At 43.0% G+C, this 257,995-nt stretch overlaps 1 protein-coding gene and 1 pseudogene across 5 annotated transcripts; one reads left to right on the top strand and one right to left on the bottom strand.

Moving 5' to 3' along the window:
* The first annotated feature begins 17,485 nt into the window (after positions 1-17,485).
* Positions 17,486-253,540, top strand: ST3GAL3 (ST3 beta-galactoside alpha-2,3-sialyltransferase 3). Of its 5 annotated transcripts, none has more exons than XM_066623641.1 (13): positions 17,486-17,573; positions 39,479-39,623; positions 83,772-83,819; positions 85,724-85,849; positions 100,722-100,764; positions 121,354-121,446; positions 178,204-178,298; positions 189,551-189,614; positions 193,342-193,437; positions 197,350-197,536; positions 211,773-211,919; positions 230,180-230,326; positions 247,753-253,540. In XM_066623641.1, the coding sequence occupies exons 2-13, from the start codon at positions 39,503-39,505 to the stop codon at positions 247,840-247,842; spliced, it is 1,257 nt and encodes a 418-aa protein (XP_066479738.1). In that variant the 5' UTR covers positions 17,486-17,573; positions 39,479-39,502; the 3' UTR covers positions 247,843-253,540. The 5 variants fall into 5 exon arrangements, with proteins under 5 accessions (XP_066479738.1, XP_066479740.1, XP_066479741.1 ...); XM_066623642.1 differs by lacking the exon at positions 17,486-17,573 and adding an exon at positions 29,860-29,959; XM_066623643.1 differs by lacking the exon at positions 85,724-85,849.
* Positions 84,533-84,652, bottom strand: LOC136650342 (5S ribosomal RNA; annotated as a pseudogene).
* Positions 253,541-257,995: the final 4,455 nt, after the last annotated feature.

Raw genomic sequence — 257,995 nt, 5'->3', positions numbered from 1 at the left:
AGGAAGAGCCAATAAGCCCTGGATACAAGCTCTGTGACTCAAATTCTATTGTTTTAAGTGTGGATTTGCTGTGCAGCAAAATTGGAGGCACACAAGGTCAAAGTAAAGTTTCTTTTGGGGGGGGGGAATCTGCTGCTCCCTTAAGCCAAGACGTTAGGGCAATGCATACATGGTTGTCACAGAACATTGGTAGCAGAAAACATAATGCATGTGTAAGCCTCATCTGCCAGATATAGGAGTTTGATTGAAAGTAAGCAAAGTGCTGAGTCCCTTGTTTCCATTCAACCTATGGTGCAAAGGAGGAGGAACATTTACTTGGAGAATATATGCCCACATGGAGAATATGAACCTTTGCTCAAGGGTCCTTTATACAGCAAGGGCAATTGCTTCGCAGTCTAAAGGACTTCAGTAACCTGAATACATGCCTTAAATGAACTTCCTAGCTACATTAGGGTGTACTTTCCAGTGAAAACAGTGCGTGTTGGATATACAGTTCTACATTTGCATTCAAATGGGTATTTGGATGCTCATATGAATTAGTCCCATATCTTCTGATCCAGAAAGTGTTAAGTAGATAGAAGGCTGTTCTTGACAGAGCTCAGTGAAGAGGGGAGAGTAGAAACCCTGAAATTGTTCTACTCTCTCTACCCTTATCTGGTAATAGAAAATAATGCAAACAAATAAAAAAAAACACTCTTCCCCTCCCCATCTACAGTAGGTTATTAGTGCTGATTTCCTAGCCTGAAATAATTTGTGAAAGGCTGGTTTTTATGACTAGGGTACAAGATGCTCAGACTTCCTTAGTACTGTATTTGCTAAATCAGTCAGTTTGTGGCCTTGGTTAAGAGACTTCCAATTTGAATTTCCTGTTCTTTGTTTCAGTATAATACACAGATGTGTTCTGACTTTGTTTTAGTGATCTATAGAAGCCTGACCCTTTTCTAATAACATGTTTATTACCTCACTTGCATCTCAATCCAGAACATAAAAGTGGTATATAGCTGCTTTTAATTGTGTGTGTGTATTGTGATGGACAGACTTCTGCTAATGTCTCATTTCCTGACTTCTAAAGGGTGCTGGTCTTGTGGAGTTTGAGAGTAGATACTGACTGTGAAGGCACTTTTTCATAATGTTTTCAGTTTAAGCAGCATTGATTAAGCTAATAGTGTTGTGGGTCAAGTAAACATTGATTGGCAAACTGACCTTGATTTCTGTGTGTGTGCACACTCCACTTTGTATCACTAGCTCAGTGGTTAGGCATGTACTTTTCTGCATGCAAAAGGTCCTGGGTCCAATATTTGGGCACCTTCAGAAGTGGTTGGGACAAGCCCAATTCTGAATTACTACTGCCTGTCAGTATAAGCAATATTCAGCTAGATGGACCAATGGTCTGGCAATTCATATAGCACTGTATTAAGCAACTGGGTCTCTTGACCCAGTAGAAGACAGTTACTCAGCAACCTTTCTGAGTGCTTGCTGCTGTCTTCTTTAGTGAAAGTGCCCATGAACTAACTGCATGCAACCTACCTTCATTTTTGCATGCATGGGTTTAGCAGTTGATATATTAAAACATGGTAATAAGAGCAGTCTCAGTGCCAGGTTCCAGTGGGCTCATACTGGGCTCCTGATCCCTGCTTGAGAGTTGCTGACTGTCTGAGAAAGGTAAAAGGGGAGCAAATTGATTACACCTTCTTTGGTGTTACTGGTGCCACTGAAATAGGAGTATACTGCTGCCACTGCCTCCCACTAAACCTTCCCATTGGGCCCTGGCTTTCCAGATGATAGTGAGCAGCAACACTGAACGCTCCTCTCGGTGGCTGTGCCACCTTAAATTGTCCATGTTTTTACCCTCCGGGAAAGCCAGGCAATGGATATTTCTGGGGCTGGATGGGATTGGAAGTGGGGAGAGAAACCTTCAGTGGGTCTTCAGGCCCATGATCCATCTGGCCCAACACTATTGCCACCAAGAAGAAGAAAGGTGAGTAGGAAGTGAAAGAGAAGCGCATGTGGAGGGTACACTGGCTATACAGGTATGACCTAATTATCCACAGATTTTTTTTTCACCCATGATTTTATCTCAATGGGGTTGAGAAGGGCCCTTTAAAGGAAAAAATGGTTTAACAATAGTGCAAGAGAGGGCAGCTGACAGACAATCCAACAATCATTGTCTCTCCAGGTGCTTAGACCAGCTTCACTCTGAGGCAAGGGACCCCACTCTTCCCCCCTGAGCACATGAAAGAATGCAAGTGATTATCACCTTTCTTTGCATTCTTTCCCTGGTGAAGGGTGGGGTTGCTGCCTTAGAGTGAAGCTTTTCTAAGTGTCTGGAAAGAGAATGATTGGCTGCCTGATGCCTCTGTCATGCATTACAAAGGTAGAAAGGATGTTCTTAAATTGCTGAGCAAAGGGACATTGTTTTTTAAATGGATTTCCTTTAAAGCTATTTTGGGTATCCACATGGATGCTGGGAACTGAACCCTAGATACTGAGACTCAACCTGTATCTTTTCTTGCTCCATCCACATTCATGTGAAGACAACAGAAGAGCCTCTCACTGGTTTTGATCAGCTATTGCACCACCAGCTATGTCAGTGTTCAGATGCTGCTCCACTAAAATTAGATTCCTTTGTGTCTGAGACTATTAATGGACCAAGATCTTGCTGCGTCTGTATACTGTTGCAGTATGCTTTCCCTTCAGAGCAAACTTCCTTTTCACACAAGTCATAGCAGAAAATAATATCCCCTTGGGTTTTCTCTCACCTCCCACAAGTTGTAACAGGCAGTCATTCTACACCAGGGGTCTCCAAACTTTTCGACTGAAGGGGCGCATCAGATATCTGGCACGGTATCAAGGGCTGGAAAAAAAAATTTAAATTAATACATTAGAGATGAAACTTAGATGAATGACTGGAATGAATGAATAAATGGGCTCAAATGTCCAGGATTTCTCCAAGCACCAACACAGCCCAAGAAATAAAGCACACTTAAATGGACCCCCATTCCCCCACCCCACAAGTGCAACTCTGGTTGTGTTTGGTCAACTGGGCCAGAGGCTCTCGGGATCAGAGACTGGCCGCGGGCCGGATAGAGGCTCTCCGCGGGCCACATTTGGCCCCCATGCTGGGGTTTACGGAACCCTGTTCAAGACCAAGAAGGATTGATGCTGGCTGACGTGCTGATTGCTCCTGCAGCTTCCGCTCAGTCAACCTGCAACATTTGAGGAATGTGTTTTTCCATCCTCCCCCTATGCACACAGTTGTGAAATGCAGACCTTCTGCATTAAATGTTTTTTAAAACACATGGTGATTATGGGAAGTGTTTAGGGGAAAAGGCAGAAATGGCCTTGCCTTTTGGCACCTCTGGTTCTGCTATAGCAGTTCCCCCTATTGATGCATGTTCCCATGTAAGATACATTTTCAGAATCAGCAGGAGGTAGCCATGTCAAGAAGTCACATATAGTGTTTTTTGTCTCTGTATGTTGACTTAAAACATAGGCAAATGAGATATTTTTAATTGCTTTGAGATTCAAGTCAGGTCTCCTGCGCTTCTTAAACTTGCCAAGCTTGCGATGCCCAGGGAACCTGGAAGAAAGTAGTAATGGTGTGAAAGGCAACATGCAGTGACATCCCCACCACCTGTTTCCAGGTTTGGAGGGCATAATAAGCCACAACATGGCAGTAAAAATTATAAGGGCAGGTGGGAGTGCTATTCCCAGTACATGGTTTTCATGCGCTGCAGCTCTGCCCACCACAATGAGCCTTCTGCTGTTTGGAGGCTCACACTTCAGTCTCCCTGCCAGGGAGCAGGCAGCCTACAATGCAAGTGCTTCATGACTCCCCAGGGCATCACAATGCATACTTTGGGGGAATCACTGCAGGTCTCCATAAAGAGTCCCTGTGGCTGTGGGTAGGCAATACTGTAGAAACTATGGCTGCAAGAATGAAGGTTTTGCCTAAGTCTCTACTAGTTCTGGGACAGCTTGTACAATGCAGGGGAAACTGGCAGGAGGCCTAGGAGCTGTTTCTATATAAAGAGAGCATCTGCCTGCCACTTGCCCAGGGTACAAACATAAGGTCATGCTTGTCCTCTCAGCTTGTGTGAGAGGCCCAGGCAGGGCTGGATGGGACTGGCACAGTAGTTCTCTGTGCTTGTACCAGGAAAGTGGGAAGAGAGCGAACAAGAGCTGCTACAGCAGTGCAAGGAGAGCTCAGGGTTGGAAAAGAGAGGACTGTGTTCATTGCAGCTGAACCAAGAGTGTGTTGAACCTCCACAGATGTCATCTGAGTGTGTGTTTTGTTTGTGGGCACCGAGGCAGAGCAGGATGCAGGGAGCTGCTTGGAGCCAGTCCATATTTTGGGAAGCCCTATCTCCTTTGTGCCCATCCTTTGAAAATGCTCTCCTTTAACCCACTGTCATTCACAATAAGATGGAAGATAAATCTGTCTAAGCAAATGAAGAATGAGCAAGTGATGCCCACCTTGGTGGGTGAAGACAATTTTGGGCCATTTGGCTTGCCAACAGCCAACTGATTGCTTAGCATGCAGCACGTGGAGCAAAAGGGCAAGATGGGGAGCAAGAGTAATGCTTCCATTAAGCCATTTCCGCCCAACATTGTACAGTATTTACACAACAGGGACCAAATGGGTACACCTGTGGGGAGGGCAAATGATGCAAGCTCTTCCTGAGATGGAAGGAGTGTTCCTAAGGGTTCTTGTGTGCATGGAAGGGGGCCCCTTGCAGGCAGAGAATGCTCCTTCCATTCTTGGAGAGAGCTCACATTCATGGCGTGTATCTCTACTCACATAAGATTTACTTTGGTTGCTCTTCAACACTGGGATCTAATAGGTAAACCTCCAAGACTGCATTTTGTAAGAGAACTAAGGATCCTGCTTCCCCAGCCCTTCTCTCAAGTCTGAGAGGGCTGCTTGCAAACTACTGTGTCTTGCCTGCTTGTTTACCAAATCCTTCTGGTCCATTAATGCTTTTTAAACTTGAAGAGCAAGAGTGCCTTCTCAATGGAGTTCCTGTTAAGGCATTGCTGCCCTGGGGACTTATAGTATAAATACATCTGCCTTAAGTGACCCTTGTGTACTCTTGCTTAAAAATATGTAGGATCAGACAAGGGCCATCTAGTTTAGTAGTCTTTGCAAGAATCCCAGTTCCTATCAGATTCCATATGTTCTCTCCAAATTAGGTGGTTGACTCGAGTCTACTTTCAGGGCACCTTCTTAACTTTTGTGACTTTACATACTAGGGGAGAAAATTTGTACATTACCTCCATATGTTGCAGGAGTTTGGTGCTAGACCTTCTGTTGGTTTGTTTCATGACTAAGCAATGGTTTGAAACTTGGTCTTCCAACAGCCCTGGGGCCAGGTGACAAGGTTCAGCCTTCCTTACAACTGCTAGCAGCACTGATATTTATGGCTGACACAAGAATTCTCTCCAGCTTCTTAGTAGCACAGTCAGAGATGACCAGAATTTTGCCTTCATATGGTCCTTGCATGGTTTGTAATGCAGTCTTCATCCTCCCTCCATACACATGGTTACTTGGAATGCCAATCCAGACCCAGTGCAACCAGGAAAGAAATTGGACTATGCCGCCCTAGGTTTCTCTACATGTGGTAGGAGACAAACTCTGCATAGAGGCTGCTAGGCACCTCATTCTTTCTTCTCCAAGAGTTGGAGCACTTTAAGGCTGGTAAGAAAGGGGGAGCCCCAAAGCAAGGAGTGCAGCTCATGCAAATCTTCCCCAACTCCCTTGAAGCAGATGCAATGAATTTTTCCTAAAGCATCTCTGAAAGCTGCTGAGAGGTTGAATGCTTCTTACATGGCCCACAAAAGTCAGGGCTGATTCTGTGGGCACATACTGCTGCATTATCTTCCTTAATGGTTCTCTTACTGCTTTCTAGCCTGACTGAACTTCATATCAAGAAAAAGGAATGGGGGTGGGGAATGCAGCTCATTGCAGAGTTAGAGTCTCATCATCCCTTCCTCAGTTGTTCATGTGGTGCTCCAACATTTCTATCATGCAGACAGCAAACCAACTATGTGTAAATGCTATGCAATCTTGGGAGACTATGTCCTGAAAGGTGGGAAATGAATGAATAAATAATGCCCAGTTTGTTTTTATTTTAAGTTTAAGTCAATTTTCAAAACAGTTTTAATTGAAACCATCACTCCCAGCCTGCCTCCTTATTCCCATCTCTCCCTGCACTTATAAAGTAATGGGTATATTTAAAAAACCTTATCAACAGAACTCTTACAATACCTAACATTCTGTTTTCTTTTCCATTAAGATTACTTTCCTGTCTTTAGTTTATTTAAGACCACTGGCCTGCCAGTGAGCTTCTGCACAGCCTTACTGCAATGCTATGTGGATATACTTTTTACAAGAGGAGATTGCTGAGGTTGGCAAAACCACATTAGGCTCTTGACACTTGTCAGCTGGGCTGGTGGTGGTTTCTTGTGACAGAAGCTGGGAATTTGACAGTCATTAGGATTTTGAATCATTAGGAACTAACTCACAGTCTCTTCCTCTCTGGATTCATGCAACCCTGCCCTGCTTCCGGAGCACCTTGAAGATTAGATGCCAAGTTTCTTACTGTCAACTAGAACTGTATCTGGGATAGATGTATTTTATGTAGCAACACTCAGCCTGTGTAATGGGAGGTTGACTTCCTAGGCAGTATTCCATCCTCTTCTGAAAATGTGCTTATTCCAGCAAACTTTTATAGGCTCTGTGGCTGTTGTTGTGGCTTAAAAGCTGCCTGTGTCTCTTGATTACTGAGTCAACAGGTGGTGGACTAATCTTTTTTTTTTTTAAAGACTCTTGCCTTTAGCACTTTAAAAAAAAATTGGCAATATTTTTTTCTTGTGATTTGTATCACACTTATAGCCACCTCGAATACTTCCAGATTGGAGGGCAAAGGTGAAACAAACATTTTTAAAAAAACACCCATGCAGCACTGCTTGTTTGCTGTGCCAGCCTGGATAGTAAGGGAAGAGACTGTGATTTATGGACAGTCATTCTCCAGTCTCTTAAGTGCACACTGTATCTGGCATGGATGGCAAGAAATTTGGGAGTTGTGACTTGTCAGAAGTCTTCTCATGGGTGTCTGCTTGAGCTGTGCACTGCGCCGCCAAGTGTTCTTGAAAGCCTCCTGGAACCCAAGGGGCTCTCAACGCAACAGGCAGTTTAAAAATGTGATTAGCTTTAATTTGCTTCCTAGTCTCTGCTATGAATGCTCTGCTGCTCAGCAACACTCTTGGATTACCTGCCTTGCTTCACCCCGGGGAGCCAGAAGGTAACCAGAACCCCCAGCTTCCTTGCAAGCTGCTCCCAATGGATTGTGAGGATCATAATTCCAACCTCGAAGAAGGTGGCATGCTGGCAATTAGTACTACAAGGATGCAAATAGTATTGTCCCTTAGTGACATTGCCCTGCCAGAGCTCTTGCACAAGGAGGGGAGGGATGGTGGAGCAAACGTAGGCAGATGGGAGTACAAATCAATTTAATTAGCAAGAGCCCTGCTTGGCTGTCTCTTGGGGAAGGAGTGCTTATGCTGAATGCTCATTCCTGCCAGCCTATTATGAGCCTTTCATCTGCGATAATTCTCAGGAGCTCGATGGATGGAATCCCTGCTCAGCAGAGCAAGAAGGAAGGATGCAGACCTTCTAGCAGTGAGGCAGGATTTGTAATCCCGCAAATATCCTTATTAATATTCTCCATAATATTAATTATGCTTAATAGTAAGCTGCAGAGTAAAAAAAAACTCTGATAAAGCTGTGTCAAGAAATTCTGCCTCACTGCAGCTGGAAGGCTGAATAAGTCAAGAGGTAATTCTGTACCTGGAAGTATGGCCAACTTCTCCAGCCTGAAGAGGCAAGACCCTTTCCAGCCTGGCTGCTTGGGGCCTGAATCCTCCCCCTAGCCAGGTTACCTGTTGTCTTCACAATTTGTGCCTCATTTGGGCATCCTGTTACTTTTCACAAACTGGTTGCTGAATCAGAAGTAGTGCATTGTGTACCACTAAGCATCTCGTATTGCCACTTCCAATGCAGCAGGCACCCTGTGTGAAATGATGACTCAGCATCCCAGATGGATCTGTGAACATGCAGAGGTCCCTAGGGCACCCACTCATTTTTGCTCTGGAGGGAGTGCTGGTCAGTCAGGGGAGATGCCTGTACTTTGCAGACACAGTGTTAACCAGGTCAAAGGCAGTACAGACATCTCTCAAAGCTGGTTAAAGGACAGGATGGTCCTACAGGACTGCATTATCACAAATGTATTTGGGCTTTCCTGTCACTTTTGCATGGGGTGCCTGGTGGATCAGAAGCTGTTCCTTGAAAGCTCTTCGGACTGGAACTGTGCAAAATTAGATGTTTTGGTTACTAACAGCTTAGTTCTTTCTTCCTTTTTTTTGCTCCCATCCCCCAAATACTCCAGCAGGGAGGACTGTAATGTAATGTTGAAAAAGTTAGACATCAAGTTTTAGCCCTTATTCCTTAACTGTGTGGAGTCTGAGGATTTTGCCCAGGGAGCATGGTGTTTGATGAGGGGTAGGGGTGGAAGTACTTCAGTGTTCATAAGGCATGACCTACATGGCAAGCAACAGTTTACCTTGAACTGGCAGTCCCTGCATGTTTTCCATGCGAATATTTCATGATTAGAAAATACCTGCCTGGGTCAATAATACAAAACCACCTTGCACTCTTCAGATGAACACATGGAAGGTCCTGGTGTTATGGGAAAAACCCCTTTTTGTCTTTTAGCTTCAGTTTTCTCTTTCTATACCTGGTTATGCTCTATTATGAACTCTAATATCATGCAAGCTAAACTGTTCTCCCAGCATAAAGGCCACATTTCCAGGACTCTGGTCAAGCAACAAGTCCATTGTTCATTTACACAACCCCCCCCCCCCCTCAAACATTCTGGGAGGAATTCTTGTATCTTAAATTGCCATTTAAGCATCTCCTACAATACTGTATGCAAACTTGAACTGCCTTCCATGAACTCCCTGTATTTTGGTGTTGAAACCTGTATTTCTGATTCATTGTATTATTGTACCTACTTCCTGTAATTTGTTAAGTTCCCCTTTCTAGGAATCCAGTCATTGACCCCCTGATTGACTTTTGCTGATAACGGATACCTACATCCAAATCCCCATTCAGACTTCAGAGATATTTGTACATATGAAAGCAGTACTCCAAGCACGCAGCATTTGGTTAAGCAACCAGCAATCAAGTTACCTTCCAGTTCAACACATAGGCACTATCTCCCAGCCCTTTTAAGAGAGGTCTTCCTCTCTCTCTCCCCCTACAGGACAGGTAACTACCTTGCACCTTGAACTCTTTCACTTCTCTCCCCCCCTTCTCTCCCCAAAGCCCAACACATGTGTGGTGTGTCAGAGTGTACTCCCCATAGGACTCTCTCTCTCTCTCCCTCCAACACAACATGCTTGTGTCCTCTACCCACAAGATCTTCTGGACAGGTAGTTATTCTGTGCTGGAAACCCTTTTCTATTTCCCTCTCCCCCCCCAACACCTTCCCATTCTTTTTGTCTTTAGTGGCTAGCAGCTGGGGTAGAAGTACAGGGACCCCTAATATCCTTCCCTACAACCCCCTTCCTTTTTCTGATTTCTTCAGATGCACCAAATACACTTCACATGCAACCACCGTAAAAGCTAGGTACACTGTAGTCAATTATTAAGACTAAGAAACATATCCCTTTTATTTCTCCATGTGTATTATTTTTACCTTTGTTCTTTTGTAACAAAACCATAATCTTTTATTGGAAGTTATATTTCTCTCAGCCTCTTTAAGCAAAAGGGAATTTCTCTGCATTACACTGTCTTGTTATCCAGCCTAAGGTCCTGGTGTTCCAGTAAGGGCAGTGTAATAATTACTCTAAACAAAAACAGCCCTTTTTGGTAACACTGGAGGGTCAAACCTAAAAGGTGTTGTTGACTGGGTGACTTGTACTCTCCCCATAAGGCTCCAGAGGGTTGTATACTGTCCCCCATTTTTTTCAGTATCTACATGAAACCACAGAGTTAAGTCATAAGAACATAACAAGAGTCCTGCTGGATCAGGCCAAAGGTCCATCTAGTCCAACTTCCTGTATCTCACAGTGGCTCACCAGATGCCTCAGAGCACATATGACAACAAAATACCTGCATTCAGGTGTTTGGGCTATAGTGTCACCAGTATATGGATGATATCCAGCTCTACCTCTCATTTCCATCAACTGGCCACAGAGAGGCAGTTCTGGTTTGGAGGAGGCCAAACGAGCTAATCCAGAAAAGATGTATTATTGGTTGAAAATTCTGCCAGTCTGGGTGGAGATATGCAGCCCATCTTTGACAGGGTTGCGCGCGCGCGCTCTCTCTCTCTCTCTCTCTCTCTCTCTCTCTGGATACCCAGATGATGTCAATTGCCTGGAATGCCTTTGATAAGGTTTGGCTGATATGCCTGCTGTGGCTCTGCCTAAAGAAGGCAGAGCTGGGTTTGGTCATTCATGCACTGTCTACATTCAGATTAGACTACTATAATGTTCTTTCCATGGGGCAGCCCTTGAAGGTTATTCAGAAAGTTCAGTTAATGTGGCAACCAGACTGTTATTGGGAGCTAGGTGATCTGTGCATATATTACCTATTTTTTACATCAGCTGAATTGGTTGCCAGTTTCCTTCTGGAATCAGTTCAAAGTGCTGGTTGCTTGTTATTGTTGTTTTTATAGTACTTTTCAACAGAGTAGTTCACAAAGTGGTTTACATAGAAATAAATCAATAAATGGTTCCCTGCCCCAAAGGGTTCACACTCTTTAAAAAATACAGAAGAGACACTAGCAGTAGCAGTAGCAGTAGGAAAAGAGGACATGCTGGGGTGAAGAGTGACAATTGCTCTCCTCCTGCTAAATATAAGAGGTCGCCACTTTGAAAGGTGCCTCCAGTTTTTTTAAAGTCTCTCTGGCCTAGGAACAAGTGACCTAAAGGACTGCCTGCACCATTATGAACCTACTTGGACTTTAAGATCTGCAGCTCAGGCCTTGCTCTCTAGCCTGCCTATTCCATGAATTTAGTTTCAGGGACAGGACCTTCTTGACGGTGGTGCTGCAGTTGTGGAATTCCCTTTCCAGGGACATACATCAGCCTGCACACTAGCTACTTTTAAACAAGCTGTAAAGCTAATTTTAATTCTGCCTTGCTTTTAACTGACTTTTACCTAACTGATCAGTAGATTTAACCATACTGTTCAAATGCTTTGTTGTGTGATGTTAAAAACCTCCCCTTTTTCTCAACATGTGTCAGGTCTAACCTGATTCCATTTTGGTTATTGGTTGGCATTTCTAGGACCTAGGCAGGACTTGTAATACTGAACTCTTAGGAAAGGTTATGCTAATCAACGTTCATTAAGGGAAAGTACAGCTGTAGCACTGGGGAATTTGTGTGTCTTCTCTAAGGTCTTGCAAATTTGGGTGCCCCATCCTGATATAACTTTGCTGCAAAAACAAGTCCTGTTGCATACTAAATTAATTTCAAGTTGCCCAGTGGCCAGGACACCTGGATAGCCTTTTCAGATTCCTATGGCAAGCCTCTCCAAGGACCTTAGCCAGGATGCAACACACATACCCTGCATTGTCCTTTGTCTCTCAGGAACATTTCTGATTGGGGTGCAATCAAGCCTTTTGTGTGCTCCTGAAAGGACACACTTTAACTCCATTAAGTCCAGGAAACCCCAGCTGCATACCCAAAGATATGTCCCAGATACTATTGCTACCCAGAAATGCTTTTGTTTCCTTTGTGCAGAGCCCTATAACTGCCCCTGCTCTGAAAGCAGAATTTTTGTCCCCCTTAATTCCTTGGAGGTGTCCACACTGAGCTTTTTTGCCACTTTTCTTGGTGGAGTGTCTGTGCTGCATGTTTTGAGGCTTCTTTCCCTGTAGAAGCCTCCTCCATCTTAGCTCACCAGCCCCTCAAACAAAGAGATCATGCTGCTATGCATTGTGAAGGTCTCTTTCTGTAGAGACTCCCTTAATTTTGGTGGCGCTTTCTTCTCTGCTGTAAAAGCCTCCACATTTTCTGCTTGGTAATGCTGTCCTACAACCAGGAAGCCTCTTGCTTGAGCCCCTTTGCCTTGGTAGCCACCCTCATCCTCAGAGGTACTACCTTCCTGACTCAAAGGAATCAAGCAACCCAGCCCTTGCAGTTTAGATGGACTTTTGTACTCAAAATCTGCCTAGTAGAATAGTACTAGTAATCCATTTTGGGATTAACAGTAGCCTAATTTTGAGGCACTTTAAGGTTGTCTGCCTCAAAGGCAAGGGCTAGACACTGCTAAATTTGACCTCTAGGTATACAAGTATTGCTAATTCCCCCAATTTTGGTTCAGTCTGCATTACTGTGTTTATGCATGATACCTGTAGGACACATTTACATGTGGACATGTAAATTTACATGTAGGACACATTTACATGTAAATGAGTAGCATTGGCAACAGTACTTTGCCTTTCTTTTTTTTTTCTGTAGTTTTTGTTTGTAGTTTTATTTTGACATTTCAGCTGGTAAGGTCCACTTTATTTGTTTTTAGACTTGTAAAGCCAGGTGGGTCCTGACAGTGCTATGCCTGAAATATAAGAATTATACTGAACTGGGCACTGGGGAGGGCCGAAAATGTCACTAATTTGTGTGTGTGTGTGTGGGGGGGGGTGTTCTTGCAGGCAGGTTACAGAGAAAATTCACTTGGTGGAACAGGGCTGGCTTCCCCTTATTTAATTAGTTGTTTTTCTTTAATTTAATTATTTATATTTATTTTATTGTGCTTGATGATGTCACTTCCAGCCATGACATCACTTCCAGTGGGTCCCGGACAGATTGTCATTCTAAAAAGTGGGTCCCAGTGTTAAAAGTTTGAGAACCACTGTCTTAACTCAAAACAGGTCAATTAGATATTCTTGGGGGGGGGGTGACACCCTAGTGACCAAAATACTAGAAATCATTGCTTTTAGGAATAATATCATCCTGTTATATACCATTTGATGAAGAATTTCATACATTGCTTGTGGGGAAATATTCACTGCATTTATTTTCTGGCCATTATTATTATTCATTTCAAATCCTGAGCTGCTTAAAGGAAGGGTGGTATAAAAATGTGAATTAATTAATTAATTATGTCATATGGGGTGACAAAAATTCATTGTCAAATGACCTAGCTACGCCACTGCATCACACCTTTTGTATGTAAACAGCTGAGGCAAAAACCTGCCTTTCCAATTTACTGTGACTCTTAGTCCATGTTACCCTGGGGGCTGGGGGCTAAGAATAGGCCCTCAGTTTGGCTGTACTTGTCGTAAGAGGCGACTAAACAGCCACCGGGTAGATGGGACTCGTCAGCCTAGGAAGGCAGCTCATCTAAGAGAAGGAAACTCTGACCTCAAACCTCCACTGCCTTGTGGCTACATCCAGTTCTGGAAAAGGCTTCAGGAGTCAACCTCGAGGCAAAATCAGGAGCCGGAGTCCCTTAGACAGTTCATGGCTGAACACAGTCACGTTCTGGCAACTCCTGCGACGCCGCTGGAACCAACCGTATTGGCTTCTGCCTTTCCATTGGACCATTCCAGCGACGTGGAGAGGGGGGATTTGCTGCATGGGTAACAGCCTATCCTCCATACCTTCTTTACCCAGGCTTCGCGCACTGGAGAGGACACTCCAACTTCGCCATACGGCGTCGGCACAACACGGGAAGCAGCAGTTTACCGGTTATAAGTCTTTGCTCGATTGGCGTAGAGCATGACGCCAGGGGCTGCTTCCGACGGTGGGAGAGATCATTGCATCTCATTGGGCAGCTACCGCCCGCCTTAAGCTGGGCAGTCCCCAGCCAGTAAGGTGTTGCCTCGCCACGGTCCGTTAACCTCATGGGGTGCGTGGGGTTTAGGGTGAAAACCGACAAGCGGATCGACAACTCTGCACCATGCAACAGAAAACAGAAAACTACTGCCCTAAAGCTGGGCACCTGGAACGTTAGGACAATGACACCTGGCTTCTCTGATGACCTGCAAGAAATAGACGACGCACGCAAAACAGCTGTCATCGACATGGAGCTGAGCAGACTGCAGATGGACATCGTCGCCCTTCAGGAGACTAGGCTGCCAGATTCCGGATCTGTCAAGGAGAGAAATTTCTCATTTTTCTGGCAGGGAAAACCACCAAACGAAACCAGGGAACATGGCGTTGGCTTTGCGGTCAGAAATATCCTGCTGAAATCCATCATCCCACCTACTGTGGGAAGTGAAAGAATTTTGTCCCTGCAGCTCCAGTCATCAGCAGGACCTATCACTCTCATCAGTGCTTATGCACCGACTCTGTCGTCTCCAGCAGAAGCCAAAGACAAATTCTATGATGACCTGGCCACCACTGTCAAGAAAATCCCTGTAAAAGAGCCATTGTTCATCCTCGGCGATTTCAATGCTAGAGTTGGTGCTGATAACAGTTCATGGCCCACTTGCTTAGGTCAGTTTGGCACTGGGAGGATGAACGAAAATGGCCAACGCCTGCTAGAGTTTTGCTGTCATCACGGTCTCTGTGTCAGCAACACATTCTTCAACACAAAGCCCCAACATAGAGTCTCTTGGAGACATCCAAGATCAAAGCACTGGCACCAGCTCGACCTGATCCTCACCAGACGCTCCAGCCTTCCCAGCATCAAGATCACACGCAGTTATCATGGTGCTGCCTGCGACACTGACCACTCCCTGGTGTGCAGCAGAGTGAAACTGCAAACAAAGCGGCTGTATCACACGAAAAAGGAAGGAAGACCTCGCATTGATACCAGCAAGACCCGGGATCAGAGAAAAGTGGAGGAATTTGCACAAGCGCTTGAGGAATCTCTTCCAGGCCCGGCCGACGCAAACGCATCCAACAGATGGGAACATTTCAAGAATACCGTTTACAACACCGCCTTGTCCATATTCGGCAAGAAGACCAACAAGGCGGCAGACTGGTTTGAAGCCCACTCTGAGGAGTTGACACCAGTCATTGAGGAAAAGAGGAGAGCTCAAGCAGCATACAAGGCCTGTCCCAGTGAGCGCAACCTGCAGGTCCTCCGAACTGCTCGCAGCAAAGTCCAACAGACTGCCAGGAGATGTGCTAACGACTACTGGCTCCAGCTCTGTTCCGAGATACAGATAGCAGCTGACACGGGCAACATCAAGGGGATGTATGATGGTATCAAGCAGGCCCTAGGTCCAACACAGAGGAAAATTGCCCCTCTGAAGTCTGCCACAGGCGAGGTCATCCAGGATCGGGCGCAGCAGATGGAACGCTGGGTGCAGCACTACTCTGAGCTATATTCCAGAGAAAATGTAGTCACCGAAGAAGCACTGAACAACATTGAGTGCCTGCCTGTGCTGGAAGAGCTTGACAGTGAATCAACCCTAGAAGAACTTCACGTGGCCCTGGACTCCCTTGCCTTTGGCAAGGCACCTGGAAAAGACAGCATCCCTGCTGAAGTCCTAAAATGCTGCAAAGAGATCATCGTCACTGAGCTGCATGAAATCCTTTGTCTCTGCTGGAGAGAAGGTGGAGTACCTCAAGACATGAGGGATGCAAACATCATCACGCTGTACAAGAACAAAGGTGACAGGGGTGACTGCAACAACTACCGCGGCATCTCTCTCCTTAGCGTTGTAGGAAAGCTGTTTGCCCGAGTTGTACTAAAGAGGCTCCAGGTACTTGCAGAGAGCGTCTATCCAGAATCGCAGTGTGGATTCCGAGCCAACAGGTCCACCACTGATATGGTATTCTCCCTTAGACAACTGCAGGAGAAATGCAGGGAACAACGACAGCCACTCTTTATAGCCTTCATAGATCTCACAAAGGCTTTCGACCTGGTCAGCAGAGACGGCCTCTTCAAGATTCTCCCCAAGATTGGATGTCCACCCAGGCTCCTCAGCATCATCAGATCTTTCCACAAGGACATGAAAGGCACTGTTGTCTTCGATGGCTCCACATCAGACCCTTTTGACATCCGAAGCGGAGTGAAGCAGGGCTGTGTTCTTGCACCAACCTTGTTTGGGATTTTCTTCGCTGTCCTGCTGAAGCAGGCCTTTGGAACTGCAACAGAAGGCATCTATCTCCGGACCAGATCAGACGGAAAGCTCTTCAACCTCTCCAGACTGAGAGCAAAATCCAAAGTCCAGCTGAAATGTCTGCGTGACTTCCTCTTTGCCGACGATGCAGCTGTCACTACCCACTCTGCCAAAGATCTCCAGCAGCTCATGGATCGTTTTAGCAAGCCCTGCCAAGATTTTGGACTGACAATCAGCCTGAAGAAAACACAGGTCATGGTTCAGGATGTGGACTCACCTTCCTGCATTACAATCTCTGAGCATGAACTGGAGGTTGTCCATGGCTTTGTGTACCTTGGCTCAACGATCTCCGACACTCATTCTCTCGATACCGAGCTAAACAAGCGCATCGGTAAAGCAGCTACCACGTTTTCCAGACTCACAAAGAGAGTCTGGGCCAACAAGAAGCTGACGGAACATACCAAGATCCAGGTCTACAGAGCTTGCGTCCTGAGTACACTTCTGTACTGCAGCGAGTCATGGACTCTTCGCTCACAACAGGAGAGGAAACTGAGCGCTTTCCACATGCGCTGCCTCCGACGCATCCTCGGCATCACCTGGCAGGACAAAGTTCCAAACAACACAGTCCTGGAACGTGCTGGAATCCCTAGCATGTATTCACTGCTGAAACAGAGACGCCTGCGTTGGCTCGGTCATGTTGTGAGAATGGATGATGGCCGGATCCCAAAGGATCTCCTCTATGGAGAACTCGTGCAAGGAAAGCGCCCTACAGGTAGACCACAGCTGCGATACAAGGACATCTGCAAGAGGGATCTGAAGGCCTTAGGGATGGACCTCAACAAGTGGGAAACCCTGGCCTCTGAGCGGCCCGCTTGGAGGCAGGCTGTGCAGCATGGCCTTTCCCAGTTTGAAGAGACACTTTGCCAACAGTCTGAGGCTAAGAGGCAAAGAAGGAAGGCCCATAGCCAGGGAGACAGACCAGGGACAGACTGCACTTGCTCCCGGTGTGGAAGGGATTGTCACTCCCGGATTGGCCTTTTCAGCCACACTAGACGCTGTGCCAGAACCACCTTTCAGAGCGCGATACCATAGTCTTTCGAGACTGAAGGTTGCCAATACAATACAGTAGTCCATGTTAACGGGGACAGAATCTCTCCCTACATGGCACCTGCCGGAGGAGAGAAGAAAATGTGGGTGTTAGAATATTATGCTAGAATATTTTTGAATTTTCTTCTTCTTCTTTTTTTTTTTTTGTGAGGGCCAGTTGCTGTTGATTAGCAGTGCAGCTCTCAGTCCTGTCATGAATTGAGTCATCTTGCTCCTGGGGATATTTTTAGGTCAGACTGTGATAACAAACAAGCATTAAAAGGAGAACCTGAGCCATCAGATGCCTTTCCTAGTCAGCAATTCAGGAAGGAAAAGGTTTGGTGATCTGTTGCTAAGAAAATACTTTGGAAACCCAGATGAGATTGCACAAGAAAAACTAAGGTAGATTTATGCTGGGGGGCAGTTGGGAGGGGTCAGACTGATAAAAGGAGCATTAAATGGTCTGCAGAAATAGTAACACCATCCATGTCTGTATTGCATGTGGGGTTGGGGAAGTGTGAACCAGCTATTGTTCTGAGCCTCTTATGTGTTTATAGTATTCAGAGGTGGAAAATTGCACTATGGTATGGGTGAATTGCAAGGCTGAGCAGCAACTGGAAAACAAAATGATGATCAGATTGTGTCAAAAGAGAATTGTGGTTATTTATGTGAATGAATAAGAAAAGATTGCTGCCATTGTTCACGGTGGGTAGGCATGTGGTTATTGGGCTCTGGTACTGGTTGGCTCTTCTGTGAACATGTTTTAAAATCCTGAAAATTTAACAGATGCTATCATCAACAATGTGTGTAATAGTCTGTCCTAGAAAGCACTGACACATCTCTGAAAGGTGTGCATGCTTTTGAAAAATAAGTACTATAGTGAGAGAGCAGAAGCAATAGCATGACTTTGTGTAGGCAACTGAACACTGGAATACCCAATCACAGAGACAAAAGAGTTCTAATGTGCTCCATTTAGACTCTTCTCTCAACCCTCACCATTCTGGTCTCCAATCATCTTTTAAAAAAAAGCAAAAACTGGGTCATTTTCAAAACGGAATATTATTTAGTTCCAGAATGATCAATGATATACACTGAAATAGAGGTGTTTAATTTTCCATGATTGTGCCTTGTGTAAATAAGGAGCAAGCTAGACAAAATGCTGGGAAATCTGAAATGCAGGTGATATTTGTTCAACAGAGGCAATATTATACAAATATACAAAATGAAGTGTAGTTACAGACCTGGTCCCTATGCCATTTTGTTCTTGCATTCATGCAGATGGCTACAACTTCAAAGATAGCCACATGGCTCTGTTAGTCACAGGAAGGGAGTTTCAGCTGCCCAAATCACTTGAAAAATCATGTCAAGTGATTTGGGGCACTGGGGCAAAGCCCTGCACTGGGTCTCCCATGGCATTCCTGCCTGTTCCATGCAGAAACTTCACTTGGGTTTACATCACCCAGTGTGAGAGCTCATTGCAGCACCCCCTTAATGGATCTTCTCTCATACGAGACCATACAGAATAAACAAGATCACATGCACAACGTAAATGCAGCAGTGTCACTAGCTTTGGTTAACCCCCATTAACTTTATTTATTTTAATATATAACAGTATAGGTCACCCAACAAATCACTAACCAACAAAAAACTAGTGGCCAGCCTGATGGCACTCACATAACTGAATAAGAATTCTAGTGTTAGCTCTCATGGAAATGAGAGCTGACATACTAACACCTCATTGGTTGCCTGCTGTTTCATCAGAACACCTCTTTGGCTCTTGGAACTATCAGCTTCACTGGTCAATTCCGAGTTTGAAAAATCCACTTTTTGTTACATAAGGCAGTTGTGTTTTCCTTTTTGGTTATTTATCCATAACATTTTATAGAATAGAGATATTTAAACATGTTTTATTTTGTTGCATTCTGCATGCAGTTATGCATCAAATGATGCATACAACGATGCATACATGATGGTATTATTCAGAAACACCAAGATTTCAAAATTTTGGCTAGCAGTGATGTCACCCACCCTGAGTGCATCACTTGATCCAGCCTGTACCGCCCAAGTGAAGCCACTGCTTCCGTGATTGTGCATTAGGTGCTACTGTTCCTACCAGTATTGAAGGTTCAGGAGTGAGCCTGCAGGTGGATGTGGGTGCTTGGCCAGTGTCCAACCTGGTCAACCCCGGCATCACCCCTGAAGCTGCCTGAATGAAAGATATGAGCAGAGTGAAGCAACCGTAATTCACAGCATGATGTGCTATTGCAGGAAGGTGTTGGCTCAGTTCTTTAGAAACTGTTACTACTTCATCTATCTCAATGCATTTGCAGTTGAGAATTCATAAAATATTGCATTGGTTGTAATGGGTTAGGATGTACCTGCCTGGTAGATGGGAGCTTCTCTAAATCAAAGTGACTATTGACAGAGAAAGGAGTGTCACATGCTTAAGTCCTATTTCTACTTGTTGTTCCAGTGACAGTATGTTCTCCAAATAATCAGATGATTAGTTTTTCCCCTTGTAATTGTAATCTCCTACATACCATCTAAAGAGGTTTGTTCCTGCTGGACCTGGTTTGTGCAAACTGCACCGTTTTTCTACTGTTTTGTCCAGCCCCTCAATAAGTATTCTCCTCCTTGTTCTTTATGAACCTGCTATGTTAAGAGTTTTGGAGGTGGACAGGCTAGCACATCACTAGGTGAGGGGGACAGGTTTTGGCAAGCTAACTCAGAAACCAGGAAGTCTTTGGCTGGCCCTGGCATTAACTGTCCCAGTTTACCGGGAGCAATTCTTGTTTTCTGTCCCAGGTTCCTGGGAAATCCCCCCCCCCCAATTGCTTTTTTAAAGATGTCTTGTTAACATTTTTAGGGAGAGGTATTTTTCTTCAGAGGTCAGCTAAGAACATAAGAAGAGTCAAGGGCCCATCTAGTTCAGCTTCCTGTATTTCACAGTGGCCCACCAAATGCTTCAAGACACCACTGGCCTCCCTTGCACCTGGCAATCTGAGGTAGCCTACCTCTATAACCAGGAGTTTGCACATACATACCATGCCTTGTAAGAGCTGTCTCACAAGGGTCTCTAAGTGGAGTGTGATTGCATCTTGTCTCTTAAGTCAATACAAGCAAATGAACATTTAAGGGCCCGTACAATGTTCTGTGGTCCAGTTCACACCCTGCAGCTACTCAAGGCTGTTGATGGTCAGGCAGTTAGTTTTCTAGTCTAACCAAGTTTTCCAACAAAATGAGCAACCCTGTCTAAAGCATTTAAATGGGTGGAAGACAAGTAACTGTAGAGGAAATGATTACAGCATACAGAAGAAAGAACAGGGCTTTCAATGCATAATACAGAAGATGGGGTGGCTCAGATAGTGATCCTTAGCATAAGAATAGAGGTAGTACAAGCATGTCCCTATTTTCATTAGTGAAACGTGGCAGTGTATGTTGTAGAGCTGTACCAGTCAATAATACTACTAGTAAAAGGAGGAAGAGGATTTCCTGGCAGAAATGGAAGAGTTTAGGGACAGGGCTATGCTCTTTCCATTTGCCACTTTGCCATGCCAGAAGTTCAGAGCGCGATACCATAGTCTTTCGAGACTGAAGGTTGCCAATAAAATGCCAGAAGTTTAAGCTGGTTCCTAAACCGAGTTGCCTGTGTATATTTGTATTTTCCATTGGTGCCACATCATCACAGCAGACCTTTGAAAGGGTTGGGAATGTTTCATTTTTTTTTGTTTAAAGGGAACTGAATGGAGCTGCAGAACCCAAGTTTGTACTTATATGGGCAAGTCAAATTTAAAAATGCAGCCGAACACTCAAGAAGCAGAAACAACTTAGATTGTCAAATTTGGATCTGAATTACTGATAGACTAATTGGAGGTTACTATTATTAATTTAGCACAATACACCACTGAGGATAGTGGCTGATGACTCATCAACTGAAAAAAGGAAGCCTGTAGTGAGTGCTTCGTGTCTGTCTTTGTTCATCTTATCTGTGCCTGTCTGTACAGGGTCTGACTGTGCCAGACAGAAATAACTACTAGCCCTTCCTCTCTTCTTCCTTCTAGTCACTGCAGACTTTGCTGAACTTGGTTAGAAAAGATAGCTTCTCCCTTGGGCTCAATCTGACCTCTTCAAACATTTTGCTAGAACTTCTAGTGCTATACTCAGCTTATCACCTGCAGAGCAGCCTCTACATACTTCCCTGAAGGTAAAAGCTCAGCCCCCTGCTGGAATGCTGTTATATAGTGGGTCCATGTGAATAAAGGAAGGCATAGAGATAACAGCTCAATATGTTTATTCCATCTTCAGAACAGAACCTGGCAATTAAACACAAGGCAAACGCCCCTGGCTTTTATAGCCTTTAGCTATACTCCCAGACTCCCCATGATTGGTGCAGTTGAAACCTTAACTAGAAGGTCAATCGGATGGTAGGATTTCGATCCATTACCCGATTGGCCAGCCATAAGTCTGGGCCAATCAGTTATGCAGGATTGAAATCCTACATAACTTAAATACATAACAAATGCCATAACTTTTTTTTAGAGAAATGCAGCTGGAATAGATGAAGCTAGCTGCAAGGTATGGTGAACAAATGGATGTGACCCCCCTGAAGTGCAATAGATGGGTTAAGTGCAATAGATGCATAATTGTACTTCACTTATAGCCCCCTCTGCTGCTGGCATAGCTAGCATTGTGCTGGCAGAGGCTGCTCTGCAGCTGTTGCAAAGCTGCCTGCGCTGATGCTCACTGCAGGACTGTTGGTGGGGAGGCCAGTGCAGTCTCCCATAGGCTGGTGGGCCCACAGACACTCACCAGAGCAGGTAAGCCTGTGCAGGGGATTGGAAGGAGGTTTGGGGGGGGAAGGGTGAAAAGGGGGAGGGGGTGCGTGGAACAGAGCAGTGACAGGAAGGATCAGGCCTGGGAAGGGGTAGGATCAGCAGAGGCAGTGCACTTGAAACCCCAAGCCCCTTCCCAGGCCTGATCCTCCTGCATGGAACAAAGCAGACTTACTCCAGTGATTGAGCTGGCACAGGTCCAAATTGCCCCATAGTGGCTTCTGGGGCTTACCCTGTGGCAAGGGGACACATGTCCCCTTACCCAGAGGAGAACTCCAGCAACTGAAAATCCCTTGCTAGATACAGCAGAAGCCGCACCAGTGCTGCTGCATCATCATGTGGGGATTTAGGTAGGATTGGGCTGGTAATCATGCTTCACCAGTTTGTCGAGCCACTCATAACCCTTAGGTTGATAGATGTATCTTCTACAGGTTTGCAGTTTGTATGCTAAGGGCGCAATCCTAAAGTGACCTTGGGCTGGTGCAAGTCCCTTGTGCCAGCCCAGGAGGGTCACAAATGTGCCATAAAGCACATTTGTACCTCCTCAGGAGAAAACTGCAACAGTGCATGGAGGTATGCTGGAGCACGGACGCTGTATCCAGCCTCTGTGACGGCTTGCCCCAGGTAGGTTGCGTCGGCTGAGCTCGGCATTCTGGAGTGGGGTGGTGGTGGTGGAGGACAGTCCTGGGGGCAGGCAGGCGGGGAGTGGAAGGCAGGGCTCGGACCCAGCTGTTATGCCAGATCCCAACCCCATTCCCAGAGCAGTGTGGAGTCGCTGCAAGCCGCTCATCTCTCCTCGAACTTAGAGCCACCTCTGGAGGTGGCACATGTCTGAGGAGACCCATTGGGACTGCAGTGGCTTACTTGGAGGCAAGGGGAAGAGTTTCCCCTTGCTTCCAGCTGAGCCACTTCGGGGACCTATCTTGCGCTGGATACAGTGCAGGCCTCCTGGCCTTCCGGTTCCAGCACAGGATAGGATTGCGCTGCATGTAGCTTAAAATGTAATGTAAAGCTTATGCCCAGTTCAACATGTAAATGTACATATGGTGATGTGCAATAAAGCAATGTAAAGAAGAAGATAATTGAACCAAATACTATGTCCCCAAGACTAACTGGGTTGTGTAGGAGAAACTGAATAAAAAATAGTGCAAAAACTGTACACATTTGAACAATTATAATACATAATTTGCTTGAATACTTTTTGGACTAAAGTGTGTTTAGAATTGCAGCTTTAGCATTACAAAAGGGATGGAGCAGATACAGGTGAGGCCCCCAGTTAACCCAATTCAATCATTTATTTTCTTGTCTTAATTATAAAACAGGAATGAATATAATACATTTAAATATTTATTTGAAAATTAATAAAGTTTTAATTCTTGTCTTATCAAAAAATTTGCAATGTCACTTGATTCCTGTATCTGTGTGCAATTACAGCTTCTTTTGTCTATCCTGTACCATCAGTTTCAGGATCCTGCCCATCAGTTTCATTGGGTGACCTCTAACTTCTTAAAAGACTAGGATACAAATATTGTATAATAAATAAATAGCAGGCCATAGCCTCCTATTTCTCTTCTTCTATCCTAGTTCCATCTTTCCTAGCATCTTCCTGAGGGCTCTGATTCCTACCCTTCCACTCTTTATCACAGAAGATGTGTGGGATTGTTGCTTTTTTCTTCCTGGCCCTGAACATCTCTGCAAGGGAGAGGGGTGAAGTGGGTTGTCGAATCTTTCCAGTAAGCTTTTGGTTCTGTTTTTGCCCTCTTATTCAATCAATGGCTACAAGCACGAGCAAATCCCAAAGAAGTGTAAGACAATGCTTCTTATTTGATTTGATGAATGGGGTTTAATCAAACTTAATTACTCCCCAGCTGTTATGCTCCCTTAGCACAACTAGCCTGACATCTGTTTGAAAATACAACTGAATGTGCAACAGGAACATGTTAAAACACTCTCCAGTAATCATGCCTGTAATCTTCTTTATGGCACTGAAATGGCTGCCTGCATAGGCTGCTCCTGGGTGCACAGAGATTCACATCTCATCATTCACTATGGCAGGAAATCTGATGTTGTGGAGCTGACAGCATGTGGACACCTGAGAGTACGGAATAGTGTTTCCAGAGGCACAAAACACCAGCTGATTAACAAATAAGAACCTTGTTGTTGTCTGTCTTAACTACCAGGATAATTGTTTCTCTCACCCTTTGTCAAAAAGCAGGTCATCACACCTATAGCAGAAGCCTTATTGCTTCTAAGTCTTATTGTTTATTGCTCTTAGGTTTCATACAGCGCAATCCTATCTTGTGCTGGAAAAGGCAGGCCAGGAGGTCTGTGCTATATTCAGGGCAAGACTGGGGCCAGAAGTGGCTCAGCCAGAGGCAAGGGGAAACTCTTTCCCTTACCCCCAGGTAAGCCACCACAGCCCCAATGGGTCTCCTCGGACCTGCGCCACCTCAGGAGATGGCACAAGACCAAGGAGAACAGAGTGACTTGGAGCTGCTCCGTGTGCTCAGGGAATGGGGTTGGGATCCGGCATAATTGCTAGGTCCTAGCCCCACCTCCTGTTCCCTGCCTGCCTGCCCCCCTGGAATACCCTCTGCCCTCCCCCCACTCCAGAACACCTCCTTCCCACCTTCCCCAGACCCCTGTGTTGGCCAAGCTTGGCTGACACAACCTTCCCTCCCCAGGTTGGCATGGAGGCTGGATGCAGCCTCTAAGGGCCCAGCGCACATCTCTGTGCTGACCTAACTGACAGTTGAGGAAGCGCAAATGTGCTTTACAGCATGTTTGCAACCTTCCTAACCCAAGATTTGGATTGCGCCCTCAGAGACCTAAGAGCTAATGCAGCTGGCTGAAGCAGACATGAGGACTCATACAGCATCCAAGCATTCTTTTTGAGGAGTAGGTAAGCTAGAAAAGTTAATCTATGCAGTTCTAATTGCTTCTGTGATTTTTAAAAAAATTTCCTTTATTAATGATTAAAATACAGTAATAAAACCATATAATGTGATATTAAATGTGAGAAAAAGTATCCTCCTGTGATGACATGTACCTTGTCTGCAATAGTGACTTTTCCCATCAGCTTAAAATGTTTTCAGAGTAGAAGCACCTGTGATACTAATTCATTTCATATGATCTTTTCATAGTTCTGAAACTGACCTAAAGGAAACTGTTTCCTGAAGCATTTTGACAAAGTTCTGCTAAGCGACCTAGAAGTTGTTCAGATTTTCTTCTTTCATTAGTTCAACAGAATCCTTTAGGGTTTAAATCTACTGTTTCTCTATACTTTCAGCTTCTCATTCCTATTCCTGACTTCACTACACCAATCCAGAGATGATGGAGGGGTTCCCTTGCACTTTGGGACTAGCTGTTCTTAGTATGATCTAATTGGTCTAATCTCCACCTGCTCCATAGCATAATTTCTGCAGTGGTGCCAGCAATAAGGTTCTTTATCTCAATAAAAGTGTCAATAGTTTTCAGTTAAAAACATTCTGTGCATACTTGTGACTCTAAAATTCTATATTATGGAGATGCAGAGTGGGCAGCTGATCATTAAAGGCAGAGGAGGATGGATTTAATAGGTATAATGTTGAAAAAGAAATGCACAAGGCTAATGATGCCACAGAATGAATAATGGGCAGCTCCAGAAACACAGGAAAAATTGGAGTGTTTCATTTGTTCCAAGCAGAGCTTAGCAGATTGGGGTTGCAATCCTGTGCACACTTACCTGAGATTGGTTGCTATTGAACACAATGAGATTTACATCTGAGTAGATGTGCATAGGATTGGGTGGTAGGTCTCTTTTATATGTTCTCTCAGGCAGCTTTCAGGTCTATTGTAATTTCTAGAACCAATTTCTTAGTTGGTTCTGTCAGCTTTGGGAGCTGTCCTGAATGTTGTTCATATCATCCCGTCTAAGTTTGCCTGATTCTTTTATTTCTAAAAGAGTGGAATGTGGGATGGTAGAGGTGTCAAAGGTGAGGGGAAACCCTTTCCCCAAATTCCCTCATGCTCACCAGTTTTCATTTTTGGGAATGCTTCACATCATAGCTCTGGAGATTAATAAATAATGCCCCTACCCTAAGTACTACAAAACAGATATGGCATCTCCCAATGTCTTCCGTATTTCTGAGTCTTCGGGATGATAAAATCACATATAACACTGGATAATCTATAGGGAGAAGGCTTATTCTGTAAGTCAGAGGTAAGAACAATGTTGGGCATGTATCAGGAATAAAATCTAGTATTTGTAGGGAATATTTAATTACCAAATAAACCTTGGGTCTTTTTGCATAGTGAAAATTCATATACTAGATTTTGCCCTACTTATTAGTCTATAAATGTCTTAAGTACTTTTTCTAGCCATATGGAGCTCAAATTGATAATCCTTTTTTAAAATAATCAAACAATTATAAAATAGCAAAGCAAAAATATAGTAGGAAACAAACTAGCATAATTCAGGAGATCCTAGCAAAAACCTTTACAAATGAAAATACTGTTAATGTGCTCATGGCCCACTTCTCTGAATGGTGAGAAGCTCTAGGAGCTGCAGCACAACCTGGTTTGGGCTTTCTTTGGAAGAGAGAATATAGGAAGCTTATGTTGTCTTTGTAGTAATTGCTTTATTGACAAATATACAAGTTTGAGCATTGGATGAAGTTAGGTAGTACACATACTTTCAAGCAATAAAGCTACTGTACCTGTGAGTTCTAAGCTTGGCTGTGGCTACTAGCTGCCAACCTTTCCTCTTGTCTTCCATTACAATCTTTCTCAGATCAAATTCCATCTCTTCCATTCCATTCTGTCTCTTTCAGAAACACCAGTTCATGCTGCCCTTTGTCTTGCTATAAGAGAGGGAGGAATAACTTTATGCCTCCCTCTCTCCTCTTAGGAAATATTATTGAGTGTTGTCACAGTCCCAAAGGAGGCCCTTTTAAGAGATAATATTGAGTGTTGTCAGGGTCCCAATGGAGGCCCTCTTAGGAGATATTATTGAGTGTTGTTAGGGTCCCAGTGGAGGCCTCCATTCAGAACCATGTGAATTTAAGAACAGTTAGCTAGTCTTCTGACTTAACAAATGCACTGACATGCCAGCGTTCCTGACTGCTAGCCTGTTACTTTTCCTTAGGAGTGGCCCAAAATTTTCTGGTGCCTGAGGTGGCATCCTGGATGCTTCCTTTTCTCTTACCTTGCAATGTGCCACCCTCTGCTCCTTCCACTCCCTGAATTGGAAGAGAGCGAATGGTGCAGAAAAGGGAGGAGAATGTTCTAGCCCACCACTTCCTCATTTTCTCCACACTTCCTCATTTGCTCCATTCTCAAATGTCTTAATTCTCTTGGTCCCACTCCTTTATCTACTCTCCTTTCTAGCCCCTTTCTTGCTCTGCTACCCATATCCTCCATAATCCCCAAATTAAATCCTCCATTTTCTCACCATTCTGTCTCCCTTGTTACTCTCCATCACTGGATTACTGTAACTCCCGGCATCCATATGACTTCTTCTGTGATATATTCAAATGCTTTATACAAAGTTGCCTCTTCACTGCTTTTCTCCAGCTGAGCCTCCAGTAGGAGTTTACAGTCTTAGGTAAGATGCTAGAGAAGAAGGGAATGATGGGAAATGATTAAGGTGTGGAATCAGCTGCAGAAAAACAGTGAAGGGGCAGGGAATTGTACCTTTTATTTTGCTTTATGTACAACACATAGTTTATATGGTGCTTGAGGAACTAGAATAGCAGAACTGGGCTTTACAGTAAAAGGCATTTGCCAGGTGCCGTGGACATGATGCAAAACAGAGTTCTTTTGCTGCTGCCGCTGCCTGATGCTGTCAGCCAGAAAAGTAAAAGAGTAAATAGGAATAAAGCAAGCAGCTGGGAAATGGCAAGTTCTGCATGGAAATAAACCTGGATTGTGACTTAGTGAGCCCTCTTGAACATCTAAAAGTGGAGAGAGTTGAGCAAAATTTGCCATGGTAGAAAATTGCAACAGTAGGTCAGATATTCTTTCACTGAGCTATGACTCCTTAACTGATGGCAGTTCTGATGCAAATTTCTCTATAGAAGGCCTACCCCCATGATATGTGAATTATCTAAGAATTATTTGGATCTTATTTGCTTTTTATCCTGTTTAGATCTTTATTTCTTTGGAAATTTGGAAATGCCTTTGCTCTTCCATTGGTTTTCTCATTTTTATTTCTAGTTTTCTCTGGAGATTCTATCGCATCTCTTTAGACTCTCTTTCTTGTAAGCTCTGCAGTCTCTCTCCCCCCCCCCCCACAAAGCAATACTTTCATTAAGATTACAGGACACCCTTTTGTGCTCTTCTTTATTGTATCCTTGGTGGCTATCCTACTTTTTCCAGGTTCCTTCTGGGTGCTGCTTTAGTTAAATGTACTCTACATTTAATGGATTCATTTAATGGACACATCTCTGCTTGCCCTCAATATTCCTTTTTTTTGGGGGGGGGGGAGGAAGAGTGGGGTAGAAACTGACTAAATCAGTGCTTCCTAAACTGTGCGTTGGGACCCACTGGTGGGTTGTGATCTGATTTTTGGTGAGTCACCAAAGGGTGATCAGATATCTGCCTCAAGCTGGGATGCTACTGAAAAAATCAGATACTGTAGTTGCTAATCAACCTGCAAAGAGATCAGCTCCTGCAGGGTGCAAGATAGCTGCTAACTGCCCTGCAAGGAGCTGAACTCCTGCAGTTTGCAAGCATGTGTAAATATAGGGAGATAAATGTTTGAGGGTCTTTTTCTGGTTATTAATATATTTCTAGTTCTCCCTTTTTAAAGTCTGGTAAACCTAGGTGGGTCCTGCTAGAGTACCAATTTTATAAAGTGGGTCCTCATGGTAGAAAGTTTGGGAACTGCTGGATTAAAGGAATAAAATAAATGCCTGCAGCTGGTATACTTTTAACATCTTTCTTTTGAGGCCACCTACCTGGAGGAGATGCCTTGGGACAGGCTACCCCTTCCCCTTTTGCAAGCCCACTTTGCACTCAGAATCCCTCCCGCAAAGGTGCAGCTCATCACATGAAACTCGCACCTCCTGCTCACACCCCGAGCCCTTTCTGTCCCCTGAGAGGACTCAGACGAGCACCTTGCTGGCCCCTTGGACGGCAGTGCCGCTGCAGCTTTGGCTGCCGCCCTTGGCTTGCCACCCCGGACCAGGTAAAACGAAGCCTTGCTCCGGCACGCGTGGCGTGAAGGGGGGAGAGGCGCCAGGAGCGCATCAGATGGGCAGGAAAGGCGCTGCCCACCCTGCCGCGCTTCCGTTACCGCCTGCTCGGGGAGGCTGGCTGCAGCCCTGCCGCGTTCTGCGGGCGGCGAGCCCGGCTGGCACTGGCGCGCTGGGCACAGCTCAAGGGGGCCCTGCGCCCTGGTCGTTGGCCCTCCCCTGCATGCCAACGAGCCTCTCCCTGGCTGATGGAGCGCGGCAGCGGCGCCCTCCCCTGCTGCCCAGCGTCCGAGCCTTCCCTGCGCCCCCTGACCCTGCCTAATCTCGGCAGCGGTCCTCCTCCCACGCCATCTCCCCATTGGCTGCGGAGGATGCTTCAAGCTCCGCCTGGGATCGAAGGGGGCGGTGGAAGGAAGGCTCGCAAGGAGATGCGCCCCCACTGATTGGAGGCTCTGCCGGCCCCCCCACTCCGCGCCTGGGTTGATTGGACAGCCTCGCGCTCTGGGGGCGCTGGAGAGGCTCGGAGAGCTCCTCGCCCTGATTGGTCTGCTGGAAGCCCCCCGCAGCCTCCCTGGGCGCAGCGCGGAGGATGCCCCTCTCCGGCCTCCATTGGCCACCCAGAGGACCTCCCTGCCGCGTGATTGGCGAGCGACCCCTGCCTCTCAGGCCGGCTGCCTCGCTCGCTTGTGCAGCCGCCGCTGCCCGGCCCGGCATGGCGGGTGGCGGGGCAGCAGGAACCCCAGGCAGGAGGAAGGGTGGCCGGGATCCCCCTGCTGCTCGGGTGAGGAGGAGGGAGAGGGAGCAGTGGCGGGGCGGGGGGGCCGGCTGGCCGGCCGGCCGGCCGGGGTGTTGCACAGCACCAGGCTCTCATTTTCCGTGCTTCCCCTGGCCCGGGTCAGCGTCCTGCTCTGCGCTGGTCCTCCGCTTGCGCGCCTGCCGGCCTGCGGTCTTCTCCTGCCCAGAGCCTTTCCTGGAGCCCTCAGTTTTATGCCTGGCCTTTTCCTCCAAGCCTGTCACTCCCCACCCTTCATATGGTGCTGCCGTCCTGCCCCTACCGGCCCTTTACGCGTGGTTGTTCCCCCTCTTGCCTTCACCCTTCCACCAAGTACGTGCGGTGGGTGGGGAGGCAGGTGAGGCAGAGCCTCCCCACTGGAGTCCTTTGAAAAGCGCCGCCGCTGTGTGAGGCACCCATGCTTTTCACTCAGGCTGTGTGAGGCACCCATCACCCATGCAGCGATGCTTTTCGAAGGACTCCTCTGGGAAGGCAAGAGGGGGAACAACCTCTGCGTGGGTTGTGGGTCCTTGGGTGCCTCACACTGCAGTGGTGCTTTTCAGTGAACTCCAGTGGGGAGGCTCTGCCTCACCTGTCTCCATGTGGGTTGTGGGTGCTTGGGTGCCTCACATGGCAGCGGCGCTTATCAGGGAGGCTCTGCCTCACTTGCTTCCCCACCCACCACACATCCCTGCTTTGCATGTGTGATGGACCAGAACCTTAATTCATCGCAGCCTCGCTTCATAATCCCCTCCTTACCTTCTTCTCCCAGCAAGGATTTCCCAAGCACAGTTTCTTAAGGAAAAGTCTATCACAGGTTACAAGCTGTGATGGGTATGTGCAGCCTCCTGGTTTTAGAGGTAGGCTACCTCAGAATGCCAGATGCAAGGGAGGGCACCCGGATTGTGTGCTCCCTGTTGTCTTGTGTGTTTTCATGAAGCATCTGGCTGGCCATTGTGAGATATTGGAGGCTGGACTTGATGGGCCTTTGGCCTGATCCAGCAGGCTGTTCTTATGTTCTGTGTTTTTAAGGATCTGGTCCCAATCCCACTATCTACACATCATCCTCTTGGTGACAGATGACACTGATGTGACATTCTGAGAATCCATAATGCAGATGCTTCTTTCTTGTCTTGGTTTCACTTCTGGGTGTGCTTTGATGCAACTGAGTCTTGAGAGGAAGGGCAGAAGCAATGAAAATGGGACTGGTGGGCAGGGCAGGTGGGCATGCCCCCTACATACATACTTCATGTTCAGATGTTGTATCTGTCGACATCCTTGCTGCTATTTCTCTGAATTATGGTTGCTTCTCTTGGATTGGTAAACTGGTGTGTGCTCCTCTGTGCCAACATTCTGCTATGTAGAGATGAAGGGGCAGCATATGGGAGGAAGAGTGTGAAGGAATGTTGATTAAATCTGGGGGAGTTATCAGGTGTCCCTGGGTTCCTTTTGACCCTAGCTCTCTTCCACATGCGGTTGCATCATCTAGATTAACTGTTCTGTGAGGTGTCTACATACTAGTTGCCTTCCAAGTACGTCCTCCAATTGCATTATTGTTGACTGGCCTAAAGGTGACGGTCAGCACAATGCTCTTTGAAACTGTAACTTGAAACTTCTTGTGTAGAATGCAGATTAAACCTGAAGGGCTCTGCAAGGAAATACATCTGCATTTGCCAAAAAAAACCCACCCTCTCTTGGGAGACTGGGGGCAGAGAGCTGTTGAAAAACAATATTTTCTGCTCTCCATCAGGTTTTGTAGAAGTGTCAGCTGCATCTTTGTGGAAAATAGTCTGGACATTAGCTGATAGAGATGATTAAGGAATTGATAGTATCCGTCTTGAGTGCCAAGTGACTGAAGGTAACTGGAAGACCTGTTTCCTTACTAACAGGAAAGGTTTAGTTGTAGTTTTAGTTGTTTCATCCCCTTCTGTTTCAGAAAACTGTGCCAAGGGGTAATTTTTAAATACGAGTGCATATTTAAAACACTCTACTATTCATTGCGCAGTATGCTACAAAAGAGAAACCCTCCTGGATCAGATCAAAAATCAGTGTTCTGTTTCTCACAGTAGCCATCATGACTATAGACAAGGGGAAGGTTGTGGCCTACTATTCTCCCTGATAGATTAGTTATGAATGTACATGAAACTGTACCATTTTTCCTTTATTTCTTAAATATGAAAGACCATTCAAATAACCATCTCTTACCTCCAATCTGAAGTGTCCCAGTCCAGCAACAGATATTTAAGATCTGATATATAATTGCTTGACAACCTCTTTTACATATGGGATACATAGTATTATACATATGTTTGATACAGAGTTTACCAGGGAGGGCACAAATAATGTTAGGGGAACTCCCTGAGACTACAGAAGGTTAGTGGAGTTTTTTGGTCCCATTGTACACAAATGTACAATTATTAGTTGCATCTCATCCACTGTTGTACTGTCTTATTCAGTTACCCAGTTAAGAGAGATCTACTTGCAGTGCTTCACAGTTTCCTTTGCCTTTTATCATATGCTAAATAATTGGGTTACTTCTGTGCCTCTGCTTACCTCACTGTTAGAGACTTCAAACCATTTATGAGCAATTTAAATAGTATTGATTTTTATGTTAGCTGACATAGGTGTTGTGCCAGACACCAGTCAGGAAAGAAGGAAGGAATGACCTTGAATGGAGCCAAGAGGGCTGCATTATAGCTAGCCAGAGCAACATATATTAAAATACTTTTGTACAAGCCTGCTATTGGTATACCTTTGTGCTTTCACATGGAAGGGCAAATAAGTATCAATGTGAAGATATTTCTGCCCTTAGAAGTGGGAATTTGTTTTTTATATAAATCATTACACCAAAATATCATTCTAATTTTTTAGTTCATAGGAGCATATTTTCTAGTTCATAGGGTGTTTATCTGAAGCTCATGTTCACCAGTGAATAGGAACCTCTGCATTCAGTTATGATGCATTCAATTTACGATGGTGAGATAAGGGCCACTATTACAGACCAGTCTTGGGTGCCCTTCAGAGAGAGAGACTGAATATAAATCTAATAAATAAATAATAATCTTACTATGCATGTGTACTTGGATATGTCCTATAATGCTCAAGGTGGTTTTTCTCCCCCCTCACCTATGCTTGCATAGGATTGCAGTCTTAAATTACATAGTAATCTTTCTCAGTTCAAACTCAGTAGTTATGCAAGGTTATGGTCTAGCCAGCCTAAATTGCTATTCCTAAGGCAAGTCTTGCTTTCTCTGGTAAGATGGTAAGACTTGATTATCACTGCTCTTAAAGCTGTGAAGAAGCTTCTGCCTCCATTCTGGTATATATGAACCTGCCTGTTTTTCATATCTCACCTGTCTTGCTTATTACTAAGGCTGCAATCCTATACGCATTTACATGGGAGTAAGTCCCATTGAACTCATTGAGACTTACTTCTGAGTAGATGTGCCTTGGATCACATTTTTAGTCTCCGTATGAAGATGGTCTGGTTCCCTCCCCTTTCATATGTATTGGCACTTTCTCTGACAGCTAAGGGTCAAGGAAGCAGTGAAAATAATTTTTCAAGGTTATGTAAAATTTTGGTTAATGTTGTTTAATAATGTGAATAACATTGAAATTGTATTTGTTTTGGGATGGTTATTTATTTATTTTTGCTTGATCTACCACAATGTGATGGAGAGCAGGTAGCTTACATTAGTCATTATATTAATGTAGAAGACTAATGAGAGCAGTGTAGAATGCATTGGTTAATCCTCTTGGGAAATGCGTAAAATGAAGCCCTGGTGTTCAGAATTGGGTGTTCTTGCCTTAAGCAGCTCTGTCCCTTGTTACTGAATGCTACATTGACTTAATTAGATGGGAAAAAACCCTTTGAGCAATGACAGCTGTTAAGGTTAATAGCAATAAAGTGTAAGCTGTACTCTTCCTCCTGAATGCTATAGTTATGCAGGAGACAGATTTCTTCCCAGCATGTCCAATTGTGACTCTAGGGCTCCAGCTGGTTGTCATATGGGATTTCTGCAATCTTTTTTTTCTCCCTACAGCAGACTGGTGGGAAGGAAGTGAACAAGCAGGGCAGCAGCAGGATACTTACAGGTGATGGAGGCTTTCAAGGTTTCCTGCTCAATTATTCAAATAGGATATTAGAGCACAGGTGAGCTGCTTTAGCACAAGCTGGAGTGAGGGGTAGGAATTGCAGTTCTGTATCAAATCTTGAATTGCATCAAGTCTTTGGAGCTAGTAGAGCAGGGATGTCAAACATAAGGCCTGTGAACTTCATATGACCCATAGAAGCTGTTTATCTGGCTCATGTGATGACTGAGCTCTCCCTACACTGCCCTTTCAGCAGCACCACTTCTGATGAGGCTTTGGGCGGGAGATATGGAAGGAGGCTTCAGAAGGCAAGGAACACTACGGGGAAACAAAGATGAACAAGAGTGGGAGACACTGCAGTGGCACTGGGAGAGCCCAATTATTGCATGGGCCAATGTTTCAGCAGTGCTGCTTCTGCAGAGGTGTCATTTTGCAGAGCATCTCTCAGCTGCTGAGCTGCCAAGTGATGCCTTGGTAGAAGTGGCACTGCTGAAAAGGCCTTTGGCACCCCAGGCCCTGAATTGTTGTAAGCTAGGATGTGGTAGGAGGGGCCTTGATGTCCAAGCCCGGTGTGAAATGCAGCAAAGGAACAGCTGCACTGTATATGTATGCTGATGCAATCGGCTGCACCTGTTATAGGTGGGAGTCACGTGACTTGGGGAGAGATATGTGCAGAGTCACGTAGGCTATGGTGGAGTGGTGCAATGCACCACTGAACAGCCAATCAGAAAGGGTCACAAAACAGTCTTGTGACTATGAGGTTGCCCTATTTTGATTGGCTGGCCCCGGTGTATATGGGGGCAAGAGCTGACACTAAATGTAGGTTGGTGTGGTGGAGTTTCTTCGTGTTGTGCTGCTTGTTTATTCTGTGACTTGGACTGCGTATCGTGACTGTGCCTCTCTGTATCCCTGACTTCTGGACCGTTTGACTGACTACTCTTCTGCCTGCTCCTTTACCAATACATGCTTCTGCAACAAACAAGCCTGTGTCTGCTTCTTTGGCTCTGTTTGGGATCGCCTGCTTCTTGTGCTGTCTCCCTACGCTCCCGTGCCACTCTGCTATCCGGAAAGCAAGAGCTATCCTTCCCTGCTGCCCTAACAGTTGGCCTCAGCGGCGGACCTCCCCAGAACCTGCGCCTGGGGCAAAGGTCTGTAATGATGACCCCCCCTAGGCAATCACCGCTCCCCATGCAGAAATCCACTCTCCCTACTCACCTGAGGCTCCTGCAACCTAGGAATGCATCAGGAATGCATCTGTGAGGTTCCCTGAGTCTATAAACTGTGCTTCTGGGGAAACCAGAAGCACAGTTTCTGCCCCCGTCGGGAGCCTCAGAGAGGCTTCTGCAGGGTCCTAGTGCCTTGTGCTTGGTGCTTTTGCCCCATTGGACCTTATGGTAGGTCTGCAACTGGTTGGTCTGCATGTGATAATTGGACTCTCCCATAAGTTGAAAATATGATCACGATTTGCGTATTTTCTCTTCTGTCATTTGCATTTAATGAGTTCCTAAGTGAGAACAAAGTGCTTATTTCTGGTCATAATTTGCTTAATGATATCACTTCCTGCTTAATGATGTCATTTCCAGCCCCCAGAAGGTGCCACAAATGTTATTTGGCCCACTGTATGAAACAAGTTTGACACCCCTGTACTAGAGTAATTCTTCAGTGTTCATCAGTTGTGTCTCTTACACCTTGATCTTATACATATCTACTCAGAAGTAAGTCCTATTGAATTCAGTGGGACTCACTTCCAGGTAAGTGAGTATAGGATTGTGACCTTAATGGTATATTTGAGAAGTGTGGGTTTTTGGTATTCTCTTCCAACATGTTCAAAGCATGTGTGCTCCTCAAATAAAATTTGGAAAATGTTTAAGATGCCAGGGAAGTGGTTCCCAAACTTTTTAGCACTGGGACTCACTTTTTAAAATGACACTCTATCAGGATCAACCTAGGTTTATGAAACTTAAAAAAAAAAAACATTTAGAAATAAATTATTTATTTACAAATAATAATAATGCCAAGAAAGAAGCTCAAACATTTATTTCCCTATATGTACACATGTTTGCAAACTGCAGAAACTGAGCTCTTTGCAGGGCAATTAGCTATATGATTTTTGAATAGCTTCAGGCAAGTAGTTATCTGATCTTTCCATCACCATTTTCATAGGAGTCTCTCCTCAATTGCTATGGGACCCGCCAAAAATCAGGTCATGACCCACCAGTGGGTCCCAACCCACAGTATGGTAACCACTGCTCTAAGGAATTAGAAACAGTAGCCGGACTGAGAGATCCTGAACTCTCTGCTACTGCAGCTGCTGGTCAGCCTGCTGGAAAGGTGTAATCCATCTTGGCTTTTTTTTTTTTTTTAGTTCCTGTATGTGACTTGTACTCAGTCTGTTAGTGCTCCTTTTCTTCAGTAAAAGACAAGAGGGACTCTTGTGCTTGCTTGCTCACTCTTGCTTCCTTGTGCGTCAAGTGGTCTGCAAATATGTACGTCAAGTGAGCCTGCCACTGGGAACTAAGCAAATCTTTGTACATGCTTGTTATACTTCAGTCAGTCAGGCTCCTTTCCCAGGAGCCTCAACACCTCTTTTATATCCTGCTATGCCACTTGTTTTTTGTTTCGCAACCTTCCTTTAGTTTAGAGGCAGTCTCAGGTGGGAGAACAGAATGTCCCATTCCTCCTATCTTCTCAGTTATGTAAAGGTGTCCTCCAGGATTTAACTGGAAGTTTCATGTTGTGAGACTGTGGGCCCAGTCCAACTTTCCAGCTCTGGTGCAGCCGCAATACAGTCCTGAGGTAAGGGAACAAATGTTGTCATACCTTGAGGAGGCCTCTGAGACTGCCTGCCCAACATAGGATGCAGTGCATAACCCATTGGCACAGCAGCACCGGCACTGGAAAATAGGGTAGGATTGGGCCCTGTGTGTCATGACTACTCAGAGAACTAGAGGACCAAATTTCTAGTGTTCAGGGTGTGGGGCCTTTTATGCCTGCATAACTCTCCCCTTCTGTCCCTGCCTTGTTCATCACTAGTAATAATACTTTTGTAAAATGCTTTCTGCGTGTGCAAAGTGTTTCATATGTATTATCTACCCGTTTTAAGAGAGGTATGTGTTTGCGTATTTATTTAAAATGTTTATATCGCATATTTCCATCCCTGAAAGAACTATCAAGGTAGCTTACAATTCTAATTAAAATGAGCATGAAGCATTACCTAAAATGTAATAACATAACAAAAACAAGTGTTGGAGAATCAAATTAAAACATTGAAGTGGTCAACAAAACTCCATTCTATATCCCCATATTGCAGCTGGAAACTGTGACTGAGAAGCTTGCCAAGGGTCACTGAGCAAGTTTATTGTAGAAGGTGAAATTCAACCTGGGAAAGTCCTGAGTCACTGCTCAGTTGCTTACACCAGAATACAAGTAGGATAGCAGATGACAGGTGTGTGTGGAAATTGGGAACCTTTTTGAGAGAGCAGCACAAATCTGATTATAGTCTATTGGGTAATAGATGTGCAGGGTGGCCCTCTGCATTGTTTTGTATTTATCAGCCTATTTTTTATATTTACTTAAATTAAGAAAATTTGCAGTTTGGCATAATTTTCTTAATGTATTTTATTTGGATGCCATTTTTAAGGTTTTCGTGCTATTTCTGAATATATTAGTAACAACGTCTTTTAAATTTTATTTAACATAATATAGAAACAAAATGCTTCATATTTAAAAATAAACCATATACTGTAATTATAACATGAAATCATAATTGCATAATCGTAGTACTTTTGTAACTAAAACTACAGTTTTGAATGGTTTAAAAACCATTTCCTTTTCCAATCCAGGGAGAGGAGATTGCTACCTGAAGTTGCAATCTCAGTTAGCCTCATGGATGAGCCAGAGCTGCTTGCTCTTGCTGCTATTAAGAGATGAACTTTTATGCCAATAAAGGTCTTACTGAACTGAACTGAGATGAACAATTGTTTCCAGATCTTTTGGCTCCAGAACAAAGTGGTTCTAATGGAATTGTACGAGTATGTCTAGTTACTTCTTCAGTGGTCTAATGTTAGTTTCCTGTACTGTATGATTTTTAGACAACTCTGGAAATATGGATTAGATTAGCACAATGCCAACAGTTGTTTAATTTCAAAATACTGGCTATGTTATAGGAATGTTCTGATGTAAATATGAAGCAATTTTGGGGAAATACGGCCATGCCCATGCCATATACAGAAGTTGGTATTGTTAGAAAGATTGACAGAAGAAGTTTGAGACTGAGCCAAACTATTTATGATGATAAAAGTGAAATAGGATAGTATTACTGAGGGCAAGTGGCTACTAGTAAAGTTCAAGTGATTCTTTTTACGGTAACTCTAGTTTACGTAAGACTTGTGTAAATTGATGCAGCCAAGATTAGAGTCTAAGATTACTTCAAGTGTTCTAGCACTCTTAGCATTCTAGTACTCTTTATCCAGTATTGTGAACTGTTTCCTAAAATAACTACCCAATCTTATGGGCCACTTAAGGTGGCTGAGCTCCTGGTCTGCTGCCATAAGTGTCACTGTGGCATTGTAAAAGCTGTGCCACTGCTGTGCACTTTGGGGCAACCAGTGCAAATGGCTGGTGGCCCCGTGCATGTGCCATGGGTTGCTGGATGCTAGGAGGGTGCAGGTAAGGTTGTGGTGGAGTGATTCAAAGGTTGAAGAGGGAGGCCCGGTGTGGGGATTGTGGGCATGCTGAGGGTGGGCCATGGGTGGATCTTGGCAGCACTGAGATGCTTTGTCTCGGCCTGATGTGCCTCCTTAGACCTAATTGGATTTATACCAACAAAAGAGCTGGCGTAGATCTGAGTAGGCCCACTGGGGACCAGGAAGTGATGGAGTAAGTAAGTATGAGATTTCTTTACTTGGCTCTCTACCACTGCCTCATCTCTGACCAGCCCGTAGCATGCAGTGGAGGCTGTGTCACTGTCACTGCATGCTCTGGTCCAGGCCAGGATAGGATTGGGCCATAAAAGTGATTTTGTTTGAAACACCCATTATTGTTCTAATCTGAACCAAGGGCTGGTTCTGTAGGAGTGAACTCTCTAAACACAGTAACCCAGTAATAAGTTGTATTCTTATGATTTCACAGAGCATACAGTGGCACCCAGGATACTTACTTTTATAGATAAAGGCTAAGAGGTGCAGTATCTTGATTTTACCTACAGTTAGTAAGAAGTATGCCTTGTTCATTTTAGTGAAATTTATTTCTGTGGAAGAAGTATAGAATTACTAATAGGAGTGCATGGATAATATGCCTGTTAGGAAGATATGTATGTTCAATACTGCTTAATATTTTATGTATGTGTAGTATATTAGTATATATATATGTATATATTACAGTGAATGAGGTCAGTAACTAGAAAATGCAAGGCTCAAATTGGTTTTTCTCCCTCAGGTGTTGTAGAAGAGCCAATCCCATATGAAGATGGGACTTCTGGTGTTCATGCGTAACCTGCTACTAGCCCTGTGTCTTTTTCTGGTGTTGGGATTTCTCTATTACTCAGCTTGGAAACTGCATCTTCTCCGATGGGAAGATTCAAGTAAGTATACCTTCTGTGCAGGCCATCTGAGAGTCTTAGTTGTCATGTGGCTGAGCGGATTTCAGGTCTGCCCGCAATGCAACAAACCCAAGCAATTATTGGATCCTCTTACCTGTGCTGCGGGGATCAAATTTGCCTTCCTCTTAATAGTCTTGGTCTCTCGATGGATTAATTTGGACACAACGGCAACATTCATATATTTTGGTACTGTAAATGAAATAGTATATTTCCTGCCCTTGTTTGTGTGGGCACATTACCGTAATTTGTGCTGCCTCTGTTGAGTGAGCCTCTGAGAATTGTGTGTTTCTTTATTTGCTAATTTTCTTTAGTGTTGTTGCTGTGTTCTTCTCTTTCTGTTTTGCAAGTGAAGGGGTGTCTTCATTTTTTCTTCTTCCATGAGATTAAACTTATATTGCATGCATCAACAGTTTTGCAACTGTAGGTTGCACAGTTGACTTCTGATATTCACTGTGTACTCTTTGTAGTAATGAATAACTGTGGTGTGGTAATCCAGTGCATTAACATATGCGGTATGTTTGCATGGTTAGGGGCAGCTCCAGTGCCAAGGCAGCAGGAAGCACTAGATGAGTATTAGAGTGTTGGTTATGGAAGGACTGATACAAACTTGAGTCCAATATCTGGTCTCAGCTTAAATGGAGGGAGACATTTAACTTCTCTAGGACTTTTCTTCAATGGAACAAATCAATCAGGAGAGATATGCTGATGCTTGTATTACTAGATTAAATTCAGGATGTAGTTGGCTATGATCTGCATTTTGTGCAGAATAATCTGAGGTTTTCCCTTACGCATTAGCCCAGGTACTCAAACTTTTCCAACCAGTGGCTCCCTTGACCCCTGTGGCTGTTGGCCATGACTCCCCATCATGTTCCTGAGGGCTGGAAGTGACATCATTAAACAGGAAGTGGCCAGAAATATTAACTATATTAAATATAATATTAAAATATTATATTTATTATGATATAACATTAAATATATATTAACCATATTAATATTATATTAATCATATCATTAATTAAATGCAGATCTTAAAAATATATTATTAATACACAGCAATATACATGCTTTATAAATGATCAGCTGCTGATCACTGTTGGAGACAGGATGCTGGAGTAGGTAGATTTTATCTGGTCCAGGAGGACTCATTTTTTAAAACTCTGTAAGCATACCAATAGAATTGTTTTATCAAATGAATTTTGTGAACAACCAGTCCGGTCAACATTACACACACACACACACACACACACACACACACACACACACACACACACACACACACACTGTGGACCCCAATCCAACTAGTCATTTCTCCCATTTTCCTTGGATAGGACTGAACCCTTTATTAATTTAATGAAATCAAATTTTTCCAGCAGCTGGTGGGGAAAACAAAAATAGACCATGAAAATATATTAGAGCTGATAAAGGTTTGGTTAGGAAGCTGATTTGTCTCCTATACTAGGAGATGCACAGCTCAAGCCTGTGCATGTCTACTCAGAAGTAAGTCCCATCAGAGTCAATGGGGCTTACTCCCAGGAAAGTGTGGATAGGATTGGGCTGGCAATCACTTCATCAATGGCTGATAAGTATTTCCTTCAAATAGCAAGATTCATCACTTTAAAAATACAGCCTTTCTCTTCAGTCAACTACAAGATTAATAAATCACTTTAAAAAGAGTACCCTTTTTCTGCTCCTGGCCAAGTAAGGTGTGTGCTTGTCTCTCCCCTCCCCCTTTGCCAACTGCATGGAAGCACCTTTAAGGAGAGGGGGAGGAAAGTGGGAAGGTTTGGAGATTGAAAGGGAGGAGTGGAAGAGGGAGGGGTTGAAAAGAGAGATTTCACTTTGATAAGAAGCGATCCCAGGCTGGGAACTAGGAACCAACCAGACAAGGATCAGCAAGGGTTAAGGACTGCAAGCTGAGCTTGCTTGGTACTTGCCAGATGGGGGTTGGAGCTGAAGAGCTTTGGAAACAACATGCAGTGAACGCAGAAGGACATGCAGCCTCGGAGTGGAGGGAGAAGAGGGCAGGGCGGCAGCAGCCACTCTCGCAGTCATTCTCGGAGCAACTCCTGTTTCTTCTGCTTTAAAAAAAGCGCAGACGATGGTATTCTGCCCAGGGGTGTAACATTGCAAGAGGACATCCCTAAAGTTCCCTAAAGAGCCTCACAGTTTGAATAACACTGCATTAGCCTTATCACTTTACAGCTGACTACACTTACCTCTTTTCATCTTTTCAAATCTTTCTTGTCAGCATTAGGATCTTGTTAATATTTTCTTATGGTGAGTTAGTATGTCCTATTTTTCATAAATATTTCTGCTTTATGAATACTGTTGGAATTTTAAAAATGTTTACTGTTTGAGCAAGTATATACTTTAGTTTTATTCTCTGAAAATACGTAGCGAAAATAGTCGTTTAACTGGAAGGTGGAAGGGAGGGAAGGATGGTTTTAAAATAAACATGAGGGCTCTGTACATCCTACTCTACATGTGTGTATTCTCAGTTTTCCTGGTATTGCCAAAACTTGAATACAGGGTGATCAGGACTTGCTGGTTCTTGAGGCGGTGTGCAAATGCTGCCCCTCCATCCTTGATGATCTGCTAAGTTCTATTCCTCCTACTTTATGATTTTGAAAGGAGTGGTGGGCTAAAGTGTTTGTGGCGTGCTTATTAGGTGTTTCAGATTCCAGTATAGTATCTTTTGTAATGGCTGGTAATATTGAAATTTTGTGAAATAACTATCCACTAACTATATTGAATATTAGACACTAATATAGTTATTCCTATATGTTTTTAGGCAGCAACCTGCATAACTGGATATTTTGGGAAATTAAAGTGATATGTGTGTGAATATAAAAAATAGGAATTTGAGTACTCTGAAGAATAGCATACATTTGAAGTTCCAAGGGATCTCATGGCTACAGGCTGGTGCATGTTGACTTGGAAATAAGCACAAGTGATACCTGCATCAATGGCAGGTCCAGATGCCTAATGCAATTCATTTCACTGGCTTAGGAGCAGGAAGAGGGAATGAGGCAAGCCTGCATCCTTCAGCTTGGCCTCAGAATGTCAACTCATTTCAGGGAGAGTGTTCAGACTCCAGACTCCTTCTCCTTGTCCCCCCCCCCAGCACATGGTTTCCCTGGGCTATCCAGGGTCTGTTTACTCCATGGGTTTCTCTTGGAGCTTTCTGCCTGCTTTCTTATTGCCAGCCTCTGAAATGGGCTTTTAAAGTCAAAAATAGTCCTTGCAAGTACCAACCCCTCTTCTTCTTGAGCGACATCCTTGATCAGACTTTTCAATTACTGGGATGATAGAAGGGGCTCTGTCACTACTTGCCTACAGTGGGATAATTCTGCCACAACTCTTAGCTGCCATCATTCTGGGAATGGCCTCTCTTGCCCCCGGATGTTCCTTCAGGTCATTCCAGGCTGGGTTGCTTAGACACCTGAAGCAGACCAGAACAGTTCCTCTGAGTTCAGTTGGTGTGGTGTGTCAAAACAGCATAATTTTGTCACTTCTTAAGTGTCGAACCTGAAATGGTAGGCCAGTGTTACTCAAACTGGTGGGTTGTGGCCTGAAGACTTTTTTATTTCAGAAAGCTTTTGATGCCTGATAGAAGGCATGATGACTGCTTTTTAACAATTGTTGCTGATGGTCTTATGATTTTATGATCTATTTTATTGTTTTATTGTATTTTTATAGTTTTATGTATTTGTATGTATTTTGTTGTTAGCAGCCTTGGGTGCCCTTTGGGGACAAAGGCAGATTACAAATCTAATAAATAGCCCATAAAGGTGAAATGAAATGAAATAATAAATAACACTGTCCCTTTCCCTTTAAGGGGCAGGGGGAAAGCAGCGATTTGATCCTCAGGATTCCACTGTGGGGGAAGGGGTGCTCTTTTTAGACTTAACTTATATGCTGCATAAGTCTGGGGGAGTGTGGGAAGCCCCGTGGATTGCTCTGCAGGGCTCCCTGTAAAAAGTGAACGTTGCAATCATGATGAAACCGGAAGTGGGTTGTGATCACAACTTCCAATTTTTACAAGCTATGGGGAGCCCTGCAGAGTGTTCCACAGGGCTCCCCCCCCCACACACCCCAAATCCTGGCAGCACATAAGTTAAGTCTAAAAATAGCCCCCCTTGCACTGGCATGATCCTGGGCATTGCATCACTACTTCCCCCCTGCCCTGTCCCTTAAAGGGAAAGGGGCAGTGTTACACAGGCTGGTGGGTTGCAACCCACCAGTTTGAGTACCAGTGCATTAAATCATTTGTTTAAATCCCCTTCATTTCTGCTGTCTGCATTTCCACCATCTCTTCAGAGGACATGATTCTAGTTGCTGTTTTATGTTTGAGCTGCATCTTTTAAAAAGTCATAGAAATGCACAGTTGCCTGGTAACTGAATGATGAGGCAAATGGAGTGCAGGGGATCTCAGCCTTCAAGTTCTTAAAAAAAGAAAGAAAGAAAAATAAACAGAATAAAAGCAAATACAGCACATGGCAAATACCGTGCTTGTGGAGTTGCTACTGTCAAAATGCCTTTAACCTTCATTTACAAAATGAGAGAAGAGTTTGCTTCTAGATGGAAATTTCTGAAAAGACAAGAAGAAATCTTTATCATATGTGGTGGACTTGTTCCAAAGTGAAAAAATATTGGACCTTGATAACACCAGCAAATGCAATTGATACTTAAGGTAAACTTACAAATGAAACCAGAAGCTTTTTTGTAGGGAATATTGGATGATTCAATTCAAAAAGACTGTGAAATTATTATTTTTATATATGACAACTGCTGCAAGAATATTGTATGCTCAGTACTAGAAAGTTCCAGAGATACCTTCAGTGGACGAATGGTAGTTAAAGACACTGGACCTTGTAGAAATTGACAAACTTACAATTCTTAAAGATAAGTCAGTACAAACCTTTGTGGACAATTGGAAACCATTCATGGACCCTGTATGCAAAGGGGAAAATGGGTCAAACGAACTATGGATTCGATGAATAGACAACAGATATATAATTTTTTTTTCTTTTTTTGCTGTTGAAAATGCACTTTAGAATCATTATTTTAAGATTTGATAATGTTTAAGATGTGTTTAAGATGTTTAAGATGTGTTTAAGATGTGATAACCAATATATGATGTGATTTTGTAGAACAAAGCAACATAGATTGAGAACTCTGCACTTGCCACACAACTTTTAATATCTGTTTTTTCTTTTTTTTTCTTTTTTTTCATCTGTTTCTAATTGGTATTTCTAATTGAGCTTGTATGTTTTAATCTTTGATCTTTTAAACTAAAACTATAATTAAAAAAATAGCTGGAAGCTTCTGTATCACATCAGAAGAAGTAAAGCAGGCAGTGTGAGAACATTGTTATACACACACACACACACACACACACCCCGCCTGTCTTAACTAACCTGCCACTTTTGCATCATTCAGGGCTGCTTTCCCTTTTTCTGAAGTTAATAAGTGTTAAAAAGTTTTTTGTTGCTCTCTTCTCTCCTATTCCAAAACAATGATTGCTTGACATTGCACAATATACTAATGTCATATTTACCCCTGCTAACTGGGTAAGAGGCACTTTTCAAGTGGGTGCTCCTTTTTTTAGCTGGGGGAGAGTAATTGGCCCACCTCACCCCAGCACTGTCTGTTCTAGTGGCTGTCTGCTGGTATTCATTTGCATCTTTTTAGATTGTGAGCCCTTTTGGGACAGGAAGCCATTTAGTTATTTGATTTTTCTCTGTAAACCACTTTGTGAACTTCTAGTTGAAAAGTGGTATATAAATACTGTTAATAATAATAATAATAATAATAATAATATGGAGTGCTACTTATCTTTCTAATCAAGATTGACTAGCTAGGAGAAATCCTTGATTAAACATTAGTTTGGTGTTGCAGAATTTCCAGATAGGAACTTTCAGGCGAATCCTTAACAGAAAACTTGGTGCCTATCGATTTATTTACTCTTTAAAATATTTGTATCTTGCCCTTCCATCCCCAAAGGAAACCATCTAGGTGGCATTAGAAGAGACCAGTGATCTTCAACCAAACAGGCATACATTTAGCATCTCAAAGTTCACCCACTAATGGACAATTGTTAATACTAAGAATATTTATGTGCCACTTTTCAACAAAAAATAGTTCAAAAAGCAGTTTACATAGCAAAATAAATCAATAAATGGTTCTGTATCCCCAAAGGGCTCACAATTTTAAAAAGATGCAAAAGAGAAACCCATAGCCACTGGAAGGATGCCATGCTGGGGTGAAGAGGGACAGTTGCTGTCCCCATTCTAAATGTAAGATGACACCACTTTTTAACATGTATTGAGTTGTAGTTTTATCACAGAGGCCAAAGGTAAATGTTATGAAGTAGTTTACAAGTTGAAGGCAATATGACATATAATAAAGCTACTTCCTTGGCTTGTCATTCTATTAAGGAGCTTCTGGTGTGCAAAACCCTCATTTCTTTAGATCAGGCAGGTGTGACCTAGGGAAGGGGGAAGTAATGCATCGTTGGCTGTAAGGTGCACATAAATATGTCCCTTCCAGAGTCATCCATGTTTGTAATCTGCATGTTGCTGTTGTCAAGAATCAGGCCAAGCTGTTGAGAAAGAGATCTTGTGGTCCTGTCCAGGTGCAGGCTGGTTTCCTTCATGTAACCTTTTAAATAGACAAGCACTTGACTTGTTGTTCAGTTGTTAAGTCGTGTCCGACTCTTCATGACCCCATATACCACAGCACGCCAGGCCCCCCTGTCTACCACTAACTTCCAGAGTGTGTTCAAATTCATGTTTGTTGTCTCTGTGATACTGTTTAACCATCTCATCCTCTGCTGTCTCCTTCTCCTTTTGCCTTAAGTTTTTCCAGTATCAGGGTCTTTTTTAAAGAGTCCTCCCTTCTCATGAGATGACCAAAGTATTTAAGCTTCAGCTTCAATATCTGTCCTTTCAGTGAACAGTCAGGGTTGATTTCCTGTAGGATTGTCTGATTTGATCTCCTTGCAGTCCAGGGGGCTCTCAAAAGTATAACAGAGAACAAATAATAGTAATAGCAGCCATCCACTTGTGTCAATGGAAGTGAGTTAAATGGCTGCTCTGAAAGTCTAACACTGCATTGAACACTGTTTTGGGATGTCTTGAACCTCAGCAAGTTTCTTCACAATTGTTGCATATGCCAGGAACAGAATTTGGAACTTCCTGTGTGCAATCTTCCAATGGGTTGTGGCTCTGGAGTAAATGAGCTATAGCACTAGTGCTGTGGCTTATGTGACACTTGTTTCTCAAGGGAGGAAGTTGGAGAGTGTAGATCACTGGTTCCCAACTTGTGGTCCAGGGACCACAGGTGGTCCGGAAGACTCTGAGAAGAGGTCTCAGGAAAAAATTCACCTTTCCTTGCACAGCAAGATACTGGAAGTGATCAGTCTCCTGTGCACCACCAAAGAGGGCAGAGAATGAACTACCCACAGCCACAACCATTGAAGTGTTAGCTATGACTGTAGGCAGGCCATTCTCTGTTCTCTCCGATAATCCATGGGGGAGTGCTTGGGAGACAGACCACCAGAGAGGGCGGAGACCAGACTCTTCACAGCCACAAGTAGTCCATGACAATTCCAGTTTTTGCATCAGTGATCCACAGGCTTCTAAAGGTTGGGAACCACTAGTCTAGATAGACCAAAATATAAAATGCTGCCCCTACTTTGAATTGACATCTGCAAGAAAGTATCCGTTCCCTCTCTCAGCATTTCAAGCACAGAATAATCTCAGGGAACTTTGAACGTCTTCTGTTCGCCTGATAAACACAGATCAGTCTCTCTTGAAGCTCTGCAGCCATGGGACCATGAACACCTGTAAGTGACTGCTGAAGTCATTCAGTAATTTAATTTCAGCTTGTGCCAGCTCTGTGCTGAAACATGCAGTTATGTCCTTCCTCACTGCTCCAGTGAGGTTTTCTGCAATGGTTGTTCTGAAAAAATAGGCAGGGCAGGCAAGTATAGAATGCAGTTATTACCTCTTTCCAGTCTGATGTCTGTTTCCATGGAAATAGAAATTAGATGCATGAGCAAATTGTTTGGCTTGCTCAGCTGCTGGTGGTAGCTTCTGGTTTTGCTTCTGTTTCTGTGATAGCAAATCTTGCTTTTTTTAAACTGAGGTTTTCAGGTTTTATCTTCAAGTTCCTAGAATCCTTGTTGCGAAAACATGGCACATTAAACACTTTTCATGCTCGTTATTTGTTTGGCACTGACTATTGTCTCTCCTCTTTCAGTTCCTTATCATATTTGATCCCACCAAAAGTCCTGTGGCCCACTAATGCATTTGGAGATACAGTTTTCTTTAATTTTTGTTAAAAACCATAATAAAAACATTTTATGAAATAAATCTTTCCAAAATGTATGCTATGTATTTTGTACTTCTGAAACCACCAAAATGTTCAGTTGTCTGTGTGCATGTGTGTTTTGCTAATGTCCTTGATGTGGCCTTCTGCACAGTTGCAGGTGAGCAGTGACTGAAGAAGAAAAGGGTCGTGGTAGATATAATAAATAATAATAATAATAATATCTGCCCATAAGACCTGCTTATGGGCAAGGCAGGGTCAGGAGTAGTAAAAGAGCAGCAGATGAAGGCAGGATAAGCTGTAAGGAGCAGAAAAGTGTGAAGTAACTGCATTGTTTATTTTAATCTTGTGACCCAGTGAAGAGCATATCCTGAACTACCCTTTGGAGCACACTGTTCTACTCCATCCCTCTTTGACTACAAATGTTGACAAATTGCAAATTTAATCTCTCCACATTCTTTGACACCTGCAATGTAGTTTAAATGGAATGAGTGGAGGCTGATTCTATGGCAGAGCAGTAGTCAGCCACTTGTAGTCAGCCACTTTGCCCCTCCAAGGGCATTGTGTCCCAGCTCTGAAGACAAATTCATGTAGATCAGTGGCTAACTGACATCTCTATGTTTAAAGACTTCATATCACCAAGTACCAGATTCTATGATCAAATAACAGAGATAGGTGCCTTCCTTTATGATATTCTTGTAGGCTTTCCACGACATCTGACTGACCAGTATTGGAAACTGATTGTTGGACCAGATGGTCCCTTGACCCAATCAAACAGAGCTGTTTTTGTGTTATGATGGTTCAGAAGGACTTACGTAAGCTTCAACGTAACAGAATTTTGACTTTAACAATGTATTCTGTATCGGACACACATGGTTTATATGTGTTGCATGTCCATAAATGTAGGGTTATCATTCAGTGTGCATGACCAAGTGGGAGCATAATCATGCAGCCAGTGAGTTCAGTGTGCAAGGAAGAAGATGAATGGGTGGGAGCATTCTCATGCAGCCAAACCGTTCAGTGATGTTTGAAGAAAATGACTGGGCACGGGAGATATGCAGCCATATGCTATCTGTTGCATGCTCTCATTGCTTAATCACTTTCTTTCTTAATTACCTCATAATTTAAAATGACATTTTAAAAAAACTGCAATTGTGAGTGGAAAGCAACCAAGTGAAAGCAAGAGTACAGGAGTATCTCATAAGTGTAAAGTAATTGATTTAAAAATGAAAACGACAAAGTCATATGAAGGACAAAGTATTTCTTCCATAGAATGTGAACTAGATTGTGCTGCTTTGACAGTGAAACTGATATTGAAGGACAGTGCAGATATTAAAGAGCATGTGAATGGTTTGTCACTTCTAAAATCAACTCTCTTAACAAAGAAAGAAGTGTTCTGGTGCTACCCCTGAGATGGAAAAGCTATGAACAATGTAAATGGATCAGACTCAAAAATATGAGCTTCTTTCTCTATATGTGATTCAAGGAAAGGCTCAGTGCCTTTTCAAAGACATAAAAGGGAGGTTTGACAATCCTGATGCAAAATTTTGTGGCTAATAATCAATAGATATAAGATGTGTTTTAATTTTCCTAATATGAAAATGAGCAGTGAGGCTGTTGGCCCTGATCGTAAAGCAGTAGAAATGTATGAAAGAATTGTGATAAAAGAAATTTTTTAAGGAGATGGTTATGTGACCCAGCAAATCTTTAATGTCAATGAAACCGATCTGTTCTGGAAGAAAATGCCAAAATGTACTTACATTTCAAAAGAGGAAAAAGTATTGTCAGGTTTCAGACTGCAAAAGATAGGCTTATGCTTTTGTTTAGGAGTAATGCAGCTGGAGATTACAGACTGAACTCCTGCTTGTTTATCATTCTGAAAATCGCCATGCTTTGAGGTTCATCAGTAAGGCTACCTTTTCTGTCTGTTGCACGCAAACCGTAAAACTTGGATCACAATTGCAGTCTGTGAAGTCTGGTTGTCAATTGTTTTATTCCCAAGGTGGAAAAATTCTGTAGCAAGGACATCCCATTTCAGATTTTGCTCACTTTAGATATTGCTGCTCACTATCTCTCACACATTATTATCCTAATGTGAAAGTCTCATATCTGTTGCCAAACATGACTTCACTCATCCAACCCATGGATCAGGGATACTTGCCAACTTCAAAGCTTATTATTTACATATGACATTTGCTAAGGTCTTAGCTGCAATAGCCAATGAAAACATCACCTAATGTGATTTTTAAAAAAAATCATATAGTACATAACAAGCCATTCTGAACAGCTCCAAGGCATGAGAAGAAGTTACCCAAAAGTGTTTGAACAGGGTTCAACAGTTTGGAAGAAACTGTCCCTGTTCCTGTCAACTTCAAAGGGCTTGAGAAAGATGAGTCATACAAAGAGGTGACTGATAGAATTGTTAGGTTCAGAGAGCAGCTGCACCTATGATTTACTAGTGATGTGGAGGATCTCTTACAGTCATACAGTACAGAGGAAGAGTTATCAGATGAAGAGTTGATGGTTAGAGGCAGCCAAGGCAGCATACAGTTAAGGCTGACAAAACCCCACAGCACAGGAACAGCCACAGCACAGGAACATCCACAGCACTTCATGATGGGGGGAAATAGTACTTGCATCCAGGGAGACTGCAGTGAGAATGGTGTGGTTTGACAAGATAGACCCTAGTGTAATGAGATCCTTAAGCATCAGCAGAGGGATTTACAGTATACTGGCCCAGTGGTTCCCAAACAGTTTGGAGGCCCTAAGCAGTGATTTTCAACCAGTGTGCTGTAGCACATTGGTGTGCCACAGGTGTGCCATAGGAGTTTGGGGGAAGGTCATGTATTAATAGGGCCATTGGGGATGTAAGCCCCCTGCCAGCAGCATGCTGTGCCTTGTGAATTGTAAAAAGACTTATAGTGTGCTTTGACAATTTTAGCACTTTGTCATGTGTCATGAGATGAAAAAGGTTGAAAATCGCTGCCCTAGGGGCTGCTGACTGATTTATAAATGCCAAGGCATATGGCTGTAATGGTGATTGGGTAGGACGCTCGCCCCAAGTAGCAGTTGTTCAACCCTTGATGCACATAACCTAATCTGCCCTGTCAGTTTTGTGAACCACCAAAAATTGGGTTACGTCCCACTGGTGACTCCTGGACCCATAGTTTGAAAACTGCTGTTCTGGCCCATTATGAAGAGAATAAAAAGCCACTAACCAGTCATAACTCAACATGTTTGCAAGGAAGATTGAATGACTTGCACCTCCCACATCACCACAACCTTTCATTTCCTCAGCTCTTACTGTGCAAATCCCAAATTCTGATGACTCTAATAATGTTCTGCCTATCTCCTAGCCTTCTGAAAGTTTGTGTATATAAAATGTTTATATAAAGTAAGGACTTACTTAATGAAAAACCGTGCATTACTGCATAGTATTAAGAATACTTTATACAGTATTATATTCTGTGTAAATATATACAGAATGTATATTCTTTATATTCTTAATATATATAAGAGGCAAGTTGTGGTCAGCAGGTGTGGTCTGGTGGTTGAGCCGAAGACTGCCTGAAGAATGCTAAGCAGGTGCACTGTTGGTTGAATTTTGGATGTGAGATTGAAACTGATAAAGCTGTTGTGAGACAACAGAGCCAAGAGGAGTTACTGTTCATAGCTTGGCTGATCTGGAACTGCAACTGCTGGAAGCTGGGCAGGCGTATCCAGATGCCATGACCATGCCATGAAGGATTCCGTCTGGAAGAGAAGGGTTGTGCAAGCTGCCCAAAGAACAATTATTGTAAAAACTTATTTGTATACTTTCAAGCTTTGTAAGCCTCTTTGGGCATTTGCTTTGGCATGGGAAAGACGGGCTATAAATTTCTCAAATACCAAAGACACCCGCCTATAAGTCAATCTCACAGATAAGTCGAGGGCAGGCTTTGAACAAAAAATCATGGAATTTTCTATGATTGCCCCCTCTGGTAAGTTGGGGGTTAAACTTAGGAGGGTGTCTGACTATAGTTTTGTCTGGTTTTACCTGAGGCCAGATCCTGAAAAATAACTTACCACTAATTGTTTAAGTTCATAAGATACATTTTTATTCTTTTTAAATTCTCGTCTTCACCCCTTTTTTCATAAACATTATCTGTGCACTGTAAACAACATACCAGTAGAACAGTGGTTCCCAGCCTGGGATTTGTGTACTCCCAGGGGTACTCACTCAACAGGACCTTTAGGGGTACTTGAAAAAGAATAGCATAATGGCAGAAAAAGGCAGGTCATGCTCCAGAATGCTTTGCAGGGCCAGCAAGGCACCAATAGCTAGTTTTGGGTCATCAATTCATCTATGAACCAGTGATTGAAAACCAGCACAGTAAAAAAGCTGAAACATAATATGGAAAGTGATCAATCACTAAGAATTTCTCAGCACACTTCTGGTGCAAAACAGTGCCAAGGCAGAGTCTTCTGTTCTTCAAACAGATAAAAAGAGAAAGCACTGTGATAAATACATAATGTCTGGACTTTTATAGAGAACATAACATAAGAACAGCCCCACTGGATCAGGCCATAGGCCCATCTAGTCCAGCTTCCTGTATCTCACAGCGGCCCACCAAATGCCCCAGGGAGCACACCAGATAACAAGAGACCTCATCCTGGTGCCCTCCCTTGCATCTGGCATTCTGACATAACCCATTTCTAAAATCAGGAGGTTGCGCATACACATCATGGCTTGTACCCCGTAATGGATTTTTCCTCCAGAAACTTGTCCAATCCCCTTTTAAAGGCGTCTAGGCTAGACGCCAGCACCACATCCTGTGGCAAGGAGTTCCACAGACCGACCACACGCTGAGTAAAGAAATATTTTCTTTTGTCTGTCCTAACCCGCCCAACACTCAATTTTAGTGGATGTCCCCTGGTTCTGGTATTATGTGAGAGTGTAAAGAGCATCTCCCTATCCACTCTGTCCATCCCCTGCATAATTTTGTATGTCAATCATGTCCCCCCTCAGGCGTCTCTTTTCTAGGTTGAAGAGTCCCAAACGCCGTAGCCTTTCCTCATAAGGAAGGTGCCCCAGCCCCGTAATCATCTTAGTCACTCTCTTTTGCACCTTTTCCATTTCCACTATGTCTTTTTTGAGATGCGGCAACCAGAACTGGACACAATACTCCAGGTGTGGCCTTACCATCGATTTGTTCAACGGCATTATAATACTAGCCGTTTTGTTCTCAATACCCTTCCTAATGATCCCAAGCATAGAATTGGCCTTCTTCACTGCCGCCGCACATTGGGTCGACACTTTCATCGACCTGTCCACCACCACCCCAAGATCTCTCTCCTGATCTGTGTAGTTCCACATGGCTGGCTAAGCCTTTCTTCTGCTGTAATCTAATTTGTACTCCTGCTGTGAGGAACACTATAAAAGTTGGAGGTATGTGCAGTCTCGTCAGAAGGATCTCTGTTTTGATTTCCTGTAGATGTAAATGATGATTAAAAACTCAACCATGGCTTTCATTCGCTGTAAGATTTAAGGCTGAGAAGTGGTGCAAGGCAGTCACTTCCGGGTTCTTCCTGGAGGAGGAGGCGCTTGCTGCAGTGACTTTGTGCCCCCATTCCTCCTCCTGTGGGGGCTCCCTTTTGAAAGAGAACAGGGGGGCCCCAAAACCGCCAGCACCTCCTCCGTAACTAGGGCAGAACCTGAAGGACAGCTGTTCACCCCCCTTGGCGTAATGCCTGTGGCAACTGCCCTTCAGGCTCCATTCTAGTTATGCCTCTGTGTGTGGTTAAATGTCAGCTTTACAGCCCAGTCCTACTGGGCTCTAACAGTGGCGGAATGAGTGTTCCCCCATTGTTAATGGCCTTACAGCAGTTGTAAAACTCATTCAGACAGCACACTGTGGTGTGTGCTGGCAGATCACCAGAAGGAAGGCTGCAGCTCCATCAGGACTGCAGCTCTTACCAGTGAAGGTAAGTCAGGAGGGGAAGTTGAATGTAGTGGGGAGGGGGGAGGAGGTGGCGGGAAGGGTGGATCTGGTAGCAGTGGTGCTTGCCTGATTCTATTCCCTCTTTTTCAAACCTCCATGATCCTTTCCTCTCCTTGGATGTGCTGGTGCAGGTCAGAGGAGACCTATTGCAGAGCAGGAGGCTTATGGAAGGGTAAGGGGAAATTCCCCTTTCCCCTCTGAAGCCTTCTGATCCACCCTCCCCACTGAATACAGTGCATGCCTTTTTGGCACAGCTTCACTGGCAGAGGGGGAAGGATAGGATTGGACCCCTAGTTCATGTGCTGTGGAACTGTGCTGTAAGACTGTGTAGAATCCTTGTGGGGTAAGAGTGAGAAAGCAACTTTGGTATGTTGATTGAAAATATTCATCATAGCCAGGTATTCAGGAAACTGACTTCTTGACTGCCTTGTTTCTTCAGATTCTTTCCAACCAGTGCTGTTTATGACTAGGGCTCTGTGTACTGTGTATTAAAACATTGAAATTATGCCCAAGAAAAATCCTGTGATTTATATACCTGATTATGATTGAGTAAATGTGCAGTTTACCTTACTTTGCATAACCTGCATCATCTTGGATTTGCTGGGCAAGGGACAAGTAGGAGCCCTGCTAGAAATTTTATTTGTCCACATCTCTTGACTTCAGAGATTTCAGAAAGTATTGCCTGTGCACTTTCAGGCATTTCTTCTTAGCTATAAGGCTAGAAACTTAATTTTTAAAGGAGAGGCTGCAGAAGTTGGTTCTGTGCCAAATAGCCCATTCTGCACCCTAGGATAGCAAGTAGCTTAATGCAAGTACCTTGATAGCTTTTAAAGTCTGTGGTATAATGAACAAAGCCCAACTTCCTCAAGTAGATGATATTTCTTAGCCACTTGAGGGCAGCAGATTTCTTTTACTTGCGTGTTCTAGGAATTCTATTCTGTGTCAGTGAAACATAAGCTGTTACACACCTTAAAAATCATGGCTTAATCATGTATTTGTTTGCTTTTTTTATGCAGTATTGCAATTGTTTTCTTGCTGACCTGCCTTGGGCACAAAAATTTATCATGCTTTTCTTTAATCTGCCACCAATTTCTAAAGAATACTTACAAACATTCCAAAGTAAAAGTTAAATTGGAGGGGAAATAAGTTCCTAGTTCAGTGGTAGAGCATGTGCTTGTATGCAGGAGGTCCTATGTTCACTCACTGGGATCTTAATCCCAGTAGGACTGGGAAAGGCTCCTCTCTCTCATCTGAAAATCCTGGAGAACCACTGCCAGTCAATCTAGACAAGTCTAGAGCTAGATGGATAATTGGTTTGATTCCATATAAAGCAGCTTCCTATGTTTATGAGTGAGGCTTTGCTAGTGTAGTATATGTAACACTTTGGAATTGGAAGAGTGAAAAGCAATTTATTAAAACTATTTATATACTGCTTTTCAACAAAGAGTTTACAAAGTGGTTTACATAGCAAAATAATTGGGGAGATGGTATCCTATCCCAGCGGGATTATGATCTATTCTAAAACAAACTAGCAATCTGCTGCTTGAAAAGATGCTGCAGTGCCATGAATAGGGACCAATAATTAGGATATCAGTGGACTGACATCTACCAGCACTTGGGGGTTTATTTGTATTCCCCAGCCACTTTCAAAAGTGGTGTTTTGAAAGGTGGACCAATATCTGGCTAAAATGGCAATCAATAGTAAATCACAAATTTGTCCCATCTGTATGTTGGTAATTTGTGACAGTGTTCTAGAATCTGTTTGGAGCATACATATATCTAGATGATGATGATGATTAACAGTATTTATATACTGCTTTCAATGAAAAGTTCACAAAGCAGTTTACAGAGAAAAATCAAATAACTAATGGCTCCCTGTCCCAAAAGGGTTCACAAAAGATGCAGAAGTGCGCCAGCAGACAGTCACTAGAAGAGACACTGCTGGGGTGAGGAGGGCAAGTTACTCTCCCTCTGCTAAATAAAAGAGGAGCACCCACTTGAAAAAGTGCTTCTTACCCAGTTAGCAGATGTATGGATATTTTCTCCCTTCCTGTAAGAAACAACTTTTTCTTACTTATTTGTCTCAGGATTCTGTCCCCCCCCCCCCGCAACTCTGCCATGTCTGTGACTATGGCTTGAATAGCAGCTATTTTTCTATGTGATGTATAGTCCTAAGATATTTTTATAGAAATTTAATTTGGTTTTTGCTTAATGTGGAATCCTATACATCAATTATCCTTCAAGATATTTTGTGCTCCTTTGAGATTTCAAGTGGATGCAGGTGGCCTTTGTCTGTTATTTGAATTAAGTGTAGAACTCAAGCAAATTACATTGATCAAAGCCGTTTTTTAAACACATTAAAAAAACTTGTCAAACTCTTTTCGTATAGTGAACCAAATAGCATTTGTTGCACCTGCTGAGGGTCGGAAGCGACATCATTAATCAGGAAGTGATGTTATTAAGCAGATGATGGCCAGAAATAAGCACTTGTTCTCACATAGAAACTCATTAGCTGCAGATGACAGAAGGAAAAATGTGCAAATCTTGATCATATTTTTAAGAAATGAGAGAGCCCAGTTATCATGCAGGCCACCCCTTTAGCAGCACCGCTTCTGCCACAGCTTCACTTCACAGCTGTATCACTGCAGTATCTTGGCTGCATCTGAGGATCACATTCCCAATCCTGTTTTTGGGAATCCATAGCTTTGAGAAACATTAATGTGCTTACATGCTCCCTCCTCCCCCTCTACTCGTATACGCAGCTTAATAAATGATGTACTAGTTTAATCAAACCATAGTTTTCTGGTTCAGATGTCATGACTAGCTATGGTTTGATTAAACTGACAGATAATTTATTAATCTTTACACACAGACAGCATGTGAGCACAAGGCTCGTTCCTGGATTTTGATGGATTGGCAACATGATGTTTGAATGTAGTCACTGCCTTTCTCGCAGTACGATTGTTGAATATGATGATCCTACATCAGCATTCAGCAATGCTGGGCGTCAAGATCTGGCAAGAGTTGATCCAAAATCACTTTAAAATTTTGCAGAAAAAAGCACACCTTAAGGAAGAAGAATTAAAAATGGCTTTTCGAATTTAGAATAATTCTAGTCTGATTTCTAGCCAGAAGCTGGTTTGAATCTTTCCTGATCGGGCCTTGCTTGCTTAGTCAACTTCTGCATGCTCCAGCAGCATGTTCATTGCATGCTTTTTCTGAATTCATTAACAGTATGATACTTTTTCCTATGTGGACAGGATTTATTCTAAGGGCACAGTCTATTGTGGTCGTATACAATATGCTTCCTGAGAACTACAATTGTGCTGCCCCGCCCCTGTAAATAATAGAACTATGCAGACTATCTACGTTCTCCACCCTGGAACTATATCTTGTAGGAGTCTTCATCAAACAAGAATTAAATTACAATAACAAAGACAAACAGTACCTTTTAAAAAAAAGTCTGTGTTTTGTTCTGTGCATCTCTGTTCTTTTCAGTCAATGGTATTAGTACTTTACAAATCAAGCATTTGGTTCCACTTTTCTTCTCCTGAGTCATCCTGAAATGCAGTAAAGATTTTGTTCCTACAGATTTAACTAAACAAATAATTATGTTGTCACTTGGACTCTTTCAATATTAAACAATTATTGGCAAGATTCTGAAATGCTCTCCCACGTGAATAACTTCAGTTCCCATATTCAATAGAGAGTTTATTTACTCTTCCTCAGGCATAAATGCCCGATTAGTAATGAAAGCTAAGAGGAAAAGCCTTGGCAACTAATGATAGAAAAAACTTGCTTTAAATCTGAACACCAGTTTCTGAGTGCCTGTAGAATAATGCCTTCATCCTGGGTGTTCTAATGTTCTGTATAATTTTTAACAAATCATTCAGTTGTCTCTCATACAGTCAGTGATGCCAAGTAAAAATGAGACATTAAAAAGGGTAATTATGGAAGGACTTTATCACTTCATAACCATAGCTATATTTCTTTACTTTTGTTAGCATGTGGGATGCCAATGATCACATGACCATTGTTCTTTGTTGCAGAAATAGGTTACATTGGTGTTGAGTCTGACTTTGAGAGATGCTGCTAATACTTTTCTTTATACATGACTTTTGAGACAGGCTGGGATCCAAAGAAGCCTTGAATGACCTTGATGATATTGCCTTTTGGTGGCAGCTCCTTGTGATGTCCTGTGGCCAACTCCAGAGGATTTCTTGACCTTAGATAGCGGAAGTGGCTGCTGAAGGAAGGAGGGATTGCATCTGAAATGGTCAAGCGCATACTGTGTCCTACATAGGATGTTTTGAATCCCAGCCCTAGGGTCCACATGGAGCAGATATAATTTAACAGGGCTTGTGGACAATCTTGCATCTTTTTTTAACTCAACTCCTTTTAGAGGTTCAGCTGACATATATGAACCTACAAGTATGGCACACAACTAGTCAGGCAATCTCAGATTGAGAAGTCATAGCTGAATAACCCCGAGAATTATTGATTTTAACTTGTAATATAGCAGTGGCGTTTAAAAACTGGGAGGTTCCAAGTCAAGTCTTGTTTGTTTCAGTTTGTTTGTTTGTATTGATTGAATGTTGGTCCTGCCTTTTCCCAATAGGTACACCAAGGTGGCCAAGGTATCTAATCATAATAAATCCACAATACAAAATAGGTCAATAACTGCAATTTAAAAGTTCTGAACTACAAATTACATTCAATAAAATTCATTCAAAAACTGGCGCACAGCCTCATAAGAACTCCCAATACATATAAATCCATAAGAACAACAGCAGCATAGAGACATCAAAACAGCAGCAGCAAAAAAAATTAAAAACAGAATCATCATGGTTAAACTGCTGATAGACATCCATAATAGCAGCAGTAAAACCAGTTGTTAAAGAGCAATCTATTAAAAGCAGCTCACCCAACCCATTCTAATTACCCTTAAAAACCCTTTTATATAAGAAAATATTCAGCCCCTGGGGAAACAATCTGAGGAGGCAGTTCTTATATCACAGGGGAGGGAGTTCCACAATCATGATGCCACTACATAGAAGGTCCTACCTCTTGCCCCCTCACTTATGTTAAGGATTGCACTGGCTGGAAGTTATCCAGGTGGTGGGATTAAGGGAAGGTTTTTTCAGGATGGGGCAAAACACCACCACCTTTAATGGTACCGGCAATACCCCCATCAAAGTTAGCAACCCTTCCCACCCACTCAGCCAGTACTGCTTCAGCTGCTTTTATAAGTCATGCTGGGCAAGGATGGATTAGGTAAGCAGACACCCTCACATTTTGACAGAGAATACTGGCCCCATCCTAAGATGTTTAGAGGCAATGCTAAAAGAAGACTTTAAGAACAGAGATCAGTGGTGGTTTTTGGATCAGTCTTTTTCTATATCTTATAAAGGCAAACTATTTGGCATCTTGCTTGCTTGTGTTTGTATGTATGATCAATCCGCTAAGAAATAATGCTTTGAGAACCAAGTGATGACAATTTTCCCCCCATTGAACTATGGTCCAATGACAGTAAGTGCCTCTTCCTGTGAATAAAAAGGGAATGAGCATATTTCAGTTGTAACTAGACTTGGTTTGGGGTGTGCGTTCATGTGCGTGTATAACATTTCCATTCAGCCTGTGAGGAGTCATTGTGAAAATATTTTAATTAAAATACCAAATCAGTATACCTGCCTGAGATATCCTTTTTTGGTCTCTAGTGGGAACCACTGCAAACAAGTATTTCCTTTAGGCTTCCTCTTGCTTTCTGTGCCAGTTGTTGGGCAGACCATTTCTTGAATCTTGCAATAGGAAGCTGTATTCTGTATCCAAGACCTTCAGAATAGTGTGAGAGGGTTGTATGCATGATGCTGGGGGGGGGGGTAATTTGGAGTATCTTCATGCTAATCCTTAATTCTTTCATGCTAATTCTTAACTCTTTAATGAGCCACACTTTATATTGGGGTACATGGGTAATAGACAGATTAATTGAAAAATAGGACTAGCCGTGACCAGGAATTAACCTCATTGGCAGCAGCAGACCTAACGCTGGGCAAAAAGGGCAAATGCTCAGGACACTGAGTCTGTGCAAGTCTAGGGCCACATGGGAAAACCTCACTGAGGCTCCCGATGTGGTCAGAAACTGCACTTCTAGTTTTCCAGAAGTACAGTTTAAGACCATGAGGAAGCCTCAGATGGCTTCCCCAGTTGGTCTTATGGTCGTGAGAGGCTCCATCATGCTTCAAAGGTAGGGGCAGTGGCAACTCACGGGGGGTTGCTTTTCAGGCTTTTTTCCCAGAAGTGGAGAGGGGTAAATCCGCCACTGTTCATTGGCTTCTTTTCTTACAAGAAAACTCAGGCCAGTTCAGGCTCAATTTTTGTCTTCTTCATGTATTGGGCAGCCCAATCTTAACTAACTTCCGTGCAGTATTGCAGCAGCACCACTGTGGCTTCTACTGTATTCCAGGGGAGAGTTTTGGCATCCTGAGGCCTCCTTGGGGTAAGGGAACATTTTCCCCTTACAGCAGCCACCATAGGTCAATTCAGATCTGCGCCAGCTCTGTAGCTGGTGCAATTTCATGTTGACCCATGAAAGTGGATCATACCTAGGAAGGAGGTTAGAATTTGGCACACACTGCTGCTACCAAACCTGCCCCCTTCCTGAACTCAGTCCACACTTGGGATGCTGAAGATTTTGCCTTTGTTAAATTCTACACCTTTTGGTAGAAACAAATGTTTTGAGCACTTAGGACCAAATCCTATCCAGTTTTCCAGTGCTGGTGCAGCTGTGCCAATGGGGTGTTTGCTCTATCCTGCAGTGGGGAGGCAGTCACAGAGGCATCCTCAAGGTATGGGAACATTTGTTCCCTTATATCGGGGTTGCATTGTGGCTACACCAGTGCTGGAAAGTTGGATGGGATTGGGCCCTCAGTTGCCAATACTGGCAGTTAAAAGGATTAGATGGCAAATGTCAGGAAAAACCACAGTTTGAAACCATGAAGAGCTACTTCCAGTCAGAATAGACAATACTGTACAGGCGTGCCCCCTTACCCAAAGAGGTTCCATTCTGTGATGCCCCCATGGATAGCTGAAACTGTGGATACAGGAGAGCACCAGTCCCCATGGTCCCAGTGAGCCGCCTTGTGGAGTTGAGGGGACCTTTGTAACCCTCACTTCCAGAGGGGCCTCTGAGTTAGCAGAGGCCAAGGATGTCGGCCCCTGACCTCTGCCGAGCTCAGACTGAGCTCTATAGGTAAAAAAAAAAGTTACTTCCAGTTTTATAAAGAAACCGGAAGTGTTTTTAATACCGATTAGGAGGCTCAGGGAAGCCTTCCAAGGCTAATATCACTTCCAATTTCTCTGTGAAACCAGAAGTAGCATTTTTTAACCTACAGAGCTCAGTCTGAGCTTGGCAGAGTCTGGGGATGGATGTCCTCAGCCTCTGCTGAACTCGAGGCTGTGTGCACGGGGTGAGCATGGGGATGTGCACGCTGGGGGGGGGCTGGACCTGATCCATACATAAGTGAATTTGCAGATACGGGATCCATGGATATGGCCCTCCCATACTGGCTAAATGGTCTAGAGCAGGGGTGTCCAAACTTTTTGGGAATAGGGCTACATCATCTCTCTGAGACTGTGTTGGGGGCCATGGAAAAAAAGAATTCATTTATATTTCAAATTTGAATAAATTTTCATAAATGATATATTAGCGATAGAACTTATATGAATGAATGAAGGTCTTGCAATAGCTCAAGGCCTATAAAAGGCCTTGCACAAGCAAGACCAGCCTTTCCTTTGCTGCCGCTGCTGCATCACAGACGTGAAACAGCAAGCAATGGAGGGAGCCCTCACCCCACAGCTCACGCGAGAGGTCAAACAGTTGGCCGTTATGCTGAGAGCAGTTGCGTCAGGCCATCACGGGCTCCAGCTAGTCTCTGGAGGGCCAGAGGCTCATTGGAGTCTGGGAGCTCCCTGCGGACCGAATTGGGAGTCCTCAAGGGCCAGAAGTGGCCACAGGGCTGGAGTTTGGGCACCCCTGGTCTAGAGCAACTTCCTGAATTTGGACCTAGCTTTCAGTGCATGAAGGATGGTGTTGCCTTGTGCAGCACCCTCACATTGCTGCAGTTTCTTATCTGAAAGACAGACCTGTGCCTCCTTTCCTTCCTTGCTTAATGTATTCTGCAAAATTGAACATTTCATTCAAAATGAATTGTTTATTGCTGTGGTTCTCAAATTGGTGGTTCACGACCCACCAAGAGAACTGAATCATAGAGTTGGAAGGTCATCTAGTCCAACCACCTGCCTGTAGCAGGAAAACCTCCTAGAGCATCTCCAGCAGGTGCTTGTTGAACCTGTGCTTGAAGATCTCCAGAGAGGAAGAATCTATCACCTCCCTTGGCAATCTGTTCCACTGCCGAACCGCCCTAACTGTCAGGAATTTTTCCTGATGTCCAATCAGAATCTCTTCTCTTGCTGCTTGTGCCCATTGGATCGAGTTCTACTCTCAGAGACAGGTGCGAACAAGTTTGTCTTTCTTCCATACAACAGCCTTCGGAAGAAGGCCAATCTCCCTTAAGGGAACTGGCCCAGAAATGGCTGCAGCAGTGGCGCCACAGTGATCGTGTCCCCATGGCGATTATTGGGCTTGCAAACATACCTGGGGCTAGCACTGGCCATCTGAAGGGTGCTGGGGGCTCTCAGCCCCCTCTGTGGGCCTCCAGCTGCTCCAAACAGCTCTCTTCAGTGATTGTGAACCACTTCTGGTTTCATGATCACAACCTGGAAGTGGTCGTGATCGCCAAAGAGAGCAGTTTGGAGCAGCGGGGAGATCCGCAAAGGGGACTGTGAGCCCCCCACACTCTCAAGATGGCTGGTGCATCCCCCAGGTATGTTTACAAGCCCCTTGATCATGGTGGTGCTATGACCACCCCCCCTGCAAATACAGCAGCCTCAATGTCCAACTAGGGCTTTGAGAATTGCTGGTTTATTGAATACATTTATCAGAGACTTCCCTTCATGTCAGTGTAAGAGAATATTATTGAGTGTTGCTGTGAGGGTTAGTCAGAAGGTCTTGCCAATTTCTTCTGTTTGTATAAATCTATTATGGGTTACATAATGCAGCCCCTTCCCATTACCTGGAGATAATTTTTGGAAAAGTTGTGGGGATATTTAAGTTTTCTGCTTCTAGTAGCAAAGCTCTCTTTGGGTGACAAATGTTTCCTGGCAAGGGAAAGGACAGACCTATTTTATAAAGGTGCTCACAGAATCTAGCAGTTCAGAAAAAGAGGCCCTTTTAGTTAGGAATCTGTACTCATTCCTTTGATTTCACTCAACTATGTGCATGAACAGTACATGAATTATGAAGGACTGTGGACTTGATAATTTAACAAATGCACTTCAGTGTGTAGGATCTAAAACTACCTCTTGATAATTGGTGCAGATCTCAGATTTCTTAGGAATTGAGATGTTCTGGATAATCTGATTAGTGGAAAATGGTCCCTTTTAATAAAAAGCACAATTTTCTTTTTGGGGGAAATGAGATTGGAAGTACTAGAACTAAATTTGGAAATAGTCTCAAGACCCTTTAGTGGTGCTGAACTTTGTGCACTGTGGCTTCAGGGCCGCTTTGAACATTACGTTTTTAATATGTCCACTAGATGTTTTGTTGTATGTACATAAAAAAATGTGGTGTGGTTGGAGTAAATGTATGTTTTTACTACATCATACTGATGTTGGAGTTAGACACAGCTCCTTTCCAGACACACATATGATGGCGGGTGTGTTTGCTACTATGTAATGTGTGACATAGTCCTGAAATTTCAACTTCATAGAGAAGTTGAAGAAGTTATTTTGGGGGAGAAGAATAAGCAACTTGGTATGTAAAAAATGAAGGGATTTAAAAAAATCCACCTTAATAAGTTAAAGATGTTCAAGAGACTGTTTAAAACAATTTATTTTCACAGTTCCTTTTTTGTTTTGCCCCTTGTTCCCTATGATGATGGTTCATTGGTGGGGGAATGTCATTCATTGTTTCTAAAGTTGATTTTGTTAGTTCTGGCAAAAGCAAATAACTTCACAGCCTAGTTGTAGGATTGGATCCAAAGTTTTAACAAATGACACGTAAAACCAACTTGACAGGCACTTTAGATTCTTTAGCAACTCTTGCATACTTTAAAGTTTTGTGTTTACTTTTAAGCCCTTCCCTGCAATCTGTCTTGCATATTGCCCAAAAGGACTTATGTCAGTTCAGCATTGATTATTGTAGCTTGGATGCATAGGGCCCAGTCCTAACTATGCACTATGCAGATGGAAAGCCTGTGGGCTTTCCAGCTGTCACAAATGTGACCCTGCCGGAGAGTGTGGCCCAGCTGCCACAAGAAGTAGCAAGTGGCCAAGTCCGCTCAGCAACAGACACTGGATACTTGCCACCTTAGGTAAGTCTGTGCAGGGGTTGGGAGGGAGGAGAGGAGGGGGATGAATGGGGCAAATGATGGGTGGAATGGGGTGGCAATGGAGTGGAAAGGAGGGTGGTTTGGGCCCAGGAAGGGGATGGGTTTGGTGGCAGAGGCACCTGTCAAATTCTGACTCTCCTTCCCAGGCCTGATCTGCCTCCATTGGACAACATGGACTTGCACCAGTGATATTGCAGGCACTGGTCTGAGTTGACTCACCAAGCCCACAGGGGCTTACTGGGGTACAAATGTTCCCTTAGCCCAGTCTTATTCAAACTGTGAGGCGCGGCTCTTTGGGGCGGCACCAGGAACTCAAGGGGGAGGCTTGGGATGTCCTCTCGCAGTCACATACAGTCACACCCCTCTGTGCTTTTTTCAAAGATGTCTGTGCTTTATTTTCAAAGCAGAAGAAACAGGAGTTGCTCAGCTGTGAGAGTAGCTGCCGCCGCCCTGCCCTCTTCTCCCTCCACTCCGAGGCTGCCACCTTCTGTGTTCGCTGCATGTTGTTTCCAAAGCTCTTCAACTCCAACCCCCATCTGGCAAGTACCGAACATGCTCAGCTTGCAGTCCTTAACCCTCGCTTATCCTTGTCTGGTTGGTTCCTAGATCCCAGTGTGGGATCAACAAAGCTTCTCATCAAAGTAAAATCTCTCTTTTCAACCCCTCCCTCTTCCACTCCTCCCTTTCGATCTCCAAACCTTTCCTCTCCCTACCCTTAAAGTTTTCCATGCAGTTGGCAAAGGGGGAGGGGAGAGACAAGCACACACTTCACTTGGCCAGGAGCAGAAAAAGGGTACTCTTTTTAAAGTGATTTATTAATCTTGTTGTTTGACTGAAGAGGAAAGGCTGTATTCTTAAAGTGATGAACCTTGCTATTTGAAGGGACTACTTATCAGCCATTGATGAAGTGATTGCCAGCCCAATCCTACCCACACTTTCCTGGGAGTAAGCCCCATTGACTCTAATGGGATTTACTTCTGAGTAGACATGCATAGGCTTGAGCTGTGCATCACCTAGTATAGGAGACAAATCAGCTTCCTAAACAAACCCTTATCAGCTCTGATATATTTTCATGGTCTATTTTTGTTTTCCCCACCAGCTGCTGGAAAAATTTAATTTCATTAAATTAATAAAGGATTCAGTCCTACCCAAGGAGAATGGGAGAAATGACTAGTTGGATTGGGGTCCACAGGGGTGTGTGTGTGTGTTTAATGTTGACTGGACTGGTTATTCACAAAGTTCATTTGATAAAACAATTCTATTGGTATGCTTACAAAGTTTAAAAAAATGAGTCCTCCTGGACCAGACAAAATCAACCTACTCCAGCTTCCTGTCTCCAGCAGTGATCAGCAGCTGATCATTTATAAAGCATGTATATTGCTGTGTATTAATAATATATTTTTAAGATCTGCATTTAATTAATGATATGATTAATATAATTAATATTAATATAGTTAATATACATTTAATATTATATTATAATATTATATTTAATATAGTTAATATTTCTGACCACTTCCTGTTTAATGATGTCACTTCCAGCCCTCAGGAACTTGATGGAGAGTCATGGCCAACAGCCATGGGGGTCAAGGGAGCCTCTGGCCGGAAAAGTTTGAGTACCACTGCCTTAGCCCAAGGAGGCCACTGGGGGCTGGAACTCCCCCGCGGGATTCAGTGGATGCCATGTTAGTGCTGCTGCATCACCGTGTGGGAATTTTTGGTGGATTGGGATGCCTGACTGCATGTGTGCACTGCCTTGAGAGTAAGGACTATTAAAGCAAATTGAATTTATTTCTGAGTAAATGTGCATAGGATTAGGTGTTAGATGAAAGCAGAAGGGGGGAGTTCAGAATCTGAAAGAACAGCTTGTGAAAGAAATCCTTGGGGCTGGCTATACTTCATACCACACATTTGATTTTGAGTGCCTTTTGCACAAATGCACCGGACATATTTACATAGCTATCTTATAACTGATGTTCATCTGTGATAATGTCAGCTTGGTTCCAAGAGATTATAGCCTGCTGATGTTATCCTCAAGGTATCCTCAAGGATACCCCTGGGGGCTGGGGACAAGAATAGGCCTTCAGTTTGGCTGTACTTGTTGTAAGAGGCGACTTAACAGATGAGGCCTGGGAAGGCAGCTCATCTGAGAGAAGGAAAACTCTGATCCCAAACCTCCACTGCCTTGTGGCTACATCCAGTTATGGAAGAGGCTTCAGGAGACAACCTCAAGGCTAAATCCAGAGCCGGAGTCCCTGAGGCTGTTCGCGGCTGTATACAGTCACGCACTGGCAACTCCTGCGATGCCGCCGGAACCAACCGTATTGGCTTCTGCCTTTCCATTGGACCATTTCAGCGACGTGGAGAGGGAGGATTTGCTGCATGGGTAACAGTCTGTCTTCTATATCTACATTACCCAGGCTTCGCGCACTGGAGAGGACACTCTGTTCCAGAACCACCATTGAGAGTGCGATACCATAGTCTTCCGAGACTGAAGGACGCCAACAGATCTATATGGGAGGATGTGATGTTCAATAACTTTAGAAAGAAGCAAGCAAGCAAGCAAGCAAACACCTAGCTGTCTGTTCCTTAAATCAGCAGAGGGCACTGTTGCTATAGACTATTATCATACACTCACAATCAACTGTGACAAATTGAATTCTGTGAAAAATTGTGTAGAGCAGTGTTTCTCAAGGTTTGTCCTCCACCATACCCCTTCATATGGTCCACCTATTCAGAGTACCACTGGAAGTAACTGGCGATAACATCATTGCCAGTTACTTCTGGGTTGGGAGGCCAGATGCGATCCAAGAAACACCAGTAAGAGGCTCAGGGTGGAATTGAGGGTTTTTTTAAGTAAGGAAAAGCATGCTTTGGAGCTCTGCCTACTGAGCCGAGCCTCCTACCATTGTTTGTTGTGTCACATTTCTGGTCTTGCTGCTGGGTGGAAAGGGTTCTGCAAGTACCACCAGACATCACTTCAGGTACTACTGGTGGTACTGGTACCACTGGTTGAGAAATACTGGTATAGAGTGTTTTTGGGAGTAAGGCTTAGAGGACTCTAATCAGTGACCTGCTGCAGCCCCTGCTAAAATTGCCAGAGTCAACCCGTTCCCTTCTGAATGGGAGGTGGGTTTCTATACGGTTTCGTAAAGCTGCTTCTTTATGGAACCAGCTTTCTCATTTCCTAAGCTTCCTTTTTGAAGAAGCACAATGACCTCTCAGGAAGATGGGCACACTACTGGTAATTTAAAGGGTGACCTAGTCTGTGGGAGTGTTTGGTCCTTTCTTCTCATGCCTCTGTGTTTACTCCAACTAAGCTGGCATTGTTTGCGGCTATTGTCCCAATTCCAGATGGCAAGCAGAAACTCATCACATACCAACTTCATACTCCTATTTATCTTTATTGTGGGACTAGGTGGCTCATATGTGATTACTTTTTCCCCCTAGTGGTTGCTTTGAAGTCCACCACTTTTTAGCTACCTTCTAGTTTTCTTGTCATTGGATCTAGATGGGTAGCCAGTTACCATCTTCTCTATTTTCTTCTATTCTAACTTCTGTTGTCAACATTTTATCTTCCCTTTTTCTTTGAAATGCTCAGAGTTTGCTTCAAGTGTGTGTGAGGCATCATAGATGATAATTTCAGTTCAGTGAAAGTGTGAACTATAGTTCTTTGCCATATTGTGGAACTTTTTTTGCCTTCTGTCATGTGGTGCAATGGCTCTAATTTTTCTGCATTTTCATTTAATCACCTCTGTACGTACACCCACCAGTAAGTATGTTGTCATTGTAGCTATACAGAATAAATCTAACAATGTTGTAGGTAGCTGATGTGTATTGGCAAAAAATCAGCACCAATTTGTTTTACTTTCTATTTTGTCAAGTACTGTCTTATTTTATTCTGCTCTGTGCATTAACATTGAGATTACGGTCATCTCTGTCTACTGATAAGTTGTCACTGCCACGAACATCAGAGTTGATGCTTCTGTTTTGGTTCCAATAATTGAGAGACGCAGCGGTGAATGCAAGTATTTGGGCTTTCAGATTCACGGTATTATCTTTTTGGCAGTTGGATTAAGGTTAGAGCAGTCTGTTTTGCTTGGGTTTGTGATATTACCTCTGATATTTGGTGTTAAGTTTTACTGTTCCATGACTTAGTAAAGTATTTCACTGTGTTTAGATTTCTGGATGCCAAAGATTTTATTCTTCTCACTTGATCATGTCTTTTCCAATTGTTAGTTTGAACAATTTTACTGTGGTTTGGTTTTATCTTTTTATACTCTGTGTGGTGTGACGAATGCATTTCTTTTTTGAAAACATTCCAGGTCTATTTGTCTAGGGATGGAGTTGTCTGTTTCCTTGTCTTTCGCTCTGGTTTTCAAGGCCTTAACAACATTCTCCGAGTAGACCTGACTGTTAACTCACAGTGCCTGGTCTCTGGCTTATTTAAAATATCCTAATTTTTCCCATGAAGCAGATCCTTTTTTGCTCTGAGATCATGTTCCCATTTGTGGGAATTTTCTTTCATTAGAGATTCTTGGCCCCTTGTCAGAACTGCTGTGAACTTTTTCAATTTTTCAGTTTGATGGCTTTCAACCTCAGCTTCTCTGTCAGATGACCCCTGAGAAGAGGAAGGCAGCTTTTAGTCAATTGACCATGAGCTTTTCTTATTTTATTTCTAAATTGCAAGTGTCTTGATCTGTGGGACAGTTTTGCTTTGGTATGTCTGAGTCACCAAGTTTATGGAAGCACAAGCTTAATGTGCCTGGTGTTTTTTAGATTAGAAATAAAATAAGTTGGTGCTTATGATCTGGATATTGTATGTATTGTTTCTTCGCAGAGCATGTTTGCTCCCAGCTCATGTCAGTAATCTTGTAAGGCAGCAGAGGGCTAGAACCAACTTTGTTTTTGGAGTCACTGCATTGTGAATTGCCAGCCAAGGCCTGCAGCTGTGAAGGCAGTAGTGGAAAACCGGAGGCATTGGCTGTGTCTGTTCAGTGTCAGCTTTCATTGAATAAATGTCTTGTTCAAGCCCTTGTAATGAAGAGGGAAGCGGGGCAATGCCACTTAGTACAGAGGGTGTCTGGAAGAGCTCTTCGGCCTAAGATAGTTTAGTTTATCATTCTGTTGTTTCTTTCTTGTTCTTCAGCCCTGCCTGCCTGCTGCTTGTTCACTTTGTCAGAAGAATCTGCACAGACTCCGTGAAGTCTTTAGCTGTATGAAGCTGGCACTTGGTGGTTTAATTGCAGTTTACAAACTTCAGTATGAAACCAGGTTCTAATCTGATCTGAAATCAAAGGTTTGTAAATGGCAGTTAAGCCACAGTTTCTGGATTTGGATGACAATGGAACAATGGTTTAGCAAGTCAGAATTCCTCTCTTCTAACCAGATGTCCAAAGGGAGTACAAAAGAGGCAGCAAGAAGTGTGTGAGCTCAGCTCTTGTTCTGGTTGTGTCCCTTATCCAAAAAACCACGTTGTTTGGATTCTGTGAATCAGCTCAATATAAAACTGATGACCTCTCTAAACAGCCTTTTACCCTTGTTTTGGGACATTTTTGACTACTTCGGCTTTTCTGGAATAGTACATTATTTTTTAGAAGAAATGTAAGAATATTACGTTCTCATAAAATACTGCCTTATGATACTAGACAGTTAAAATTGGACTTGATATCACTAGTTTTAAGAAGAGTTTGTTTGGTCTTCAGCTTCTTACTTGACGGGAGCTAATTATTTCATACCCTCCCTTTGGTCGTTTGTGTAACATATTGTATTATAGATCTGCAGCATGCAGATTGGTAGTTAATTTGATTTGCTTTAATGCCTTGGGCTTCACTCACTTAAAATGTAATTGTTTAGTTATCTTCAGATTTTATAACTAGGTAATAACTAGGTATTTATATACTGCCTTTCTGGTCATTGGATTAATCCTCTGACTTTATTCAAGGCGGTTTACATAGGCAGGTGTTTCTAAATCCCTCAAGGGGGATTTTTACATCATAGACGGTTCTCTCTTTCAAGAACCACACAACATTTCAGATGGATCTTCCTGGTCTGATCTCACTTCAGGCCTCCAGTGCCTCCCACACAGGCTGACAAGCAGCTCCTTCATCTCTCACATGGAGGGCAGCCAAGACGCTTCTTCGCTCAGAGCAGATGGAATAACTCGGCTCAGCTTGTCAGCTGCTTCAAGGTCTCGCCGTTCAGGGAGCTGCCGGTAGTCTCGAACTGGCGACCTTCTGATGTTCTCTTCGGGCTAATAGAGCTAACGGGCTTGGGCTAACGGAGGCTCTAGACCAGACCTCCTGCCCATCTAGACCAGACCTCCGGCCATCTAGACCAGACCTCCTGCCCTGTGTAAATTGTGATTACTGCTAACCTTTGAACTAGCTAACAAATCAAATGTACTTTTTGAAAGTGGCATTGTACAAATATCTCTTGGAATCATCTTGATGGTATCATGGGTAACCAAGGAATGAAAAAATCTAGTCTAGTATTATAAAATAACATTGTACTTCAACTCTGCATTTTTCAGAAGAGTCTTGGGGTGTTTCACATTTTGAGTCTTGGGATGAAACACATTTCAGGTGTTTGCAGATACAGGAGTAGCCTCTGCATTTCAGTACATCAGTACGTTGACTTTCGTCCACTTGACTTTCATCTCTGGGATCTTTCAGCTGTTTTCAGTTATAACCACATTTCAGATTTTCTCCATGTGCTTTCCTCTTTCTTCTGATTTCATCCAACCTTCCTTGAAGTTCATCAACATTCTTATGTTTATTTTTCTTTTATTTCTGTTTATTTCTTATTCATTCACATGTGTTACGTGGTTAGTTATTTATGGGTTTTGCAAACCAAAATAAATTTACAGGCTAAATAAGGCTATGCTTTGACATTCATCCATTTTTTACTTTCATCAATGCTCTGCTCACTAATGAGATGAAAGTGCAAGGTACTACTGTACGTGGGAAGAGTAAGAGATACATATTACCTTCTGACAGAGCTAGGATTAGGAGAAATCAATTTTTGGAATGATACATTTTGAGGTTCAAAAACTGAAAAAATACAATGTGAATTCAATTTCTACTTGTCTAGTAATGTTTAGGGCCCTCCGGGTCAACTTGGATTCTCCATCTTTTGTTGGTGAAGCAGTTTATCTGAAATTTTCATAACTTGGTCCTTTCACTCTTCAAAGAAGGCTTTCTACTCCCAGCAATAGGGAGGGGTCATAGCAGCATGGCTTTCAGTGTTCAAATGGTTTGTGTAGTAAAATTAGTTTGGAATTGGAGGAGACTACACTTGTTCTGGACCACTTCAGGTCTGTACTTCCTTTCATTTTTTTTTTCTAGCGAAGTTATAAAATTTGGGGACATAACCTATGATTTATTGATTTAATTAGACAGGACTTGTCATTCGCTGGACTTGAATATCTGCATCATTATATGCTTTCTGCTATGATCTCTTCCTCTATCTTAAAAATGAAAGAATTGCTTTGGGGATGTATGAGGTCCATATGTTTCTTTCAATTGGGCCTCACAGGCGCACCTCCAACTCTTGTGGTCCATAAGGGTAATGTTCTAATTTAGTGAAACACATACAGAGTAAGGCTGTGTAAAGCAATCTCATTTTAAGGAGGTAGTTTATTAAAGTAGAAAATCCAGAATTTATGGGAAATGGTTTTTACAATCAGATGTTTCCTGCTGCTGGATCCTGTTGCTGCATTTCTCCTATAAAGGGAATAAAAATGAGCCATGGGCCCCTTTTCTCTATCAATTGAGTATGGAACTAGGCTGCGTCTCCATTCATATGTTCACTTCTCAGCAACTTGAGTTCCCTGTTTTCCATTCTTTCGCTGGTTGTTTTCAGACAACATAACTGGGTATACTGAACACTAGTGGGAGAAGGGACTTGTATCGGCCCAAGGGCACCTTTGGATTGTGCCCTAAGTCAAGGAACAACTCCTCTTATTGTCATAAGTAATTGTATAGTGTGTACTGTATTTCAGTGCACTTGTCAGTGTTCAACTCTCTAAAGCATTTTGAATGCAGGCTTGGTAATATGTTAATAGCTCTGGAAGGTATCTGTGTTCTGTGTGTATGTATGAGACTGCAAGAAGCCTGAGTGCTTCTTGGAAGGAACTAAATGAGAGGGATGGGTAGCTGTTCTTGAAGCTGAATAAGAGTTTCTGTGATCAACACATTTGTACAAATAAGACAACTTTCTAGAATAGTCAACTAGTGGGATTCTTCCTAATCACATGTGTGAATGTAAAGCCTTTCTTTGTACATCTGCTAATGATAGTTTGGTATAGTACAGTTCTGAGTGCATATGTTTTCTGTATATATATCAATCATATTATTTCTGTGAACGGAATCCAACTTGGAGTGGCGAATAGGATCTGGCAATAAGCTGAACATTGACTGCATGAAATAGCAGGGAACTGGTCCAGGATGTACCACAGCATGTGTTAACCATGTCTTTTAAGAATGTATTCAGAGATAATGGCAGGTGTGATGGCTTTTAGAAACAGCCACAATCTAATTGCGTCAAGTGGCCTCTGTCTAGGCTAAATATTCATTATAAATGTTGACCCTGCACGAAGTCTTCATTTATTGGGTTTGTTTATGTCTTGTCAGAAGCTTGTGAATTATATGTCAGGTTGGTGGAGCTGCTTTCTTTCTGAAGATTAGTAGTTGGCATTGTGTCCTCTGAGCCTGATTTTTGCTGTAAATTAATCACTTGTTCTTGTGTTAGGATCAAGAGATGACAAACAATTTGTATGTGACACTGTTGCACACCTTTCTTACATATTTAAGAAAGATGTTAACATTTCAATGGAGTTTCCAAATATTTTAATTTCTACAATTCTTCACGTTAGGATATTGCTTCATCTGAGCCTTGGGGCATTTTTGCACAGGTGCTTCCTGTGCACCAGTTTAGATTTCAGCTCTAAATCATATATGTGAAAAGTCCTTGGGGAAGCAAAGGTACACAGTGCTAAGGAGGTTTAGCATTCTGGCAATGCCTTTCCCCTTGTATACACTGAACAGTCTGTGCACAGCCTCTTTTTCCTGCAGTATTCTAAAGGACCTCATCCAGCACCTAATGGGCATGTCACTGAGGACTCTTGACAGTAACAGTTTCTGTCCCTTACCCATATACTCAAACTATTCCTTTAAAAATGGGAAAATGACAAGTTATATTTTACTTTTCATGTGTACTAGGTATTGATCTGTTTTTATTTTCCTTCTTATTTGTGTAAGCTGGTGATGGGAGAACTTGGTATACTTGTTTTCTCATTGGGACTTCAGACATCTGCAGAGATGGAATGTTTATTAAAATGGTCCACTGCAACATTGATGAAGCCAAATGGGTTCTTGACAGCCCTAGGGAAGTTTCCTGTCCCTGTGTGTGGCAGCAGTCTTGATGAAGCCCTTGTCAGCCTCCAGTGAAGGTTGTCCAATGAAATGGACAAATGACCCAGGCAGCTGACATGATCGTTCCTAAATACCCTTTCCTGTTTGCAAGAACCCATTTGGTTCCTTGACTTTCTGATGAACTACACTAGAGCAATAAAACAGTATCAATAGAGAAGAGACTCATGACAAAGCTGATCAAACAAAGATTAGAGGCCATTTGGAGCACACTTAGTGGTGGCAAAGAGATCTTACTCTTTCACCACCACGACATCTGTGTGGTGCTTGCTGGTAGACCTGTTCTGTGTGGTGATGAGCCTTGTACGTTCTGGTCCTCTGTGGTCCACTCTGACTGGTTTGCAAAGCACTTTGCGGATAAAGCCCCATAATTCCAAGTAGGGTTGTACACTAGCCTGGAATGTACCTGTGGAATCTGCTTGAGGGGATTGGCCAGATAGATGAAAAAGATAATCTCAGAGGGTGGTTGTTGTCCTATCAGTTTCAAATGGTTGGATCTCTATAAAAAGCCCATGTTGAACTCTTAATAATGATTATTTAGACTTCTGGAAGCAAGATACTTGAGTCTGGGGTGGTGAAGCATCGCTAAATATTTTTAGGTCATACTGTGTTATCTGGATCTGGTTCAATTTGGTTTTAGGTCCAGTTTTGGATTTGAAATGTCTTTTGTTGCCCTACCTTTGCTATAAACAGGAATAAATCCCTGTTGACTTTACTGTGCCTCAGGCAGCCCAATTCTAACATGCCCTGGAGCAGGCAGGCAGGCTGACCTGTGCTGCATCCAGAGCAGGACAGGACTGGGTTGCAGCACAACTCAGAGTAAGAGGAGTTCATTTTTCATACCCCATGTCACAGGGCAGTTGCCCCATGAGACTACTCGGATCTACGCCACCTAAAGAGGTGGCGCTGATCTGAGCAGCCTGGTGTAAGGCTGGGCCACTTGGGAAGGGGGTTAGGATTCGGCCTAAGTGCCAGATCCTAGCACCACCCCCTCCCAGTCCTGATTCTCCCATCGGCCAACCAGCTGCCCACCCTTCCTCATCCCAGAGCATCCCCAATACACCTTACCCCACCCCTTCAAGCTCCTGTACCAGCCTTCCCAGGCTGGCGCTTACTTACCAGGTCTGGGAGTGGATCCCTCCACCGGTGCTGCCTGCTATGAGTCATTGCAGAAGTGCCTTACAGCACTTTAGCGACACCCACAGGCCAGTACAAGAAATGCAGTTTGGATTGTGCCCTCAGTGACTTTTCATGTCATTATCACATTCTTCTAGCTGACTTGGGGCTTGTCTTACAGTGGTTTTTGGTGGCAGACAGATCCATAAGGTGAATGTGGGGGACCACCGCTTGAGCCTTTTGACTTAATGTACTTCCCCCCCTTTTTTCCCCTTTTGTCCTCTTTGCTTTTTAAATACTGTATGTTTTACCTGTGCTATGTGAAAAGGATGGGGAAAGTTGAGTGGAGATTTGGAGTCTGATAGTACAGATGTGCCAATGACATTTCGTCTATCTTGTCTTTTCATTGTATCTCTGAGAGATCGTGGAGAGAATGAAATATTACCGTGGACCAGTGAAGGATAAGATAGAGGCCATTAAGTAAAACTTTATCCAGACAAGGCAGAGGCAGTGGATAAGTCAGGGTTTGATGTACAGGCTGTTTTGGGTGGAGTTGCCTTTCTCTCTAAGAATTGAATTCTCAGTTTGGGAATGCTCTTGCTTTTGGGTGCTAAGGTGGCAACTGTGGCTGGAACTGCTTTTCCCCCATTTCAGCTTGTATTCCAAGCTCTGGGAAAAGGTGGATTTAGCTGCTGGTACACATGCCCTGGTCACAACCAGATTAGATTGCTGCAATGTACTCTCTACATGTGGTTGTGTTTTGAAGAGTGGAAATTTGAGTTGGGCATCACAAGGCAGTGATGGGGATAGGAAGGAGCGCAGAACAGGCCCAGGAGGGGGGTGGGATCAGTGGCAGTACAGGCTAAATCCCAACCCCCTTCCCAGTCCTGATCCCCTTCCTTGGTCAATAGATTTGTGCCAGCAATATTGCAATATTGCTGGCACAAATTCAAATTTGGCACAGGTTCAAATTGATCCATAGTGGCTACTGGGACTTACCTGGGGCAAGGAGACAAATGAACCTTTACCTTGAGGAGAATTTCAGCAGCCAAAAATCCCTTGTGGGATACAGTGGTAGCCGCATTGGCACCATTGCATAGCCAGGCAGGGATTTAGGTAGGATTGGGTTATAACTTTAATTAAAAGGTTATAATTTTATTTCTTCCCTTAACTGTTATAAGCAGTAACCTTTCAGAAAAGTGCCCTTTCAGAAAATTCCATTCTTGCCTTTTCCATAAGTCAATACTAATAGTTTACACAATCCATTGTCATTTCATGAGCAAGACTTGTGCAGCTGTCAACATAAAGAAAACCATGAAATTATGCTTCCTCCTCATATAATCTTGGATACATTCCAGTAACAAATGTATCCAGTTCTAAAGGAATTTCATATACTATTAGTCACTGCATAACATTTCCCCAATACATCTTCACCAATTGACTCTCCCTCTATACATGTGGAAAAGTTCCTTTTGCCTCTTTGCTTTTCCAGTACAACTCACAGATATATTCCCTATAGACTGGGAAAAATATAATGCCATCTAGATTACAGTGTATAAACATGTGATTAGATGGAACACCACATAGAGTTCTAACTGATTTATGACACACATTTTTCCATACTTTCTTTTGTATAGTAATATTGAATTTTTTCCTAGTTCTTTTTATAAATCTGCCCTGATTAATGGTTTGCAAAATCATTGAGTATACCTTTTGTAAGCAAACCCTTGTGTTTTATTAGTCACAATTAAGTTTTCAAAAGCTGTCTTGAGTCTATTGACATTGCCTCCCTGGGATATATTTTGTATTCACTGCTGAAAATGTTGGAGTAGAGAGAAAAGAAAACAAGCCCCTGGAAGCTTTTGACAGACTTTTGCATATTTCATTATAGGATCTTCTTGAAAAAAAAATTCTGAGACCTGAAAAAATGTTTTCTGATCAGTATAATAGATTCCAACTTTGAATGCCATTTTTATACCTCATGACAAGAATATTAAATAATGTTCTTGGTTATGTTGTCCCATCATTTTTAGATTAAAGAAGTCTTTGCATATCTGTTGTGTTCTCCTTAGTGTTGAGAAGCAAATGTGAAGTTAAAGAGAACCTTCTGAGATGTTTGGTTTCTTTCTTGATATTGTAATGGACTCCTTTGTGCAGGCTTCATGAAATTGCAGACACTTAGATTCATAATCTAGAATAATCATAATCCTTTGGTTGAAGAGATCAAATTCACTCCTGCACCAAAAATTGTTGAAATTATAAGGTGCCCATCTTAATTTCTGTTCTATATAAGCAGTAAATACATTTTAGTCTCTGATACTGTACTTGTTAACAGCTTACAGTCCAATCCTATCCCACCCCCCACTGTGCAGGTGCACAGTCAGAGCGGTGTTTATGATTCCCAGAAGGCGGTTAACACTGGCAGAATGCTTGTGAATTGGGCTGCCCACCTCTATGCACCCACGGATTCCCTTATGCAACAGTCCTGTACATACTTACCTGGGAGCACGTCACATTGAATTCAATGGGTCTAACTTCTGAGTGGACATGTATAGGTTTGCATTACTCTTTAACTGCAAGCCTCTTCCTCTACAGCACTGGTTCCCAACCTGTGGTCTGTGAACCCACAGATGATCCGCAGGACCCTGAGAAGTGGTCCGTGAGGTCTCAGGAAAAAACTCTCTCTGGTCGTCCATGGGGGAATGCTCACTTGGGAGATGCTTCCCCATGGACCACCAGAGAGGGCGCAGAACAGACTGCCCGCAGCTGGCACTGCATGTGGTCCACAATGATTCCAGTTTTTGCCTCAGTGGTCTGCAGGCTCCTAAAGGTTGGGAACCACTGCTCTACAGGTTGGAGGTAGCAATGAAGCTGGAGTTGTGCCACTGTGAATGTTTAGTAAGATACTTGCTTTAAAATTCTAAATTCTTAATTCTGAAAGCAATCTCCTGCGTAAGCATAGCTTAAACAAGCACAGTATGTAAGCCTGTAGAATGCATTTACGGCTTACACGGTGAGGAATTTAAGGGCCCAATCCTATCCAATTTTCCAGTGCTGGTGCTGCTGTGTCGGTGGGGTATGCACTGCTTCCTGTGTTGGAGAGGCAGTCTTGGAGGCCTCCTCAAGGTATGGGAACATTGGTTCCCTTACCTCGAGACTGCATTGTGGCTGCCCTGGTGCTGGAAAGTTGGATAGGATTGGGTCCTAAGGTGGCTACCTTAACTTCAAATTTCCATGCTTTTTGGTATATGAGTAAATTTGTAAGCTCCTTAACTCCCTTTCTTAGACTGAAAGTTTTTGGAAAAGGAAATATAATGAATGGGGGTGGTGTGAACTTCACTTTGGCTCAATAATAATTAGCACCTGTGCTTCAGGATATTGAAAACAGTCCACATATGTTATTTCAATAATTTTACAGTGTCTATAATATATACCATTTTAATTATCATTTTCATAGTATTCCTGTTACATCATAATTTCTTTGGTAGTTCAAAAAACCTGTACTAGTCAAACAGTGCTGTTTGTTCTGTTTAGATCTGGGGTAAGGAATTGACCCAGCATAGATTATGACTTAGGACATGCAAACACATGTGGCACACACTAATGTATGTCGTAACAAATGTGTGCTGCAAAATCCCGCAACACTTCACAGTCAGACTGCACCACAGCTGACAAACAGGAGCTGCATATATGTTACTGCATGCAGTGATGCAGCATGCAAATAGGCATTGAAACACACCACACACATGCCACATTATTTCACATGATGCTGCATGCCGGTGGGCACTGCATGGATGCCTGCTGCAGCATACCTTATGATACTGTACACCAGCCATTTTCAAACACTGTGCCATGGCACACTGGTGTGCCGCGAATGGTCCCCAGGTGTGCTTTGGGAGTTTGGTGGAGGGTCATTTATTAATAGGACCATTGGGGTTATGAGCCCCCCACCAACAGCAAGGTGTGCCTTGTCAATTGTCCAAAAACTGATGGTGTGCCTTGACAATTTTAGTACCTTGTCAGTGTGCCATGAGATGAAAAAGGCTGAAAATCACTGCTGTACACAAATGAGCATCACAACATACTGCAGCGTGAGGCACACAAGTGAGTGCTACAGCACACCGCAGAAACTGGTGCCACAACACAGCATATGCAAACAATGCAACAGCTCATTTGTGAGCTGCTGCATATTGGGCTCATGCACTGCACACAAACACACACTATATTTGTGCACAAAGTAGAGATGTGAAGACCCTGAAAAAAACCAGAAAAATTCAGAAAAAAATCCATTTTTTTAAACATGATGAATAAAATATTTTAAGACAAGCTGTTCAAATATTTTCCAAATCATTTCTAAAAAATATGTCTGGTATCAGATTATTCTAATTTCTGTGCACGAAGGACAAGCAAATCCTAGGTTACAAACTGAACTCTCCAATGCAAGAACAAGATGCATTTCTTCCTTTAGAAGGTGCTGCTATTGTCACAAGAAAAGAAAAAGGTTTCAGCTTTGTTTTTGCATGTGGGTGGGTATGTTTGGTTCTGCTCTGTCCTCTTCACAAGACCTCAAAGCATTGGAAGAAAATACAGAGCAACAAAAAGGACCTGAAAGTATATACTTAATTTAAAAAGGTAAGAGTTTACATTTATCTGAATCCAGAAAACTGAGAGCCCAATCCTGTGGTCGGCGGCACGGAGCTGTGCCGCCGACCACAGTCACAAATGTGCCATAAGGCATGTTTGCAGGGCTCACTGCCAGGCTCCCGCTGGTACTAGCCCAGTGCTGGGCTAGCGCGAGGCTGTTGCCCAGCTCCCGCGGCTCAGCGGTCTCCTGGACTACAAAGTAGTGGAACGGGAGGCAGGGGTGCGGACGGGGGCGTGGAGGAGGCGTTCCAGAGAGAGGGGGAGGCCGGCGGGGGTGGAGAGAAGACGGAGGGAGGCGTGCAGGGGGTGGGTGGGAGGCATGTTGGGGGGGAGGGAGGAGGATTCGCGGAGCTCTGCTCTGCAGGATCCAAGGCACTTGTGCAGGGCTGCACGCCCTACACAAGCACCTTTACCTTACTGCCAACCTTTTGGACGGCGGTAAAGTGAGTAGCCCCATTGCGGGGCTGCTTACCTTGCTCAGGGGAAGGTGCAGGATTCAGCGGCAGCCCTTCTCGTTGCCACTGAGCCTGGGCACTCTGGGCAGCCCAGGATTGGGCTGCCCATCATTTAGCTACATTAGTTTATCTTTATAATCTTTGTGTAAATAATGATTTAATTACTACTAATCTGGTTCTTTATTTCCCCCACCCACAACCATAGATTAGTGTCATCTTGCAAACTAGCCATTATGGTGAGGCCAACATCTAGCACAGTGATTTTCAACCTTTTCCATCTCATGGCACACTGACAAGGCATTAAAATGGTCAAGGCACACCACCAGGTTTTTGACAATTGACAAGGCACACTATGCTGCCGGTGGGGACTCACATCTCCCATTGGCCCTATTAATAAATGACCTTTCCCCAAATTCCTGTGGCACACCTGTGGACCACTCGCGGCACACCAGTGTGCCATGGCATAGTGGTTGAAAATGGCTGATCTAGCATATGGAGGCATTTTCACATTACAAGTTCTTCTGAGAAGAAAAATGTGATTTGCAAATATTGTCAGATGAAATATGCATTTCCAAATGCTACCAGGATAACAAAACACATTCTTGTATGTAACAAGTGTCCTGTAGATATTAAAAAATCCTTCATGGATCTAGGTGAAGAGGACCACAATGATGGAAATGCACATAGTTTTTCTCAGTGTTCTTGTTCAAGAAGTCTTCTTTCTACTCCATCTGTAACATCAGCAGTTACACCAAGTGTTGTCCCATCAGCAGCATCTTCAAGTAAACAGATACTGAAGACAGCTGCATCCAAATATTATTCAATAACTTCATTTGTAGGCAAGATGACACCTGAAGATCAGGAAAAAAATGAACAAGCTCTTGTAAGAGCAGTATATTCTTCTGGAACACCATTTTCAATAACTGAAAATGCATACTGGCAGGAAGCTTTGGATTTTCTAAGACCATCATACCATTTGCCCAGCAGACATTCTTTGAGCAAGTCTCTTTTGGAGTCAGAATATGAACGTGTAATGGAATCTGTGCAAGGAAAAATTAATGAAGCACTGTGTCTTGCACTACTTACAGGTGGATGGACAAATGTGGGAGGAGAAGGAATTATAAATTTTGTTATAACAACACCTCAACCAGTTTTTTACAAAAACATTGAAACAGGAGAGAACAGACAAACTGCAGAGTATATCAGCTGTAAAATATGTGAAGTCCTACAGAAAATTGGGAGTGGAAAAGTATTTGCTTTGCTGACTGACAGTGCCAGCAATATGAAAGCAGCATGGGAGATCATATTGGATAAGTATCCACATATTACTGCAATAGGACGTGCATCTCACAGGCTCAACTTGCTTCTTAATGATATTATGAAACTGGACACCCTTCAAATGATCTTTAGATGAGGAAAAGAAGTTATAAAACATGGAAAAGGTACTCGTATTGTAGGTGCAGTTTTCAAGAAGAAGCAAGTAGTAAAATGGCAAAGAATAAAATAGTGACACTGAAGCTCCATAGTAACACTCAGTATGCTAGAGCAGGGGTGCCCAAACCCGGCCCTGGGGCCACTTGCGGCCCTCGAGGCCTCTCAATGCGGCCCTCAGGGAGTCCCCAGTCTCCAATGAGTCTCTGGCCCTCCGGAGGTTTGTTGGAGCCCGCACTGGCCCGACGCAACTGCTCCCAGCGTGAGGGCGACTGTTTGACCTCTCGCGTAAGCTGTGGGATGAGGGCTTCCTCCACTGCTTGCTGTTTCACGTCTGTGATGCAGTAGCGGCAGCAAAGGAAAGGCCAGCCTTGCTTTGTGCCAGGCCTTTTATAGGCCTTGAGCGATTGCAAGACCTTCATTCATTCATATAAGTTCATCTTTAATCTATTCATTTATGTAAACTTATGTAAATTTATTCAAATTTGAAATGTAAATTAATTCTTTTTTTTCCGGCCCCCAACACAGTGTCAGAGAGATGATGTGGCCCTCCTGTCAAAAACTTTGGACACCCCTGTGCTAGAGTACTGATCTCCTTTGAAAGTTTACTAAAAAACAGAGAAGCTCTTCAAGAAACAGTAATAATTGAAGATCTTAAAGTACCCAGGAGTGTAAGAAACACTGTTCTTGATCAGGGTGTCTTCTGGGTTCAGCTGCAAAATTCCCTGAAGATTCTAATGCCAGTTGCTGCAGCAATCACTGCATCTGAATCAGATAGTGCACTTTTGTCGGAAATTCCTTATCTAATGACCAGGATAAAACAGCTGCTTTAAAAATCTCAGTATATCTCCACTTACAACTATAGAAGAAAGTAAAAGTTAAAGATTTTATTTTAAAAAGGGAAGAATTTTGTTGCCATCCAATCCATGCTGCTGCAAATCTGCTGGATCCAAGATTCAATGGTGGAAATAGAAGTGATGATATCACCGTTACTGCACTTGACTGGATTACAAAACAAGCATCACATTTAGGATGATGTTGGGAAGGTACTTTCAAATGTTGCAGAATACAGAACATCTTCAGGGATTTGGTCCAGGAATGCAATCTGGTATTCTGCCAAACATATTCCTCCTGCAACCTGGTGGCAAGGTCTTTGCACAACAGCCTCTGAGTCCTCTTGCTTCTCGCCTTCTTCAGATTCCTCCATCTGCAGCAAGTGAAAGAATCTGGTCTATGTTTGGAAACACTCACACTAAATCAAGAAATGAACTGACATGTGAAAGGGTAGGGAAGCTTGTTTCAATCCGGGCAAACCTTCAGATTTTAGAAGTCCATAATAACTGTGATAATGACAGACACAGCAGAGTAGCTGCAGAAGCAGAGACTGAAACTGATACTGATAATTACAGCTCAGAAAATGATTCTGATTAAATTTCATGCCCATTCATTGAAACTTAGTCCCACTCCCTTCTATACACTTCCCCCCTCTTCAATTCTTTTGATGAGAATGGGTTTTTTATTTTAATTTAATTCTGTGGAGAGGAATTATGAATAATGGTTACTTCTGGATTTTTAAAAATTGTTTTGTGGAGGTTTTCTTGTCTGTTCCGCATAAACTAGTAAACAGTTCAGGAGATTGTTGCTCCATTTGTTACAATTACAAATAAATATTATTAAAAAAGTAAATTCTGTTTGTAATAATTGTTTGGATACACTATATTTTTAAATATGCTAGTTGTGATAATTTTATGCCAAGTCAAATTGTCCATAGTCATATTTTATGTTCCTAAAGTAATAGAAAGACTTTCAATCTAGAAAAGAAAAAAAAAGTGCTAATGTAGCATTTTTTCCAAAAATTTCTGTTTTTTTCCAGAAAAAACCCCGATTTTTTTCCAAGCTTCAAAGTTTCCGGAAATTTTACATCTCTAGTCACGACATAGAAATAATTTAAGAGGGAGACTATAGGCAAAATCCATTTGAATATATTGTAGTTTCTTTAAGGTAACGTGATTCTTGCCCCCAGCAGACTTTCTTCGGTGAGTCAAGTGCCATGTTCTGGTGAGACTGTTTAACCTTCCTGGAAAGTGTGTAGTCTTGGCCCAGAACTATTGAATACTACTTGCCATTAAGGAGTGATCATCTGCACATGTAGCACACAAAAATGTTGTGGTTAGAATTTCTCTTTTGCATACGCTGATTTTTATTGAGGAAGAAGAAATAGGAGCCTCTTATAAACAAGAAATTGATTTATATGACACGGGAAAAATGAACTTGTACTCTTGTGTTACAGATTCAGTGGTTCTTTCCTCTGACTCCGTTGGACGTTCAATAGGCTCAGGTACAACATTCCCTCCCCCACACCTCATAAAAATGATTGCCATTTAATTTTTATTTGACAGCCATGTTGGGAGGCAGATAAAAGGCCATCATGTCTAGTTCAAGATTACTCTGTAAGATGGCCATGGAAACGAATCAAGCAGATGAATGCATGCCATCTCTTTTTTCCTTTTTTTGGTTCTTTTTCTTTTAAAGGAATTATGTAAAATTATGTCGTGTGGCATGGCAATTTAAGGCCACTTAGACTGGAACAATATGTTACCTTCTCTTGCACTTTTATTGCTGCAAATGCATGTTCATCTAAATACTGGTTGTGGTTCATGGACATGCTAGAAGTAGGGTGTTGTGTTCCATGCTTATGTGACTTTGCATTCCTTGCCAATCACACAATTATCTCCAACACAAATATTATGTTGATTGTCTGGATAATATTCCTCAGTTCACAGATGCTATCCCATGCTTGCAAATGTCATCAAGGCCAAGGGACTGGACACACTGCACAACAAATGTATACTTGTGCATGCCACACCACCCCCAGTAACTGTGGAGTGTGTTGTGTGCTAAGCAGAAAAATATACTCTTCTGAGAGTGTTTAGCTAAATAAACCATCTACCATGTGTGGGAAGAAATACAAGTGAGGATCTGTTCAAGAGATGTGTACAGTTTCACAAGCAGAATGGTTGGCAACCTTCAGTCTCGAAAGACTATGGTATAGGCCTACAGCACCTGGTATTCCCAGGCGGTCTCCCATCCAAGTACTAACCAGGCCTGACCCTGCTTAGCTTCCAAGATCAGACAAGATCAGGGATGTGCAGGGTAACAGTTGCTGCTATAACCATTTTTCGGGTGCTAGATGGTTTATGAGTACAGGGAGAAACTTCCTTCTGCTTTTGGATTTTGACTGAATTGGATAATCTTTACTAATTTGAGCCTGAAAACCGAACTGGATAATTTTGGATCATGTTGGGACACTGGTAGTGTGTGAATTATAGCTGCAGTGTACTGTTGTGCTGGGATGGATAGATTTCTTGTAAGATAACCAGAACACAGGATGTAGTACAGATGATCTTGTGTTGATGGGCAGATTTTTTTCTAGAAGAGCAGTACTGGGAAATTTCTCCTTGGTCAGATTTTGTTACAGCCATAAAGAGGTGTGGTGCCCCTAATAAAAGATGCGATGTTCACCTTCCCGTCTTGAACTAACCCAGCTCCTCTTATTTTCGTGATAAGTTTCTTTCAGGTTCTCTGATTTTACTCTGATTGGTAAATGTTTGCTGCCTTCCAACATGGCCCCAAGCTTCTGTCAGCACAGTAATCCAGCACAGCTTGCTGCCCTGGCACTAACAGCAAGGCTTGTCCAAAGGCGCTGAATTACTAACCTTAGGCTTGGGTTTCTTTGACAGCACAGACTGCTTCTTGCTTCATTCTTGAGAATGTATTCCCAAAGCCTGGTTGGAAGAAAGTGCATGGTCCTGCTTTCTGATTGTCCAGCTTTGCTTGGTGAAGAGAACTATCCTGCAGTGTCAAAGAGAAAGCAAGGATGTTACCCCACCTCCCCCAGGCTAACCCTTCCTCTCCAGCTACATATTGTGCATATACCCATGTGATGATCTCTGTGTTGGGGGCAAATAGCATGAGGTGCTAGGGGAGAATTAAAATGGAAGTAGTTTGTTCCTCTGTTTGCCTTAACAAATTCAGTTGTCCTGCCTTTGTGATCAAGTCACCAACTACACAGAGGAAGCTTGGAAATAGCCACGGTTTGATCAACTGCTGCATGTCAAATTTAAGAGGCTTGGCTTTTATTGTACTGCAGGCTCTAGCCCCTAGTGAAAAATAAGCTAAGTAATAAGGTTGAGTTGTGTGGTCTGTTGCTGGACTGAGGGACAGCTTTCCTTGTTAAAACAGGAAGGAGAGAGAGAAAAACCACGACTCTTATGCCTCTGTCATCTCTCCCATCACACCTCGCTGCAGACCTGGGGACAGTCAGAGTCCATAAAGACCCCGTGGCTGTTCAACGCCCAACCAGTCCTAGTAGGTACAATTTTAGGCTGGGGAGAAAATGGAAAAACAAACCATAATAACACAAACTGAAGAAAGGATGGTTGTTATAGAGGTTGGAAACTTGTAATGAGTGGGTTGGGAGTGGGTAGGTGCTGCCTCTGTACAGTGGAGCTGGGCTTGGAAGATATTGGAGTTAACTTCCATCTCTGCTGTTCGTCAGTTATAAGACTATATAACCTCTTTGAATTGATTCGTATTTTAAAAAATTGTACGGGTTTTCTTTCCTCTTTTTCCTTTCCTTTTTAACTTTTGATTAATTTTTAAGCTGTTAACTTCTGAAGTAGGGATCAACCATACTTTAATGAAACACTTTATATATCAATGGCACTAGGGTTTTTAAGTGGAAAGCCAATGTTGTATTAAACTACTGTATTTATAGTAATGTCTAGCATTTTGGAAACAGACCCAAAATAGGTGATCTGAAAGTGTATCTACAAGTACCACAATCTTCCAGAAAATGCTTGTGCATTAAGATCTGCATCAGAGGCCCTTCTCTGAGATTTTGCAGATGGTGACCAGGGAAAGAGTCTTTTCAGTAGTGGTATCCTGATAGTGAAACACACACACTCTCTCTCTCTCCAGGGCTGCTTGCATGGCACCTAGCTTAATAACTTACTTTTTTGTCACCAAGCATTTAATTGAATGTACTGTTGGTTATTTTTCATGTGTCCTGCAGTCTCCAAAGTCCTGAGAGGGTTTCATACTCCTGATCGACTATACACTGTCTAGTTTATCCTGTTTGCAGGAAGGGCCTGTGGTTATATATAATTTAAAGTATTGTTCCTGTCCAATTCCTGTCCAGTTAGTATCCTCTATATCTCTAGAGATTCACCTACACTGGAGAAGCTTCTGTTGTGGTGACAAAGAGACAAGAACTCCCCTGTCCTTGTAGCTATTTTGCCGCTCTGTGAAGTTGTGGTTGAAACGTTTGCCGTGTTTCAACATTATTACCTATTTCACCTCCCTGATCTCTTAATAATATATCTAAGTAGCAGCTTGTTACCTCCAGGTACATATATGTGCAGTACATACCTTTGTACTAAGGCTATACCTTCCCTGGTCAAAATAGTTTCTGTGAGCAGTAGCTCACCAAATCAGTAGCTATACCAAATCAGACCACTGGGACATCTAGGCTAGTAGGTAGCTGCTCTCCAGGGTCTTGGATAGGGATCTTTCTGAACACCATGGATTGAACCTGGATCCTACTGTATGCAAAGCATACAATGTAGGGGGCAGGAGGTCTGGTCTGGGCAGGAGGTCTGGTCTAGAGGGTTGAGCCTCCATTTGCCTGAAGATAACATCCGAAGGTCGCCAGTTCGAGGCTACCGGCACCGTGCGACCTTGAAGCAGCTGACAAGCTGAGCCGTGCTATTCCATCTGCTCTGAGCATGGGAGGATGGAGGCCAGAATGTGCGACCAGATCAAGAAAGAAACATCTGAATGTTGTGGTTTCTTGAAAGATAGAAACCTTCTTTCAAATTGTAAAAATCCCTACGGGGATTTAAATTTGCCTGCCTATGTAAACCGCCTTGAATAAAGTCTAAGGAGAAATCTGAGGACCAAGAAAGGCAGTATAGAAATACCTGTATTATTATTATTATGATGATGATGATGATGATGATGATGATGTTACACTTAGCTATCGCCCCATCTTCACAAGTATCTGCCTCTGGGTGTAAGGAAAAATTTCCTATCACTACATGAATCATCAACAAAAACTGCAAGTGCAGGACTCTTGTCTTGTGAGATTACTTCCATTGTGCTGGAGGTTTCTGGATTTAGAGTTTATCCAGATGATTAAACATTTTGGTTTCTCTTGTTTGCTATATTTGTGTTAGTCCCTATGCGGCAGCAGCAGCAATCTGTCTACATATAGAGTAAGGTACCCCTGCTGCAGAGGGATAGTCTGTTTGTTGTCTTATTTTTGAACACCAACATTGCAATACAACTCTGGAATTTTACTTTCCAGCGTTGGAGAGCAGTGGTAGTTCATAACCCTTAAGGACAAATCATGAAATGGCAGCCCATTGCTGTTGGGGAATGGAGACCTTGTTGATTTGTTTAAAGTATTTTTTGTGTACTTCTGTACTTAAGTGATATAGTAAAGGGTCATTTATTTTGGAAGATGTAAGAAATGCACCAAGGCTGCAATGCTATATACACTTACTTGGGAATAAGTCCCACTGAACTTAGTGGGTCTTACTTCTAAGTAAGCATGCATAGGGTTGCTCTGTAAGCCATTTTAAAGGTTACCAAATGCAGCACACATATGAGAAGTGTGTCTGAAGGACTCGATGTTAGTGATATTGCTGGCATTATCTATTAGGGGTGTTTGTCATTCTGACAGCACTTCATATTGCAATTGTCTCATAACTGAGTAAAAAATAAATCACATTTTCTTAGGGCCCAATCCTATCCAACTTTCTAGTGTCAATGCAGCCCCAAGATATGGGAACAAACCTTGGGGAGGCCTCTGTGACTGCCCCCCCCCAAGGATGCAGAGCATGCCTGCTTAGCACAGCTGTATCAGCACCTGGAATTTGGATAGGATTGGAACCTTAGTGACAGCAGACTGTGACTTGAGCACTTGGAAAATGTAATCCCACAGAAAAAGGATACTTCCTGAGTGGAAGATGCCTAGATCACAAAAAAGAAGAAAAACCCAGGAGTTGTATAGTTGCTTGAAGGGCTGATCATTTGGAAAGAACCTTATGCTGTGGGTGCCAAGTAAGCAATTCTTGAAAGAAAAACTGTCTTCTGTGAAGAACAGAGCCATTTAAATAGCTTTCCCTTGGACTGAAACTCTTGGCCAAAATTAGTAGGGATATAAATTTGATTTTACAAGTATCTAAGTAGGTGTCTCCAGCAATGTATTGTAAAATAAAAGTTCAAAGGAGCATTGGTTGTGTATTCAAAATGATTAGAAACATCTCTCTCTCTCTCTCTCTCTCTCTCTCTCTCTCTCTCTCTCTCTCTCACTGTGTTCTGTGTGTATTGCTGTAGTGCTACATTCATCATCCAAGTATCAACGCCTTTCATTAACAGTATTAAGAACTTTATAATGGGCTGATGTAGTCTTCTCTGCGCGCATCATTAAAGTTTCCATATTTTGATGGGACTCAGTGTGTCATGGCCAGTCTGCTGCTTACTAACCTTCATCTTGTGTGGTTGGAAATTTGGACTGTGTAATACAAATGGTCATAAATGCAAATCAGTATGGAATACAAGGGTTGGTTTTCTAAAAATGACAAAGATGGCCTTGCCAGGATTAGTTCCCCTTCTTCAGGAAGTTATTTGATTCTTGGAGGAAAGCTGCTGTAGGATTATGAATGATCTATCTAGTGTTTTGTTGGTATCGGATCAGGAGAAAAGAAATATACACAAATGAATGAGTTTAATAAAGCATTAGCCTGCATTGAACACTCCCTGTGGAATTAGGGCAACTGCCTCAGTTAAAGATCTCAGAGTTCTTGATATTCCTTGTTCTTTGTCTCACAACTGCCCGCAATGCGGATTACTTCCAAACATGTTCCTGGGTGGCCCTGAATGACACAGGCACCTGGCATCTCTCAAGATAGCTAAATCTTGTCTTTCTGTGGGGCATTTCATGCTTCTTTGCAGTTCAGCTGCTACTGAAGGAGAAGGCAACTTCTTCAACGGAATGAAGGAAGTAACTCAGAATCTGTAATCCTTCACTTCCTTTCTTCACATATGTTGAACTGTGTTCCTTGGATGCTTTTAAAATGGGCTACAATAGAAAAATCTGCCACTACCAACTTTTTGTCTTTCCATCAGAGAGTAGGCTGCATCAACTAAGTCCAGCATGGTTTGTGATTGCTTCATTTTACTAGTGATAGTGAGGAGATAGTTGGATCTCTAAAACAAAATGTCCAGATACCCTTATAGTTGTTTCAATAATACAATCTCTTGGTGGGTGGGACTTGGCTAGCTGCTTGTGAAAATGTTTTTGATTATGGCAGCAGAATTTGTAATTAGAGAATTATTGATTGCTGTCCTCCCATGCTGTCTTGAGAACCCCCTTAGAGGAAAGAGTACATTCCTAAGAGTGGGTATGTCCCTGAGTTACTAGAAGACAGGGTCCAATCAGGTCACATGGTCTGTTCAGCAGAGGGCTCCCTTGCCCAGACTGGCCCTGCCTAACCGGCTGAACGTCACAGGTGCACTGCTCCCTTCCTCTCAGGAATTGAGAATTAAGCGAGCAAAGCAAGCAAAGATGGGAGAATTGAGATGGGGAAGCGAGAACTGGAATGTCTGGTGACTAGGGAAACATTGACATAGTGGGCATAATGGAAACCTGATGGAATGCGGAGAATCAGTGGGATACCGCAATCCCTGGCTATAAACTCTACAGGAGGGACAGGGAGGGGCGTGTTGGAGGTGGGGTGGCCGTTTATGTTAAGGAAGGGATAGAATCCAGCAAAGTAGAGATTGAAGGCGGGTCCGACTCCACCATAAAATCTCTGTGGGTTAAATTACCAGGCCTGAGGAGCGATGTAATACTGGGGGCCTACTATCGTCCTCCAGACCAGAAACCGGAAGGGGACCTTGAAATGAGGAAACAGATCAGGGAGGTGACAAGGAGGGACAGGGTTGTAATCATGGGGGACTTCAATTATCCTCATATTGACTGGGTCAATTTGTGTTCTGGTCACGAAAAGAAGACCGGATTCCTTGACATGCTAAATGACTGTGCCTTAGAGCAGCTAGTCATGGAGCCCACCAGAGGACAGGTGACTCTGGATTTAATATTGTGCGGGACTCAGGACCTGGTTAGAGATGTCAGTGTTAGTGAGCCATTGGGGAACATGATCATGCTGCGATCCATTTCTACATGCACATCGGGGGAAGAATCTCACAAAAACCCTTGACTTCTGACGAGCAGACTTCCCTCAAATGAGGAGGCTAGTTAGGAGGTTGAAAGGGAAGGTAAAAAGAGTCCATTCTCTCCAGAGTGCATGGAGGCTGCTTAAAACAACAGTAACAGAGGCCCAGTGGAAGTGTATACCGCAAAGGAAGAAGGGCTCGACTAAGTCCAGGAGGGTGCCCGCATGGCTAACCAGCCAAGTTAGAGAGGCTGTAAAGGGCAAGAAAGCTTCCTTCTGTAAATGGAAGTCTTGCCCTAATGAGGAGAATAAAAAGGAACATAAACAGTGGCAAAAGAAATGTAAGAATGTGATACGGGAGGCCAAGAGAGACTATGAGGAACACATGGCCAGCAACATTAAGGGGAATAATAAAAGCTTCTTCAAATATGTTAGAAGCAGGAAACCCACCAGAGAAGCTGTTGGCCCTCTGGATGGTAAAGGAGGGAAAGGGAGATAAAAGGAGACTTAGAGATGGCAGAGAAATTAAATGAATTCGTTGCATCTGTCTTCACGACAGAAGACCTCGGGCAGATACCGCTGCCCGAACGGCCCCTCCTGACCAAGGAATTACGTCGGATAGAGGTTGAAAGAGAAGATGTTTCAGACCTAATTGACAAATTAAAGATCAATAAGTCACTGGGCTCTGATGGCATCCACCCAAGAGTTATTAAGGAATTGAAGAATGAAGTTGCTGATCTCTTGACTAAAATATGCAACTTGTCCCTCAAAACGGCCACAGTGCCAGAAGATTGGAGGATAGCAAATGACACACTGATTTTTTAAAAGGGAAGGAGGGGGGACCCGGGAAACTATAGGCCAGACAGCCTAACATCTATACTGGGTAAGATGGTGGAATGCCTCATCAAAGATAGAATCTCGAAACACATAGACAAACAAACCTTGCTGAGGGAGAATCAGCATGGCTTCTGTAGGGGTAAGTCTTGTCTCACAAACCTTTTAGAATTCTTTGAAATGTTCAACAGGCATGTGGATGCGGGAGAACCCGGGGACATTATATATCTGGACTTCCAGAAGGTGTTCGACACGGTCCCTCACCAAAGGCTACTGAAAAAACTCCGTAGTTAGGGAATTAGAGGGCAGGTCCTCTCATGGATTGAGAACTGGTTGGAGGCCAGGAAGCAGAGAGTGGGTGTCAATGGGCAATTTTCACAATGGAGAGAGGTGAAAAGCGGTGTGCCCCAAGGATCTGTCCTGGGACCGGTGCTTTTCAACCTCTTTATAAATGACCTGGAGACAGGGTTGAGCAGTGAGGTGGCTAAGTTTGCAGACGACACCAAACTTTTCTGAGTGGTGAAGACCAGAAGTGATTGTGAGAAGCTCCAGAAGGATCTCTCCAGACTGGCAGAATGGGCAACAAAATGGCAGATGCATTTCAATGTCAGTAAGTGTAAAGTCATGCACATTGGGGCAAGAAATCAAAACTTCACATATAGGCTAATGGGTTCTGAGCTGTCTGTGACAGATCAGGAGAGAGATCTTGGGGTGGTGGTGGACAGGTCAATGAAAGTGTCGACCCAATGTGCAGTGGCAGTGAAGAAGGCCAATTCTATGCTGGGGATCATTAGAAAAGGTATTGAGAACAAAACAGTTAATATTGTAATGCCGTTGTACAAATCGATGGTAAGGCCACACCTGGAGTATTGCATCCAGTTCTGGTCGCCACATCTCAAAAAGGACATAGTGGAAATGGAAGAGGTGCAGAAGAGAGCGACTAAGATGTTTACTGGGCTGGGGCGCCTTTCTTATGAGGAAAGGCCATGGCGTTTGGGCCTCTTCAGCCTAGAAAAGAGATGCCTGAGGGGGGACATGATTGAGACATTCAAAATTATGCATGGGAAGGTTAGAATGTATAGAGTGATGCTCTTTACAATCTCACATAACACCAGAACCAGGGGACATCCACTAAAATTGAGTGTTGGGAGGGTTAGGACAGACAAGAAAATATTTCTTTACTCAGTGTGTGGTTGGTCTGTGGAACTCCTTACCACAGGCTGTGGTAACGGCATCTGACCTGGATGGCTTTAAAAGGGGACAAGTTTCTGGAGGAAAAATCCATTATGGGTTACAAGCTATGATGTGTATGTGCAACCTCCTGATTTTAGAAATGGGCTATGTCAGAATTCCAGATGCAAGGGAGGGCACCAGGATGCAGGTTTCTTGTTATCTGGTGTGCTCCTGGGGCATTTGGTGGGCCACTGTGAGATACAGGAAGCTGGACTAGATGGGCCTATGGCCTGATCCAGTGGGGCTGTTCTTATGTTCTTAACTAGTTTAAAGTAATTTTTTTAGTCTTTTTGACCAAAGAAAGCTCTCCTCATCTCTCCACCCCACATCCTTAATTAGATGCTAAGTCTCTCAAAGTCAGGGGGAGAATTTTTTCCTCAGAAACTGTGGTGGCTGTTAGAGGACTGTGAAGCTCATACCTGGGCACATAACGCCCTTTAGATTCCTGGCTGAGGGTTTTTTTTTTGTTGGATTCAGTGGATTGCAGTGGTTCATTTGTTCTGCATTACTTTCCATTGCTCTCCTGCAGTTCATGTTTGCGTAATAGTGCATGTTCCATGTTTTATATCCCTGACAGTTCAAGTGGAAGCTGGCTGACATTTTGCCAATGTCCGCCATACTTTTATTGACAAGTGTTGCAGCTCATCTGTGTTATTGGTCTCTCTTCCCCCCTCTTTCTTTAGGATATGAATGTCTCTGGGTGGTAATCTGTCTAGAAGAATCTTTTAATCTATCTGTTCTTCCAGTAAAATATTCCCATGTCCTTTGTTGTTTAGTTTCTTTGCAGATCAAGTTGACTTGTCCCAGAGGTCACCCTAGAACTTGTGCACATTACATTTTTGTTAATATTATCTTTGACTTTTACTAGGGAATATGATACATCTTCTGAAGTGAAGGAAAACCTCTTCTATGAAGCATTCACTTAGGAATCCTTTAATTGCATTTACACAAGGATATATAGCACTGAATGAAATCACAGTTTATGTAACAAGGACTTAAGTGTCTATCCTTCTAGGAGAAAAAAGGGCAAAGATTATATCTTTTCCCCTTTCTTTTTTTTCTTTCTTTCTCTGAACGCAGTCTAATCTTGTCAAATGGATTTCCTGGAATTTGCTTGGTCTTAGAGACTGTCTTGAATTTACTATAGAGGAAAAAAAATCCAGATGTATAATTTCTTGACTTTGACAGTATGATTGTAATATTAACTTTCTTCCTCGGGGCAGCAGATATAACTAGGTATCTCAATGCCTAGTTTTGCATGGTTTATGTGGGCCTTTGAAAGATATTCAGGCATTGTCCTTATGAAAGTTGACCAGCCAATTACAAACTCTCTCTTTTTGACTTGAGAGATTCCCAAGGTGATATGGAACTGATGGAACACAGTGAGAGATGTCCTGGATATAGACTCAGAAAGGGGGTTCCAGTATTTACATCTGAATAGCAAAGCCAATGATAGCAGAAGGTAAATAGTAGAAGCCTGAACTCTATAACTTAACACTGTTAGTGGTTCTGATTACATGACAAATACAGAGGAAATGGATGAAACCTCGCTAATAAAACATGGATCAAGCTTGTTCCTGTAGCACAGGGGTGCTCAATAGGTGGATCGCAATCTACCGGTAGATCGCGAGGCAAAATGAGTAGATCGCAGAGTGCCGACCCCCCCTTCAGGTGCCTCTGGGAGGAAACGCCGGGAGTAAGGCCCATTGTACTCAATGGGGCTTACTCCCAGGTAAGTGTGGCTAGGATTGCAGCCTCACAGCCTAATCCTAGGCATGTCTACTCAGGAGTAAGTCCTGTTATACTCAGTGGGGCTCAAGGTACACCAACATACATTGTACACATAAATGTTATATGTTATGATGGCGCGAACATTGTAAAAAAAACTCTGGTAGATCTCCGGGCCTTGCTGGGTTTCAAAGTAGCTTTCGAGCCAAAAAAGTGTGAGCACCCCTGCTGTAGCACATACAGTTATATTTCTATGTTTGTGTCCCCAAAGGTTTATATGGCTTGGTGGGGTTCCCCAACCTCTGTCCAGGTTGGAGCGGGGGCTCCTCCCTTGTATTCACAGTACCACCTGGCTGGCTGTCAGGGTCATCCCTTTCCATCCACATGGAAAGGATCCTATTGCTCAGCCTGAAGTTGCCTTCTTCTGTTGTCTCGGTTTAGCTTTGGAAGAGAGGGGGTGTCATACCCCTTCTTCACCATAGGATAGTCTCCTCAGGTTACTGTGCCCCCCCCCCATGGCTGTAGAGTCAGAGCCCTCAGCCTTGCATCCTGCTGTTACCACCTCCTTACTGACATTGACCGAACCCTTTATACTGGAACATGCCTTAAGGGCATGTGTGGCCCTGCCCCCTTTTCCATTCATAATCTGCCCCCTAGTGTTCTTGTTGCCCCAGCAACCAGGGAGCCTGCCTTGCAACAAGTATAATAGTCTCAGGACCTACAGTGGCTCACCTTCTGGCTGTAGCGTTAGCTATGGGGGTAAGTGACTGGTTAGCGGTGTGCTGCTTGGTTACTCAAGTGATCTTGGCATGGGGTTCAATGGCTGTATGCAGTCCGCAGCAGACTCTCCAGGGAGGCTTGCTGGGCATAAAGTCAGGAGCAGCAGCACTGCTCTTGGACAGGCTCCTGATTATAAGGAGGGGTGTGGTTGATCGTCCCTTACTGTGGACAGAAGCAATGGGTTCCCTAAGTAGGAGTGTTATCATATAGGTATTGAAGTTATAATATTTGTGTCCTTTGGTTTAACTTTGGGTAAACTGGTTTAAAAAAAATAATTATATTTGAAGAGTACAATCATTTTTTTGTAGTGCAACTCATGAAGTATGTACACTCGAGAATAATCAATTTCCTTTTCTCTCTGTTGGTAAACGTGACTGAAACTGGAAAATGTGAAGGTGATGAATTGTACATGTATCTGCCTTTTCTGCTCTGTTGTCATCAGTTTGGGTGGTCTGTTGGAAGCTGGGCAATTAAGCTTTGCTCTCTAACTAGACTCTGGACTGCTCCTAGATGTTCAGAAGAAAGTTTGTGCCAGTGTTTAGTTTGGCATGAAAAGTGTATAGTTTATCGAGTTTGCTGTGCATGGCTGTCAGTCTGCTCGTGTTGTTCTCCTTTTACTACTAAATTATTGGCCACAGCCAGGTTCTCACAGATTCCAGGCTTCCCTACAACATAGAATAATATGTTTTCATCTCTTTTGACCTGAGACCCAGTGTGTGTTCTGGGATAAGGGGAAATTCCTTTCTTGGACTAAATTACTGGAGTTATCTCTGCTGCATTGCCCCACCTGGCAGAGTTTCCTACTTGTATCTCCTGAGCAACAGGATTTACAATAAGAAATTGGTGAAAGATGTCTCTTTGCTGATTTTGTTACAACTCCGTTATGTTTTTGATTCCCTTAGTTGACCCTGCCCATGTAATTTAAATTGGACTAGTTGTTATTCATTAATTTCTCTTGTTTTATCTTAATCCATGTTGACAATTATCCAATCATTCTTGGGTCAGTGCTCTTGAGCAGGATTCTGCTGCCTTTTATTTCAGATGCTGCTCTCATTATGATATCAGGAAATGTTTTCAGGTGTTATAGCCAAATGTTTAGTGGGGGAGCAATGAGAATGCACCAGCTGGGGTCAGCCTATCCATGAGGCAAACTAAAGTGGTCACCTCTAGCAGCAGTTGGATAGTGAACACTGCCATCGACCCACTGCTGCTCAACCTTCTCCCATTCCCTGTACTGGTGAAAGGAAGATGAGGAACAGAGCAGAAGAGGAAATGTGAAGGAGAGGTTGGTGCATCACCAGATAAAAAGGGGAAGAGCATTTCACATGTTACCTCAGGTACCGGGAGCCCGTAAACCCTACTGTTGCACTCCTGGAGTGGGCTACTGCTGGACTCATAGACCGTGGGGGCAGAGATTCAGGAACACGTCAGCATGGGGGCAGGGCTTGCTAGTATACTCTCATTGGCTTCTCTCATGCACTTCACTTAGATTAGTGTCTTAGATTAGTAATGATTACTCAGTAGATTTTTTTTGCCTTAGTACACAACTCACTTTAATCCTTAACTAGAGATTTAAAAAAATCTTTAAAAGTTTCAATGCATGGAGTAAAACATTTACAATCCATTTTTTAAATCCTGAGATTCTGTGAAATTTGCAATAGTTGCAGTATTTACTTGGGTATCTTTTGGGGCTGCTCTGTAATATAACATTGATGTGCCCTGTTGTTATCATGCAGACAACCAAGTAATTCATTATTTCTAAATCTAAATATTACAACAAAATTTGACTCTTTTCTAAACCAACTATAGTTCATGGCTAAAGTTTTACAAAGTTCTTCTTGTGCTGTAAGGGTTTGAAAAATTTACCATTTGTCACTATGGATATCCCATCTGCTTCTGGAGTTCTGTGCTCCTAGGAGGGTTGTACTATGAAATATTTCTGAATATGTAGATACCAATAAATTACTGTCTAGGTAAGAGATTACTGACTGATCTGTTGCTCTGGAAAATGGTTGAATTCAAAGCAGGAATAGAACTGTGTTAATAGTAGTGCCCTCTCTCTCTCTCTCTCTCTCTCTCTCTCTCTCTCTCTCTCTCTCTCTCTCTCTCTCTCTCTCATGCATGCACACAGACACAAAAGGGCCTTCATTTTGAAATGGTCTTTTCTTACCACCAGCTAGTAGTGCAATATCAAGGGGCAGAATAAGTCTCCGAACTGGGGGGGGGGGGGGCAGCAGGGGAGTCTAAATAGGAAACAAAGGTAAATTGTATTGCTCCAGTGAAACAGTAAAGGTTGACTGGGGTTCCGTCAAGGTTACATTTGTGCCTGAAAAAAGGTCTCAAAACTGAGGGACAAAGGACACCTGGTCATATGCATCAAATTTCTATTGATGCACATGAAAGAAATGTTTCTATAATGAAGGACCAAGATCTCCATCCATGTAGATCCTTACCCCCATCCTGGGGGACTGTTGTGAATCCTGTTGTTCAGGAGATGAAAGTCAGAAATTGTGCATCACCTGATCCTGTGCTCAAGGCACTGGAATGTAGAGCATTTGGAGTTTCCATTCTTCGCTGTCTTAAATCTACTGTGCCTTGTCAAGGCTACTTCTTGATGTTCCTAGCTGCTTTAATCATTCTGAACCTGAATGTGTGATGTCTGGGTCCTTGGCCAAACTACATATGGCTCAGGAGATCCATTATCCAGATTTTTCTTTTTATATAAAAGTCATGAAGATACCCCAGATGGGCAATTAAACCTTTTCTCCTGCATGATTTCACCAATTGACATCTACAACCCCACTCTTTTTTGCTATCTGTTGCTGTAAGAGAAGAGAGAGGGGTGCCTTTTATATTCCTTCTCCAGGACTGATACCAACTGAGGGAACAAGATCTAAATTGGGAAAATGGCATGAAGGATTTAATCCTCTCTCCCCTAGTGCCATGTTCCCAATCTATTTTGGGGCTTTTGCAGTGTTTCTTTTTAAACCTTATAGAAAAAAGGCAGGGTGATCTGATCATGAATTCCCTGCATCATGGCCCTCGGCAATTGTATGAATGAAGTCTTGTCACTAGTTCTGACTCTAGTCAAAGTAGTATGGAGTTCCATAAGATCAGTTGTCCTTTTGTAACACTACTATTTGAGAAAGCTGGTGTAGCATAGTGGTGTAGCTGTACATGGAAGTAAGTCCAACAAAACTCAGTGGGATTTACTTCTGAGTAGACATGCATAAGATTGCAATGTTACTAGCTTTATAACTGCGGGCACCAAACCCTGGCCTGCAGGCCAGATCCAACACATGAAAAAAGCCTTCCTGTGCTGTGCTGAACTTTTTGTTCCATATCACAGAATCTTATCTTGCAAGCCTATCTCTAGAAAGTTGTACTAGGCAGCTGCTTCTGGAAATCCGGGTGCAGAACCTACTGGCTTCCGCTGCCCACTGCCCTAGTGGGCTCTGTGCGCAGATTTCTTTCTGTAGAGATAGGCTCGCAAGATAAGATGCTGTGCGTAGAACATAAAACTCCATGCTGCCCTATGCAGCAGTCCTGCAGTTTGGAGACCTCTGCCTTTATAAGGTTGTTGTAAGGGCAACATCAAGAGATTGCCTGTGTAGCACGCTCAGAAAACACTATACAAATATTTATTATTTTTTTCCAGTGGTTCCCAGCTATGAGCTGTGGATTCCCAGGAAGTCATGAAAACCAGCCGGGGGGGCCATGGAATCCTTGCGAAAAATCCACCATCCTATACAATGTGTAGAATTGTTGCCCTGATGAGGAGCTGCAGCCAATGGCCCAGTTGGTCAAGGGAGCTACCAGTTGAAAACGTTTGGGAACCACTGCCTTATTCTGCTGGCCCAATTTTTCCTCAGAATTTTGCCTTACTTTACATTATTTTTTTTAAAAATTAGAACATTTCTTACTTTGCCATAGCTAAGTTTATATATCTCATGGTAAGAAGAAAGAACACATAGTGCAATTGTTCTTCATTGTATGCTTTTCTAATCAGGTAAAAAAAAATACCCTAAAGTTAATATAGCATTTTAATTTTCCTTTAGGTGGTAAAAGCCCTTGGAGTTTAACTTTTATAGTATTATTTTACTATTTCTGTATCAGGTTGATAATAAGTTGTTAATACTGGTTATTTAGGTATTTTCTGTCACTGCTTTGGTATTATATACTTTAATTACTCAAAGCGGGCAAACAGAACTACAGATAGATGCCACTAAAGGCTCTGGGATTAAAACCTTTCTAAAACCAAACATTTTGAAAAATGGGACTGGTATTTACAGAGCACTAGCTTGGATAATATCTGGGGTAGGGAGATTTTCTTCAGTGCTTCTGTTTAGTCATATACCCAGTTCTGCTAATGATTTGCCTTGAGTACCTTCCCCAAAAAGAGAAAAGTGTACTCTTTAAAATATGGAATGTGTTATAATGAATATACTGCTGTTGTTCCCAGCGTCTCAGTTTTCCAAACAATGATCTTACTCTCTCTTTCTTCATTATTGGGGGGGGGGGGTGTTTTGTGGGGTGAAATGAGGTGGTGAACATTTGAAAGTTTATTTGGAGACTTGAAGAGGAAGTGTAAATGCAATCTGTAAATTGCACATCAACATTTGAAGCAGACAGCTGGCCTGCTACTGTTCCTAATTTACTGGGCCAAAATGCAATTTGGATTGAGATGTCTGTAAGTTTTGAGACTGCCAGTTGGAACAACATGGGAAATTGTCAATATTTGTGGCATGTTCTGCTGTATCCTTTCAAGTAAAAAGACAGTGGTTCCATGAAATTGATGGATATGCTTTGTACACTAGACTACAGCACAAATGGAAATACTAATCTACCCAACCAAAATAATTCTCTTGGGATATTGTGCACAATTTCCTAATTATTTGGATGCAGGAGGTTGTTTTTCAGTTTGGCAGCCTTTGAATTGCATTACAGTGCAAGCTACAAAACATTTTGTAACAGAAAGAGCTGCCATTGATGAAAGAATTAGCAAACTCTATAACTACACATGTTTAGGGTAAAAGTGGGAGAAGTGTATACAGAAGAGGGCTTAATTTATTCAAAGACAAATGTGCATCCTTGGTTTTTATGGACTTTTTTCTTGAAATAGCTCAGCTAGTTCTGGCTTCAAACATTAAAGAACAAGATATTATTATTTTCCCCATTTATTTATTTATTTATTTATTTATTTATTTATTTATTTATTAAGACAACTGAAATTAACAAACACAAACAAGAACAAGATATTATTGATATGGAAATACTTTTTATAAAAATATACCACTTTGTTATAATTTCCATTTTGACATTTCAGTACTCTCCAAAAAGGAACTTTTGCTTCTGATGGAACAACTGAAAAGAGAAAATCTTGTTGCTTTAATTACTTGAGGTCTCATGTTTTTATCTTTCAGAATATGACAAACTGGGATTTCTCCTGAAGCTGGATTCCAAACTGTGAGTACAACTATGGAACTGTTCTAGTTTTTTAAAAGTCTGTTATTGGTTTTCTCTGGAGACAAAATGTAATTATCATATTGGCCATGTGGCTTAATCTTGATGACGTGGCACAAGATAGCAGAAGTGTTAAGAAGAAGACCTCTTTTTCCTCACAGTTTTACTCTTTATCAACAAAAAATATCCAAAATCACACACGTGTTGTTTTAATCAGATAGCAACTACAATATTATGTACACTTCACTGGAAGCAAGCTTCATTAGAGTTGGAACTTATTTCCAAGTAAATATGCATGAGATTGGGTTGCATAAGCATTTTATTAACTCCGGGGTAAGTCTACTGTCTTACAGCCCAATCCTATGCATGTCTACTCAGAAGTAAGTCTCATTAGAGTCAGTGGGGCTTACTCCCAGGAAAGTGTGGATAGGATTGGTCTGTTAGGGCCCAATCCTATCCAACTTTTTAGCACTGGTGCCGCCGCAATGCAGCCCTGACACAAGTTCCCTGACCTTGAGGAGGCCTCTGTGACTATCTCCCCACCACAGAATACAGTGCATGCTGCACTGGCACAGCTGCACTGGCACTGGAAAATTTGATAGGTTTGGGCCCTTACTTTGTAAACTTGAAAATGACAGATGAAATAAAGCAAGTGGCACCCCCTAGATCAGGTGTGTCAAACATAAGTTCTGTGGGACGAATGCAGCCCTTGGAAGCCATTTATTTGGTCCCCGTTATAATTGGGTTCTCCTAGTGTTCAAGATGGTGTTCAAGGGACAGAAGCTTTAGATTGCTTTAGCTCTGGGTCTCCTAATTGTGCAACATAGTGAGCTTCCAGGGAGGGGAAAGTGGCAACATTTTATTGGGCATTTTATTATTATCACTACTGCATAACATCAACTTGAACTATGCCTTCTTTGTCAGCTGACGCAGGAAATCTCACAACAGCATCTTACAAAGTTGCACTTGCTGTGTGGTGAATGCTGCATTGTGCAGAACTAGACAAAGAGGGAGCAGGGCTGGGGAGGACTATAATCTAAGACATCTGAAAGCACCCCACTAATCAAGCCTATCCAACTATGTCAGTATGAGATAAGATTGCAGATGGGGAATACCCATTCCTTGCTCCACTTACCCGGACTCCTCCTCTTCCTTCTTCAAACACCATCTGCTCTTCCCTTGTTTACGAAACCCAGGCAGCTCTAAGAACTCCCTCTCCATGCTTGTGTCCATGTTAGACTCCTGCTCCGGTGCCCCCTATATTTCCCTAGTGATGCAGCCCTATCCAGCAGTCTGTGCACTTAGAAGTTCCAGAAGAATCCAAGCAAGATATAGCAATTCATGACCCTGCAGTGTTTCCAGAGGTCTGGGAATATTATGTAGTGGCAGCCACTGTGTTCTGTGGTGCCTGGTGGTGATTTCATTGCTGGGCATTGTGCAGGGAACTTTGCTCATTGGCTCTGTAGCAAGGAGGGGGAAAGGCTCAGGTGAGGAAGAGAGCTAAGAGAGGTCAAAACCAGCACCTTGAATTGGGCCCAGGAAACGAACGGGCAGCCAGTGCAGCCAGCAGAGCAGCAGTGTGACAGAGTCAAACCGCCGACCTCCAGCAACCACACGGGCTGCTGCACTAGCTGCAACTTCTGGACTGTCTTCAAGGGTAGCCCCACGTAGAGCGCGTTGCAATAGTCTACTCTAGATGTCACCATGACATGGACCACCATGGCCAACTCTGACTGAGGCAGGTATGGCCACAGCTGGCGCACCAACCGAAACTGGGCAAAGGCGCTCCTGGCCACAGCCAACACCTGGACATCCAGGAGGAGCTGCGAGTCCAGGAAAACCCCCAAGCTGCGAACCTGCTTTTTCAGGGGGAGTGCAACCCCATTCAAAGCATGGCGATAGTCCAGCACCCGCTTCGTGGATTTCTGCACCAGGAGGATCTCTGTCTTGTCTGGATTTAATTTCAGCTTGTTCACCTTCATCCAGATCCCAACTGCCTCCAGCTATTTTAAGCTATGCATGACTGACCTAGCTTTGGTCTTGCTTTAAAAGGGCCAGTAGGCTGTAAGGCAAAAGGTAGATAAGAGGAATTTGGGAATGCACCCTAAAATGGTAGCACCTGGTCCTGGCTCTGTGGAGCTGTGCATGAAACAAGCAGTAATACTTGGGTCAACTGCATTTGCCACGTGAATGCTCACCCCAGGCAATTGTTACTTGACCACAGTGAACGGCACTTGAAAAACCCTGTTGTATGCTGTCAGTTGCTATCCCGTTATAAAGGGTTACTACAAAATAGTAGAAATATGGTTGTGATAATGTGTGATTTCATAGTGACCATAATTACTGATTTTATTTCTCAGCTTCTGTCCTGCTTCTTCTCAAGGCATTTAGCAAGAGTTTAAGAAAAGAAAGAAAATTTACAAAAATAAGAATGGGCCACAGTTAAACCTGATTTAAATAAATCGAATATCCTAAAACATTCTCTTTAGTTGTGTTCATTTTTTCCCCAGAGACAGGAAACCAGTGCCTGGTAGATTTGAGTGCCTCAAATCTAAAGTTATCTTAGGTAACAGCATGCCCGTGTTAACTTGTACTAGGTTATTAATTTGGGCTGAGATCCAGATACCTAAATACTTTCTTTTGGCTGCGCTGTGTATCAGTGAGCCATTGAATTCTCAGACTGAGCGATTCTGATTTATATCAACTGGAGAAGTCAACAAAGATACAAAGTTTGGGATAAACTGTCAGAATTCTGGATGAAGGTGCTTGTTTGTCCAAATAAGAAAGCATTGGAAATGATGACCTGAATACATAGACTGCTGTTTTCTGTGTGCTAGACTGCAAAACCTTGATTTTTAAATTTATAATTTTTTAAAATTTAATTTTTGCCATGGGGCAAAACAAGAATTATTGTCAAAATATGTTCTTGCTCATTTCATTTTTTATATCATTTTATATCAAAACTATGTAAAATAATAGAAACATATTTCTGTTTTAATTTTAGTTCACTATTTTGCAACAAAACTACATGTAGCATGCTTTCCTTTTGAGCCTTTAGTCATTTGTAGAGGATGTATACCACTGCCCTTACATTGCTTCAAATCAGGAACCCCCAAATTTAGAAATACTCGTTTTTATTTAGAAAGACTCTTCACTGGAAGACTCTTTCCAGTGAAGGCAATAAATGTGCTGGTACAAACACTGCAGATCCCAAATGTGGAAATCAAAATGTTAACACATGAATCAGAAAGTCAGGGAAGGGGTTACATACTAAGCTTCCCGCAGAGCTTAATAAAGGAGTTAATCCTGTGGCAGAGAGTGGTTCAGAGGGAAAGAGATCTCTGGGCATGGTGCTGGGTGGATATTGTGACCTGGCTGATGATTCTGTTGACAGGAATGGTTTCATTATGTAGCTGTTTTCTACATGTGATTGTCCCTGTGGATTTCAGCTGCTGATATACAACTCAGTAACAGTGCCTTAATTGGTGATGGTGTGTCCACAATCGTATGACTTGGTGAAACAGCAACAGAATTTAATTAGTCCTTACTGAGTTTTAATAGGGGCTTCTTTATCATCTTACTCACAAAGATAAATGATAAACTTTTTTATAAAACTAGCTTCTGAATAATGCATATATCCTTTAACTCATGGCCACAAAAGTACTGTATTCAGGAGATTATTCAACAATTGTAAACATAGGCAGGCATTTCACATCTGGCTGTTGATGGTTTTCTCTTTCTTGTGATCTCCACCTTTCTTGCACTGTTTTGCTCAGCCTGCACTGTTGGCAGTAACTGCAGTCACACTCGTTCTATTTACAGATACTGATTACGTGGCATTATTCGCTGGGATTCTTGGGAATTGAAAGGAAATGAGAAAAGGAGGCCTTTGCAATATCAGAGAATGAACCACATTAACCATGAGCAATGGCTGAAATTTCATGGGCTGAAATTTCATGGGGATTAGTATTGACAAGGGTGAAGTACTGTCAAATGGGCTGCATACACACTGAGAATAGAGAGTTGGGATGCAGAAAAGAGGGCAACTCCAGAGTTATTTAACAAGGTAATAACTTGAACATAAAGTTTTAATCAAATCAACAGCTGCTATGCACACTGCCATGTAGACTGTAAGCCAAACTTCTCTGGTGTACATTTTAGGCACTATGTGTAAATTATAAGTGCCAGGTTATAGTTTGTAAGCCTGTGTCTTGACCCGTATAAAACTTACTTGGCAGTCATTCCTTTATCCAGCCAATCACAAGAAGAGTAGCCCCACCTCAACAATCTGTGATTAATCAGAACAATAAATAATTGCAGATGGGAAGATTACTGCAGCATGCATTCTGAAGCACAGAAACATGCATGAAAAATTTGTTAAGACACTAGTGGGGGTGTGTGTGAAATACACTACAGTTTTTCTTTTGCTCCTGTATTAGTGTCTTACAGAGCTTCAGTAAGGTGCTGTATGCATATACCATATATACACAAACTTGTATCAGTATTAACTCCAGGGAGTGGTTATTAAGGACTTATGTTTGGAGTGAGGGCAGGGGTTTTTGATCACTCTTCACTAAGCTCTTCACAGACATTCTGCAGACAGAAGATTTATTTTTGTTTCATTACATACTTGTGTTATATATCTATACTAGAGATAGAACATATTACACTGAAATTGCAAGCTTCGTTATCAAAAATAAAATGTGTTGGAATTGAGGTCTTCATCCAAAATAAAAGGAGAGCCAAAAATAACTTTCCCCATCTCAGTCTGAAATGAAACTCAACCCAGATTGTGAGAAGACCATAAAAAATGGAGGCAACCTAAACTAGGAACTCATGAGTTGCTAGAATTTGTTGAAATGTCATTGCAACATTAATAAAAGCTTAAGGAGATTGTTTTGCTTCTCATTTCTGGGATGGGCTTTGCATGTAGTGCTTTTCCACTAGAAGTTGAAGACATGTGCCATTTCAGGAGGACACAAATAAATACAAACACCTAAGTGACTTGCCTGAGCCTGCTGAATTGAATTGGCTCAGGGTGTCAACATGATGTCACAGTCTACTGATCATGGCATCTCAGCTGAAATATTTTTTGTCAACCTTATGTTAAAATGGATAAGATTCACTGATACTCAGAAGCCCTGTTCAGGGCATGGTAAATCAAGGCACAGAGAAATGCAAGCACATTGTCTAGTTATGCCATCATGAATTAAGTGATGTGAGAGTTATTATGGAACATTTTTGAATCTGATTTTTTTATAAAAGAATTTGTTGCTAAGGTACACGGAGTTAATAGAAATGCAGTTTAAATGTTAAGGCAACAATTATAATTTTTAAAACACATGGAACTAAATCAGTTAGGGCGCAATCCTAGAAATGATTTGGGCCAGCGCAAGTCTCTTGTGCCGTCCCAGGAGAGGTGCGAATGTGTTTGTGCCTTCTTGAGGGGAAACCATGCTGGTGCTCCAACAAGCACTGGCCTACGAAGATCGACGTGGGGAGGAGGCAGGAGGAAGGTGTTCCTGGGCAGGGGGAGGGTGGGCGGTGGGCTGCCCTGGAGGTTGGCGGGCAGTGGGAGGTGGGGCTGGGGTTCGGCAGTTATGCTGGATCCCAACCCCCGTTCCTGGGGAGAATGGAGCGGCTTCAAGCCATTCCACTCACCTCAGACTTGTGCCACCTCAAGAAGTGGCGCAAGTTCGAGGAGACCCATAGGGGCCAGCGGCCCTTACCCAGGGGTAAGGGGAAAAGTTTCCCCTTGCCTCTGGCTAAACTGCTTCTGGCCACTATCCTGCGCTGAATACAGCGTAAGCCTCTTGGCTTGCCTATTCCAGCGCAGGGTAGAATTGTGCCCTTATTTAGTCAGCTGCTAAGACATTGGTGAACTTTCTGAAGGGTGAAAGAGTAGATGAAGTGGGGAGTACTTGGGCTTTTACAAGAAGGAAAACCAGTTGTAAAAGGTATGGGATAAGTATAAATAATGATAGGGGGGAAATTCTATTGTGTCAGAATGGATTTGTTTGTGGAGCAGGCCTTTTAGTAAACTGTAGATGTTCATCATTAGGGACATTTGAAATTGGATCTGACATATCTTCAGTGAATGTACATTAAGGAGGCAGTCCTGAATTGATGGGGAGTTGTGCTGGAAGAGTTAATTACTTTCATTCTTCAATGGCTAGGATTCTTCATCCACAGGCAAATAAGCAATTGGTGAAACTGTTTACCCATGCACTGGTGAGCAATTTTTGCCACACTTCATAGCTTTGTTCACAAGTCCTCTTAATTTGTTAAGAGTGTTAATTGTTGCCTTATGGAATACGAAGCTCATGCTGTTATTAAAACGTATGTTATTAAGGGCACAATCCTAACCAGGTCTACTCAGATGTAAGTTCTATTTTGTTAAATGGGACTTACTCTCAGGAAAGTGTGGTTAGGATTGCAACCTTTGTTGTTTAAAGCAGTTTTGATTTAGTATGGTAATTCAGGAAGATGGCTATCTGTGAGTTTCCTGTGTTTCCTGATTGGGAAGTTTAATTTTGTGTAAACAAACTGCATGCACAAATAAGTAAAATTGTTTTTATCCTCTTCTAACGCTTTGTCAGGGGAATTTAATTCAATTATGCCTGCCTTTCTAGGTTACTGGTGCATATGCAAACACAGCTTTATTATTGCACTGTTTTTCAGATTGAAAGCATGGCATGACAGGAACATTGACAACAGTGAAATAAAATTGTACACTGTGGTGCTAATGAAATAGAACACTATGCTTCACTAAAACTGGCTGAACTGAGGTTATCTTGGTCCAGATTATGAGGCTTGCAGATGATAGTGATCTTGTTGGCCAGAGGGCAGTAAAGGCTTCAGAAAGGTGTTTGCAGTTTGATGTTGGCAAGTCATTAATTTCTGTGTTAGTGTCATAATGCGGTTATTACTGTTGGTGCATTTGAGTTCTTCATGTATCCTAAAATCCCATCCAATAAACAATACTGGAATTCACACGAACTGCCCCCACTTACGTTTCTGCCTTTCTAGACCTTTTTCGTCCTCCTTTTCTGAAGTCTATGATGGGATGCGGCTCATGGATTTCCCCATAATACATAACTACTCAGGCCAGCTGTCTTTCAGGAGCTGGAACGCAAGACAGTGCTGGAACTATGAAATGACTCTGGTTGCTGCCTCATTTCTTCTTCTTGGTTGGTTGAGGTTGTCACCATCCAGGTCCAGAACTGGTTTCCCTCCTGGAAGTATAGAGAATGAGGATGAGATCTTACAAGATGATTCCGCTCTGAAACAACATTTAGGAAATTTGTAGCAGCATGGACAGTCTCCCAGAAAGACTGTGGGGAGAGACTGTCCCCTAAGCTGCACAAAGCCAAGACCACCTTGCTCAAACTGAGAAGCTGAACTTGTTCTTAGTCACCTGGAAAACACTTGGAAAGCCCTGAGGATATTGCAGAACTATTCAGTGCAGTATGCAGCTTGTTTCTGGGCTCTCCCCTCTGCTTCAAGAAACTTGAAGGAAACTAGCAGCCCAATCCTACACAAATCCCTGTGCAGCGATGCAGTGGCATGGGCATGGTGTATGCTGCATCCTGTCGGGAATTTTTGGGTGCTGGAGGTCTCCTCAGGGTAAGGGGACATTTGTCCTCTTGCCCTGGGGTAAGCCCCGGATGCTGCAAAGAATCAACTAGAACCTGCACCAGCTAAATCTCTGGCTCAAGTCTGCCTTAATCTTTGCAAGTGGATCAGGCCTGGGAAGGGGTTTGGGAATTTTTGGGTGCTGCCACCGATCCCACCCCCTCTTGTGCCCACCCATCATGCCCATCTCCTCCTCACCCCACTCTCCCCATCCCATTCAACACCCTCCCTTCCCTCCCCTTGCCCCGTAACACCCCCTGCGCTGGGGTTACCTGCTCCAGGGGGCCTTTGCTACTCTGCCGGCATGCATGTGAAGGCTCTGACCTTCCTGCTGGCATGCCAACTTCCTTTACAGCGCTTTTGCAGCAGCCAGAAGTGACGGAACATGAATTCTGCGAGCACTTCCTTTCAGTTAGGTTTGATTCATCACTGTGCAATCCTCTACATGTCTGCTCAGAAGTAAGCCCTGATCAAGTTTGTTGGAACTTACTCCTGGGTAAGTATGTATAGGATTGCAGCTTTAGTTCCTTTTCAAAAGGGAGAGAAGATTAACTAGTTAAGAGGCAAGAGAACCAGAATACTGACAGAAAGAATAGCAAAGGATAGAAATGTAAGAATAGCTAGGTTGTATTTGCTTTCAGTATGTATTTGCTTTCAGTATGTATTATTGGGGAGCCAACAGGTCCACCACTGATATGGTATTCTCCCTTAGACAACTGCAGGAGAAATGCAGGGAACAACGACAGCCACTCTTTATAGCCTTCATAGATCTCACGAAGGCTTTCGACCTGGTCAGCAGAGACGGCCTCTTCAAGATTCTCCCCAAGATTGGATGTCCACCCAGGCTCCTCAGCATCATCAGATCTTTCCACAAGGACATGAAGGGCACTGTTGTCTTCGATGGCTCCACATCAGACCCCTTTGACATCCGAAGCGGAGTGAAGCAGGGCTGTGTTCTTGCGCCAGCCTTGTTTGGGATTTTCTTTGCTGTCCTGCTGAAGCAGGCCTTTGGAACTGCAACAGAAGGCATCTATCTCCGGACCAGATCAGACGGAAAGCTCTTCAACCTCTCCAGGTTGAGAGCAAAGTCCAAAGTCCAGCTGAAATGTCTGCGTGACTTCCTCTTTGCCGACGATGCAGCTGTCACTACCCACTCTGCCAAAGATCTTCAGCAGCTCATGGATCGTTTTAGCAAGGCCTGCCAAGATTTTGGACTGACAATCAGCCTGAAGAAAACACAGGTCATGGTTCAGGATGCGGACTCACCTCCCTGCATTACAATCTCTGAGCATGAACTGGAGGTTGTCCATGACTTTGTGTACCTTGGCTCAACGATCTCCGACACTCTTTCTCTCGATACCGAGCTAAACAAGCGCATCGGTAAAGCAGCTACCACGTTTTCCAGACTCACAAAGAGAGTCTGGTCCAACAAGAAGCTGACGGAACATACCAAGATCCAGGTCTACAGAGCTTGCGTCCTGAGTACACTTCTGTACTGCAGTGAGTCATGGACTCTTCGCTCACAACAGGAGAGGAAACTGAGCGCTTTCCACATGCGCTGCCTCCGACGCATCCTCGGCATCACCTGGCAGGACAAAGTTCCAAACAACACAGTCCTGGAACATGCTGGAATCCCTAGCATGTATTCACTGCTGAAACAGAGACGCCTGCGTTGGCTTGGTCATGTCGTGAGAATGGATGATGGCCGGATCCCAAAGGATCTCCTCTATGGAGAACTCGTGCAAGGAAAGCGCCCTACAGGTAGACCACAGCTGCGATACAAGGACATCTGCAAGAGGGATCTGAAGGCCTTAGGGATGGACCTCAACAAGTGGGAAACCCTGGCCTCTGAGTGGCCCGCTTGGAGGCAGGCTGTGCAGCATGGCCTTTCCCAGTTTGAAGAGACACTTTGCCAACAGTCTGAGGCAAAGAGGCAAAGAAGGAAGGCCCATAGCCAGGGAGACAGACCAGGGACAGACTGCACTTGCTCCCGGTGTGGAAGGGATTGTCACTCCCGGATTGGCCTTTTCAGCCACACTAGACGCTGTGTCAGAACCACCTTTCAGAGCGCGATACTATAGTCTTTCGAGACCGAAGGTTGCCAATAACCTATGTATTATTGTGGGTGTGCCTTTTGTGGCACTATAGTTGACATTGGTAAATGCTGTATGAAAATTGATATATGTTACAGGATGCTAAGATATCTGTTTTATTTTATTGCCATTTTATATGATAATAAAATGCTAGCAGGAACCATAAGAATTTATTTTTCTTTCTGGATTTTTTTTACATGAACTAACTTTCTTTCCCTCAATGATAACTTGGATGATTCATTGCCTTAGAGGGCTATCTGTTGAGAAATGCTATGTGGTCTCCTCATTACAAATTAAGCACTGTGAATTGGAACATATCTGCCAAGGAAGCTTTGCAGCTATGTTGTTGTGCTTAAATTTCCGATGGTGACACTCTTCTTGTCTCTCCTCCTTCCCCTGTTAGTATAGTTTTAACAGGTCTCTGCAGAGGAAGAATTGGCAGCAGAAGTAGTGAGCATATGAGCGAAAGCTAAAGCTCAGTGCTAGTCTGAATATCTGAATATATCTGAATGGAAATACTGTGACATTTTTTCTCACAGTGGTAGACAGGTGTAGTTACGCTGTGCTAAATTGTATGCTTGGCTAATAATAAAATCAAGATGAGCTTTATATTGTGTCTCACACTGTTTTGTCTCTTTATTGAAAGAACACAGTGGACACTGATGATTGGTTTGACAGCATTCCCACATCATCACTTCTGTTAAGAAAACCATTCATGGGATAATGTCCCTCATGGCATAGCATGTCTTGTCCAGTGTGATCAAGAATATAGTGTGCCACTTGCTTGATCTGGCACCCACAAACAAAACATTACAAGTAATTGTGACTTAAAGCTTCAGATTATCTGGTAGTTCTCTAGAACCGTAGTCTCCAAACATTTTAGCACTGGGACCACTGTGGGTCCTGACTCATAGTTTGAGAAGCACTGCTGTAGAACCTAATGAAACATTCAGCTTGTATCTGCAGTGGATGCATTTTCAGTGGAAGAATGCTTAAACAGTTGCAATGCACAAGAGCTTCTGTTCTGGTCAACGATGAAAAGCCAGGGCGCCCAATTATAAATATAGTGTGAAGCACAAGTTTAGAACTGTGGACTTGCTTTGCTTATGTTTGTAGATGCATAATGTGAAGACAGCACTAGAATGCTATCCTTTTCATGTTCATTTAGCTGATTTAAGTCGCATAAGTGTGCTGTCTTTTCCACAGGATTAATCTCTTCTGTGTGTGTGTGTGTGTGTGTGTGTGTGTGTGTGTGTGTGTGTGTGTGTGTGTGTGTGTAATATGGAGCTGTACCTTTAGTCTAGATCAGGGGTTTCTAAACATTTTGGCAGGAGGGCCACATCATCTCTCTGACACTGTGTTGGGGGCCAGGGAAAAAAAGAATTAATTCACATTTCAAATTTGAATAAATTTACATAAATTTACATAAATGAATACATTAGAGATGGAACTTATATGAATGCATGATGGTCTTGCAATAGCTCAAGGCCTATAAAAGAACTTGCACAAAGCAAGGCCGGCCTTTCCTTCACTGCTGCTGCAGCAGCATCACAAATGTGAAACAGCAAGCAGTGGAGGGAGCCCTCATCCCACAGCTCATGCGAGAGGTCGAACAGTCATCCTCATGCTGAGAGCACTCACATCAGTCAAGCATGGGCTTCAGCAAGTCTCTGGAGGGCCAGAGTCTCATTGGAGACTGGGGGCTCCCCGTGGGCTGGATTGGGAGTCCCTGAGGGCTGCAAGTGTCCCCCGGGCTGGGGTTTGGGCACCCCTGGTCTAGATCAGAAAAACCTTGCCTCTTATTTTCCATTTTCCATTGTTATTTTCCATTTTTTTTCTTTGGTCCTGTACTTGGCACATTTTTCCAGAAGTATAATTTTGAAATCTGTAAATAGTTACAAGGCCTGTTAATTCATCCTGTTTGCTCCAGGCCTTATGCCTGGGAAACTGCCAGTCTCTCAAAGGTGGTGAATGATCATAATTTTGGTTAGCCATGTCAGCTCATAGCTATTATGCAGGGGATGGACAGAGTGGATAGGGAGATGCTCTTTACACTCTCACATAATACCAGAACCAGGGGACATCCACTAAAATTGAGTGTTGGGCGGGTTAGGACAGACAAAAGAAAATATTTCTTTACTCAGCGCGTGGTCGGTCTGTGGAACTCCTTGCCACAGGATGTGGTGCTGGCGTCTAGCCTAGACGCCTTTAAAAGGGGATTGGACGAGTTTCTGGAGGAAAAATCCATTATGGGGTACAAGCCATGATGTGTATGCGCAACCTCCTGATTTTAGAAATGGGTTATGTCAGAATGCCAGATGCAAGGGAGGGCACCAGGATGAGGTCTCTTGTTATCTGGTGTGCTCCCTGGGGCATTTGGTGGGCCGCTGTGAGATACAGGAAGCTGGACTAGATGGGCCTATGGCCTGATCCAGTGGGGCTGTTCTTATGTTCTTATGTTCTTATGTTCTATTGTAAATGTTTCTACCAATCAGATTTTCCCTAAAATCCAATAACATTCTGTGTGTTCATGTGGAACCATGAGACTGTACCATGCCCCCAGCTCTGTGCTGAACTGTATTGACTTCAAATGGCTATGAAACTAACTTTCATAAAGGAATAAAGGAAGAAAATTCTGCATGAAATCTAGTTTTAAGTCTTTGACTGGAAGAAATTTTAAAAAACCTCTTGTTAAGATGACAGTATCTCCTGTTTGATTTACAAAAGATTAAGGGGGTTTACAGTGCCAAAATGGCTACTGCTGCATGCAACAAGCCCCTGTAAGCAGCTGGAGGTCATCTCAGGGGAAGGGGACTTTTGTCTGATAGGGAGTTCTGGATCTGGTGAATAAGAGCTCCACTGGTCCTATCCCCTCCCACCCTACTTTCTCCCCTGCCCTGCCCTCTCCCTGCCTTCCCCTCCCACCCTGGAATGCCTCCCTCTGCCCTGACAAACATCTCCACTGCCTAGAACTTGTCTCTTGCTCCAGGCAGCATGAGACTGGCTTGCAGCTGGCGCTGGGCTTAGCATGGGCTGTTGCTAGCGCTGATCCAGCCCTGAGTGTCACAGGTGTGCCTTGCTAAAACCAGCGCAATGAGCTCAGGATTGGGCTCTGAGGCAGCAAACTTAGGGTGTAATCCAAACCTGCGCTGGAGCAGGCAAGCCAGGAGGCTTGCGCTGCATCCAACGCAGGTTCGTTGGCTGCAGCGGCTCTGCCAGAGGCAAGGGGAAACTCTTCCCCTTACTCCTGGGTAAGGGCTACATGCTCCAATGAGTCTCCTCGGATCTGTGCCACCTCTGGAGGTGGCGCAAGTCCTAGGAGAGCAGAGCAACTGGAAGCCACTCCATTCTCTCCGGGGACGGGGGTTGGGATCTGGCATAACCGTCAGGTCCCAGCCCCGCCCCCGGCTCCCTGCATGCCCACCCCCGGAGCCACCCATCGCCCGCCTTCCCCCTGCCCAGAAACACTCCCTCCTGCCCCCTCCCCGCCTCCATGCCTACCTTTGCCGCTTGTGCCGGCGCGAGCACGCCGACACAAGCAGTGGTGTGGGAGCCGCAGTGGAGGCTTCTGCCTGCCTCCGCACCTCGGCGCATCTGAATGTGCTGACACGGCTCCCACCCATGGAAGCACAATTGTGCCTTATGGCACGTTTGCAACACTCCAGGGCCTTCTATGCCGGCATAACTGCCAGTTAGGATTGCGCCGTTAGTTAGCCTCAGACTTAGTTTGCTTGGGAAAGTAGTCCATTCCATGAGGTCCCAGCAAGTGCTTCACAATGCCCTAGGACGTTGCGACACACAGTTTGGGAGCCCCTGGTGTATACCCTTGGTATGTTGCTGGTCCTGCAGCCCATGGTCTGTGAAAATCTGAAATACTGCATATGAACTGACATTCTGTGGAACTTCTTGTTCAGTGTCTCTAGGCTTGTTTGCTTTAATTCTGTCAGCTATGTCTATAGCTAGCTATGGCAATGATATAGAAAGTAGGAGATGGGATATTCATTGAAGAAGTGTATTCCACTAAATTGTGTTGCACAAGCATTGGTCTTACTAGTATTACAGTTGTAAATATGTTTGTCATTCATGATCTGTTTTTGGATCTTTGAGAGGGTATTTTTGCTATCCGCTAGGTTTTGATATGCCTTTGGGCATTTCATGACAGGACTGTCTTGGTAGCAAGGTATTGAAGGGTTAGCAATCTTTTCTTCTTTAGGGGTGTTTCCTTTGATGTGGTCCAGTTTATTAGCTGTACAGTTACGACAAGCTGACTGTGATTGCCTTTGACTTAAATCTGGAGTGGTCATGGTTCAGGATGTGGACTCACCTCCCTGCATTACAATCTCTGAGCATGAACTGGAGGTTGTCCATGACTTTGTGTACCTTGGCTCAACGATCTCCGACACTCATTCTCTCGATACCGAGCTAAACAAGCGCATCGGTAAAGCAGCTACCACGTTTTCCAGACTCACAAAGAGAGTCTGGTCCAACAAGAAGCTGACGGAACATACCAAGATCCAGGTCTACAGAGCTTGCGTCCTGAGTACACTTCTGTACTGCAGCGAGTCATGGACTCTTCGCTCACAACAGGAGAGGAAACTGAGCGCTTTCCACATGCGCTGCCTATGACGCATCCTCGGCATCACCTGGCAGGACAAAGTTCCAAACAACACAGTCCTGGAACGTGCTGGAATCCCTAGCATGTATTCACTGCTGAAACAGAGACGCCTGCGTTGGCTTGGTCATGTCGTGAGAATGGATGATGGCCGGATCCCAAAGGATCTCCTCTATGGAGAACTCGTGCAAGGAAAGCGCCCTACAGGTAGACCACAGCTGCGATACAAGGACATCTGCAAGAGGGATCTGAAGGCCTTAGGGATGGACCTCAACAAGTGGGAAACCCTGGCCTCTGAGCGGCCCGCTTGGAGGCAGGCTGTGCAGCATGGCCTTTCCCAGTTTGAAGAGACACTTTGCCAACAGTCTGAGGCAAAGAGGCAAAGAAGGAAGGCCCATAGCCAGGGAGACAGACCAGGGACAGACTGCACTTGCTCCCGGTGTGGAAGGGATTGTCACTCCCGGATTGGCCTTTTCAGCCACACTAGACGCTGTGCCAGAACCACCTTTCAGAGCGCGATACCATAGTCTTTCGAGACTGAAGGTTGCCAATACAATATTGGAAGGGCAATATTTGAAAGGCTGCAATTAATGAGCCCAACTGAATTTGAACACATTAGATGCACTCAGTCCTTAAACTCGTTTTTTGAACTGTGAGAGAGGGTGTCAAACATAAGTTGTGTGAGCAGAATGCAGCCCCCCAGGAGCTCTTTATCCACCCCCTGTGATAATTGTCAATCCCAGTGTCACCCTTTTAGTAGCACTGCTTCTGCTGAGACTCTGGGAGGGGAGACAGGAGGAGGCCTCAGAAGGCAAGGAACGCTGCAGGTGGAAGGAAAGACCAAGAGGATAAGAAAGGGAGATGCTGCTGACATGCTGGGAGAAACCAATTATCATGTGGGCCACCCTTTTAGCAGCACTGCTCCTGTCAACGTGTCACTTTGCAGACCTCCTCTCAGAGGCTAAGCTGCAAAGTGATGCTGTGGCCGAAGTGCTGAATTGGCAGCCCCCGTGATAACTGGGCTCTCCTACATCTTGAAAATATGATCACAACATAGTCTTTCGAGACTGAAGGTTGCCAACTATTACTATTAATAGGACCAGACAAATAAATATTCTCCAATGAAGTTAAAAGGGTGAAACTTCTTGAGGAAGTATAAAAGATCAAGTGTATTGCCAGAATGGGGTATGAGGTAGTGCTGAGCAACTGGAGCTTGCAGCCATGGCTGGTTTGCAAGCCTAGTTTTGCTTATGGCACTTTGGTACATGAACTTTTATCACACTTGGAAAAGTTTAACAAGTTTGTTTCTCAGAATGCAATGACTCTGGGTATAATTGTGGCTTTTATGATAGACAGCTCATACATTCCTGGTATGGCCCCAGCAAGTCATAACTGGTCAAAGGAACCAATTGCTCAAGGATATTACTCTTTTTTGAATCAATACAGAAATCACTTTGGCATTTGAATCTGAAAATTTAAAGCAACTTTAAAAGCATGATGGAGAGAGAATTCTTTATGCATTGTGGTAAATATTTTGTGTTGTTATAGACATTCCGAACAGACACCATGGTGCATTGTTATGACTTATTTAATATGGAGTTTAACTATTCAAACACAATGAGTAGTTCTCACTTATGTAGATCTTTGTGTAGCATTTGGTAAATGAAAAGAGTCTTAAATTCTGCTCTGTGGTGACTTTTTTCCTTTCTTATCTTCCTAAAACATGTTATCTGTGGAATAGCTGCCAGGACACCCACCCAGTGTTAAATCTGAACAGATAAATCTTAAAATGGTTGAATTTTTAAGTTCTGTTCTGTTAACTAACCAGTTTGCATTGTCTAGTATTATGGGACCTTCCAGCCTGCATGCATTCTACTAAGACTCCCTTAGGGCTGGACAGTTTTCCAGGCAATTTTTCAGAAAGTTTCCCAGCATACTCTTTGAATAGAGAATGTTTTTGCACACCTTGTAAAGATACGAGATATCAACTTGGGTTGAAATGGGTCACAAGTGTATTGCATAACCTGCAGTGAGTTCTAACTTTAAACTTAGCCCTATTTTCAGTGTGGGTTTCAGCCTGGAATATATCTAGCACAGGGCTCTCCAAACCATAGTTCATGGGCTGGATCCCGGGTTTGGAAAAAGCCTTCTGCCAGTGAGTGGAGCTTCCTGTTCTGCCATGGCACTGTGTTTCTTTCAAGCTGATCTTGGCACAGGGATGCTCTGGGCAGTTTCCAGCATCCCAGAAGGCTGTGCAACAGCATGACTGGGCAGAAATGTCTGCTCAGAGTGTCCTTCTGCCAAGATCAGCTTGAAAGAAATGCAGCCCCATGGCAAAACAGTAAGCACTGTTCGGGACAAGGAAGGCTTTTTTGGGACACTGGAGACCACTGATCTAATATGAACCTGATCCTTTATCAGTTCCACAAGCAACCCCTCCCCTATGTTAGAAGCAGGAAATCTGCCAGAGAAGCGGTTGGCCCTCTGGATGGTGAGGGAGGGAAAGGGGAGATAAAAGGAGACTTAGAGATGGCAGAGAAATTAAATGAGTTCTTTGCATCTGTCTTCACGGCAGAAGACCTCGGGCAGATACCGCTGCCCGAACGGCCCCTCCTAACCGAGGAGTTAAGTCCGATAGAGGTTAAAAGAGAAGATGTTTCAGACCTTATTGATAAATTAAAGATCAATAAGTCACCGGGCCCTGATGGCATCCACCCAAGGGTTATTAAGGAATTGAAGAATGAAGTTGCAGATCTCTTGACTAAGGTATGCAACTTGTCCCTCAAAACGGCCACGGTACCAGAAGATTGGAGGATAGCAAATGTCACGCCTATTTTTAAAAAGGGAAAGAGGGGGGACCCGGGAAACTATAGGCCGGTCAGCCTAACATCCATACCGGGTAAGATGGTGGAATGCCTCATCAAAGATAGGATCTCAAAACACATAGACGAACAGGTCTTGCTGAGGGAGAGTCAGCATGGCTTCTGTAAGGGTAAGTCTTGCCTCACAAGCCTTTTACATAGAATTCTTTGAAAAGGTCAACAGGCATGTGGATGCAGGAGAACCCGTGGACATTATATATCTGGCCTTTCAGAAGGCTTTTGACACGGTCCCTCACCAAAGGCTACTGAAAAAACTCCACAGTCAGGGAATTAGAGGACAGGTCCTCTCCTGGATTGAGAACTGGTTGGAGGCCAGGAAGCAGAGAGTGGGTGTCAATGGGCAATTTTCACAATGGAGAGAGGTGAAAAGCGGTGTGCCCCAAGGATCTGTCCTGGGACCGGTGCTTTTCAACCTCTTCATAAATGACCTGGAGACAGGGTTGAGCAGTGAAGTGGCTAAGTTTGCAGACGACACCAAACTTTTCCGAGTGGTAAAGACCAGAAGTGATTGTGAGGAGCTCCAGAAGGATCTCTCCAGACTGGCAGAATGGGCAGCAAAATGGCAGATGCGCTTCAATGTCAGTAAGTGTAAAGTCATGCACATTGGGGCAAAAAATCAAAACTTTAGATATAGGCTAATGGGTTCTGAGCTGTCTGTGACAGATCAGGAGAGAGATCTTGGGGTGGTGGTGGACAGGTCGATGAAAGTGTCGACCCAATGTGCGGCGGCAGTGAAGAAGGCCAATTCTATGCTTGGGATCATTAGGAAGGGTATTGAGAACAAAACGGTTAGTATTATAATGCCGTTGTACAAATCGATGGTAAGGCCACACCTGGAGTATTGTGTCCAGTTCTGGTCGCCGCATCTCAAAAAAGACATAGTGGAAATGGAAAAGGTGCAAAAGAGAGCGACTAAGATGATTACGGGGCTGGGGCACCTTCCTTATGAGGAAAGGCTACAGCGTTTGGGCCTCTTCAGCCTAGAAAAGAGACGCTTGAGGGGGGACATGATTGAGACATACAAAATTATGCAGGGGATGGACAGAGTGGATAGGGAGATGCTCTTTACACTCTCCCATAATACCAGAACCAGGGGACATCCACTAAAATTGAGTGTTGGGTGGGTTAGGACAGACAAAAGAAAATATTTCTTTACTCAGCGCGTGGTCGGTCTGTGGAACTCCTTGCCACAGGATGTGGTGCTGGCGTCTAGCCTAGACGCCTTTAAAAGGGGATTGGACAAATTTCTGGAGGAAAAATCCATTATGGGGTACAAGCCATGATGTGTATGCGCAACCTCCTGATTTTAGGAATGGGTTAAGTCAGAATGCCAGATGTAGGGGAGGGCACCAGGATGAGGTCTCTTGTTATCTGGTGTGCTCCCTGGGGCATTTGGTGGGCCGCTGTGAGATACAGGAAGCTGGACTAGATGGGCCTATGGCCTGATCCAGTGGGGCTGTTCTTATGTTCTTATGTTCTTATGCCTCACAGCACTGAATCAGACACAGTCCATTCCCTCTTTTTCTCAGTCTTAAGGCAGAAAGGCCCAGTTGCCACGCCATGTCCCACCAGGCCATACATCTTTTGAGGTGGTGATTCTGTCCTGGCCCAGGGGAGACCTGTCCAGTTACCTTCATGATGTGTATAGCCTCAAGGAATGGGCATGGAATGGAATCTCCCCCTCCATCTTTGAGTTTGGGTGCTCACCCACACTGCACCTACCAGTTGTGACCAAAAGAAAGTAACCAACAGGTCACCTGATTCCACAGTATGGAGCAAGTGAAAAAAACCCAGACAAATCAAGTTAGGAAGCAAAATATTCTTACACAGCAGTAGATGATCTGGTAGTCCCAGATTGTGCTTCACAGGTGGATGGATGGGTTAATGGGTGGGTGAAAAGTGCCTGGAGGGCAGAGTCATGAACTGCTGAGATTCTTCTACCCCCTGGAGACCTGAGAACACCAATCCTTCTACTCAACCTTATGCTTTCTAAGGGGGGGGGAGTTGCACTCACCCCAAGCAACAGGCTTGGGGGCTAATGCGCCATTCATGCCCCTACTTTAAGACATTACAATGCAGTTTGAGAGAATTTGTGCCATGATGCTGAGCTGGTCTTCGACTCAAGTAAATATGAAAGTTCAGATAGTTGTATGTTTACGGAAGGAATCCATTGAAGCAGAAGTGCAGTTGCTGTGGTAACTCTGCTCTTAAGAAATTACCTGCTTCCTGTATGCTTTTAAATGTTACAGAATGCTTTTTTTCATGGTTTGCTGCGTGTTGGTTGCAGTGTGGATTGCATAGGATCAGTTTTATTGACTAAGAAACTAAACCTATACAGGTACAGAATTGTTCCTTTGCTGATAAACCAACAGTTTTGTAAATGGTACGTATGTTACAAACATTATGTAGCCATTTTTTTCCACATTCAGCATTTATTTTGTCAATAAAAATAGTTAAGAAGAAATGTTTGTGCAATTGTGGTTGTGCATGCGTTCCCCTTTTCAATGTCACTAGAGTGTAGCATTGTAACTGTAACCTCTTCCGTATCATGTTGTACCTCAGTATGACCTTCCTATACAAGTTGCAAGGTGTGGCCCCATAATAGCAACTTTTTTAATTTAAAAAAAAATTATATTCCACTTGCTCATAACTCATGGCAGAAAGTGGCTTACCACACCTAATATGCTTGTAAATTGCTGATAGTACTAAGATGGGAATGCTGGATTTTTGTGTTGAGTCATACATTAAGTGGCTGTTTAACTTTCCTGAAGTTTAAAATGACTTCAGTCTCCTCAGGCCAAGCAGAAATATTAACTGCTCAACCACAATGCCTGTCCTTAGAGAGTAAAGACGTTTGTATTCAGTGTCTCACATGCCCATTGATAGTGAGACTGACTGAGCTATTCGAAAGTGAACTGAGGGAACAATGTTGGGCCTGTAATACAGGAATGCCAACTGCCTCCATTCCCGCACTGGCTGGTAAAAATTTATGGTAATTTGGTTAGATTTGCTCTGCAAATAGTAACTTCACTAGACATTGTAGATCTGTCATGCAACAGAAGAATAGTCTGACAAGTGAGTCTTTGTTGCTGCTTACCTCCATTGTACTTGGAAAAGTCAAGTCTAAAACATCATCTAGATAACATTAATTGCTTCCTTTTACCTTCCTTGGTGTCTAAAGGCCTAAAAAGGAAGGGGTGTGATGTTCCAGATTTCCCATGAGAGACTTTGATGTTATTCCATTAAGAAGGTTTTTTGTTACTTTTGTTGCTCTTGACTATTTGAGAAAACATAATGATAAAAAATGATTTAGGTTTCATATCTTCATTTCTATCTTAGAATCTTTTTGACTCTTGCTGTTTTTTCACAGGCCTCCAGAGCTAGCATCAAAGTACGGCAACATCTCAGAGGGCGTTTGCAAGCCTGGGTATGCATCTGCACTGATGACTGTCATCTTCCCAAAGTAAGTGTGGACTTAAGTAAGTTACTCCAGGTTAGGTTTTTTTTAATTTTTTACTTTTTTGCAGCACTGCTGTTCTGTCACAATATCCCCCTATTTGTGCCAGATGCTACTGTGATGGCTGAAGCACTTCTGCAGTTGGTTCTAGGGCTAGGCAGTCTTGATTTTAGTGATGGGAAAATTACGTGTGTGTTGTCGTGGGTTCCGTGAAATGACATATTTACATCTGTACTATGAGGGAGAGCATACAATTCTCATTCTGAATTATAATCTTCTTTGAGTTTGTATAGTAAGGGCACAAGCCTAACCAGGTCTACTCAGAAGTAAGTCCTATTTTGTTCAATGGGGCTTGCTCTCAGGAAAGTGTGGTTAGGATTGCAGCCATAGGAACATACAATTTATGTTTCTACTGCAGTATTGTTTTCATTGTGATTTTACAAATTTTGTCAGCTGCCGGGTGCCCCAGTAATGTGAGTGGAAGGCTGGGTAGAAATATTTTTAATAATGTGTAAATAAACAAGTTTCTTTTTATGCAGCAGCAGTCTCAGCCACTTTGCTTATTTTTGAGAGCTTAAGATATCACCTCACTAGTAATGTAATTAAAAGTAGATGATTTTCTGGTAAAATTCTGGTACCAGCTTTCATAATTAAAAACAGTTCCTTGTAACAGGGATACATTACATCAGTATCTGTAAATTGCTAAATGAGTACCTCACTCTTAAGCCCAGTTCATACATGCTTGTTCATTACTTGATTTCTCATTGTATTGATCCTTATCCTTTGGGACCTTTTAATAAAGTGTAACTGTGCCTGAATATTCATGTGTTTTTGCTTTCTTGCCATCCTTACTTCCCTTTCCTTGTGTATCCCATCCCTTTGGACTGTAAACTGTAGCCTGCAAATTATCTTATCTAAAGTTTATTGTTTACCATTTATTGTTACCACCTAGTCAATTTTAGGTGCTTATAAGTAGACCCTCATTGTCATTACTTGTCTGCTTGATGACTGACAGCTAAAGGTGTGAATAGATCACATTGAAAAGTGTTATAAAGATGATAGAAAAGGGGTGTGGGTTCCAATCTCATGAAAAACATTGGTGTGATATGATATTGAAATTTTTTATGTATATTGAAATGTTGCTTATGCATATGTGAAAAGGTTCTCAAGAACATTCATTCTGTATGACAGCATACAAAGTGAATGCTGAAACCAAAAGGAGAAAACATATCCAGTCTTTGACTTTGTATTATCTGAAATGAGTGAGAGACTTAATGGCCTTTATTGAAATGAATTTGAGGCCTTTGATTATCTAAGCGTTCCATTGCTGAGCAGCTTTTGACCTTTCTCTGAGAAGAAGAGACCTGCTTTCTGTGTTTGAGACAAGGGCTTCCAGTCCTGTGGGATTAATCTGTGGTTGTAGAGGGCACAGTATGACTGTATCGTCCCTCTTGTCCCTTACTCTAAGCTCTAAGGGTTTTCTGCTCACAAGTAAACTGTAGTTGTATTTCAGTATGGGAGCCCTGGGTGCTTACGATTTTGTGGCGAGAACTGGAAGAGGTTTTGCAATATGAGTTGATGATAGGGTGCAGATTGCAACTTATAGAGGAGACAAGACTTCTTGATGAGAAGAATGTGGAGAAAGTTGAGGTTAACAAAAAGTAGTAAAAGTAGGGTGCAGGACAGCTGTCAAATTAAAGAAGTACAATAAAGGTTGCTAATACACCACAACTGAAATTATATATATTATAATTTACAGAAAATGAATATATATATATACAGAAATGGTTTGGCATAATATACAAACAATTATTTTCTGACATAATTCTCCAAGGAAATGTTAGGTTATTGTAGAACTACTCAGAATTTTCCTGGAGTGTTATGTCTTAAAATGATTGTATGTAATCTAATTCAGTAGTGGTATATTATCACCATTTGTCTTCTGATTTTGAAAACAGCAAATATTTGAAGAAGTTGTTCAAGTAATGTTCCTCAGTCATGAGTGACAGATGGCTTTTCACTTGAATGTGGTAGTTTGGTCACAGTTGGATTTTACCATAGAACTTTAGGACTGTACCATGTGAAAAGTACCAGTCAATCACACATTAGTGATGAACAAGCAGATGTGTAGAACAGGAAGATAGTGTTCTGTTTCTTGTCCAATAGCTGAATGCAATTCAGTGACCTTCTTCCCGTGAATAAGGACTCAGAAATTCTGTGCTAAAACTGTCATATTGTTTAAACTGTCAATTCTTCACAGTAAATTGAACAGGCTTTTGAAAATATGTGTGAATTTGTCTTTCATGATTTTCCATTCTTTGTGTATGTGATGGGGGGAGAAAGAGGAGGAATCTGACATTTTGTTAGTACAGTGTATGAAGTAATGGGTTAGGATGGTTGGATCTTCTTTATAGGCAATGTAATTGTGGAGCCTATGGCTCTGAAAATACATGAGTCATGATGAGTGGGTGGTGATACTGTGCTACGTTGGGATGTATGTATATGTACCCTAGAGCAGTGGAGTCACCACCACAGCGCCCACAAAAACAATCTCTTATTGTGGCTTTTTCTCTGATGGCAGTGGAGTAGAGATGTTACCCACACAGGACCGGATCATTATCAAAGTGTTCTGTTTCTCCCAGCCTCTTTTTAGGCTATTGGGCCCGCACATCCCACTTCACAAAGTAGTTATATAGATGTTCTGGCTCACACAATTCTTCACGGGTAGGGTGAAGAAGATGACATGAATGTTGGAAAGAGAGTCATCGGTATGGAATGATGTTTGTACCATTCCATGTACTCCTCACTCTCTTAACATGTTATTGAACTGAGGAAAGCGATGGAAGATCTGAGAGACCTGGATGTGCTTTTTCTCCTTTTGTGGGAGAAGGGTAAGAATGTAATAAATAGGACACAGAATGCGAATGGGTTATTGCAGCTACTCCAAAGTACATGGGATTCAGTGGGAAAGTATTAAACTTTCTACTATACTATACTATATTATACTATATTATATTATACTATAAACTGGTATATATTTAAACACTGTCACCCATACAAGTGGCTTGTATGTGAAAATAGTTGTTGAATGATTAGGCTGGAGTGACTTTTCACATTCTATAAAAAGAATCTGGGTGTCTGTTATGGCACCAAAACCCACTGAAGGGGTCTCAGAATCTTGCTTCAAAGTGAAAGCCAAACTCAGAGGCATAACTAAGGCAGAGCCTGATAGGCATCAGCTCCAGGTGTTACACAAAGCTGGGTGCATGACTGACCCCAGGCTCCATCCTAGCTACAGAGGAGGTGCTGATGGCTTTGCACAGCCCGTTCCTTCTCTTCCCCTTCAAGGGGAACCTCCACAGAAGAAGGAATGGGGGGTGCAAAGCCACTGCAGTGAGCACCCCTCCTCCAAGAAAACCCTGAGAGTGACATCACATGACATAATGTCACGTGATGTCTTGGCGTCACTGCCCTGGGCAGTGTGTTACACCTCTGGCCAAACTATTTGGCTTAGTGTGATAGTCCTTTATCCCACCTTCCAGAGTTGCTTCTTTTCTCCTCTGACTGCTGTTGGGAGTCTGCTTGTTTAAATTATCTCTTCTCTAACCCCTTTTCAGACAAGGAGCTCCCTACATAATCTCCATCTGGCACTGTCTCAGTCAAAGAGATTCTTATGGATCTCTTGGTGAAGCAACCTTCATAATGGTGCTGGTATTATATTTAACCTAGGAAATATTCTTTCTTTTTTATATTTGTAAATATTTTCTCCTCTCAGCAACCTTGGTTCAGGGCAAAGGATTTGAGGGCTTCTCCACCCCAGGTCAAATCTTGTCTATGTATTTGTACAAGATCATTCTGAATCAAATCAGACACTTGAAGCAAACTCTGAGAAGGATTTCTACTCCCCCCCCTTGCAACTTCAGGGTGTTTGAGACTCACTCAGAGTGGGTTATTTGTTATACCCAATTTTTTTTTCCAGACTTCCTGAGTTGGTATGATGCTTTGTCTCAGCTACTGAGCCCTGGGACCTTCCATCTTGATGATCAGTAGAGGTGCTCTAATACTCATGTGTTTAGGAGCAAGAGGGATAGTTAACTCTGAAAGGCTCTGGAATCCATTATCTTTTTCTCCTGTGGGTGGGACTGAGGTGGGTGGGCTGGCTCTCAACCCAACATTCCTTGAGTATATAGGGATGACTTTTACGAGGCAGACTTGTGAGGTCTCAAACTCTTTGGGCAGTTGTTCTTGCCACTCTGAAAGAGTCCTTCGTGATCCCACAGTCTCTCTGGGATCCCTCCTAGATTCCCATTGCAATGAACTGAGTCTATGGGTGAGAAGCCTGTTGCCAAGAGTAGGTTATTTAAGGAACTTGGTCAAAAAAAGAGTGTCTCAAGGGCATTAATTGGCTGAAATTGATGGAAATCAAACACTCTTTTTCCCAGGATTTTCCCAGCTCAGGGTTCAATGCCTCATAGGTCACATAGGCAGTGAGTCAACCTAAGCATAAACAGGCAAGGGGGAACACTGTTTAGTTCTCCACAAGGAAACCAACATGACACCATTCTAGGCAGAGGCGAAACTCTTTAGGAAGAACATGTTTCAGGAAGCTCAGACATCTTGCAGACTCGCTTTGTTGACATAATGCTGTGAAGCACAGTAGGCATTACATCTTCTGATAGTCCAGCTGAATCAGAATATCCTAGATGCTTTGGGTGTCCAGATCAAGTATAGCTGAAGATGTTGGGAAGCAAAGGGATAAATGCCCTGTTGGGCACTTGGTTAAGTCTTCATCTTTGTGGATTATCAGAATGCAATAGAAAGTCAAGTACAGTGTGGCAAAAGTGATACTGACAGCACCTCACTGGCCCAGAAGGGCCTCATCACCGTATTACTGCTGTCCTGAGGATTCCCTTGTGTTGCAGAATCTTCTGATTTAAGATCCCATTTGAAGCCCATATTCAGATGTGTTTTATGAAGTCCTACAGAGGTTGAGCATCAGCAACTAGAATTTTTGAGTTACTCTAAAGATGGACTTTCTAGTTTCCAGGCTCTCAATGAGTGGGGTCTGTGAACTTACCTGGAGAGTCTTTGCTGTCTCTTATCTACTTCCCTTCTACTATTTGTGCAATCAGGGCTGCAGAAGATACTCTGCACTAATACTCTGAGACTCCTGGCATTTGTCCTGAAGTTGACGATCAAGAGATCTAATTAATCCATCTGCTGTACACAGGGTTTTCATCTGAAGCTGTAATATATTCTTGTTAGCACTAGTGGTAGTAGCTTCCTTCAAACTTCTGGCACCCAATCAATTGAAAGTGCTCAATTGGAAGATTATCTTTCTGCTGTTGTAAAGGAGTGCTTTTGTGGAATATTTTCCACTATGTAGTGCTGCTGCATCCCAAATCCTACTCTTTTTTCCCAGGGTGAACATAATTTTCCCTAAATCTTGGAGATGGTTCTTCCATTTTTGTTCTAATCCTTCTTACCTTAGGGAAAGGTAAGGGAAACTATACACAGCTCTGAAATTCTGTTCAGACAGGATATAACATGTACTTCAGGCAAGGGCATTACTTGTTTGTTTCCTTTACAGATTCTTCTTAAGGTGAAAAGGTCTCTAGTACCACATTATCAGGGTGGCTGAAAGAGTTGATCTACAAATATCTGGGCAGGGAGAGCACATTTCCTGAGAAGAACAGCAAACTTAGCAGGCTTTTGGATTTGAGCTTCAGGTAAATAAATCTATAAAATGGTCACTTGGATATCAGCTCATATGTTCATGAGGCATTCATTATAAGATGGACACAGATCATCTGCAGATGGCACTTTTTCAGAAGGTGGATATTAGAATATTTTGAGAGTGGATTTTAAAGGACAAAGAGGGCTGGATTCATGCAGAAAGGAAATGTTCATCCCAGTGGACAGGCTGTTCAATGAGTGCCAAAGGGAGAAATGCAAAGTTTGCCTTATCTGTAAATTATCCTGTTCTTCCTGGTGACAGTCTGACCTACCTTAAGTAGAGCTCCTCCTTGTTGTCTTGTTTAGGAATGGGATTAGGTAGAAACACTTCAGGAAGTCCCTCTTTCATGTCCTCCTACTTTCATTTCTCTGTTCTTAATTACATGTTCAGTGTTTGCTGCTTTACTGCATTGGATCGGGAAGCAATTGGACCAATTGCTCAGGCATGATTTAGGTGTGTGGGAAGCCCCTCCTCTCTTTGGACAAAGTAACTGGAGGAAGATCCTTTCTGTAGCCAGGAGTGATGCTATCAATGAGCAAACTACTCTGTGTCTACAAGGAAGAACAGGACACAGAACATATGACTGTTCTGTAGAACAGTCGTATGCATTTCTACTCAGAAGTAAGTCCCAGTGTATGCACTGGGGTTGACTCTCAAAAAAGTGTGTTTAGGATTGCAGCTTTACAGATTAGGCAACATTCCGATTTCTCAGGAGTAGGTGTTTCAGTTAGCTATGCTGTAAATCTGTTCTAATCTTGCTGTGACATTTGCTGTTGATGATGGATGGGTGTATGTGTTGGACAAGATAAACAGTGCACATAATCTGTCATAATGGGGCCTTCGTCCTGGCTGAGCTACTGGACTGTGTGCCATAATTTGAACTGTCAAGCTATTGAATGTATCAGGTTGTATAGGCCAAACACAATCATCTTAAAATTAAAAGCCAAAATGTTGCAAAATATTGTATAGGGAATCATTCCTGTGTTTCCTTCAGCTTTCTGTGTTTCTTTCCTCTTATTTTGGTTCTTCATCATGTGCTTTTGGCAGGTTCACAAAACATGAGCTTTCTTTTCTATAGTTCAGCTTCAGCAAGTAACCTTTACAAGCATGAGATGACAGGTTTTTTACTGTAAAGCCCCTGTTAAGTTCAAAGGCTCCAACTGTCCTTGCAGATTAACTCAACTCCTCTCCATTGCGCCAGCAGTATCTATAATTAATAGCTATTAATTTCTTTTTGTTAAAGTGAAATTATCAACCTAATACTTTTGCCTCTCTTGCTAAAGCCTTAAGAATCTTAAAAGGGCTGGAGATTGTGTCCATTCATGATCAGCATTGATTTGATAGTTTTTCTAGTGCAGTGGTTCCCAAACATTTCAGAACCAGGACCCACTTTTTAAAATAGCTCTAAACTCTATCGGAACTTACCTAGCTTAACCACACTAAAAACAAGTTTCATTGTACTGGTCACTCAAGCCTCTGTTGTTTTCCCTTTTACGATGGTAGGGGGCCTGCCCTCTAAAGCATTTGAGCTCTGCATTCATCTGATAGGAACCTTTCTGGTGGCCTTACATTCCCCTTGGCCTGCCCCTCAAAGTGACCAAGGCACATTTGCCTACTCACTAATAAGGGTGTATGTTCTGCTCAGTTTTGGTTTCCATAGGTTTCCACTTTCCTCATCAGCTATCAGCTTGTCAGTTTTGCGACCCACCAACAGTTTGGGAACCACTGTTCTAGTAGTTATGGTGCATAGTAATCTTCCTTCCATAGTAATGATCCTTGTTTCCTTCTATCTTTTGTGTCTCTGGAACTGGTGTTCTGTGCATTTCCAGTTTTTGCAAAGTAATTTGACTGGGGAGGATTGACTTAACAGTGATGCCTTCTCCAATAATTAGTGCACCATGGCCTTGCTTGTGGAGTGCACCAATGGGAGAGACAGGGAGAGTGAAATACTATCTTTCCCTGGTTGATAAATTACTGGAGATTTATAATTTTACAAGCTCTGACTCATGCAAGAAAAAAAAATAGAGACTGTGAACCATACATTTTATTTGGGCCGAGTAATGTTTAAAATGGTTGAAGAGACTTTTGGGTTGTATAAAACTCTTCCCTGGAACCATCAATTTGTTTAATCTCTACGTTGCTGTGCCTGACCCTGTTGTTTACCTAGTTTTGACAGGTTGATCTTTGCTCAGCAGTGCTAGCTGTCTTTTTGAGACCAAGATGGAAGCCAGTTGAAACAGAAACTTAGAATACAAATGGGCCATGTTGTTACAACTTCAAGTTATGTAAAAGCCTTTGCACATGATTCAGTAAATGGGAGGGAGGTGAAGAGAGAGAGAGAAGTAAGGCATATTTCTATCTTTAGCATCGCAGAGGTATCAGAAATCCTTTAAAAAGGAACATCTAAAGACTGTTATATTGTTAGAAAGTTGGGTGTTGTTTGAAGACAAATTTGGAAGTGTTACCTAGTGATTGCCATACTGGATAGTGTGCTCCAGCTCTGATGGTTGTGGAACACGTTGATGTCACATATTCAGCATTTTGATGGAAGGGACAAGCTGTTTTCTCACATGTTCTCTGGTCTTTCCCTCTGCCCCTTTTGAGTACTGATTTGCATGATGAGACAGGAAGTATTAATTTTTTCTTTACAGCATTTTGTGGGCTCCATACCATTCTCAGGAGACTTTTAAGGGGGTTTCCTTGTATCAACTTGGGAACCACTGGCTTCTGCTATTTTTTTTCCCCTAGGTCTGTTTTTCCTCTGGAAATATTTCAAAACAACTCCCCCCCCCACGTTATCAACTATTTTGATGTCTGGTGCATATCTAGCTTTTGTATTAGGGAACTGTCGTCACTGAGATCTGTTGTGTGCCGTGAGTGATAGGTTATATTGTCAATGTAGTGTCATTGTTTCTTTTGTGTATTGCCTTTGTTTTTGTAATCATTTATAAAAAGAAATGACAGTTAAAATTCTGTGTTAGGTGTAGCATCCCTTATGTTTGCCATTTTGGTTTTTTGTTGTATGCTCAAGTTTTGCCATCTCATATCTGATTCATGAATGAATTTGTTACAGCAGTCCCTAGTTATGGTTTCTTGGAGTACTCTGCTTTTTATCATATGTGTTTGAAGTGCATCACTGAGTCATCAATGAAACATCTTTATTAGGCCATAATGGGTTAGTTGGTTTTTCTTTTTTAAGAATTCAGGGTGTGCTATTTCATTCATGTCTATATTTTTTGAATGTTTAAGGAAATATTATCTGTAAGCTTTGAACTCAAGTCAGTCTTCAATCAGACAAAGAGGAGGTATTTTTCTTCTCCTTCTGAGCCGTCTACTTGCAATTTTGACTTTTATTCTTATGTAGAGCTTGAAACTTAAATTATTGTAAGGATATGATTCTAAGTAAAAACCCTGAAAAATGCATGATGTAGAAATTAAGGGGATTTATGATACTACATAAACTTCAGAATTGGGATACAGCAATATGTTTGGAGCAAAAGTAATGCATACAAACACTATGAATATTTGCAAGACATCTGATTTCTGTGGCCAGTTGGTTATTCATTTGAATTTGAAGGCTGTTTATATCAGACTTTAGAGAAGGTATAAGATGCTTGCCCTGTGCAAATGTTATAGTATTCCTGCATGGATGTTTTAGAAAGTGCCTGCCATGGGCTTTGTTTAGTCTGGAGAGCATATACTTAAGCAGAACGTATTATGGGAGTCTGCAATTTTATTGGGCTTTTCAGTGACCATTGTGAACATAACTGAGAAATTTGGAAATAACAGGGACAAAAGGCTGATGGCTACCATGAGCTGAAGCCATAACTTAGAACAGAACTTTATCATTTGCTCGTGAAGTTTATTACAGGCACATTTCCTCTCTTTCAGTAGCTTCCTTTATAAATCTTTGTGTTCAGTCAGGACGATCACGTGAAATCTCCAGATGAAAGGTACAGGTATGACTGGAAAAGTTCAAAATATGCTCTGTGCTGTTATGGTAAATGAAAGATGAAACCTTTATAGAACCCAATGCTCTTGTTCTAAGATGTTGAATACTGGCTACAGACATTTCAGTCACCCACTTGTGCCTTGCGCTCAGCTTTATTATGAGCATGTGTGTTGGTTTGATGCCACACTAGCCTGTCATTGACCAGAATTCTGACAAAAACGGTGCTGTTTTCCATTACTTGAAATATTTTTTGTCCCACGGTGTGGTGCAAATTGGGATTCTCAGATTCATAGAGAAAGTAGCATCTGGCATACAGACAGGTCCTCTTTCTATGCCTTACCTATGTTATTTTATGATCCATTTCTCAGTCCCGAGCAAGGAGCAAGATGGTTAAGCTACTACAGTGTAGCTAGTTCTTCATTCAGTGTTTTCATTGATGACCCCAAGATTCCTAATTCATCACTGACAGCTCACATCCCATCAGCATACATGTGAACCTGGGATGTTTTTGATTCACTGTGCATCACCTGTTGACACTTTACACTTATTGACACTGAGTGAATTGCATTTTCCATTTGGTTGCCCATTCTTCCAGTCTGGATAAGTCCTTTCAGAGCACTTAAACATCTGCTTTTGTTTTTACTACTCTGAATTGTTTGGCATCATCTACAATCTTGGCCACCTCACTGCTGATCCCTAATTCCAAACTATTTATCAACAAGTTAAAAACCAGCAGTACCATGACAGGTCTTCGGAGGATCCTACATCTTGTTTCCTTCCATTATGAAAGTTGCCCATTTATTACAACTTTCTACTTCCTGTTATTTAGCCATTTACCAATCCACAAAAGAACCTGTCTTCTTATTCTATGACGTTCGCTTTGTTGAGGGACTTTGTTGAAAGCTTTTTGAAAGTCCAAGTATTAAAGTGTCAGTGGGGTCATCGTTGTCCACATGCCTGTTGACACTCTCAAAGAATTCTAGAAGGTTAGTAAGGCAGGATTTACCTGTTCAACAACCATGCTAATTCTCCTTCAGCAAGCCTTGTTCTACATTCATGCTGGTGTTTTTTAATGCCCTTACTGCTCTGCTGTTTTTTTTAAATTGTTTTTATTATTATTTATTGTTTGGCTGCTTTTTAGTTAACTGTGATTTTCTTGATGTTGGCTCCCTTGGGCATCCCATGTTATGGGAGAAAAGGCAGGATATAATATTTTAAAAACAAAATAAAATAGGTGCTTAATAATCTTTAATTCTGCTTTCCACATCTAGGACAGATATTAACCTGGATAGGCCTTTAAGTTTCTGGATTACCCAGATTGCTTTTTAATTATTGCCATTATGCTGGCTACCTTCCAACCCTCTGGTGCTGTGGCTGATTGACAGGACAGGTTACGTATATTTGTTAGAAGATCAGAAATTTCACATTTGAGTTCCTTAAGAATTCTTGGGTAGTGCCATCTTGATCCAAATACTTGTTGTGTTTTTAATTTGTCAGTATGTTCCAGAACTTCATCCTTTGTTACTTTAATTTCACTTGGTTCTTCACATGCCCTTTCTGAGAAGTTCAGTTCAGGTATGGATATCTGCCTTGTCGTCTGTAGTGAATACAAATGCAAAGAGTTCATTCAGTTTCTTGCAATATCCATATCATCTTTAAACTGCCCTTTTATCTCATCATTATCTAACAGTTAACTTTTGATGTATTTCACACCATTTATTGTTAGCTTGCATTTTGTTTTGTTGGAGTTTGAAAGCAGAGGTACAATAAAGTCACAGTTATCTAATCTGAATGAGAAATGATGCCATTTCAGACTGAGGTTGATTTTTAGCTTTTTTTTTTATTATTACTGTTTTTTATTACAGCAAACTCCATGTAGGGTTTCTTAGCCTTCTGGTATAGTTGTTCTGTTCCTGGGCCAGACTTACCTCCTAGAACAGTGTTTCTCAAACTGTGGGTCAGGACCCACTAGGAGGGTCGTGAGACAATTTCAGGTAGGTTCCCATTCATTTAAATATTTTATTTTTAATGCATTAGACTTGATGCTACCATGGTATGTGACTGCATTTGGGGAAGTGTTACAGGCCTGTACTTTGAACAGGCTACTATATATTCTTTTAACAATAATAGTAAATGGGACTTTCTCCTGGGTAAGTGTAGGTAGGATTGCAGTCTAGGATTGTTAGAAATTTTCCTGCTTGATGATGTCACTTATAGGGTTGCACTCCCCCTGAAAGAGCAGGTTCGCAGCTTGGGGGTTCTCCTGGACTCGCAGCTCCTCCTGGATGTCCAGGTGTCAGCTGTGGCCAGGGGTGCCTTTGCCCAGCTTCGGCTGGTGCGCCAGCTGCGGCCATACCTGTCTCAGACGGATCTGGCCACAGTGGTCCATGCCATGGTGACATCAAGATTAGACTATTGTAATGCGCTCTACATGGGGCTGCCCCTGAAGACAGTCCGGAAGCTACAGCTAGTGCAGAATGCGACGGCTCGTGTAGTTGCTGGGGGTCGGCAGTTTGACTCTGTCATGCCACTACTCCGGCGGCTGCACTGGCTGCCCATTCGTTTCCGGGCTGAATTCAAGGTGCTGGTTATGACCTTTAAAGCCCTAAACGGCTTGGGACCAGCGTATTTGAGAGACCGCCTTCTTCCGTATAATCCAGTCTGTTTTCTAAGGTCATCAGAAGGGGCCTTGTTGGTTGTGCCGTCATTGAGAGTGGTGAAGGGAATGGCAGCCAGAAACAGGGCCTTTTCGGTGGTGGCACCTACACTATGGAATTCCCTCCCCTTTGAATTGAGAGCTGCTTCCTCATTATTAGCATTCCGGCGGGTCCTGAAGACTTTTTTATTCAGGAAAGCCTTCGAGGCACCATAAGGGCTGTTGCTATAAATTTGTCTTTTACTGCGTGCTATGTATTTTATCCATGTATTTTATCTTGTTTTAATTGTTTTAACTGTTTTGTATTTTTAATCTTTATCTGCTGTTTTGTATTTTTAACCTGATTGTTAGCCGCCTTGGGTGCCCTTCGGGGAGAAAAGCGGAATATAAATCGAATAAATAAAATAAATAAATTGTGATGACATCACTTCCAGTGGGTCCTGACACTCATTCTAAGAAGTGGGTCCTAGTGCTAAATATGTGAGAATTACTGTGCTAGAATATTCTGAGTGCATATGATCCCTTACATATGCTACACATTGAGCATGTTCCAAGCATCTAGCTACATAAATGGAAGGAATAATTAGTACTGAGAAGGCAGCATTTATGACATATTGACTGATTTGATATTTCTGTTGGTATTAATATGAAATTTTCAGTATAACAATAAATAATGAGTTATCTAAAGCATATTTTTCCTGAGTAATAAAAAATTATTGTTTAGTAGATACAATAGTTAACTACAGTAGTTAACTATCAGAAAAAGTAGATTAAACTATGTTTTCATCATGCATATTACAAGCATATTGGCAACCTTCAGTCTCGAAAGACTATGGTATCGCGCTCTGAAAGGTGGTTCTGGCACAGCGTCTAGTGTGGCTGAAAAGGCCAATCCGGGAGTGACAATCCCTTCCACACCGGGAGCAAGTGCAGTCTGTCCCTGGTCTGTCTTCCTGGCTATGGGCCTTCCTTCTTTGCCTCTTTGCCTCAGACTGTTGGCAAAGTGTCTCTTCAAACTGGGAAAGGCCATGCTGCACAGCCTGCCTCCAAGCGGGCCGCTCAGAGGCCAGGGTTTCCCACTTGTTAAGGTCCATCGCTAAGGCCTTCAGATCCCTCTTGCAGATGTCCTTGTATCGCAGCTGTGGTCTACCTGTAGGGCGCTTTCCTTGCACGAGTTCTCCATAGAGGAGATCCTTTGGGATCTGGCCATCATCCATTCTCACGACATGACCAAGCCAACGCAGGCGTCTCTGTTTCAGCAGTGAATACATGCTAGGGATTCCAGCACGTTCCAGGACTGTGTTGTTTGGAACTTTGTCCTGCCAGGTGATGCCGAGGATGCGTCGGAGGCAGCGCATGTGGAAAGCGTTCAGTTTCCTCTCCTGTTGTGAGCGAAGAGTCCATGACTCGCTGCAGTACAGAAGTGTACTCAGGACGCAAGCTCTGTAGACCTGGATCTTGGTATGTTCCGTCAGCTTCTTGTTATAATTGCCATTCAACTCCATGAAAAGTAGTTTGACAGTTCTTCCATAAGTGCTGTTTTGTAGGTTTGGGAAAAATATCCTCTCATAAATGTTTTTAGTTTTCACGGCTATGGAAAAAGCCTTTGATATGTGATGGCAATGTGTATGAAAAGTTCATACGAGAAGACAAAATATCTCAAACTAGTGTTCAAATTAGATTCCCTCCCACTCCTTTTGACAAGCTATCACTGTTACGGTTCTTGGCATACGAGATTGTGCTGCCTTAAAATAAAACATTACAAAATAAAAGATGCATGACTTTAGTTATGACACAGTACAATGCATAAAACTACTATACAATCTAATGTGCCTCTGTGCCATAGATATGATAGCACCATGTCGGGGGGATGACCAATGGGGGGAAAAAGGAACAGCAGTGCCTAGGCAAGACTACGTTGATACAGTCCTCTCAATAATGTTGCCAGCATCCAATATTGACACATTGACTTTCATGGAGTGGTGACCTGATGTCAGCAGAGCATTGACCTGATAGGAGAGGAGCCAATCAACCTATCCACCCAGCCCCAATGCAGGTGGCTAGAAAAGCACTGCCAGGGTGAAGCAAGTAGGTGGTGAAGACAGGCACAGTCTAATGAGCAGCCACTGCTGGGGTTACTTCCACCCCAGGAGTCCCTAGGAATGAGTACTACAGCAACAGTCACCACCACCAATGATGGGGAGAAACACAACTTGTCATAGCACACCTACCACCTTCAGGAGCTACTGTAGCATAAGCAGGAAAGAGGCAAAAGCAGAGAACTGCTGGGAATCCCAACGCCCAGGGTTCCAAGTGTTTTTATGCCACACACTAAACATGCATGTCCAAGAAATACCTTTTTAACCATGGCAGAGTGAAGGATGGACAATAGCTCCCTTAGAAGAGGGCAGCTATGTAAAATGAACATTAATGTCTATAGCAAGGATTCAAACCCCCCAGCTGGAAGGAACCCTTTTGCCAGGGGAGGGACTAGGGCAAGGCACAACGGGAACTTCAACAGCTCTCAGGTAAGGCAGAGTGCTGGTAGTCGACTGCACAGAAACACAGGTTGTAGAAGGCAAGACAGGTTCAAGATGAGGCAATGGCTAGGTTCAAGCTTGAGCAAGATGATCACCCTTTGAGACTGGCTAGAAACAAACATGGTAGGAACAAAAGAAGAGGTGGAAGCACATTTAGAACCCACATTGGCTAGTCCACAAAGTTGTTCTCTAATCCCTCAATCACAGTAGAAGACAGATACAGGACAACTCATGGAACATCTAGCATCCTGCATCACCACAAACAAAAACAGTCTACCTGCCTGGGAGACTGTAGCACATGGACCAGACCATAGCACGTGGATAGGATTTCATGGACCAATCATTGGGCTTGCTTGTGACACAGTGCTCCTATTGCAATGACCCACCCACAGTGGTCAGCACCCTATGCACATTCCATGCCCTCTGCATCATGCCTGGCACCTGCTGAAAGGTGGCGGCAGTGAAGAAGGCCAATTCTATGCTTGGGATTGTTAGAAAAGGTATTGAGAACAAAACGGATAATATTATAATGCTGTTGTACAAATCGATGGTAAGGCCACACCTGGAGTATTGTGTCCATTTCTGGTTGCCGCATCTCAAAAAGGACATAGTGGAAAATGGAAAAGGTGCAAAAGAGAGTGACTAAGATGATTACTGGGCTGGGGCACCTTCCTTATGAGGAAAGGCTATGGCCTTTGGGCCTCTTCAACCTAGAAAAGAGATGCCTGAGGGGGGACATGATTGAGACATACAAAATTATGAATGGGAAGGATAAAGTGGATAGAGAGATGCTCTTAACACTCTCCCATAACACCAGAACCAGGGGACATCCACTAAAATTGAGTGTAGGGAGGGTTAGGACAGACAAAAGAAAATATTTCTTTACTTAGCGCGTGGTTGGTCTGTGGAACTCCTTGCCGCAGGATGTGGTGACGGCATCTGGCCTGGATGCCTTTAAAAGGGGATTGGACAAGTTTCTGGAGGAAAAATCCATTATGGGTTACAAGCCATGATGTGTATGTACAACCTACTGATTTTAGAAATGGACTATGTCAGAATGCCAATGCAAGGGAGGGCACCAGGATGAGGTCTCTTGTTGTCTTGTGTGCTCCCTGGGGCATTTGGTGGGCCACTGTGAGATATAGGAAGCTGGACTAGATGGGCCTATGGCCTGATCCAGTGGGGCTGTTCTTATGTTCTTTTGTGGTCCCAGCATGGCTGTAGTTTTGCTGCCCTCCCTGCAATTGTCTGCTATATACACCATGGCAGCCAAGAATAGGGGGTTCATTACCAATGAGGTGCTTCCCCCTGCCACTGGAATGCTGGTGGACAGGTTGAAGATACTGCAAACCTTAATGCCTAGGAGCAGACAGGTCCCTCTCCTTCCTCTGAGTCCTATCCTGGGTCCAGCTGAAGTAAGAAGCAATTAGGATGGGAAGAAGGAATACTTATTGGAATCACAGAAGATATTGTGAGGAGATAAGATGTGGTGTCTGCAATGGCCCTTTGCTCTGGTGAATCTGGGAGACATGGGGTTAAAGCCTGGGCTTCCAGCAGTGAGTGAGCTGCACAACTGCGGTTGCTAGAGGCAGGAGGCAACAAGGTCTTCAGGGATATAAGCAGCACATGAAGCAGGGAGAGTTTGTGGGTTGTAGTTGGAGAGAGAATAGAGGAGAATTGCTTGTTTATTAGACTGGCTAACTGGCTTGCTGACCAATGAACTACTGGACTAACTCACAAACTGGCTAATGGATTAATGAACTGGCACACTGACTGACAGACTGGCAAACGAACAACAAACTGGCACACTGAGTGACTGATGGATGGACAACAAACTGACCCACTGACTAACAGACTGGAGGACAGACAGCAAACTAGCACACTGACTAATGGACTAGCTAATGGGCTAACAGAGACTGCTGAATAGTGGAAAACTGAGGTGGTGCTGCTGTACCTAGAAGAACTGCTGCCTTAGGAACTGGGAGGAGCGACCCTGCAGCCCCACAGGCAAGCTACACTTTTTTGCTGGTGCTGGGGTACAGTGGTAGTTTTTGCAGACAGCTAGAGCTAGTTGTGGTTAGGCTGGGGAACTAATTAGCTTAAAGTTGGCACAAGTTCTTTAGGCAAATCTTGGAACAGGAATTTGGCAAAATACTTATCTACTAACAAAGAGACAGCAAGTGTGATAAGGTCATAGTTTTATTGCACAGTCTCAAAGACAGAGCACCATCTGAAAGAGAAACACACAAGTAGGCAACCATCTTCTTTCAGCAGGGCTGTTGTATGACCTCAAATTATCCAACGGACAGCCAAGTAACAGCTGCCAGTGAGGTCTAGCTGCACCAGTTGGTTCACTGTCTGTCTTAGAGTTTGCAAAGCCACAGGGGCCTCAGTGGAACAGCAAGTAGCAGCTGGACTCTCCCTAGTTACTGCAAGCAGGCTGTGGGCTACCCTTGAGAAGTGTCTTCATCTATGAGACCCCTTCCAACTCTGTCATTGGCATAGGTTTTATTCAGTGTCATGGGCATGTCTATCATCTGAGGGGTGCTTGGGATATGGCATATTTTGACTCCTTTTCCCACCCACATCTGTCCCATTTTGACTTGCCCACCAGTGGGGGTTCTGCTTGCAACTGAGGCATGCTGGTGTGTTGCGCCAGTGGCTGCAACATGTGCTCACAGCATATGCTGCTCAGACTGGCACAATGTCAATATAGGATTGGGCTCTTATTCATGCTGTGTTAATTTGTGTGCATAAGAGCGCAATCCTAACCATGAGTTACAACCTAGGAGGGCTGCAAGCATGTTTGCGCCTCCTTGGGAGCAAGTTACGCCAGCACACAGAGGTGCACTGGCCCAAGGAGGCTGCATCTGGCCTCTGTGGCAGCTTGCAGAGGGAGCCTTCTGTCGGTTGAACTTGGCCAATGCAAGGCTCTGGGGTGGGCAGGGAGGAGGCGAGAGGGAGGCATTCCAGGGCGAGGGGAGGGTGGCTCAGCGGGGAGCAGGAGGCAGACTGGGATCTAGCTGTTATGCCAGATTCCAACCCCTGTTCTTGAGCAGCATGGAGTGGCTTCAAGCCACTCCGCTTTCCTTGGACTTGTGCCACCACAGGAGTTCAAGTCCAAGGAGACCCATAGGGGCTGCAGTGGCTTAGCCGGGGGAAGGGGAAGAGTTTCCTCTTACCTCTGGCTGAGCCACTTTGGCACCCTGTCTTGTGCTGGATACAGCGCAAGTGTCCTGGCTGACCTGTTCCAGCGCAAGATAGGATTGTGCTGCACATTATTCAATTTGTTTTTAGTTAAAGCTATCATGTTCATGATGTGTTATGGCTGGGTCATCCGTGATTTGGAATGTGGGCAGAAATCCCTGTTGTTTCCCTTTAGAAAATGGACCATGTAAAAGGAGTTAACTGTTTACATTGGTTGTCTGACTACAATAGACAATTTCTATCATAATAATGCTTTTTAAGAAAAGCCCTACGTAAAAATGGGGCTTACAGCACTTCACTTGCATTCCCATTAATCTTGTTCTCACTTAATTGTAGATGTTGCTGAGGCTAAGAGCTGTGGCTTGCTTAAAACCGCTGTGAGTTTGTGGCTCAAGTGAGATTTGAAATTGGGATTTCCTGGCTCTCAGCCATTATCTTAAGCAGCAAGTTTAACCAACGACAATGGTCATATCATAGTCACTTTAAGTGCAATCATGCTTCTGCCGTTTCTTCCAGCTCAAGTCTCACCATGCAGAGAGTGTGGAGACAGGATCAGGCTCAGGATCAGCATAGCTGGTCAGAGTAGCACAAAATGCTGTTAGAGGGGTAATCTGTTTATTTTTAGAATTTGAACTTTTGCCAGTGGTGAAAGTATCTAAACACATAAAATAGCTATGTGTATTGGCACACTTTCACATTTCCATGTCAATTCCAGAAAATGAGAGACACACAAAATGAGAAATCTGTTCTGTGGACTGAAGAGAGATCTTGGATTCTTGACACATTTCGGTAATCCTTCTCATCAGTATATTTTGGGATAATCTAGTGATCTGTCAGCATTATTCCCATTTCAGTGGCACAAAAGCCATGCTGCCTGTTATGCTTTGAGCTGCTGTTGCAAATGACTGGAAGCCCTGCACATGCACCACCAGCTCCCATATACCCTGCCAGAGCAGATAAGATGGCAGTGGGGTGGGGCTGATTAGGGCAAGGACCAGACCAAACTGGGGTGGGAGGAGGAGAATCTTGGAAACAGTGGCTTAGCCCAAGATCCTATCCCCTTTTCTCAGCTTGACATACCCCATGAGACTTCTCTAAGGAGACCCATTGGAGGCCAGATAGGCTATGGGTCATCTGGTCGTCCCTCCAGCATAGCATGTAGTGTGCACCTTGTCAGCGGTGCTTCATGCTTTGGGCTGGTAGGGGACAGGATTGGGCCATAAATGGGGCTTTGAACCTAGGTCTTCTCAGTCCTTCTAATCCAACACTCCAACCAGTAGACCACATGTCTGTCCCTTAACACTAGATGAAAGATAATGCATAGTTCTTTGTGTATGTCAGGGCCTAGGGGTAATGTTGCTTCCCCTGGACTTGGACTGACCAGTCCTCCCTGGTGAGCTTGCAGCCCCACCCTGTTCATGACCACTTAGCCTACTCCCCCAGTCTCCTTGCCAACCAAGTAGCATGCTGCCAAGAAGCCTTTGACCAACTCAACAATCAACACTGTAGCCACCGAACAAGCTAAAGTCAGATACAACTACTTATACCTCTCTCAAGGCCTCTAATGCATGCTTTCTTGGTACTTTGGCAAGAAGATCCCTGGAAGGTGGGTTCTGGGTAGGAAGGGGATGGAGTTGTACATGCCCATAAGGCATGCTCCAGTTTTAAAAAAATTAAAATTTTTTTAGAAAAAACTTTCAATTGTGAAGTGCCAGTGAAGAGGCTGTAGTGACACGATGCAAAACTGAAGGCTTTGTCTCTACAGCTACAGAGAGAGGGACAGCAGCCCAGGGAAGCTGTCCTGTGGAGAGAAGGAGAAGGACATGAGTGCTGTATAGCCCCCTCTTCTTTCATACCAGCACTGAGACAACAGAGGAAGGCTTTCCAGATAAGTGGACTCTCCTATGCCAAAAGGATGACTCCAAAACCCAGCAGGAATGGTTCAGTATGATGGGGGGGGGGCTCTTTAACATGGGCTTTGGAGATATGGGAGCCCTTACAGTTAATGTTTGCTTGAGTCACATGTCCAGTTCAGATATAATCCGAAGCCATTCTTTAGCATTATGCAAATGAGTATAATGAAGCTGCAGGGTTCTGCACTCTGCCTTACCTGTTGTCTTCTGCTGTGCATGAGAAAAGGAGAGTGAAAAGGTTTTGCTTTAAAGCAAACCACAGTTCTGCATGGTTTGATATCCTAGCATGTTCTAACCTTAGCTGGTTAAACCATGGTTCCTTGAGTTCATATACTATATGATGTAGAACTGCGGTTTGTCTATAAGTGAAAGCAAAAAACATTGTCTTGCCATGTGACAGGGAGGTGGAAGGGAGCTCATGGTAATCTCAGGTTCATTCATGTATTTCATATACTGTATTTCTGCTGTTTCTAAGAAGCTTCTAGAATTAATATGGAGAAAGGAAGAATACATTAATTTGCCCTCAAGAAGAGAGACGCTTTAAACAACCAGGAGAATCTTCCATGGCTTTTACCAAACAAACATTAATAAATAATCTTGTTATAGGAATACAAGACATTTTATGGATACTTTGCAAGCTCAGACTGTTCTGTGCTAGAAGTCTATCCGGAAATGTGATCCCATGTGCTCTGAAGAAGCCACAGGAAAACAACTAGTAGCTGGTGGGAGGGATTGAGTCATCACAGAAAACAATTTATCTTCTGAGCCTTTTTTCTGTAAATGCTGAGCTAGAAGGTGTGATCCAGGGAGATACTTCTTGTATTCTTATGGTTCTTAAATATTTCAGATATAAGTGAATCCCGCACTCCGCACTGATGCGGGAAAATCGCTAGGATGAAGAAGATATAAGTGAATCCAAGACTCTGGCCCACCAATGTATAGCTGGCCAATGAATATTTAGGCAGAGAGAAACATTGTTTTACTGTGGTTTTTCTTAAAGCTTAGCTTGCAAACTTTATCTTCTTGTCAAATACTGGTTTACATTGTGATTTCTGCTACTGCTCTGCAATTTCATAAGAGGTAATGCTTAGATGCACACTCCAAGAAATGCAGCCCCCTCCAAATTGTTGTATTGTGGGTTTAACTTCTGTCAGAGCAACACAATGAAGAATAGAAATAGAAGATGCTCTTAAGGATAAGAGAGAATGGAAATGGGCTAACTTCCTGGTTGAAGAAGCTGACTGTTCTGTGGCTCCAGGGGCCCTGGCTGCAAAGACTTTTAATCTTGGTGGGTTGGAAAAACTTCTGGCTAACCTAACTGTTGTAGCATTCCAGTTTAAACAACTTCATGTGTCTAGTGATAGTTCTACTCCTAAATCATATGGGGCACCTCTCCTATGAACCTCTGCTTGATGCAGTTGAAATCTGATGCCTTCCCTGTCAACAGAAATACAAGCAGTTAATAGTAGTGGATTTATTTGTTTTAATTAAATAACTATTAAACAATGAAAGAGGGGTGGTTTAGAAGGACAGTTGTTCCACATACTGCAAACATATTGCAAACCCTTCAATTTGGGTTTGCACCCTTCAACCCCTCGATTTGTGTGCAAGTCCATGAGTGGTATTGCCATTTTCGCCACTGTGCTTGAAGTTTAACCTACTATGGCATTCTGCACAAGGTCAGTGTCCTAGTCTGACCTATTCCAATTTGTTCTTTCACTACAGCCCAAGTACTTTGGACAGCGACCTTTCTCATGTAACCTTTATTAGAGGGAAAAAATTGAAATTTGCCCTCAGGATCGGATGGGTTGTTGTTAGGTCACTCCTGACAAATATCCTGAAGAAAGTACTGAACGTTGTTGCAGCTGTTCTCTGTTGAAACTGAGTGTAGTCCCTCCTATGGAGCTTCTGTTTAAGGATTGTAAAGAGATGTTTGTTTCTTGTCCAGAAGGTCAATAGAGACTTAAAGCTGTCCTTCTGGGCTCCTTAATTTGACTTCTTTCTTGGCAAACCATCACCTTTTCAAATCAAGTGCTGGCAAGTGGTTTGTTTTTGACTTGTATTAAAACAGTCTGTGTGTGGCCTGGGTAACTGTAGTAAGGTGCTGGGTTCAAAATATTGTTTTAATAGATGTTTTGAAGCATTCAGGTATTGCTGAGCATGTTCTAATCATCATGAGAGTTATGCAGAAGTTCTAGGAAACTTTCAGGTCCTGGACAAGGGAAAAGATACTTAAGCGTAGCTTTGCAGAACTCTTTCTCTAGCCAGCTTCTGTTTGGGAGAGTTCTCCACCTGCCTGCACAAACAAGTGAACTTCTGCCTGTGAAATCAGACTCTTGCTTTTACTGGTCAGTCTTTGCTCCACAGAGAAGCTGTAGCTATTAATGAGACTACAGGTGGGACCTTGGTATCTGTGGGGGATCTGTTCTTGAACCGATATCAAAAATTGCGGATAATCAAATTTGCAATTTTTGGTCCGTTTCTCCCTCTGAAGGGGACCAGAACTGTGCTCGGGAAACTGCATGGGGTTGTGTGTTTTTTTTGTTTTGTTGTTGTTTTATTTGCCTCTGAGCCATTCTGAAGCCCGCAAAGGCAGTGGGCGGATGTGCACTACCTCTTCGAGCTTCAGAAAGCCCTCCAGAGGAGACTGGAGCACAACTCCAGTCCCCTTTGGAGGGCTCAGGTGGAGCTGAGCCTGGCTCAATGCAGTTCTGGGGGACCCATGCTGAACCAGATCTGCAGATGAAAAATTCATGGATAAACAGGCTCTATATGTACAGGTAATCACTTTAGTGGTTCCAACCAGATTAGTTTTAAACAGTTGCTGATTGGATAATTTCAGTGCTTACACCTGAAAAAGAGAATTTGATTTACATGAATACAAGTTTAAGCGAAGATCCAGTCCACGTTGGAGTGAATTAGTAACCCAGCTCTCTTCAGCTGCATACTGAGTCCTTAATAAGTATGTGCTATTGTAGTCCCACAATTATCTTGATGTATGTGTGGAAGGAGAGTAAGAGTGGATTTTGAGTGGATTTTGGAGTGTATATGAAACATACCTGAAGCATGCTACCTATATAACTGTGTTTTCCAGTTGTAAGTTCACTTACAAATAAGACACCACATTGCTGTTAGGCCATTGCCATTTTGAAGTCAAAGTAATTTCTTGCCTTGTTAACCCATTTGCCCTGCTGAATTGAATTAGTCAGTTTTTCCCAGCAAAATTAATTGCTCTTGGTTTATTATAGCAGTTGTTTGCCCTCTTCCAAGGACTGTTTGTTCCCAACAGTGAGTTTTAGGATATGTTTGTATGTGCTGGCAGTTTTTTTTTCAGCTTAGATTTTTTTAAAGGTCACCTTGGGTTCAGAAAAGCTTAGAGTATCAGCAGCTAAAATAGACCCCAAGTAATTCAAAAGGATCCAGAAGGTGCTTGAGCTGCAGATGTTTTCTTTTTAGAGTTTTCACTGTCAGAATATTCTTGAATTGACAAGTGATGCAATCGATCTCTTTGTAGATGTTTTCTAAAGATTTTTCTCATTTAGCTGCTTCTTTGATGCTTGTTGCCATGTGAATGGTTTTACAAAACAGAGTAGCATCAAAAAGTGTTTTGGCATCAGCTCACAGAATAATAATTCCGTTAGCTTGTGATTCCTCTCTCTAACAAATTCTGCAAGTTATTTTACAATTTGGCTTGTTGGATTGTCATTCCAGGTGTGCCCTCTTATCCGTGAAACTGCACAGATACCTGAAACTGCAGATATGGGTGAAGGCTCATCCCCGTTGTCCCAGGGAGCCGCCCCTCCTCCAGAGGCAAGGGAAGCTCTGCACCCCTCACCTCCGAAGGGGCCTCTGAGCTCAGAAGAGGCCAAGGATGTCCATCCCCAGCCTCTGCCAAGCACAGACAGAGCTCTAAAGCAAAAAAAGAAAAGAAAAAAGACGCAACTTCCAGTTTCATGGAGAATTTGAAGCAATGTTTTTAATGCCTTATAAGGTATTAGGAGGCCCAGGGAAGTTTGTTTTGAGCAAGGTGGGAACTTATGCATAACCACACAGTGGTTGGGATTGTGTCTAGAATTTTCCAGAAACTAGAACAGTATTTATCCATGAGATGGAAAGTAAATGTCAATGTTGTTTGGTTATTAGTTGTTTGGTTACTAATGTGAGATCCAAACACGCTGCAGAGCTGAGGGTAACCAGAGGGTACAAAAGAGGGATAAAAGAACAGCCATATAGGCTCTGATACTTATACAGGATTGTATGTCCTGGATCCTAATTTCTGTGGTGATTTACTAATCCCCGAGTTCAGTAGGAAGCCTGTAGTGTTGAATGCAATGCATTAACCTGTAACATCATTTGATAGATGATTATGATTCAGATTATATGTGCAAACTCTTTTAACTTTTTATGTATTCAGATGGTATTTTGAAACAGATTGCCTTTGAAAAGAGACACTTTCTCTGACAGTTTTTGCTAAAGAACAGATCTTTTATATTGATCTTTGCTTAGCCTACCTGTCAGTGATCGCGCTGCAGAAGAACCTGGAATCACCAAAAGAGATTACTTGAATGGGAAGTCAGATATATTTAGACAAAGGTTCAATTCACACCGGAAACCAAAATCCCAAATTTGCAGCATTAAAAACATAAATTTATACTTTCCCACGTTTAATTTATGCAAGTAACCCATAATATCAATAAGAAATATAAATAATGCATACCAATAAATGAAATATATTTAATTTAAAAAAGCAAAGTATATCTTTTTCTTACTGGAGTGTGACCAAAAGATCATAGATAGAAAGGCCGATGCAAATATTGGAGATAGACCTGTCAAGACTGAGAGCCCAATCCTGAGCTGCCCAGCATGTGGGGCTGCAGCAGCAACAAAAATGGCTGCCGCCGCATCCATTGGGCTCCAGGCAGCAGCTGCCACCTCCTTGTCAGGAGAGCGGGACTTTCTTCCCCTTCCCCCAGTAAAGCAAGTAGTCCCACATTCTACAGTAACCCGAAGTTGGCATAGAATCAAGAACCTCTGTGTTGGGCGGCCAGCCCAACATGGCATCTCTGGATCTGGTTTGCTTTGCTCCACCGGTCTCGCTTCCCTCCAGCCCCACTCCCTCCTCCCGGCATGCCTCCTCCCCGCTCTCTCCCTGCCCTCCCTCTGCCTCCCCCTGCCCTGGAACACCTCCTTCCCACTTCCCCCCACGCTCCCACCTACCTCTCTACTGCCCAGTGGTCCATGCAGCTGCCAAGCAATGCTCCAGTGTTCCACCAGTGCTAGCCCAGCACCGGCCAGCACTGGGCTAGCACCAGTGCTAGACCCTGTAATCATGCCTTATAGCGTGTTTGCAAAAGTGCACTCCAGCGGTGAGCTGGCGTGCAAAGCTTAGGATTGGACCCTGAGCATCTTATGGCTCATTCCTATCAAACATTGGTGCTGAGAAGCCACCAGGCCCACACTGTATCCAGCGCTGCGTATGTGCAGATGGGAGATCTCCTCAGAGTAAGGGAATATCTGTTCCTTTACCCCATGTCGAGTACCAGCCTGCACAGTGGGGCTATAAGGATCAGCGCCAGCTAAATTGAATGGCAGATATTTTAATATTATTTATGTAGTGTAGTTACATGGCTGTTATTCTTTAGTATTTACTAAATGAAATTTGTGAGAAAACAATAATGATACTTAATCTAACAGGAATTTCAGAATAAAACACAAAAGTTATTGTGGACATTGGGAATTGCGTCACATTGTTGACACGCTGCAAGTGTTAGACTTGCTGCGGACTTGGTCATACTTTCTTTGTGTAGATGTGTTACCTCTTAAGACTCAAAACGCATAATGCTCACAAGTCTAGATCCTTCTTATCATCTATGGACTGGGTGCATAATATGATACAAAACAGACCTGACTGAAAAATGTATATTATCCTGAAACATTATACAGGCCAACACACATTTTGTGTTACACTAATTCCCTACACCATGGCTTCCTCATGAGGAAGCTGCTTGAACCATTCATTAAAGAGGCTATGCAGTGTCTCCAAAACTAGATGTGATAGGGCAAAACAGATGCTATTTTTGGAATCGGCACCCCAAATTCATAACAAACCACCATAAAGTTTGGGAAAAACTTTTCTGACCCTCAATTTTGTAGGCCTGTGCTATCAGACTAGTTGATAGGAATTTCACAATTCTTACATCTCATCTGCTGATGTCAGAAACATAGTTCTCTACTCCTTGGTTCCCATACTCCTGCAAGGGAGTTGGGAACCCTGTAAATCTTGGTGGGGGCTGGGATGGGGGTGGCAACAGCTCCATAGCAATCATGGTGCTGCCATGACCAGGGTCATTTCAACTTACCTGAGGGGTAGTGCAGCCATTGGGAGTGTGCGGGGAGGGGGACACAGTCCCCACTGCAGTCCTCCCCACTGCTGCAGACTGCTGTGATCAGCGATTGGAACTCACTTTTGGTTTTCCATTGAAAACCGGAAGGTGTCGCAACTGTCAATCAAAAACCAGAAGTGAGTTACAATCTCTGACTGGAACAGTTTGGTGCAGTGGGGAGAGCTGCAGAGGAGGCTGCAATTCCCTACACAATCCCAATAGCCAGCATTACCCCACCAGTAAGTTTAAGCAACCCTTGATTATAATGTTATGATAGCTATGGCACCACTGCAACTGTCTTTTTCAGGCCACTTCCCTTAAGGGCAGTGGTTCTCAAACTCTCCCAGAGAGTTTGAGAGCCACTAAGTTTTACTGCAGGCAGCGGGGATGAGGGGAAGGCAGAGATGTGATGCCCAGCATCGCACCTCTGACTGGGGTGCAGGGACGTGCTGCTACTCATCACCACCTGCAGGAGCCTCCCGGGGGTCAGGGGAGCCTGGTGCCAGCCTCAGCAGGGCTCCCCATGCAGCACAGAGCCCTCCAGAAGGCGATTGTGACCACTTCCTGTTTCTCAATTGCAAAACCGGAAATGGTCGCGATCGCATTCTGGAGGGCTCTGCGCTGTATGGGGAGTCCTGCTAAGGCTGGCGCCGGGCTTCCCCGACCCCCAGGAGGCTCCTGCAGGCAGCAGTGTGTGGCAGTGCGCCCCTGCGCCGTCATCAGAGGCGTGATGCTGGCATTGTGTCTCTGCCTTCCCTCCTCCCTTCCCCTTAAAGGAAGACAGCACAGGGCTCTCAGGCTGGGGTGTTGTGACACCCCAGTTTGAAAACCACTGCCTTAAGGGAAATGGCCTTCTTCCAGTTCCCTGGTGGGTCACAACCCACCAGTTTGGAAGCCAGTGCTCTACAACAAAGTGACATAAATCCAGTACTAACTGGGGGACCGGTCCTATCCAATTTTCCAGCACCAGTTCAACCGCAATGCAGCCTCAAGGTAAGGGAACAAATGTTCCCATAACCTTAAGGAGGCCTCTATGACTGTTGCCCTACCACAAGATGCAGTGCACGCCCCATTGGCATGGCTGCACTGGCACTGGAAAATTGGATAGGATTGGGCCCTGAGCTTGCAATTCTAAACACATTTGCTGAGTTGTAAGATCCACTGAATGCAGTAGAACTGAGTAAACCGCTTAGGATTGTACTGTCAGTTTATTTCTTTAAAGAAATTTGTAACCTGTCATTCAAACCACAGTTTCTGTAAGGTAGCTAGCAATCAAATAAAAGTGTAAACACAATAAACTCATTTAAAACAAAAAAACAGAAAAAGAGCATGTGAAAACAATGTTTAAAAATAGCAGCAGTAAAAAGGCTTGTGGAACAAACTGTGTTTCACCACCCTCTTAAAAGTAGCCAAAGACAACCTGATGGATCTCCATAGGCCTAGGGAGATAAGTTTCATAAGTGCAGTACAGCCACAGAAAAAGCCCTGTCCCTGTTGACTGCCAAATTAACATGAGACAGAAAGCAGGATTTGTGAGGCAAATCGTAAAACCTGGGTAGGCTCTTTATTGGATGATTGTACCAAAATTGCATATCTGAAAAATAAGAACATAAGAACATAAGAACAGCCCCACTGGATCAGGCCATAGGCCCATCTAGTCCAGCTTCCTGTATCTCACAGCGGCCCACCAAATGCCCCAGGGAGCACACCAGATAACAAGAGACCTCGTCCTGGTGCTCTCCCCTACATCTGGCATTCTGACTTAACCCATTCCTAAAATCAGGAGGTTGCGCATACACATCATGGCTTGTACCCCATAATGGATTTTTCCTCCAGAAACTCGTCCAATCCCCTTTTAAAGGCGTCTAGGCTAGACGCCAGCACCACATCCTGTGGCAAGGAGTTCCACAGACCGACCACGCGCTGAGTAAAGAAATATTTTCTTTTGTCTGTCCTAACCCGCCCAACACTCAATTTTAGTGGATGTCCCCTGGTTCTGGTATTATGTGAGAGTGTAAAGAACATCTCCGTATCTACTCTGTCCATCCCCTGCATAATTTTGTATGTCTCAATCATGTCCCCCCTCAAGCGTCTCTTTTCTAGGCTGAAGAGGCCCAAACGCCGTAGCCTTTCCTCATAAGGAAGGTGCCCCAGCCCCGTAATCATCTTAGTCGCTCTCTTTTGCACCTTTTCCATTTCCACTATGTCTTTTTTGAGATGCGGCGACCAGAACTGGACACAATACTCCAGGTGTGGCCTTACCATCGATTTGTACAACGGCATTATAATATTAGCCGTTTTGTTCTCAATACCCTTCCTAATGATCCCAAGCATAGAATTGGCCTTCTTCACTGCCGCCGCACATTGGGTCGACACTTTCATCGACCTGTCCACCACCACCCCAAGATCTCTCTCCTGATCTGTCACAGACAGCTCAGAACCCATCAGCCTATATCTAAAGTTTTGATTTTTTGCCCCAATGTGCATGACTTTACACTTACTGACATTGAAGCGCATCTGCCATTTTGCTGCCCATTCTGCCAGTCTGGAGAGATCCTTCTGGAGCTCCTCACAATCACTTCTGGTCTTCACCACTCGGAAAAGTTTGGTGTCGTCTGCAAACTTAGCCACTTCACTGCTCAACCCTGTCTCCAGGTCATTTATGAAGAGGTTGAAAAGCACCGGTCCCAGGACAGATCCTTGGGGCACACCGCTTTTCACCTCTCTCCATTGTGAAAATTGCCCATTGACACCCACTCTCTGCTTCCTGGCCTCCAACCAGTTCTCAATCCATGAGAGGACCTGTCCTCTAATTCCCTGACTGTGGAGTTTTTTCAGTAGCCTTTGGTGAGGGACCGTGTCAAATGCCTTCTGAAAGTCCAGATATATAATGTCCACGGGTTCTCCCGCATCCACATGCCTGTTGACCTTTTCAAAGGTCAAGCAAGGTATAGCATCTTTATCAGCATATAAATGAGATTCCTGTCATTTTGTGTGTGTATGTGTGTGTATTCCTTGTTTGTTCAGTTGTTTAGTGTAGACTAGATCAATCACCATTACCCTCCTGTTCTTTCTGTGGCTAGACCAAGGAACGGTGTCTACAAATTTTCAATGAGACCTTTACTATGTTGTGCTGTTTACTTTGGATGTATAAACATTATAGAGCAATGGTCTTGATAATGATCTCAGACAAATAGTTTTGATGTCCTTCCATGTTAAATAATACTGGAATGTACCTTGGAAATGCCAAAAATAGACCTTGGCTTCTCTATGTCTGCATAATGCAATCAAACAGTCAGTAAATAGCAAGTACTTGGCAAAGAAAGCTAATGCATTCTGAACTGTCTTTCACCATTTTCCAAAGAGATCAGTAAGGAGCAGAATCTGACTGGCAGTGGCATCTCTAGGGGGGTGCTGGGGGTGCGGGCTGCACCAGGTGACGCACTGGGGGGGCGCTGGGGGAGGGTGACGCGCCAACTACCCACCCCCGCCCTCCAAAGGAACCTCTTGCTCCTGAAGTCCAGTCGGGTAGAGGCTTCTGAGGCAAGCCTCACAAGTGTGCGTGATGCTGCAGGATCCTCCTGCCCAAGTTTGCATTCAACTGAACTTACTCCCAAGTAAGGATGTGTAGGATTGCAGTCTCCTCCTTTGATTGAAATTGAGCACTGGAAGTTGTTGTAGGGTATATCACAGAGCAGCATTTGCACAATTGCATATATATTTCACAGGATTTGCATACTGTGCTCCAATTGCAAAACTGGGAATTATTCAAGATGTTTTGATTTCTGTTTTGTTGAGGGGAGAACTAGGGAAGGACAAGGAGTGATGCTATTCGAGCTGGTACTATTGGTAGGGAAATAATGAGACAGGAACTCAAATCTCCTAGAGCTGAGAACTGCTGTAGTTTTGGAGGCTTTAGAAGAGAGTGACACAGTGTATCTTTAAGCAGAGGCTGTGTAGCTTGTATCTGGAATGTTGTAGTTGTGGACAGTCTGCACTGGTAGAGGGTTGGACTTGATGATCTTGAAGGTCCCAACTCTGATTTCTATGATTCTCCATGTGACATCCTGTGATGACTCTTCACATCATGTTGAACTTTGCTTCTAGTATGATTTCACACAGAAAGTATTGGAAACCAGAATATGTGTGTATAGAACAAGCACGTTCTCTATTGAAGCCAGTAGAATAAACCTGTTGAAGCTGAATCAAGTTCAGTTCCAGAAATGTGTACACTTAGGCAGTGTGTATGATATTGTAATTTAAAGGTGCAATTTTAATGATGTGGGGGGGTGGGGCAATGATGTGGGGCTGGGCAAGGATGCATCACCACACCCACTCCTCAGGGTCATTGCATGGGAGTCCATTATGGGTCCATTATGGGGGGTGACACGCTGGCCTCTCGCACCGGGTGACGCAAACCCTAGTGACGCCACTGCTGACTGGTCAACATTGCATTGCAGGGGATATTTTGGCACAGCCTTAGAATAGGATGGGTATTTGAGGGCTAATCCTGATATAATTCTTTCTTTTCTCATTCATAAAGGAATACACGTGAAGAGGATTATACTGGAATGCAAAGTCCTCATGTATTTTGCATCCAGACTTAACATTTTTCACATGTATTTGTCTATAGAAGAAAGTTGTTGCCTATATATCATACCTTATGTAGTTCTCACATGCCTCAAGAAGAAATGTAAAATTATTTTTCCAAAAATATAAGCATATCATGATTAACAAATAATCATAGGAAGATTTCAGTGTGTTAAGAAAGAACTGATGCAATAAATAATTGAAAGAATAAACATAGGCTATATCTGAATGACTGAAGACAATTTGGAAAGAAATAGTTATGTACCGTAGATACTCGCCTACATGGCGAGAAATTTCTGCCAATAAATCAAGCTTAGATAATCACCTAGCCTTATCTCTGAGGTAGCTCAGGGGGCAGAGCTTTTCAAACAGCATTGCTTTTCAAGCAGCAGGGAAGAAGCAATGCAGAAAGAATTAGAGGGCCATTAATCAACAAGGCAACCCCTTGAAAGCTCCAGTCAAAGTTAACCTTTTCACTGCTCCTGAGACTTGCATTAAATTCCATTGAATTGAAGCAACCTCCTTTTACAGAGACTGCAGCAGCTTCCTTCCTTTTTGCAAATGCTTGCATTTGCAGGGGCCTGTTTTTTAAACACCAGGCTGTAATCCTCGTTTCCATTTGAAACAAAGTCTCAGGCTACAATTCAGTGTACCATTACTTAAGAATAACACCCGTGGAAAGCAATGGGTCTGCTTCTGAGTAAATAGGGCTGCAACTATGTGCAGCTGCATTTACAGTAATTCCTTGTTGCTTGTCTTTCTGCTGTGAATTGAATTGCACACTCCCAGTTATGTGTTATAAGTTATATGTTACATGTGGAGCCTCTGTCTTAACACACCAGGCACTTTAAAGAAGGATTTGCTTAATGGTTCTCCTGCAGTGGTTCCCAACCTTTTTCACTTGCATAACCCTTGGTAGCCTATTTCCATAAATTGTACCCCTCATATTAGCTAAATGTTTGTAATTAATATTAATAATATAAGCCCTCATCTTCTCTATATGAAAACCCATACTTCGTGTAGTCATCACAGTATTTTCTCTTTCTGTCTGTTTGAAGAACAGAAGGCTCTGCCTTTGCACTGTTTTGCACCAGAAATGTCCTGAGAAATTCTGGGTGATGGATCACTTTCCATATTATGTTTCAGCTTTTTTACTGTACTGGTTTTCAATCATTGATTCATTCACGAATTGATCACCAAAAATTAGCTATTGGTGGGGCTTTCACAACCATCTAGCTAGATGTGAAAACCAGAATTTAAAAAGTTAAAGAACAAAAATATATCTTACGATCTTTTACTATATTTTTAATAAATTGGAGACTGTACAGTTCTTAGGTAACAGTTACTGGTAGGTTATTTTTCAGGATCTGACCTCAGAAAAAATCAGACAAAACTATAGTCAGACACCCTAAGTTTAACCCCTGACTTATCCAAGGGTCATAGAAAATTCCATGATGTTGGCTCAAAACCTGTTCTCTATTTATCTGTGAGATTGACTTATAGGCATGTTTCTGCGGTAATTAACAAATTCTGTCAGATTGAGGGCTGGTGGCAACCTTATGTAACCTCCTCAGAAGTACATGAGGTTCTTACCAGGATCATGGCTCTGTCATGCTTGTATAGAGGCACCTTTTTGGGACCTGGTGGTTCCCATGTGCTTATGATAAGCAGCTGCAGGGTTAGCTACTGGACTCTGTCCCAATGAAATGTCCACCTGCTATGACCAGTGGTGCCTGGATATGGTACTGTTGGGTGGAAAGCCAACCCTGAAGTCATGATGGAGGCCAAAAGGCCATGAGGGGCCCAACTTGGCACTTGATGGTGGGTAAGGATGGCATGAGATTATGAAGGTAGTTCCCGCTAATTACTAGATCAGGCATCTCAAAGCTTCAAATGTATCATGTACCACATTTGAAGGAGTGGAGGGTGTATGAAGTTGTGTTAATTGACACAGAGGACCTAGAGCAGAGCCAACATCTGTCAGCCAATATAGACCAGACAAGTTGGAGGTATTGACTGTTCACCTGATCTGGTTAATGGTGATTAACATATTCTGAATTCGATTGCACTCTCCTTAAGTGATCATGTTTGCAGCCTTGTATACTGTTACGTTTGACAGGTCTTTAGGTATCCAAGTTGCATCAGTGGTACAAAGCACCTTCCAGCAACAGCTCTGGCACCCTCTGGCACCAGCAACACCTCTGGCACCCTCTGGCACCAGTGGCATCAGTGGTACAAAGCACCTTCCAGCAACACCTCTGGCACCCTCTGGCACCAGCAACACCTCTGGCAGAGGTGAAACACCTCTGGCAGAGAGAGCCTAGCCATTATTAGAAAAATATGATAACCTCCAGATTAGACTATAGCTGAAGTATTCATTCTGTCCAGGCTCCCTAGGGAGGCGTGGCTAGCCTCCAGGGGCATCATGAGGCATCTGAGGGAGAGAGGTGGCCATAGCTGCTCTGCTCTGCTCAGCTGCAGGTGCTGCCTGCTGACTTGCTGCAGCTGTGAACAAGGTGGGTGGGGCAGCGTGAGGTGGGGAGGGCATGTGAAACATGGTGGTGGGAAGTGGGAGAGAAGGCTGACTGGGCAGCAGCTGAGGTGCTGCATCTCATCGACACAGGGCTCCTTGCAGGCTTCAAACTGGGAGGGAAGAGTAAGTATAGGCCAGAAAGGTTTGAGAACCACTGGACTATAGCAATGCTTTGTATGTGGGTCTGTCTTTGAAGTCTGCTCAGAAATGTTCCTTTGTCCAGAAATAGTGACCAAGAGCCATTTAAAGGGAACAAATTCTCCCAATTCTTAAACTTCTGCATGAGCTGTTGATCTATTTTTCAGCACAATTTAAAATGCCATTTTTAATTATTTTTTTTTAAAGTCCTATGCTGCTTGGAGTCCTGTTACCTAAAGAACCACCAGTTCTCACATGAATCTGCCTACATTCTGAAATCATTCTCTGGTATCTCTGTATTCTGAAGTGGTGGTGGGCAGGAGTTAGAGAAAGGACCTCCTCAGTGGTGGCACTCTACTTATAGAATTCTTTCTCTAGTGAACCATGTCTGGCATCTTTTTTGTTTTTCTAATCTTTCTTGGCATCAGGCAAATAAATTTTTATTTATAGTCTGACTCTAGGCCTTTTAATTCTTCTAATTTTTATCCATTTTATTAATGTTACTGCTATGTTGGCTTTTTGAATTTGTTGCTGTTCTTAGTGAGTGTTGCTTTCTTTATTGTGAGTTACCCTGAGACCAAGAGTCTGAGCTGAGGGAAGAATATTCAATGTTATAAATAAAATGTAAATAATGAATACAAATATTGAGGCTATACTATACTCCACCCAAAATGAAACAGGCACAGGCTGTGTAGAAACAGTGACATCTTGCAAGCACCTGGGATGTATGTTCATTAATTTCTCACTATGTAGAAACCATACCAGGAGAAATAGTGAAAGATCCCTTCAGATCATGACCCTGATGCCTATGAGAGGTTATAGAGCAGGAGATGAAGGAGATGCAAGGCTGAATACCTAGCGTTAGGTATCACTGAAGAATCCCACAGTTCCTAGTGAAACCAACTGGTTTTAATCTTCCCTCCAGATGGAATCATCTGATTTTAGCATCCGGCAAGGGAGGTGGCAGCCATCATGCTGGGCAAAAGGGAAGGCTATTCCCAGCTCCCCATACAAAATGAACAAATGAAACTAATGCATGCCAAGTCAGACCATTAGTCAATCTAGGTCAGGGGTGTCCAGACTTTTTGGCAGGAGGGCTATATCATCTCTCTGACACTGTGTTGGGGGCTGGAAAAAAATAATTAATCTGCATTTAAAATTTGAATAAATTTACATAAATGAATATATTTGAGATGGAACTTATATGAATGAATGATGGTCTTGTGATAGCTCAAGGCCTATAAAAGACTTTGCATGAAGCAAGACTGGCCTTTCCTTCGCTGCCACTGCTGCTTCATAGATGTGAAACAGCAAACAGTGGAGGGAGCCCTTGGCCCACAGCTTGCGCAAGAGGTCAAACAGTCGGCCTTCACACTGATAGTAGTCATATAGGGCCAGTGCAGGCTCCAGCAAGTCTCTGGAGGGCCAAAGGCTCATTAAATACTGGGGGCTCCTCGCGGGCCGGATTGGAGGTCCTCAAGGGCCGCAAATGGTCCCTGGACCAGGTTTGGGCACCCCTGATCTAGGTCAATACTGTCTACACATGCTGGCAGAGATGAGTCAGTGAAGGCAGTAGAGAACTAGATGGACCAATGGTCTGATTTAGGCGTCAACTTCATACGTTCAGTCCAAGTTTTCAGGCAAGAATTTCCCCATTCCTACCTGGAGATGCCAGGAACTGTACTTGGGATTTTTCTTCTTCTTTTGGATCAAAAGAAGAAAAAAGAGGGGATGGTGACAAAGAAGTTAAAAGGATGTTTTTAAATCCCACTGTTGGGACTGGCCATGTCTGTCTTTACCAAATGCAGCTGAATAGGAGTAGTGATGGTGGTGATGTTAACCACTTTCCTCCATTCCATTTTCCTGCTGAAAATTGCCCCCCCTTTTTAGTACTGGCTAAAGCTTTAATTACAGTCAGTCGATCAATCCATGTGAATTCTGTGATCTCATTTTTCATATACAGTATGGTTTCAAGAAATCTGTCATCATTTGCCTTACTTGGCAGCGCAAAGATGGTCTTGGGAAAGAGATAAGGGGTTTAACCCCTGACTCACTCTTGTAAATTCTTTGAATTCGCATTTTTTGCTGTTCTGAGTGATATATTAAGCTACATTAAAAACCTAGATTTTGACAGGTGTTTGAAAGAATTGAAAATATATGTGAAGCACTGAAACTGTTATATTTGAGTTGTAGTTTAATGTCCTATCTTGGTTACCATCTCAATGTGTCATTGAGAGGGTTATCTCTCCCTGAAGGAACACAGTATTCAGCTGAGGATATATCTTTTTGTGTGCTGAAAGAGAATGAGAACTATCGTCTTTGTAAAGGTCAGATCTGCCTCTTCTTAGTGCTCTTGGGTTCCACATCAAAGGAAAGGAACCCCTTTCATATTTCCCTCTCTAAATAAAAAACAAATGTTGGATAGAAAAGTCTCATGTTTGAGGACAGTTACTATGTCTGTAACATGTCAATTCACATTTTGGAGTACCTAGGAGTAATAATTTTGGTTGGAAAGGAATAGCATGCACATGCAGGTGAAATGCAAGTTATATGACATGTATGGAGACATGTATGGAGTACACATGTATGGAGAGTCTGTTAAAAAGAGAGAGATGGGAAGAACTTTGGGGAGTCCACCTATTTATGGGCCCTGTTGTAAGTGCTGCAGCTAAGAAATGAACCATCTGTTTTGCCCCTCTGGTTGGATACAGCAAGTCCTCACTTAAAGTTGTTGATAGATTCTTGGAAACTGCAGCTTTAAGCCAAATACCTTACAGGTGGAGCCTCTTTATCTGCTGATTCAGGACCCACAGTTTTACCTCACCGCTGGTAAAATCCTGCGGATTTGCCCCACCCGTTGTCCTCCACCCCTCAGGAGGCCTTCTGAGGTCTCCAAAAGGCTGAAAATCATCACTTCTGGTTTTCAGTTTATAACAAGCTTTTTTTGTTTTGCTACAACACAGATAGCTCAGTTTGCTTGTTTCAATCTTGGCATTTCTGCTCAGCTCCTCCACCTTGCTTTTGCAACCATGACTGGCTCTGAAGGCGAGAGGGAGGGGCTGCTTTACACAAGTGTTTAGGCCCCTGAAAAACTTAGCATTTCCCCCCCCGACTGCCAGTGCTCGCAAGTAAGTGTATATAGGATTGCAGCTGGGCAGCTCAATCCTATTCTGTGCTGGAACTGGCTGGCCTTGCTATTCTATATCCAGTGCAAGGTAGGAGGTGGATCTTGTTCAGCTTGGATTAAGAGAATTTATTTTCCCTTACCCCATGTTGCATGGCAGCCACCTCAATGGGGCTACTCAGAACTGCTGCAGCTAAATTGCTGGTGCAGGTCTGAGCAGCCCTGTGTAACTTTGGATTGCCCAGAAGGGGAGGTTAGGATACGGCCTAAGTGCCAGAGGCTGGTTTCACCTCCTTCTCGGGCTTGGTCTGCCCACCGTCCTGCCCTACCCCCACCCAAATCCTTCCCACCACTCTCCCAACCTCCCACGCTGGCCTCCTTAGGCTAGAGCAAGCTTACCTTTTGTTGGGCTGGATCCAGTGCTGGGAGGCCAGCGCATATCCTCGTGCCAGCCAGTTCATGAACCATCACATTTGTGCCTTACGGCACATTTGCAAGGCTACCTGGCCGGCACTAGAGACCTGTGATGGTTCAGCAAGTGCTCTGGATTGTAATCCACTTAGACTTCTGGAACTGGTGCAGATTCACAGGTCTTGGGGAATAAAACCTGGTTGACTCTCCCTTGCAGTGCATCAAGTGAACACATGCCTGATCCCCAGATATAGTACTGGCATCTACATTATTGGGTCATCAAACGGATCTCTGCTATTTTGATGGTTCATCTGTTTCTCATCAAAACTTGGATCCAGTTCTTGGGCAATACTTTAATAAACACTTTCCTGTCTGTCTAATATGCTGGCTTTGTAGTTCATTCTCACAGGGTGCCTCTCAGTCCCAGATGCCCACCTCTGCTATTCTAGTCCTGTTTCTTTGGACTCCAAACTCTGCTCCAGTGCTTGTTCAATTACATACCTCAGTTTTGGCCGGCAGCAACTTGGGCTATTTTAAACTCTGATCTCTCTGTCACAGAAACAGTTCCTCATCGTCAGATGTAATCCTGGTGCAAACTTGTTTAAATCCTTCAGAAGTCGCTTCTGTTAGAATGGGAAGATGCTGAGCTATATATAAAAGTAAATCCAGAGTGTGTTTGCAGCTGTTAAGAAGCATAAAAGTGCAAACATAGAGGAAATAATTTTCAAAATCTGTTAGATTAGAGGTGGGAATAGGAACTGAATGCCTCAGCAGCAGCAGCAGCAGTCTGGCTTTATCTGAAGTTAAACAGGTGCATGAAGTACTTCTATATAGAAAGTGCTGATCTATATCCTTTTTGAATAGATTGAAGCCACCAATTGGTTTTCATTTTGATAGATATTGTGTGTGTGCATGCATGCGCACCTGCAAATGTATGTATATCTTATGAAGAGAAAAACAGTGTAATGGCTTCAGGCCACATCTGGTGTGCTAGGATTTCCCCAAAGGTGTAGGCCTGAATTGCCATGACTTACCAGTGGGATAACTAGGGTGGTGTGGGGGTGTGTGGGCCACACCGGGTGACGTGCACTGGGGGGGTGACATGCTAAAATTACGATAATTAAGAGTAATTAAGTCATGTTATATACCATTGGATGCTGAAGTTCCAGTGGAATACAGTGCAAAAACCCAGAGTGAAATATCTCCTTTCTATTAAAAGTTATGGCCAAAAAACTGAAGAACAAAAAATGCATGGAGCCCTATGGAAAGTGAAACTGAGCCGTATCACACGTTTACTCGTGAGTAGGTGAACTTGCCTTAGTCTTTTGGAAAGGGCAGGCTGTGAGGAATCCAAAAACACCAGAATGGTCCTGATCCAATGAAAGCAGCTCCCAAAAAGACATGAGAAGAAAGTCCCTCCCTCCAAGCAGACGAATGTATTGAACTCTATGGAAAGCAAAACTAAACCTCACGGTCGTGTTTACTCACGAATAAGCAAATGTGCTTATGTGCTGGTGGTCAGGCCAGGCAAAGGGAAATGTGAAGCCACCAAAATGGTCCTGATCTGATGGAACTGGAGCTCAACAAATGCTCCAGAAGGCAGCCCCCCCCCACTAAAAAGGATCAAAACAGAGGCTTCAGCTGATAAGGTGAACTTTTTTGAGACTTGCAAAGCCAATTGGATCCTGACAGTGATCTGGTTTAAACAGAAGTACTTAAATTGAACTGGGCACTGGATAGGGCTGAAAACCTTACTGATTTTGGAGGGGGGGTATTATTGCAGGCAGGTCACAGAGGAAATTCACTTAGTGGAACAGGGCTGGCTTCTGTTTATTTAATTGTTTTACTTTAATTATTTATACTTATTTATTTTAATTTGCCTGATGATGTCACTTCCACCATGACATTACTTCTGGTGGGTCTTGGACAAATTGTCATTCTAAAAAGTGGGTCCCAGTGCTAAAAGTTTGAGAACTGCTGCAATAAGATGTGAGCAAGTTGATACCCTGGGGGGAGGTGTGTGACACCACTAGTGACCAAAATCACAGTTTGGAGAATTAATACCATCATGTTATATATCAATCAATGTGTCATTTCATGCAGAATGTGTTCTATCTTTGTTCTATCAAAAGGTAGAGCCAAAAAACCAGTGGGTACGAAGTGATAGTACATCACCATGCCCACCATCTGGGGTGTTGCACCGCCCACTGCATGCAGGGTAACATGCTGGCATCCTGTACTGGGTGACATGAACCCTAGTTTTGCCACTGTGACTTACCCTTGGGTCAGTCATTCCAAGGTAGAAGATGGTGGGAGAAGTTTGTTTTAAGAAAAGCCTTGATGATGAACTAATAGTTCTTAGCACCACCTGTTTCTGTGCTAGTGCATTCATTTACTAAAAGGACTCTTTTTGTCTTAATATAATCTTTCTAGATAAGCTTGAATTTGTCAGGGAGGGCTAAGTTACAGATTTTATTAAGAACATAAGAACAGACCCACTGGATCAGGCCATAGGCCCATCTAGTCCAGCTTCCTGTATCTCACAGTGGCCCACCAAATGCCCCAGGGAGCACACCAGATAACAAGAGACCTGCATCCTTGTGCCCTCCCTTGCATTGGCATTCTGACATAGCCCATTTCTAAAATAAGGAGGTTGCGCATACACATCATGGCTTGTAACCCATAATGGATTTTTCCTCCAGAAACTTGTCCAATCCCCTTTTAAAGGCTTTCAGGCCAGATGAAATGAAGGTGGGTTGCCAGCCTTCTAGGATTGGTTTGGTGTCTCCAACAGTCAGCTTCAATCTCCAGGTGACCTCTGAAAGTGTTCCTGAACAGTTTAACAGGTGTCCAGGAATTTCCAATGTTACATCATGGGGGGGGGGATCTTTAGGAGTACCTTCAACTAGAGTTGATAATCCTGAAAGGAAGTAGCGTGCCTCTTTTTGCTTCTTGGGTTTTCCATATATTGTGTTTTGTGTACAAGAGAATTCAAAGAGGAGAAAGATCCAGTAGCTAAACAAGGCCCTTCAGCATCCTCTCTTTAACCCAGATATCTCTGTGTGATTGGATGCAGTTTTGGCACCTTAGAGTCTCACTGCTAAACTGTCTCCACAGCTTCAACTTTTTTTTTTGAGACTTGCTTGCGTGCCAGCCTGTTGACAGCTGCTGGACATTATCTACTGCAGTATTCTTACCATTACTGGTTCCCACGCTGACTACAGATGGAGAGGATTCAGTCATGTGATCTGCTGTCATTTATTATTGCCCAAATTCCTCACTTCCATGTGAAACAGTATGCCCTCTCTCAAAAAAAGCTAAACATTAAAGTACATCTATTTTGCGACTGGAAAACCTTGGCCTGTATTTTCAGGTTTGGAATGGTGGGAGAGGCCTTCTCAGTGTCAAAAACAAGGTACCAAGTGCTTACTTAAGTTTCCACTCCAGAGAATATTAGTACGTTTCTTTTGTTAAGATTACACAAGGCATTTGACTTCTGAAGAGAGACTTTTTTGTCAGATCATGGCCAGAATGGAAAAGGATTATTGATTGAGGGCCTAATCCTATCCAATATTCCAGCACCGGTGCAGCTGCAATGCAGCCACAAGGTAAGGGAACAAATGTTCCCATACCTTGAGGAGGCTTCCGTGACTACCTCTCCACCACAGTATTCAGTGAACGCCCCATTGGCATGGCTGCGCAGGCACTGGAAAATTAGATAGGGTTGGGCCATTAGTCTGCAATCCAATACATGCCTATCTGGGAGTAAGCCCCATTAACTATAATGGAATTTACTTCTGATTAGACACGCATGGGAAAGGGCTGTTAATCATTTTCAGACTTGGTGTTCGAAATAACAACCCCTAGTTGTTGCTTATATTCAATTTTGGGAACTCAAGTCAGGTGACTATGTCACGAAAATGCATGTTTTTTACTGACTCATGAGACATGTACAGGAAAGACTTGAAAAAACACCTGAGTTGGGTCCCGTGACTCGTGACTCACATTCCACTCTGACGACTTGAGTCATGCGCCAATGGAGATGGGTTGTGCCACCCCCCTCTCACACAAAAAACCTCTTGTATTCATCTGGGAAGCTGTTTTTTGTGTGCATGAGATCCAGCACCAGCAGCTAGCAGGGTAAACTATGTTGGTCCTCCGCTGTATCCATTGGCTGAAGGACGCATCTCCACAGCATGCATTGGCCAAAGGATGTGTATCCGGGAGAGGGAGGGGTCGAGGGGGAAAAGAGCAGCTGCTTTTCCCCATAGGGACAAGTGGGTTTTGCAAGGAGAAGTGGGTTTTGCAAGAAGGAGGGAAGGCAGGAGGCGGGGACAAGCACGGGGGAGGCTTTCTCCAAGCATAGAAACCACCCCACAGCTCACATCCTCATTCTGTGTTTTGTACCCGCTTGAAGAAGTTCTCTCCCAGCATAGCATCCATCCAGGCTGGCAGGCAGCAGCCTTAGGGCACAATCCTGACTGGCCTTTGGGCTGGCAAAGGTGCACTGGCCTGTGGAGGCTGGCACAAGCCTCTGCACCAACGGAGGCTCCAAGTCTTGGCCAAGTTCGGCCAATGCAAGACTCTGGGGTGGGTGGGGAGGGAGCAAGGAAGGGTGGGTGGGAAGGAGGTGGGAGGGAGCAGGGAAGGGCTGGTGGTGTGCGGTTCCGGGGGCAGGCAGGTGGGGAGCGGGAGGCGGGGCTGGGAACCCCATTCCTGGAGAGTTCAGAGCTGCTTCAAGCCATTCTGCTCTCCTTGGACTTGTGCCACCTCCTGGGGTGAGGTCTGAGAAGATCCATTGGAGCCAGGGTACCTTACCCGGAGGTATGGGGAAAAGCTTCCCCTTACCCCTGGCTGAACTGCTTTGGCACCTATCCTGCGCTGGATACAGCACAAGCCTCTTGGCTTGCCTTTTCCACCACAGGATAGGATTGTGCTCTTAGTTTTCTAAACTGACTTTCCCAATCCATTCACTCTTGTAAATACAAATATAATCCATTGTATAGATTGCTGAGTTGGGATGCGTATTCGCTTCCTCCCTGCTATGCCCAGGGGAGAGGGAGTGGGTTTCATCATGGCTGGCTGCAGTTGTGGCATGGGGGAAGGGAAGGGGTGGAGACATTCTGCGCTGCTGCCTGACAGGTGGGATGGAGGTGGGGACAGCGGGGGAGTGACTTATATCACCTACACTTTTCTCCAAGTCTCTGTTAGCAGAGCTTTCTCCTTGTCCTCCTGCTGTTTTTTCAACTGTATTTCCTGTTGCAGAAGGTGGGGCATTCCACACTGCTGCCTGACAGGTGGGGTTAGAACAGCGGGGAAATGTTTAAAGGGAATTCTGAGATACGCATACTGTAAGGCACAACCCCGTTTCCCTCCGCGGAATTGTGGAGGAATTTCTCTCGCTTGCTCGGCTTGTGCTTCCCCCGTGCCCTCCTGCCTGGCTGAACTGGAGTGCACCCTCACTCCCTATCATGCCAGTGAAGTGCAAGGGGGGTTTCTTTCATCGCAGCTGGGGCGGGGTCGCATGGGGAGGGGAAGAGGTCAGGGCATTCTGCGCTGCTGTTCTGCTGCTGGACACTGGTGTGGGTGGGGATAGTGGGGTAAAGTTGAAAGAGAACCCTGAAGCACACACACAGCCTGGCAGTAGTCCCTTTTACTCCACAGAGCTGTGGTGGGCTTTTTAAATGGACAGGGCGACTCGACTCCTATCGAGTCGTGGAAGGGCGACTCGGAAAGTGCCCCATTATGACTCATTTTTTAGTTGAGTTGCAGGGGGGAGACTCATGACTCAAGTCACGCTGTGCTGGGTTTTTCCATCCTTACTTATGATCCAGTTTTCATGGTTTAGAACTGTCATGCAGCCATGTCATGTTTTGAAGGAAATTGATTTTATTTACTTCAGAAACTAGGGCTTGGGGACACAGTATTTGCCTTTATTAAAATTAGGGCGCAATCCTGGAGAGGGGATGGGCCAACACAAACCCCTTGTGCTAGCCAACTGGTGTAGCGAAAGTGCCTTAAAGCAGATTTGCACCACCCGGGAAGGAGGGAGGCTAGCCCAAGCCCTGTTTGGCCAACATAAAAGGTAAACCCATGCGGAACAAGCTAGGCCATGTGGGGGAGTGGGGAGGGTGGGAAGGAGGTGTTTTGGGGCAAGCGGCAGGTAATCAAGGGGCAGGATCAGGATTCAGCACTTATACCAGATCCTATCCCAGTTCCTGGGCAGCCCGGGGCAGCTCCAGGCTGCTTGGATCTGCACCACCTTTTTAGGTGGCACAGATCCAAGTTGACCCATTGGGGCTGCTGCTGCTGCATTACCCAGGGTAAGGGGAAGCGATTTTCCTTGCCCCAGGCTGAGCTGCTTTTGGCCCCCACCCTGTCTTGGATGTGCAGCAAGTTAGAATTGGGCTGTCCCCTTGACTGTTTTGACCCCTTGACTGGGCTGTCCCCTTGACTGTTTTTGAGTAGTTTCAGAGAAGTTGCTCAGGCTACTAATGACAGCTGTGTTAGTGATGGAATAGCAAGGTTTAACATCAAGTTTTGGGGCCATAACTGAATGGCAGAGGAAGGACCGCCTTTGCTTTGGAAATAACTCGTATGGGTGGTGGTGGTGAGACAGGCATTTTCATATTCTTCATAAGGCGACAGACTACCTAAGACTGAGTGTGCTGGGTGCTTGAAATAGAATTTTTAAGCTATCACAGTGGGAAATATGATTTAAGCAATTCCCACTGTTTGGCTTACTTTTAACTGCTGGCATGCATCAAGCTCAGGAGATGGAACTACTGGCACGCCACTCCTTTTGTTACATTTACTTGGAATGTTGTTGTTAATGATGGTGCTGAAAGCATTCATGGTGCTAAAGAATGAAGAGCGAAGTCTGGAACATGGCTAGAGGCTGAAGAATTTAGAAAATAGTTTAGTGGGGGGACAGTACATATATAGGTGGAAGCACTCTAGGGAAATCACTTAAGGCAGCCAGTGTATACATGGACCAATTCACAACTTTAGGTGAGGTGCAGAATGAAAAGCTTCACTGAGCACAGGGGAGAAACTTTAGTTATGTTCTTAAAGCCACCTGGAAAGATCCAAAGAATAGAAGGTCGCAAGAGATGTTGAGCCAGATTGTGATTAATGGTTGATTGAGGTGGTTGGGAACTGAGACTTTGGAGCAGAGAGATGGAGACTAGAGATGTGGCCTAGATTTCTGATGGCACAAAAGGTAGTTATTTACTAACAGTAATGGAGAAAGAGAGAAAACTTTGATGTACAGGGAACCTTTGTGTGAGATAACTTTGTTTAGATGTGTTTCACATTCCAATGCAAAATGCTAAGTGAACCCTTCTAGAGTATGATGGAAGACTATAGCTGCTCTTGCAGCTACAGCTTGGGTGGGTCATTAAAGACAACGCTTTATACACAAGAAATGTGTAATGATTTTTCCCAAATTAGCCAGAACTGAAATGGTGCCCATTTTCTTGTACTTTCTCCCCCTACCCCTAGATTGTATGTTCTGCTCTCTGCATATCTACAAAAAGTCATTCTAGGTCAGGTTGCTTTCTTGCGCTTAACTTTTTCAGTTGCATGGAATAATGCAGGAAATGACTATAGTCGTAAATGCTAATAAATATATTTGGCCTTTTGGAGAGTAATTTTTTAATCTGTAACCACATGGGTGCAAATTTTTATGTCAGCTGTGCATCAATTCCACTTCTTTAGCAATACAGCCATCAGAGTGTGATCACTTTGCATCAGCAATTGCATGAGTTTTAGAACAGTGCTTATTCTTGGTTCCACTGTGCCTTGTTTTAGATACCGCATAGTTTCCACCACTTTCCTGATGCATCAGAGCAGGAGGTACAGATGTATCCTTGAAATAATTTCTATTGGGAGCGGCTCTCCACCTCCAGGTGCCACTCCTATCACGTACATGCTTGTTTGCTTTCTGCCTGGTAAGAGAGAAGAAGCCTCCAGAGAATCCACTGCATGCTGTTGTAGCCAGGAAAACGTCAGTGGCTTGCTGTGGTTTCCCACCCACTTGGTAGTGCTTTCCCAACTGCTTATCAGGAGAGAAGTAGAATAATAGAGAGATCAGTGGCAGCACTTGTAGTATACCACTTTTCCCCCTTGCTGCATCTGTTCTCAGAACTTGCATACAGCAGTGGTGGGTACTTGATAGCCCGGAGGCAATTTTTATTCATCATATGTGATCAGATGACTACTTAAGTACTGTACAAGGCTACCAATGTACTGTAAGCCATCTTTCTGTCTTGAAAGACTTATTGACTGCAAGAGAGAGGCTGCAAACCTGTGCATACATTCCTGAGAGTAAGCCCCACTAAACCCAATACAACTTACTTTTGAGTAGACATGCATAGGATTGTGCTACAAATTGCAGAGTAATTTACAGGAGGTTCTTTGCGTTGCTGGTGGTGATCACTCTTTGAAAGTCTCATGGGAACAATGTCATCATCAGTTCTCCCCTCCTGCCCTGCGAGCGAGCGAGCTAGTGAGTGTGGGGGGTGGTCGGTATCATCTGATGCCTTGTCATTTCTTGTTTGTTTTGGATGTTTCCTTTGCTCATATGCATCATTAGCTGTTGAATGGGATTTAGGAAAGAATTTCCAAGGACTTTGTTAAAATGTACCATGGGATTAAATACATGTATTCCCTCCCCTCCCTAATAAATAAGGCACTTGTAATCTTTATCAACTGCAACTGATATTTATCACCCTTTTCTGATACATGTCTTTTTAAATATTTACCTTGGGCTCAAAAGTGTCTAAAATCTTTTTGGTTGTTTCCATTGCTGGATAAAGAGGCTTTTAAAACTTTGTCTGAAGAATCAGTGATATAGCTCAATATTGCCTGAGAATTTCCATTGTACTCTCCATATTTTTTTTTTCTTGCCAAGCTTTGGGAAGTGTTGTCTTCTGGCCTGAAATGTTGTAGGGCCGGTTTCTGCTTGAAGAATGGTTTAAATGGAAAAGTATGAAGAGAACAGTTGAACCATTTTTTGAAGAGGAGAATGAAATCAATGCAATGCATGTCTAAACAAAAGAGCAAAGACGGTGGATCTGCTCAGAACTACAGGCCATTGACTGACTGACTGACTGACTGGTTAAAGTGACTGTTTAGAGTTTTTGTCAGGAACTAGCTTTAGGAGGGTTACTCTGAGATAGAAGATGTCACGGGGTGGGGCAAGTGCCTTTCCCTTTAAGATGGATTAAGTTGGGTATTGGTGATGTTTGTGACAGAAGATGCCAGTGTTTGCCACAAAATGGCAAAATAGTGTTGGGATAATCCCACAAAATAGCATGCCAGTGAGTGAGCATGCCTTTAGTGCTTCCACATCAACCACAACCTCTCCACACAGTTACCTTTGCATCTGGTTTGACAGAGGAAGCACCAACTTGTCTGCCTTAATGAAGTTGGTTTTGGAAGCTCCAGTTACTACTTTTTAGTTTAGAGCAGAGGAATCAAACATAAGGCCTGTGGGCTGGATGTGGCCCCCAGGTCTTTATCAACCTCCTGTTATAATTGGGCTCTCCCAGAGCAGCGTTTTTAACACCACCGCTTCTGCCAAGGGAGGGAGACATGGAGGGAGGCTCAGAAGAAGGAACGCTATGGGGAAGGGGGCAGACCAAGGTGGGTGAGAGGGAGATGCTGCCAAGGTGCTTGGAGAGCTCGGATATCATATGTGCCGCCCTTTCAGCAGCATCACTTCTGTAGAAATGTTACTTTTCAGAGCACCTCTCAGCTACTGAGTTTTGAAGTGATGCCTCAGCAGAAGTGACACTGCTAAAAGGGCAGCCCCTGTGACAACTGGGCTCTCTCATATTTTGAAAATATGATCAAGATCTGCACATTTTCTCTTATGTCACTTGCAGCTAATGAGTCACTATGTGAGAACAAAAGTGTTTATTTCTGGCCATCATTTGCTTAATGACATCACTTCCTGCTTAATGATGTCACATCAGTTCTGACTCTCAGCAGGTGCCATGAATGCTATTTGGCCCACTATTTGAAACAAGTTTGACATACCTGTTTTTGAGTATGTGCTTTTATAAGCAGGCTGTAGCTTACTCAGGGATCTGATTGAAATGTGCAAGTGATTGTGTAAAAAATACAGTCACTATTTAGCCTGCTTCAGTTTTACTGGCAAATTTATTTATTTATTTGCAAAATTTATATCCCGCCTTTCCACTCCAGAAAAGAGCGCTCAAGGTGCCTCAAATTGAAACATTATATTTGAGCTCTAATTTAGCTGTTCATATAAAGTTTGTAAATTGATAGCATCACCAATATGAAAAACCAACTCTGCTTTCAAATGCTGGTATTTGGGATAGTCAGCTTGCTGTTACACAAGACTTTTTTTTTTTAAATTCAGGAAGACTCTCAAATCAAATTCTGAGGTTTGGAAGCCAAAAGATGGAAAACAAAAAATCAATAGCCCTGCTAATTAAATAATTTTGACAATTTTTCAAATACAAGTGTCCCCCATATCCATGGCTCCTGTATCTATGGTTTCACTTATTCACAGTTCACACACACACCTCAATTGCACAAATTACTTAGGGGTAATTGGGGTTTTATTGTTTCTATTTGCAACCCTCCAGTTACTGTCTTCTGTGTCTGGCTGTTTCTGTGCTGTCTGCAAATGCTAACAGGAAGCAAGAAGTGCTAACAGGAAGCGGGTTGGAGCTTAGAGCTCTGAGCTCATATCATAGAGCTTAGAGTCGCAGGCATGCCTAAAACATGAGCAGGCTCCTCTGCTGCAGAATTTCTTTAAAACATCCTCTGAAGATCATAGGGGTGAGGCTGATATTAAATAACACTGATATAAGTCAGTAGGAGTATAAATCATGTTGGTTTGCTGATAATTCTAGGATCTGAAATGAGTGGAGCAGATAGAGAAATACCTGAACTTTGGGCACAGCACCTCTGTCTTTCCCTATCAAGTTGTACCATGTAAATAATAAATAAATAATAATAATAACTTTATTTCTACCCCGCCTTTCTCCCCGAAGGGACTCAAGGCGGCTTACAACATATTAAAAACAATTTAAAAACAAATAAAAACATATTAACACATACTAAAAACAGCAGTCAGAGTAAAAAAAATAGGTAAAAAGAGCATAGAGCAGCAGCAAGTCATAAAAGAATCAGGCCTGTAAAAAATATTAAAAGATGTTAAAAAGATGTTAAAAGGCCAAGAACTCAGAAGGCCTGTTTAAACAGAAGGGTCTTCAGGCCTTGCCGAAAGGTCTCAAGAGAGGGAGCCATCAAGATTTGCTGGTATGGATTGAGAAAAATGTTTAGAAAAGGGTAATTGTTAGACTTGGTGTTCATATCTGTGCACAGGGTTGGGATATATTGTTTCGAGGAAGTTCTGACATTAGGTTCAAAAGAAAGAAAGGCCTGTGCTGAAACATTGATGGATTTTGAAATGCCATGGAAAGGAATTCCTGTTAAGTGTAACTGAAGAGTGTTATTTGGACTATTTCTCTGTTCAGATTGCCATATAACCAATTAACATAGGCTTTGCTGTTCCCCAGTAATGGCTTTTCTCTCTTTTTAGAAAGTAGCTCCAGTACATAGTGTACAAAATGAACTTAACATGGATGACATGACTGCCTTTTGGAAATACTTAAACTGATATGAATGCTCCCTTTCCCCAATCACACTGTATCCTATTTACAAAAGAACAAACTTATCCCACTTTCCGGATAAATGGTTCTGCTTTGATTCTCAAAGCAGTTCAGTGTGTATGTTTTGTAGCAGAGCCAGATGGATTGAGGCAGGACGATCCTTTCTAAACTTTTGTCACTTAAATAATACTAGTAATTAATAATGTTTTTTAAAAAAAACCTTCTGAAAATGTCACTACTTGTTTACATGTGTTAGGAAAACCTCACCAGCAAAAAGACTACTTTTGTTCATTCCTGCTTTCATGTTGTTCCATCTGTGCCTTGGAAAGGCTCTATTATGTCATTGGAGTATTACATGGCAGCAATTTGTCACACAATAAATTACATCATCATGACTGATAATACTAAGGAAAACTGTGACTTCAGGTTGAAGGAAGGAAATATGTCTGAGCCACTTGAATAGTGAAAAGCTGCTCTTATCCTGGTCCTGGGTGCAACCAAAGTTGGGATGCAGGCAAATGCTTAGTTACACTGCCTCTTGGCAAAGACAGCTGGCTCTCACATGAAAGTCTAAACAGAAATAGCTTTTAGGTCAAAATGGGGCCTGAAGGACGCTTCTCTTTTCTGTAGCCATAAATGTCTGAAAAACAAGCTTTGGAGCTATCCCAAGTTTACATTATCCACGAAGGTACTTTCTTGCTCACGTGCAAGATACTGTATGATGTTTGGACCTGATCAGACTAGCACTTTTTGCTCTTCTTTCTCCAGCACTGGTTTGAAAATGTGTGAGCCATATATTAAATTCACTCCAAGTTGTTGTTTTTCCTCATAAATATATTAAATGTGTCCGTTCCAACAGCTTTCCAGAGTGTATATAAAGGAGGACTCTCTGTAAATAAAGATAAGTTTCAGGGGGGAGGTACTGCTCTGGTTTTGTTTTCATCCATGTACATTTTGGCCCTTCAAATCAGGCATCTGTGGGACAGCTGACTTTACTGGACATTCTCTTCCTCATAATATTCAGAGGAAAAAGGATGAAAGATTCTACTTTTCTTGGCTGAATGCTGGCCTGCTCCGATTGTATGATTTGAGCTTATGTTACAAAAGAAAAAGGTCAGTGCTATTACAGACAGTAAAGAGCCTGTCTCCTTGAGTAGAGAGTCAGCCAGCATCATGATCTAGCCCAGATCCAGTTCTGAGAGTATTGCAAAGCCCATTTAAAACAATCCAGCTGGTGTTGGTAGTGTGACTACTACTGTAGATGTTGTGTTTAGAGTTGGCAACCAAAGCTTTCTTGAGGAATAGGCAGTACAGGTTGAATTTTGGTATCTGCAATGGTTCTGTTCTCAGAACGCCCTGGGTTGCCAAAAATTGCATTAAAGGAAATCTGTTAAAAAAAAGTGTCCCCTTGCTCAGTGATTTCAAAACAGCCTTGCTTACTTTTGTAGTGCACAAGAGTGGTAGCAAGCAGACAATCAAGCAAGCAAGCAATCTCTCTCTAGGCGCTTAGAAAGGCTTCGCTCCTTTCCATCCCTCCCTTCACTGGGAGAATGCAAAGAGAATACAAAGTGGGCGTTAATCACTTCTGCTTTGCATTTTCACATGCTCCATGGGGAAGGGAGGGATCACTTGCCTAGGAGTGAAGTCTTTCTAAGTTTCTGGAGAGAGAGAGATTGATTGTCTGACTGCAGTCAGTTCTCCCCCTTTACAATGGTATGCAAGGCTGTTTTAAAAAGGGACGTTTTTCTTTAATTTCTCATCTCATTGAGATAAAACCGTGGGTGAAAAATCTGTGGATAATTAGGTTATACCTATATAGAAAGGCACATGGAATCTGAGAAGATTGTAAGGGAGGAGGGAAGGAATAAAACTACCTGGCTGTCGAATAAAAATGCATTACTAACAATTAGAATGAAAGAGAATCATGCAGTTAAGACTCCTTTTTTTACCTTGAATGTTATAGCAGATTAACGACTCAGTCCTGTCTGGGTCTTCCACTGACAGAATGAGTGTTCTGTCGATGGAAGGCTCAGGCCACTGGCACTGCAGTTGCAGCGATGGCATGTGGAATGGGCCTGTCATCGTGAATGGCTGGCAACCATGCACACCTGCCACCGGCATGCCCAGCCACCACCAGTGCTGGTAAGTTGGTGGTGGGGTGGGCCATGGGTGGGGAGGAGGAGGATCAGGTTGGGAATAGGGACTTGTCAGGGGAGGAAAGGAGCAGATAGCAGTAGTGGTGAAGATATCTAATTCCCCATTCCAGGCCTCAATACACCCCCTTGGGCCCTCTTGTACTTATGCCTCTTTACTCAGCGCGTGGTCGGTCTGTGGATCTCCTTGCCACAGGATGTGGTGCTGGCGTCTAGCCTAGACGCCTTTAAAAGGGGATTGGACGAGTTTCTGGAGGAAAAATCCATTATGGGGTACAAGCCATGATGAGTATGCGCAACCTCCTGATTTTAGGAATGGGTTAAATCAGAATGCCAGATGTAGGGGAGGGCACCAGGATGAGGTCTCTTGTTATCTGGTGTGCTCCCTGGGGCATTTGGTGGGCCGCTGTGAGATACAGGAAGCTGGACTAGATGGGCCTATGGCCTGATCCAGTGGGGCTGTTCTTATGTTCTTATGCCAGCCAAAGGGCTGATGCAGATCTGAGTAGACCCTTTGGGGATCGTGGCTCAGAGAGTGGATAAGTAAAAATGAATTTACTTATTTCTCTGCCGCAGCATGATCTGCCGCTGGCCCATAGCATGCAGCAGAGGTGCTGCCAGTACTGTTGCATACTATGGGCTAGCGGAGGGTAGGATTGTTGATATGTGATCTGGTATCCATGTCTCTTAAAATTGCCCATTTCTGTTTGCAGTTCATTTAGATTACATGGAAATGAATGTATTGTCACGTTTTATCTGTTTCTCACCAGCCATTTTATTGCTAAATCAGATACTAAATCTAACAGATTGCTATCTAACAGATTAGATTGCTATCTAGATTGCTATATAGATTTAGCAATCTAACAGATTATTAAATCAGATCTGTTGTTTGTGTGTTAAGTGTCAGTTTAAACCTGAGGTGGTTGATTCTGAAACAGGTAGAGTTCATTGTGTTGGCAAAACAAAATAGTTGTATATGTGTGTTTTAGAAATCTAATTTTTGAGACCATGCATATTCTTACAAATTATACATATAATCCTTAAAATCAAGTTTCTAAAACAGATGTATTGCATACATACTGGGCTTCTGTCAGTCTGGTATGCTGTATGTTTATTTTCTGTATCCAATACAGAAGATTGGATATCTTCTGTATCCAATGCGATCTTCAGTTTAGCATTGAAGCTAAAAAAAAAACTTGATTCAGAAATTCAGAAAACATTACATATATGGAAAAACCTCAAATGAAAAGTAAACCTTGTTAACAATAATAGCAATGACATGGAGGTTTCTCTACTTCTCTAGTGTTTAGTAAACAATTTGACAACAGAGACTGAATCCCCCCCCCCCCCCGGTGCCTAATTTTTAAAGCACACAGGAAGAAATTTTGTGAAATTTTCTGTCTTTACCATGGGAGGCACCCTTCTTTCTCTCCTATGGATAGAATAATTTGCAACAACAACAAAGGATACTGGTGCATTTTAAAGAAAAATTTAGGGTGCAATCCTAACCCCTACTTCAGTCAACGCAAGTCCCTTGCACTGGCCCAGGAGTGTTGCAAAAGTGCCATAAAGCACTTTTGTGCCATTCTGAGGGGAGATAGGATGGCTCACGTCTGTGCACCACCCTCCCCATGCCAACATGGGCACCAGGGAGAAGGTGAGTTGTGCCAGCCAAGCTCAGCTAACGCAGGGGTATGGGTGGGTGTGGGGAGGGCAGGGAGAGGCGGGAGGGAGGTGTTTTGGGCAGGGGGACGGCAGGCATTCCGGGGAGTGGGAGGGCAGGGAGAGAGAGGTGCTATGTTATGCTTGATCCTAGCCTTGTTCCCAGGTAGTGTGTAGCAGCCCCTGGCTGCTTTATTCCGCTTGGATCTGTGCCACATTGTCAGGTGGTGCAGATCTGAGTAAATCCATTGAGGCCACTGCAGCACAACATGGAGTAAGGGAAAAGGTTTCTCCTGGTCTTGGGCTGTGCCGCTTTTGGCCCCAAACTGTTTCCAGCACAAGTTATGATTGTGCCCTTATTGTGAAATATGATTTTGTAGAATATAACTTAGTTCATCAGACACATTTCAGTCACTTCTGTCGGTGTTACCTAAGGGTCCAATCCTGAACTTCAAAAGCGCCAGTACTGAGATCCAGTATAGGTACTGGGTGTTGCAAACGTGCCATAAGGCATGTTCATGGCACCAGGAGAGGCCTCCAGCAGTGCCAGCCAGCGGGAAGTAGTTTCAGAGCAGGGAGAGGTGGGGAGTGAGTGGAATGGGGCAGGGGAGGGTGGTAAGACCAGCTTAGCTCTGCTCTGCTGGATCCTGAACTCCATGTGGAGCTGGAAGGCCTGACACAGAGTCTTTCAAGTCTGCAGCAGCAAAATAGCCAGCCCTGACTTGAGAGGCCCATTGGGGCTTTCCCCAGGGAAGGGGACAAAACTCCCTAGGGGAAGGAGACAAAACCTTTGTCCTTCCCCCCCCCCCAAGAGTCTCCTGGTGGTTTCCTGGCATCCATTGGGTGCTGGGAAGCTTAGGATTTGGTTATCAGTTACCAATATCTGGTGTTCTCTGCTTCAGAAAAGTTCCCTGGCATTTTCAGTTCACCTTGGATATGCTGGTAGAATACATCATATGTAATTAGGTTAAAGTTTGCATGTAGTGCCAAAGAGGCCACATTCCTGACGTGAATTGTCATGTTGTGCCATGCTCCAGGCACTTCAGACCTGTCTCCTAAATGTTCTGACAACTACCTCCAGTGTAAGGGCAGAGCTATGTATTTCCTTCCAACAGCTCCTCCAAGCCTTGTGATTTTCCAAGTAGTTTTACAGGGGAAAAAAACAAACTGAATGTTGGTGTCAATCTGAACTGGATTAGATATTGATAAACCCTATAATCAGTACATGCATGGGTGATCCTTACTGTTGTAGTTGTGTTGATGCTTGAAAATATTTCCACTGTGTTTGACAGACTTTACACATGTGACTTGTCACATTCAGCAAATAGGGTTGCCAGGTTGGAGGCATCTCCAAACTTGAGAGTCAGGAGATGGAGCTTGCTGGCATCTTGTTGTTGGCAACCTTCAGTCTCGAAAGACTATGGTATCGCGCTCTGGATGGTGGTTCTGGCACAGCGTCTAGTGTGGCTGAAAAGGCCGATTCAGGAATGACAATCCCTTCCACACTGGGAGCAAGTTTAGTGTGTCCCTGGTCTGTCTCCCTGGCTGTGGGTCTTCCTTCTTTGCCTCTTTGCCTTGGTCTGTTGGCCAAGTGTTTCTTCAAACTGGGAAAGGCCATGCTGCACAGCCTGCCTCCAAGCGGGCCGCTCAGAGGCCAGGGTTTCCCACCTGTTGAGGTCCACTCCTAAGGCCTTCAGATTGCAGATGTCCTTGTATCGCAGCTGTGGTCTACCTGTAGGGCGCTTTCCTTGCACGAGTTCTCCATAGAGGAGATCCTTTGGGATCCGGCCATCATCCATTCTCACGACATGACCGAGCCAACGCAGGCGTCTCTGTTTCAGCAGTGCATACATGTTAGGGATTCCAGCTTGTTCCAGGACTGTGTTGTTTGGAACTTTATCCTGCCAGGTGATGCTGAGGATGCGTCGGAGGCAGCGCATGTGGAATGCGTTCAGTTTCCTCTCCTGTTGTGAGTGAAGAGTCCATGACTCGCTGCAGTACAGAAGTGTACTCAGGACGCAAGCTCTGTAGACCTGGCATCACATCATTACATAAAAATGAATGACTAAAAAAAATCCAGTGCCAGAGTAGAGCCCCACAGCAAAAGGATTCACTACACTAGAACCAAGAGGCATCTAATGAAATTGATTGGTGATGTAGAATAGGCAAAAGGAAGTGCTTCTTTACACAGCATGTAATTTATGAAATGTGCTGCCCCAAGATGTGATGTGATGATGGGTGGCTTTTGACAAATTCTCAAAGAGAAATCTGTCACTGGCTACTCATCATGATATGATATGCCACCTTCTGGTTCAGATGCTATATATCTCTGAAAACCAGTTGCAGGGGCATAGCTGCAGGAGATGCAGGTGTCTTTTTTGCCAATTTGTGGGCTGCCCAAAGGCAGCTTTGTAGGGTGCTGTGTGAAACAAGATGCTGAACAAGATGGAAAAGGAAAAAAAAAACATTCAGGGAGGAATCTTAATGTTTTGAGAGGAATTTTCCTAGCTTTTCTAGTGGAAAAATTGTAGTATTTTCTTTATTAGATTGATATATGAAAGCATTTTGTTTCGCTGCAGCAAAACTCCTTCTGCCTCATCATTCCATCATCCCCTCCTCTTCCTGCCCTTCCAGGCCAACTGGAGGAGGAGATAGAGTCGCATGTCAGCAGTGCATAATAAATTTTGAATGGAAAGGAGAGGAATAGACACCAGAGGTAGTTGTCCATAACTTTTAGGCCTTCCAAAATCCAAGATGTAGGAGTCTAGCTGGAGAGCCTGAGATGGATCTCTAAAGCCTGAGTCTCGGACTGAAAACCTGAGATCTGGCAATGCTATTAGCCACTGTAAGAAAAAGAGCAATATAAAGAACTAACTGTGCATATTTATTTGAAATTGGCTACCATTGTTGGTTTCTGATCAGATTGCTGTATATGCTGCCTAGAAAGGAAACATGTTTGCAAGAAAGGGAGTACACTGCAGACAGGATGAGGAAGAGCTAAAATCTGTGCAAGTAAGAGAAAGACAGGGTATGGACTAGAGAAAGGGAAGAAGTTAGCAAAGAAGCATCTGCGCATATGCAGCTGAATAGAAAGGGTCTCTGATACATCAGATTTTGGTCTGCATTCTATCTGCAAAGTTATACTGTTGTCTGGGAGCATTTTTTTTCTTCTTTCAAGTACACTGTGTGAACTGCATGGAAAGTATGTGACTTCTACAGTTTCTGCTATTGTGCTGCTCTAAAAGTGATTGCAGGTGATTCCTTTGTTCATTTCTCACCAAACTCCAAAGGGAGCTATTGCTGACTGAGATTAACAGTGTTAATACCTAGCACTTTGTATAGCACTTTTGAGGGATCACAGTGCTTTACATACATTGTAATCTTCTTGTAATCCTTAGGACAAATGGCAGTAAGGTAAGCAGGTATTGTTATCATCATCCTTGTATGGATGCCAATGGGAACGTTTCTCCCTGGTCAAATAGCCTTGTCCAGATTGCAGAATGGGGGGAGGGGGAAATGTTCCCCTCTTCTCTCCATGGTCTCATTATGGGTTAGGATCCCTGAGTTTTCATTAATGAAAAAAATAGCTGACTGGTATATGGCATATGGTTAAAGAAGTGTTTACTTTGTCCTTCATATTGAGTTTGGAAGCAGCTGTTTTCTTGTGGTTTAGCCTGCTAATTCTGACACAATGGGTTATTCTGAATAATTATGATTATGTTGATGTAAAATGCATTATTATACTTCCAAGCTTGTCTTGAGAGCTTCACCAACTTGCTAGAGCTTGTGGTATAGGGTGATGTGCAGGAATATTGCATGTTATGAGCTGTATAGTTGTTGAACTCCTTTGATCTCTGTGTTGCTTCTGTTTGAGTAGGTGGCTGCTAACAGCATAGAGTCTGCATAAATGGCATGACTGGTATCTACATCTTTTGCAAGGGCTGTCCTAAGGTTTATCGTTGCAGGTTTCCTCTGTTCCTTATTTGTTTTGCTCCATTAGTGCTTGCATTGGGGCCATATGGTGTTACAGTTTGCACTTAAGACAGTCAAATCCAGCCTCCTCATTGAGTTTCTCTCTCTATTTATAAGATTCTGTTTCATTATGTTTTCCAGGTTCTCCAAGCCAGCTCCAATGTTTTTGGATGATTCCTTCAGAAAATGGGCACGAATCCGGGACTTTGTACCTCCCTTTGGAATTAAAGGACAAGGTAGGATGGTGCTAAAGTGCTGTGCAAGTCCAGTTTTTAAATAAAACAGTGGACTTATCAAGAAACAACATGAAAGAAGATTCTTGTTTTCTTTCATGCAACATGTGACTACAATATTTGGATTTTGTGGACTTATAGTTACAATATATATTGGAGGAGACAGTATACGCCTTTTTATGTTAATTGGAAACCCCATTCAAGTGTCCGCTTATGAATGAGGGGAAAGAACAGCATTGCAGTGCTCTGAAACCTTGGGACCAACATGACACAATTTTGGGTTTTAGCCTTGTTTATACCCTGGAAAGAGTGAAAGAGAGGCATAGGTGCAGGCAATGGCAGACTTTGGTGTTTCTGGAAATAATTCTGTATCTCAGAAAGGACACATTTTTATATAATTTACAGCTCATTGATAGTGCAGTTATTTAGCACAGAATACAAGACTGCCTGCACATGGTAATATCTTATATCATATGCTCATATGCCATATCACAGTGCTGCCCTGGAACTCATGTTCAACGCAATGTCATTAAGAGAGCACTTGGCAGAGTGGTACCATTTCACAGTAACATTTATTTTGCATGATAAATTGGAACAGGACTGAGTGTAAATAAACCACATAGCTCCATGCAGGCAATAAAATACATTTTTTAAAATAGTTTATATAGTGTCATTAGTTGTCCAAATGAGAGGAGGGTATGGGAAGCATGAACCTGCCACTCTTGTAGTCCATGCCCAGTATAAGAATGAAGAGTTCTCACTGTCCCTGTCTTTGTGCCAGGTCAAATTTGGTTAGTGTAAGCACCTCCAAATCTATCTCTTTCTCTCTTCCCCCCACTCCATCAGAGGCGCTTCTAGTTGCTGATTTAAAACAGTTATGTAGATTTCCCAGAATGAGTAGCTGTAAAACCCACTGAAAGTGCTGATGGAAGTAGGAATGTTCCATTGAATGTGGGAGGGATTGCACAGACCCTTATCTGTGGGCTTCTAAGGTGTATAGAGAGCAGCCAGGCCTTGGCACTAGGGCTTTTTAGATTTCACAGGCAGACAGCTGGTCAGATTCTACTGCCAAGCTGAATCAAAATGGAGAACCTCAGCTTAGGATGACTGAATGTCTCTGGCAGGCTTGGCTTTGCATTTTCATGCTGCTGCCAGCTTGTGTCACCATCACAGTGTTATGTAAATCTAGGGTTTTATATTGGATTTTCTTCAGTTTAAAAACAGAAACTGCCATTACTTAAATGGCTGAGAGCTGAAGTGATGGGAGCAAAACAGCTGAATGAATTGTTTAATGCCCTCATGGGATAAAATTTTGTGCCAGGATTCAGTCTGAAGAAGTTTGTATGTGTAGGAGGGAAGAATTATTACACTCTGTAAACCGGTGTGCCTAATGGCTGTGCTGACAGGCCAGGAGCGTGAGAGAGGCAAATGGCACCCCTCTCGCATCACACATCACTGGGAATTCTTGCATCAGCCTTTTCTGCTTATCCCAGGGGATGCATTGTGGATGAATAATAGTGATCTGATGATGGGATCAGCACCTCATTAAGGACTTCAGTTGGGGCTAATCTCATGCTGGTTGAAATGGAGCTAGACCACAGTGCTGCCAGAATCATTGCAGCTTGAGAGTCTGAGGAACTCTTGAGGGAAGGATCTGCCTTGTCAAGAAAGTTTCATGGCATGTTGTATGGGAGGTGCTTGGCAGAAATGTTCAGGCAGTTCAGCCTGTTTGTCAGCTGTTTGCTGTGCATTGGCTTGAGGATTAACTTACTTTGGTCTGTGAATTTGGGATCATCCTGTCAGTGCTTTGCATAATCTCACAGTTATTTTTCAGAATTTCTAGCAGTCATACCAGGCAGTTTTCACTTATTCATTCTGCAAGTAGATTGTTGAACTGATTAGCACAGAATGACGTTTGGTCGCAAATCTGTGGAAAGGCAGTGGTTCCAGGAAGAACTGGGCTTCCTAGTCTTCTTAGTCTTTCTTTTTGGAACCTAGTCAGTGGTTCCAGGAAGAGCTGGGCTCCCTCTTCATAGTCTTTCTTATATGCTGAACTACTTGGCTTCCTGCATGGAAAACTCAATTGCCTCTTATTTAGTTTAACACATGAGATTTGCTTGTGTGAGGCTTCTGGGGCAGAGCCTCTGCTCAGGCTGACTGGCCCTTTAAGGGAGCCCTGAGAAGGCCTCAGACTGGCTCAGGGAGAGGAGGTTCCAGCGCCCCAGTCCTCTTCCCTGGCTGGGCTTTTTCTGCCTGGGTCCTGGGCAGGGGCTGCACAGCCACCCACCTCCCAGCTTCTAGCCAGCCCCAGCATCACTGGCCTCCCAGCTTTTGTAGGGTCAGCTACCCTCCCCACAGCCCCTCCCCTTCCTCTCAGGGGAGGTAAAAAGGGCAGTTCCCTGGGAGCCACCTTTCCCTTGGCTTAGCCTCCCTTCTTCCCCTGTGCTGCCTTCACCTCGCCCTTCCGCCTGCCCTTCTGGCTTCTCCCCTCTCCTCTTGCCTGACTCCCCAGCCCCAGAGCCTTCTCCTCAGGTAAGGTGGGGGCCCGGGTGCAGGGTGGGGACCCCGACAGCTTACAGCAATTTTGATTATGGACTATGTACCTGAAACCTCCCAAATTCTGTGCAGCAACAGCTCCACAATAGCAAGTCCTCTTTTCTTTAGGCTTGCCATTAACCTGTATAGAGAGTCTGAATTGCAGAGTCCTAAATGTTCCCCATATTAGGATAGACTTTAAAGATCATTAAGCCTGATGTGCCTCAGAATAATAGTTCTAGAAATACAGGATTTTCCAGAACTAAAATGTGACTGGGTGGCTTTCCACCTGCCAAATTACAATTGTAGATAAGCAACAAAGGCCAAGAATAAATATGCCTGACCACCACCACCACCAAGCATTGATGACAAATGATTTCTGTGTCTGCACTGAAGGCTTCCTTAGGTCATGCGTACAGATGCCAAGTTTCAATCACAGAGGTTTGAACATCTCAATGAGAAGAATTTGGCACAGACTATGGCTTAAGTTAAAGGAGCTCAGTATGCTTTTTGTGCCAGAAAAAGGGCTGCTGATTGTACATTCATTTGCACAGGATTTGTTACTACCTCATAAAGGAAGCAATGCTCCTCCTCTGCTTATTTTAGTCCTTGTATTGCTACAGTTGCATTTCTTTGCTGTTCCATGCAGTCTGCTTGTTGTACTGGATATGCTGTATCCTATCTCGAGAGTGATGCAGGTTCTGTGGTGTATGTGATGGAAATGGCTAAATCACCTATATGCAACATAAGCTTTTGCCTGGAGTTATGTCTCTGCTCCACAGAATGCAGCCTGGGTTTAATAACAGTGTACCCCTTTAAGTATGTGGAGAGGGATTTAAGTATGAGGAGAAGGAGTAGTAGTGGCCATGCCAGTCTCTAGGTGAGATTCTTTCTCCTAACTAGTTAATTGGTCATCTTTAAATAAAGGATGAGCTGCACCTGTGAGTTCAGAAGTGGGGGACAAGATGCCATGAATAAGTAGCCAGCACTCATGTAGCCTACTGGAAGGTTTGGCAGGCTTGAACTTCTGATTGGTTGGAGGTTGGAAATCAAGTGTAAAGATCCACCATTATATTAGGAGTCTCTCTCCCGCTTCCTGGATGTTAGCCTGCCTGCTCTTGTCACTTGGACATTGCTTTTGCCACCACATCAAGGACGTTTGGCTTTAGTGACCAGGCATAGGAACTCTAGTCAGGCAGTTGAGTCTGAGTTGCAAACCACATGTTCTTTGCTGAATCTTTTACACTCAAGTTACTCATGTCGATGACTCAGGCATTGACTCAAGTCTGAGGCCACTGACTTAGCACTCATTCCCCACACATGCAGACTCGGGTCTGTGTCTGGGTGTGCTTGCTTACTTTTTTCAGTGCATGAAAGACCTTGTGGGGCTATCATTCTGACCAGGCGAGCAGTAAGGAAGTTCCAGCCAGCAGGTATGGAAGGGTTAATGTTTTGCTTTTTCATTGAACAGGAGGGGGAAAAGGCAGGAGCAGGCTGTCTTTTCCATCTCTGAAGGAACTGATGATCATTGGACGAGGGATGGGTGGTCTGATTTGTTTCTTTGGGTGATGTAGGACAGAAGGAGGAGCCCAAGGGTGTTCTTGCCTTAGGATTGGCTGGGAGGGGGAGGAGGCAGGGAAGCAGGCGGGGGGGAGGGAGGTGGTTCATAGCGATCACACTTTCTAATGGCATGGCTCCTTTTGGCTCCATTGTTACTAGGGAGGAGAAAGCCTCATTGAACAACTGGCACAAATGGGACTACTTCTGAGTAGAGTTGCAAAGGATCAGGTCATATTGGGATGTGACCTCAGGGGAGTATTAAAGGAGAAATCTCTCTCTCACACACAGAGAGCCCTTCAGCAGCCCCATTTTTTTCCATTGAGTTGCAGCTGGCTTTTTAAAGGGAACTACTTGGGACTCAAGTCTTTACAAGTCACAAAAACACTCTGGGCAACTTGGAAAGTCCCCCTGTTAGGACTATTTACAAGTCAAGTTGTGGAGGTGGAGACTTGTGACTTGACTCGAGTTAAGCCATGCTTGAGTCACCCATCCCTGCTGACCATGGTGGTGAGCTGATAAGATCTATCCAGGAGAAGTGAGTTACACTTTGTGAGAGATGGTTAGAATAGGAGTTAACTTTTACTATTTTGTATGTTGCTGAATATTGTCTGTGCTATACTTCTCTTAATCTTTCTAAGTGCCTGTCCTTTCTCTGTGTATAAGCACCTTAATTCTAGAATAAAGCACTTCTAATGTGTGTAATTCTAGAATAAAGCACTTCTAATGTGTGTCTTATAGGGCATACTGTGGGATTTGTGGCTTTAGATGAATCCTGACCTGTCTGCTCAGCCACTACCAATGCTACCATAATTCTGTTTGAGCTCTTTGCTGGTGCCCTGAGGCATAACCCAGAGCTGCGCCCAGGGCAAGGTCAAGAAGCTGTCAGAGCCATTTCTCCACCAAATGCAAAAGTTACCATTGGGAAATTCCTGTCTTGCTTATAGGGGTGTGAACCCATGGGCTGCATTGGTGTTAAAGCACAGCCTAGCCACTGTCAGGATCAATTGGTTAATGGTCCTGATTAGTGGTTGGTTGTTACAGTGTAACCTTTGGAATGTGCATTGGGTCTTAAGTCTAATAACTCAATTATTTGGACATATTGTTCATTCTCTCCTTCCGGTTTTTGATGTACCTGAAGAGGACTTTTGCTAGCAGTCAAGAAATATTTGTTTCTGTTGGAGTCCCCTTTTGAATTGTGACTGTAGAGACATGTATGTGGCAAATGTTGAATCAGAATTTTCCACCTGAGTAAATTTTTCTGGAATGATGTCATGAGCAAAATATAAACTCCTCCAGGCTCATTCTGATGGGACTGTCCTAGAAAAGTGTGTGCAGATGGCCAGCTTAACTGATTCCCTTTATCAGAATTCATTCCAAAAGCATTCCTGTGGAGCCAAACGTTACGTCAGAGAAGGTTTAAGTCAGTGTTGTTCGTTGTCTTTTATTGCTTTACAGGGTGGAAAGCTATGCATGCACAGTGGAAGTGTTGCCCTCAAGGGCATAGTGGAACATGTTCATCTGAGCACTACAAAGCACAGTCTTTGCCATTCTCTAAACATTCCTTTAGCTATGTTGCCGTCTCTTTTCACATCTGGCATCCTGGCATAAATAATACTTTATCTCTGCTGATAAAATACAGATGCATGCTAACATCAAAATTCAAATTTGCACTGAACCAAAATATTTGCCTTTATACCTCCTTTTTGGCTCCTTGCCCAGATCTGTGTCTGGAGGAGTTGAATTCTACAAGCAGAAGTTTTCCTCATTTTTACTCTCTCCCACCTCGCATGTTCAGTGAAGGCATTTTTTCAGGCTGCTACATTGTGGTAACGAATGCTTCAAGATGATGGGTGTTCTCCAATCCCTTTCTTTCATTAGTTCATCTTTTTCCATCTGCCATAGGTGTAATACAACAGTTTTCAAAGGGCATAGTGCACATTCAGCCAAGTCAGAGCAGAAGAGACTAACATTGCATCGTAAATGCACAATGGGCCATTTCCGACTTAGATATATTGGAAATGCTGGTACATCTGTCATGCTTCTAGTCTTTTGTGGAATTATAACACTCTAAAGAGCCTGAAAGGTCATCTAGCCCAATCCTCTGCTGTATGATAGAGAAGTCCATATATCAAGTTGTCTGTTTATCAATATCTGCAGAAGAACATACATTATTCCTATTCATGTGTATCATAAAACTAAGCTAACTAAATGAACATGAGGCTTTTTTCAGGCAAGGCATATTTTGTTTTAAAAAGAATAAGACAGCTTAGGTTCTGGCCGTTCAGAAAGTTTCCCCCAGCATTGCAGACTGTTGAACAGGAGGAAAACTCTTGAGTGATAATGACACAAGATAACATAATTGTACCACATTGGTGCAGTAGTGCTGAGCATTCACAGACACAGTTTGCCTTAAGTCAGCATGATGATATTACTGTGCCATGCTGCTGTTGGAGATTTCTGAACTTGCATACCCTAGCTGACAGAGCATTGGAGGAAATATATGAGTACATAGCCACTAGCTTCTGTTAATATTTTAGCCTGGCTAGTGCAGTAACAGGCAAAACTGCCAATATCACACTCAATTCGATTTTGAGCAAAGTTTAGTTGTGTTGCTACTAGGTCCAGGCTAGCAAGTCACAAGTTCAACATTATTTGAACACTAGACGCTGGTGATATCAAACATGAATCAGAGCTACAGATCTGGAGGGACAGGCAAGTTTTAACTGTCAGAGTTGTGTGCGACCAGTTTGATAGTATAAAGATGCATATGTTCAGTTTTCATCCCTCGTAGCCTCGTAAGATGTGAATAAGAAAGTGTTGCCTGTGATAGTTGTGTGACTTTTTTCAGTGCTGCTGCATGTGCCTGTGCTACTACATAAATTAATATGGGCTGTTCAGTTGTTCTGTAGAATGATGAACATTCCCTTTACTTTAGTTTATATATTCTAAGAATCTTGTATTATGTTTTTAGATTTGCTTTGCTGTAGAAAATGGGAATGGTCAACATTGCATTGCATGCTTTCAATGAGTTTATGCACATCTGGGCTTCAGACTGACCCAGAAATCTCTGAGCTTCTGGGGAAAAAAAGTAAATAGTTAAGAACTGAGCAGGCAGTGACCACACAGAGAGCCAGTCTTCATCTATTCCTGAAGAAGAAGGGTGGAGAACTTCTCCCCAACATGTAAACAGTTCCCACTGCTCCTATAAGTCCCACTGGGTCGATGGGACTCGTGAGCCTGGGAAGGCAGCTCATCTGAGAGAAGGAAAACTCTGATCCCAAACCTCCACTACCTTGTGGCTGCATCCAGTTATGGAAAAGGCTTCAGGAGTCAACCTCGAGGCAAAATCCGGAGCCGGAGTCCCTGAAGCAGTTCATGGCTGAATACAGTTATGTTCTGGCAACTCCTGCGACGCCACTGGAACCAACCGTATTAGCTTCTGTCTTTCCATTCCATTTCAGCGACGTGGAGAGGGGGGATTTGCTGCATGGGTAACAGTCTATCCTTCATATCTACTTTACCGAGGCTTCGCGCACTGGAGAGGACATTTTGTTCCAGAACCACTATTCAGAGCGTGATACCATAGTCTTCCGAGACTGAAGGATGCCAACTAACTAGCTCCTATTTGCAATCCAATAAGAAATAAAGAACATCACACCAGCCTTTGTCAGGTTTCAGCTCCTTTTGTGAAATGAAGATTTGAGCCTTCTCTAACTCTCTTTTTAGAATGTCAGAGCATTAGTCTTTTCCATACACTTTACAAATGCTACAAATAACACAAAATGTTATTTTGTGTCTAATGCACATATGCTAAGGTTAGCTGCCCATGTGTTAACCAAATCAGTCAACAAAACAAAAACAGACGATTGACTTGCTTACAAGCTCATGATATTCTTTGTGTGATCACCCATTCTACCACCACAAAAATCTCCCCCCTTTGAAAAGGAAGAAAGAATTGTGCATAATGGTCCTCTCTGTGAAGTGACATCACCCCCCTTATCTAATATGTGTGGTGGAGAGGAGTTCATGTGCTTGCCTCTCTTGATGAATGCCTGCTTGGAAGAGCACTGAGAGCTTCCATGTAAGTTGCTCTGAACTTTCTGAAGTTCTGGAAGGAGATAAAGATTCAGTGGCCACTACTGGCACTGAACCTGGCCCCTTCCTGGACCCAGTTGGCCTTTCACCCTGCTTCATCTCTACCCCATTCCACACCCTCCCTGCCTCTCAACACCTGTGTGGCTTTAACTGAATCAGTGGCTGTCCTCAGTCCGTCTTCGCACAGACACAGCCACTCGCTCCAGTGGTGTCACGTTTTCAACAGCCTCAAATTGTGTTATGCCTGTGGAATGTGCATTCCTCTGGTATAGTGCACCTGTAGGCTTGGGCACTGAGTATAGGAAACAAAGAACATGTGCAGCGCAATCCCATCTTGTGCTGGAACAGGCAAGCCAGGAGGCTTGCGCTATATCCAGCACAAGATAGGGCTGCCAAGTGGCTTAGCTGAAGGTAAGGGGAAACTCTTCCCCTTCCCCTTAGGTAATCCACTGCAACCCCAATGGGTCTCCTCGGACTTGCTCCACCTCCCGAGTTGGCACAAGTCCGAGCAGAGTGGAGCAGCTTGAAGCCACTCCACGCTGCTTGGGTATGGGGGCTGGGATCCAGCATAACAACCAAATCCCAGCCCCGCCTCCTGTTCCCCGCCCACTTGCCTGCCCCTGGGACCATCCTCTGCCCGCGCTCCCCCTGCCCTGAAATACCTCCCTCCCGCCTCCTCCCCACCTTCCCCAGAGCCTTGAATCGGCCAAGCTTGGCCAACACAAGGCTAGCTCCCTCTGTCAGCGCAGAGACTGAATTCATCCTCTGCAGGCCAGCGCGCCTCTGTGTGCCAGCCCAACTGATACTTGAGGAGGTGCAAATATGCCTTATGACACATTTGAGACCCACCTTGGCCAGCGCAAGGGACTTGCACAGGCCCAAGGGTGAGTCAGGATTGCACCCTTAGATATTTCAGGAAATGAGAGGACTTGGTATCCACTGTCTTTGTTTCTATCTTAAGGAAACAACTTTTTTGTTGTTTCACTGTTTGCCAGCAATTTTGTGTCTGCTTCCAGAAAAACTTCATAGGATAACACTATATGGGCATGATCCATTTGAACTGTGGGTATGGTGCCCTCATGCAATGCATCCCTGTAATACTCTGGCCTAAGAATCTGTGCTCTGCTAAAGTGGATTGGATTAAGAGGGATGCTGCACAGTGACCCAAGAATTTTACTGTGATCTCTTTGGTGTCTATAGCTGTACCTATTACAGAGTTGCACATTTGGACAGCTGCACTCAAGGCTGTTGACTCACTATGGAATGTTTTGGTTTCAGTAATTCCTAAGTGCTTGGGCCAATCTAGGACAAGAACAGTTCACGTCAGTGAACTATGCCTATGCAGTCCTACTCCCTGAGGAATTAGTATTTTCATGTAAATCCCAATTTTTCAAAACAATCTTGGTTTCCATGATGCATTCCCACCCTTGTTCTGCTATCCAGTTCCATAAGTTTTAGGTGCTAGCATAGACAAACACAAAGCATAAGACCCTCGATATGAACCAGAAGTACCATGAAAATTCCTATGATTTTTTTAAGAAGATTGATCAGAATATCATTATTTTGATGATAGGCACCTTCCTGGGATCCTTGCATTATTTATCTGCACTCTGATTTTACTTACATAATTCTTTGAATTATGAATAAAATTTTCCTTCTTTAATAGTGTGAATGGCTCAGATGGCCACTGGTAACATCTAGATTGGACTGTTGTATCACATTCAATATAGTCTTCTATTGCATGAGTCTGCCTGTCCCATGAGGTCATCACAGGTCATTCTGTTGTGGGTACCGTCATCTCTCGATGTTTGTGTTGGTCTGCAATAAGGCTTTTTGATATTGAGACAATTCGCAATAGGGCCTTTTCTCTTGCAGCACCTGGCCTCTGGAACTCTTCCCCCCCCCCCCTGCCCAACTTTGGACTACTTCCTGCTTACTGGCCTCCTTCAGGAGTCTGAAGTTCTTTTTACTTCGGAGTGCTTTTAATTAGGGTGTGACTTTTAAATTGGATGTTTTTAACTTACTGTTTTTATTGTCTTATTATGCAAGCCAGCTTGAGCTTCTGGAAGAATGGAAAGGTGGGGTATAGATCTTTTAAATAAATAAATGTTTGGCTAGTAAGTCAAGCTCATATTTGTCAGCCCTTGGTTCTTCCTTATAATGCTTTGTAAACGATCCTACTGCTTAAATGTGTGGTGGTGGAGACCTAACAGAATGGTCAGTATGGCTGTACCTGGAAGCTCTTGATTATAATAAACCTTTATGTCATTACTACTATCTTTTGTTTCAGAAAAAAGGGGCTTCAGTGCTAAAAAGTTATGTGCATCTTTTCCATTTGTGCATATGCTACGTCATGATTATCCAGGCTACAGCACAAGCAACACAGATAGCAAGGGTTTGTGATTCACCTGGGCAAGAGCAGGAAGGACCATGGGCTTAGAAGTGGCCTACATTTCTGCCTGCCCCTCCATACTATGCTGTTCATTATTGTTAGTCACTCAGAGTGCTGACCTGGCATAATGCCAAGGAGGCAACTGACAGTGTTGTGTTCAGCATTACACTTCAGACAATGCCCTTGGTCCATTTCTCTAGTTTGCTGATGCCCAGGAAGTGGATGGCACAGGATGTGAGCTCCTGGAGAGCAACTCTTGGGAGACCTTGTTAGAGAAAGCCCTATTTCCCAGCACCTAACACTTGGCCACCTGTGACTGCACTGCACAGACCTATGCAGAACACAGAACACATGCAGTTCCCACACAACTAAAAAGCTTTTTTTTTTAAAGAGCAACTGCAGTGTTGCAATTTGCAGATCTTTAGGGAAAATGGTTTGATTTTATTATTCAGGAAATGCAATTGATGCATGTCTTGAAGAAAATGTAGTGTGATGGTGCAACTCTTAGAAATTCTTTGTTTAATATTAGGTACCTATTTTCTAATTTCTTGTTCTTAGGATGCAAGTTCTTAATGTATTCATCATTCACCTTGGTTCTTGAAGACTTTTTGCTCAATCTTGTTCAAAAAATTTGCAAAATGGATTAACCTTCCTAACATTCTTTTTTCTGCAGATCATCTGATTAGAGCCATCCTGTCAGCAACCAAAGATTACCGCCTTACTCCAGCCCTTGACAGGTGAGTAGATAGATGTGGAAGGCTAAAAAGCCCATGGTAGTTGCTAGGTGGTGCTCAAAACCCCACCTATAGATTCTTTGTAATTTCAGTTGAAGTAAATGAGGAACTGAGAATGGCATTCTTGTTCCCATCCACAGTGTCTGCAAGATAGTTTTTTGACAGCTTCAGAACCTTTTTTTTCTAGTGATAGGGCAATCTGCTCAATTGCCTACTTTTCAAAATAAATAACTGGCTATCTTTCAACAAATGCATTAACTTGTCAGAGCCTCCCCTGCAGTGTGCTGGTAAGGCAACAGAATTGTAGAGTCCTGTTTAGACAAAATATAAGGTTCAGCTTGTTCTGGCAGCTTGGTCTAATAGCTTCTCTCCTAAATCCAGTTTTTATAGCTATGAGACTGCAGAGCTGGTGACAAGATTGATATGGGAACTTTACTAGCTGTTGGTAGCATTGATAGCATTGAGTAGATGATGCACATTCATTCACGCGGGCAGTAGACTCGAGTACATGTTCATGTACATTGAGGTTTTCCCTTTTATCTCTTGGTCCTATATAGAACATGCTTCAGAGTTGTGATTGTGAACAAACCTAGTGATGCACAGTAGAGCTGAGCACCAGTTTCTTGGGTATTTGATAGTAGCTGTATACCAAGTTACTGCTATCTGATTCCTCCATCCCATTTTTCCCACCAAGCATTCCCACTACTTCCCAGTGTCATGTCACACTTCTGTCAGCTTTTCTTCTCTGCCTTGATTAGCATTTAGAATACCTCACTAAACATAATGCACATCATAAATTTAGAAAAAAAAAATTGGAAGGACTTACTGCTGTAACAATGGAAATTATCTTAATACAACTGTGGCATCTTTATCAAAAAGTGGACAAGAAAGATATGAGAGGTTCAATAAAAGTGCGTTTGGAGGTGAGGAAATCAGACTGTGGAGACAGAGTGGGATGCCATGGACAGAACCAGGTTTTTTTGTTCATTTGTTTTTTAATAGATTATAGAATAGCTTCAGCCCAGCCACTGGAATAAAACAATTTAATAATTTTTTTTTTCAAGTTCTTCCTCTGATGTGAGGTTTCGGTAAGTCACTGTTGTGCAGTTTCTAATGTTATCATCTTAACATGGGTAGAAGAATGATTCATTTACAGGCTGGCTGTAAGGATGAGTTAAATCAGGATTGTAAATCAGTATACATAGTAGAATTGTCATTAGAATGATTTGATTGTACAGTACTGCAGTTTCCAACTGAAGCAGGAAGCATTTTCCTTGTTCTTGAATCAAAAATGTTTGTTTCATCTTCCTAGGAGTATTTCCAAGTGCCTGTCTTTTTTCTGATGTAACAGCTTTTTGCAGCTGTAGCCTTCTTTAGTAGTTGGCAACCTTCAGTCTCGAAAGACTATGGTATCGCGCTCTGAAAGGTGGTTCTGGAACAGCGTCTAGTGTGGCTGAAAAGGCCGATTCGGGAGTGACAATCCCTTCCACACTGGGAGCAAGTGCAGTCTGTCCCTGGTCTGTCTCCCTGGCTATGGGCCTTCCTTCTTTGCCTCTTAGCCTCAGACTGTTGGCCAAGTGTCTCTTCAAACTGGGAAAGGCCATGTTGCACAGCCTGCCTCCAAGTGGACCGCTCAGAGGCCAGGGTTTCCCGCTTGTTGAGGTCCACTCCTAAGGCCTTCAGATCCCTCTTGCAGATGTCCTTGTATCGCAGCTGTGGTCTACCTGTAGGGCGCTTTCCTTGCACGAGTTCTCCATAGAGGAGATCCTTTGGGATCCGGCCATCATCCATTCTCACGACATGACCGAGCCAACGCAGGCGTCTCTGTTTCAGTAGTGCATACATGCTAGGGATTCCAGCACGTTCCAGGACTGTGTTGTTTGGAACTTTGTCCTGCCAGGTGATGCCGAAAATACGTCGGAGGCAGCGCATGTGGAAAGCATTCAGTTTCCTCTCCTGTTGTGAGTGAAGAGTCCATGACTCGCTGCAGTACAGAAGTGTACTCAGGACGCAAGCTCTGTAGACCTGGATCTTGGCATGTTCCGCCAGCTTCTTGTTGGACCAGACTCTCTTTGTGAGTCTGGAAAACGTGGTAGCTGCTTTACCGATGCGTTTGTTTAGCTCGGTATCGAGAGAAAGAGTGTCGGAGATCGTTGAGCCAAGGTACACAAAGTCATGGAGCCTTCTTTACCAGCAGTTTAATTGGCAGTAAACTTGTTATGTTGTGTTCCTTGTTTAGTTATAAAGATCCTTTGAAGCCTCAAACCTGACACTGTTTTTTTTTTCATTTTCATGCTCACAGTGTCCCAAAATTTACCTATTCTTCCCTTTCTCATTATTGCTGGAGCCACTGAGGCACCTTTTCCTCAGCCTGGCACTTCTCACCTCCAATCAGTCAGTATAGTATACATGTAACTTACCAAATTGAATTCTGAAAGCTGCAGACATGCTATTTGTTTAGCCAGAGGAAAGGATAAGCTACTGTTTCTTTCTAGTGCTATGTAACAAATGCATTTAATATACATTTCACAACAAATGTTGTTGGTACTTATGAAATGATGATTGTTTTATTGATCATGGGGCATTGATAATTGGTTGGTGTTCCTATTCTCTGCTGAAGCTTCATTTTGGAGACCTTCTCAATGATAACATCCGTGTATGGTGATGTCAGACTTACACAGTGTTCTTCCTTTCTACTTGAAAGAGGATAAATAAAGGATCCTGTGAAAATATTCTGCTGAACTACCAGGAGACTCTATTATACTCTGCCTTGATGAGGCAGAGTAAAAGGACTTTGGACTGGGAATTTTAGCTTGGGGAAGGAGATGGCACAGAATATGAATAGTTTTCAAATAAAGTAGCTGTGTGAGACAGACAGGATCTATACAACTGGCAGCTTCCAGGAAGCTTACTATAGAACCAGAGAAAATTGGCTTAAAGTTGGAGCTATGTCTAACATCAAGAGGAATAGGAAAATGCAGGAGAAATAATCTGAAAAGTCCATCTCATGGAATTTAAAAATCAATAGTTTAGTTGGCTCCTTGGTTTTGCCATGAGCTTTATAGCTGGGTAATTCTGTCAAGATATACTGAATGCTTGCCTTATGCAACTCTTGTGCTTCCTACTTGGAGGGTGAGTGGGGTATCTGCACAAGAGGAATATGAAGTCTTGAAGAATGCCAGGCAGCATTCTTCAACTTTTGCTGTAAGTCCAGCTGGACAGTCTGTCCATGTTTCTTGTTCTTATGCTTATTGACCCCTTCAGCTGTCATTTCCCCCATAAGGTTTGTGGATGATTTTACCTTAAGCATGTAATTGGTTCCTGTCCCTGCATGTTTGGGATGACTGCCATATAATCATACCCTGCTGCACATGGTTAAGTAGCATTTTGTTAAGCAGTTACTAATCTCCTCAGGAGAAGGAAAATTATCTGCACTTAGTTTCACTGTTTAATGGGAAAGTGCAAACTTCTTCCTTTCAGTTGTTTCATTATGAAATGAAACATTTTGGTAGCTATCTTAAATGTAAAAGTTTCATTTATATGTTAAGATGTTAATAACAGTTCATACCTGTACTACGTATAATTGGCTATTGCCAATTAATACAGCATCCTGATTTTTCTGGCAGTGCCTGAGTAGATAAAGGTTGCATCAGTTCTTGACTTAGAAGCAGCTTTGTTCTAGCGAATTTTCTTGGTTAACCACTTGTCTTTTGCTGTGTTTCAATTCCAGTCTCAGTTGCCGGCGATGCATTATTGTGGGAAATGGAGGCATTCTAGCAAACAAGTCATTGGGGTTGAAAATTGATGACTATGACATTGTTATCAGGTGAGTTGTTTGAGCATGGGAGAGGAGGAGATGATTCATGTTTCGTTTTCTATATAGGATTTCAACATCTAGATGAGCAGCCAGCAATTGTGGCTTCCATTACTATAAATAGTAGGTGAAGGTTTTCTTGCACATTTTGAGTCAGTGCCTTATCCCTTCTTCTGTGCTGGGAATGCATTCCTTGATCCTTCTGTCTTAATCAGGTTCTCATCTATCTGCATCTATCACAGTAGTTTGTTTTGACCAAAGTTAGCAACTAAAAACTGTCAGAATATTAATGGAGAGATTGAGTAAACATCCCTTTTTGGCCCTATGCTTGTTAACCCTTAGTAGCAACTACTGTGGAGATGTCCAGTCTGTAATGTGAGGTGGTTTAGGAGAGTAGTGAGCTCTGTTGTCCTACTTTGCGCTGAGCACATAGAAGAATTATGATGGGGTTAGGGTGAAGCTAGCCTGCAGCCTGTGTACCATATTTGTTTATTGTGTAGCCCATGCTTGGGATTTGTACAGCTTTAAAAGGCAGTAGAAGGAAAATCCTCCAGGCTTTGTTGTGGCACCCACTGAAAGAGGCTGTTTTACAAGTTAAGCCGTTTCTGCCCAACGTTGCATATGCGCAACAAGGATCAAATGTGTACACTTATAGGCTGGCAAAAATGGGTTAATTTCAAAGTGGGATTCTTGGCAAGCAGTCTAGAAAGAACTGGATCCTGGGGCAAGCATTGGGATGCACAGTTCATGTCTGCCACTCTTGCACCTTTGGTTTTCGACCTTGTTTTTTCATTTCTGCATACCTGAAGCTACTTTTTTACACGAGGAAAGAAAGGATGGGACCGCTTCTTGGTTGTAGGGAAAAGGAATGATATGGCAGCTTTAAATGTTCATTCTTGGATGTGTGAGTAACAGGTTGAGAGTTGACTCTGAAATAAACCCACCAGCTTGCTTAAACCACATGGAAGTGGCAGTTAGAAGGGATTGTCCAGGTCTTCTGTCTTGACTAATCAAATGACCTGCAGATTTTTTTTTTAAATGCCACACCAGAAGCTTAGAGGAGAAGTTTTTAGGAGTTATCCATTACAAACACAAAATCAGTTACCTAGCTGTACATTGTGATTGACTTTTCACTTGGCTATACCTAACAGACCACTTAACAGAACGGGCCACAAAAATGTGTACTGAGTGTTTAAAGCATAGATAGAACCTCTACACTGGCACAGCTTTATACTCTGGCTAACACTGTAGATGCATTTGCACAATGCATTTAGCTCTGCAGATGCACTGACATAGGGGTAGCTAGTGACCTCTCCTACACGCCTTTTGTGCAGTAGTGAAGCCCAAACAATGGAATATGCTTGCTGTGACTGTTGCTGCTTGCCGTGCTTCGACTTCCAAAGCAAAGCCTTCTATGCTGTAGCTCCAGGGTCTCCAGACCTTTCAGCCAGAGGGCACATCAAATATCTGACACAGTGTCAAGGGCCGGGGAAAAAAATTAATATAAAATTTAAATGAATACATTGATGAAACTTAGATGAATGAATAAATTAATTGGCTCAAATTTCCAGGATTTCTCCGGACACCAGCACACAGCACAGAAATAAAGCACACACTCAAATGGACCCCATTCCTCCATATCACAAGTAGCTTACTTAAATATACAAGAGTAAATACATCAGAACCAGCACATCACAGGAAACACCTGGAGCGTGTTCTGGGATCTGCGGAAGCCTCCCCAACCCTCAGAAAGCCTACTAAGGCCTTCAGAGGGCACAAAAAGTTACTTCCAGTTTTTTGGGAAAACCAGGAAGTGAAGTTTTTAGGTCTTTAAAAGGCATTCTGAGGGCTGAGGAGGTTGTATGCAGCCTCCCTCGTTCTCAAAACACCCTCCAGATGCAACAGGAGTGGTCATGTTAGGTCAAGTGGCTTTCAGGGGACCAGAGACTGACCGCAGGCTGGATGAAGCTCATTGTAGGCTGCATCTGGCCCCTAGGCCGGGGTTTGGAGACCCCTGCTTTAGCTCTGTGCCATTGTACAAATCGATGGTAAGGCCACATGTGGAGTACAGCATCCAGTTCTGGTTGCCACATCTCAAAAAGAACATAGTGGAACTATGGAAGGTGCAGAGGAGAGCAACCAAAATTATTACTGGGCTGGGGTACCTCCCTTGTGAGAAAAGGCTGCAGCGTTTGGGGCTCTTTAGTCTAGAAAAAAGGTGCCTGAGGGGCGACATAATTGAGACATATAAAATTATGCAGCGGGTAGATAGAGTGAATAGAGGGATTTCCTTTTCCCTCTCACACAACATCAGAACCAGAGGACATCAGAACACTAAAATTGAGTATCAAGAGAGTTAGGACAGACAGAAGAAAATATTTCTTTACCCAGCATGTAATTAGTCTGTGGAACTCCTTGCCACAGGATGTGGTGATGACACACCTAGTTGCTTTTAAAAGGAGATTGGACAGATTTTTAGTAGAAAAGTTCATCGTAGGTTACAAGCCATGATGGACATGTGCAACCTCCTGGTTTTGGAAATAGGCTAACTCAGAAGGCCAGGTACAAGGGAGTGACAACAGGATGCAGGTCTTGTGTGCTCCCTGAAGCATCTGGTAGGCCACAGGAAGCTGGACTAGATGGCCTTTGACCTGATCCAGAAGGGCTTTTCTATGTTCTTGTTAGTCAAATACTACTGAAGACAGAACTGCCAGCACTGGTGGTAGAATGGACTGTACAACTTCAAACCAGGTGGGAAATACTATTTTTAAATGCTCTCTTGCATTTAAAAAAAGCCTTATTGCAAGTAGAGAACTAGAAAAACAAAGTGTCATAGGTTGAAACATTAATCCTTAAGCTTTATACTTAAGTGAGTTTTGTTTGTTGGTTTGGTTTCCCCTCAGAGGACTGTTCAAAAATAGCATCTGTTTACAATCTGAAATGGTGCAGTCTACCCTGCCACCTTGGGAATCTACCACCTAATTCTGCTGCATGTGTAGACCAGACTATGCTTGCGGTTCAGCAGAAATGATAGTATCAGATAGATTCCTCAGCAGCAGAATATACAAGGCATTCAAAGAGCTTCTTTTTCAAAGCAGGTTTAGATACTAAAAATCTTTCTATTCAGTCTTATACAATGCCTAGTGTTACCTCATGGTTATGATTATACCATGTAGAAGAAGGTATTATAATACTTACCTGGGTTTTTTTTCGGTATTGTTGTAAATATCAGGCCAGGCCCAGCATCAGCAGAGAATAATATCCAATTAATAACTGTTTGTTGGGCTGTAGGAAAAAACCAGGTGGTGCAAAGGGATGGGAATGGGCACACATTATTTTTTGGGCACAATCCTATCCTTGGTTTACACCAGTGTAGTGACTGCTTCACTAGCCTTGGGTGTTGCAAGCATGCCTTAAAGCACATTGCAGCATCTGCCGAGTAAGGAAGCGCCTGACAGAGCAGGTATTCCCAGCCCTCGGGCTTCAGAACCCTACTTGGAGCTTCTCGGACTTACACTGGCCATTGGCAGCCAGAAATGAGTAGCCTCTTTGAGCAGGCTGGGGCTTTGCACAGAAGAAAGGGACAAATATCCCCTTACCCCAAGGAGACTTCCAGCCTGATTCTTCCCACCACTGGTTACAGTGGGGGCCAAGCAGCTTCGCTGCACCAGCTTTGGTAAGGACTGGGCTGTCCATGTTTGAATTAACAGGAGTGACTGATCCCTTAATGTACTGTAAGTGCTCAACTTCTCTGTTTGGGCCAGTGAGAGAAAGGAAATACTGTGAACTCTGACAACCTGTGACGCTTGATCAGGTCTAGTTTGTCTATCACTTTTGACACTTAGAATATGACTATACGTATTTTCTCCATAAGTTAGATCTCTATCAAATGCAACTTGCAGCTCTTCTCTGGTCTCCCTGCAGGCTGAACTCTGCTCCAGTGAAAGGTTTTGAAAAGGATGTTGGTGGCAAGACAACCATGCGGATCACATACCCAGAAGGAGCTATTCAGAAGCCAGAGCAGTATGAGAAGGACTCCCTGTTTGTGCTGGCAGGGTTCAAGTGGCAGGATTTCAAGTGGCTGAAGTACATTGTTTACAAGGAAAAAGTGGTAAGATGTGTGACTCAGTGGAGGGGAACTGTTGTAATTTCAGGACTGTTTGCATCAAGGCAGGATATACCCCCAGCACTGTGCTTACTTTTTTCACATCTCTTTCTGTGGAGTTTGTCCTTTCAGTCTATGTTCCATAACAAAATGAAGTTAAGAATGTCATATTAATCCCAAAACAATCCAGTTATATATGCTCACTAAATTCAGTTGAAGTGAGTTCAGATGTGTCTTCAGAAATGTGAGGTTTCAGGTTATGTAAAAGAGAAATAATTGAAAATTACAGGGCAGGAAGACCAGTTTTCAAAAAGATGTCTGTGAGCAACTATCAATAAAATCAAGGTAGATAAATTAACCTGTTACCTGTGATTAATACATTCGAAAAAGATGGAGGAGATGTCTGAGAGTTGAATAGTCCAATTAGAAATTCTCCTGATCTCAACAGAAAAGAGTCTACACAACCCATAGATAGCAAAAAAATAAAAAAATAAAAATGCCATAGAGGGTTTTAATTAATATTAGTGATTAGTGAAGAGGCACTTATGCTTTGTATTTTTGTTCTTCCTTTCTTTCTAGGATGAGCTGTTTTTGAGATATACACTGTAATGTACACATGAAAGACATTTTGTTATTATAGGTTGAAATCTCATTTAGCAAATGTCGGACACAGTGCTGCTTTCAGTTTGGAAATAATCATCACTTGATTTAGTTTATTGGAAAAGAAATTGACAGCAAGATACTTCAAAAATGTAAAATCTGTTAGGTTCAGTATGGACATTACTGAACTGGCTCATGAGAGAGCACAGCCCTAATTTATACAAACCAGCTATTTTGTGGTTTGGATTCAAAGAAGAATGATTTTGTCTACAGAGGGCTCTCTTTGAACATCTGGTTTATGTTGGTAAAGGAGCCAAGTGGGGGCAAAGGTGTTCTTGGAAATAATTAGCTTCTGGGCTTTTTCCTTTCTCAAAACCTTCTTTTACCATCTGAACAGCCACTGCCAAATTGAACAGCTTATGGAGCAAGTGCCTGCGGCATCAGGAAGCTGTCTTTAGTAGTGAAAGTCTGGTGGTGAGTGAGCACCTGCTTGCAAGTGCAGCCATGTTCAAGAGCCTGCTCATTGCAAAGGCGTGTCTGACACATACTGTACAGGGATGACGTAGGAGGTCGAGTAGGGTGCAGCTTTATTTGAGCAAAGGACCAGGAAAATGCACACATCACTTGGCTACCAACTTGCCTTGACAGTTGATGCAATCTGTAGAGCTAAAAACTCTGTGAATTAGGAAAATAACATAGACTTTCCTTTGAACTGGAAACTTTCTGCTTCTGATATACTTTTCTATGGAAGGCTCTAGAGGCACCAGTGGAGATAAGGGTAGAAGAGCCTGTCCTTTGCTTGCATAGCACACACCTTACAGCGCAATCCTACGCATGTCTATTCAAAAGCAAGTTGTATTGACTTCAGTGGGACTTCAATTCACAGGGAAGCATCTAGGGTTATGCACCCTTATGTGGGAGTAAGCCCCACTGACTGCAATGGGATTTCAGAATATTAATGCATAGGCTTGGGCTGTTAATAATTATTTCATTTAAAATGCATTTTGTCAGTAATTTGCCGGTATTTTGTTTTTTTTAACGATATACTTGAAAGGAAAAATTACTTAAAGCATTGCACCTGCCTGTTTCTTCTTTTTTGTATTCTCAAACCTGCCTGTAGAATAATTGTGGGAGAGAAGGGCAGTTCTATTTGTTGAGCTGTCTTTAGGGCTACAGACACCACAAAATACTACAAGTGACAAGTCCCTTTTTGTTTTGGTCTTGTACATTATGTGAACAGGCGCTGGTTCCTGGGATGAAAACTCTTATGGAATAACCAGTGTCAGTATTGCCACTGTATACCTTAAGTGGCAATTAGTTCCCCTTGATTGTGTAACTTATTATCACATTGTGCCATTATTAGCTGTTTTATTTGATTGCATACATGAATCCCCAGTTACCACCTACAGAGAGCAAGCACATTGTGCAATCTCACCACCTAAATCAATGAATGATTGAAGTAGGCTAAAATTAATCCTTTTTGCTCTGTACTAAAGAGAAAATAGGTGCTTTAGACACTTAAGTATGAGTCACTGCCATAAGGTAAGCAAAAGGCGAGCAAAGGGAGAGGCAGATAGGAGAGCTTTAAAAGATCATTTATAAACCGGAACAAGAACAGAAATTTCCCTTAATTTCCCCCTCCTTCATCTTGTTGCAAAATGAGGCAACTTTCCAGAGCGAACCAAGAGGCATTTGCAGGGAAGAAGTGATAGCTTGTCTTATGGGAGAGAAAAAGGGGGTTCTAATTGTTTTATAATGGAAATACCAAGCTGCAGTCAGCTTGGTGTCCTCACAACCCAAACAGCTTTCTGGAAAAGGAACTGAGTTCCTAAGAATCTGGAGGAACTGCATCCTGCAGGCATTTCTAAGAATGTAGTTCCATGAAGAAGGTAGGATTAAAAAAACACTCTTCTCTTAGAATGGATAGCTAGGAGAAATTCTAATCTTAACTATGTTAAGTTCTATGTTAAGTTCTATGAAAGACTAGAACTATTCAATTGTAAGGTTTAGAACAGCCTGCCTATGTAAACCGCCTTGGATTAAAAGTCTGAGGAGAAATCTGAAGACCAAAGAAAGGCGGTATATAAATACCTATATAAATAAAAAACTAGTTAGATTGTGTGAACTTGGCTGGCCTTCCACAAACAATGGAACAAGCTCTAAGACGAATAATCAGATTCTTCTTGGCCTGTCTTGGTGATTCTTAGCAACTTTGTTAAGTTAATTTGAGAGTCTTCACTTGCTACTGGATTGCTGTGCTCGAAGTCATGATCATGCTTCCTAATCCCTAGATGTAGAGAGGTGAACTAGGCCTACTATATTTGCTTATATGCAGGAATGGGCTGCAATTTGGATGACTCAGAGCTGAGTTGTGAAAACACATGTTTTTTGTAACTCATATGAACTCAAGTCACATGTATCAAAAACTTGGACACTGACTTGGGACTCTGGGGTTTTACCCTAAATATGTAAAGACTCGAATAAACTCGAGTCACGACTTGCTTTTATTTGTGTTTCTGACTCTGTTTTGGGTGTGTGCTTGCTCAATTAATTTTTTTCGCCTCTTCCAGGGCTTGACTCGCTTTTCTAAAATACTAAGTGTTGAGTCAAAATGCCTCAAAAAATGACTATGGATGAGTCACAACAGCTTCTGTTATGACCTGTGTGTGGCGCAAGTCAAGGGGGGCAGAGACTCTGGAATTGACACAAGAGTGCTGTGGCTCTGGCACATCTCTGCTTATATGTGATTCTATACAGCAGGCTTTTACAGTATATAGTGTACTTGTCTTTCCAAGCACTTGCAAGCCAAAATATAAGTGTAGAGTTGTTTTTTGTTTTCAGAAGTATGATTTCTTTGTTTTAAGAAATCATTTTTGTGCAGTTTTTGTTACATTTTATATCCCACCTCACCTCTGTCATGGAACTCAGGACAGCATACGTATTAGGTTCCCAGGCAGTCTCTCATCTAGGTACTGACCAGACCCAGGCCTGCTTAGTTTCAGCAAGATTACTGCATGTATCAGACCATGCCCTGGGTTTCTAGAGGAATATGTTTTGCCTCGACCTCTGGTTTGTCCTTCACCTCATCTGCACTATACTTAAAATTTGTCACTGCATTGAATTCTCAATTGCATTGTTAGAACTGTAGGGAAGACTGCACTGAAGGTGCAGTAGAATTACCTCAGCTGGTGTAGTTTCTTCAGTTTAGCAAGGCAAAAGTTCCTGAAAACTTTTGTGCAGATTAAACAAAGTTTGCAGTTTAGCAAGCCTGTTTTTGTTTCATAAGTTCACTATGTGCGTTCGTGTAAATGTAAGGCAGGAATTTCCCAACACAACCACAGGAATGCACAAGCAGTTGATGGGGACATTTAGACACACACGCCCCCAACGAAACCCTAGACTCTAATACACCAGTGCTACACCCAATTGAATACTTACCTTTTGTCTTGCAAGTTTTTAAAACTGAGGTTGTGACTGGAAAATTTTCCTGGTGGAGTATACTCTACAGTCCGTGTCCTGGTTGGATCATTTCAGACAACTCTGTAAAGATGCATGGTAAACCATGTACTCAGCTCATCTGCTGAAACCCTAATTGGCTCTTTGTGCTTGCCATGAGTAAGCACTAATATGGTTACAAGAGGATATGGGGTAAGCAGGAATTCTGGCAGCATTACCCCATAGCAAAAGACAAGCATGGGTCTACAAGAGTGTGGATAAGCTATTCAGCACAGAGGTTGTTTGCTGTGTCATACCCATTCTTAGGAGAATAACTAGGGAAGGGAAGAGCACAGCCAGCCCACTGATTACATGACCTGACTGCATGACATAGAGTAGTGCTTTGGAGGGGGTGTTGAACCGATGAGAGCCAACCGTTGACAGAACCCCTCTGGTCAGCATTTTGATTCAGTTCCAGTTTGTTAAGAGTAAACAAGAAGAGAATTGGAGAGTGGTAGTTCCCTGGTAGTGGCAGGCTGCAGCTGTGCTAGATGGAGAAGTAGGAAAAAAATGTCTCGGGTGCCACCAACACTGCCTCTTTATTCTCTCTGCCCACTCAGCTGGAAACCTGTTCCTTACCACCCCTTTGGTGCAATCTCTTTACTTGCCCTTGCATGGAGCTTTTTTGAAAATGGACAAAAGGAGGAGACCCTTTCCCTGGCTGCTAATTCACTTTCATATCATCACTGCCACCCACCCGCAGGAGTCTAAATGAATGTTTTATCTTGTAAACACATGTTTGGAAAAGTGGTGGGAAGCAGCTTGGTGGGTGATTTGGAGAAAAGAGAACAGGAAAAAGTTTAAGTACACATATTCTGCCACTTACTTAATCTAAATCACCTTTTCAAATAAACATTTGGAGTTTTGTTACACATATTTGCATATGATGAGTATATCTATTTACAGAGGAATGAAACATGCACATCTAAACCTCTGGACTCTTTCATCAGACTGAAAAGATCCCATCTTTGAGCACTTCATGCATTTTGTGGGGTTTTTCATCTCTTGGTTGTTAATTGCTTACAGCCCAATCCTGAGCTGTCCAGGGTGCAGGGCTTCAGATGCACCGAAAATGGCTGCTGCCGCATCTCACGCTCCGAGCAGCTGCCGGTGGCTCCTCAGGGGAAGGGGACTTTTGTCCTTTTCCCCAGGGGAAAGAGAGTAGCCCCACTATGGGGCTACTCAATTCACCGCTAACCAAAAGGTCGACAGTGAATCAAGAGCCTCCGTGTAGGGCAGCAAGCCCAACACAGAGGCTCTGGATCCGGTGGAGCTTTGCTCTACCAGTCCTGCCTCCTTCCTGTCACGCTCCCTCGCCCTGGAATGCCTCCTCCCTGCCCTCTGCCCCCCTCCCCCCTCCCAAGAACACCTTCTTCCCACCTCCACCCCACACTTCCACTTACCTCTCCGCTGCTCAGCAGTCCACGCAACTGCTGAGCGGTGAAGCTTCGGCAGCTGACCGGTAGTAGCCCAGTGCCTGCCAGCACTAGGCTACCACCAGCACTCGCCCAGAGCTAGGGCCTGCAAACATGCCTCATGGCACATTTGCGACAGTGTTACTGATGGTAAGCCAGTGCGCACTGTTCAGGATTGGGCCCTTAGTCACCCTGTCAAATATCTTGGTTACATTTTCAAATTATAGTACAACTCTTGTGAGATTTAGGCCCCAACCCTATTGCGTTGTTGCAGTTGCACAGCTAGCATACTGTGGCCGCTCAAGGCCCTTTACAATCATATGAAAGCTGGATGATTGTCGCAGGTTTCTGGGCTGCTGCAGTAAATGGGCAGTGGCACAGTGTGAACAGTAGTAGTTTCAGAAGAGCCACTGTCAACACTAGTAAGTTAATGGTGGAGGTGTGTCGTGAGTAGGGGTGGGCAGGGGGAGTTTTGGGGTGGATTGGTGGAGGGCAGGGAGGGGGTGGATCTCAGCAACACCAGCATGCTCCAGATTCTACTGCCTCATTCTCAAGCTACCCTGCCCCTTCTCTACCCTTGGACACACACCATCAGAATGGCTGGTATAGGTCTGAGGAGACACATAGGCATTTGGGCAACCTATTGGGGAATAAGTAAAAAATATTTTTTATTTGCCTCCCACTGGCTGTCTGATTGACCCCACCCATCCACCCTTGGATGCAGTGTGTGCTTCGTCAGTACAGCTATATCGGTGCCAATGGTGGGGGATAGGATTGAGCAGTTAGAAGCAAAGTCTGAACTCAGGAGGGTGGTGGACAGCCCAAACCCATCCGTACAAAGTAGAAGCAAAAAGAAATGTCTTTCAGATAAAAAGTGTGGGAAGGAGCAGGCGACACAAGGTAAGTGCATTTTGGGCAGTATGAACAACAACAAAATACTTTTGGGATGTCACAGCTGACATCTGCTTCACCACCACCCATTCCTCCTCCCCAACCCATTATAAGGAATCTATTTGAGCTTTTTTTTCTACCCCTAGTTTTCCTCTTGATTCTTGAGAAGCCCCTGATCAGACATGCCTCATGCTCTGCATTGAACAGTGTCATGCTCAGCTAGAAATGTAGGAAATTTGAAATAGGTAAAATATCTCCCCTGCAAACACTGTGAAGTCCACTCTGCAGACTCCACAAACTGTACTAGTCCTGCAATAATCCCAGTTGGCAGTGTGGACTGGAAGCCAATGCAAGCTGCAAAGTTAGTGCTTGCGTTAGTGGAAATTGGATGCCCTTTGTAGCAGTATCTAATCCCTTAAAGCAGGGTGTACTATTCTGATTTTGGGTTCCTTGAGTAATAGTCAACATTTATTTTAATGTTCCTTTCATGAGCTGTTCTGAGGACCTTGAGGTTAGGGCTCCTTGACAAGCACAGGACTTGGTCTAAATGGCAGCTTTCACTGTCGATGGTTTGCTGCTGTAGTAGTAAAACATCACCTAGCAAATTCTTGTTAATGCAAGAAAGAGGTAACCTGAGCTGCTTGTGCCAAAAACTCTTTAGATTGTGCTTGAAAAACCATGTTGATCCACTGCTTTTGGTCTGTGACTTGAACCACTGGACTGATAATGCCTTTGAGGCTTGAAAATGTGAGACCTGCTAAATCTTTGTCTCCAGTACTCAAAGAAGCCTAAGCATCCATTGATGGAATTATAATATCTGGGAGTTTATTTTTCATTTGAAAATATCTCTGTGGTTGTCTGTAGGGTCTAGAAGAGAAAGCATGATGCGGAAGGCAAATACAAACCAATCTAAAAGTCACTACTTACCCACAAATTGCTTTCTGCATCTTGGTGACTGGACAGGCTAAAGAGCAGATTCTTAATCTGAGTATTGGTTGCACCATTTGGGGGGGGGGGTCTAGTGGATTTCCATTCCCAGCTTGTTTTGCCCACTTTCTGCATTCATAAAGCAACCCTCCTTATTTGATGACAAATGCACTTCATTGTGAGAGTGTTTTGCCTGCTGAAGGAAATAATTACTTCCTGTGTATAATCATATAAATATGAAGTCACAAGATCAGACCAGTTTTCTAGGAAGTGACTCAGTAAGATGGGGGTAAGGAAAGTGTTTGGCAATATTTCTCTATGCCTCCCCCTTTTGGCTTCTCATAATGAAGAACGGATAAGCATCTTCCTTCTGAACCTACACAGCACATAACTGCAGAGAAGCAGATAAATTGGCAGTGCTGATGTCATCCTACACAAATTCTTGAGATATGTTTTGTCTTTTTAACACCCTCTGCAGAGTCATTATTCTGTTCTCTCACTTCCAGCATCCAGACAAGAGACCAGGGATGTCCTTTTCAGGCAATATGTCTTAACCCCTCCCCAGTTGCTCAACTCTGTTCAACCAGTGTTGTCAAATGTAGTATATTTTGGGCACAAGAAAACACACAGCTCTAAGGATCATGTAACCATCCCATTTTATGATAGCTTCAGTACCCTGCAAAGAGAGAAGGAAAGATGGGAGCTCTCAAACAGAAAGAGGGAGATGAATTCAATCTCTTTACAGACTTCAAGGAGTAATATAGCTAGTTACTAGCCATCCTCTTGGTGTGCTCCTGATAGTGGCACACCTGTTCTTCAGTGAATGGTAACAGCATGCCTTCATATGAAACTCAGTACATGTTACTGCCATCATTCATCTGTTACAGAAAGAAACAATGAAGGATTTTCAAGCAGGAAGAACAAAACTCAGCTCTCACTCATAGTATGTATCTGACTTTGATCTGTATTCCCATAGATGAAATAAATTAATTGTTCCAAATCTGCTTTACAAGCCACCATTCCCATTTATTATGTTATTCTCATTTATTATATTAGCCACTATTCTCATTTATTATATTTAGGGCACTTAGCTGGTGCCCTTCCTGATCACTGGGATAGTGACTGTAATTGACACAAGTGCTTTCTTGAAATGTCGTTACTGGTACTGTAGAAAAGGTACATAGGCGGAACAGAAATCAAGATAGACTGCTCCTTGAGCCATAGGAATGGGTTTGTTGGAGTCGTCTTCTTTCCTCTTGGTAGTCTTTATTACAGAAACCAGAAGAGGCAAAACTTGCAGGAAAATTGAGGCTGAGCCTGGAAGCCCTGTGTAACCGTTTGTCAAACAGTTGCGATACCACAGAATCTGCTTGTGTCATCTTCTGGCTACACAGTATTGAACCAGTTCCCATCCACACCTCTCCATTCCCAGTCCTGAAAAGATTGCTCTTATCCCAGGTGTGAGGCAGGGATACACGTTTTGCTTTCTGTATTTTATGGAAATATTCTGGCTGTATCCCTATCCTCTCACAATGAGAGTTCCTGAATGGGCTCCAGCAAATCTGTGTTCTTCAGTCGTGCCTGGCATTTGTTAACTTCCCTATCTGTCTGTTTCTCTCAGTATACAGAAGAGTAGGTATCCCCAACAGGAGTTTAACAGTTTTAGAAATTTCCTTGAGCATCTGTCTTTGATCAGACTATTAGACATAATAGTGGCAGCCCCAGCAGAGCACCACAGCTGGGAGAATATTGCCAAAGCCTGTGGGGGTTGGTGGCTGTGGAGCTGTCTCCTTGTGGTCTTCATAGTGGTTCAGATGGTTTTATAGCTAGAAAACAAGGAGACACAGAACAAAACCACAAAGCTTCCATTTTGGAACCCAAACACAAGGAACAGGATGCCATCTATCATAATAGCACTCTTAGGTGGCAAAAGTAGTCCTAGACAACAGTAAGAATGGAATAGACCAGAAAATCCTGTGTCCAATCATCCAAGCAGGATCGTCTTCAAACCTCAGTGAGCCCAGAGTAAAGGAAACAGTAAACAAAGTATACAACACTAAAGTGACTGCATAGCTAATAGCTCTGCAAATAAATCAAGCCATGTCTTAGAGATTTTTCAGAGGTCTTCTCACCACTCACTTTTGATATATGAAGATTATTTCCCTACCACACAATGACTCTCACTCACATGCAGATGTTGCTGGCAACGAAACAGGAAAGCTAAGATAAACCTAGAAAACTTTGTATTTAGAAAACTTCCTGTAACTTTTTTTTTTTTTTGCTCCCATCTGTGCTGCAAAATTAAAACATTTTTGGGTGTTTGGGGTGTGTGTAGTGTGGATTTTTAGATGTTTCAAGATAACAGCTTGAACTTTTCAGCATAACTATAGGAGACTTTTGTAGTTGTTAACATTTTCTTGGCAACACAGAATTGTTTACACCCTGAAGCCTATGGAAAACACAGAAAGGGATTAAATCCAATTTGTAAATACTATATTTTAAAATGTCCATCCACTTCACTTTTATGAACAGCACTATACTTAAGGTTTTGAGCCATGAATCTTAAATCCCCTTATGGTGGTGGACCTGCAACAGCTTGTCGTGTTGTGGAATCGGCCAATATCCTTCAAACCATCAGATTCATTGTCCGCAAATCAGCCAGTGCATTGTACCATTCCAAACCTACTTGTTCTTAAAAGAATTGCAGGGCATTTGTAGGAAATCCTATATATTGAATGTCAGACTGAGTCTTTCTCTACAATCTCACCTTTCCATTTCTGAACTTCTACTTAAGGGCTCTTTACACATAAAGAACTTTCTAAGTAGATGCAATTTTTTGTCAGAGAAATGGCATGTAAACCCACTAATCCACCCAGCAGTGTATTTTGCTAGATCTGAACATTGTGAGGCCTGCTGGGACATTCTACTGCTTGTACTTGCAGCAAATCATGGTCATTTAGTTTTCTGCATGGCAGTGAATTTCCAAAAGAAAACTGGTTTATGCATTGTGTCATCTCTTTGCCCACCTCTTACTTCCTTCTGGACAACCTGAGATGGTCCCATCACCATATTTCCACCTTTAACTTTCTTAGATCCACATAGTCAAATCAGGTGAATATGAAAAATTATTTCTGCAAGCTGTGACATTGAAATCTTTCACATTGCAATACACAACTTTCATTGTTTGTCAGAATCCCATTCCTTTGATTGACACCTCCATGTCTAGTACAAATGCCTCCTTCATGCGCTTTGGCACCAATTTTTTTTTTCTTACTCATCTACCCACTGATGCTGTAATGCTCACATGAATTGGTAACAAGTAATTTTATTTCATATAGTAGACACTATATGTCTACTATAGTCTACACTAGTCTACACTATAGTCTACACTAGTCCCTGTGTCTGTACCCATTTGGCAAAATTCATAAATGCATGATACAGGAGATTATACTGCTAATCAGAAACTTCATTCTGCTAGTCTCTATTTTGTTTAAGACTGTTTTGTCAGTTTTGATATATTTGTAAATATTTTATCTTGGGAAGGAGATATTGCTGCTCATCAAAAGGATATGAATGTTATTTTAATTTAGCTCACTTTTAAAAGTGAAATGCCTAGAGTTCCTCCTACTATATTATATACACCTTCTCTCAAAAATAAATACAAAAGAAGCAATTAAAAAAATTAATTTGTGCTGCTTTAGTCACAGGCAATAGATGTTGTGGGTATTTCTTCATATGTATAATGTTAAACAGTTGCTTATCTTTTTCTTTCCTGTTAATAGAAAACTTTGGAAATAGTATCCCTGTTAATTTGGAAGTGAAAAGTGGCCACACAAAAATAAGGCAATGGTTTCTATATTTTGTATACTTGCATACTTATATACGCAGAAGTATATGTGTTTTGTTAATTAAACAGAATTTTAAGAAACCCACATGGACCTATGAGTTACCAGGGACCTACAGAATATTAAGAGGTTAGAGCCAGGATGTCAAAAATGAAGGAGGGCAGGGAGAAAGGAAATTGATCTTCACAACCCCTTGCTAGTAAGTACACTGGGGATGGATTATGGTTGGGGGTGTTTGTGTCATGAGGTTAAAAAATAATCTCCCCCTTGCACCATACAGGAGTGTTTCAAAAGAGAGGAAAGAAAAAAGCATGCCTTTTCTCTTTCCCACTCTTCAGAACACTCCATCCTCTGTGCTGTGCCTCCATCCTCAATAAAATGATCATATTTGGAACTAGTAGTCAGCCTGAAAACCAACCTTTTCATACTATGTAGGTAACTCAGTAGGAGATAACTTCAAGGAAATGGGAAAAAGTATATTTTTTCCCTCCTAAAACTGTCATCCCCCTTCAAGATCTGAATATGAACACAAGGAATGTATTCCAGGCTGAACCCTAGGCAGGATTGCTCTTCTTCCAAGCTGGGGATATAGTAGGTTGCAGAGCCCACCTCTATTTTGTAATAAAGTCTTACATTTCTTTATGCTTGCTGTCTGCTCTTGAACAACACTGGTTTGAGCAGGAGGACCAACAATAAACTGAAAAAGAGGGGAAAGTGATGGCTGTGTTGAATAACTAGCAACCTTTCAGATTGGAGAGAACTGCCTCCATGCCCCTTCATCCTGCTAAGAACTGCATGGGGATATCACTGCTGTCATCTACTTTAGGAAAGCATCAGTGTTTTGGTGACGACAACAATTACAGTAATGGCTCTTACTCATTTTCATGCCTAGCAAAAATTAAGCACAGTACCTTTCTCGCTAAAGAAAATGGCAAAGATCTGCAGCCTGACAGGCCTGCTAACAAAGGGCCAGGAATAAATATGGGTTTACAGAGGTGAGCAACAGTCAGCACAGAAACTCCCTGAAAAACAACTGAATGACTGTGTATGACCTGGGGAAGCAGGAACATAAGGCCCAATCCTTGCCAACTTTCCAGTGCTGGTGCAGCTGCATTCAACCATGTTCCCTTGCCTTGTGGAGGCCTCCATAACTATCCTCCCACCACAGGATGCAGCACACGCACCACTGACATGGATATACCAGTGCTGAAAAGTTGGATAGGATTTGGCCCATAGTCTACAAGGTTTGAGGTAAATGAAAAACTAAAAAACAAATGTGGGTTATTATATACATGTTCTTAGACTTCCAAGCCATGGCCTCACATTTCCACTATTTGGGAGACTATTCTGAGAGGAAGGGAGCTGCAAACCCAGGTAAGAGTGCATTTGAAGCAGCAGGCAGGTGGGAATTCTGAGGAACAGAGACAGGGAGCAAGCAAAAGCCAAGAAGGAGAGAGGTGGGAGAAGCCAGCAGGAAAGGGCTGACACTTGCTTAACCATTAAGGTCCAGATCTTCTTTATAGCCACATTTGCACATACTGTATGTCCCTTGGTTTAGCCATTTTATTGGTTTATATTTTAATGAGTTTTATGATGCATACTTTAAAAAGGAAGAGATGGTTCACAATGAATGGATTGTGGGAATTCATAAAGAACATGGAGAAAAACTGTTTTAATTGTAAGTTTATGTATCAAAGTGCTGTGTAGAATCAACAAGGTGCATTGAGATACTCTGGGACCCTCAGGAGTTGTCTGATCCCTACATCTTATTTAGGTTTCTAGACCTAATGAAGATTATCGTGCTGGAATACTTTGAAGGTCTAAGTATCACTGATGTTGTCTCACTCCCTATAGTATATTCGTCCTCAGAAGAGGAGGAACTTGAAGGGTTTTTTCCTAAGTTGTTCCTGTATCAGATGCCCCAGGATTTTCTTGTAGTTCAGAAAAGGATTTGAGTACTTCTTAAAACAATGCAAAGGAATTGGATTGGGTATTGTAGGGGCTCAGTTGCTATAGCAGGCACTCTGTAATTGGAACTGCCTGATTTGTCTCCACTAATCTTTCCTCAGCTGTGGCTTTTACATCAAATAGCTGGTTTTCCCAGGGGCGCTATAAGCAACAGAGGCCAAGCTACGGTAAATAAAGATACCTAATCCATTTTAGACATGAGCCGAGAGCCTAGTTTCCTCATCTGTCATGGTTCTCCCTTCCATGGATTTATGAAGTGTTTCATTCTGCAGACATTCAGTTTTTCCTGCAGTCCATGGGTGCAAAGGGCAGGCTGTCTGTACAGTTTGCTGTGAGAACAAGAGAAATATATTACCAGCCTTGGTGGGTGGTGTAGTCAGGCTACTTTTCCCCTCCATTATATGTAGCTTGAGTTGAGATTCATCCTATTCATATTGAGAAAACTAAGTTCTTGTATTAAAGTTTAAACCATTCTAGGCACTATTTGATTAGTTTTTGGATATATTTTCCTTTTTGTAGATAATCTGTCTGAGGGGTTTTATTTCCACTGGGTATAGAAGGTTATGCTGTAATACTGCTATCTAAGAAATTTTGAACTATGAGTATCTGATGTGCATTTCTTCATACAAGTAGCAGTTTTTCAAGTTGTGAGGTGCACCAAGCATTGGGAGGCACACAGTGGACAGCATGTGCTAGTAATTTACATTAGGCATATATCTGAGCCCAGTGTAGTGGATAAATATCCCCAGAAGGTTATACTGTGGTTTTTTAAAAAAAGCCTTATACTTGTGCTTCCTGGTTATGTTTGCATTTTATGTATGACAAGACTTATTTGTCTTTGTTTGTAATCCAAATGTGATCAAACAAGGATGACTGAACATGGATGGAATGTATCTTAGTGGCCCGGGCAAAAATGGCTAGAATAAACCCATCATTTAGCTATCTTTTAATATATGTCCATATCCTGGAATTATTACTTATTAAAGAATCAATTCCTAGTTTGTAATTCCTGGCTACAGGTCTGATGGAATTAAAAAGGAAGATGGAACTGTAATACAGGGGTTGTCTAACTACTTGTGATGGGCCTTTGTATTTCTGCAGAGTGCCTCTGATGGGTTTTGGAAGTCTGTGGCAACCCAAGTTCCAAGAGAGCCTCATGAGATCCGTATCCTGAATCCATATTTCATCCAGGAGGCAGCCTTCAGTTTTATTGGCCTTCCTTTCAACAATGGCCTGATGGGCAGAGGGGTAAGTGTACAAGGGAGCTTGTCCCCCAATGTGACCCTTGTTTTGCTTTATGTTGCTGATATTTCTATCAGCATAAAACCTGCCTTGAATTTCCTTCTCTTTGTTTCCTCAAATTCCAACTATCTAACATAGATTTCAGGTCCTCTGAACAGGAACTGTCATGTCTAAGTTTTGGGTAATGCATAACAGGCTGGTGGTACATGATCAGAAGAAGCAGCAAGCAGAAGGACAGTCAAACATTTTAAAAAAGAAAAAGAAACAAGTTGTGCAAAAAGTGAATGCAAACAAATTGTTGTGTTATGCAGATTGTATAAATGGTTGGATCATTCCTGGTCATACATGTTATTTATGCCAGGACGTGCCAACACATGTGTGATAATGCATAATGTTGCCTGAGTGAAAATATGTTTACTGACCGCTGTACATATTTGTTAACCTGACACATGGGAATAGCTGAAGACTTACTGTGTTTCCATACTAGATGGAAGTCCCTTTTTTTATGAAACAGTTTTCCCTTTGGAGTCAGACCTGGAAGATCCAGGTTCAAATTCCCACTCAGCCATGAAGCTTACTCAGTAACCTTGGGCCAGTCACTTTCTCTCAGCATAACCAGGTTGTTGTGAGGACAAAAAGAGGGAACAAGCTATGTACACCATGCTGAGGTCCTTGAAGTAAAGGTGGTATAAAAATGTGAAATATAAAATAAATATTGCTCAGGAGTGTAAGCATAAGGTTGAGAACTTGCCAAGATCTTTGTGGTCCCCCAAATGACTTATACTTTACACAACTCAGGCCCAACTCCTAACCAACTTTCCAGCCCTGGCATAGCTGTGCCAATGGGACGTGTGCTGCATCCTACAGTTGGATGGCACTCACGGAGTCCTCCTCAAAGTAAGGGAATGTTTGTTCCCTTACCTCAGAGATGCATTGCCCTTATATCCGTGCTGGAAAGTAGGTTAGGATTGCGCCCTCAGTTATTTTTGAGGGCCCTAAAGCAAGTATTCTTAGCCTGTTACCACTGCTGATTTGGCAGTACAACAAACTCAGCCCTTCCTTGCTTTTGTATTTAATTTACTGTGTCAAGTGGCAGATGCTATCATGAGTTTAAGATATTACGAAATTTGTTGTAATCCATAGTCAAAGTTAGGTCTGTCTCTATGCTGAAATGAAACTGATGTTTTTTTGTGTCAGATTTTGGTTATATTCCTTGTGGAATGTGGTCCTCAACACATTTTGGGTTTTTCACTTTTTAGTCAGTGCTACACAAGAAAAAAATACGAGTATAATATCCTACCTGTTTCTGCTTTGGGGAATATAAGTGGAGATCCAGAATTAAATGTTATCCTTGGGAATAGGAGTCTTGTAATTCTGTTTGGAGCTGACAAAACGGAGCAGAGTCCAGGTAGCAGACAAGGAAAAATAATTCCCTTTTTTTTCTTTTTCTTTTCTGAAACTTTCCTTCAATGTGCTGTATAGCCAAGTCCCAAACCCACGCAGTTCGTTGCTGTGTATCAGTGAGGGTTATTGAATAGTGAAAAAAGTTCTCTCTTTTTTCCTGCCTCCTGAAACCTCCCTGTTTAGTGCAGGAAAAGGATTGTTGGGTTGTTTTTTAAAAACCCCATGGCAAACATTTTTCTAACTCGAATTCTTACCTCCTGGATATTGTAAACTGTTAGGGGGCTCAGGCAGGCCAGTTCTCCCTCCCCCCCTTCCCTTTTCACTGGACACTATATTCCATATAGAGAATATAGCTACTAAAAACCAGACTTTCTTGGAACATTTTGGAATTTTAATTATTTTCTTTTAATTTAATTAAAAGAAATTTTAAATTAATTTTTTAAAATTAATTTCTTTAATTTCTTTTAACTAGTATACTTCTGCATTCCACTTCAGGAAGGAGCCACTATCTTATTTTTGGTGGCTTGGTTTTATTGTCAATCTGATGGGCACCGGACTACCCAAGTTTGATATTAGAAGGGACAACTGGGAGCAGAAACAAAATGTTTCAGTGTATCCTAAATCCCTAAGAGAAATGCTACTGTTAGGGCTCCGGACAGCCTGAAACAGGACCTTGTTATACTGTTAGGCACTCAAGGGGGTGGGAGAGGTTTCATGAGGAGGAAAAGGAAAAAATAGAAGCAGCTCCTCAGTATATGATCTCAATAAATGATTCAGAAGTTGGTGCTCCAGTATATGATCTCAAGAAGTGAGTTTCTCATTCTTGCTGTATGAGGTGGAGAGATTCTGGAAAATGGGAAAGAGAAAAGGGCTTTCCTTTAATTCTTCCCTCAACCTCTCCATAGAGCATGGGAAGGGAATGTTTTTAACCTAACTATGTGCATCTGCCCAAATCTAATCCCCTTTTCCTCTAGGATGCCATAAACTGTTAGGAATTCAAGAAAGCTAATTCTCTCTCCCCCCCCCCACCCTTTTTCTTTCTATTTTTTTCTCAGCTTATTTATATCTTAAGCATTCCGTGGCTTAATTCCATGGCTCCTTGTTAGGTTAGGTTTTTAAATTTTTATTTTTAATTCTTTTACAATAGTATACTATAATAATATTAATCATATAATTATGTGTACTTGAAGAGCCTCTATGTAAAGACCACGATAATTACCACTATGAATTGAGCATCTCTTCAGGGCTCCAATCAGCCTGGAACAGAATTCTACTAAAGATGTTCAGGCCTCTCAAAGAGAGGAGATTGTTAAGTGTGAAGAAAGGAAAGGGGACACTTTTTTCTCCCTTACCCATTTCCTTGAAGTGTTCCTCTACTGCAGTGGTTCCCTAATTTACCGGGGTTATGGCACCCTTCTTCCATATAACCCTGTCATGGCTGCGCCAGCGGCCAGCACTCCTCTGAAATAACGCACAATCTCCAGCTATCCATAAAAGCAGTGCCCAGAAGAACCCGAAGACATTCGCCAGGAACACCCCACATTGTTCCTGTGAGGTTGATGCATGCCCTCAGGTGACATGGTGCAAAGTTTGGCAACTACTGCTCTACTGTGTTACATAGCACTAAGATTTGTGGATAGATATTAGCATCCTGAATCTGAGCAACTTAATGCTATATGGGGGATAGTCCTGGAGAGCTGAAAGGGAAAAAAAGTGTCTTTCTCCCCCCCCCCCAATTCCCTTCTCTTGAAACAACCCTAAATAATGTAGGAGAGGTAGTTCATGTCACATATTTCCCCAACCCTAATCTCATACCTTCAGAATACTTTCTATAAGTTGTGAGCGGCTTGAGCAAAGCTATTTCCTTGCTCCTCAGACCCTCCATTTTCTGTGTGTGTTTTTGAAAGATACTGATTATCTGGCTCAAGAGCTCAAAACCATACAGAGCATTTTGGTTTGACGTTTTTGTTTGTTTTTAAGTTTTCTTTTAAATTTAGGAAAGGTTGCCCCTTGACAAGATTAACTGCTTCCAGACTCACATGGTGTACCTTGCCTATTCCCTCAAGATGGGCAGATTTTTCTTTCAAAACCTCTTGATTAATATTTTATAAGCATTTTTAGTTAAACAGGTTTTTTGGGGGCTGTCCGAGTAAATGCCCACAGCCTTTTGAATCCAGCTGAGTTTCTGATGTGCTGTTATTTACAGCTAGTGACAACCAATCCAAAGGTGACATTGTGTGGAAAAATATTTCCTCCTCTCAATTTTCACTCTTCACCTCACAGAATGGCTCTTGTTCTTTTATGCTACGAGGCAGGGAGGCTAGATACTGCCTCTCTGCATTCCTGTCACCCTTTGTAATTATAGGGATGTTTGTCATCTCCTCTCTAAGGTAAACAATCCCAGCCTTTGCAATTTTCCAGAACAGTAGAATCAGTCCAGACCCGTGAGAGTTCATTCCCCTTCCTTTTCTAGTATGCTTTACCCCCCTCAATACATTTTGCAGTATTTTTTTTTCTCTGAAATGGGAGACTTGGACGGAATACAGTTGGCTAGGTGGGAGCTTTAAAGAAGGGCCATGGTTTCTGAAAGCACCTTCCTTGCCATGAGGAATAATAAATGTCCCCGAGTAATACAGTAATAAGTGTCTCGGAGACTGAGGGGCTCAGAGAACCTGCATAGATAGTGAAACAGACTCATGTTATATGTGCGGTCAGTTCACTTTTGTAAATTAGGGCACAATCCTAACCAGGTCTACTCAGAAGTAAGTCCTATTTTGTTCAATGGGGCTTACTCTCAGGAAAGTGTGGTTAGAATTGCAGCCTTAGGCAGATAAGGGAAAGAATATCTAGTGATTAAATATTGAAATCAAGAACTCTGAACTTTGAAATAAAGTGTATCTTAAGTTGTAAAGGATAATTAAATGCTGAACAGCTCATAGAGGATAGTGGAAAAGCAGAGATCAGCTGTTTTCCTAAACAAATCTGCTTAATCCAGCTGTTTAGTTTCCACAGTCTCTGTATGTTGGAGATAAAAATGACATGTCACAGTGCTCCTTTCCACTATAATTGGGGCATTATCGTACTCTGAAGGGTGGGAGACCTCACTGGAACTGGAGATCAAGAAAACCATATTGCATTTGTTCCCTCTCAACCAATTCTAAGTTGCTGAATTTTCACACAATGTGTAGCAGCCCAGCCTTTATAGATTTGCTGAGAGGGTGATCACAAAATGTGGATATGGTGGTCCTTTTACATTTCTGTTATTCATGCTAGTACATATAAGCCTGTATGTACTCGCAGCTACGTATTCAGAAAAAGGGAGGAGTAGCGTCACTTAAACATCTCAAATATTCTCTGCTCCTGGTAGCACACTGCTGTACACATGTTTCTGCACCACTGTGAGAAGATTTTCTTTAGCAAGGATTTCTCTAAGCTAAATTATACACACATGTGCACACAGTCTAGGAATCCACTTTTTTTACCTTGATGTTAGTTACACAACAGCTTCTCTGAGAAGGGGTGTTTGGTGTGTTTCTTGAAAAAGTAGGATGACAAACCAAAACTTGGCCACCCCTTTTTTGTCCATTTCTTTTAATTTTGAAATACATTGCCTTAATGTACAAGCAATTACATTGCATTGGGGTAGTGAGAAGGGGACTTCGGAAATGAACATGCTGCGAATCTGACTTTGTGAGAGTTTGATAGGCTGCGTAACACACATTGGATTGGTGAAATCAGCCAAGAGGGCCTTAATTAGAACCTGATGTTTCACTTCAATGAAAATCTACTTGGGCACTTTAAAAAAACAACTACCTAGTTTATGAGATTTTAAGGAAAACAGATTTTGCCATTGGCCTCAATCAGATGAAGTAAACTATTTGATCATAGGGTTTGAACAAAAGTAGAAAGAGCCATACAGGTGTAGGACCTTGGAAAGTTAGGATTTTGTGTGACATTTAGGGACAATAATGTTGCCAGCTAAGGGCATTAATTGGCATCTGCTTGGGAGCTTCAGACACTTGAGATGTGGTTAGCAGCCACAGGGAAAAGAATGATGAGATCGATACATGGTTCTTCTCATACCAACATTGCACCTATTTGTGTGGATTGTAAAGCACATGCACAGCCTAGTATTCTTTGTATAGGGCAGGCTGTTCAGGATCCAGTGTGCCCTGTGGTTCTCAGGTGAATAATTATTATACTTGATACTTTCCCAAAACTCAATGCAAAATTTCCACAAGAGGCAGTGTGTGAAGTCCTGCAAGTTTGATGCATCTTCTGCCACAGAAACTGCATTCTTAGACTCTGCATGAATAGGAATTTGGTTCCAAATCATTTTAGAGTCATTCCAGATTGGTTGTGGTGGGAAGATCTTTACTATAAAGAAATTATTTCATCCTCTCTCATATAGTTTGCCAATTAAAACTCCATGATGCAATGAGTGGACATTAACAAAACCTCCTACATCAATAATTGAATCAAAAAGATGATGAAGATCTAATGAAAGACGCTGTATTATAACAATCCTCTCAAAGTGTGCATTCTTAAGTATGTCCAGAAGTGTGCAAAGTGATGCCAGCAACATGTAAGGTTAAGAGGAGTCTTGAGGTAGATCATCTCCTTAATAAAACTAGGGGCAATTTGAAATCCTTATAAAGGGTCATAATATTTCATTCCTCTTTCTGAGCTTAAATAAACTTCAGGGCACTGCTAGTGTACCACATATGGTAACAATGTGCTGCCAATTAACTTTGTAATTTTAGGGTGTTTTGCTTTTTTTCCAGCAAGGTTGAGAAGGCTGAGTGAAATGGTTCAAGGCTGATCCCAAAGCATTTCTTGCAGGATTTAATAAAGGGTAAATTCAGGAACATCCTCCACTTTAAGACTATAATTTATGCCAGATGAATCTGAAGAATGCTGCCAGGTAAAATAATGCACAGGCAGCAATGAGCCATTCTGTGTTTGTGGGGGTGGGGGGGGCCAGCTTTCTATACAGAATTGTGCTAGCTGCATCAAGAGTAAGGAAACTTCAGCATGCTATTGTAAAGATGTGCTTCTGGAGTACAAAGTGGATGGGTAGCTTATGAGCCTGTCCAAACAAAACTTTCATAGAGAAGAACAACCAAATCTTTTTTCCCTTTCCCTAATGCTGTCTGTATTTAGGAAGTCAAAGGAGCCTTTATCTCTGGAATGTCAGTAACATCTAATACTAAGGCCATTACTGCTGTTTAAAATCTAGGGTGCACCCTTATTAATCATTTCTTACAACACTTTGAGTATATAGCAGTCTTTTTTTTCTTTTTTTTTTGTCCTCACCACTATCTTTCCAATTATGCAGACTTGGATTGTTAGGAGAGATAATATCTAACTCGCTGTGTGGCCTTGGGTAATTTATGAACTAGGCTAATCTTGTCCATTCAACCAGCCTGGTGAGAAATGCCATCCATAGCAGTGACTGGATTGATCTGACAGGTATTGGCACTGTGCTCATGACCTGGTTGCTCTATGTATATGTCTATTGCCACATAATCCCAAATTGCAAAATGCATTTTTCTGCTGCTCCTTCAAGGGCAAACTAAACATGACAAATCAGTGTGAGTAACAAAGTTTTGTCAGTTTTAAAAGTGAAAAACCATCTTGAAAAGCTGCATGCTTGAGTGAAGGAGCAAGGGAAGAGGGCTACTTTAACTCTTTCCCTGATAACCATTTTTCTTCTTTAAAAAGCTGCTTTTCCCCTTACAGGGCTCCAGAGGCCCATATACTAATATATATATATGTCTTGAGCTCCTTGGGATGAAAAGCACTGATTTTGGGTGACTGGGTCATTTTGACTGGGAAAATGGCTCATAGGGAAGGAGTTAAGCGTTTATTCTTTCTCCTGTCACTTCCCCGCTAAAAATGGCAATTTGTCAAGGGAGTTTTTCCATTTAAATGTTCAGGCCTTGTTATATGCCTCAGTAGGTAATGTGTAGATTTCCGTCAATCTTTAGGATAGCTCAAATGCATTTGAACTGTGGTTTTCTAAAATTATAGGATTTTATTACCCTTTAAAATGAAATTGGTTTGAGTCCCTTTCAGTGGAAGAAATCTCAAATCTCATATGTACCCTGTTCTCCATACTTGTTCTGTTATCTTGATCTGGCCACACTTTCATTGAGTTAGAGCTGTGCTTACATGCCACTAAATAACAGGCCATGATAATGTCCCCTGTGGGAAGGGTGGGGATCTTCACTTGTTGCAGTGGTGCCATTTCTTGTGATTTGCCATGCATTTGATAGTATATTATGCTTTGTTGCTTAAACTCGATGCTTAGAATTCAGCCTCACTTAAAAACATGCCGTGTGACAATGGTATGGATAGGCACAGTGATACAAAGCTTTTTTAAAAAAAAAGAAAAATAAACATCAGATTTAAAATCTGTATAGAGAACCAGGTGGCTGTTTTGAATGTCTTTGTACTTGTGACAGTGTTAAATATAGAATGTTGTTGGCATCCTTCAGTCTCGGAAGACTATGGTATCACGCTCTGAATGGTAGTTCTGGAACAGAGTGCCCTCTCCAGTGCACGAAGCCTGGGTAAAGTAGATATGGAGGTTAGACTGTTACCCATGCAGCAAATCCCCCCTCTCCATGTTGCTGGAATGGTCCAGTGGAAAGGCAGAAGCCAATACGGTTGGTTCCAGCGGCGTCGCAGGAGTTGCCAGAACGTGACTGTGTTCAGCTATGAACTGCCTCAGGGACTCCGGCTCCGGATTTTGCCTCAAGGTTGACTCCTGAAGCCTTTTCCATAACTGGATGTAGCCACAAGGCAGTGGAGGTTTGGGATCAGAGTTTTCCTTCTCTCAGATGAGCTGCCTTCCCAGGCTGATGACTCCCATCTACCCGGTGGCTGTTTAGTCGCCTCTTATGACAAGTACAGCCAAACCGAGGGCCTATTCTTATCCCCAGCCCCCAGGGGAAAAATATAGAATATATTTCTATAAATAAATATAGACAGTGAAGAAAAGCCTTTTGGACCCCTAAAATTGTACTGCCTGTGGCTCGTGATTTTTCCATGACTAAAGCAAAGAAGTGAACAATCTGAATAGACCATCTAGTAAACCGGTAGCCAGTGTGATGAAGGGAATAGATGGCTACGCTCTTGAAAAACTATCTTGAGAAAGGCCATTTTTCTATTCAATGAAATACAGTAGTCTTCAACTCCACAGGCAGATCACAATTGGATTGGCTTTGCTTTGTGATTTTCTGATATTCCTTTATATCTGAAAAGTGAGCAGAAGGAGACTTAGGACCCAATCCTATCCAGTTCCAGTGCCAATGCTGCCATGCCAGTGGGGCTTGCACTGCATCCTGCTGAGGTGGGGCTGTCATGGGGGACTGCTCAAGGTAAGGGAACATTTACCATGGGGCTGCATTATGGCCACATCAGTACTGGAAAGGTGGATAGGATTGGGCCCTTAGAATCCTTCAGAGGGGATTGAAGACAGTGAGATAGAAGATCCTATGTTTTCTTCTGTTCACTTTTCAGACAGTGTGATTATAAGATGAATAGAAGATTTTATTTACACTGTTCTCTTGTGTTTGTGGTGCAACTACATCAATATATCGAAAGAATCAAGACTGACATCATAAGACCCTTCTATGGATTAGATTCTTTATTTGAATTCTCATGTTTAGTCATGTGTGTATAGTAGTCACATTTTCCAGATTGTCTTTACGGTTCCTTCAGCTTCTTAAACCGAAAACTGACATTCTCACCATTTTGTTAACATCTGAAAACTCTGCATGATAGATCCTATTTCTGTACCCCTTTTAAACCTTGTTATGATTGTTTGGTTCATTTTATTGCCGTGCCAATGGTGAGAACTTGTATTTTGGGCAAGTAAGAATGATGCTATCTTTCTCAAGGCACCTTATCCTTGGTTAGAGTAAAATGCAAACTGCATTATTAGCGTATCTCCAGATATAGATATACATCTGTACTGTGTTCCAAAAGTCCCCGTGCCCTTGGGGATTAACTTTCGATGACTAGATTTTTCATAAAATCTTCCTTACCCACACACATCTTTGGAACTTTGTCCTAATGTTGTTCAAAGTTTATATAATTGTGTTTGCTGAGACATAGGCAATGGCAAGAAATCTAGCAGGAATCATACTAGCAAGCAGTTGCAGTAATTATGCCTGTGTCACTACATCCTGAGGGTTGTAGACCTCCTGGTGCTAACTTAAGACAGCAGGTACTGAGGAAAGAAGTATTTCTGTTGAAAGTCAATATTCCCTTCACTCTGTTCCTAGGATTACCAGATTCTGTCCTCACTACTATGGAATAATATTAGTCCACTTACCACTTTCCTCCTCTGATGCTTTTTCAGGTTCTAAGTCTGCAGCACTTAAGAAGAGTGAGCAGACTATCTGCAGTGTAGCATAGCTAGAGTGGGTGCAAAACCCTAAGTTTTGCAGGGCACCTCCCCTTGGTGTGCAAGCGGCCCCTCCCCCCTCCTTCAGAGCTATTCCAGGCCACTAGAGCAAATTGGAGGAGACACCTTTGTTTTGCTCTAGTAACCTGGAATGGTTCCGAAGGGGGGGAAGGGGCCACTTGCACTGCGAAGTGAGGTGCCCTGCAGAAAGTTTTGCATCCCCTCTAGCTATGCTACAAACTGCAGCAACATGAGTTATAGTACTGTGAATAAAGTCAAGTGCACCTCTGTCAGTGTTCATATAGATTTGGCTTTTCTTTTTTGCCTTCTCATCTAGCAATTCTATCTTCTCCAGATCTTATTTGTATGCCTGTGCATTTCCAGGGGAGTTGGCTTAGTTCATCTGACCTTGGAAACCTGTTCATTTTTAAGTGGTATGAGTCATTAATGGGCCTATCGAATGATGGCCCAAAGGATGCAGGGCTGCCGGCGCAGCATCCATTACGTCCTATGTGCCATCCCTGGTAGAGAGGCTGGAGAAGAGTGGTGAGAAGAGGAACACCTACCTTCATGTCAACCTCCACATGGTCTCTGATGGGACTCCCAAAGCTATGCCAGCTCTGTTGCTGGGATAACTGAGGAGTCTGCTGAGGATGTCTGGCTGGGACAATAGTTTGGAATTTGGTGGCCACTGGCCTGCCACTGTGACACCCCCCCTCCCGCATTCCAGATCTGCCGCAATCCCTGCCCTTCTGCTGGCAGAACATAGATGATGGCTGGTCTGCATTGGGCTGTTGGTGGCACACAACTTTACAGCTGCTGCACCAGCACTTGCCAGCAGAGGGCCTCATGTAACAACTCTGTCTTCTCAAAGTCCTGCCACAGCCTTCATTGCACTGGTGTACCTAGTGGTACACTGACACACAATCAAGGGATAGGATTGGTTGATAAGTCTGCAATACTAAACACGTTTACCTAAGAGTAAACTGCATTGAATACAGTGAGACTTCTGAGTAAACATGCATAATATTACACTGCACACATGTCAGCTATTATCAGTACAGAGTGAACCCAGTCCCACCCCATCATGTCCTTGTCTAGTGTGTTTCAGCTTTCCAGGATCACCACAAACCTAAGTGTGAAATTGGTTTTGGATCCAAGTTTCAGCTTGAATGAGAATTTAATCTGATGGGCTCTTTCAGTTCTAGGTAGACAACTGTCTTTCACCTGAAGCACGATCATGAGCAACTCCTGTGCAGAAAGGGAATTAATGTCCTAGGTTTACATCTATGCCTACATGAAGTCATTTCCTGCATGTTTATTTTAAGGCCTACATATTGTTTTAAGTACGTACTTTGGGACAAGGCCCATGTTTTAACTATGATTTGTTGAACATGGTAGGTCATTCTTGCAGCCCTTAACTGTTTATCTTCTATAATTTCACTTTGCTCCTAGGAGGAAGCAAGACTGCACTTGCTAAGCAAATATACTCTCTACTTTTTAGAATGTTTAAAAACAAAACATTTTCAGTTCTAGGCAGCACACACTGTAATATAAAGTACAGCTATACATGTATATATTAGGTATTGGCAACCTTCAGTCTCGAAAGACTATGGTATCGCGCTCTGAAAGGTGGTTCTGGCACAGTGTCTAGTGTGGCTGAAAAGGCCAATCCGGGAGTGACAATCCCTTCCACACCGGGAGCAAGTGCAGTCTGTCCCTGGTCTGTCTCCCTGGCTATGGGCCTTCCTTCTTTGCCTCTTAGCCTCAGACTGTTGGCAAAGTGTCTCTTCAAACTGGGAAAGGCCATGCTGCACAGCCTGCCTCCAAGCGGGCCGCTCAGAGGCCAGGGTTTCCCACTTGTTGAGGTCCATCCCTAAGGCCTTCAGATCCCTCTTGCAGATGTCCTTGTATCGCAGCTGTGGTCTACCTGTAGGGCGCTTTCCTTGCACGAGTTCTCCATAGAGGAGATCCTTTGGGATCCGGCCATCATCCATTCTCACGACATGACCAAGCCAACGCAGGCGTCTCTGTTTCAGCAGTGAATACATGCTAGGGATTCCAGCACGTTCCAGGACTGTGTTGTTTGGAACTTTGTCCTGCCAGGTGATGCCGAGGATGCGTCGGAGGCAGCGCATGTGGAAAGCGCTCAGTTTCCTCTCCTGTTGTGAGTGAAGAGTCCATGACTCGCTGCAGTACAGAAGTGTACTCAGGACGCAAGCTCTGTAGACCTGGATCTTGGTATGTTCCGTCAGCTTCTTGTTGGACCAGACTCTCTTTGTGAGTCTGGAAAACGTGGTAGCTGCTTTACCGATGCGCTTGTTTAGCTCGGTATCGAGAGAATGTGTGTCGGAGATCGTTGAGCCAAGATACACAAAGTCATGGACAACCTCCAGTTCATGCTCAGAGATTGTAATGCAGGGAGGTGAGTCCACATCCTGAACCATGACCTGTGTTTTCTTCAGGCTGATTGTCAGTCCAAAATCTTGGCAGGCCTTGCTAAAACGATCCATGAGCTGCTGGAGATCTTTGGCAGAGTGGGTAGTGACAGCTGCATCGTCGGCAAAGAGGAAGTCGCGCAGACATTTCAGCTGGACTTTGGATTTTGCTCTCAGTCTGGAGAGGTTGAAGAGCTTTCCGTCTGATCTGGTCCGGAGATAGATGCCTTCTGTTGCAGTTCCAAAGGCCTGCTTCAGCAGGACAGCGAAGAAAATTCCAAACAAGGTTGGTGCAAGAACACAGCCCTGCTTCACTCCGCTTCGGATGTCAAAAGGGTCTGATGTGGAGCCATCGAAGACAACAGTGCCCTTCATGTGGAAGTGCCCTTGTGGAAAGATCTGATGATCATGAGCTATACATGAACAGTATAGCTGATCATGAGCTATACATGAACAGTACACTATATACCAACTTCATACATTCTTGTGAATGTTAGCTTAATGGAGTTGAATTGTCAAAAGTCACTAATTGTTATTGAGAGTAAGGCAACTCTCTGAATGCAAAAATAGTTTCTCAAGGGTTTCATTCTGCTAGTAAAATCTTGAAGCATCATCAACATAAGAAAGCTCTCTTGGAGGAAGCTAAAAACCCATGTAAACCACCTGTTTCCCACAGTGGCCCTCCCTCTGCCTTTGGGAAACCCACAAGCAAGAGAGAGGGGCATATTTCTCTCCTGCCATTGCTCCCTTGCAACTGGTATTCAAAGGTATACTGCTGCTGAACTTGGAGGTAGTACATTGCCAGCATTGTCATACATTTATAGTATTTGTTGATAATCCATTTTTAAAAATCTGTAGTTTTGTTTAAAGAGGGATAGCTGTGGAGATGATAATCACCTCAAGAGCATCTCAGAAAGAATCTTGTTCCAGTTCAACCATTGTCACCACCTGATCATTCAGGGAGCTTAGGAACCTCTTTTAAAAGAAGAAATCTTCAATTGGATTTCCCTCTACGCTTGTGGAGACTCTCCAGTCACTTAAAGTGAATCACCCTTTGAACACAGGCATCTTCAAAATCATAGTCATGTGAACTAAGTAGGCATGGATAGGATGGAGTATAAAACCAATCTGCAAGCATAGACTGATTGTCATAAAAAAGATAAATAAAATTAGAGTTTATAGGCAATTAGATTGAGGGAAAAACAAACAAAAAATGTGCTATGGTTTTCCTTTTGGTCATCTCACTCTATTGTTATGGATCAGGCCAAGGGATCTTGCTTCTTCGTTGTTGACTCAAACATTGAAGCTATTGGTTTTTTTTAATGACTGCTAGCACACCTTCTCTTTCAGAGAATAAAGATGACTAGTGACTATAGTCAATATTGACTATTGACAATTCCCCATGAAAAAGAATGAGCCACCATCTTCCCAAAAGTCCCTGAGCATCAGCCCATCTAGAGCATGTACCAACTTTCCTGGGTACAAGCTAAGAATGAGAAACTCGTGTCCCTTCTTGTAGTCAGAAACAGAGTCCTGAACAGAAGTGAGAAATTGAGTAGCAAGGATCATTACAATTTTCCTATGACATACCTGCAACGAGGATTCCATACGTCAGGAACTCTTCATGGTAAATCTTCAGTACAAAGTCCCAAATTGCCTAGAACTGTGACATTAAACTAATGTGAAGGACATTACGCTAATGTGACGTGAGCGAAAAGCAAAAATATCTCAAATGTCCTGTCCTTTCACATCATTGTAACCTCCTATATAAACGATAAATATTATCAAATAGCATGGATCTAATAAGAAAGGAATACTAAATAAAAAATATCTTCTTTTACTGTTAGTGTTACATTTAGAGGAGATGGTAATCACCCTCTCCACACCCACTATTTCATGAAACTACGAGTATTTCATATTTCCATGTGTCAGCATCTGATTTCAGAGCCTTCCATAGTGGTGGTCTTTGTGTTGCTCTATTGAATTAGAGAATTTGCCCCACAGGCCCTGAAGGAACTTGTGTTCTCAATTAAAATTGAATAATGAGGAACACTCTATTCTCTATATAAAGATATACTGAACTCTTTTTAAAGGTAAGTCTGTTACACTATTTTTGTACCTTAGTTAATATGCAAGCTTTGAGGATAATCGGATAGAAAGTAGCATGTACTTAGCGTCAACAAGTTTTGAAACCTATACTTGCCAAAGAATCAGTAATGTATCATTCTTGAGTCTTCCTCTCTTCATAAAACAATATTTATATCCTTCATTGGTGAAATCTTGCTTGATATTTGCAATCGCTTGCAAATGGATCCAAGACCTTTCCTTGTCCAGTCTCAGCTTGTTTGGTTGCATAGATTACTAAGGTAGTTGCAAATGTGCTACTTGGGTCTCTTTCTCCAAAAGCTATGTTCCTTATGCTTTAGCTGGTCTTTGTGACTGGACCATATGTCAGCATCTGATTTCAGAGCCTTCCATATTGGTGGTCTTTGTGCTGCTCTACTGACCTGGAGGATTTACCCCACAAGTTCTGCAGGAACTTGTGTTCTCAATTAAAACTGTATAATGAGGAACACTCTATGCTGTTACCTGCTTGGTTTGTTTTATCTGTCCATTCATCTGTGCAGAGAGCAGCTCCTGTCTAATGGTCTTTCAGATCACAAAAAGCAGTTCCTTCTGAGTTCTTTTCAGAATGCTGATTATAACTTCTCAGGTTTCCATCTACTATGCCTTGTTTTTCTTTAAGATTTTTCCATCAGGCACCTGAGGAAATGTCAGTTGTGTTACTGAACCAATAGTTAAGTTTAGATATCACAGTGGAGGTTTCAAACCTTATCTGAGTTTCTTAGGGCTCAATCCTACCCTGCGCTGGAACAGGCAAGCCAAGAGGTTTGTGCTGTATCCAGCGCTATATAGGGGCAAAAATCGACTCAGCCAGAGGCAAGGGGAAACTTTTCCCCTTACCCCTGGGCAAGACGCCCTGCCCCTATGGGTCTCCTTGGACCTGAGCCACCTCTGGAGGTGGTGCAAGTCCAAGGAGAGCAGAGCGGTTTGAAGCTGCTCCAAACTCCCTGGGAACGGGGGTTGGGGTCCAGCATAACTGCCGGATCCCAGCCCTGCCTCCCGCTGCCCACCCCCCCACCCCCAGGGGCACCCACTGCCCGCTCTCTCCCATCTAGGAACGTCTCCTCCCCGCCCACCCCAGAACCTTGCATCAGCCCAGCTGGGCCGACACAAGGCTCACCACACAAGCCACTACGGAGGCTGGATTCAGCCTCCGTATGCCGGCGCACCTCTGTGAGGAGGTGCAAACATGCTTTACGGCACATATGCAACCCTCCTGGGCTGGCCCAAGTGCAGCTTAGGATTGTGCTGTTAGTTATTTTTCATCATGATCAAGCCAGTTTGGCTTGATGAACTCACATTGCTCTTTTCCCTAGTTTCATACGGCATTTACGTTTAGCAAATAACACACCCTCATATCTTTCTGATAGTGGAATACTTTCAGACACCTGAATTGTTTTTTTTAAAGGTTGGAATCATTAACAAAGATCCAGTCTGCATCTACAGTTCTATAATATCACTGCACTAAATGCAACATTTCTACAGGAAGTAAACCTGTTTATCTCCCGTCTAGTCAAATGAGAAACCAAGCACCTGTCTTAACTGTTCCTTGCCCAAATGTGATGAAATGAAAGCTCAATCATCTAGCTTTTGAATTACTGGATGTTAATTGCATCTAAAAAAGAAAGAATGAGCTATGATGCCTTTCAAAGATGCTTTTAGAAAGCAATATGTTTAGAAAATTATTTTAATTCAAATATAAATGTATTACAATATCTTGGCTGTCTTAATAGCATATTGACTCAGTGCTTTGTCTCAAGTTTTACCAATAGAAAGATGCTCTTTAAAATATATGTTTTTGAATAATTGCTGTACTGTCAATAAATATTTTAATGACTATGTGCAAACTGTCTCTTTAGCTTAATATCCTCAAGGCTGTTTGAAGAAGAAGCATACTATGAAACTACTGTTACATACTGTGATATTGAAGACCCCCCAATTATTTTTAGATAGTTCGCCATTCAAACATGTTCCCAGACCAAGAAGCTTTGAATACTCATTTCTGCAGGTGGTCTCAGGCAGATGCAAACATGAACCTTCATGGGGACTTACAGTCTGGGTTCAAAGGTGGGCTACAATCTGAGGCACCAGCAGCCCTTCCTTACACAAGTGAGAACCCAATGGGTTCATTTTGCATTTAATCCCAGGACTTGGCCTACATTTTTGTTGTAATTGTTCAATAGGATTCATAGGCATCTCACTGTGTATAAACAATGTTTACAGTGACCACAGAAAGATTGAGATGCTGTTTAATAAGGACTGGGGCTGGTTTTCAAGCAAGAAAGTAGATCATATTGTTAACCAGGTAAAGTTGATTGATTTTCAATCCCTGCAGTTGGGTGTCCTCAAAGTAAGGGAATGTTTGTTCCCTTACCTCAGAGCTGCATTGCCCATATGTCAGTGCTGGAAAGCAATGACATAAGGGGTTAGGATTGCGACCCAAAGGAACCACATTTGCTGGTCACTCTTGAAGAGTCACAGTTATGGGTAAGCAAGAGGGCAGGTGGGTCTCCAACCTCCCCACTGAATCACATAACAACTGAAACTTCCTAATACAATTCAGGTGTCAGGTGTTTCTGTAAAAAAAATTTATTGCAACCATTTCCTCTAGTCCAAAAGGCAGTGACACAGAAATGACCCCCAAAGCCCATAAAGCTGGTAAGGCACTGAAGCAGCAAGAATTTCCTCTTGCAGCAAGCCCTCAGTTGTGAAAAATGTTGCTCTTGCTTCAGAAAAATGCAATGTGAGGAAGTCAGTAGGGCTTTTTTTATTGAGTTAGTGGCTGTCATGGTTGTAGCAACAGAACAGTAGCCGATGCAGAGGATGCATACTGCCTAGGAAGCCTGCAATAGGATTGTGCTGTATGGTAGCATTTTGCTCAGGGATAACGTAGAGACATCAGGTGGCTTGAATGTCTTGTTTTAAGCCTTGCAATGTATAGTACCTCTAATGGTAATGATTATGTATTTAAAAAATAAATTTAATAAACAAATGTTCATTTATTAACAGTTCCTACAACTTACTACTAACAGGAAGTACATTGGGTCCTCTTTATCTGCAGATTTGGGAGCCATGAATTTCACCCACCACATGATCAGAACCTGCAACTGAGGACACCCTGAAGACCTCCCAGATGTGGCTGGAACCTTTTTCCAGTCACGCCTGAGAGGCTTTCTGAGACCCTCAGAGGTGACATGTGGCTTCTGCAGGCCTCAGAAAGGCCCCTGGAGGTGCCAGAAGGGCATTTCTGGTTTTCACAAAAATGCTTCTGGGGGCCTCAGAATGACTCCAAACATGACTGTAATTCTGTTCGGGTCATGTTTGGAGGCCCATTTGGTCTGCAACCCAAGGATTTACTATCTGTGAGTTTTGGTATACATTGGGGGGAGGGTTTCCAGAAATTGATCTCCTGAAATACCGAGGTCAAACCTGCAGTATATTGACCTGATTCAAAAATTCTGCTTTTTCCAGTTGCTCTGAAGCTGCCATGTGCCATCCAAGGCTTGTTGCCAGGATTGCAACTGAAAGCCTTCAATTCAGGGGATATCTGTGAAAGTCTTTGATGCCTTTTTATCTATAGCTGTTTCCATTCAGAATTCCCATTCCTTCTCTTTGCCTCCTGTTCTCTCTGCCTTCCTTGTCACTTTCCTTATTTCTCGTTTCTTCTTATCAACTGCCATGGAATTTCAATGTTTTCTGTATTCACTTCACCCCTAGAAATCTGTTTCAGTAGGGCTTTAGTTCCACCTGCTCCCAAAAAAATCCTCCTAGATGTGGTTTTTCTGTTTCTATTTTTCTGCTGAAGCTATTAAGAGGCTAGCACACTTAAAATGATTTTTAAAACTTACTTTATAGCATGTGCTTTCTTTCCCTTTCCTCCTCAGAACATCCCAACCCTGGGAAGTGTAGCAATAACTATGGTCCTCCACAATTGTGATGAGGTAGCAGTGGCTGGATTTGGTTATGACATGAATTCGCCAAACGCACCACTGCATTACTATGAGAACATCAAGATGTCTGCCATCAAAGAGGTAAGGAATTCTGTGCTGAGTAAGCATTAGCCATACTAACCAAATAAAACCTCCACATTCAGAGGCAGTGTACCTGTGAATAGCAAATGGTAGAGACAAACAAAGTGGGTGTGAGGAAGTTGCTGCCTTCATGTCCTTTTTCTGAGCTTTAGCTTCACAGTCTCTTTTAGAGAGTCACCAGCAATGTACAGTTCTGGGATGAACAGGGACAGTTGCTCTCCCTCTGCTAAATATATAGACAGCCACCACTTAAAAAGGGTCTCTTTTATGCAGTTAAGTGTTAAGTCGTCAACCAGACTAGATGAGCTCTTGGTCTGATGCAGCATGGCTCTTCTTATGTTAAGCAAAATAATTAACAATGGCTTTCCATGCACTGAAGGAATTAGCAGAATACACCAAGCAAATCCAGCATCACCTGGGCATTGTACTTGTAGGAGCTCATACAAATACTGCAAACTCATATTTCATGTGAGTGCATAGGGAACTCCTTTACTGTACTGTGCTTTCTTTTACTTTCAGAGCAGCTATCATAAACAAAGGAACATAGAGAGCAAAATAAAATCTAGAATGGGTAATAGAGGAAGATTTGATTATTCTGGAATAAGAGTTTAGCAGTTTTGCTAGGTCTTATTCCCCTTCACTTGATTTAGGTTACCACTTAAGCCAAATCCGCACTATAAACCAAAATTGGTTTTTAATCATTCTGCTATCTTACCTTCCTCAAGACTATACTGAAAGCTAAAATTTTGTGTGGCTGCACTTTATTTGAGATCACTACACCTCCTATAGAACTGTATTTCCCCAAGTTTTTTGGAGGATATCTGGGTCAGTTCAAACTATGCATTTATATTGGTTTGACATTCACATATGTGCACTAAAGACCTGAGTGATTTTCCTTTCTAAGAAAGAAAAGGGCAGGGTTTGAGCTCTGATGAAGGGGGGCTTTCAGAGCAGGAACAATTTAAACTATAATCAGAGACAATCTGTGTGTTGTTCTTGCTTTAAGAGAATAAAATGGCTATCCTTCTGGAATTAATAGACACAAACATTCAGATTGCCCCTTTCACGGGATGACTGACTTCTTTTTCAAAGTCAAGCAGAGTTCCATTGAATGTGATAGAACCATTTTTTACCTTTGTTGCTTTTTGCCATTGGATGTAGTAAGCCATATGTTCTACATCTGAACTACCATTGACAATTTAATGATGTTGTATTTGCATCCGTCCATGTTGAGATGAAAACATGTCTCTTGGCTGCCATTGACTCATGTAATCTGTGAGATCTACCTGGTTGTCAGGTAAAGGTAATACTACAAGCAGTGGTGGCTGCTTCAATGGTGGCCAGTCTTCAAGAGGGTGTATCACTCAAGTGTGCTGGACTTACATTGCCTACTAGTGGTGTGAGGAGTACTATGGACAGTGCAGGAGATTGGCCAGACTTTATGAAGTATCTCTAATCTTCCTGTGTTTTTTACTACAGTCAGGACTGTTAGTACAAGGCAGGGAGAGTGAATTGGTCACACCTTATCATCACATAGATTACCTTTTGCCATTATCTGCTATGTAGGTACCAGTCTAATCCTCACTTCTCAGACACAGATCTCTTATGTTTCATTTCCCCTGATACAAGAAAAGCCATCTGCTTTCAAATATCAATAATTTATTCCCTTCCAGGCTTCTCTACTCCCCTCTGGAGTAATTGTTTGTGAAATTATGGAATCTAACTAGAGGACAGGAGATTGCATTTCTGCTTCTCCTTCTTAATATTAATGACAGCTAGTAATTGTTAGTCACTTGGGAATTAAGTTGAAAGGTAAAAGGGACAGTGGCCTGGCTTGTCATTTTCTACTTCTCAAGAATATCACAAATGAGTTTGTTAGTGCTGAAATATGGGTATTCCATAGGACTGACCACCAGAAGTGTCAATTTTCAGCCTCCAGAAGGCCTTACAAGGCCTTCTGAGTGCTGGGGAGACTGCGTGCAGCTTCTTCAGCCCTCAGAAGGACTGGGGGGGAGGCAGTGGGCATGGGGGGCACTTTCAGGTGAGGGATGGCACCCCTGTGGGTGTGCCCTGAATGGAGCAGTGCCCAGGAATGCACTGACACTATGATTTCTTTTTTTTTTTTATGGTTACCTGTTCTGCATGATGTATAGGGCTGGGAAGAGAACATACTAATTGTTGCCCTGTTAGACTTCCTGTTCTGATACCAGAGAGATGGATGGAATAGCTTGTTAAGGCAAGGATTAGTTTGTTTTAATTGGACAGCCAGTATCTTCACCTTTCTCTGCTAAGTGCAGTTACCAGCGTGCAGAAGGTTCAAAAGCTAAATCTCCATTTTTTTTCCACAGTAAGAATAAGTGCAAACTCTCTTCCTGCTGCTAGTTACAAATGTGGTGTGAGTGGGGGTTACATCACAGGAGCCTCTCTGGGAATGTCCATCAACCAGCAATTCTATTGTGCTGTGTCTCAGAGGGAACAGACCTGCAGGCTACAGCCTGTGTTCCCTAACATAAGGTGTGTCATTGATTTACACGCAATGTCCCTGGACACCCTTTAAAAACCCAGTGACTCATCTCTAGGGAATTTCTTTTGAATACACACAAAGCCAATGAATTGCATTTGTTTGCAGCTGGGTGGAGATGGCCCCTCCTATGCCAAGACATGGGTGATAAAACCTCAGGATAGAAACAAATGTGGTTTTTCTCAGCATAGCGCTAAACTGCATGAGGCTACAGTTTTGTAATATGTTAAGGACAAAATTGCTAAGGCACACACCCTCACTTGGCCTCCACTTTTGTTAGCTGAGATGCGATTCTTTGAGGCTTTTGGCCTTTAGAGTTATTGCCACTCTCTACCTCATGTGTGTCCCAACCCCTCCTCTCAAATAGCAGTGCAGTTACTGTAGATTCTTCTGCCAGAAGTGTAGAGGAAAAATGACTGAATGCTGAAATTGTTGGTAGCTCTTTCTCAGTGTTCCTTGCATTGGCCAAGTTTGGGTTTGGGGGTATGGCAGTGGTTCCACTTCTTTTTGGCTGACAGAGATGGTGGTGCTGGGGGACACCTGTTCAGTGCTCTGGGGATGACATGCAGAGTGCCACAGGGTTCCATTCTGTCCCCCATGCCTTTTAACATCTACATGAAATTGCTGTGCGTGCGGGGATGGGACATCCAGGGATTTGGCATTGGGTGTCATTAGTATGGTGACATACCATACTGGGGAAAGCCCCAGCTTGTGCAATGAATCTAATAGGACCTGCACTTGCAAAATCACTGGCGTGAGTCCAAGCAGCTTCATGTTAACATATCTGGCCCAGGAAGGGGGATGGGATATGGCATGTGCCAGCGCTGCCGATCCTGCCCACTGTCCTCCACCCCTGTGCTGCTCGGAGCAGCACTTACCTGCTCCAGCGTGCACTCCACCTGGTTCTGGCACTGGCGGGACAGTTCAGGCCTTTCTGCTGCACCCCGATCTTCTGTGCTGTTGAAACATGCTTTATAGCATGTTTGTGTGGAGTGAGATGGAGCAGCAGTTGCTGCATTGATGCAGGGTAAGTATAGGATTGCGTTGTTAGTCTCTTCCAGTTGATTCTACCCATGAATCTACAGCTGACTTAATAATCCAGTAACCAGTGTCTTTTTGTTTTATCACAACTTGACTAAAATGTTAAGCATTTCTCAGGAGTATTAAATCAGTCTGCTACTTTATAGGCAATAGATCTAGAAAATTCCTAGTAGCAGGCACTGCTGGAATGTGAACCTTCAAGGTTCAACTGCTTCAAGCCTAGGGGACTCAGAGCCCAGTCCTATCCAACTTTCCAACACCAATGCAGCCACAATGCAGCCCCCAAATAAGGGAACAAATGTCCCCACATTTTGAGGAGGCCTCTGTGACTGCCCCCCAACTGCAAGAAGCAGCACATGCCCCATTGGCATGTCTGCACCAGCCCTGGAAAATTGGATAGGATTGGGCCCTCAGTCTAGTACCCAAGGATGCTAGGATCAAAGTGAAAGCATCTACTACTGCTTCCACAGTCAGGTATGTGACCAGCGATATCTGTTGCCCTGGTTATCAAAGGATCTATTGGCATCTTGTTTGTCAGCAGCTGTGATTCCTTACCTTACCTTAGAAATTTGCTTAAGTCTTTTCCTTTCATGCAGTTCAGTTATTTGCCAACATAATTTCTATTCTTTAAAAATGGATAAAATTATATTTAACTTGTAAGAAGTTATAAAGAAACCGTTCTTCGCTGTGACCTAGAAGAGACCTAGCACAAAATGACAGAATAGGAGAAACTGCAGTATTTGTTGTAACAACTAAATCTGGCTGTAAGTCTTTCAGCTTCTTTTATTCAGTGCCACTTGCCTTGAATGCTATAGGTGTTGGGATAGGCTCCCATTTTCACAGCAGGAAATGTCCTTTCTCAAGGCAGCCACATGTTCCAATGGCTGTTCTAATTCCATGGTGGATAATAAAAGATGGCTGGGGGTGCACTTTTTCATGATGCTCTTGCCTACAAAGCAATAAAATGTGAATGGCAACCTCACCACAGTTGCCTGAGTAACCCTAGACACAATTTAATTGTGGCTTTTAACAGTCATCCTCCTTTGTTGCAGTGAGGCCATGGCCAGACGTGTGGAATTTAAGTCAATACAAGAAAGGCTGACATGGTCAAACCCTGGAAGTTTCTGTTGTTGCAGTTGTGGCCAAAGAGAGTTGCAGCTTCTTCTGCTTTTCTTCATTGTGGTACTCAGGATCCTACATTATTACTTCATCTGACAGTATTCTATCAGATGGGACACATGTCCTCTTATACTTTCCTCCACCTGCAATGTGGTTACTTGCATACAGAGGTTCTGTAGCAATTTATGAGCTTGTATAGGTTTGTATAGCATGCATTGTAATGCATTTTGGGGTGAACTTGAGCAAAGGAAAAAGCCTCTGTACAACCCAGAAGAGGCTGCAGGGAGCTCAGAGGACTGCCTTCAGAATACAGAGGTTTCTCTGCACAGCGGTAGGGGAGGCGATTGGGGGCTTTGTAACAAACATCACCCCTGGGGTAGGGAAGGACCAAGGGAGACCCCCAAACCAGCCAGGACTCAACCCTCCTCCACCACCCTCAAGAGCAATGCTTATTTATTTTTGCTCATTCCAAGCCCCAGGTCCCATCATACATGTCCTTGGTCAATCACTGCACCCAATGTTTTATAAAAGATTTTTATTAAAGCTTAAGGGAGCTTCAGTTGCTCCAAAAAGACATAACTACATGCATCACAATAGCTTTAAAAACAAGAAAGATCTTACCTAAATAAAGGCTAAAACTACCATCTTACAGTCTCAGTATTGCTTCCAATATAATAGCTGTAAGCTCCCTTCCCCCTGCTCTCTCTTTTAAGGCACCCAAGCCCAGGTTTTATTCTTTAAGTTATCAATACCCTACACCTGGTTAACCAACACCCAGCCTAAACCATCTTAAAGGGAAAGGGACTTGCCCCACCCCGTGACAGGCTTTTTTTTTCTTTACTTTCCAGATGTTTTTGAAGTGGGTCCCTGGTATCCATAGAAATTTCAGGTAACTGAAACTACAGGTGCCAGGATCTATGGGTATTGGGACCCACCTGTATTTATAAATTCCTTCATTCTTCCATTTTACTATGGGAAACTGAGGCTAAGATATAATGAATCCAGCCGACTTCAGATCCCTACCCCTTGACCATGCAACACTTCATGCCCAATTAAAACAAATAAAGGGAGACGTTTATAGAACTTATACCAGATCATGAAAAGCTGTGGAACAAATATAAAGCAAAATGAATTTTAGACTGTGAACAGCAGGCTATATTACACTGTCTAGAAGTGCTGGGTTACTTTTCAGTGTGCCAGGTCCCCTTTTGTTTTCAGCATATGCCATTATGCTGATCCAAGATTAAAAGATGCAGATTTTCTCTAAAGTTTTTTATCAGACCCCTAATCCCACATACCTGGGCCTGTCAGAACTACACTTTTTATTAACTTTTTTTTAAAAGATCATTGAAGTCATTCTGTTACAAAACACAAGTAGAATTAAAATTAATACATTTTCCTTTTGCTACCTCATGAATAAGTTCCTGAAGTCAAAGCAAATAGTTCCCATCCTATCTTTACATGTTGAGCTACCTTTTTTCAAAGCAAAATTACTTTCTTTATGCTTGCAGAAAAATGCCTTTAAAAGGGTGAGCAGTTTCTGATATAGTTCTTAAAGACTGGAAAGGATGTGGGTAGGGTTTCTAGAAATCAGCATGTACTTCACTATAGGTCTACCCTCATTTGTCTCCAGTCTGTCTTTCCATTACTATTGCTTCTCTGTATTTTGCTATAATTTTCTCTCTTGAAAGGGGAAAAAACATTCAGAATTTATAAATACTTCTGCCACCAAAACACTCAAATTTATTAAATGTACAATCATGTCCAATGTTCGTAATTCAGTAGCAAACATGGGGTTGCTGACCTTTGGTATGTCTTTAATGCGAAAGTTCTGATTTGCACAATACAAGAGCTTGGTAAGTGTTCAAGTTATCTCATTCCCAATCTATTCTCTGTTGTTCCAATGTGTGTTACAGGAAGTTGTCCCTGATACTTACCTTGAAAATTGATTCAAATTTTTCTGACCTAGAACTGTTAAACTGTGAGTAGAAAACCAGTTCAACTCTCCCACTGAAGTTCAGGATCCCACCATTTCAGTCTTGAGCAACTCTTGAGCAACTAATTCAGCCACATTTACTATTCTTCCAAATATGACACAAAACCTCTGGTCTCTGGGGAATATCTCTACAGCAATGGCTGAGGTGCTTCTCTTGAGATGTCTACCTAATGGGAGTGATGACATTGCTCTGCCAGGGCTGACGTTCTGGCTTTTCTAGATCTAGGGACACCAATTATATTCTGCTGCTTCTTAGAATTGGGGTCAGTTTAACAATCTGGGTCAATTTAATGATCTAACTTTAGGCCGCTGGAGACTGCTGAGAGAGCAGAAGCAAAAACACAGAAAGATTACTCAAAATAGAAAGGGGGGGAGTTGTTATTCACTTGTATTAGTTCATTTAAGATGGACGAAGAAAAAATTGAGGCAATTGGAAAAACAGTGTACTTTAGAAAGATAAGACAGAACAGCATCTGAGAGATTAAAAGGTTTCTAAGCTGCTTAAATCTCCATATAAAAATGAAATGTTTGATATCAGATAGGGCTGACAGGCATGCATATATACCATTAAATGTTCTGAGGCACCATGTAAGAATGCAGCTTCTGCCTGCTGTACGCTTCCTCTATCAGGCTACACACCCCTCCTCTTTGCTTGCTTGGGCCAGTAGGTCTCTAAGGAAGAGCCAAATTGTAGAAAAAAGACTGGTGGACAAATGGGATGGGAAATGCAGTGGCTACAGATTTACTCAGAGCATGCAAATAGTACACACTTTGCACTGTCTGATGACCTGCAGTGATGACAGCCTTTTGTGAAAAACAGGAGAAGAATTGAATAAGACTGTCTTTTTTGACTATGCATATTAAAAGTGGAAAATGCCTTTCAAGTCACAATCAAGTCAGAGCATATGGTTAGTGTGGGCTAAGGCTGCTGTGTCTTCAAGGTTTGCATAGAAAAGTTTTGTCTGGTGAAATTTCACCCCATTACTTCAGCCTTGTGAGACAAGAGGCTTGTGAGACAAGAGCCTTGTGAGACAAGAGACAAGAGACAAAATTTTCCTTTCTGTGCAAAGGAAACTTTAACTCTTAAAGTACAGAAGACCTCTCAAGGACTGAACAACCCTAACAACTCTAATTAATGGGACAATTTGTGAGTAATTACTATTTGTGAATAATGCCAGCATAGGGGTTATCCACTACACCCAGGAAGAGTAGATCTCATAGAGGCATTACAATATAAGGAAATTCTATTGTTATGTACTCGGTTGACATTTATCAAAGTGGTTTTACTTTGTAAGGCTGTAACTGGTTTTAATCTCCTCAAGGAATCCTGGGCTAGCAGGGGGATATTTCGTACCTTTGCTACACAAATTAACAAACCCACTTATTCTATCCTTTTTCAGCTTCCCTCCTATAAAAAAGTAAATGAAATGTAGCTGCTTACATACTTAATCTTGTGTCTAAACTAAGGTTTAAAAATGCAAAATGCAGCTGATAACAAGACTCTTATTCTCACCAAGTCTTTTAACAAAACAAAAAAATAGTGTTTTTCCAAGTAACTCTCTGAAAACCTTAGCTTTGTGTGTCCCGAGAATTATTTTTTGCTTTCACTGGTGTGACTCTCTTTCCCTGAATGCTATTACTTTCTTTTGCACCTAGGTGTTTGTGCACATCTGTGGTGCACATATGCCTTGGCTTCCTTTTTGGGTAGTAAATCTTACTACTGAGTCACTTTCTTTGCCAGCCACATGGAGGCAGAGTCTAAATAAATCCAGACAGCACTCATTAGACATACTGATTCCTTCTATCCAGATCCAGTTTAATCCTTGTAAAGCTAGTTAACTCTCACCTATCTAACATCATTTTAGTAGACAGTGGTTTATATAGAATAACATTTGAATCTGGCTCCCCATTCAGTTAAGAGATTTTTACCAGGTTTTTACCTGGAAGCAAATCCTATTGAGATCAGTGAGAATTATTTCTAAGTAAATGTATTTAGGATTGAGCTATAAAAGGGATAAAGGAACCAGAGTGGACAAAAGAAATCTGAGTAATACCTGTTGTATCTGCTAGTCAGTGAACTTATCAGCTAAGCCCCTGGACATTTTCTGCAAGAGTATAATTTGATAAATAGCATCACCTTGTTAGTTCCCTCTCCCTTCCTCAGTTTTAGAAATAAAATGACCAGATGCCAAGGGGGACAGGACTCCTAGGTCTTCAGCAGTTGTGAAGAAGAGGGAATTTCTGCAAGTTCAGCATTTCTTACTCCTGTGTCAAGGCTATGTGCCAACATTACCTCTTCTACACATTATTCAAAGTACAGAAGCCCTGTCTTCCTTTTCCCCTGGTTGCTCCATAATGTCCCCCCTATCCCTGCTTTCCATAGCTGTAGATTATACATCCCTAGAAATGCCATGAAACCCGTATTTGAAAAATATTCCTAGCAGGAAAAAAATTTATCAGTAAGAGGCATGCAAAAAATGAAAGTAGAGATTAAATGGTACGTTCAACACAGAGTAGCATTACAGACAGGAGAATGTGTGCAACCAGAGAAGAACTGGTTAACCTGGAAGTGGTAGAATGATAATCCACAGATGGTAAATAGGGAGCTTTTCTGCAGCATTCAGCAGCACAATTTCTTAGACATATGGCTGGCTTTTTGTCAGGTGACAAATGCATTAGTACCAGGGCATTTCAGGAAATGTCCCTGTCCCTAGCCTGCCATCCTTAAGCAACAGGGGCCATCGTCTTATCAGTTTCTCTCCTGCGATTTAATCTTTATGGGATTTTGGTATACTGGCCATCAAGATAAGTATGTCTGATAACACGGGTCCAGCAACTGCAGTGAGGCTAATTGGCTGTGGCTGGGAAGCTTTTCTTCCTGTTGGGATGTTTTATCACCCATTTTAATCTAGCCTGATTTAGTTCTCCACCTGCTCTATGTAAATGGGGGCAGCAAGTGAGAGAAAAGCAGGCAAGTGGATCATCTTTGGCTGGACATGTTCAAGAAAATGTTTTAAAAGCCTGCAGAGGAAAAGGAATAATGGTATGAACAGAGTGCAAGTGACTCAAATCATGATATTCACCATGCCTGCTGTTTCTCTTGTCCTCATCCGCTCTGTCACGCACTTGCTCTAAGGAATGCGCCCAGAATTCCAAGGAATACATTTCACCTTTTATTGTGTAGAGCAGCTTTCTTTCTTCTCCCCTTGCTCCTGTTACCACTGATGGAGCACAATATCAGACAGTCCAATCAAGACTGTAAACAGAGGAAATCCTATCTTGATCCCCAGAGAGCAGGGTGAGGGTTTTTTTGTTTTTTTTTTTAATACCACATGGAGCATTCTGGCTGGAACACACAGAAATCTGTTATTTCTGTCATCCCTTCAGACTGCCAGCAGGTTTGTTTGCACAACTGAGAACAGTTCAGACTCCTTGTTGGAAATAAGAAATTGAGAAAGGGGGAACACAAAAGGAGTGGACCGAGAAGTTTGCCTAACAGGCTACAAATGTGTTCCTCTAGGGCTCAGTTCCAGTAATAATATTCATGGGTTGTCTGAGGCAAAGATTGTTCTGAAAATGTGGTTTCTTGGCATAATCCCTGAGTTTGTATTCCTTGTATAGAGAAAAGGTTACTGGGTAGGGTACCATTGCATGTCATGTAAGTCATTTGCCATAACTGGAGTCTGTCCACTGCTTCAGGGAACACAGAACAGTGGAGGACAAGCAATACAATAGATTACACCATTGAGTTAAATAAAATCCATGTTCCATAGGACCAAGCAGTCTGCTGACTTGCCTGCTCTTTTAGGCACTTGAGTAGGACGAACCATACCGCTCTACAAAGCATAGCAGGAAACCTGCCATAAGCAAGACATTGGGCTAGAAATGACCCACTCTTGGAAGTAGGAAAAATCAGAGCTTAAAGCAGATGTTGCTCTCTGACCTATCTGAATAGAATTGTTGCCCAGTATAAGTTTTCCTAAGGAGGTAGTAGCAAAATATTGGGAAATGCGTTTTCTCAGTGTGTTGTCTGAGATACCCTCGGGTGGGGCTTGAAAGGATCCCAGATGTCATCTCATCCAGTGAGTCTTATGAGGACACAGAACTCCACTGCAGCTGATTTATGGTCCAGATAAGTAGCATCCCTGTGATGGACACCCCCCCCCCCGCCCCATGTGCGCTCCTGGACTGCCAAATCCACTAATGGCATCAATAGCCACGTCATGTTGCGGACACCACTGTTTGCTTGGTCTTCTTTTTTCTTTCTCCCTTAGAAACTGCAGCATTTTCTTTTCTCCGCCCCCACCACATACTCTTCCCATCTCAGTTACGCTCTGGAATGCAGTTTTATTTGCCTGATTAGCTAAATCTGTCACTTTGCAGTCAGATTTAGTTCAATAATTGGTAAATCTGAGCTGGTGCTGGAGATGAGCTTCTTGTCTTTTCCTGCATTGCTGCATCACAAAATTAATAGCTGAAGATGCTTTCAGTGACCCTTGCACCAATTTGTTTTTTTTTATTTTGCTTTTGCAATTTGCATCTTGCTTTTTGCGATTTTGCGATTTGCTTTTATGCAAATGCCCAAAGTCTCCGAGCAAAGATGGGAGAACTGGAATGTCTGGTGACAAGGGAAAACATTGACATAGTGGGCATAACGGAAACCTGGTGGAATGCGGAGAATCAGTGGGATACCGCAGTCCCTGGCTATAAACTCTACAGGAGGGACAGGGAGGGGCGTGCTGGAGGTGGGGTGGCCGTTTATGTTAAGGAAGGGATAGAATCCAGCAAAGTAGAGATTGAAGGTGGATCCGACTCCACCGTAGAATATCTGTGGGTTAAATTACCAGGCCTGAGGAGCGATGTAATACTGGGGGCATACTATCGTCCTCCAGACCAGAAATCGGAAGGGGACCTTGAAATGAGGAAACAGATCAGGGAGGTGACAAGGAGGGACAGGGTTGTAATCATGGGGGACTTCAATTATCCTCATATTGACTGGGTCAATTTGTGTTCTGGTCACGAAAAGAAGACCGGATTCCTTGACATGCTAAATGACTGTGCCTTAGGGCAGCTAGTCATGGAGCCCATCAGAGGACAGGTGACTCTGGATTTAATATTGTGCGGTACTCAGGACCCAGTTAGAGATGTCAGTGTTACTGAGCCATCGGGGAACAGTGATCATGCTGCGATCCGTTTCGACATGCACATTGGGGGAAGAATACCAGGCAAATCTCTCACAAAAACCCTTGATTTCCGACAAGCGGACTTCCCTCAAATGAGGAGGCTGGTTAGAAGGAGGTTGAAAGGGAAGGTAAAAAGAGTCCAGTCTCTACAGAGAGCATGGAGGTTGCTCAAATCAACAGTAATAGAGGGCCAGCGGAAGTGTATACCGCAAAGGAAGAAGGGCTCGACTAAGTCCAGGAGGGTGCCCGCATGGCTAACCAGCCAAGTTAGAGAGGCTGTAAAGGGCAAGAAAGCTTCCTTCCATAAATGGAAGTCTTGCCCTAATGAGGAGAATAAAAAGGAACATAAACAGTGGCAAAAGAAATGTAAGAACATGATACGGGAGGCCAAGAGAGACTATGAGGAACACATGGCCAACATTAAGGGGAATAATAAAAGCTTCTTCAAATATGTTAGAAGCAGGAAACCCGCCAGAGAAGCGGTTGGCCCTCTGGATGGTGAGGGAGGGAAAAGGGAGATAAAAGGAGACTTAGAGATGGTGGAGAAATTAAATTTGTATCTGTCTTCATGGCAGAAGACCTCGGGCAGATACTGCTGCCCGAACGGCCCCTCCTGACCAAGGAATTAAGTCAGATAGAGGTTAAAAGAGAAGAGGTTAAAAAGAGAAGAGGTTAAAAGAGAAGATGTTTCAGACCTCATTGATAAATTAAAGATCAATAAGTCACCGGGCCCTGATGGCATCCACCCTAGAGTTATTAAGGAATTGAAGAATGAAGTTGCTGATCTCTTGACTAAAATATGCAACTTGTCCCTAAAAGCGTCCACGGTGTCAGAAGATTGGAGGATAGCAAATGTCACACCAATCTTTAAAAGGGAAAGTGGGGGACCCGGGAAACTATAGGCCAGTCAGCCTAACATCTATACCGGGTAAGATGGTGGAATGCCTCATCAAAGATAGAATCTCAAAACACATAGACAAACAAACCTTGCTGAGGGAGAATCAGCATGACTTCTATAAGGGTAAGTCTTGCCTCACAAACCTTATAGAATTCTTTGAAAAGGTCAACAGGCTTGTGGATGCGGGAGAACCCATAGACATTATATATCTGGACTTTCAGAAGGCGTTCGACACAGTCCCTCACCAAAGGCTACTAAAAAAACTCCACAGTCAGGGAATTAGAGGGCAGGTGTTCTCATGGATTGAGAACTGGTTGAAGACCAGGAAACAGAGAGTGGGTGTCAATGGGCAATTTTCACAATGGAGAGAGGTGAAAAGCGGTGTGCCCCAAGGATCTGTCATGGGACCGGTGCTTTTCAACCTCTTCATAAATGACCTGGAGACAGGGGTGAGCAGTGAGGTGGCTAAGTTTGCATACGACACCAAACTGGTGAAGACCAGAAGTGATTGTGAGGAGCTCCAGAAGGATCTCTCCAGACTGGCAGAATGGGCTGCGAAATGGCAGATGCGCTTCAATGTCAGTAAGTGTAAAGTCATGCACATTGGGGCAAAAAATCAAAACTTCACATATAGGCTGATGGGTTCTGAGCTGTCTGTGGCAGATCAGGAGAGAGATCTTGAGGTGGTGGTGGACAGGTCGATGAAAGTGTCGACCCAGTGTGCGGTGGCAGTTAAGAAGTTGAATTCTATGCTTGGGATCATTAGAAAAGGTATTGAGAACAAAACGGCTAGTATTATAATGCCGTTGTACAATTCGATGGTAAGGCCACACCTGGAGTATAGTGTCCAGTTCTGGTCACCGCCTCTCAAAAAAGACGTAGTGGAAATGGAAAAGGTGCAAAAGAGAGCGACTAAGATGATTACGGGGCTGGGGCACCTTCCTTATGAGGAAAGGCTACGGCGTTTGGGCCTCTTCAGCCTAGAAAAGAGACGCCTGAGGGGGGACATGATTGAGACATACAAAATTATGCAGGGGATGGACAGAGTGGACAGAGAGATGCTCTTTACACTCTCACATAACACCAGAACCAGGGGACATCCACTAAAATTGAGTGTTGGGAGAGTTAGAGCAGACAAAAGAAAATATTTATTTACTCAGCATGTGGTTGATCTGTGGAACTCCTTGCCACAGGTTGTGGTGATGGTATCCGGCCTGGACGCCTTTAAAAGGGAATCGGACAAGTTTCTGGAGGAAAAATCCATTACGGGTTACAAGCCATGATATGTATGTGTAACCTCTTGATTTTAGAAATGGGCTATGTCAGAATTCCAGATGCAAGGGAGGGCACCAGGATGAGGTCTCTTGTTATCTGGAAGCTGAAGCACCCATAGATAAAAGATCACTACTGTATGCAGCTTTTCTAAACTTGGTCCCTGTGCCTGTTAGCAAGCACTTGGCATTCACTTTCCAGCTGTCAGTTTCTGTCAGCTGAACAAGATGCCTATCTGTTGAAGTCCCTGTTTGGGAATTTCCTCACTCCTTCCAACAGCACATCTTAAGTCCCCTTATAAAACAGTGGAATTTAGTCTTGGAATTTTTTGTTATATTTCTAATCCAATTGATTTTATGTCTGGTGTTTTGCTATTTCTTTTAGATCAGTAGTGCTTGAACTCTTGAAGTGGCTCTTGCCTTAAACTCTCTATGAATATCTGAATGCCAATGCTGAAAGCATGTAAGGTTTAAAGAGATGCTGGTAGCCTCTCAGTTTGCATGACCTGTTTAGTGACCTTGTGAGGCAAAGGATTTGTCACTGTGATGCATGAAGATGCTGATAAGAAGTTGTAAACACAACTCTGACAAGCAATTTCCAGGACCTGTGATCCTGATTTTACCACTTTGGAGAAAGTTGTTGTTGGTTTGTATCTACCAGGCAGGGGATCCAACTCCCATTCAAAGATGATGAGGGGAATTCTAGGAGGTTTCTCCTTATCCTTCTGGAAAACAGAGTGCGCATCCTCTTGACCTCAGCTCTGCCCCTGCTGCTCACTCCCTGCCAGCCATGGCACGAGATAGCGATTAGCTGTCTTCATGGCCCAGTAATAACCATGTCTGAAATGTTCTGCATGATTAACCTATTAGATACAGTACAGCTCCCAGCATTTTCAAGCTCAGCTTCTGTTTGTTTTCTAGCATCTAGAAAAAAATAGATGAAATGGAAAGGGAATTAACCTTGGAGATGTAAGCTGTGGCAGTGTATCATTTGGGGGTTCAAATACAGAAGCATAGAACAAAATGATATAAATAGTGGAAGTCGTCAGCTTAGGGGGTACATGTTTTTAGCGCAGGGCACATTAAGGGTTTAAGGCTGCTCTCTCTCCCCTGAAAATTCCCCCCATTTCTAGTCAGAGTAAATAAGCCACGTTGTGGGATTTGCAGGGGAGAATTAGCAGGCAGGAAAAGGGCACTCTCTCCCACCCAATACTTCTCCCATGCAAATATCCACCCCCTCATTAGTTTTACAAGGCAAAAGCAAGAAACCAATATTTGCCTCATACTATGCAGTTCCACCCCAATTTCCATTTATGGAAGAGATCTGAATACAGTTCTGTCTTTTGAAATCCTTCCTCTTAGTCAGGAGTTACAAGTTCTATCTGGCATATAAACAGGTCGCTAAAAGCTCAACCACAGCTTGTCCGAACAGTCCTTTAAGAAGAAGTTCTGAGAAAAAGCCAGACCCTTGTAATGTCTTTTCTGTCACTCTGTCTGTTTTGTATATGGAACATGTACATGTACATGTTCATTGTATGTGCACAACTGCTGCCTCCAGTGAAATGAATGGGATGGGGTGAACACTGGATATACATTGAAGATCTGCATGAATGTGTTAGGTTAAACTGAAGGTTTTTATTACTTTTGTTCATTATGCAAGTATGCAAGATATGGTCTTACTTTAGTTGGTTACATGTGTCTGGTTTGGAAACAAAGAAAACATGTCTGAATGGGCAGCAGAATTCCCACATTGGCTTCCATATTTTACGGTGCCATGTTGAATATTCTGAAGGTGGCAGATCTTAATTTTATATTCAACGGTATATGTCCAAGATCTTTTTTTTTTTTTCTTCAGATCAGTTGATTAAAAATAAAATTTGTCCTCTAATTGTAGAATAACAGACTCCCCACCCCCCAACACACACACACAATTATGTGTTGAAGGGACAGTCTGCTATCCCACTCTTTAAGCACCCTATGAAAACCATCATTATGGTTAAAGTGTTGAGGCATTTAATCCTTGATATATGAACTTCTCTGTATGCACCCCAAGTGTTTGAAACCCTGTCCTGTTTTACCTCTCTAATCGTTTGTTCTAATATTATTTTGTTACATCTATATTTTGTAGCATACTGTATTTTGCTATGTTAATCACTTTGTTTCTACTTCTTGTTTGAAAGCACTACTGTATATAAATATTTTTAAGAAGAATAGATACCCAGTCCTATCCCCTGCCATGCTGAAGCATGCAGCCATGCCATGAAGGTGAATGCTGCATGCTGTGGTGGTGGTGGTGGGGTGATCAAGAGGCCTGCGAAAAGTAAGGGCAGACATTTTTCCCTTACTCTGTTTAGGCCCCCGATGGCTTATGGGACTTCTCAGACGACTGCCAGCTACAGTATATAACTGGCATAAGTCTAAGGAGAACCAGGAAGCAGAGTGAGTGGAGCAAGCTGAAAAATGAGGCACAAGATCTGGTATGCACAACTGCTGCCAGATTCACCTCCTCGCTCCCTGACACAATCCCCCAAACACCCTGTTACTCCCCCTCCCTGTGGGGAGTACGTCAGTGGTCGTGGCTGGGTGCTCCAGTGGCACATGCACATGGTTGTCAACCATTTGTACTGGCAGCTGCATAGCACCCTTCATCACTGCATCTGCAGTGCCAATGGATAGGGCTTTCTGATCCCATCAGTGGAATCCCATCAGTGGAAGGCCTAGAGGATTGGGCCCTAAGAATAATATATCCCATCTTTCTTCCATCATGGAACCTAAGAACATTTTGTGCATTCCAGTTTGTTGCCTATCCAACTGCTGTCCAGATTGCCTTAGTATCAGCAAGGTGGTTGTATGACCCTGCCCTGGGACTTGAATATTCTTGTATCATTCTTTAGACTAGCCATTTTCAACCACTGTGCCATGGCACATTGGTGTGCCATGGATTGTCAGCAGGTGTGCCATGGGAGTTTGGGGGAGGATCATTTGTTAATAGGGTCACTGGGGGATGTGAGCCCCTTCTGTCAGTGTAGTGTGCCTGGTCAATTGTCAAAAAACTGATAAGTGTTCCTTGACAATTTTAGTGCTTTGTCAGTGTGCCATGAGATGAAAAAGGTTGAAAATCACTGCTTTAGACTGATGAAAAGTACTCCCTTATTCAGAATTGTATCAAAATTTGCGTGTGTGTTTGTAGTGGAAGCTTGCACACAGCAAGTTCTTGACATGCTGGCTTAGCATGGCATGGCCTCTGTGATCAGAGCTGTAAGGCCCCAGATGGAGATGTAGAAACCTGTGCCAAGACAGTGATTGACTTTTTTTCTTTTCTTTTTTTCCTCTCCTTTACCTATCATTTACCTCTCTTCTTTACCTATCATTCCACCCCTACTCCTCACCCTTGCAGTCCTGGACACACAATATCCAGCGGGAGAAGGAATTCCTACGAAAGCTGGTGAAAGCGCGAATAATCACAGACCTTACCAGTGGAATCTGAGGAGGCACAGCCACTGTGCTGAAGGGCACAGCCAAAAGCATACAGCTGAGGACAAGGGCAGCAAGAGGTCCTTGGCAAGAATCCCAGCTTCTTAGAGACGCACAGTGCTCTTGGAAAGTCTCTCTCACTTGCTCTGCTGGGAAATTGGTCTGAGAGGGCAGGTCCCACACTCGGAACAGCAGGTGGAGCTTCTCTTTGAGATGGGACATCGCTGGAAAGAACAAAGATAGGCCAGTGAAACAAAACAAATTGTGCCAAATGGGAACAGGAGCCATGCCAATGGCAATAGTGGTTGAATGTACAACATATTATTTTTTATGAAGAGACTTTTGAGAAGCACATGAATATATATCAAGGTGCAAAATGGAACCTGGATTGTGCACAGGCTTCATGGGACACCTAACCTCACACTGCACTTCGCCTGGCCTCTGTGCCAGCCATGGCCCTTTTGCAGGGTCTGAGTCCGTCCAAGACTTGTCTGTTGTCGGTGCTGCTATAATTCAATGGTATTGAGGTCTGTTTTTGCCCTAGATGGAGCAATTGAGAGGCCTGTTGGATCTGCAGACTCCTTGCTTCTCATGGGGCAGCCACTGCTGCCAACATTCACCTGGCTGCTTCTTCAGCCACTACTCACACAGCTCATGTCATTATGTTGAGGGATTTCTACTTGTCTTTCAAGTTGCTCACAGACCGTATTGGGAAAGACCCCAAGATTTTGTTTCGGTGGCATCTGCATCATGGCGTTGAAGATACCTGTACTTTGGTTTTGATTTGGAGGGGGGAATAATTTATTTTTGAATCAAGTCTTAAGATATGAAAAGTCATCAGTGTTAGCAACGAATGGTGCCAGAAATGTTTCACTAATGTTATTGTGCTCTTGTTTTAAGTGACTATTACCTTGATAGTGTTTTAGCCCCTGTGGAAACAGTGGTAGAAATTATCTGGTGGGCAACTACCTTGTTGCTTGTTTGCCTTCACGTGTCAGGCGTTTTTTCTCAATCTGTTTCCAAATCTTTCTGCATCATTTTTAAGGAGATGGGTGCATTTTTTGCTCCTACCCTTTGATGCAGTATTTGGACAAGTGTTCTATTTGTGTTGGAAAGATCAGAAATATATTGTGCAAAGTGACCAAACTGTGGAGAGGGTGAAGTGACGTCACTTGTCTGGGGTTCTTTGCATCCAAGAGGCACTCTTGGGCACTATTACTTCCTCCAATCCTAACATAGGAACAGATTATGAAGCCCAACAGAACATTTAATGAATTCACTTGCCTTTCCTTAAATGGATTGGAATGACAGCCTGAACAAATCAACCCTACTCTCCTCATGCAGATAGACCTGAAGGGTCTGTATATGCCAAGGGCGCCCATCTGCAGTGTGGGTCGGTGTTTTGCAGTGTTCAGTGTCCCAAGCAGTATTGGGATGCTGTTAACAAGGGCACTGTGCACTCTACTTTATGAGCAAATGAAGATGTAATAGCTAGACTATTTTCTTAATTTTTTTCAGGGACATTTGAAAAAGTAAGAACCTAGGTATAGAATGGTGCAACTGCAACATGACACAAGAGCTAAGCTCTGCTGATCCTCTGCTGGAGTATAGCTCAAGGCTGTGAGTAGGGATCCAGGATGGTGGCATTTCCCTTTTTCACTAACCTAATGTACACAACAGTCTGGTGAGGGTTGAGCCTAGCTGTGCTTCCTTAGCATGCAGCTTTTGTTGAATATGCTTCAAAGTGTTTTTGGGCTGAGTAGTGAATCCTCATAAGCTGGATGACTGCTCTGTTTGTTAACCCTCATGACCATTGACCTACTGTATCCAACAATGAATAGTAAGGTGTGGAGTACTGACCTTGTAGCCAGACGTTCTCTACACAACACATAATGTATGGAAATTTCTGCTGTGGGCTGTGGTGATGGCCTCTAGCTTAGATGGCTTTGGATTAGATAAATCCTTGAAAAACAGATCAGTGAGTTGTGATAGCTACACAGAATCTACAGATTTAGCATCAGTATACAGCTGAATACCAACTGATAAGGAGCAACAGCACAGAAGACTGTTGCCTGCATGTCCTTTTTGGAGGTACTAGATGAGCAACTGTGGGAAACACAGTGCTGGATTAAATGAACCTTTGGTTAGTTCCAAGAGGTCTCTTTCCTTATTCATATGAAACTGACCCAATGAACTTCAGTTCTATTCCAATCCACTACCCATAAGTTATGTAAGTTAGCCTTCTGACTTGGCACAGGACTTCCACAAGGAGGACATGGCAATGGGAAGTGTGTGGTTGCAGAAGTAAAAAATAGGAGCTCCTGCACAGGCTTTGGAAGTAATGTACTTGCCTTGTCCAGTTGTCTGGAATAAGGCAGCTGCAGCACCAGGTTGAGTTTTGTTTACCTACTGCTGTGTATGTGGTTATGCATTTCTTGTTCTGTGTCTATGCAAATATGTATCAGAGAGAGAGAGGTGTGTGTCATTTCGAGGGTGCAATCACTGTTAATGCAGCTGACCATCCAATTTCCAGCTGTCAATATAGAAGGATCTATAGATCTAAAACTATAGGAGAATCCCAATATAGATTTAGCAGATGTGTGGGGAGAACACCTGCTAGGGGTTGCTCACAGATAGGAAACATAGAGCAGGTATATGAGTGAGATAAGGAGGCAAACAAAAGGAAATTCTGGATTTGGCAGACCTCTAGGTGGAAGCAAAGTGACACAACCAAGTTACCAACAGCAGGCTCAGGGTCCATTTATACTGGCTTTTTTATAGTTGTAAAGACACTTCACTGTGCCCGTTGAGCTTATCCAATCCGTGCAAGATACCCTGTGCTCTTGTTTGGCATATGTTAATTTCCCATCTATCCAGACAGCAGGTGGCAATGAAAGTGGCGTCATAGACACACACCAGCAATGTACTTCACCTGGAGGAAACACTGTGGCAGCCACATCAAACCTCCCCCCCCCCGTGCTGTTCCTACATGGGAGCAAAAGAAGATACTGTGCACATAGTTACTGCTGCACCAACCCAAAGGTTTTAGATTGAATTTTTTAATGAGGTAATCCCATTTTTCACAGGAATAAGTGTTTTGGATAAAAAATGATAGTTGCCCTCATTTCTTTTATCTGATCATATTTTTTCCCCAAATTGTTTGGAGTGAACCTTTGATCTCTCTCCTTCCACCAAAGCCAGTTCAGCTCTTCCAAGATATGCAAAGCACATACAAGCTTTTCCCTCAATATCATCAGCTTGATGGTATTTTTAAGAATGTCTGCTTTGTCCATTCTCTAGCTCCCTATGCTCTTGTTTAATAGGCTGGCTCAGCTTTCTACACTGTTAGTTGCAAACCTTTCCATGGTTTGATTTAGTTCATTTGAGTTATTGTTTTCTGCTCCACTAAACTTCCAGGTTCTGTTTTCAGAAACTGTACACCTTGGGTTTGTTAAGCATGTACCAACACGTATGTCCATCCATATTTTATCTGCTCAGATCCCTCTTGTGAGTAGGATGGGAAAGGCCTTGGAGAGTAGGTCATGACTTGCACTCAAGTTTCACCAAGACAGGCCACCTCACTTCAAATTGGAACCAAGTCTTTTTCTTTCACCCTCTGTTTCCCTTGCGGCTGGCTTTGCTGTTATCTCTTCTAAAACACCACTTTTTAATTGGTGGAAATAGCAGGAAATAGACATGTACAACGAACAACCAATCTTACAGAGTTCGAGAAGAAACATCACCTCCACATTAATGACTGAGATCATTCCAAGGTAGCATTACAGAAATTTATGGAAAACATGCAGTTCCCTTCATTGCCATACACAGTCTGGATGGCTGTTCTGATAATGCCAAAGAGACCATGAATGAGTCACATTTGGGGAGGCAGAGTACCATCACACTAAGCATTGTTGGGTCTCCCATTGATAATCAAGCCATACAGTCATGCCACACAGACAGCAGGGCTATAATGTGAATTTGTTAAGAGGCACTCTCAGTGGATTAAAAAGATGCTCTTGCTGGTTTCTGTGCTACATGGCACTGTGTTGGGCTTCTCATTCTCCTGCCTTGAGTTTAAGGATTACCCAGGCTCTTCCCCAGATAGTGCCAGGTGTGTTTGCTGATGTTGGAAATGGTGCTATTGTCATTTTTGCAGATGTGATGAAGAGTGATAGGAGATGCCCTCTCTTCTAATCTGTGTCACAAAAAACCTCTGCTGTTCTAGTACTGTTGGATGTCAGCTGCCTCTCAGTGCATGCCCTTTCCATCCAGGTTGCCATGTATCTTGCTAGGGCAGTCAAATTGGAGAAGTGTCTGAAGACTAAAAGCTCTCGCTTCCCTCAATCCACCCCCCCCTTCCTGTGCTAAGGTTGCTTTTCTCTTCTGAGAGAAGAAAAAATAAAAACAGTCGGTGTTTGTTTGCATATGTTGATTCAGTTGCTCATATGCAAAAGTAAAATATAGTATTCATTTTATTTTATAATCTTTATTTGATTCAGCTTCACAAAAACTCTCTGGTGTAGGTCATTATCATTCCCATTTTTAAGAGCTGTCATCAAGTTAAAGAAATCTTAGTCACTCCTATATGGTTTAGTAAATTTAGTATTTAAATTTCCATATGCATAAAAACCATAACCCTGAAGCAAAAAAAAAAATCATACTTTGTTTTTTGATAATGCATATGTGCATCCTCTGAGAAGAGGTATTCTGTTTGAAGGAAAGAAAGGAATACATCTTTCAAGACATGCTTCCATCTGCAATTTTTATAACTATTTGTATTAAAGTAAAAAAAATCTACCCAGTTAATTGGGTCACCTTTTTATTCAATCAGAATCTTTTTAACCTATTTGTCTGACTACTTACTTGGTTAGAGGTTGCCGCCCTACATTTTGCAAATAGGGAATGGAAGCAGGGAGAGAATGACTTGCCTCAGGCAATCCAGTTATACATTGGGATGATGAACATACAGCAGAGCAGATATGAAGGTTTGAAAGGAGGAAGTGTTTTTCCTGCTGCTTCTGTTGCTCACTGCCTTCCTTTTGCCGTGGAGACTGCTGAACTCTCTGGTGGCTTGTACTGGAAGCAGTCACTGCTGTCTACTATTTGTCTGGTGATCTTGGCTGGAATTTCAACACTGTTGCCTTCAGGCATTTTCTGTGAAAACTGACATTGTATGTGACAATTGCTATGTTTGAGGCCAGTTCAATTTTTGCAACTATTTCCTCAGTGTCAGAATCTTCATTTTACATGTTGTTTTGTACACTCCATTGAAAGTGTGGCAGATCCTTTTCCAAGCAGCAACTTTGTTGCCCTAGTGAGCATACAGCTCTTGGAGATGGGCTAGTCAAATGCTTCTCCACTCCCACTGAGCCTCAGCAGGAGAAGCTTTTCCAGGATATTCACTACCCGCCATCTGCCCTGGCACCGACTGTGCTGTGAACATTGTCATTCTATATATCATTTGAAGAGCTCTGGGCCTTTGTTGGCACTGTCGACAGAGAGACTGAACCAGATTGCAATGGATGGTGAAGAGGCCCACTCTGTTGATGGGCTTGTGAAGAAGTATTAGAACATGCAGAGTTTATTAATAGTGTAGTTTCTATTGTTTGAACTTTCCTTGTAGTTAAGGAAGAGAAAATGGGATGTGTGAGCCCCCAAGTCGCTTGTGACTTATTCATATCATGGAAGCAATAAAACTATAAAAAAGAGTGTTCCAAGTCTCTTTTCCTCCATCTCCCTGTATTCTCCCAAGTAGATCTGAAGGGTGGGTGCCTACAGTAGGTTTTATTCTTCCACTCACTTTCATAGATTCCTCAAACAGCTGCTGTAGTCATAACAAGAAGCAACACCTGAGTTATAAAGAGTAATTCCTATGGGAGCAGAGTTTAGAGCATCCTTCCTATGATAATTTTTTCCAGAGAAGAACTAATTGGTAAAAGGGGTACTTTTTAAGCAGTTAATAAAGGTCTGGTTCACATGACCCAACAGATCAAAGCACACTTCCTCATTGCCCTTACTTCCTTGTTTCCCTCACCAAACCATAAGAAGAACCCTGCTGGATCAGGCCATAGGCCCATCTAGTCCAGCTTCCTGTATCTCATAGTGGCCCACCAGATGCCTCAGGGAGCACACAAGACCATAAGAGACCTGTGTCCTGGTGCCCTCCCTGGCATCTGGTATTCTGAGGTAGCCTACTTCTAAAATCAGGGGGTGCACATACTCATCACGAGTTGTAACCTGTGATGAACTTATCCTCCAGAATTCTAGGGGTGGAGAGCCCCTTTTTCAATCAGCCCTGTGATCACTGCAAAGCCCTGTTGTATTATGCCATAGCCTAAAGGGATACGCTGGAGATGGATCCGTTCTCAGGTCACTAAGCCACATTCTTTAACAAAAAGCTCTGGAATTATGGCCTTCAACAACCCAATTGAGAAAATGTGAAAGCATAAAAAATGTTCTGTTTAAGAGAAGAATTAAGGCTCTAGTGCATTCACTTATGCTCCATAAACCATTGTTTATGGTTTATGGTTATGGAACCATGGTTCCATAAACCATGGAAGTTCTAATTGCAAGTTCCTGCCTTGACTTGTGTGCCAGGCAGATCTGTGTCTATATACAGTCTCCTATTGTGCTCATTCATAATTTGGGCACCATACTCCTGCACCTTGCCTTGGTCTTTGAGCCCCAATCTTCCTCCACATTGCTTGGACATTGGCTATGCCGCTGTGGTGTTAGTGCGGTTCTGTTCTCCTCCACATGTCCAGTTATTGTGACAAGAAGGCCGGAAGAAAAGGCATACAAAAAACTTGCCTCCATGGCCCTTGCTCCAGCTTAGTACTCTTATGGGTATTATGACTCTTTCCTGCTTGTGTCCGGGTGTGTCAGCTCTGAGGCATTTGAGGAAGTTGCAGCTTATCCACACATACCCAAATGGGGCCTTAGCTGGGCCTGTAGCCAATTGACTTAAAGGCAATACTAAAGCAATGACCTTGTTCTGATTAGAAGTAGAGTGTCTGTTAAATGCTATGGTTTTGTATTTGCTGCTGTTAGTTTGAAATAGCTAGTATCAGTGTTCAGTCTGCTATCCTAAGTTATACCCATCCCAGGATTGCTTACACTTGCGTATCAAGTGTTTTGCCTGAGGCCTCATTTGGTACTAATTCATCTGCTGTCTGTGTAATTGACAGTGATGGTGATGGAGTTGTGGCAGTGCTACATAGAACTTATCTCTCTCTCTCTCTCTCTCTCTCTCTCTCTCTCTCATATTAAAAACTCTACAAGTCCTTGTCTCAAAAGCTGAATACAAATGGAATTATATGCAGGTGTGCATCACCTACCAATTAAGTAAGCAAGAGACGACATATATAACAGTGGATGTGGGCCAGTGCTGTGGAACAGGCACATTTACATTTAGTTGCAAGGAAGTAATAGCTTGTTAAAAAAAAATTTCAAAAATTTCAAAACTGGTAAAATAGGCCCAAGATGACTTATCTCCAGCAGTAGTAAGGAAGGACTTATTGTGCAATAGTGCAAGGTTCAAGAATAAAGAAAAAGGTCAGAAGGTTTGGTAAAAAAAAAAATGTGAGGGGAAAAATCATACAAGGCATGGTGAGATAGGAGAGGCTGGTACTTGCAACTCTGTACCTCTATATTCCACATGAGATTGGGAAGCTTTGGACTATACCATATATCCTAGGTGTAGCTATAACTATAACACTGTAAGTATAGCCATACAAGTATGTTTGCACAACAACGAAATCATCTAATGACAGGCCTCAGAGACCGTAGCCCATAGCTAATCAATGCATGCCTGCTGTGTACAAAAGTGTGCAAGATGGTAGCCAATTGGCATTTGGCTAGTAGTAATTAGAAAAACATCTCTGCCAAACTTGTGTACTTTAATTAACTCTGTGTTACACAGATCAACTTTGTCTTAAATATTGAAGAATCTGCACAGGTAATTCAGGTACATAATATGCAACAGGAATTGTATGTTACCTATTTACAATTTAGAGTCCACTAAAGACTTGGTGTAAATTTTGATTTTACTCACCTGACTTTCTGGGTATGACTCATTACTGATAAATGATTTTTCTCACTTCATTGAAAAGTAACCCTTCGATCTAAAACACAACCAAGATTCAACAGTTTTTTTTTATAAGGACCTGAAAGACAGATGTAATTAGAATTCCTAGCTGTAAGCCAGGCTTGAACTCTTGCTTCTTTGCTGCCTTATCACTGGAACCTTGGAAGCATTTGTAAGTCTTATTGTACTGTAGCTGTAAGAAAAGAATGCCAGTTATTCTCCAGTAATCTAAACATGAATTCTGTGAACTTTTGAAACACCTAGCAGTGGGATATGTTGCTTGATGGTTTGGCTTCTAGGGTGCTAGTCATGGGCTGTAGTCATAAACATGATGCAGTATTGAAAGTATGCTTGTAAGAAGGGGATGCAGCATGTTGTAGTTCTTTGCCTAGGAAAGCAAGACCTAACTCAAAGAAAAAAAAGACATGTAGAAGTGTAGTTCCCACTCAACACCTCCACAGCCCAGGCTCACTCAGAATGTTTTGCCTTTGCAGCTTAGAGCTCTTGGGGTCAGAGAGATCTAAGCCCAGGAGAGGACATGTGTGTACCAGTGCAAGATACAGAGAAGCTCATCTGGATTCAAATAATCAGAGGGCCATGTAATATGAAGCAGTGTGATGCCAAAGGCATTGGCATGTTTGTGTTGGAAATATCACTAACATTACATCCAGGTAGCATCTTCACCCCAATGACAGTAGCACTAAAGGTCTTTTCACCATGCCTGATACTCATAAAGTTAAAACCCAGAAGCACCCAAATACCCCACTGTGCCTTTTGACATTCCTCTCTACTCAATAAGTAGCACCTCTTGGCCTGGCTTGAGCACCCTCTAGTGGAGCTCATTGCTTCTAAGGACAGAGCCTCCCTATGTCGTGGCTATGCATCCGTGTGCATTTTAGAGCCATGTTTGTTTGCTTGACATGCCATACATCTGCTCTGTGGTCAGCTTCCTATGTTCCATTACAATCAAAACTGGTTTCAATCATTCAGGGCTACTTTTATTAACTAAGGATGCTGGATGGCCACCTTGACCTATCTATGGAGTTGTAGAGAAGCTTGAGCTCAAGCATCATTTCAACATCAGGGAAGGAGTACTTCCCTGGTGTGCAAGTTCATCCCTGGTGTTGAACTGATGCTTGATCTCAAGTTTTCCTAAGATAGGTCAAGGTGACCATCTAGCACCCTCAGTCAATAAGAACAGCTCTGAATGACTGGAACCAGCCTTGATTCCAGTGGAAGATAGGAAACTGGTACCTTCCAAACAGCTAAGATATGGTAGCCAGCATGCACACATGCCCTCCTTCTAATTGACATGAAATGTGAGATGAAAAAAGCAGCAGCAACCTAAAGCTGTCTTGGTTTTGTATATGTCTGTATTTGAGAAGGTGGAATGGGGTTAGTTCAACCTTAAGGCCATCTTCTAGCACACTAAAAGAGCTCATCCTTGCTTTCCCTTCCCCAGTCCAAATGCCCAGTTCCCAGTACCAGATGATGAATTTAGGGGATGAACAGTCTTGTATTGGGATGTATGGTCATGGTGGATTTTGTTTGTTTGCTTTGGTTAGTTTTATTTGGAAGGATGACTGCTACCTCACTGAGCAAGTGCACACTATACAAAAATAAATAAATGCGGTCCCTTAAAATCAAAACATAATTTTCAAACAGTTTATAATAGCTCTCTTTCTTCAGACTGCTGAAAATAGGTACAACTGAGCTGTTAACTGGGGCTTAGTTTCAACACAATTGGGCAGAAGGAAAGGTGTTGAGGTAACCAGATTTGAGCCTCTGTTGCATTATGTATCAAAGGCATTAAAAAGCCAACTGAATTTCTTGGTTGCTGACAGGGTTTTCCCCTCCTTAACAAGGTTCCTTAAGAGGGGAGCACTGGGGCTCATTCAGCCCCTTATGGGTGGGCAGGATCACACCACTGTGCAACCATTGGTGTGATCCTGCCAGAGACCTCTGCAGCGGTGTCTTGTTTAGAAACCAAACTAAGAAAGAAGAGGCAGGTTAGCAATCCAGAATGAGTCCAGACAGAGTTCTTCTAGCTGCCACTAGCATTACTACTTAGATTACTGTT

Source organism: Tiliqua scincoides, chromosome 4, assembly GCF_035046505.1.
Source record: "Tiliqua scincoides isolate rTilSci1 chromosome 4, rTilSci1.hap2, whole genome shotgun sequence".
Taxonomy (NCBI): domain Eukaryota; kingdom Metazoa; phylum Chordata; class Lepidosauria; order Squamata; family Scincidae; genus Tiliqua; species Tiliqua scincoides.
Note: the sequence above shows the minus strand (reverse complement) of the source record. Positions and strands in the feature narration are given on the sequence as shown.

What these genes read in the sequence shown, in the direction of transcription:
- ST3GAL3 (XM_066623641.1), top strand. Translation starts at nt 39,503, where the DNA reads ATGAAGATGGGACTTCTGGTGTTCATGCGTAACCTGCTACTAGCCCTG. An exon ending in ATGACTGTCATCTTCCCAAA is followed by an intron (nt 121,447 to 178,203) that starts GTAAGTGTGGAC and finishes TATGTTTTCCAG; the next exon opens with GTTCTCCAAGCCAGCTCCAA. An exon ending in GACTATGACATTGTTATCAG is followed by an intron (nt 193,438 to 197,349) that starts GTGAGTTGTTTG and finishes GTCTCCCTGCAG; the next exon opens with GCTGAACTCTGCTCCAGTGA.